The following is a 288,358-nucleotide window of genomic DNA, read 5'->3' as shown; positions in this document are numbered from 1 at the left end:
CCATGCATAGCACTCTGTGTCGTCACTGAAATCATGGTAGGTAGGGACCCAAGGAAAATCCTAACCATCCCACTGCTCGCCTTTAGTCAGGCCCAAAGTAAACGTTTCAGCCTGTGACAACCATGTTATGGGATATCATTGTATAATAATCTATCCGGTCTTTGTCCTGGACTCCTGGGATGCTGTTTCTAAACTCTTGGCACTTCCTGACTGTTAGGAGTATCTTTGTTATTTGCAGGGGGCACTGGGGCCACACCTGAGTTCATGCTGATGAGGTGACTTCTGATTGGCCCTAGAGAGCTTCAGGCTGGCCAAGAGCTTCAGCTTCTGGCCAAGCCAGAAAGACCAACTGTGTGATTACAGAGCTGGGGCTTGAGTCAGGTGATATTGGTTCAGAGGGGTCGGGGGGCTGAAGATTGAGTTCAATTATGTGGCTTGTGATTCCATTAATCAAGCCTGTGTAATGAAACCCCAAGAAAAACTCAGGACACTGAGGCTCGAGTGAAGTCCTGGCTAGTGAACACATACATGTGCTGGGTGGGCGATGTACTCTGGAAAGGAAACAGGAGCTCCGAGTGTGGGACCCTCCTAGACTTTTCCCTATGTGCCTCTTCAGTTGGCTGGTCCTGATTTTTGTGTGTGTGAATGCTAAGTCACTTCAGTCCTGTCTAACTCTTTGCAACCCCATGGACTGTAGCCGGTCAGGCTCCTCTGTCCATGGGATTCTCCAGGCAAGAATACTGGAGTGGGTTGCCATGCCCTTCTCCAAGGAATATTCCAAACCCAGGAATTGAACCTGCATCTCTTATGTCTCTTACATTGGCAGACAGGTTCTTTACCACTAATGCCGCCTGATTTGTATCCTTTATAATAAAATTGAAATCGTTAAGTCTAGTACTTGCCTGAGTTCTGAGTCACTCTAGTGAATTATCAACCTGAGGGGGGTAATGGGATCCCCCAAATACCTAGCTGGTTATTCAGAAATCTGGGTGGCTTGAGGACCGCCCCCACCCCCACCCCCAATGCAAATCTGTGGCTTGCTTGTGGTACAAAGGCAGTCTCATCAGAGACTGTGCCCCTAGCCTGCAGAGTCTGAGCTAACCCAGATCCCATATTCTGGGATGGGAGTTACATTGCAGGAATGCAGATGTGAAAAGCAAAGAGGAAGCCACACTCCCCTGAGGCTGCCATGGTAGCAAGCGCTGGAGATGAGGAAATCTCCAAGGGCAAAATGCACCTTTACAGACCTCACCTGATCTTGCAAGCAGGGCATGTTCCTCTACTGCCAACGTGAGAGGAGCTGGGCTTCAGCTCAAATTCGCATAATGAAGTATGCAAATTTCCTCAGGCCTTGTAGGTACAAATGAGGTCACATTCATGACCTTGTTTCTCAAGTTCTTGCCAGCATCCTCCCCTGCAAAGTGCCTGTGCCCCATGAGAATTTCTGGGAGCGCCTGGGGGGTGTGCTCATGAACACACAAAGGTCTACTGGACGCTGTGCTTCTACCGGACCACATTGTGGTAGGTGTCTTCCACTTGCCCCTCCAGACAACCTCCCCACCCTCCAGCCATGCCCAGTGTCCTGCAATGCTGACCTTTGTGAATGGGCTCATCCAAGGCTACTTTGCCCTGGCTTCTGGTCAGGTTCAGCCAACAGAAGGCACTGGGGGCAGGAAGTTATTGCTTACTCGAACTTGCAGCGAGTTGTCTATTTCTCCTAACAAAGGCTGCAGCTCTGACCAGGTGGCTGTATTCTAACCACTTCAGCACTTGTGCCTTCAGGTCTAGGAGAGATGAAGCCTGCTTTTCCTGGGATTCCTCACCCCTTGGAAGTTTCCCTTCATACTGCCCATGCGCACTTAGTCGTGTCTGACTTTTTTGCGACCCCCATGGACTGTGGCCTCCCAGACTCCTCCGTCCAGGGAATTTCCCAGGCAAGAATACTGAAGTGGATTGCCATTTCCTCCTCCAGGGGATCTTCCTGACCCAGGGATCAAACCCATGTCTCCTGCATTGGCAAGCAGATTCTTTTACCACTGTGCCACTTGGGAAACCCCTCACACTGCCCACATCTTTGTATGTGGTCCTTCTTCAAACTCTCCTCAGTTTGAGATGCCGTTTGCTTCCTGTTAGAACCCTGACCACTGCTGTTTCCACTGGATGTACATCCTCAGAACCACCCCACCTCCCTATGGGCATCACCAACAATTCTACCCAGTCCTGCCCAGTCTAGTGCCTATCGCAGTGTGGGAGAGAGGCTGTGCCCCACTCTGTCCCTCTGTTAGAGTGGGTCTGAGCAATGTACCGCTTGCACTCCAATGTCTTCTAGAATTTTAAGTTGAAATAGCTCTTTTTTGACCTGCATGAGGCTGGAGGAGGAGTCCTGAGAGGTCTGGGTCTGGGAGCTGGCTCTGCTACTAAATGGCTCTGTGTCCTTACGAATGTCACTCTCATATTTAGGTCTCAGGTTCCTCATCTGTAATACAAGAGTTGGACTTAGTGTTCTTTTTTTTTTTTCTTTTTTTTTTGCATTGCTCATTTTCTCTCTTTTTAAAAAATTTTATTTATTAATTTTAAAATTTATTTTTGGCTGTGTTGGGTCTTTGTTGCTGTGTAGAGGCTTTCTCTAGTTGCAGAGCGTCTGTGCAGAGCCCATGTGCAGAGCACAAAGGCTTCAGTAGTTGCAGGACACAGGCTCTGTAGTTGTGGCACATGGTCTCAGTTGCTTTGAGGCATGTGGGATCTTAATTTGATCTCACATGATCTTGAGCAGGGATCAAACCTGTGCCCCTTGCATTGGTAGGCAGATTCTTAACTACAGGACCACCAGGGAAGCCCCTGGTCATGGTCATTTTCATTTATTGTTTTTTTGGTTTTTAATTGAAATTAAGCTGTGTTCGTTTCTGATGTATGGCAAAGTAATTCATATATGAATATGGACATACATATTTTTTCATTATAGGTTATTATAAGATATTGAATATAGTTCCCTGTGCTATACAGTAGGAACTTGTTGCTTATCTGTTTTATATATATAATAGTTTATATCTGATGAAATTAAAAGATGCTTGCTCCTTGGAAAAAAAGCTATGACCAACCTAGACAATGTATTAAAAAGCAGAAACATTACTTTGCCAACAAAGGTCCATCTAGTCAAAGCTCTGGTTTTTCCAGTAGCCATGTATGGATGTGAGAGTTGGACCATGAAGAAAGCTGAGCTCTGAAGAATTGATGCTTTTGAACTGTGGTGTTGGAGAAGACTCTTGAGAGTCCCTTGGATTGCAAGGAGATCAAACCAGTCAATCCTAATGGAAATCAATCCTGAATGTTCATTGGAAGGACTGATGCTGAAGCTGAAGCTCCAATACTTTGGCCACCTGATGGGAAGAACTGACTCATTGGAAAGAGTCTGGAAAGATCATGGAAAGAACTGACTCTTTCCCTGATGCTGGGAAAGATTGAAGGCAGGAGGAAAGGGGATGACAAAGGATGAGACAGTTGGATGGCATCACCGACTCAACAGAAATGAGTTTGAGTAGGTTCCAGGAGTTGGTGATGGACAGGGAAGCCTGGTGTGCTGCAGTCCATGGGGTCGCAAAGAGTTGGACATGACTGAGCAACTGAATTGACTGATATCTGATGATCCCAAACTGTTGATTTATTCCCTACCCTAACTGTTTTCCTCTTTGGTAATCACATATTTGTTTTCTGTGTCTGTGTGGACTCAGTGATTCTTTAGCTGCCCTGGGCCTTCAATATCACTTTAGCCAGAGTGTTTCCTGTTTGATCTATTTTTAGAATTTGGGCTTTCGTGAAGATTTCCTTTAAAGCAGGGGTCCCCAACCTCCAGGCCTCAGACTGCTACCTCCAGTCAGATCAGCGGCAGCTTTAGATTAGAAATAAAGTACACAATAAATGTAACATGGTTGAATCATCCTCAAACCATCCCCCCACCCAGCCCTGGTCCATGGAAAAATTGTCTTTCACGAAATCTGTCCCTGGTGCCAAAAAGGCTGGGGACCACCATTTTAAAGTGTGAATTCCAAGGCTTAAAAAATGCTTGACAAAAAAAGTGGGCTAGATAACTCTAAGGTTCCTTTCAGTCCCAACATTTTTCTTTTTCAGTCATGTCATGCAGCTTGTGGGATCTTAGTTTTCCAACCAGGGATTGAACCCTTCCCTCAGTAGTGAAAGCACAGAGTTCTAACCACTGGACTGCTAGGGAATTCCCAGTCCCAACATTTTTGAGCATAAAAATCAACCTTTCCTTCCTCACCACTGTGCCACAGAGGGTCTGGTTCCAAGAATTAATGGAAAACTGATGGTTAAAGGCCCATCTCCTGCCAGGCTGTGTCATGGCAAATCGACCATGACCCTGTAAATGGTTTGCTCCCATCCCATCCATCTTTGGCATCTTCTCACTTACTTCTTGTTTACTTCTGCCAATATTCCTAGGCAAAGGGGGAAAAAACTGATTTAAAACCAATTGCATAAAATGCAAACCAGCCCAGCAAACACAAATGTGGGAAAGATGGCAGCTTTAAATGAACTGGCTGCCGAGGTTTGCAAAGGCATGGTCCACAGCAGTGGAAGCTGGCACTCCCTCGGTGGTTTGTCCCAGACATGTGGTGCTGGAGAGGATTATAGTGCGGTGATTAATAGTTTGTGTAGCATCTGAGCCTGCTTCCTGATTGTGGGGAATCTGCCCTTGTGTGAGGGTCTGGCTCTGGAGCCCAAAGGGGTGAAAAAGCTCCCCTTGAACTCTGGTAGGGGGAGCAAAGACACATGAACTAAGTACAACCCATCAGAACCTCACTTGATATTTTCAATCCAGGCTGAACGATGTAATGGAAATTCCTTCTGATGGGACTGATGGCTAAGGCATTCAGTGTCTGGTGGCATTGGTAGTACCCGGGCTAGCAGTGGGCACAGTGCAAGCAGAGGGTCTAGCATCCAGTTACCTACAACCCGTTTTGAAAGAGGCCAGATGTTACAGATGATGTGAAGGGATGTTAGTTTTTCCAGAGTTTCTGCATCTTGCCAGCCTGTGCCTTTTCCAAAATTCCCCTTCTTTCTGTGGTTTCTGAGTTTCCTTGACATTCAATCTCCTTCAAACTCTCCCAAGGGATTCCCCTCTCGGGCTCTTCTCTCCATCTTCTCAGCAGATGTTTAGGCAGCTCTTGTTGCCTCTCAGAAGAGCAAGCAACACCTCTTGTGCCCTTCTCCCCACCTGCATCTTTCTACTGCCCATTTTATGCCCCTAACTGTGCCCATACAGGGCAGTGGGTACTCTTCTCTTGCAAATGAATCTCCCAGAGTGAGCCTTCTTGTCACACATGTGTGTGCTGGTGGTGAAGACTGATTCATCTTACATGAAGAAAAAAGGCGTGGGACTTCCCTGGTGGTCCAGTGGTTAAAAATCTGCCTGGCAATGTAGGGGACATGGGTTCGATCCCTGGTCCGGGAAGATTCACATGCTGCTGGACAACAAAGCCCTTGTGCCACAACTACTGAGCCTGTGCTCTAGAGCCCATGAGCCTCAACTACTGAAGCTTGCACACTTTTGAGCCCATGCTCCACAACAAGAGAAGCCACTGCGATGAGAAGCCCGAGTTCTACAACTGGATAATAGCCCCCGTTCACCACAACTAGAGAAAACCCTGATGCAGCTATGAAGAGCCCTGTGTGCCACAACGAAGACTCAGCACAACCAAAAGTAAATTAAATAAATAAATGATAGAGTGGAAAAAAATTTTTAAAGAAAAAAAGACCTTTGAGTAACCTGGCAAAGATAAGCTTTCATTCATTTCCTTTTCACCCCCTTTCTGAACATCACTGCTCCAGGTCTGTGGTAGACCCCATGGGGATACTGAGAAATAAATGGGTGTGCAAAATAAGGAAAAGGATGTGGGACTTTGAATTGGGAGACCTGGGCTGGGACCCTGGTCCCAGGGTCACTCACACTCTATAAGAATTGGGTAGGTTCCCTAACCTCACTGAGCTTCAGTTTCCTTATCTATAAAATGGGCTCATCAATGCACATATACTATGGATTGTGGGGAAATTTGTTAGATACATCTAAGCATTCATCAAATTTACCAGTTTGTAGGAAAACACCCATAAATGTGTGTCGCTGCCAACTGAAAACCCCGCAGATGATGGAGGGGCTTTCCACCTCTAATCACCCTTAGTGGTGGGGGAGGCACACTTGGGAGTTGGCTACCTGGCAACATGGGGAAAACCATTTGCAATTATGTCATATGTTAATTTATATCCATCAAATATCTTCTTATATTTCTTGACAAGAATGCTTGTAAAATAGAGTGGGCAGGGATGCTGAACAACTAGGACAGTTGACAGAAGAGAGGGTGGCCAGAGGGAAGAGAGTGCCAGAGGAGAAAGGATATGGTCTTATTCCTCAGGATCCAAAATATCAGCTGGAGCTCCAGCCATTATATCCTGTTCCAGAGAGCAGGATGCAGAAAGGGATAAACACTGCATGTCACTGGCCTTCAAAGAAAAGTCTCAGAAGCTACCACACAACACTTCTACTAACATCTCATTGACCATAACTCAATTATATGATCATATATAGTTGCAAGGAAGGCTGGGGTATTTAGCTTTATTCCAAAGAGCCAGTGAAAACTTTGTGACCCCACAGATTGTAGCCTGTCAGGCTCCTCTGTCCATGGGATTCCCCAGACAAGAATACTGGAGTGGATAGCCATTTCCTTCTCTTGGCAATCTTCCCAACTCAGGGATCAAACCTAGGTCTCCTGCATCACGGGCATTTTCTTTACAGTCAGAGCCATCAGGGAAGCCCAAATGAAAACTGGGATTTGCCTTACTGTGAAAGAAGAAGAGAGCAATATTAGTGTTATGTATCAGTCGGCAAATGCTATAATAATTCTGCATAACAAATCGCACAAAACTCAATGGCATACAACAACAAACATTGATTTTTTTTCTCTCAGATCTGTAGTTTGGCTGGGAAAGCTCTGCTTGAAGCCACAAACCTCCCTGGCGCGGATTAAGGCTTCAAATTGGCTTACATCCACCTTCCTCTTTATTTTCCTTGGACTAGCCCTGCCAGGGCACGTTCCTTTCATGGCAAGTGGCAGGAGCCCAGGAAGTTGAGCAGAGACCCTTGATGCCTCCTGAGGCCTCGTGAGTACCTCTTGCCCACACTTCATTGATTAAAACTGATCACGTGGCTATGCCAACATCAAAGGCAGAAGTATATTTCTTTCATGCTAATGTGTACCACTGCAGAGTCACAAGTTAGGATGCAAGTATAAAACTCTAATATGTGAAGGGTCTGAAAAACAGTAAACAATGATTCATCCCATAACAGAGAACAACTAACATTGCCAGGAAAGGCAGTATCCGTGGTTTTGGTCCCCTGAGGCCTCCCAGGAGCCTACTAATGCTGCTGTTTCTCTAACTGTGGTTTCATGCTCTACTTTCCTACTTCTGACAGCCCCGCTTTGCAGGTGGGAGAACAAGGCCAGCCTCTTGTATAAGCTTTCTTGGCCACACTTCCTGGCTCCCCACCTCACCAGCTACCCTGTAGTTGTTTGCTTGGAGGTCTTGCAAGAGAAGCAGGGTCTCCACGGGGTTCAGGACTCCCCTGTGTGGGACGCCATCATTTTCCCTTATTCCAGTTCCCAAGGGGCCAGCCGACTTCAGATCCATTTCTCCTGTTTAGTCCCCCAAATGCAAAAGCTTCGTAGAGCTGCTGTCTCATAGAATAAGGGTTGACAGTACATCTGGCAGACAGTGAAGGCCCAGTTATCCAAACCCTCAAATCACAGAAAAGCTTGTTTATCTTTCCTGGGGTAAGACGGAGTCTACAGAAGTGAAAATTTAGAACTCAGATGAGCTTTTCAAAGTGTGACCTTTCCAGAGTTTACATTCTCAATAAATCAACCTGCTAAATTGTAATTGGTTGGGCTTAAGGCAAAATTCCAAAAGGTTTGGTCAACATTTTGGCACAAATAACCTTCTGTGTATCTCAGTATTGCCACTCTACTTAGTCCATTTCCATTAGTAATGTGAACAGCATTTTCTTGAGTACAGCCCAAAGTTAGCGCATATTCGAGAGTTGGTTAAAACAGCCATTTTCCATAAAGGCTGTGACCTCTCTCTTACCACCTTCTCCCTGTAGAGACTTTTTTGATGTGGTTTTTGCAAGCTGATTTCTAAACGTCCTTTCACAAAAGTTATCTAAAAAACAAGCCATACTTTTCTTGTAAAGTTAAATATCCACCTGCTTTATGGCCCAGTAGTTCTACTCCTAGATACTTTTACCTTAGATAAACAAAACTTATATCCAGCCCACACAAAGAAATCTGTGTAAATGTTTATAGCAACTTTATTCTTGGTAGCCAAATACTGGAAAAACCCAATAGTTCATCAATGGATGAATGGATAAACAAATTGTAGATTATACATACAATGGGAAACTCTTCTGCAATAAAAAGAAAAGGATTACCAATATATTAAACAACATAGATGAATCTCATAGACATTATGCTGAGTAAAGAAAACAAGACACAGAAGATTAGGTACTGTTTGATTTCACTTATATGACAATCTTGGTTCATCTGGGCTGCTATAACAGAATACCACAGACTGGGTGACTTAAAAACAGCAGAACTTTATCTCTTATAGTTTGGAGGCTGGGAAGTCCAAGGTCAAAACACCAGCAGTTTTGGTGTCTGGTGAGGGCTTTCTTCCTGGTTCATAGAGTTCCCATGCTCTCACTGTGTCTTACATAGTGGAATGGGTGAGGGAATCTCTCCAGGATCCCTTCTATACGGGCACTGCCATTCATGAGGGCTCTACCCTCATGACCTGATCATTTCCCAAAGACCTCATCTCCTAATACCATCAACATGTGAATTTTGGAGGGACATAAACATTCAGTCTGTAATAGACACTAGAAAAAAGAAAAAACAGTTTATGGTGATAGAAGTTAGAAGAATTGGATTGACTGGAAAAGAACAAGCAGGAACTTTCCAGGAAATAGAAATGTTTTATGTCTTCATTGGTGTAATGGTTCCACTCTGTAAATATATGTCAAAACTCATCAAACTCTATAGGTTAGATCTGAGCATTTCACTGTGTGTAAATTATATCTTGATAAAAAAGATTTTTTAAAAAAATCAGGCTATTTCTCATATGGTCTAAGAGTGAACTTGGGAGAACTGTGTCCTGAACATTTATGGAGACATCAAAGACCTTTGAGCTGGAGAGATGGTTGAGAACGTGGTCGGCACCAGCTGGAAACATTTTCATTTTGTATCATTAGTTAATCATTTAGGAAAGGGTTTTCCAAAAATGGAGAATGAGGCCCATTCAATTAGTTTCTTAAAATAATTCTACAAGTGAAAGTGTTAGTTACTCAGTTGTGTCCAGCTCTTTGAGACCCCATGGACTGCAGCCTGCCAGCCTCCTCTGTCCATGGAATTCTCCAGGCAAGAATAATGGAGTGGGTAGCCATTCCCTTCTCCATGGGGTCTTCCCAACCCAGGGATTGCACCCAGGTTTCTTGAATTGTGGGCAGATCCTTTACCGTCTGAGCCACCAGGGAAGCCCCTAATTTTACAAGTGGACCTCAGTAAGCTCAAATGTCATTACTGGTGACTTTTATGTCAAGGCCCCATGGTGCTCCCTTGCTGAGGACCAAGACAGTCCAAGCCCTCACACCTGGGGCTTGGAGAGACCATGACAATTGGGTCACAGCCCCACATGATCCATGAGATTCTAAAGGTGCCAGAGAATTAGAGGATCCTGTTAGCTGGGGGTCAGGCAGCCTGGAGTGAGACTCTGCTCTTCCAACAATCTACCTTGGATTCTCCCGGCGAGAATACTGGAGTAGGTTGTCATTTCTTCCTCTATGGGATCTTCCCCACCCTGGGATCTAACTGGTGTCTCTTATATCTCCTGATTTCGCAGGCAGGTTCTTTACCACTAGGGCTACCTGGGAAGCCCCCAATCATCTACGCTGACCAGTAACTCCACCCCAGCCCTGCCAACACTCAATCAGAGAGAAGCTGTGCAGTGACCTTGGACAAGGCATTTGTTGCCTCTCCTCGGATCTATCCGAGTCCTCAGGCTCCTAGAACAGGTTGTTCATTATGATACTCCCATGACCAAAATCCTTTTAATCCCTGTGCTACTGTCACTGCTGGGAAAGGAGAAAATCTCCTCTGGGCTGAAGGCTTTGCTTTGTCTGATGTGGTCTGAGACTGACTTAGGCCTTAAGTTTTCCTCACAAGCTCTCTAGGGCAAGTTCTTTTGGCAAAAAGCTATACTGGAAAAACAAACAAACAAACAAACAGCATACTAACAAGAAACAGTAGAGAAGCTACAAAGGAAACTGGGATGTCCTTTCTCTCCTTTTTTGTCAAAATGTTCTTTCAGAGGTAGGGAGCCCACCCGAGCAGGCGGACCATCACTGAGCGCTGTCAGTTGCTAGGTGGTCCCAGCCAGTCTCCTGTTCAATCGGCCTACCGGGATGATGGTGTACAACTCACTCTAAGGACTTGGCTAAGAGATGGCTCCCTCCATTCTTTTCTTCCCCCAGACTCCATCTTCGCAGTCCCATCCAGAACGCAGGGCCATGTACACACAATCACACCTTCACACCACAACCATGGCAGTTTAGAAACTTTTATATTACTCCCCACATCACACACACAGAGACTACACATCACACACATACAAACACACACACTCTAGACATGTATCTAGACACATATCTCTAGACACATATCTAGACAAACACACACACTCAGCTCTTGTCAACTCTTGTTCTGGGCAGGAGCTGAGTCGGTACTAGCTTTTGTATTCCCACAGTGTGTTTCTCAATCCCCAAATCACAGGGAAACATCACCAGAGTGGATTGTTCATTTCCCCATCTGAACCACGAATAATTTGCTGAGGCACACGGATGATGCTATTTTAGGCAATAGTAGACAAGCTGTCCTTTCAATCATTCAACCCAATCGCTCCAGTTCTGTATCATCCTGCTGATGACCACGGTCACTGATAGAAGAAACATATATTCAGCTAGAACACACCAAGGTGCTATTATGGGTTGTTATGGTATTGAAATTATTCTATACTGGTTGCCATACACCTGTTGTCCTGTTCCACCTGAAGACCACACTCACTCAGCTCTGGCCCCTCTCCTGGGCTCCCCACATTCAGCAACTAAAGGGTTATAGCTTTGCCTAACAAGACAGCCCCAAACTCTGGTCCTGGGTTGTGTTCAGCTGGGAGTCCGTGATGTATCTGTTATTTGTTATTTCCGTTATTCGTCATTCCCGTTCTCAAGGAATTGGTGAAGAGTAGCTTTGCGCTCTTTTCGGTCTCTTGTGATTGTCAAACATAGATTGTTTATGTATGGATTAAGCCCATCTCTGTGAATAGCGCCATAGGTGGATACTTAGTCGGATACCGCCCACAGTCCCAGGAGGGACTTATACCTGCCAGACCTACTCTCCAGGTCGGACAGACGCGGGGCACAGAAAGCGCATCCAGTCCAGCAGACAAACGATGGGTCTGGGGGCGGGGGTGGCTGGACAGCAGCAGGCAGGCTCTGGGTCATCAGTCAGCACCAAACAACAGTGGGCCCCATTGCCATGTTGAGCAATGAACATGGCTCATCGCGCGGGAACCCAGAGAGCCTGCAGGTGGTCGAAGGTGGAGAGAGGGCGGGGACTGACAGTGAGGGAGGCGGGGCCAAGCCGTCATCGGTTATTTCCTTCTCCAGCAAGTACCTATGGGACGCCTATGTGCCAGGCACTGTACTAACCACTCAGTATACTTAGGGAGCAAGACTAACCCCTGGGGGAAATGTAGGCAGCACTCATGCTAACTGCAGGGTAGACAGAAATGTAACAAGGCAATTCCAGGGACTTCCCTGGCTGTCCAGTGGTTAACATTCCATGCTTCCAATGCAGGGGGCCTGGTTCCACCCCCTGGCTGGTGAACTAAGATGCCTCATGCTGCCTGGTATGGCCTAAGGGGAAAAAAAGGCAATTCCAATCTAAAGCGATGAGCCCCACAATAGGGGAAGTGCTGCAGAGCCCAGAGTAGGTACACTAAGTCAGACCCAGAGTGTTCAAGAAGTGCTTCTCCAGAGGGCATATGGTCTAAGCTGAGACCCTGACAATTGGGAAAGTTGTTCAAACAAATTCTTTTCTTACATATAACTTTATTTATTTATGGCTGTGCTGAGTCTGTTGCTATGAGAGCTCTTCCCTAGTTTCAGAGAGCGGGGACTACTCTCTGTTTGCTGTGCACGGGCTTCTCATTGTGGTGGCTTCTCACTGCAGAGCACAGGCTCTAGAGCACGCTGGCTTCAGTAATTGTAGCTCCCAGGCTCGAGCACAGGCTCGATAGTTGTGGCCCACATGTGGGCTCAGCTGCTCCATGGTATGTGAGATCCTCCCGATCAGTGATCAAACCTGTGTCTCCTGCAGTGGCAGGCAGATTTTTTTACCACTGAGCCACCAGGGAATCCCCTCAAGTAAACTCTTAATGAAGAGGAAGGAACAGTATGTGCAAAGACCTGGAGGCAAGAGACAAATGGGTTTATTCAGAGAGTGGAAAGGAATTTCTCAAATCTGAATGCTTGGAGCACATGACAGCCAGGGTAGCCCACGACGCTGGCGTCGATCAGGAGGGAAGCACGAGGGCAGGCAGGTTTCCAAGGGCAACAGAGTGAGAGAGTCAAGTGCAAGGGCTGAGGGATAAGCCTCCTAGCTGTGTGATGTTTGGAGGGTCATTTGACCTCCTCTACCTCAGTAGAATGGGTGTAATGCTGACTTCTGCAGGATGGACACAGATAATGCATGTAACACATCTAGAACTTCATGGCATGTGATGTGTTCATTCATATCAGCCATTACCAGGTCCCTAAATCCCAGGTCAGGAGTGGTTCCAGAAAGGGGAAACAGGCTGGGCCTGCAGGCCTGGACTTGCAGCTAGTCAACAGGCTGCTACCTTCAAAGAAGCACTCAGTGTCAAATAAAAAATACTGGCAGTCCAGTGGTTAGGATTTCTGGGGGCCTGGGTTTGATCCCTGGCTCAGGAATTAAGATCCCACAAGCTGTGCAGCCAGTCCAAACATAAATAAATTAAGACTACATTCAACACAATCACCAGGATAGGTACAATGCTCTTTCAAGTAGCATTTTGAGAGCGGCAATGTAATTTCCACAGTTCGGCTTGCCAAAGTCTTAAAACTTTTCCTGTGAAGGAAGCACAATGTCCTCCTTTTTAGAGAAAAAAGACTTTTCACCTGGAGAGTCCATGGCCCGGAGTGGGTCAGCTTTTCTGTTTCCTCCATTCTACCTGGGCCCATAAGCTCAATGCCCCTGTCACTGTGCCCAGCCAAGTACGAGAATAATAACTCCTCCCTTTCAAAGGACAGTTTTTTGAGCAACCTGACTGTAGGCACACCTACTGGCCCTTAGGGCTGCTCCCCAGAGGGCTCATCAACCTCCTGGGAGGTCCCCAAGTCACCAGGACACGGCTGGGTGTTGGGTGGATGCACGAAGGATGGTCTCTCCAGCTACAACCTGATGCCTCTTTGTTAGGGCTGCCCTGACCCAACAGCTTCCCCACGTGCCTTCCAGCTGGGGCTGGCACATGTCAATCTGATCTCAGCAGTCCTTTCAAGGAAGAGCATTCTTGGCCCAGCCCTTATGAGAGATTGAGGTATAATTCTTTCATATATTAGTTTTCTCTCGCACTGTATCTCCCTGGAGTGAGGAACTATGTCCCCTACTTTTCTGCTGTGTACCTGATCCCCAGCATAGTGCTAGACACTTGAAGTTACTCAGTAACCCCTTGGTAATCATACACCTATGATGAGCAAACATACCTAGGTGGGTGTGTATTCCTATGTCGTGATGTCAAGGGCAGTTCTCAGAAGGTTGTTTGAGTACTGTGAAAAATGAGCAAAAAGAGCTGGACTTGGGCAATTGTTTCATAGTCTTGGTCAGGATGGGTCCATACAAAGAGGATTTATTGTAAGGCTTCCTTGGTGGCTCAGTGGTAAAGAATTTGCCTTCATTGTAGGGGACCTGGGTTCAATCCCTGGATTGGGAAGATCCCGTGGAGAAGGGAATAGCCACCCACTCTTGGCTGGAGAATCCCATGGACAGAGGAGCCTGGTGAGCTACAGTCCATGGGGTTACAGAGAGTCTATAGGGCTGACTAACACTTTCACTTTCACAGTAACCTCAGAGAGCACATCTGCTGGAGCCAAAATTCGAATCTGGTGACTATTTCCTCTACCCACCCCCACCCCTCCACAACCCATCTCTCCCTGAGTTCTTTCATCTCTGCTTCAAAGTTAAGAATTTTTTCTGAAGGCTTTGGATATATCCTGCTTTGTAATAACTCATTGTTTTGGGGGTTACCATGCTACCCCGAACAGCTTCAACCCTGCATGATCTTACAACTCCTGTGGCCCACAATATAACACAATAGATTGGTTTCTGTGTCTCTCACTGTGAATGCCTGAGAATCTAATTGGCTCAGCTTGGATCAGCTCTTCTTTGTGGTCTTATTGGCTATGGCCAAAGGTGGGTCTCCCAGGAAAACATGGTCACTCAGGCTGTCCCCACCTTTCTGGAAGGGTGCAGAGTACCTCCCAATTAAAAGGTCTTTGGGGGTTACACATCCCAAATCTGCTGAACACACCCAATTCCCAATCGTGCGAGAGCCAACAGTAAACTCTTCCTTCACGTGTACATTGGCCCAAGGTTGTTCATTTTAAGAAGGATTTGGGGGGCTGCCCACATAGAGCTTCCCTGATAGCTCAATTGGTAAAGAATCTGCCTGCAATTCAGAAGACCCTGGTTCAGTTCCTGGATCAGGAAGATCCGCTGGAGAAGGGAAAGGCTACCCACTCCAGTATTCTTGGGCTTCCCTTGTGGCTCAGCTGGCATGAAATCCACCTGCAATGCGGGAGACCTGGGTTTGATCCCTGGATTGGGAAACTCCCCTGGAGAAGGAAATGGGCTACCCACTCCAGTATTCTGGCCTGGAGAATTCCACAGACTGTATAGTCCATGGGGTCGCCAAGAGTCGGACATGACTGAACGACTCTCACTTTCACTTTCCTCTTCCCTCCACAGAATATTTAAGGCCCTGGAAGAAGAGAGGAAATTTTGAAGTAGAAGAGTCCTGATCTCTGAGATCTGTTTCTAATGATAGAGACTCAATCAGTCAATCACACAGTGATTGAGTCAAATGTTTACCTTTGACTAAGTAAAAGTTAGACTATGGAGTAATTTTAGGGGCAGGACCGTGGGAACACAAGCTTGGAGAGTGAGCCAACAAGACTGGATCAAAATCAGCAGCTATCTTCAACCATCAAATTGACAAATATTAAGAAGAGTGACAACACCCAAGTTTGGCAGGTTGTGAGTGAACAAGCACAGTCATCTACTGCTGATGGGAATAAAAATCAAATGGAGTGATACTGCTGTAGGATATCTGGCAGTCTCTACCAAGAGCATAAATATGAATCCCACCAATTCTAGGTCCAGGAAAGATGAAAGCCACAAAGTGTTATAAGACAATGAGGACGTGTGGATGACTTTGATGACATGAGCCAACACTCAGCAGCATTTATACCCTTTCTACTGTGTAATGACTCCTCTCCTAACCCCGTATCAATAGCATAACGGAGACCATCAATAACTTTTCCTGATTAATTGTGCCTTTCTCATATGAAAGCAGGACATGAGAGCAGACAAAGCAAATAAGACATAAACCAACTATCCTGAGTTAATAACTGTACTCTTTCCCATTGGATTTGGACACTACCTCAGAATCATTCACAGTATAACCTACATACTCCTTCCTAATCAAGATACAACTTTTATTCCATTTTTTATTCACACCTGCTTGCTCCATCCCTGTCCCCTGCCCTGCTCTCTGGACAACCCTATGGGATTCCTCAAGTCAAATGGCACTCTATTTGTGAGGATATTTATTCTCTTTTTTCTTTCTTTTTTAAAAAAAATTATTTATTTTTGGCTACACTGGGTCTTCTTTGCTGTTTGCGCTGGGTTTTCTCTAGTTGTGGCGAACAGGGGCTGCTTTCTAATTGTAGTGTTCAGGCTTCTCGTTGTGGTGGCTTCTTTTGTTGTAGAGCACAGGCTTCAGTAGTTACGGCTTCAGTAGTTAGGGCTCTTGGGCTCCAGAGCGTGGGCTCAGTAGTCACAGCACATGGTCTTAGTTGCCGCTGGACATGTGGGATCTTTCTGGACCAGGAATCAAACCCATGTCCCTGCATTGGCAGGCTGATTCTTTACCACTGAGCCACCAGGGAAGCCCTCTCTTATTTTCTTTCTAACCAGTCAAGTGGGCTTAATGCTGCCGATCAGATTTTCAAGTCATTATTCAATTTTCACTTCCCTGGAAGGGAGACCCTGCAAGGACGACCTTACAGGCTGACACAGGTAGAGTCTAAGATGGAGGCCAGGGAGTGATCCTAGGAGCGTTTCTTACCCGCAGCCTGACCCACAGTGCTGCAAAGTCAGGCTTGTGTTTACATCTCTAGCTTTTCCGAAAGTCAGAAGAAAGTTATTTGGTTACATTGATCACACTCTGATACGTTGACCTTGTAAAGTTAAACTTTAAAATGCCACAAGTAGGATTTCTCTGGTGATCAATCCAGTGGTTAAGAATCCACCTGCCACTGCAGAGGACACGGGTTTGATCCCTGGTTCGGGAAGATTCCACGTGCCAAGGGGCAACTAAGCCCGTGTGCCACAACTACTGAAGCCTGAGCACCCTAGAGCCTGTGCCTGGGGACAAGAGAAGCCACTGCAATGAGAAGCCTGAGTACCACAACGAAGAATAGCCCCCATTCATCACAACTAGAGAAAGTCCACAAGCAGCAGTGAAGACCCAGCACAGCCAAAAATAAATAAAAATTTTAAAAAAGAAATGCCACATGTTTTCATACCTAGAAATTTAACTAAAGTTGTTTCTGCTTTGAGTTGCATAATTTACTTGAAAATTGCAGTCTACTTTTGGTTTTATCTGAAAGTTTTATGTCAACTTTTGACCCAGAATACTGGAGAAAATGAAGAAATGAATGGAACTATCTTCATTTAACACATTTAACACCATGCCTGAAGCAGAAAAGATGGTCTGTCAATGGTAGCAATGTTCATTTTCCTTCATCCTTTTTTGACAAATAAACATTTTCAAAGTTTATATCTAAGTCAGAGGAGTTAGAAGAAATAGCAGTCATATCCTGTACTTGAGATAGGAAGATTTTTAAGAGACATTATAGTTATTTTCCAAAATTTCTTTTGACATTTGGGGCCAGATCATCTTTGTTGCCTAGGAGCTGTGTATCATAGGTTGTTTAGCAACAACCTTGGCCTTTACCCACTGGATGCCAACAGCACCCCCTTCTCAACTGTGACAACCAAAAATGTCTTCAGACGCTGCCAAATGTCTCCTGTAGAGAAAGAAGGTACAAAATTTCCCCCCTCTGAGAGCAACTCATCATTGTCAAATCATTTGTATGAACTGTAACAGCAGGGAAAAAAATTCTATGATCAACCACAACTGCCTTATAAAGAAGAAAATCTGTTATGCAATAGGCCTTTTGGTTCAGCTCTGATCACCTGATAGATTTGGACATGCTCAGGTCAACTTGGAGCTGGATTTGTCATCAGGCAGCCATCCAAAAGTGATCATTCCCAGCAGAAGTGCTAGAGAAATCCTGACAATTAGACCACCCAGAAATGCTGGATACAACATTTTCACAAACATCTTTTAAAATATAGAGTTAAAGTAGAGGGAAAGTAAGAAAAAACTACAGAGGTTCAAGATAAGAAAACCAAAATACAGGGCTAAGCAAATGCTAAAGTTAGAACTCATCCAGAAGACACCTGCCAATCTTTGAGGGCCTAGAGCTGTGTACTGTCCTAGGTCTTGTGTTCTGGCAGTAGGAGCAAGTTCTGGAATCTGTGTGGTCTGGACAGTAGGATTAGAGACTCTTTCATCAAACCAGTACCTCTGAAAGGTAAAACTCTTGGTGGGCGAACTAGAAAAACACACAGGTTTGATTCCTGGTTGGGAAACTAAGAAGCTGTGAGGCCATTTAAAAAAAAAAATTATCAAATCACAAATAAAGAAAGCAAAAGAAGAAGAAAAGAACAAAAAATGAATTATGAAAACACCACCAAAGCAATTAGCAAAATGGCACTATGTAAATAGCTATCAATAATTGCTTTAAATGTAAATTTCAATAATTGCTTAAATGTAAATGTTCTAATCACATAGAGAGGCTGGATGGATACAAAAACAAGACCCACATATGTGCTGTCTACAAGAGACTCACTTCAGATCTAAAGATACATAGAGAATCAAAGTTAGGATTTGGAAAAGGGTATTTCATGTAAACAGAAATGAAAAGAAACCGGGGAGGGAGTTCCCTGATGATAGTAGTTAGGATTCTGGGCTTTCACTGTCATGGCCCAGGTTCAATCTCTGGTCAGGGAACTAAGATCCTGCAAGCTGCATGGCAAAAAAAAAAAAAGAAAAAGAAAACTGAAGGAACAATACTTACATCAGAAAAGAATAGAATTTAAAACAAGAGACAAAGAAAAACATTATATAATGATAAATGGATTAATACAAAAAGAAGATAGCACTGGAAAATATATATGCACCCTAAATAGGAACACTTAAATACATAAAGCAAATGTAACAATACAAAAAGAGAAGTTGAAAACCACTAAAGAAAATCAAAGAGAACATTTTAAAAATACACAGAGACAAATGAAAATGAAAACAGAACAATACAAAATCTATGGGGTGCAGCAAAATCATTTCTACCAGAGAATTTTATAATCATACAGCCCTACCTCAAGAAACAAGAAAAACCTCAATTAAATCATCTACTCTTACAGCTTGAAGAATTAGAAAAAGAAAAACAAACAACACCCAAAATGAATAGAAGAAAATAGATAATAATAAATATCAGAGCATAAATATTGATAAATGAAATAGAGACTGAAAAACAATAGAAAACATCAATGCAACTAAGAGCTGCTTCTTTGAAAAAAATGCAAAACCTTTAGCCAGACTCATCAAGAATAAAACAAAAAAGTGTAAGTCACTCAGTCATGTCTGACTCTTTGTAATCCTATGGACTATCTATAACCCACCAGGCTCCCCTGTCCATGGGATTCTCCAAGGAAGAATACCGGAGTGGGTTGTCATTCCCTTCTCCAGGTTATCTTCCCAACCCAGGGATCAAATCCCAATCTCCCACATACAGTCAGATTCTTTACCACCTGAGCCACCAACGGTAGCTATCAAGGGAAAAAAAAGAAAAGGTAGCTATCAAGAAAAAAGAGAGGGCCCAAATAAATAAAATCTGGAATGAGAACAAAGACTGCTACCTCTGTCTGTTGCACACGTTAGGGTGTCACTGCAGGGCCTTGGGTCAGATGTGTAAGTTCCCCCATCCATTAACCCATTTATGTCTCTGGAGAATAAAAATAAAGAAGCAAAAGAGGAGAAGTTAAAACTGACAGTATAGAAATACAAAATATAGTGAGATGACTATAAACAATTATATGCCAATAAAATGAACAAACTATAAGAAATGGATAAATTCTTAGAAATATGCAGTCTCCCAAGACTGAGTCTGGAAGAAATAGAAAATATAAACAGACAGGTTCAGTTCAGTTCAGTTCAGTTCAGTTGCTCAGTCGTGTCTGACTCTTTGTGACCCCATGAATTGCAGCACACCAGGCCTCCCTGTCCATCACCAGCTCCTGGAGTTTACTCAGACTCACGTCCATCGAGTTGGTGATGCCATCCAGCCATCTCATCCTCTGTCGTCCCCTTCTCCGCCTGCCCCCAATCCCTCCCAGCATCAGGGTCTTTTCCAATGAGTCAACTCTTCGCATGAGGTGGCCAAAGTACTGGAGTTTCAGCTTTAGTATCAGTCCTTCCACCAGTAATTAAATTGAGTCAGCAATTTAAAAATCTCTAAGCAAACAAAAGTCCAAGACCAGATGACCTCACAGGTGAATTATACAAAACATTGTGATTCTTCTTAAAGAAGAATTAACCACTATCCTTCTACAACTATTTCAGAAAATTGTAGAGGAAGGAATTCGTCCAAACTCATTCCATGAGGACCGCATCACCCTGATACCAAAACCAGAAAAGAAACACAAAAGGAAAATTACTAGCCAATATACTGGTGAATATAGATGCAAAAATCCTCAGTAAAATAATAGACAACTGAATTCAACAAAACATTAAAGGTTTCGTACGCTGTGATCACCCTGGAGGAGGGAATGGCAACCCACTCCAGTATTCTAGCCTGGAGAATCCCATGGACAGAGGAGCCTGGCTGGCTACAGTCCACAGGTCATGAACAGTCAGACATGACTAAAGCAACTTAGTATGGCACAGCACACCATGATCAAGTGGAATTTATCCCAGGGATGCAAGGATGCTTTCAACTTTTCATTATTAACATTATGTTGGCTGTGGATTTGTTAAATATGGCCTTTATGTGTAGGTAGGTTCCCTCTATACCCACTTTGTTGAAAGTTTTTTTTATCATAAATGAATGTTGAATTCTGTCAAAAGCCACAGAGCATGGCCACAAAAATAGAATAAAATAAAATCAGACTGTCACACAGCAATAGATAACTGAAACAATACCCAACACAAACATGTACATAAATTCATTAAAAGATAAATATGAGAATAGAAACACTGTTTGTACTAGCTCCAAGCTGGTGACCCTCAAAATGCCCATCAACAGTGGAATACATAATTTGCAGTATATTCACACAGTGGAATGCTATACGACAATAAGAATAAACAAATCATGGCCACACACAACAACATACATGATATCCACAAACATTTAGGGCTTTGAACAACAGAACCCAGACACAAAAAGAATGTACATGGATTATTCTATTTATACATAATCTTATATAATTTTAAAATAGGCAAAACAAACAAATCTATGATGTTAGAAGTCAGCATAGTGGTTGCCCTTGAGGGGTGTACTGACTGGAAGATTTACATTACGGATAATGTTCTGTTTCTTGAGTTGAGTATCAGTCACACAGGTGTGATCAGTTTGTGAAAATTTGTCAAAATGTTTACTCTAACTTGTATGCTTTTATATACATATGTTACCTTTCAGTGAAAAGTTCAAGAAAGTTGTTCCTGGGAGGCAATGAAATGGAGTATTTCAAGGGGAGAAATATGGAGAGAACAGAGACAGTAACTGAAAGATGATGGTCTTGAGGTTTAAAAGAAACAATCTTGGTTCCTAGAGAAAGCTAAAAAAGCCTGGAAGCCTACTAATTTTTCAAGGAAACTTTATTGCAAAAAAAAAAAAAAAAAACCCAAGACAGGCCTGGTACAACCTCTGAGAGTTAATCCACTCCCTCCAAAGTACACTCTAAACCCCAAGTCTGTACCAGCAGAAGCAGACCGTGAAGGCAATGAAGCTCCAAGAAGCAGACCTTCCAGTGCCCACCCAGATGTGGCCATGGAGGGTGAGAGACAGGGAAGAAGCTGAGAAGGCAGAGCTGTAAACACAAAGGATCTTTATGTGATATAGAGTCTCTCCGTCCCTTACACCATCCAACTGACTGGAATAGAGGTGTGAGGGCTGGAGCTCCAGAAGCCAACTTGGACCTTGAGTAAGGGAACCATGGGTTATAAAGCAGTGGAGTGATGAGATAAAAGGAGGGTTTTCAGGACAGTGAAACAATCCTGTATGAGACTCTAATGGTGGATACATACCATACATTAGTCCAAACTCATAGAATATACGACACCAAGCTGCACTAATGTAAACTATGGACTTTGCATGATGATGCATCAATGTAAATTTATCAGTTGTAACAAATATACCACCCTGGTGGGATATATTGATGGTGGGGAGACTGTGCATGTGTGCAGACAGTGGCTATATGGGAAATCTCTATGCCTTCTGCTCAATTTAGCTGTGAACTTAAAACTGCTCTTAAAAAGTAGTTGTTTTTAAAAAATGGAAAGCAAGGGACTTCCTGGATGAGCCAGGTGACTAAAACTTTGTGCTATCAATGCGGAGAGTGCAAGTTCAATCCATGGTTGGAGAACTAAGATCCCACATGCCTTGAGGAGTGGCCAAAAAAAAAAAAAAAAAGGTTAAAAAATGAAAAGCAAAAATTAGAATAATAAGAAGAAATTGACTTATCTGTCATCATAACAGGAGATTTTAATACATTTCTCTGTAATTTACAGGCCAAGTAGATAAAAATTAAAAATCAGTAGGACTGTTGATGATTTGCACAATGCAAAAATGCTTGAGTTGCATAGTATTCCGCACTAACTGATATAGTGTTCACTCCATTAGGTGAAAAGAAGGGAAAACCATGCAGAGCAGCTCCTAGAATGCTCCATGCTCTAAAGGGCAGAAGCAGGGACAGCCCAAACAAAGCAGTCAGCATCTAGGCCAGCCAACCCAACTGCCCCCCTTCCTACTAACTGCAAGGACACCCCTTGTCTAGGGATTTTTCCAAGGCCACTGCTGAGTACAGTGTAGGGGAGGACTCCCCATCAGAGGCTGCTTTAGTGGCCCCTTCTTCTCAGCGTCCTTGCAGGGCTTGGACTGCCCTGGGGTTTGAGCAATCACAGATCACTGTTCGACAAACTTGGGGATTTTCTGGAAATACATCCCTGCAGTCCTAGTGGGCATGTATTCTATTTGAGTTCACAAACTCTGTTAACTAATAACTAACTCCAGAGGTCTATCCAGATCATAGATCTGGAACTGGACTTGCCCTTATGGTTTCTGACTCAGAGATAAGCATTGCCCCTTTTGGTCTCATGCTCTAACTGAGGGCTGTCTCAGGAACTTGAAAGAAGAAACAGAGCTACTCTGATCTTTACCTTCAGTCTGTATCCCAGTGCATGTTGGGGAAAGAGACAATTTATTAACTCCAATTACAGGTAGATTCAGGGATAGACCTGGCTGTGTATCAGTGTGTGCTAAGTTGTTTGAAACCCTATGGACTGTAGACAGCCAGGCTCCTCTGTCCATGGGATTCTCTAGGCAAGAATACTGGAGTGTGTTTCCATGCACTCCTCCAAGGGATATTTCCAACCAGGGATCAAACCCATGTCTCTTATTCCTCCTGCATTGGCAGGGGGGGTTCTTTGCCACTAGCACCACCTGGGAAGCCCCAGACCTGATTATAAGCCGAGCTAGATCCTGAAGCTCAAATGATGTCCAGACTCTTATCTTCCATCTCTCAGTTCTGCTTGCTTCTTCTTGGCCTCATGCTAAATCAGTCTGTGTCCAGATGGTGGGAAAAATAGTTCCTGGAAGCCTGAGATTCCTACCCTTTCAAATTAGCCAATAGCTAAGAGAACATCTGTCTCCCTATATCCATTTCAGGTAATTCTCTGATTGGTTTATCTTGAGTCACATGACCATCCTAGTGACCATATGACTGGGGCACTTGGGTCAGCATGTAATGAGGGTAGGGGAGGGGCCCTGAAACTATGATTGACAGCTCTGTAGGGACTATATGAAGGTGAGTAAAGTGCTTTCAAGGAAGGGGTGCTGAATAGACAAAGACAAAAAAAGTTCACAATAGAGGGGCAAGAGAAAACCAAGGCCAAAGGGTAGGATGAGGCTTGGGGAGTAATTCCGCATGAGTTCCTGAACATTTCTTATAAGGGACCTCCAATACGACTCTGAGTTTCCTGACAATGAAAACCAAGAAGGAAAGATGATCAGTGATACAAACAGATACTAGTCCAGGTCTCCAAGCCCTAGGAAGTCCACAGCGTGTCCCAGGTTTCCTTCTGTTTCCCTGGAGCCTCCTTTCTCATGGCTCTTGATCCCACAAGCTCTACCTCCCCTCCACATGGCCCCAGACACAAGGCTCACCTTTTATTTGACTTCTACAAAAGATTCCACTCACATAAAGTAGCTAGTGAAGATTTTCACAGGAAGACAAGGTTGGGAGGATGCAGGGTGGTGTTCAAAATCCTTTGGCTCTGATTATGGATTGAACTTTGCTAAACCCCCCTGCCCAAATTCATATGTTGACGTCCTAAGCCCAGTGCCTCAGAATGTGACTCTGTTTAGAGATAGTGTCTTTAAAGATGAAGTAAAGGGTGGTGGTGGTGGGATGAATTGGGAGATTGGGATGGACATCTATACACTATTGATGGATGGTGGTTTAGGTTTAGTCACTAAGTTATGTCCAACTCTTGAGACCCCATGGATTGTAGCCTCCCAGGCTCCTCTGTCCATGGAATTATCCAGGCAAGAATATTGGAGTGGGTTGCCATTTCCTTCTCCAGGGGATCTTCCCAACCCAGGGATAGAGCCCTGGTCTCCTGTATTGCAGGTGGATTCTCATTCTAACCAACTAAGCTACCAGGGATGCCCTATACACTATTGACATCAAGCTTCCCTGGTGGCTCAGGGAGTAAAGAATCTGCTTGCAATGCAGGAGACCCCGGGTTTATCCCTAGGTTGGCCCTGGAGAAGGAAATGGCAGCCCACTCGAGTATTCTTGCCTGGGAAATCCCATGGATAGAGGAGCCTGGTGGGCTACAGTCCATGGGGTGGCAAAGAGTGGACTAAACAACTAACATTTTCACTTTCATACATTATTGATACTATGTATAAAATAGATAACTAATGAGAACCTACCGTATAACTTTGGGAACTCTACTCAGTGCTCTGTGGTGACCTGAGTGAAAAGGAAATCCAATGAAGGGGGGATATGGGTGTATATATATAGCTGATTCACTTTGCTGTATAGCAGAACTGAATACAATATTGCAAAGCAACTATACTCTAATAAAAATTAATTTTAAATAAAATAATTTTTATAAACAAAAAAAAATAAATACACAATGATGAAGTTTAAAATGAGGTCACTAAAAGGGGCCCTGCTCCAGGATGACTGGTGTCCTTACGAGGAGATTAGGACACAGGCATGTACCGAGGGAAGATCACGTGAGGGCACAGGGAGAGGGCAGCCACCTGCAAGCCAAGGAAAGAGGACCTAGAAGAAATCGACCCTGTGGCCACCTTGATCTCAGACTGTCAGTCTCCAGAACTGTGAGAAAATTAAATTTATTTTAAGCCACCCAGCCCACAGTACTTTGTTGTGACAGCCCTAGCAAATTAATATAGGCCCCCAGCCATTGGCCTTCACCTCACCCACCACCTTACAGACATCCCTCCCCATACCTCCTCTGGCTTTGCTGAATTTCCTCTTCTCTTTCTCAGAGGTCAAAGTCCCCTCTTTATCTCAGGCAAAACAGCCTGTGCCATATCTTAAGTTACTTGGCCATATATTTGGTAACTCACAGATCTTGAACTCCTACCCCATGTCTCACAGTTTATCAAAATATTTTCCCAAACAAGGACTATTTTCAGCCTAAGCAATACCAGCAACTGAAGCTCAAAACAGTTCCCCTCCTTTTAGCATTGTGCCTTTGATGAAGACAACACTTGTGTTAGAGAAGCGTCCCTGTGACCCTCACATAAAGGACACTGAGTCATGTTCAGGGCGTCCACCACCAATGCCCACAAGAAAGCCAATCATCTCAGGTACACAGTGTGGACCCTGAAGGGCAATGGTCGTGGAAGCAGGTGGGAGACTTGTAAGGAAAGTCAGTATCCAAGAAAAGGAGTTCAAGTGCATAGACTTGAACTAAAGTGCACAGTCTGGCTCCATCAAATCTGAAGGATACATACCTTGAGTGTTCTCAAGAAAATTCTCTGTGAGGGTTGAGATTAGAGCTGGCAGCCGTAGTTCAAATCTAAAAGCCTCACAAGGCCACCACACTCTGGCATTGCAGCTGTAGAATAGAGCAGATTTGCAGTTTCAAAATCACCCTGGTGGCTCAAACAGTAAAGAATCTGCCTGCAAAGCAGGACACCCAGTTCTATCCCTGGGCTGGGAAGATCTCCTGGAGAAGGGAATGGCTACCTTGCCAATGGTATTCTGCCCGAAAGAGTCCATGGACAGAGGAGCCTGGCAGACTATAGTCCATGGGGTCATGAAGAGTCAGACACAACTGAGCAACTAAAACTTTAAAACTTTTTTTAAAAATTGAATAAAATACTATTACTGTGCTCATTTTTAAAAGATTTTTTAAAACTCTTTATTTTATTTTATTGGCTGTGCTGGGTTTTCTTTGGTGCTTGAGGGCTATTCTTAGTTGTGGTGGGAGGGGCTGTTCATTGTGGTGGCTTCTCTTGTGCAGCACGGGCTCTAGGCATGTGGGCTTCATGCCTAGAATTGTGTTGCATGGGCTTAGTTCCTTCAAGGCAAGTGGGATCTTTCCAGACCAGAGATTGAACCTGTGTGCCCTGCGTTGGCAGACAGATTCTTAACCACTGGAACACCGGGGAAGTCCCTAAAGATTTTTTAAAATATTTATTTATCTAATCTACGTATTTATTGGCTGTGCCAGGTCTTAGTGGTGGCATGCACAATCTTTAGTTGTAGCATATGGGATCTAGTTCCCTGACCAGGGATTGAACCCGGGCCCCCTTCATTGGAAGCTTGCAGTCTAAGCCACTGGACCACCAGAGAAATCCCTGTGCTCCTTTTACATTTGAGGAAATTGAGGCTTAGTCTGGTTGAGTAAGGTCAAGATCAGAACCAAAATTTTTACTCTCGTCCATTTACTGCTGAGGGCTCTAAACTTCTAAAATCGAGTTCTTGACCATTCTTAGTGTGAAAAGCCTTACATGCTAGTGGTTAAGAGTGGAAACTGTGGGTTCAAATCCTGGCTTTATTATTTAGCTGCGAGATTTAGTGTGTTACGTACCCAGTCCTTGCTTCTTTAACTGTAAAGTAAGGAGTGGAATGGTACTTGTTTCATGGGGTTGTTCTGAGCATTAACTGAGCACAGAATAATGCCTGGCATATAGTAGGTACTTACTGCACTTTAAAAAACATCTTTATTTATTCATTTATTTTTTGTTGTGCTGGGTCTTCACTGCTATGTGTGGGCTTTCCCTAGTTGTGACAAGCTGGGGCTACTCTTCCTTGCAGGGCACAGGCTTCTCATTGTGGTGGCTTCTCTTGTTGCAAGCGCAGGCTCTAGGGCGTGAGGCCTTTTGTAGCTTCCAGGCTCTAGAACACAGGCTCTGTAGTTGTGGTGCACCGAGGCCTGTGGACTCTTTCCAGACCAGAGATTGAGCCCATAAGCCCTGCACTGGCAGGCGTATTCTTATCCAGTGCACCACCAGGGAAGTCCCCAATTTTTTGCACTGGGTCTTCGTTGTGGTGCAAGGACTTTCTCTAGTTGTGGCATTTGGGCTTCTCTTGTTTTGGAGTATGGGCTCTAGAGCATGTGGGCTCAGTAATTGTTAGCGAGTGGACCTAGTTGCCCCTCGGCATGTGGGATCTTAGTTCCTTCACCAGGGACTGAACCCATATCTCCTGCATTGGAAGGCAGATTCTTAACCACTGGACCACCAGGGAAGATCTCTTAATGCACTGTTATCTTCTTCTCTAAACAGAGCTTCTTAGTATCTGTCTTACAAAAAAGATCTTAATGACCCAGATAGCCATGATGGTGTGATCACTCACCTACAGCCAGATGTGTTGGAGTTCCAAGTCAAGTGGTACTTAGGAAATATCACTATGAACAAAGCTAGTGGAGCTGATGGAACTCTAGCTGAGCTATTTCAAATCCTAAAAGATGATGCTGTGAAAGTGCTGCACTCAATATGCCAGCAAATTTGGAACTCTCAACAGTGGTCACAGGACTGGAAAAGTCCGTTTTCATTCCAATCCCAAAGAAAGGCAATGCCAAAGAATGCTCAAACTACTGCACAATTGCACTCATCTTACACATTTGCAAAGTAATGCTCAAAATTCCCCAAGCTAGGCTTCAACAGTACGTGAACCAAAAACACGGAGATATTCAAGGCATATTTAGAAAAGGCAGAGAAACCACAGCTCAAACTGCCAACATTCGCTAGATCATAGAAAAAGCAAGAGAATTCCAGAAAAACATCTACTTCTGCTTCATTGAGTACGCTGAAGCCTTTGACTGTATGGATCACAACAAACTGAAAAATTCTGAAAAAGATGGGAATACCAGACCACCTCACCTGCCTCCTGAGAAACCTGTATGCAGGTCAGGAAGCAACATTAGAACTGGACATGGAACAATGGACTGGTTCCAAATTGGGAAAAGAGTACGTCAAGGCTGCATATTGTCACCCTGCTTATTTAACTTATATGCAGAGTACATCATGCAAAATGCTGGGCTGGATGAAGCACAAGCTGGAATCAAGATTTCCAGGATAAAAAGCAATAACCTCAGATATGCAGATGACACCACCCTTATGGCAGAAAGCAAAGAGAAACTAAAGAGCCTCTTGATGAAGAGAAGAGTGGAAAAGCTGGCTTAAAACTCAACATTCAAAAAACAAAAATTAAGGCATCCCATCCCATCACTTCATGGCAAATAGATGGGGAAACAATGGAAACAGTGAGAGACTTTATTTTCTTGGGCTCCAAAATCACTGCAAATGGTGACTGTGGCCTTGAAATTAAAAGACACTTGCTCCTTGAAAGAAAAGCTATGACCAACCTAGAGAGCATATTAAAAAGCAGAGACATTACTTTACTGACAAAGGTCTGTATTATCAAAACTATGATTTTTCAGTAGTCATGTATGGATGTGAGAGTTGGACCATAAAGAAGGCTGAGAGCCAAAGAATTGATACTTTCAACCTGTAATGTTGAATAAGACTCTTTAGAGTCCCTTTGGATAGCAAGGAGGTCAAACTAGTCCATCCTAAAGGAAATCAGTCCTGAATATTCATTGGAAGGATTGCTGCTGAAATTGAAGCTCCAATACTTTGGCCCCTGATGGGAAGAAATGACTCATTGAAAATGAGAAAGATTGAAGGCAGGAGGAAAAGGGAATGACAGAAGATGAGAAGGTTGGATATCATCACCGGCTTGAAGGACATGAGTTTGAGTAAGCTCCAGGAGTTGGTGATGGACAGGGAAGCCTGGTGTGCTGTAGTCCATGGGGTCGCAAAGAGTTGGACATGATTGAGCAACTGAACTGAACTCAACTAAGCCTTGTCTTATCTGTAGTAATAGGTAAGTAACAAGCACCTACAAGGTGCTAAGCTCAGCCCCTGCCTTCAGGCTGCCCTGGAAGAGGGCATGGGGGACAGACACTATAGAGCCGAGGCACTGAGGCCCCATGTGGAAGTCACAGCAAGCTTCTGAGAACAGAGTGGCAAGCATGCTCATGGAAAGAGAAGGTGCAACCACTTCTGCTTCAGATCTAGGAGGATAGGGACCAATTTTCCAGGAGAGGCATGGTTTGTGCACACAGGGTGTCATTAGGAACCAGTGCTGGGTGCAGTGCGTGCTGGCAGGAGGGAAGGTAGAGTCATTCTGAGCAGTTTGTTGGGGCAGAATAAAGGGCAATTGAGATGCAGATATAACAGTGAAGATCAGATATGCTTATCGACTGGACAAATGGCTCAGAGGGGCATTTTAAGTAGTTTTGGCCAGCCTGGGGGTGGTCGAGTATGTAAGGGAGGCTGATAATGTGTCTGTGGTCTAGAAAGATTCCATTCAGGTCTCGACACACCAGGGCATGAGTTCCACAGGAACTATATGGGCTGAGTGTGCCCAGCCATGGTGAGAAGGCTGGTTCCACTCCAAGCAGCTAAGCTTCAGGAAAATATCAGCCTGTGAGAATGTGATGACCCAAGGAAGAGCCTAGAGGCAAACAGTTCTGATGCCTGTATACGTGAGGGCTGAATCAATCCACGTGGTCCAGAGTGTCACAGAGACACTCCAGGGAGTTGGATAAAGTTTGTGACCTTCCAAGGAGACGATCCACCTAAGAGATGGCTGCATGCTACTGATGAGACCTGGGGTTTCCTGTGGCAGGACGTGTCCTCCCAAAGTCTCCCCCAACCCTGGGGTAGGAGTCAACTGACACAAGATCAACAGAAGCCTGAGAGGCACAGCTCCTCTTTCACCTCAGAAGAAATGATTTTGAACAACCAAGGAGTATTGAAGAACTGGAACCATTGGGGTGGCTTTGTTTGTTTGGGAAATAACCAAGTCAAAAGCTGCTAGACTGGGTCTAGCGGCTAAGACTGCACTCCCAATGCAGGGACCCAGGTTCAATCCCTGGTAGGGGAACTAGATCCTATGTGCCACAACTAAGATCCAGGGCAGCCAAATAAATATAAATAAATATTAATTTAAAAATAACTTAAAAAAAAAAAGCTGCTAAATCAAAGGAAAGAAAGAAAAAGGGGAAGAGGAAGCATGAAGGGAGGGAAGGAAGAGGGTTTGATCGTCAGGAGCCAGAAGCGAGCAGGGGCCCTGCCCCTTGTCAACTGCCTGCCCCTCGTACCTCTGATGGAGCCTTTGTCACCCTTCGGTGGCCCAGGCTTCCTTCTGCTGGATCTGCCCTGTCCTGATCTGGTGCTTTCTCTCAAGCTAACTAATCTGTCTCAACCTCCAGAGGACCTCTTCCATGTTGGCTGGAGGCTCAGGCCATCCCTCTGGTCACAACACCAGCGATGGGCCTGGAGGTGAGCGTGCACGTGTGTGCATGCCAAGTTGCTTCAGTTGTGTCTGACTCTTTGCAATCCATGGACTGTAGCCCATAAGACTCCTCTGTCCACGGGATTCTCCAGGCAGAATACTGCAGTGGTTTGCCCCGCCCTCCTTCAGGGGATCTTCCCAATGCAGGGATCGAACCCATGTCCCTTATGTCTCCTGTATTGGCAGATAGGTTCTTAACCACTAGCACCACCTGGGAAGCCTGATGGTGAGCCTAATGGCACCTATGTTACTTGGTGACTTAGACGTAGGGAAGCCCCTCTCCAGGGTTGCCCGTGCAAAAACAGCTGTTTGTTGTGAGCAGCCTGTGGCCACAGGTCCTTTCTCTTGTGTCTGTGGTTTCACAAAGCAGCAAGTACTGGGCAGGTACATAGAATTACATCCTATGTGCGGCTTGGAATGCATTGTTAGACGATGGGGCCCTACCATCTTTTGATGGAGCCCCTGCCTCAGCTCTAGGGAGAGCCCACAGCTAGATAGTAGGTGGGACCATTTGGTTCAGCTGGGGCTCTGATGCAGGGTTGGTTGTGCCTTGGACGTGTGATGAGGAGCCAAGGAAGGGAAAGAAAGTTCTCTTCAGCTTCCTTCCTTGTTTCCTGTTCTGTTCCCTGCTACTCTCCTTGGGCACTCGCTTCTGAGTTGCTTCCATCCTGTTCCCCAGCCAGCTCTGAGAATTCCTGGCCGCCACTTCAGTTTTCCCTCTGGACGCAGGCAAGGGACTTCTGGTGTCCATGGCAACAACACTGCTTTGGATCCCAGACAGAAAGCCAAGCCGGGCTCTCAGAAATGACTGCTGATTACCAGGCTTCATGCCTGGTAATCTGGCCCAGATGGACCACCTGCTTCTCATCCTGGGACACAGACGGCAGCTCCGACACCCTGGAAACCCCGTGGGCCGAGGCAGGGTGGTAATAGCAGGCACCTGCTCGAGACCCCGCTGTTTATGAGGTTCTGTCATCACAGGGTTTCTCCCATTCTCCACGGCTGCCCCCTGAGAAAGCATGGCCACCACGTTCAGAGTGAAGAAGGGGGCTGGGGCTTGTCCTGTATCACACTGGTTCAAGGCTCTCTGTACACAGACTGGACCACGTGGGGGGTCAGAAGCGATGGGAGCATCTGTCCCTTTCCTCTCCTTCCCAGGGAAGTCCCCTCTCCTTCACTTCTGGACAGAGCAACACACGATGGCCACCCTGGTGGCATGTGACTCACTGGTTTTGAGCTTGAGATGAAGGAAATTCAGGGCAGTCCCTGTAAGAGTGGTCCATCCTCTATCCTGAGAAAAGACATTCAAGGTGGAAGCAGAGCCCACGGTGCTCTGAGCACAGGGCAGAGTGGAGCAACAGGGTGGTGGGGTGTGGGTTCCCTATCCTTACCTCCTGGAGTTTAAGTAGCTCCTGTCCTGAAGTGTTTAATCAGCCAGCCAAAGTGTGCATGAAAAATAAAAATGTAAAAGTGAACAGTTGTTCCATTTGTACACAGTTAAGAGCTTGCAGAAGGGCAATTTCTGGTTTTTCTACATAGTTTCAGGTCACAAGTAGACTTGTAACCCTTATTACTGAGCCCAAGTTAAATTCCAGGTTCCCTTTGCCCTTGAACAAAGCCCTGCCTTTCAGACTTCCTGGGGCCACCATAATTAATGTCTTCCAAACTGTTTTTCCTTTTGTTTAAATTTGAGGGCTCCTTCTGGTCTGCCCTTCTCCTTAGATTCAAGCCACATTGTGTTAGGTGTTTCCGCTTGTACAGTCTCATGAAGTTCTCCCAGGCAGCCCATGTGATTGGTTACTTCTCTCAGTTTTCAAGTTAAGAAACAGTTTTTGAGTGATTGAATCATTGAATCATCTGTTTGAGGTGACCAGGCACTGCTGGCCAATGTCACACTGGCATGTGTGGTCATAACACGAGCCCATCCAAACCTTTCCTAATCCCACTCATAGCATTCTCAATTGTCCTGATGGTGCTTTTCTTAAAACTGCCCCCTCCCCTGACCTCAACCACATCTTTCAAGTTATTCAGTTAGTCATGTGTCTGGATTTATCAATCCAGCTTCTTCATAAGGCTTGACCTTCCCCAATACCCCTTCTCAGCCTCTCAGGACAAGGAGCTTCATCACAGACTCTAGAGACTCTCTGAGGATCTGTTAAGAATAGTATAGGGACTTCCCTGGTAGGCCAATGGCCAAGACTCCATGCTCCCAATGCAGAGGGCCTGGGTTCCATCCCTGGTCAGGGAGCTAGATCCCAAATGCCACAACTAAGAGTTAGATCCCACATGCCACAGTAGAGATCAAATATCCTGCATGCCACAACTAAGACCTAGTGCAACCAAATAAATAAAAATAAATTAAAAAAAAACACGGTATTCTCTCTACATGAAACATCTCTCTCTCTGCCCCAGTTACTCCTGCTATAGTGGTTGGAAGTACCTATAAATTTTATTTATTCAGTAATTTTTCTCATCCTCGAATTCTTGTAATAGTACTGTTCCTTTTTTTTTTTTTTTTCCTTTGGGGGAACTTCCCCTCTCCTAGTCCTAATCCTGTCCATCATGGTTCTCCTCCATCCCCTGGCAACAAAGGAGAGATGCATGACTGAGGTTCAGCCAGTCAAAGGACCTGATCCCTCTGGTTGTCATAAGGGCACATGACCCAATCCAGTGCTTACAACTTCCCCCTCTTTGAGTAATGATACAATGAATATACTAAACTGGCAGAGACATCTTTTTTCATTTGTCCAATCATTCCCATAGGCCTGGTTTGGAATTGTTGAGTCATGTGTATGTGCATTTTCAACACAGGCACATTGCATGAAGTTGCCCTGTGGAAAGACTGGCCCAAATTTACACCAACCCAGCAATATGTGAGTGTTGGCTCTGCACACCCCATCAACACCTGGTGTTGTCAGTCTTTAGATGTCTGCCAGCCTGAAAAGCGAAGACAGCTGGTGAAATCTGTTCCATTCTGGGCCTCTTTCTGGGTCATGCTCGTGCATGCCTGCCCCTAAAGTTACCTACCCCCAACGTTGCTTCTAAATTGCTTGTCTGGTCCTTTGTCCAACTTTATCAGTCTCTTCTGTTCTGGTCTCACTCTACTAGATTGGAACTTGAGTCTTTCTCTCTCTTTTCTCTTTAAGGTCCTTGCCAATGCTAAGAACTGAACTATCTAACGTGCCTGCATGCATGCATGCATGCATGCTAAGTTGCTTCAGTCGTGTCTGACTCTTTGCGACCTTATGGACTGTAGCCCACCAGAATCCTCTGTCCATGGGATTTTCCAGACAAGAATACTGGAGTGGGTTGCCATTTCCTTCTCCAAGGGATCTTCCCAATCCAAGGATCAAACCTGTACCTCTTAGGTCTCCTGCATTGGCAAGCAGGTTCTTTACCACTAGCACCACCTGGAAGCCCTAGGAACAGTTTAGAACCTAACAATTATTTGTTCAATGAATGAATGAACACACTTCTATCATCCACCCTTTCTCTGTTCAATTTTGAGTGGTACTATGTGTTTGAGTCCGGAGAAGGCAATGGCACCCCACTCCAGTACTCTTGCCCAGAAAATCCCATGGACGGAGGAGCCTGGTAGGCTGCAGTCCATGGGGTCACGAAGAGTCGGACACGACTGAGCAACTTCACTTTCACTTTTCACTTTCATGCATTGGAGGAGGAAATGGCAACCCACTCCAGTGTTCTTGCCTGGAGAATCCCAGGGACAGGGGAGCCTGGTGGGCTGCCGTCTATGGGGTTGCACAGAGTCAGACACGACTGAAGCGACTTAGCAGCAGCAGCAGCAGATGTGCCAGGTACTATGCTATATATTTTTCATTTATGTTCTCAAATACATCCAACAAACCTGAAATTCCCATCTAATAGCTAAAGAACTTGGAGAAGGAAATGGCAACCCACTGCAGTGTTCTTGCCTGGAGAATCCAGGGGATGGAGGAGCCTGGTGGGCTGCCGTCTATAGGGTCGCACAGAGTCGGACACGACTGAAGCGACTAGCAGCAGCAGCAGCATCAGGAACCCTGTAATATTTTTAGATACCAAAAGAAATTAGACAAACAAATCCCTGGTGGCGCAGACAGTAAAGAATCTTCCAGCAAAGCAGGAGACCTGGGTTGGGAAGACCTCTCAGAGAAGGTAATGGCTACCCACTCTAGTATTCTGGCCTGGGAAATCCCATGGACAGAGAAGCCTAGTGGGCTACAGTCCATGGAGTAGCAAAGGGTTGGACTCAACTGAGTGACTAACAACCCAGGTTAGCACTGACTCAAATACATGCTGCTGCTGCTAAGTTGCTTCAGTCGTGTCCGACTCTGTGTGACCTCATAGACAGCAACCCACCAGGCTCCCCCGTCCCTGGGGTTCTCCAGGCAAGAACACTGGAATGGGTTGCCATTTCCTTCTCTAATGTGCGAAAGTGAAGTCACTCAGTCGTGTCTGACTCTTAGCGATCTGATGGACTGTAGCCCACCAGGCTCCTCCATCCATGGGATTTTCCAGGCAAGAGTACTGGAGTGAGGGTGCCATTGCCTTCTCCGACAGGGTTCCTAGGTGGTGCCAATGGTAAAGAATCCACCTGCCAATGCAGGAGATGCAGGTTCAATTCCTGTATCAAGAAGATAGACCCCCTGGAGTAGGAAATGGTAACCCACTCCAGTATTCTAGTCTAGAAAATTCCATGGACAGAGGAGCCCGGCAGTCTACAGTCCATGGGGTTGCAAAGAGTCAGACACGACTGAGCACGCACACACATTCAAAAACCTGGGTTGATAAATGCCCAAGAACATCACATTTCAAAGATCCTGATATCTTAACCATTATATTGGGTGTTTAGAATCAGAGCACAACTATCCCATTTCAGGAATGACACTCTCCATGGGATGTCCTTGACTAACACATTTTTACTGAAATCTTCATATCTTTAGTGTGGAATCAAAAGACACAGTCCCTGATCTGCAGTAACTTAATCTCTGTGAGAAGGAAAACTAACCAGAAAAGGATTTGAAGTGGGAGCTCTGTCCTGTGACATTTAGGAAAAGCAATCCCTTGGGGAAAGGGGAGCCTAATTTGAGCTGGAAACATCTGAGAATATTTTATCAAAGAGGCGGCTGTTAAAGGGACATTCATGGGGATTAGAGAGCTGCCGTAGGCACCCCACTTACTTCTGGGGGGACCTGAAGTCACAGCTCTTCTAATATGAGGCACTAAAAAGTCTCTAGCATTTTTTTCTATGTTTCTTAAGCTGAGTTATTCATCTTCTTGGTTCTTGGATTTGGCTACTTGATGGTCAAGAATTCAGTGTTTTGGTAGGAATGTCACAAATTGTCAAAAGCTCACCAGGAGAGGAAGCAAACATTTCTAAGTTAGGAGTAAGTGCTGGAGTAGCCAGGGCTTCCCAGGTGGCTCTAGTGGTAAAGAACCTGCCTGCCAATGCAGGACAGAGAAGAGACGTGGGTTCAGTCCCTGGGTCAGAGAGGTACCCTGGAGGAGGGCATGGCAGCCCACTCCAGTGTTCTTGCCTGGAGAATCCCATAGACAGAGGAGTCTGGCAGGCTGCAGTCCATAGGGTCACAAAGAGTCAGACATGGTTGAAGTGACTTAGCATAACACACATGCTGGAGTGGCTGGGATTGCTCACAGGTTTCCCAGGTAATAAAAATTCTCAAGCTGAGACTTCTCTAGTGGTCCAGTGGTTAAGACTCTGAGCTTCCAATCCAGGGGTTGTGGGTTCCATCCCTGGTCAGGGAACTAAGATCCCACAAGCAGCATGGGGTGGCCAAAAAAAAAAAAAAAAAGTACAAAACAAAACAAAAAGTCCCAAACTACTTCAAAGGAATCTGGATTTTTTCTTCTCTTTACAGTACCAGGACCCAAAGGGCTATAGCTGCTAGAATAGGGGACTCTAGCACTCTTAACAGGGAACTGGGGACTTCCCTGATCATCCAGTGGCTAAAACTCCATGCTCCCAAAGGAGGGGGCCAAGGTTCAATCCCTGGTCAGGGAACTAGATCCCGCATGCTGAAATGAAGATCCCTTGCAGCCAAATAAATAAATGAATAATAAGTATACATACTGCCTACCATCAAACCAGTCAATCCTAAAGGAAATCAACCCTGAACATTCATTGGAAGGACTAATGCTGATGCCTTACAAATAGCTTAGGAAAGAAGAGAAATGAAAGGCAAAGGAGAAAAGGAAAAATATACCCATCGGAATGCAGAGTTCTAAAGAATAGTAAGGAGAGATAAGAAAGCCTTCCTAAGTGATCAATGCAAAGAAATAAAGGAAAACAATAGAATAGGAAAGACTAGAGATCTCTTCAAGAAAATTAGAGATACCAAGGGAACATCTCATGCAAGATGGGCACAATAAAGAACAGAAACGGTATGGACCTAACAGAAGCAGAAGATATTAAGAAGAGGTGGCAAGAATACACAAAAGAACTGTACAAAAAAGATCTTCATGACCCAGACAATTATAATGGTGTGACCACTCACCTAGAGCCAGACATCCTGGAGTTTGAAGTCAAGTGGGCCTTAGGAAGCATCACTATGAAAAAAGCTAGAGGAGGTGATGGAATTTCAGCTGAGCTATTTCAAATCCTAAGAGATAATGCTGTGAAAGTGCTACACACAATATGCCAGCAAATTTGGAAAACTCAGCAGTGGCCACAGGACTGGAAAAGGTCAGTTTTCATTCCAATCCCAAAGAAAGGTAGTGCCAAAGAATGTTCAAACTACCACACAATTGCACTCATTTCACATGCTAGCAAAGTAATGCTCAAAATTCCCCAAGCCAGGCTTCAATAGTACATGAACTGAGAACTTCCCGATGTTCAAGCTGGATTTAGAAAAGGCAGAGGAACCAGAGATAAAATTGCCAACATCTGCTGGATCATAGAAAAAGCAAGAGAATTCCAGAAAATATCTATTTCTGCTTCATTGACTACGCTAAAGCCTTTGACTGTGTGCATCAAAACAAACTATGGAAAATTCTGAAAGAGATGGGAATACTAGACCATCTTACCTGCCTCCTGAGAAACCTGTATGCAGGTCAAGAAGCAACAGTTAGAAGTGAACATGGAACAATGGACTGGTTCCAAATTGGGAAAGGAGTACGTCAAGGCTACATATTGTCATCCTGCTTATTTACTTACATGCAGAGTACATCATGTGAAATGCCAGGTTGGATGAAGCACAAACTGGGATCAAGATTGCTGGGAGAAATACCAGTAATGTCAGATATACAGATGACACAGCCCTTATGTCGGAAAGCAAAGAGGAACTAAAGAGCCTCTTGATGAAAGTGAAAGAGGAGAGTGAAAAATCTGGCTTGAAACTCAACTTTCAAAAAACAAAGATCATGCCATAGATGGCAGCCCACCAGGCTCCCCGTCCCTGGGATTCTCCAGGCAAGAACATTGGAGTGGGTTGCCATTTCCTTCTCCAATGCATGAAAGTGAAAAGTGAAAGTGAAGTCACTCAGTCGTGTCCGACTCTTAGCGACCCCATGGACTGCAACCTACCAGTCGTCTCCATCCATGGGATTTTCCGGGCAAGAGTACTGGAGTGGGTTGCCATTGCCTTCTCCGAACTAGACAGCATATTAAAAAGCAGAGACATTACTTTGCTGACAAAGGTTGTTCTAGTCGAATCTATCGTTTTTCCAATAGTCATGCATGGATGTGAGAGTTGGACCAAAAGGAAAGCTGAGCGCTGAAGAATTGATGCTTTTGAACTGTGGTGTTGGAAAAGACTCTTGAGAATCCCATGGACTGCAAGGAGATCCAACCAGTCCATCCTAAAGGAAATCAGTCCTGAATATTCACTAGAATATTCATTAGTATATGCTGAAGCATATACTTTGGCCACCTGATGCAAAGAAATGACTCTTTGGAAAAGACCCAATGAGTCTGGGAAAAGACCCAATGCTGGGAAAGGCTGAAGGCAGGAAGAGAAGGGGAAGACAGAGGATAAGATAGTTGGATGGCATCACTGACTTGATGGACATGAATTTGAGCAAGCTCTGGGAGTCAGTGATGGACTGGGAAGCCTGGCATGCTGCAGTCCATGGGATCCCAAAGAGTTGAACAAAACTGAGCTACCGAACTGATGCTGATGCTGAGGCTCCAGTACTTTGGCCACCTGATGCAAAGAGCCAGCTCATTGGAAAAGGCCCTAATGCTGAGAAAAATTGAAGGCAAAAAGAGAAAGGGGCAGCAGAGGATGATATAGTTATATAGCATCATCAACTTAATGGACATGAATGTGAGTAAACTCCAGGAGACAGTGGAGGACAGAGGAGCCTGGCATGCTGCAGTCTATGGGGTCGCAAAGAGTCAGACATGACTTAGCAACTGAACAATGTAATAACATACTACCTAACTCCATAAAACAAACAAAAAAAGCAGGGAATTAGACCCAACCTCTGAATGGGGGATAGAAATTAGATAAAGGCTGGGGATGAGGGGACAGTGAATTCCAGGTAGATGAATGAAGAGCATGTCCAGGGGATTTTGATGTTTATAAGCGACCTTAGCCAACAGCCTTCTGTATAACCCTGAAGTGGTTGTTATTATCATTATTATCATCACTGTTCTAGGCTAAAGAAAACCTGAAATTCAGAAAGGTTAAAAATCTTCTTCAAGGTGTCTCAGTTACAATACAAGCATAGCCTCAAATTTACATTCTCTGCCTGGACTTGGCATCCAAAATAATTAACAGTGAAAGTGGTGCAACTTAACCCATTTCCTCTTCTTCTTGGATCGGCACCTAGACTAGATTTCCCAGCCTCCTTGTAAATTAGAGTGATGTGTGCCATTTCCCAGCCAACCCCCAAATCTTTCACACAAAGTCCCTTTGTGGTCTTTCTCCCTCTTCCAACTTGGAACAGTGACTCTGGAAGACATGCATTCAGAGGGCAAAGTGTAGAAGGAGGAGACTGGGCTCCAGATGCCCGCTTAGAGGAGACCCAATCACAAATCAGGAATAGCCACTTAGTTGTCTTCTTCTTTTTTTTTTTTTTTTTTCGGTCAAGCCTGTGGCATGTGGGACCATAATTCCTAGTGAAAATATTAGTTGCTCAGACATGTCCTACTCTTTGCAACCTCATGGACTGTAGCCCACCAGGCTCCTTTGTCCATGGAATTCTCCAGGCAAGAATATTGGAGTAAGTAGCCATTTCCTTCTCCAGGGGATCTTCCCGACCCAGGGATTGAACCCGGGTCTCACACACTGCAGGCAGATTCTTTACCATCTGATCCACCAGGGAAGGCCCAGATCAGGAATCAAACCCACATCTCTCGCATTGGAAATGTGGAGTCTTAACCACTGGACCACCAGGGAAGTCCCAGGGATACCCACTTTGGACATTATCTGAAAAATAAGTTGTGTTCATCCTTGAGTCACTCTACATTTTTTGTTACAGCATCTTGAAAAAGTGGAAGTGTTCGTCGTTCAGTCACTTCTGACTCTGCAACCGCATGGACTGCAGCCCACCAGGCTCCTTGGTCGATGGGATTCTCCGGGCAAGAATACTGGAGTGGGTTGTCATTTCCCTCTCCAGGGGATCTTCCTGACCCAGGTATCAAATCCAGATCACCTGCCTTACAGGCAGATTCTTTACAGTCTGAGCCACCAGTACTTTATCCTAATTAATTCAGACCCCAACCTACTGAACAGAGGTCAGCTGCAGCACTCTGTTAATTGTTAGGGGAAAGTAAATTCCCAGGCACGTTCAGCTCTCCGTAGCCTCAGGATGGCCATCTGAGAATGAACTGCAGGTGCTGGATGTTGGGGGTGCGGTGGGGGAAGGAGAGCAAAGTGATTTTAAAAAAAGTCAAGCTAAGCACTGGCATTGTCCAGTGGGGCCAGATTACAGCTAGAGAGGAATTTGAGCTTAATGCTCCATGCAGAGGGGACTAGAGTAGGTCACTGATTTGGGGTCTTTGGGATGGACTTAGGGGTGCTCCATGGTCTCATGATCTGCTCTCCCCACCCACACACACACTGAGTGAGTCTTGTTTCTAAACTATAATGGCTCATTTTCTTATGAGCTCTCACCTCCAATCTCTTCCTATCTCTTACCAGGGAAGCCCAAGAATACTGGAGTGGGTAGCCTATCCCTTCTCCAGCGGATCCTCCCAACCCAGAAATCAAACCAGGGTCTCCTGCCTTGCAGGCGAATTCTTTACCAGCTGAGCTACCAGAGAAGCCCTACCTCCAGTTAGCTCCCCTCATCTCAGTGGCATATTTAGTTCAGAGAAATGTCACACTCCTTCCTGAGCATTTCTGTCAGTCCAGCCAATCCACTAACACCATTGGATCAAATTCAACTTTTGATTTCTGTGACCCTGAGTTCTAGCCATGCATGGAATCTGGAAAAAATAATCAACGTCTGTTAAATGCTATTTCCCAGACTTTGTGCCAGGTGTTTAAAGTAGTTCATTAGCCACATGCTTCACGGTCCTGTGAGGTCCAGAGGCACTTCTAAAAAGAATTCCCCTCATAGCCATTCCTGAATGGGGGGGAGGGGCACACAGGGAAAATGCTCTACACCTCAGTTTGTTTCCAGCAGTAAAAATTGTATTGTTTTTATTTATTTTTAAAAGTTGCTTTGTTATATTTTCATTTATTTATTTGACTGTGCCAGGTCTTAGTTGAGTCATGCAAGATCTAGCTCCCTGACCAGGGATTGAACCCAGACCTCCTGCACTGGGAGTCCAGAGTCTTAGCCACTAGACCACAAGGGAAGACCCATATTGATTTTAAATTTAAGTCTTCCACATTTCTTATTGGGTCTATTCTTAGTTTTGTGTGTAGTAAATAGGATTCTTTTTTTGTGTTGCTTTGAAATGGGCTGTGGTGTGGAGTGTTCAGTCATGTCCAACTCTGCAGCCCCTTGAACTGTAGCCCATCATTCTCCTCTGTCCATGGGATTTCCCAAGCAAGAGTACTGGAGTGGGTTGCCATGTCCTTCTCCAGGGGCTCTTTCTGACCCAGGGATCCAACCTGTGTCTCCTGTGTCTCCTGCATTGCAGAACGATTCTTCACCTGTTGAGCCATTGAAATTGGCTACTAGTTTTCAGGTTTATTCTCTTTGGTTTTCTAAGTAGAGAAGTATCTTCTAAGCAGTAAAATCTTGTTGTAGAGAAGATATTGATTTTTAACAGCTTTGGGGGATATAATTCACATACCACACAATTTGCCTATTTAAGGGGTATAATTGAATGTTTCTTTAGTATATTCACAGAGTTGGGCAACCATCACCACACTCAACTTCAGAACAATGAGTGGCAATTTAAATGAAAAATTTTCCCTTATTGAATTGGGTAGTGCCACCAGTAGGCTGTTAAATAGTGATGATGATCAGGTCAACTTTGTCTCCTTCCTGATTTTTCTGGAATGTCTGATTTTTCATCATCAAATAGGGTAATTACAAACAGTTTGTGGTAATTAGGCTTTATCAAGGTAAGAAAAGTTCCTTCTACCTCAGCTTCCCAAGAACTTTATGTTCTTACTTACGAATAGGCATCTATGTTATCTAATTCATTTATCAAAACATTTATTGTAACGGGAATACATTTGCTCCCTTTTAATCTACTCCTATAGCAAATTAATTGTTGTCTGCTTAAAACCATCTTTGGATTATTTACGTATAATCCTTTTAAAATACCATTGGATTTCCTTGGCTAATGGTCTGTTGAGAATTTTTGCCTCTATGTGTCTAGTATGATTAGTTTTCTTCTCACCTCCCTTGCTTCTATCCTCCCTTCCACCCTTTGTTCTTTCCTTCTATCTTTCCTTAATGGGATATGGTGAACCAACGTCACGCTTTTCTCAGGGTGCTTCCAGGTAATGACTAAGCAAGACTAAAAAAGGTAAAGGTGCCTGGCCATTTCTGTAGGATCCTCTAAGGCAGCAGTCCCCAACATTTTTGGCACCAGGGACTGATTTTGTGGAAGACAATCTTACCACGGACTGGGATGTGGGGGTGGGGTGGGTTGGCGGGATAGTTTGGGGATGATTCAAGGGTATTACATTTATTATGCACTTTATTTCTATTATCATTATATCAGCTCCACCTCAGACCACCAGGCATTAGATCCTAGAGGCTGGGGACCCCTGCTCTAATGCAGTCTTTGCTCTGGAGCTTCTTGTTAGGCTAGCAAAGACTTGGTCAGATCTACCTCTTGGTCTGACAGCTTTCCCTGCCCAGTCTGGATTCAGCCCTTTCCCTTTCACAGCTGTTACTTGCCCTAAAACTGCACACCCAATGCCAGTCAGCATCTGCTTCCCAGAGCCCCAGCTGACACACACACCCTACTTTTCCAGGTTGGTGTTAAGTCTTGTTCATTTCTAGACTCTGGAAAAAGTTATGCATTGTAGAAATGATCAGATCCTTGACAATTAGATGTAATTCACCAATAAAACCATCTTAGCCTGTTGAGGTTTTCTTTTTTTTTAAGGGAAAGAACTTTGACAACAGTTCTAATTTCCTCTGTGTTTTTTGGTCTATTCAAGTTTTCTATGTCCCCCTGTATAGATTTTGGTAATTTGTGTTTTCTTAGAAAATTTTGTATTTAAATCTAGATTTTTAAATTTTTCATTAATGCAGAGGCCCCTTCTCTGCTAGCTGGAGGAGAATTACATATATCTAAGTAGTCTTCTAAGACCTGGTTTATTGCTGGAACCCTGGAGGTTCCAGGGCAATGTGAGAAAGCTCTGGAACCCAACTTGATTCCTAAGCCCTAAGGAAAAATTAGTAGAGTGCAGACATGTTAGCACCAAAGGGGCCTTAGACGCCAGTGTACCAGTAAGGGAACAGGTCCAGACAAGGGAAATGGCTGGTCCATGCCCTCACAACTCTGTGAGAGCAAAGGCAGTGTGTGTGTGTGTGTGTGTGTGTGTGCGCGCGCGCGCGCGTGTGTGCTAAGTTGCTTCATATTCAACTCTTTGCAACCCCATGGACTGTAGCCCACCAGTCTCCTCTGTCCATGGGATTCTCCAGGCAAGAATACTGGAGTGAGTTGCCAAACCCTCTTCCAGGGGACCTTCCCAACCCAGGGATCAAACCCACATCTCCTATGTCTCCTGCATTGCAGGCGGATTCTTTACCGCTGAGCCACCTGGAAAGCCCAGCAAACTCAGTACTGCATCCCAAGTCTCCCCACTGCCAGCCCTATTTGGGGCTGCAGACAGTCTGACAGTTTACTAAGAGACACTGATGGCACCCCAGAGGTACCATAAGAATAGTAGTATCTTCCTCCTTGGGGTATTGTGAGATTTAAATGGAACACTGTCTATGGAACAGTTAGCACAATGCCTGGACCCCATAGGCGTTCACTCCATAGTAAATGGACAGCAAACTAATCTGTCTTTAGTGGCACTAACTGCAAAGGGAAAGGCATATTTCTGCTTTGAGGGGTGGTGAGCACACAGGCAGGATTTACAGCCTCCTTAGGACCTGAGACACCACGTGGGAAGAAGTGAATCCCAGGAATTCTGGATCTTGATTCAGAAAATGTCAGGATCCTGTATTTTTGACTTGAACTTGACTTTGATGTTTAGCTTCTATTTTCTGCCACTGATAGAATTCATGAGGTGGTAACAACCTTATCGTGGGCGGGACCCCTGGCTCTGAGACCACAGGCAAGTTATTTCATCTTGCAGCTTGGGCTTCCGCAAAGGTGCTAGAAGACTAATATCTTCCTCCCTGGGGTAATGTGAGGTTTAAATGGAACACTGTCTGTGGAGCAGTTAGCACAGTGCCTGGACTCATCCATGGGAACCACTGATACCGTTGTTACTAATACATGCGCTGTTCTGAGATTCTGAGAAGCCAGATTTGGGCTCTGGTGCTTCACTTAGTATTTGTGACTTTAGTCCTAACAGTTAGGTAGTAGAATTTTTTGTATTTTACTAATAAGGAAACTAATATGCATGTCCAACCTCAAGTCTTAAGATCTGGGTCACACACAGCTACTGTTTTCTAACAAACCTTTTTAGGTATGGTCTCAGGAAAATGATTGTTCAGCAAGTTTGAAGAAAAGAAAGGTGAAAGCAGTCTGATATTCCTGGGTGAGAGTAACACCCTAAGGAACCACATTTACCAGGAGCCCTCAAGACAATCTAGAAAATTATTCATTCTCCCAGCACTGGCAGACAAATCCAGTCAGGACGCAAGAGGGTCCACTTACAATTGACCTAAGGCCGGGCCACTCAGTAAACTTGCTGACTAAGAGCTAATAGACAGGGAGGCCTGGCGTGCTGTGATTCATGGGGTCGCAAAGAGTCGGACACGACTGAGCGACTGAACTGAACTGAACTAAAGAGCCAATGTGTGGGTGAGGAGAAAGTTTTCCTCAACCCTCTTAGTGTCCACCCTGACTGGATCTGGAAATTAAATGGACAAAGACAGATTTATAGGAGATTAAATTCATACAAAATTTATTGAACTTTTACATGCACATGGAGCCTTCACAAGAGAATGAAAACACAAAGAAGTGACCAGAGCAAGAACTTCTATGTCCTTAGACAAAGAAACAATTTGTGAAAACTTGACAAAAGAAAGAGGCTGGGGCTAGGGGCAGTAAGTGGTGAAGAATTGGCTAGGAAGATAAGGGTTGGTTTAATAGTGATTTCTTGGCCCTGGTTCCCTGTCTCTGGTGATGAGAATATACTCCTTCTTCCTGGGGACCTTTTACATAGGAGTTTCATGAATTGTTTCAGGCACGAAGTGGGCAGTGATCAGAATGAACTGCCTGTTTCTGCCATTTTCTCAGACTCAGTTTAAGATATTAAACATGTCAAAGTACCATATTTTGGGCTAGTATGTCCTGAACCCAGGTAGCTCAGTGGTAAAGAGTCCACTTGCAAAGCAGGAGATTTGGGTTCGATCCCTGGATTGGGAAGATCCCCTGGGAAAGGAAATGGCAACCCACTCCAGTATTCTTGCCTGGGAAATCCCATGAATGGAGGAGTCTGGAAGGCTACAGTCAATTTGGTGGCAAAGAGTTGGACATGACTTAGCGAATGAACATGTACACATATCCTGAACCCCAATATATACATCTGGGAGCTTGTCAGAGATGATGATTCTAGGGATTCCTTGGTAATCCAGTGGTTAGGACTCAGCTTCCACTGCAAGGAGCACGGGTTCTATCACTGGTCACGGAACTAAGATTCCTCATGCCTCACAGTGCAGCCAAAAAAAAAAAGAAATGATGATTCTTCCCCACCCAATCCAGACCCATTGAAACTTCAGTTTGGAGGTGGGGGGCCAGCAGTGTGTTTTAGCAGCTCTGCAGGTGCCTCATTGGCACAACAAGGTTTGAGAAGTGAACAAATGAGAGCACATATGTCTGGACAGCGTCTGTAATCTTGCCTTTCCCAAGGCGGGACCACTGATCTGCGCTCAGGGTCTTTGCCAAGGAGGAAATAGGATGAAAAGAAGAAATTGCATCAAGAATGTGGTGTTTTTTTTTTTTTTTTTTTTGGTTATTCTCCCAGCTTTCATCCAACATGTTGTGTTTTTTTTCTTTTTTTGGCCTTCAACAAAATGCCAAAGTGAACATAATGGGTGTGGTGTGTTTGGCAGCATGGAACAAATCTGAGAGGGGTGTGAAATGGATTCACACTCCACACGTGCAAGCCAGGCAGGAAAGCAGCTGGACTGGAGGACTTGGCGGGTGTGACAGGGTCTCAGAGGTGGGCCTCGGTTTGTGAAAGAAAGAAGGAAGGAAGGAAGAGAAGAAGGAAAGAAGGGAGGCAGGAAGGGAAGGAAAAAATAAAGAAGGCTTCATCTGTGATACACACATCAGCCTGAATTCAGCCGCTGCCCTGTCATGTCACTTGCCAGGGAAACTTAGCCGGGGGATGTGGCTTCTCTCAGCTGGGGGAACAATGTGTGTAAGAGTGCCTGGCATCCAGCAGGCAGTCAACAAGGTCAGAGTAACCCCAACTCGGGCTCTTGCTGTGAAGGGAGTGGTGGCCCAGGGCACAAACCAAACCATCTTTCCACCTGGCCTCCATCATGCCACGGGCTCCCAGGATCCTTGGCTTCAGGTGTCTCCCAGAGAAGCCACAGAGTATCAGGGTTTGCTGTGACCCCTCCATCCCACTCAATGTGTCCCTATGGAAAATGTCCCAGCATGGAAAACTCAGAGCACTTGATGTGGCCACAAGCATACCTTCTCATTCCTTTGGAGTCCCTACTTCTTACTCTCCCTACACCTCCAGCCCCTGGGTCCTTTTTATGTGCTTCCCACTGTGCCTGGCCTCCAGTATGGATGGCAGGTCCTTCCCAGCCATGTTTGGTTCCATGGCTGGTTAATGGGCAAGGAGAGGTAAGAGGTGGGATGGTGGGTTTGACTAGGTCTTGTAAGGATCAGCTTTGTGGTGGTACATCTATAGCATTAGATGTTCAATCTATTATACAAAGAGTAAACCTCCTGCCAGCATTTCTTCTCTACTTTTTTATGCTAAAATTGTATTTGTCTCTGCTCAGTGGTAAGGAATCTGCCTGCCAAGCAGGACACTTGGGTTTGATCCCTGGGTTGGGAAGATTCCCCTGGAGAAGGAAATGGCAACCCTCTTCAGTATTCTTGCCTGGGAAATCCCATGGACAGAGGAGCCTGGCAGGCTACAGTCCAAAGGGCCACGAAGTGCTGGACACAACTGAGTGACTAACACTTTTTTTCACTTTCAGCCTTGAGTGCATTGTGGAGGTCTCAGGAATTCCCAGACTCCAATAAAACAGGTGTAGAGATGGGAAGAATACTTGCCTCTCCAACCCTATTATTATTGATTTTTCATTTTTATTATTTTTTAAGTTTTTGGCTACGCTGGATTTTCATTGCAACATGAGTGCTTTTTGTTGCAGCACGTGGGCTTCTCCTGTTACTCCGAGGCATGTGGGATCTTGGTTCTCTGACCAGGGATTCAAACCATGTCCCCTGCATTGGAAGGCAGATTCTTAACCACTGGACCACCAGGAAAGTCCCTTCGCATCATTATTATTGATTGATGTTTCATAGGGCATCCTCAAAAATGCTTGTAGAGCCTCACTCTGAAAGTTTCTTCTCTTCATCTTGCTGGAGAACATAAGCACTTTGGTCATCAAATGAGGATTGTATCATACACTCAAGAGCCAAAGGGATGGCTTGTGAGGACTCTTCCCCAAGCCGTAGTCCTGTGCACTCATGGTTGAAACAGTGCTTCATGGAACCAAACAAAGCTACTCAACCCCACAGGAGGCTCCAAAATGAGCCATATATTTCCTTGATGACAACCACCTCAATATGATTTGGGGCATCCCTGGTGGCTCAGGTGGTAAAGAATCTGCCTGTGTGACGTGGGAGACCTGGATTCAATCCTTGGGTTGGGAAGATCCCCCTGGAGAAGAGAATGGCAACCACTCCAGTATTCTTGCCTGGAGAATTCCATGGACAGAGGAGCCCGACGGGCTACAGTCCATGAGGTCACAGAGAGTTGAGCAAAACTGAGCGACTGACATTTTCACTTTCACTGTTCAGAAACTCATTATGTATTATCAGAATGTGCAATCTCAGAACTCTCAAAGCCAACTCTACTGCAGACAATTGCTTGCTGAAATAAAATTTATATTTTTAAGGTAGGACAATAAAAAAATTAAATATCAAATTTTCTGTGTGTTTGGGCCCCCTCTCCCCATAATCTGCAGTGTGTATCTGCATTACCCATTAACCAGAACTCCTCAAAGATGGGGGGCCTGATCCAACATACAAGATCCATTTTTTTTTCTTCCTTCTGATGTTAGCCATATAAATTCTTTTTTTGTTATATTTATTATTTGTATACTTTATTTATTTTTAATTGAAAGATAGTTACACTATTGTGTTGGTTTCTGCCATACATCAACATGCATCACCCATAGGTATGCATATGTCTCCCCTTCCTCTTGAGCCTCCCTCCCACCTCCAACCCCATCCCACTCCTCTAGGTCATCACAACACTGGTTTACTTCTTAAAGAGGGTTCGTTCCCAGCTCTGTAGCAGGTCATGAGCAGCAAGGTGACTTGCTGCTTGCTTTGTACCTACCTACTTGGACTATGTATCCTTAATGAACTTTATGTAAAATAGCAATATGTCATTTTAATGTGTGATGCTTTGACTCAAAGATGTATATGATTGTGCCTTTGACTTCTAACAAGTGGAACAGTTCTCAGAGCTTTCTGAGAATTTGCTTCCTATGTTATAATCCTGAGTTTGGCTCAACTAAAATTCTCTTTTTTTTTTTTTGCCCCCTATATTTTGGTAACACTGCGTGTAGCACGTGGGATCTTAGTTTCCCCACCAGGGGTCGAACCTACTCCCCCTGCAATGAAAGCACAGAGTCTTAACCACTGGACTGTTGGGAAGTCTTTTCCTTTTTTCCTTCTTAACTTGATAGTTCATTGAATTTTCACTGACAGGCTTCCTGGAGAGGGAGAGGGTGTTAGGGGCATAGAAGGTTGGAGAGGCTTTTAGCAACACAGTTTATTTTCTCCTCCTCCTGTCCAGACCCAGTTTCTCTGACTGCCCTCAGTTATGTTTTATTGATGTCTTTCTTTTAAAAAAAAATCATTTATTTATAGCTGGGTCTCTGTTGCTTTTCTCTAGTTGCAGCAAGCAGAGGCTACTCTCTAGTTGCAGCGCACAGGCTTCTCATTGTGTTGGCTTCTCTTGTTGTGAAGCATGGGCTATATGGGGTGTGGGCTCAGTAGCTGTGGCACATGGGCTTAGCTGCTCTGCCACATGTGGGATCTTCCCAGATCAGGGTTTGAACCTGTGTCTCCTGCATTGCCAGGTGGATTCTTTACCATTGATCCACCAGAAGCCCTATTTACATCTTTCTATTATAGCTCCTGCCTCATCAAATCCCTTCCAGTTGAGATGGCCTCTAAACTCCATCACCAGCTTCCTCAATGCAGATGGAAAACATTCTGGAGTTTTTGCATCCGGCAGTGAAAATCTCACCTTTTAACCATACTTCATCACTGACGGGGAGAACTTTCTTCCAAACCTGGCCCTCTGCCCAACGGGGTCCAGAGCCAGTGTGTGACTGGCACAAGATGGAGTTCTGTAATGGATTAACAGGAGAGTTGCATTTAATAAAAGCCAAAGAACTTCTGAACACACATGATGGAGGAGAAAAGAAGCAAGTTAGAGCTCAGCAACTGATAGACATAGCGCATGGGGTGGGCATTGGGGAGAAGATGGTTCTCTCAGGACCATAGGCACAAGGTCCTAAGGGCCAAGAAGGAATCCTTGCTAGGAGGTAATATTATTGTGCCGTGTGTTCAGTTATGTCCAACTCTTGGTGACTCCATGGACTGTAGCCCACCAGGCTCCTCTGTCCGTGAAATTTTCCAGGCTAGAATACTGGAGTGGATTGCCATTTCCTTACTTCAGGGGATCTTCCTGACCCAGGGATCAAATGTGTCTCTTGCATCTCCTGCTGTGGCAGGTAGATTCTTTACCACTGCACCAATAGTAATAATTCATTCTTCAAATAGGCACTGTTCTAGACACTGAGCTGATAAAAATGAGCACCAAAGATGGATGAATATAAGGCAAGGATGTTTTTTTCTGAAAATGATTTCCCAGAAAAGACTAACTCCAAGGAGTCTTACTTTGGAGTCCTTGCTTGTATGCTGCCTGCCTTCCTTCCTACCCCTTCCTTCATTCCCTCTTCCCTCCCTCTTTTTTTTTCTCCCTCCCTCCCTCCTTTCTTTCTTCTTTCCTCTGTTTAAGTGATGACAACTGTCTGGAGAGACTGCTTTAGCCTGAAATGACCTCACGCAGTGTTAGTGTCTGTTTAGAAAGGTATTCTGATGACACTGGTAAAAAATAAAATAGGCAAAAAAACTTTAAACACAAATAGAGTGAGTCTCCCTGGGGATAAGACCTCACCACAAAAAGAGTGGTGTATTTTCCTAAACAAGGTTTTTAAAGGTCATTTAAAAATACGAGCTCTGAAGATGACAGCTATATATATACCTACTGGGTAAATGCAGGAGAAAAACCATCCTAATGTTATGTGGAGGGGTAATTGTTGTTTGGGGTGAGATTTCCAATGTCAGCATCACATGTGTGTTCACAAAGTACCACCTCCCAAGCAATTTAGATGATGTGAAAACGAGGTATAGAAAACTGAGTCCGAGGCTCAGAAAATGCTCCTTGAGAGGCTGTTAGTTTCCCGCAGCCAGTCAAGTTCTGTTCACTTTCCAGCTCTCAGACCTCAGGTCTCAGGGGAGGGAAGGTCGATGTCATCTTAGCTCCTCAATGCTGCTTCCAAACCATTCTCCCTCCTTCCTTCCTAAAAAACTACCCAGTTAAATCTCCCTTTGAGCCTCATCAAACTTCACTACTGACCCCTTTGCTTGCTGCCAGCACGTGCTGACCCCAAGCTCCATGAGGGCTTTGAGTTCACACTCACTCTCTTCAGCACTACTTTTCTTTACTTTCTTTTTTGTTTTTGGCTGTGCCAGGTCTAAGTTGCAGCACGCAGGGTCTTTAGATGTAGCATGTAGGATCTAGTTCCCTGACCAGGGATTGAACCCCAGCTGCCTGCTTTGGGAATTTTAATCACTGGCCTGCCTGCTAAGTCGCTTCAATCATGTCCAGCTGTTTATGATCCTATGGATTGTAACCCACCAGGCTCCTCTGTCCGTGGGATTCTCCAGGCAAGAATACTGGAGTGTGTTGCCATGACCTCCCTCCCAGGGATGTTCCTGACTCAGGGATCGTACCTGTGTCTTGTAAGTCTCCTGCATTGGCAGGTGGGTTCTTTACCATGAGTGCCACCTGGAAAGCCCCTTAACCACTGGAGTGCCAAGGAAGTTCCGTCTCCAGCATTACTTTTATTTATCTCATGATGATTTCAACACCCATGTAGAAGATTCTCTCCACGTCCCAGTGACTTCGTCTGTCTGGGTTGATGTAACAGGACCACAGACTGAGTGGCTTATAAACAACAGAAATTTATTTCTCACATTTCCAGACACTGGAAAGTCAAACCGTCCAGCCACACACAGATGATAACCCACTTCCTGGTTCCTAGAACCAGGCCATCTTTCTGTTGTGTCCTCATCTCGTGGAAGGTGCAAGGGAATGCTCTGGGCCTTCTTTACGAGGACACTAAACCCATGCATGATGGCTCCACTCTCACGACCTAATCACCTCCCCAAAGCTCACCTCCTAACCCCATCACCTTGGGGACTAGGTTTCTACGTAAGGATTTAAGGGAGAGCTTCCCTGGTGGTCCAGTGGTAAAGAATCCACCTTCCAGTGTTAGGGGACTACATAGAGCTCAATACCTGGTCCTGGAAGATTCCACATGCCTCGGGGCAACTAAACCCATGTGCCACTACTACTGAAGCCCAAGTGCCTAGAGCTCGCGCTCCACAAGAGAAGCCATCCCAACAAGAAGCCCAAGCCCCACAGCTAGAGAGGAACCCCCACTGGCTGCAACTGCAGAAGGCCCATGCGCAGCACCAAAGACCCAGTGAAGTAGTAAATAAATAAAATAAAAGTAAATAAATCTTGAAAAGAATTGAGGGGGCACAAGCATGCAGTGTCTTTCAGGTCATGACCTACTCTCCACTCCTGACCTTGACACCTCCAGCCCTAGCACTCCCTCCCACCTTCATACCCTGGAACCTGTCACCACCACTGACTACAGCTCTTCCTTATCTTCATTGCTGGCGGCCCGCTCTCCAGCCACAACACCCTGTCTTTCCAGCTCACTCCTTCTCAGATTGCAATAACTCTTCTTCCAGCTGAGACCTACAATCTCTGACTCAACCGTGTTTTCACTGATAACTAGCCCCTTCCTTGCCTCTTTCCCCTTCTGACCCAACCTAGAATTCACAGCTCATCATTACAGAATTTCCTGCCCACACCCACATCCTCTGTTGTGTGTGCCTGGCAGAATCTGAGCACAGCTGGCCTATTCAGTAACAATATAGAGAAACAAAACAACACAGAGGTCTCTCCCTTTCTCTCTTATCCCACTTGCCACTGTTTCCTTTCTCTGCTCCCCCCAAGACAATTATCCATTTACTATCGCCAATTCCTCCTCTCCCCTCCTGCTGGAACTCTAACCTTACCGGCTTTGCTACCTCACTCCCCTGAGTAGCTTGTGTCAAGACCTCTGAGGCCCTTCTGTTGCCAAATCTAATGGGTGATTCTCTGACCTCATCTAGTTTGACCTTTTGATGGAGCAGCTCACCCAACCCTTCTGACACACTCCGGGTGTGGACGTGCACCCTCCCCCGCCAGATTTTCTTCAACCTCATTGGCCAATTCTTCACATCTCTCTGACCCTAAACACTGGGACGCACCAGGATTCAGGCCTTGGCCCTTGCCTCTACCACTCCTTACTGCCTCATCCAGTTCTCAGGGACTGAATGACTCCCAGAGTTAGATCTCCAGCCCAAACCTCTCCCTCAAATTCCAAACTTCTATCTCCAACTTACAACGTGACCTCTCTACTTGGATGTCGAATGGACATTCCAGACTTACCATCTCCTATCCCTCCAAAGTGTTCCTCCTCACTTTCTTCATCCTTGAAAAGGACAATCCCAGGGGAATCAATGCTCAGGCGAAACAACGCTTGAAAGTTATCCTTGATTCCTCACTTCCTCTCATGTCCTACATACAATAATTACTAAATCATTTTGGCTTACCTTCAAAATACATCAGAACCCAGTGCTTCTTTCCACTGCTTCTAACATGGTCCAAGCCATGACCATCTCTCACCCGATTTATCGCTGTAGCCTCCTACCTGGTCTCCCTGTCCCTGCCCTCATCTTTACTGCTACTGCTAAGTCACTTCAGTCGTGTCCGACTCTGTGTGACCCCATAGATGGCAGCCCACCAGGCTCCCCCGTCCCTGGGATTCTCCAGGCAAGAACACTGGAGTGGCTTGCCATTTCTTTCTCCCACGCATGGAAGTGAAAAGTGAAAGTGAAGTCGCTCAGTCGTGTCCGACTCTTCGCGACCCCACGGACTTCAGCCTACCAGGCTCCTCCGTCCATGGGATTTTCCAGGCAAGAGTACTGGAGTGGGGTACCATCGCCTTCTCCAGCCCTCATCTTTACCATCCACTCAAATAGCTAGAGAAAACCTTTTAAAGCTCAAGTCAGATCAAATTACTCCTTTGCTCAAAACCCTCCTGTGGCTTCTTATCTTGTATGAAACAAAAGCCCAAGTTCTGGGACTTCCCTGGTGGTCCAGAGGTTAAAACTCCTCAGCCCCAATGGAGGGGGTGTGGGTTCAATTCCTGGTTGGGAAACTAAGGTCCCACATGCCACTAAGCATCACCCCCGAAAAAAGCCCAAGTCCTTACAATGGCCCACAGGCCTTATATTATCTGGTCTCCACCAACCCACTGACCTCATCTCTTCCTTCCTCCCTGCATCACCCTGCTTCAGCTTCACCGGCCCCTGTTGGATGCACTGAGCATATTCTTGTCTTAGAGTTTTTTTCATTTTCCTGCTCCTTCTTCCTAGGACAATTTCTCCCAGATCGTCACATGTTCCTTTACTTTTGATGTCACCTTATCGAAGAGGACTTCTCTGCTCTTTATCAAGAAGTGTCAAGCCTACCCCTGCCCCTGTCTCCCTGTCCCCTTCAAGTCCTGCTTTACTCTTTCTTCTCAGGGTGGCAGCTCCCAGACACTAGACAGAGACAGAACAGGGAAGGGCAGGGTCCTTGATGTTCCATCAGCAATGCTGGAACAAAAGCCAAACCCTGGCGCTTCTCCAGCCTCACCTCATGTATTATGTTTCAAGCCGCCCAGCTTCCCTGCACATCTCCAGATGACTTTCTGCTCAGGTATCCTCATCACTCTCTTCCCAAACACTTGGAGCATGGGGAAGGTCAAAAGGAGAGAAGACACCAGCCCATATGTCCTACCAGCCTCCCAGAATCCTTCTCAGTGAAATCTATCTTGGCTGAGCCATGCGTTCACCACAAGGAAGGACCCTGAGTCAGAATGATTGGCCAGAGACAACCCAGAAACGAACCCCATTACTATAAAACTGAGACTGCGAGCCACATGGCAGAGTAGTCTTTCTGGGTTCCTTTACCATGCTGTTCTCAGTCTGGGTGCTTCTTCCTGATAAAGTCTCTGCTTTGTCAGCACACATGTCTCCTCAAACAATTCATTTCTGAGTGTTAGACAAGCGCCTGCTCTTGGGCCCTGGGAGAGGGTCACGCCATCCTGCAATACCACCCTATGTTTCGCTCACCTTCTCCTAGCATTTGTTGATGGTGAGGACCTGTCTGTCTTTCTCCTCTGGTCTGTCTGCCAGCTCCTTAAAGACGCCATGGTGTCTCATCTCTCACCTGCATCTCTGATCCCCAGTCCTTCACACTAGGTTGGTCCTCAGTGTCCATTAGTTTTCCTATGAATGGTTGACTCACAAATCTCACCGTTCACATCATTCTGGGGTTAGGTGGGACAAGAGAGGCTTCTTGAGCAATTGTCAGCAATGGGGAACTAATTGCCACCACTTACTGGGCGGGACTTTCTACATGGAATATTTTACTTGCATTTCACAAGAATCCCTTGTAAGGGAATTCCCTAGCAGTCCAGTGGTTAAGGTTTGGTCTTTCAATGAAAAGTGTACAGGTTCAATCCCTGGCCAGAGAGCTAAGATCCTACATGCCTCATGGCCAAAAAACATAGAGCATAAACAGAAGAAGTACTATAATAAATTCAATAAAGATTTTGAAAAAAAAAAAAAAAAGAATCCCTTGTGAGTGAAATGTAACCATTGCCATTTACAGATATGGACAGAGGTGGTGAACACATGTCACCAGCCTCGCCTTCTGTGGTAGCCCACTCCTCTGGGGGTAGGCCTTCCTGTGAGAGCTCTCCCAGGATCTCTCATTTAATTTAACCCTACATTTACTCTAGGAGGAAGAGGCTGGTGTTCTCACTTTATAGAAGAAGTAAAACCAAGACTTTCCTACAGGCAAATGTGTGAGCATGCTTAGTCATTCATGTCCGACTCTTTGCAACCCCATGGACTGTAACCCTCCAGGCTCTTCTGTCCGTGGAATTCTCCAGGCAAGAATACTGGAGTGGGTAGTCGTGCCCTTCTCCAGGGGATCTTCCCAACCTAGGGATCAGATCGGGTCTCCCGCATTGCAGGCAGATTGTTTTCTGTCTGAGCCACAAGGGAAGCCACCAACTTTGGAGTCATTTGTTGTGCAGCCAGAGCTGGGACTAGGGTAAAGCAGGTGAGGACCCCAACCCTGAAAATGAATGCCTCCTTAACTCTGTGTCCTGGCTTCCTCATTTGCCTCACCTTAGTCCCAATTCTGTGTCTGTATTTAGTTGCTATGTCATGCCTGACTCTTTGCAACCCCATGGACTGAAGCCATCCAGGCTCCTCTGTCCATGAGATTTTTGAGGCAAGAATACTGGAGTGGGTTGCCATTTCCTACTCCAGGTGATCTTCCCAATTCAGGGATAAAACTTGCATCTCTTGCATCTCCTGCTTGTCAGGCAGGTTTCTTACCACTGTGTCACCTTAAGGCAAATCCAGGATTTTAAACACCATCATCTCGGACTAGGATTCAGATGGAAGGACCGAATGAGAGGAAAGCAAAGCCTACAGTCATGGGGGGAACACTACCTAGAGGAACTGCCACAGCTCAGACAAGAAGGAAGTTGATATTCCTGGAGTCTAGGATCTTCCTGTCCCTCAGTCCTCAGGGACACCCAGCTTGAGCCTTCTGTCACCCTTCCAAAAGGTGTTACATATGTATCTTAAATGCGGGGCATGCTGGGAAAGATGTCTTGGGCTTAAAAAGTCAACAGTTGGGTCTACAGAGAGCTGGCTTTTTGGGACGGGTCAACCAAGGAGCAGGAGGGGACACTGAACGAAAGCTTCTGGGGTAAATTTCTGGCTTCTGGTGAGTGCCAGCGGCTCTTCCCAGAAGCCTCAGCTCCCCAGGTGTGCATCCCAAACACGGGAGGCTATAGCAGAAACCGGGTTTCTTACAATCTGTGCTGAATGCAAATAAATTTCAATTGTGTGGAAATGCAGCAGCTTGACTCCTTAGTTTAAGAAATATTTTTAAAAAGAAAAACAAAATTGTAGCACTTCCCAGAAATGTTCAAGATGCAAAAAGAAAGCATGCAAATGTGCTGGTTATACTAGAAAGGAAGTATCACTCTGCCCCCAGGGCCTAGATAGTTCCATCTTCCAAAGAAGGAGGCCCAACTCAAAGATGTAACAGAGGCCAGTGGCTCAGAAATGCCAGCAACAGTGACTGACACCCCTTAACTTAACACTGCTTTTCTACGGCACCCCAGTCCCTCTGGAGGTCTGGCCCAGACACAACAATGATCAGGGTCTCCATATTAAAAAAACAAAATCATTACATGTAGTAGGACAAATGATTTCAGATTTGTGATTAAATGTACAGAGGTATTGTTGGGCTTCCCTGGTGGCTCAGTAGTAAAGAATCCTCCAGGAGAGAGTGGGGACCACACTTCAGACTTGGTCACCCGAGAGGAGAGGGATGGGGAAGATGTCCTCCCATACCCCTTGACTTCTGGTGAACCCCAGGACAAAGCCCTGGAATGGGGGTGGCTGCCTGCATGTGGATGTTCCTGGCAAGTGTGGGCAGGGTCCCAGTAGGGCCTCCTCCACTGGCCTTCCTCATCCAGACAACCAGCCCTAGGCAACAGAGCAAAACCCCAACAACTTGCTCCTCCAGAAACTTAGACCTGAGCCAAAGTTGACCAGGGGAGGTGGTGCAGCCCGGTGGGGCAGACATGGGCTCTGGAGTCAGCCAAACCTGGGGACGGCTCCTGCCCGAGTTGTATGACTCCTGGCGAGTTACTGAAGTCCCCAGCATCCCCCTAGTAACCTAATGGCCACAGTTTCTGCCCACAGGGTGCTAGGGGGAATCCCCTGAGGCTTTCTCACCCAGGAATTTCTCTAACACTCAACTAAATCAGCATCTTTTGCCCCCATATCCAACTCTTCCATGCAGCTCTGCACACAACTCACTTCCCACACATGTAAAACACAAACTGCCTAGAAGCCCAGCCCCCTTCTACTTGAGAAGATCTGGGAGGACAGTCCTGAGCTGCCATGGGGAACATAGAGAGAGACAAGAAGTGTCTAGGTATAATATCAGGCTCCCAGGCTCCAACAGAGACAAGATAGCAGCCCACTCCGGGCTGAAAGAGGACTTTAGAACTTCTTTTTATCCTCATTTGTTGTTGGTTAGCTGCTCCGTCGTGTCCAACTCTTTCACGACCCCATGGACTATACAGTCCACCAGGCTCCTCTGTGCATGGAATGCTCCAGACAAGAATTCTCCAGACAAGAATTCTCCAGACTGGAGTAGCTTGCTATTTCCTTCTCCAGGGGATCTTCCTGACCCAGGGATCAAACCCACATCTCCTGCATTGGCAGGCGGGTTTTTTACCACTGAGCCACCAGGGAAGCCCATTCTCATTGTCAGTTATCCTTTTATTTTTAAATTTCTGGCTGCTTCACACAGCTTTTGGGATCTTAGTTCCCCAGCCAGGAATCAAACCCAGGCCCCCAGCAGTGAAAGACCAGAATCCTAACCACTAAACCGCCAGGGAATTTCCCAGTTATCCTTTTAAAAGTTGGTTTTGCTTTTGTTTCATAACAACGATAATAGAATTGTGCAAGTGCATAATTTATGCAAAAATAAGATACAGATCTTAGGGTGTGTGCTCAAAAATATCTTATTAGCGTGTGATCCAATAAGTTTGGAGACACTTGGAATAGATCTTTCTTTCTTGGCCTGGATAACATACATCTGGCGTCTTTCCTCTCTGGACTCTCGAAACACCCCACCCTGCCTTTAGTCTCATTCTCTCTTCATAGAGTTACCTCTTGCTGCAATTCAGTTCTTAACCTCTCAGGGTTTATAAAGAAAAATGTAACTTGTGGGGACTTTCCTGGTGGTCCAGTGACTGAGACTCCACACTCTCCATGCAGGTGGCCTGGGTGTGATCCCTGGTCAGGGAACTAGATCCCACCATATGCCTCACACCACAACTAAGACCTGTTAAGAAAGAAAGAAATAGACACACATTTTTTTTAAGTGTGAGACTTCCCTGGTGGTCCAGTGGTTGAGATTTGCCTGCCAGTACAGGGGATGGGGGTTCGATCCCTGATCCTGGAGGATCCCACATGCCTCAGGGCAACCAAGCCTGAGAAGTGCAGCTGCTGAGCCCGCATGCCCTACAGCCCATGCTCGGCAACAAGAGAAACCACCACAATGAGAAGCCTGCCCACCGCAACTAGAGAGTAGCCCCCACTCGCCACAGCTAGTGAAAGCCCACTTGCAGCAACAAAGACTCAGCGTAGCCAGAAATTAAAAATAAATTTTTTTAATTGGAAAAAAAAGTATAACTTGTTACTTGTATGATCAACACAGGAGGCCCGATCTCGCCCCTTCCCAGCCTTGGATCTCCTTTTCTAGGCCTTTTGCCAACTCCACCATCACATTTCACATCTGTTATCTCCCTCATTAGAAACTATCTGGGTCTTCCTGTCCGTGACCACAGACCAAGCCCAGTTTCCGGGATTAGTTTCCAGGAGCCCACCCACTTCCTGAGTCATGTCCCATGGTTCCTGTTCCCTGGCTAGTGCTCCAGCCAGACCCTGCCTTTGCAGTCCCTGGAGCAGACCCAGAGTTTCCACCTCTGCTCCTTTTCTTGATGTTGCCTCGTCCCAGCCTTGTAGGTCTAAAATCCCATCTGACTCCGAATCCCAAAGCAGTGGCTCTGTCTACCTTGATGCTTCCCTGGAGCCTCCAGCCTCCAGCAAACATCCTCCAGTGCCCCCCCACCCCCCCCACCCCCCCCCCACCCCCGCTCCAGAAACTACCTGCATGGCCCCAGCAAGACGTCCCAGGCACTGCTTTGGGTCAGGACTGGCTGCATGTTTTGTGGGCTCAGTGTGTGTGTGTGTGTGCATGCGCGCAAGTACTCAGTTGTGTCCGACTCTTTGTGACACTGTACTATAGCCCACCAGGCTCCTCTGTCCATGGGATTTCCCAGGCAACAATACTGGATTGAGTTGCTATTTCCTCCTCCAGGGGATTTTCCCAGCCCAGGAATTGAACCAGCATGTTTTGTGTTTCCTGCATTGGCAGGCAGATTCTTTACCACTGTGCCACGTGGGAAGCCCTGTGAGCTCAGTATAAAAGGAAAGCATAGCAGCCCCTGTTCAAAAAAAAAAGAAAAAGTATCATTAAAGGTACTAAAATATAAAGTTTTTCTTTTCTGCTGAAAGCTCTTTCTTGACCTGTCATGGTGTTTATTTTTTTCTTTTAAAAATTGAAGTGTAATTGCTTTACAATATAGTGTTAGTTTCTGCTATGCAGTAAAGTGAATCAGCTGTATGTTAACATATATCCCCTCTTTTTTGAATTTCCTTCACAATCTGGTCATCACAAATGCATTAAGTAGAGTTCTCTGTGCTATACAGTAGGTTCTCATTAGTTATCTATTTTATACATAGTATCAGTAGCATTAGAGGATGAGATGGCTGGATGGCATCACCAATGCAATGGGCTTGATGAACTTGGGCAAACTTTGGAAGATGGCGAGGGACAGGAAGGCCTGGTGTGCTGCAGTCCATGGGGTCACAAAGGGTCAGACACGATTGAGCAACTGAACAACAATATCGATAGTATACATATGTTGGGCTTCCCTGGTGGCTCAGTGGTAAAGAATCTACCTGACAACGCAGGAGACGAGGGTTTGATCCCTGATCCAGGAAGATCTCACATGTGTTGGAGCAACTAAGCCAGTGTGCCACAGCTACTGAGCCTGTGCCCTAGGGCCTGGGAACCACAACTACTAAAGCCCATGCCTAGAGCCCATGCTCTGCAACAAGAGAAGCCACCACAGTGAGAAGCCTGTGCACCACAACCAGAGTGTAGCCCTTGCTGTAACTAGAGAAAGTCTGGCAGCAACAAAGACCCAGTGCAGCAATAAATAAATAAATAATTTTTAAAAATCGTGTATATATGTCAATCCCAATTCATCCCATCCCTGCCTTCCCCCCCTTGATATCCATACATTTGTTTTCTACGTCTGTGTCTCTATTTCTGCTTTGCAAAAAAGATCATCTATATGCCATTATGCTTTTGTTTTCTGTTTAGTGTTATTGGTCCCTCAGGCTTGGGGATATTGATGGCAGATGCTCACAGGCATCCAGGCAACCTGCTCTCCTTAACTGGGTGCTCACACATCACTGGTTGTCTGATTCCCCTCCCACCATAGCTGCTGGATCAGCATGGAGAGCCATGTGTCTCCCTTCCTGTGGGCCTGTGCTCCGACCCCTGGCAGACAGGTGACCCTAAGGCGGATGTGCTAAGTACATGGATCAGGGGAGAGCAAGAGCCCTGCCCGAGCTGAGTGGCCCATGATACCAGCCCAGGGGAGAGATGGCTGCCCCCATCCCCTATCCCGAGACACAGCAGGGCCTAGGTGCCCAGAACCCTCAAACCAGGGCTGAAAGGGGCAGTGGTTTCTGGGCAGAGGTAAGAAAGGGAGTTGGGAAAGCTTAGGACACAGGTAGTCAGAGGAGTGGGCAGCCAGAACCACATCTTAGGGAGGTGGCAGAAGACAGTGTGGTGTGTGAGACAAGGCTCCAAGCTGTTGGGACATGCTTCATTGTCTCATTGGACTTCACTTACAAAATAGAAACTCAAAGGGACTTCTCTGGTGGTCCAGTGGTTAAGACTGCCCACCACCGCAGGGGATGAGGGTTCGATCCCTGGTCCGGGAACAATGCCACAGGGCAACTAAGCCTGCATGCCATAATTAGAGAGAACCCCATGGGCCACAACTAAGACACTATGCAGCCAAAAACAAATTTTAAAAAATTTTAAAAAGCAGGGGGGTCAGGCCCAATCCCTGGTCAGAGAACCAAGATCCCACACACCATGGGGCATGGCCAAAAAATTTTAAAAAATTAAAAAAAGAACTCAAAGATAAAATTATTTAAAACTTCATGCAGCCTCATGTTCATTACAGTATTATTCACAATAGCCAAGATGTGAAAACAACCTAAGTGTCCATCAACAGGTGAGTAAAGAAAATGTGGTCTCTATCTATCTATCCCTATCGATCTATATAGATAGATACACAGCAGAATATTACTCGGCCATAAAAAGAATGAAATTGTGCCACTTTCAACAGCATGGATGAACCTTGAGGGCATTACGCCAAGAAAAATGAGTTAGGGAAAGGCAAATACTGTATGATCTCACTAACACCTGGATTCCAAAGCAAAAACAAAAAACCCACAAAACTGAGCTCACACATACAGAGAACAGACTGGCCAGAGGTGGGACCAGTAAGGATGGGAGTGGGAATGTGGGTGGGAGGAATGAGTAAAGTTAAAGCCAAAAGTTAAACTTTCAGCTATAAAATAAATAAGTCATGGGAATGTATAGCATAGTCACTGTAGTTAATAATACTGTATTGCATATTTGAAAGTTGATAAAGGTCTTAAGATTCTCATCTCAAGAAAAAAAATTAATAACAAAGAACAGTGACTGATGTTAACTAGACTGCATGGTGGACATTCTACAATATATACAAATATAGAATCATTATGAAACTAACATGCATCACCTGAAACTACCATAATGTTATATGTCAATTATATCGCAACTTAAAAAGAAATTTAAAACTTCAAGATAATGCGCAGCAGAGCACTAAACCCCCAATACAGGACCCTTCTGACCATGGGGCCCATAACTGCCCTGGTCTCACACCCATGAGCTGGGCCCTGTTTTAGGATATGATTATTAATACATATTGTGTGTATCAAATTTCCTCTACAAAGTCAGTGTTTCCTCAAGTGCTGTTCACACCGTGGCTGACACATAAGATACCTTAAGGTGATATGTGAGCAGGTATTTAGAATATTTTAGGGACTTCCCTGGCTGTTCAATGGTTAAGGGGGTGCAGGTTCCATCCCAGGTTGGGGAACAAGATTCTGCATGCTGTATGGCCACTTTCTATAGTTGTCATTTATTGTAATGTATATTAGAAAAATTATGACTACCACATTCAGTCTATAATTTCACAGCGATACTGCCTTGGTTCAGGCTGCTATAGGAAAAAACCCCACCATAAACAGAGTGGCTTACCAAGAACAGAAATTTATTTAAAATATTTGTTTTTACTATTTCTTTGTTTGGCTGTTCCAGGTCTTGGTTGCAGGATCTTTGATCCTAGCTGTGGCATGTGGGATCTCATTCCCTGACCAAGGATTGAATCTCTGCCCCTGGCATTAGGAGGCCAGAGTCTTAGCCACTGGGCCACCAGGGAAATCCTTAGATTGTGAATTCCTTGGAGTCATACATGGCTTGTCTACACATATCCTCTACTTGCTCCATCAGCCTCCCCCAGCCCTTCCTTTAGGGGCAGCCAATGCTAAATAAATGTATAAGCCAATCAATCAGGGGAAAGTTGGACACCCAGAGGTGAAGCCTCTCCTTTGAAATTTTCATTTGCAGAACTTCCTCTGATTAATCAACTTACATAGTATTCATCTACACATTTTAGAAAAAAATTGCCAAAGAAATTAATTCTTTTAAAACATACAGAGCTTGTTTTGGGGTAACCTGCCTGCCTCCCTTTTTTGAGTCCTCTCTATGACCACCAAATTCAAAAACTTGCCTGGTGACAATCATAGCATAATGCAAAGTGCCATGGGCTCCCAGTTAGCCTGGAGGCTGTGTCCTGTGGTGTTTGGAGATGACGCTTTGTGATGTGCATTTCCCCAGGGGGGTGGGTTAGCTTGTACAGCTCTCAGGACTAGAAATTGTTAGTTGATATCCTTGGGAGAGGGCTTCCCAAGTGGCTCAGAGGGTAAAGAATCTGCCTGCAGTGAAGAAGACAGGTTCGATCCCTAGGTTGGGAAGATCCCCTGGAGGAGGGCACGGCAACCCACCCCAGTATCCTTGCCTGGAGAATCCCATGGACAGAGGAGCCTGGCGGGCTATCGTACATAGGGTTGCAAAGAGTCAGACACAATTGAAGCAACTAGCCATGCATGTACTCTTGGGAGGTCCTCAGTGAACAAATGGACAAAGCTTTATCACCAAAATGGAGAAAAATGAGAAACACATTCTTACTGGTTACAGATCAAAGCCACGACCTACAGCTTCACTGTTTTTGCCAGGTGGCCTTTTTTTGAATTATTATTAATATATGTTTATATGGGTAATTTTCTGTTGATTTTTAATCAATGATAGAAAGGACATTCCTGGCATGCTGTTTTCAATCTCCTGGAACATATCACTAGTATTCTCTTCATTTTTTTAGGAAAAACTTTATTTTGAAGTTTCAAGGTAAGCGTCTTGAGTGAACTGGCACATTTCAGAGCTTACTCATCACATAAAAGCAAGAGATGGATTAACAGGACTTCCCTGGTGGTCCAATGGCTAAGACTCCATGCCCCCAATGCAGGGGGCCTGGGTTTGATCCCTGGTCAGGGAACTAGATTCAACGTGCAGCAACTAAAGATCCAGCATGTCTCAACTAAAAGGAACCCACATGCTGCAACTAAGACCTGGCACAGCTAGAGAAAGAAATACTTTTAAAAAGAGAGAGAGATGGATTTACACGCTCATTGTGAAAATCCAAACATTACAGATATGGGTGACTCAGAAAATGAAAGTGACCCCATAATTATGCTTTCTAGATATAATCAGTGTTTCTAGTCGTTGGTACATTGTTCCAGATTTGTCTGTGCTTGTGTATACAGATCTACCATGTGAGAGGACTTTTCGAAATGATTCCCTCGTAGTCCAGTGGTTGGGACTCCGAGCTTCCACAGCAGGGGCATGGGTTCAATCCTGGTTAGGGAACTATTAATAGAATCCCTCATGCTGTGAGCCATGGGCAAATAAATAAATAATTAAATAAAATGATTCATCAGATTCGTATTTTTGTCAGACTCAGAAGAATGCTGTAATTCTGAAAGTGTGCTAAATCTGACATTTTCCTCATCACCACAGGACAGAAAAGTTGATTTTCACCAACCCCTAGGAAATGGCCATCTCTTTTCTGAGACCATCCCATGCTCACTGTCCACAACCCACAGCCTGTCTGCCTACCCCAGCTGTGGGCTCTGCTGTTGATCCCACGGGCCTGACCGGGCCCACCCACCTGGCCTAAAAGGTGAGCCCCAGCATGCATGCTAAGTTGCTTCAGTCTTGTCCGACTCTTTGTGACCCTATGGACCATAGCCCACCAGGCTCTATCCATGGGATTCTCCAGGCAAGAATACTGGAGTGGGTTGCATGCCCTCCACCAGGGGATCTTCCTGACCCAGGAATCAAACCTGCGTCTCTTATGTCTCCTGCACTGGCAGGTGGGCTCTTTACTACTAGCACCACATGGGAAGCCCCTTTAAGGTGAACCCAGGCAGATCCAGTTTATCCACTGACCACTATCCTCACAGGAAAATTTTGCATTCTAGGGAAAAAAATTAATTTGCTCCAAAGTATAAAAAAATAAATAAATAAAATCCTGTATAATCAAAATGAATACAAGTTTAATTAAATGCCTACAAAGTGAACCATTATGTCAGCTACATTAATTGGTAAATTTAGTATTTATAATAATTTCATTACATTTGGAAAATGAAAGTAACATTTTCTCCTCTGCAAGAGTGTGTGGAGATCACCAAGAAATAACATGTGCTGTTCATATCCTATTATTTTAAAAAGCAAAATTATTAAAGCCAGTTAAAAATACTTTGCAATAAAAAATATATACAACATATATGTGAGTATATTATATGTATATATATATGCATACATCTATCGTAGTCACTGTGGGTTGTATTTAACATGTTTGATACATTATTTTTCAAATTTATTTTTTTTTGGCTGTGCTGGATCTTTTTTGGTGTGAGGAGCTTTTCTCTAGTTGCGGTGCACAGGCTTCTCATTGCAGAGCATGGGTTCTAGGGCACTCTGGCTTCAGTAGTTTTTGCACAGGGGCTCAGTAGTTGTGGCTCCTAGGCTCTAGAGCACAGACTCAATAGTTGTGACACACAGGCTTGGTTGCTCTGCAGCATGTGGGATCCTCCTGGATCAGGGATGCAACACACGTCTCCTTCATTGGCAGACGGATTCTTTACCACTGAGCCACCAGGGCAGCCCTTGATATGTTATTGAACAGAGTCTTTAAACGTAAGCACAGGGCCCAGGGACCTCCCAGGTCTTCATGAGGCGCAGACCACCCGCAAGGAGCCTTGTGCTCAGTCAGCATCCCTTTCTGCAGGCGAGAGATAGGAGGAGTCCAGAGGAAGTTCTTCTTGAATCATCTCTAAAAATAGTCCCTATCCTGTGGGGCAGGATATTAATGGTCTGGGAATCAGGAAATCCAGAGGCAGAGTTTAGAAAACTGGTAAAAATGGAATCCCACAGCCTAGAAGGGGTCCTCAAATCTCTGTTGGCCTTCTTGACAAATGTCAAGTTCTTTCATTAGAGCCAGTGCCTTTATTAGCCTAGTCCCCACTGAACTTCAGTGAAAATTCAGAAGAAAATTGCTCTTTTATTGTCTTTTTTTAAAATTCTAACACAACATGTGTAATCAAGAGCGTATATATATTTTATTTTTGGCCGAACTAGGTCTTGGTTGTGGCACATGGAGTCTTTGTTGATGCATGCAGGATCTTTAGTTGAGGCATGTGGACTCTAGTTCCCCGACCAGGGATCAAACCCTGGGCCCCCAGCATTGGGAGCATGGAGGCTTAGCCACTGAACCACCAGGGAAGTGCTAAAAGCACGCATCAAGAGTATGGCCGAATGACTTATTACCTAGATGGTGGATAGACAGATTAGACAGATAGATAGACAGACGATAGATAGATCCTGCTCCCCAGATTAGCACCATCCAGATCACCACCGACTATTTCTATCACTTCAGAAGTCTCCCTCTGCTTCCTCCCAGGTCAATCCTTCTATCCGAGGTAACCTCCATTCAGATTTCCATCACAGATTGGTTTTGCGGGTTCCTGAATTTCATATAAATGGAATCCTGCAGGATGTACACTTTGGGGATGTCTAGCTCAACATGACATCTGTGAGATTTGTCTCTCTGCCTGAGACTGAGTAGAGGCCTTTCGGGTGTTCAGAGTCATGTAGCCCCACACACCTATTACTGCCTGTCCCACAGTATCTTCCGAGACCATGCAAAAATCTCTCACCTTCCTCCTCCCTGTATAAATGGACAAACAAAAGTCCGTTTTTTACAAGCTAAATGTAATCTTTTTCCTAAGTACAAAAATTACACATGCTCATTTTAAAAAGAAAGAAATTCTAGCCTTGAGAATCTTGCATGGCTTACCCAAACACAGCCAATAGATCGGCTGGTCAGTGGCCTTTGACCTGTGTAGCCTGGCTCTGAAAAAACAACTGGGTCAGTCACATTCTGCATCTCAGGAATGTGACCTCTCGAACTCAGAGAGAAGTTGCATTTGCCAGTGATGCTGGTCCCACCTGGACTGTGTGTGGTACCACTGGGACCCTCCTCCAGGACCGAGGGGCCTATTTCTCCAGGTGCCATGCTTCTTGGTCCCAACTCAGGACAGCTCTCAGAGGCCAGCCCAGGAGAATAAATCTGTCACTGCTTCCACTTTTCCCCCTTCTATTTGCCATGAAGTGATGAGACTTGAGGCCATGATCTTAGTTTTTTGAATATTGAGTTTCAAGACAGCTTTTTCACTCTCCTTTTTCACCTTCATCAAGAGGCCCCATGCCCCGAGATTCTCTAAACATTCCCACCTCTTCACCTTTGCTTCTACCCACTCTACCTGCTGAGGTCCAACTCTTTTACCAGCTCTTCTCCAAACCCTCCGAGGATCCCCAGGCCACTGTCACAGTATTTTCTTTGTATAATGATGATAGCATTTGCCATTAGCTGCCTTGTGCTAAGGCTTAACTAGGTGAACTAGCTACAAAAATGCCTCTTTGGTTTTTAAAAAAAAGTGAGTGGCACGTCCTCAAGGCTTGGCAACTTGTAAAATGCCTCTCATTCCTCCAACTTGGAGAAACTTATCATTCCTATAGATGAGTCAGTAGAGGGGAGAGTTAATTGATTGGCTTAGATTTGGGGAAAATCCAGAGAAGTGATTTGTGTCACCTGGCTGTCCCTCTCCTGGGATGAGCAAGCCTAAATGGAGACCCCACACAGTGCCGTCCCAGGAAAGCCCTTCAACATCCCCCCACTTTCCCAAGGTGGAGGAGGGGATAGGGGAGACAGTCCCTCTGCGCAGCGCTAGGGGCCATTCACAGGGCGATTTCCCCTCCCCCACCTCCACCCCCCGGAGAGAGGCGGGAGACAAGGACTCCCACACAATGTCCCCATTGACACTTGTGGCCAAGTCGGGGCTGGGTGCCATGGAAACCTCTTGGGAGCAGAGAGGGAAAGCAATAACCCAGGCCTCCCACACTGAGCCCATTGTCCCCTGAGCCGACCTCCCTCAGTGGGCCCTTATCACTGCTCCCCCCGGCCAGGCCTCGGCTCCAGGCTCCGCACCCAACTAGAGGCACCCACTTTCCCCCTGCTGGCCCCCCAGGGGAGCCACCACCCATCCTGCTCTCCCTACACACACCCCGTGAAACCCAAGGCAGCCCAGGAGTGAGGCCAGGGAGCTCATTTCCCAGCCACCCTGAGCCCTGAGAGTGGAGAAGACGCCAGGCAGGGAGGCCCGGGAGGCAGGTAGGTCACGGCACTACAGGCTCTGTCCTCTGGTTGGGGCAGTTTTATGCCCAGAATGTGCCAACTGCTGTGTTCTGTTGGCCTAGAGGAGGAAGACCAGACTCCGGAACTGGCCTTGGGGCACTAGAATAAACCCATCTGGGCCACCCAGGCCTGGGCTCAGCTGAGGCCCAGCCCACAATCTTCTCCTCACCTGAGTTTTGGAAACTGCTCCCTGGTTGTTGCTCCTCCCATCACCTCCCTCCCAGGGCTCCTGGAGCCTAGGCCTAGCTGCATGAATCTAAAAAGAGGCCTGAGGGGTTCCCCTGGTGGCTCAGTGGTAAAGAATCCACCTGCCAATCCACAAGTGTCAATGGGGACATTGTGTGGGAGTCCTTGTCTCCCGCCTCTCTCCGTGGGTTCTATCCCTGATCCTAGAAGATCCCACATGTGGCGGAGTGGCGCCCCTTAGCCTGAGTGCCACCACTATTGAGCCTGCGGTCTAGAGCCAGGGAGCTGCAACTACTGAGCCCATGGGCCACGACTACTGAAGCCTTAGAGCCTGTGCTCCACAGCAAGAGGAGACATTGCAATGAGAAGCCCGGGTACTGCAACTAGAGAGTAGACCATGCTCACCACAACTAAAAGTTTAAAAATAAAATAAAATTAAAAAAAAAAAAAAGAAATTTAGAAGGTTTGGGAGTTAAAAAAATAAATAAAGAAAGAAAGAAAGAAAGAAAAAAGAAAAATCCATGCAGCGATCAAAAAATAAATTTTTAAAAAATAAGTATTAAAAAAAAAAAAGAGGCCTGAGAAGGGCTTCCCTGGTGTCTCAGTGATAAAGAATTCTCCTGCGATGCAGGAGCCGCAGGAGATGTAGGTTCAATCCCTAGGTCAGAAAGATCCCCTGGAGGAGGGCGTGGCAACCCACTCTGGTATTCTTGCCTGCAGAATCCCAGGGACAGAGAAGCCTGGCGGGCTACAGTCCATGGGGTCACAAGAGTTGGACATGACTTAGTGATTAAACCATGAACAACCAGATGACAGAACTTGGTGACTGCAGCACCCCTTCTCACCAGCTGTCACTTGAGTGACATAATGATGTAACCAACAAGGGCACCGCCTTCAGGCAAAACCCTTGAAGCCCTCAGGCAGGGGGTGGGGTGAGGTGTCCAGATGGGCAACAGAGGAGCCTGGGCTTCAGGTGGGTGCGGGGGCGTGGGAGAGCTTCAGTCCCAGCTGGATGACCTGGGAGAAGTTAGGTAACCTCTGTGAGCCTCAGCTTTACCATCTGTAAAAAAGAGCAGTAAAAACTTTTGACAAAGGACTTCCCTGGTGGTCCAGTGGCTAAGACTCCGAGCTCCCAAAGCAGGGGGCCTGGGTTCCATCCCTGGTCAGGAAACGAGATCACGCATGCCGCAACTAAGACCGGACGCAGCCTAATGAACAAATAAACGTTAACAAAACGAAAACCAAAACTTGCAGCACGCCTTACTAGGACGTGGAAAGGACTTGAGCTGGTAAAGAGTGCATGCTAAGTCGCCTCAGTCACATCTGTCTCTTTGCAACCCAATAGACTATAGCCTGCCAGGCTTCTCTGTCCCTGGGATTCTCCAGGCGAAGATACTGGAGTGGGTCGCCATGCCCTCCTCCAGGGGATATTCCCAACCCAGGGATTGAACCTGCATCTCTTGTGTCTCCGCCTTGGCAGTGGGGTTCTTTACCACTAGTGCCACCTGGGGAGCCCAGCAGGGCACAGAGAGCACACTGGAGGAATGGACCAGATGCTACTATTATCCATTTGACAACTTTTAACCCCCACAACTCTGGGCACTGCGTCAGGTGCTTGGGGCTAAAAGAGCCACAGGGAGCAAGGGACAGCCATCAAGTGACCCCCCAGAGAGGCCCAACCCCTCTGAGGGAGGAGTCCCTGAGGGAGAACGAGGCAGCAAATGATGGGGTGGCAGGGAGCATGTGGTCCCCCGCAAGAGATCCGTCCTAACATTCCCATTGGGGTTTTACATGGGGTGGCTGGTTAGTTCCTGGAATGTCTAAGAAAAACAAACTGGTTATTCTGAGTGAAATTGCAGCCTGGCTAAGGCGGGTGGGTCTGCTTTAAATTAAACATAGCGTTGCTGAGATTCTTTTCATTTCGTGGCCACTGCTGATCAGCAGAGACGTTACCTCACCTCACCTTCCTGCTCTGAGATGGGGAGGCTGACAGGGAGTGGTTCTGGGGCTGGGACAAGTTGGAGGAGGCTGAGAGGCCCTTCCCCTCCAGGTTCCTGGGAGCCAGAGGGGGGAAGCCCACCCTCCTCCAAAAACTCAGTCTACCTCTAGGGCTGGGGGTTCTAAAATGTGGGAGCACAGAGATGATCTTAAGTGCATTCAACTTCGTCCTTGGTATTTAGCTGAGGAATTACAGCATTTGCAAATATACTGCTTTCCCAGGAGTACTTGAAAAAAAACTTGGCGGCAGTTTTACAAGTCCAAGGTTGGTCCCTTTCAAACATTTAGGCACTGGGTGGCCGGGCCTCCTGGCTCCTCCCAGGACTCCAGCTGCTTTAGCTGGCAAGCTGATGGAGAGGCCAGCGTCCCCATGGGGTGCCTTGGTCAAGGGTGGAGTTACCTTCTGGTTTTGGAAAGTGCTTTTGACCAGCCTTGCCAGCTCGTGGAGTCCTAGAAAATTCCAGAGTGTTGGAGTCAGGCAGACCTGAGTGTGTGAGTACCAGACCCCGAGATAAAGATTGCCTAATGTTAGACCTAGAATGTGTGCATGCTCAGTCACTTAGTCTTTGCAACCCTATGGACTGTAGCCCACCAGGCTCCTCTGTCAATGGGATTTCCCAGGAAAGAATACTGGAGTGGGTTGCCATTTCCTTCTCCAGGGGATCTTCCTGACCCGAGAGTTGAACCGGAGTCTTCTTCGTCTCCTGCACTGGCAGGTGGATTCTTTATCACTGCACCACTGAGAAACCCTAAACCTTGAATAGACTCATCTTTAAAATGGCGATAAGAGCAGAATTCCCTGGGGGTCCAGTGGTTAGGACTCCATGTTTTTCAGTGCCAAGGGCCCCAGTTCAGTACCTGATTGGGGAAAAAATAAAAATAATACAATAAAATGGGGGGACTTCCCTGGTGGCCCAGTGGTTAAGACTGTGCTGCCAATGCAGGGGGCCCGGGTTCAATCTCTGGTCAGGGAACTAGATTCTACATGAGAAACTAAGAGTTCACAAGCCGCAACCAAAAGATCCTGCGTCTCACAACCAAGACCTGGCACAGCCAAATAAATAATAAATAAAAATGAAAAAGTAATAAAATAATATGGGAACAAGGGAACCTACTTCTCAGGGTTGTTACATGCATTAAATGAAAGTGTGTGCTTAATGTTCTTTTGTTTCAAATTAAATGTATCCCTAGTTTTTTGGTTGTAAGAAATAGAAACTTCCTCAAGCTGCTGTATGTAAAAGGGAAACTTTTTCTACGGAATTCAGAGACTTCCATGAAAACAGGCCTCCAGTCCCTCTCAGAGAGCTGAAACTAGGACCTGAAAATGGATTTGCTTTGTTCCTTATCCTGCTTTGTCTCCACATGTGCTTGGGTGGCCGCTTCTTGCGGTCTCAGAGCATCTCCTTTCCCTGCAGACCACCTTTCAAAGAGAAACACCTGTTTACTCACCAGCCTTGGCTTGACATCATTTCCTCATGCTAGGTCCATAGTCAGTGCTCAGTAAAGAATAGCCAGTTTCTACTGTGTTTCTTTGGAGAAGGCAGTGGCACCCCACTCCACTACTCTTGCCTGGAAAATCCCACGGATGGAGGAGCCGGTGGGCTGCAGTCCATGGGATCTCTAAGAGTCAGACATGATTGAGCAACTTCACTTTCACTTTTCACTTTCATGCATTGGAGAAGGAAATGGCAGCCCACTCCAGTGTTCTTGCCTGGAGAATCCCAGGGATGGGGAAGCCTGGTGGGCTTCTGTCTATGGGGTCCCACAGAGTCGGACACAACTGAAGCGACTTAGCAGCAGCAGCAGCAGCAGCAGTAATGCACCATGCTATGGGGTAGCTAAGCCCCTGGGCCATAGCTACTGAGCCAACACTGTAGAGCTTTCGAGCCATGACCACTGGCCCTGTGTGCCTAGAGCCTGTGCTCCCGGGGAAGAGAAACCACTGCAATAAGAAGCCTGTGCAGAGCAACAAAGAGTAGCCCCCACTCGCTGCAACTAGAGAAAGTCCACGCACAGCAACGAAGACCCAACACAGCCAAAAATTAAAATAAATAAATACAAAATTTTAAAAACAAAACAAAGTAACACAAATACTAATATGCTGAATATTCCCTTCAACTCTCCAAATCCATTCTCTCTTCTCCACTGTGCTCTGTCCTCAGGAGCTGACCTGCATCAGTTGTCACTGACTCTCCCTCCCCTTCTGGGCTCTGGCTGACTTCAGCCCACAGCAGACACCAGCAGGAAACGGAGGGGAGTTGGAAAGCACCAGCAGAGTGTTTACTATTCTAACGCCCTTGCCAGTGGAGGATGGCTTGGCAGCTGTACACCTGGTTCCTACACGGAAGGCCCCAGCCGCTTTCCAGCAACCCCATCCTTCAGCTACAGGCCTCTCAGGGTTCTTTTAACCACTTCCTCTCCCGGTCCCTTCAAGCTGACAGTGCTGATGGTGCTCCACATTTCTATCCTGGAGATGCTGCATCATCCTTTTTGTTTTCCTTTCATCTCCTCCATGTGTCTAAAATTCTTCTGTTTATTATGTTCTCTCCAATAACACAGCTGTAAATTTGTTGCCATCTCTCTCTTGCTGGGACTCAGATGACACCATGAGTCAAGAAGGGGAGTTGTCTCCCTGCTCCACCTCCCACTCTGGCTCTGGCAGGAAGTGGATAAAGAACTAGAAGGTCTTTGAGATAAACATTATACACAAGGTATCCAAAATAAAGATCACCAGGATTCTTTTGGCAGGGAAAAATAATACATGTGCTGGGATGGGGTGTTTCTTCTTTTGGAAGTACCTCTCCATTTTCCTGGGAGAATGTGACCCACATAGTTCAGTTCACTTCAGTTGCTCGGTTGTGTCCAACTCTTTGTGATCCCATGGACTACAGCATGCCAGCTTCCCTGTCCATCACCAACTTCCGGAATTTACTCAAATGCATGTCCATTGAGTCAGTGATGCCATCCAATCATCTCATCCTCTGTTGTCCCCTTCTCTTCTTGCCTTCAATCTTTCCCAGCATCAGGGTCTTTTCAAATGAGTCAGTTCTTCCCATCAGGTGGCCAAAGCATTGGAGTTTCAGCTTCAGCATCAGTCCTTCCAATGAATATTCAGGACTGATTTCTTTTAGGATTGACAGGTTGGATCTCCTTGCAGTCCAAGGGACTCTCAAGAGACTTCTCCAACACCACACTTCAAAAGCATCAATTCTTCTGCACTCAGCTTTCTTTATAAGCCAACTCTCACATCCATACATGACTACTGGAAAAACCAGAGCTTTGACTAGACGGACCTTTGTTGGCAAAGTAATGTCTCTGCTTTTTAATATGCTATTTACTTTGGTCATAACTTTTCTTCCAAAGAGTAAGCATCTTTTAATATCATGGCTGTAGTCACCATCTGCTGTGATTTTGGAGCTCAAGAAAATAAAGTCTGTCACTGTTTCAACTGTTTCCCCATCTATTTGCCATGAAGTGATGGGACCAGATGCCACAATCTTAGTTTTCTGAATGCTGAGTTTTAAGCCAACTTTTTAATTCTCCTCTTTCACTTTCATTAAGACACTCTTTAGTTCTTCTTCACTTTCTGCCATAAGGGTGGTGTCATCTGCATATCTGAGGTTATTGATATTTTTCCTGGCAATCTTGATTCCAGCTTGTGCTTCATCCAGCCCAGTGTTTCTCATAATGTACTCTGTATATAAGTTAAATAAGCAGGGTGACAATATACAGCCTTGACGTACTCCTTTTCCTATTTGGAACCAGTCTGTTGTTCCATGTCCAGTTCTAACAGTTGCTTCCTGACCTGCATACAGATTTCTCAAGAGGTAGGTCAGGTGGTCTGGTATTCCCATCTCTTTAAGAACTTTCCACAGTTTACTATGATCCACATAGTCAAAGACTTCAGCGTACTCAGTGAAGCAGGAGTAGATGTTTTTCTGGAATTCTCTTGTTTTTTCCATGATCTAATTTGATCTCTGGTTCCTCTGCCTTTTCTAAATCCAGCTTGAACATCTGCAAGTTCATGGTTCACACACTGTTGAAGCCTGGCTTGGAGAATTTTGAGCATCACTTTGCTAGTGTGTGAGATGAGTGCAATTGTGCGGTAGTTTGAGCATTCTTTGGCATTGCCTTTCTTTGGGACTGGAATGGAAACTGACCTTTTCCAGTCCTGTGGCCACTGCTGAGTTTTCCAAATTTGCTGGCATATTGAGTGCAGCACTTTCACGGCATCATCTTTTAGGATTTGAAATAGCTCAACTGATTCCATCACCTCCACTAGCTTTCTTCATAGTGATGCTTTCTAAGGCCCACTTGACTTCACATTCCAGGATGTCTGGCTCTTGGTGAGTGATCATACCATCATGATTATCTGGGTTTGAAAATCTTTTTTGTATAGTTCTTCTGTATATTCTTGCCACCTCTTCTTAATATCTTCTGTTTTCTGTTAGGTCCATACCACTTCTGTCCTTTATTGTGCCCACCTTTGCATGAAACATTCCCTCGGTATCTCTAATTTTCTTGAAGAGATCGCTAGTCTTTCCCATTCTAAAGAGTTAGAAATATACATATGCTACCAATTCAGTTAGGGCCCTCTTTCTAGAACAGAGCTACCTAAAAGCAAGCAGTCATATAGGTTGTGAACAGAGGGTTTGTTTTTTTTAAGGTGTATTTATTTCGTTTTGGCTGTGTTGGATCTCCCTTCATGCAGCTGGGCTTTCTTTAGCTGCGGTGAGTGGAGGCTACTCTTAGTTGTGATGCATGGGCTTCTCATTGCAGTGGCTTCCCTTGTTGCGGAGCACGGGCTGTGGGGCACACAGGCTTCAGTCGTGTGGCATGTGGGCTCAGTGTTTCAGTTCCTGTTCTAGAGCACTGGCTCAGTAACTGTGCCTCATAGGCCTAGTTGCTCTGAGGCCTGTGGGATCTTCCTGGAGCAGGGATCAAACCCCTGTCTCTGTCTTTCCCTTTCCTTTTCCAGTTTGGCCCACGCACATCTCACTTTGGGCTTTGACCATGACCATAGCCTAGGATAGACCTCCCTGTCTTCAGTCTCTCTTGTCCAGTCTGTCCCACAGCTCACTGTCAGATTAGTCTTGGCTTCACTCAGGCTTATAGATGTCAAGTCCCACATCAGAAGCATTCCATGGCTTCCTGGTGAAGCATCTGGAAGCTTCAGCTGACCTTCAAGGCCTCTGCAGTTCGTCCCCAACTCAACTTTCTGGCCAAGCCCCCACCACCACCACTTCCAGGAACTTCCTGCTCCTGACCAATCAGATTCTATGCTGACCTGCCAATCCTCAGTCTTCACCTCCTCCATCTTTTCGTCAATATGTAGTCTAAATCCCACCTCTCAGGACTTTCCTCCTGGTGCAGTGGATTAGCATCCTCCTGCCAATGCAAGGGACATGGATTTGATCATGGGTCTGGGAAGATCCCACATGCCACAGAGCAACTAAGCCCTTGTGCCACAACTACTGAGTCTGCGCTCTAAGGCCTGTGTTTTGCAGCAAGAGATGCTCTCGCAATGACAGGCTTACGTTCTGAAAGGAGGAGTGGTCCCCACTTGCTGCAACTAGAGAAAGCCCTCACACAGCAAGAAGACCCAGCGCAACCACATAAAAAAAAGAAAACACCAGAGATTAAAAAACAAAAACCAGGAGGAGGAGCCAAGATGGCGGAGGAGTAGGACGGGGAGAACACTTTCTCCCCCACAAATTCATCAAAAGAGCATTTAAACGTCGAGTAAATTCCACAAAACAACTTCTGAATGCTGGCAGAGGACATCAGGCACCCAGAAATGCAACCCAACTCTTCGAAAGGAGGTAGGAAAAAATATAAAAGACAAAAAAAGAGACGAAAGAGGGAGGGGCAGAGTTCTGTCCTGGGAAGGGAGTCTTAAAAAGAGAGAAGTTTCCAAACACCAGGAAACCTTCTCACTGCCGAATCTGTGCCGAGCTTTGGAAGCACAGAGGGCAACATAACAGGGAGAAAAAATAAATAAACAATTAAAACCCGCAGATTGCGAGTCCTACGGTAACTCCCCCAGCGGAGAAGCAGCGCAGACGCCTGCACACGCCATTAGCAAGCGGGGGCTGGGCAGGGAGGCGCGGCGCGGGCTGCATCGCTTAGAGTAAGAATCTGGCCTGATTACCCTGAGCGCTATCTAAGCGAAATAATTTGGGCTAGCAAACCAGACTGTGGGATAACTACCACGCAAAAAGCCAGCCCTAACCTAAGACACCGCCAGGCCCGCGGACGGAACAAAGGACTGAACAGAGATAGCCGGCTGCAGACCTTCCCTCTCCGGTGACAGGCAGCCAGAGCCGGAAGGGGGCAATCGCAGCCCCAAAGAGACATTATCTATAAAACTGTAAGCAGGCTTCTTTGCTAACTAAAACTTCTTGGGAGTCTGGACGGTCAACATCTGCCTGAGAAGGTGCACCAGTTTTACACCCAGATAACTAAGTGGCGGGGAGGCGATAAGTCGGAGCATTGGCGCTCGCCAAACACCTCATCACCTGAGCTGCTTGGACCTGGGAAGAGCACAAAACGTAGGCCCAACCGAGTCCGCGCCTCTGAGGACTACCCGAGTGCCTGAACCTGAGCAGCTTGGACCTGGGAGGTGCCAGCCTCGGATTGTTCCCGGCAGAACAACCTAGAGCCCGAGCAGTGTGGGCAGGGAGGCTACACGCGCCTTGAGCCGGGGCAGACCCAGTGTGGTTGAGGCACTGCGAGCGCATGCCAGTGTTATTTGTTTGCAGCATCCCTCCCTCCCTCCCTCCCCACAGCGTGACTGAACAAGTGAGCCTAAAAAAAAAAAAAAAGTGTCCTCCATCATCCCCTTTGTGTCAGGGCGGAAACCAGACACTGAAGAGACCAGCAAACAGAAGAAGTTATAACAGAGGGAAACGCCTTGGAAGCTACAGGCAATAGATTAAAACCCTGTGGTTACTACGGACTACATAGGAAGGGGCCTATAGATCTTGAGAAATATAAGTCGGACCAGGAAACTAGCCAAAAATGAACTGAACCCACAATACTCACAACAAAACCAGAGAAAGTCCTAGATATATTTTTACTATTTTTACGATCATTCTTTCTTTCTTTCTTTCTTTTTTTATTTTTTTTTTAGATTTTAAGTCCTCTATTGTTCCTTTAATTTTCACTTTTATAACCTATTACTTTGTAAAAAAAAAAAAGACCCTATTTTTTTCTCTTCAGCAAACTTCATATATATATATTTTATAATTTTTTGATCTTGATTTTTTTTCCTTCTTTTCTTTAACATTGTATTTATGAAATTCCAAACTCTACTCTAGATTTTTAATTTTAGCTTTTTGGTATATGTTATCAATTTTGTACCTATAGTTTTTTTTTTAATTTCTGTGACTTTTTTTTTTCTCTGTTTCTTTCTCTTCTTCTTTTATATAACATTGTATATCTGAAATTCCAAACTCTACTCTAGATTTTTACTTTATGCTTTTTGGTATTTGATATCAATTTTGTACCTGTATTTTCTTTATAATTTGTGCGACATTGTTTTTGTTTGTTTGTTTGTTTTCTCTCTTTATTTTTCTTCTTCTTTTTTTTTAACATTGTATTTTTGAAATTCCAAACTCTACTCTAGATTTTTAATTTTTGCTTTTTGGTATTAGTTATCAATTTTGTACCTGTATTTTCTTTATAATTTTCGTGACCTTGTTTGTTTTTCTTTGCTTGTTTTTTCTCTCTTTCTTTTCCTTCTTCTTTTCTTTAACATCGTATTTTTGAAATTCCAAACTCTACTCTAGATATTTAATTTTTGCTTTTTGGTATTAGTTATCAATTTTGTACCTGTATTTTCTTTATAATTTTCGTGACCTTGTTTGTTTTTCTTTGTTCGTTTTTTCTCTCTTTCTTTTCCTTCTTCTTTTCTTTAACATCGTATTTTTGAAATTCCAAACTCTACTCTAGATTTTTAATTTTTGCTTCTATGTATTTGTTACCAATTTTGTACCTTTAAGAACCCAATCTTCAGGACCCATTTTTCACTAGGGAGCGAGATTACTGGCTTGACTGCTCTCTCTCCCTTTGGACTCTCCTTTTTCTCCACCAGGTTGCCTGTGTCTCCTCCCTAACCCCTCTCTACTCTACCCAACTCTGTGAATTTCTGTGTGTTCCAGACGGTGGAGAACACTTAGGGAACTGATTACTGGCTGGATCTGTCTCCCTCCTTTTCATTCCCCCCTTTTATCCTTCTGGCCACCTCTGTCTCCTTCCTCCTTCTTCTCTTCTCTGTATAACTCCGTGAACATCTGTGAGCGGTCCAGTTGTGGAGTGCACATAAGGAAGTGACTACTGGCTAGCCCACTTTCTCCACTATTGATTCCACCTCATCTCATTTGGGTCACCTCTAACTCCCTCCTCCCTCTTCTCTTCTCCATGTAACACTGTAAACCTCTCTGAGTGATCCTCACAATAGAGAAACTTTTCATCTTTAATGTAGATGTTTTATCAATGGTGCTGTATAGAAGGAGAAGTTTTGAAACTACTGTAAAAATAAGACCAATAACTGGAAGCAGGAGGCTTAAGTCCAAACCCTGACTCCAGGGAACTCCTGACTCCAAGGAACATTAATTGACAGGAGCTCATCAAACGCCTCCACACCGACACTGAAACCAAGCACCACACAAGGGCCAACAAGTTCCAGGGCAAGACATACCAAGCAAATTCTCCAGCAACAAAGGAACACAGCCCTGGGCTTCAAGATACAGTCTGCCCAAAGTCACCCCAAAACCATAGACATCTCATAACTCATTACTGGACATTTCGTTGCACTCCAGAGAGAAGAAATACAGCTCCACCCACCAGAACACCGACACAAGCTTCCCTAACCAGGAAACCTTGACAAGCCACCTGTACAAACCCACACACAGCAAGAAAATGCCACAATAAAGAGAACTCCACAAACTGCCAGAATACAGAAAGGACACCCCAAACTCAGCAATTTAAACAAGATGAAGAGACAGAGGAATACCCAGCAGATAAAGGAACGGATAAATGCCCACAAAACCAAACAAAAGAGGAAGAGATAGGGAATCTACCTGATAAAGAATTCCAAATAATGATACTGAAATTGATCCAAAATCTTGAAATTAAAATGGAATCACAGATAAATAGCCTGGAGACAAGGATTGAGAAGATGCAAGAAAGGTTTAACAAGGACCTAGAAGAAATAAAAGGGAGTCAATATATAATGAATAATGCAATAAGTGAAATTAAAAACACTCTGGAGGCAACAAATAGTAGAATAACAGAGGCAGAAGATAGGATTAGTGAATTAGAAGATAGAATGGTAGAAATAAATGAATCAGAGAGGATAAAAGAAAAACGAATTAAAAGAAATGAGGACAATCTCAGAGACCTCCAGGACAATATTAAACGCTACAACATTCGAATCATAGGGGTCCCAGAAGAAGAAGACAAAAAGAAAGACCATGAGAAAATACTTGAGGAGATAATAGTTGAAAACTTCCCTAAAATGGGGAAGGAAATAATCACCCAAGTCCAAGAAACCCAGAGAGTCCCAAACAGGATGAACCCAAGGCGAAACACCCCAAGACACATATTAATCAAATTAACAAAGATCAAACACAAAGAACAAATATTAAAAGCAGCAAGGGAAAAACAACAAATAACACACAAGGGAATTCCCATAAGGATAACAGCTGATCTTTCAATAGAAACTCTTCAAGCCAGGAAGGAATGGCAAGACATACTTAAAATGATGAAAGAAAATAACCTACAGCCCAGATTATTGTACCCAGCAAGGATCTCATTCAAGTATGAAGGAGAAATCAAAAGCTTTTCAGACAAGCAAAAGCTGAGAGAATTCTGCACCACCAAACCAGCTCTCCAACAAATACTTAAGGATACTCTCTAGACAGGAAACACAAAAACGGTGTATAAATTCGAACCCAAAACAATAAAGTAAATGGCAACAGGATCATACTTATCAGTAATTACCTTAAACGTAAATGGGTTGAATGCCCCAACCAAAAGACAAAGACTGGATGAATGGATACAAAAACAAGACCCCTACATATGTTGTCTACAAGAGACCCACCTCAAAACAGGGGACACATACAGACTGAAAGTGAAGGGCTGGAAAAAGATTTTCCATGCAAATAGGGACCAAAAGAAAGCAGGAGTAGCAATACTCATATCAGATAAAATAGACTTTAAAACAAAGGCTGTGAAAAGAGACAAAGAAGGTCACTACATAATGATCAAAGGATCAATCCAAGAAGAAGATAAAACAATTATAAATATATATGCACCCAACACGGGAGCACCACAGTATGTAAGACAAATGCTAACAAGTATGAAAGAAGAAATTAACAATAACACAATAATAGTGGGAGACTTTAATACCCCACTCACATCTATGGATAGATCAACTAAACAGAAAATTAACAAGGAAACACAAACTTTAAATGATACAATAGACCAGTTAGACCTAATTGATATCTATAGGACATTTCATCCCAAAACAATGAATTTCACCTTCTTCTCAAGCGCACATGGAACCTTCTCCAGGATAGATCACATCCTGGGCCATAAAGCTAGCCTTGGTAAATTCAAAAAAATAGAAATCATTCCAAGCATCTTTTCTGACCACAATGCAGTAAGATTAGATCTCAATTACAGGAGAAAAACTATTAAAAATTCCAACATATGGAGGCTGAACAACACGCTGCTGAATAACCAACAAATCACAGAAGAAATCAAAATTTGCATAGAAACTAATGAAAATGAAAACACAACAACCCAAAACCTGTGGGACACGGTAAAAGCAGTCCTAAGGGAAAGTTCATAGCAATACGGGCATACCTCAAGAAACAAGAAAAAAGTCAAATAAATAACCTAACTCTACACCTAAAGCAACTAGAAAAGGAAGAAATGAAGAACCCCAGGGTTAGTAGAAGGAAAGAAATCTTAAAAATTAGAGCAGAAATAAATGCAAAAGAAACAAAAGAGACCATAGCAAAAATCAACAAAACCAAAAGCTGGTTCTTTGAAAGGATAAATAAAATTGACAAACCATTAGCCAGACTCATCAAGAAACAAAGGGAGAAAAATCAAATCAATAAAATTAGAAATGAAAATGGAGAGATCACAACAGACAACACAGAAATACAAAGGATCATAAGAGACTACTATCAACAATTATATGCCAATAAAATGGACAACGTGGAAGAAATGGACAAATTCTTAGAAAAGTACAACTTTCCAAAACTCGACCAGGAAGAAATAGAAAATCTTAACAGACCCATCACAAGCACGGAAATTGAAACTGTAATCAAAAATCTTCCAGCAAACAAAAGCCCAGGTCCAGACGGTTTCACAGCTGAATTCTACCAAAAATTTAGAGAAGAGCTAACACCTATCCTGCTCAAACTCTTCCAGAAAATTGCAGAGGAAGGTAAACTTCCAAACTCATTCTATGAGGCCACCATCACCCTAATACCAAAACCTGACAAAGATGCCACAAAAAAAGAAAACTACAGGCCAATATCACTGATGAACATAGATGCAAAAATCCTTAACAAAATTCTAGCAATCAGAATCCAACAACACATTAAAAAGATCATACACCATGACCAAGTGGGCTTTATCCCAGGGATGCAAGGATTCTTCAATATCCACAAATCAATCAATGTAATACACCACATTAACAAATTGAAAAATAAAAACCATATGATTATCTCAATAGATGCAGAGAAAGCCTTTGACAAAATTCAACATCCATTTATGATAAAAACTCTCCAGAAAGCAGGAATAGAAGGAACATACCTCAACATAATAAAAGCTATTATATGACAAACCCACAGCAAACATTATCCTCAATGGTGAAAAATTGAAAGCATTTCCTCTAAAGTCAGGAACAAGACAAGGGTGCCCACTTTCACCATTACTATTCAACATAGTTTTGGAAGTTTTGGCCACAGCAATCAGAGCAGAAAAAGAAATAAAAGGAATCCAAATTGGAAAAGAAGAAGTAAAACTCTCACTATTTGCAGATGACATGATCCTCTACATAGAAAACGCTAAAGACTCCACCAGAAAATTACTAGAACTAATCAATGACTATAGTAAAGTTGCAGGATATAAAATCAACACACAGAGATCCCTTGCATTCCTATACACTAATAATGAGAAAACAGAAAGAGAAATTAAGAAAACAATTCCATTCACCATTGCAACGAAAAGAATAAAATACTTAGGAATATATCTACCTAAAGAATCTAAAGACCTATACATAGAAAACTATAAAACACTGGTGAAAGAAATCAAAGAGGACACTAACAGATGGAGAAATATACCATGTTCATGGATTGGAAGAATCAATATAGTGAAAATGAGTATACTACCCAAAGTAATTTATAGATTCAATGCAATCCCTATCAAGCTACCAACAGTACTCTTCACAGAGCTAGAGCAAATAATTTCACAATTTGTATGGAAATACAAAAAACCTCGAATAGCCAAAGCGATCTTGAGAAAGAAGAATGGAACTGGAGGAATCAACCTACCTGACTTCAGGCTCTACTACAAAGCTACAGTTATCAAGACAGTATGGTACTGGCACAAAGACAGAAATATAGATCAATGGAACAAAATAGAAAGCCCAGAGATAAATCCACACACATATGGACACCTTATCTTTGACAAAGGAGGCAAGAATATGCAATGGATTAAAGACAATCTCTTTAACAAGTGGTGCTGGGAAATCTGGTCATCCACTTGTAAAAGAATGAAACTAGAACACTTTCTAACACCATACACAAAAATAAACTCAAAATGGATTACAGATCTAAACGTAAGACCAGAAACTATAAAACTCCTAGAGGAGAACATAGGCAAAACACTCTCTGACATACATCACAGCAGGATCTTCTATGACCCACCTCCCAGAATATTGGAAATAAAAGCAAAAATAAACAAATAGGACCTAATTAACCTTAAAAGCTTCTGCACATCAAAGGAAACTATTAGCAAAGTGAAAAGACAGCCTTCAGAATGGGAGAAAATAATAGCAAATGAAGCAACTGACAAACAACTAATCTCAAAAATATACAAGCAACTCCTACAGCTCAACTCCAGAAAAATAAATGACCCAATCAAAAAATGGGCCAAAGAACTAAATAGACATTTCTCCAAAGAAGACATACAGATGGCTAACAAACACATGAAAAGATGCTCAACATCACTCATTATCAGAGAAATGCAAATCAAAACCACTATGAGGTACCATTTCACACCAGTCAGAATGGCTGCGATCCAAAAGTCTACAAGTAATAAATGCTGGAGAGGGTGTGGAGAAAAGGGAACCCTCTTACACTGTTGGTGGGAATGCAAACTAGTACAGCCACTATGGAGACCAGTGTGGAGATTCCTTAAAAAACTGGAAAGAGAACTGCCTTATGATCCAGCAATCCCACTGCTGGGCATACACACTGAGGAAACCAGAAGGGAAAGAGACACGTGTACCCCAATGTTCATCACAGCACTGTTTATAATAGCCAGGACATGGAAGCAACCTAGATGTCCATCAGCAGATGAATGGATAAGAAAGCTGTGGTACATATACACAATGGAGTATTACTCAGCCATTAAAAAGAATACATTTGAATCAGTTCTAATGAGGTGGATGAAACTGGAGCCTATTATACAGAGTGAAGTAAGCCAGAAAGAAAAACACCAATACAGTATACTAACGCATATATATGGAATTTAGAAAGATGGTAACAATAACCCTGTGTACGAGATAGCAAAAGAGACACTGATGTATAGAACAGTCTTATGGACTCTGTGGGAGAGGGAGAGGGTGGGAAGATTTGGGAGAATGGCATTGAAACATGTAAAATATCATGTATGAAACGAGTTGCCAGTCCAGGTTTGATGCATGATACTGGATGCTTGGGGCTGGTGCACTGGGACGACTCAGAGGGATGGTATGGGGAGGGAGGAGGGAGGAGGGTGCAGGATGGGGAACACATGTATACCTGTGGCAGATTCATTTTGATATTTGGCAAAACTAATACAATTATGTAAAGTTTAAAAAATAAAATAAAATAAAAGTAAAAAACAAAACAAAAACAAAAACCAAACAAACAAATCCCACCCCCAGGTAAGCGTCCCTGCCCCCTCAGCCAGAGGTGATGCCTCTCAGTGAACTCCTACGATCCGGAAAGGACTGTGCAAAGTCCAGGCAGGAGAGATGAGGGAAGGATAACTGAGTCCCATCAATGAAAGAGCCTGTGCTTGCCCACTTGGATAGCTCTCGTGGTCACTTAGGGGAACTTGGGTGTGCCTCCCTGTGCAGAAGTTCAGCAAACTCCATCCCAGAGAAGCCAAGGGGTTGACCCTTGGTGTCGTCTCCTCTTCACTCCATTCTCTGGTTTCACTCTGTTTCCATCACGTGATGATGCCAGTGGCCTCCCTCCCGCTGGCTCTCCCATCTGAGTCAAAGGTTAAGTCAGCATCTCGAAGATTCCTGGAGACTGGGCTGATCTCCATTCACTGGAAATCTTAAGCAAGTACCAGGAAGTGCTTCCTTTAAGAGGTGCACTCACGGCATGATCTGCTTATCTTTAGATGGGGAGTCCCAACCTGGCCCATGGAAGTCAGGACACCTCCTGCCTTCTTCCACCCATATAGAAAGTCCAAGTCTTCTCCTACCCTTGAAGTTAAGCCTCAGTTGGCTTCAACCATCTTTGGTTACACACACACACAGAGCCTTGAGTATTCATAACACTTTTGATCATCCATCCCAGACTTTGTAATTGCCTTGACTATAAACAAATGCCTTTACAACACTGTTACAATGAATATCTTGCAATTACTTTTTTGGCAATGGATTATGCATGTGTTAAGAAACCATAGATTCATAAGTTTCTTTTTATCCCTGAGAGAATGCCAAAACAATTAGCTACACATTAGACGGTCATCACTTACAATACAAATTGGAAACAAAAGAAACTTGAATATTGCCACTACTCATCTATTAGAATGGCCAATACACTAAACAAAACGAGACTAAATGCTGACGAAGATGTGGGGTAGCCGAAGCTCTCACTCGTTGCTGGGGGAATGCAGAATGCACCATACTTTAGAAGACGATTTGAAAGTTTCTGGATCTCTGTTACAGGGAGTTGCTCCATGTGGTGCTGTACTTTCGTGGGTCCATGAGAGGAGGGAAATTCAGGAGCCTCCTAGGTCCCCAGCCTGGTGACGTTGTGCATCACCTTTTTGTAAGAGCGTTATGCTCATTCATTAGTGGTCTTGTGTCATCACCAGGCATTAGCAATCCTAGATCTATGATATTCAAAATAACAGATTTAGGATAAAGATAGAAAATTAAACAGGATTCAATAATTTATGTCAAAAAAAAAGGAAATGAAATTAGAATATTTTTAAGGTTTGAAAAAAAAAAAAAAAGAGGGCTTCCCTAGAGGCTCAGTGGTAAAGAATTCACTTGCCAATGCAGGAGACATGGGTTCAATCCCTGATCCAGGAAGATCCCACATGCCATGGAACAACTAAGCCGGTGCACCACAACTACTGAGCCTGTGCTCTAGAGCCTGGGAGCCACAATTACCGAAGCCTGTGTGCCCTAGAGCCCGTGCTCTGCAACAAGAGAATCGTGTGCACCGCAACTAGAAGTAGCCCCTGCTCTGCACAATTAGAGAAAAGTCGGTGTGGCAACAAAGATCTAGCACAGACAAAAATAGAAAGAAAGAAATAAAACTATTTTTTTTTAAAATAGAGAATATACCAGTCATTAGAGCCAGTGTTTTTCTGTTGTTGTTATTTTGTTTTGGAGTTTTTTTGGCTGCGCTGGGTCTTAGTTATGACATGCAGGGCTCTCCAGTTGCAGAACACAGGATCAGTAACTGCCAACCTCAGGTTTCTCTAGTTGTGGTTCTCAGGCTTAGTTGCCCTGTAGCATGTGGAATCTTAGTTCCCCGACCAGGGATTGACCTGTGTCCCCTGCGTTAGAAGGCAGATTCTTGACAACTGCACCAACAGGAGGTCTCAGAGCCAGTGTTAAATTTATTAAGTCATGCCAAACTAGTTTCATTTTCTTTCTTTATAGAGTCACCAGGCGGATAGACAGACAGTCCAAGAGCATTAGGTAAAGTGTATTGGTTTCCAGTGGCAGATCATAACGTCCCTCATAGTAGCTGGGATAGGCATTAGCACTGTGCACAAAGATGCCATCTCTCCTCCTCTCACTCATGTAGTGAAGCTGAATCTGGCCTCTGAACCCCAGCACTGAACTAAATCTCAGAGGCAGAGTTTTGGGTGAAGTAGAAAAGAATAGCATTATTGCTTTGCCAGGCAAACAGGGCCACTGCGGGCTAATGCTCTTAAAACTGTGTGATCCAACTTGGAGGAGCTAGTGAGAAGTAACGGTTCAGAGAGGGCATGATCAGCTTGTGGACATTCTTCTGATTGGTTGGTGTGAGATAAGTGGGCATCAGCATCCTCCACCTTCTGCTTCCAACCCTTCTGGTGTCTCTGTGCTTGTGGGCAGTCTACTGTCATTAACCTTTAACTTCTCCCACCTGGTGGGGTATTTGCAAAACAGTTCAAAGATATTGTGTGCATCCCCTGATGGGAAACCAGAACCTTGTCCCAGGCCAGCGCTATTGTTTCTTTTGGCTGTTACTTCCCTGTCTCTGTCTCTGGAATCTGCCTGCAATGCAGGAGACCCAGGTTCGATCCCTGGGTTGGGAAGAGCCCCTGGAGAAGAAAATGGCAAACAACTCCAATATTCTTGCCAGGAGAATCTGCATAGGCAGAAGAGAACCTGGTGGGCTACAGTCCATGAGGTCCCAAAGAGTCAGACACAACTGAGCAACTAACACTTTCACTTTCAATCCTGTCTCTGCAACCCCGTCCTTCCCTAATTAGCAGCTATTTGAACCTGCTGTGGGAACTCAGGGAAGGTCATGGAGACGGAAGGAAGTCTATTTCCTGTAATCAAAGAAATGGAGAACAGGGACTTTCCTTTGGAACAGGGACTTTCCAATGACTAAGACTCCATGCGCCCAATGCAGGAGGCCAGGGTTTGATCCCTACTCAGGGAACTAGATCCCACATGGCACAACTAAGAGTTTGCTTGCCTCAACTTAAGAGCCTGCATGCCGTAACAAAGATCAAAAATCCCAGGTGATGCAGCTAAGACCTGGCACAGCCAAATAAATTAATAAATATTAAAAAACAAATGCCAGGCTGGATGAAGCACGAACCAGAATCAAGATTGCTGGGAGAAATATCAATAACCTCAGATATGCAGATGACACCATCCTTATTGCAGAAAGCAAAGAGGAACTAAAGAGCTTCTTGATGAAAGTGAAATAGGAGAGTGAAAAATCTGGCTTAAAACTCAACATTCAAAAAACTAAGATCATGGCATCCAATCCCATCACTTCATGGCAAATAGATGGGGAAACAATAGAAATAGTGAGAAACTTAATTTTGGGGGGCTCCAAAATCACTGCAGATGATGACTGCAGCCATGAAACTAAAAGAGGCTTGCTCCTTGGAAGAAAAGTTATGACCAAGTTAGACAGCACATTAAAAAGCAGAGACATTACTTTGCTGACTCTGATTACTGGTTTTTCCAGTAATCATGTATGGATGTGAGAGTTGGACCATAAAGAAAGCTGAGCGCTGAAGAATTGATGCTTTTGAACGGTGGTGTTGGAGAAGACTCTTGAGAGTCCCTTGGACTGCAAGGAGATCCAACCAGTCCATCCTAAAGGAAATCAGTCCTGAATATTCATTGGAAAGACTGATGCTGAAGCTGAAACTCCAGTACTTTGGCCACCTGAGCAAAGAACTGACTCATTTGAAAAGACCCTGATGCTGGGAAAGATTGAAGGCAGGAAGCGAAGGGGATGCTGGAGAATGAGAAGGTTAGATGGCATCACCAACTCGATGAACATGAGTTTGAGCAAGCTCCAGGAGTTGGTGATGGACATGGAAGCCTGACATGCTACAGTCCACAGAATCACAAAGAGTCAGACACAACTGAGAGACTGAACTGAAAAAAACAAACTTTCAAACTGTGGTGCTGGTGAAGACTCTTGAGAGTCCCTTGGACAGCAAGGAGATGAAACCAGTCAATCCTAAAGGAAATCAACCTGGATGCTGAAGCTGAAGCTCCAATCCTTTGGCCACGTGATGTGAAGAGCTGACTCATTAGAAAAGACCCTGATGCTGGGAAAGATTGATGGCAGGAGAAGAAGGGGAAGACAGAGGATGAGATGGTTTGATGGTTTGATGACACCATTGACACAATGGACCTGAATTTGAGCAAACTCCAGGAGATGGTGAAGGACAGGAAATCCTGATGTGCTGCAGTCTGTGGGGTCACAAAGAGTTGGACAGGACTGAAGGACTGAACAACAACAACAACAACAAAATAATAAATGGGGGACACAGAAAAGGCCTTTGTGCCCAGGAACCCCACAGGGTCCTGCTTGATATCAATAGCAGGGTTGCATTTTCTTGCCTTCTTTGAAGTTAGGTGTTATCATGTAAATAGCTTTGGCCAATGAAATGTGAGTGGGAAGACACTCCATGATGCCTCCTTGGATGAGCACTCACAGACAGTGGACACCTTGACTGCAGCCTTGTGGGACCTTGAGCAACAGCCCAATTCAGTCAAGCCCAGATTCAAGAAAACTGTATTATACTTGGGTGTTCTTTTAAATAAAGTTTGTGGTTATTTGTTAGGCAACCAATACAAAGTTAATATACCCTATTGTGGATCTAAGATCTCCTGTGTCCAAGGAGAAGTTATGGGCTTCTTTAAGGATGAGCGTGTCAGGATCAGATCTATCTATACATACATATATATATATATTTTTTTTTTAAGTTCACTCTGCTTTAAAGACGGAGAAGGCAATAGCACCCCATTCCAGTACTCTTGCCTAGAAAATCCCATGGATGGAGGAGCCTGGTGGGCTGCAGTCCATGGGGTCGCGAAGAGTCGGACACAACTGAGTGACTTCATTTTCACTTTTCACTTTCATGCATTGGGGAAGGAAATGGCAACCCACTCCAGTGTTCTTGCCTGGAGAATCCCAGGGATGGGGGAGCGTGGCGGGCTGCCATCTATGGGGTCCCACAGAGTCAGACACGACTGAAGCGACTTAGCAGCAGCAGCAGCTGCTTTAAAGAAGGTGAGTATGGGAGCAGGGGAACCATTTGGGAGGCTACTGAGATGACAGAGCAGAGGCAAGAGATGACACATGCGCTGCGACTCCACTAGTGGGGAAGAACAGAAAACGATGGACTAGTTCAAAACATACTTGGGAGGTAGGTGACAGGTTGGGAGGCTTGGGGCCCATGAAGAAAGAGTCGACAGTGTCTTCCTGCTTTGGGTGTGAGTAGCTGTGATAAGGAATCCTAGAAGGGAAATACCTCCTTGGAATCCTTCCTGAAAATTCTCTGCTATTCAGGAATGCAATGGCTGCTAGTGACAGAAAACCCAATGACTGGGGTTTAATGATAAGGGTGGTTAATTACATTGCCTAACAAAGGCCTACAAAACAGGAGTACCAAGTTGGTTCAGCAATTTGTGGAAAGAGGACACTATATGAGCCACATATTCTTCAATTCAGCCCTGGCTAGACAAGTTTAATCCAAGTTCAATGCTGCAAGCCTGAGGTTAATGAAGAACTTTGACAGAATGGGAGTCAATGACACAGATGATTAAGGAAAACAGGCCCTGAGCCAGCCATTATATCTTGTGAGATAAAGAAAAAGCAAATAAAGCAAATATTTACATGCCTATGGAGCCTGGTACTTTGGCCACCTCATGCGAAGAGTTGACTCATTGGAAAAGACTCTGATGCTGGGAGGGATTGGGGGCAGGAGGAGAAGGGAACGACAGAGGATGAGATGGCTGGATGACATCACCGACTCGCTGGACGTGAGTCTGAGTGAACTCCGGGAGTTGGTGATGGACAGGGAGGCCTGGCATGCTGCAATTCATGGGGTCGCAAAGAGTTGGACACGACTGAGCGACTGATCTGATCCGATCTGATCTGATGGAGCCTGGTAGGCTGCAGTCCATGGGGTCACTAGGAGTTGGACACGACTGAGTGACTTCACTTTCACTTTTCACTTTCATGCATTGGAGAAGAAATGGCAACCCACTCCAGTGTTCTTGCCTGGAGAATCCCAGGGACGGGGGAGCCTGGTGGGCTGCTGTCTATGGGGTTGCACAGAGTCGGACACGACTTGAAGTGACTTAGCAGCAGCAGCAGTACTATACAATAGAAGTTAAAACTATACTTTTGGGGGTATAATTTCATTATAAAATTCAGTTTCTGCTGGTTCACTTCTTAATGGAGAGGGACAAGATCTCTCCCGAAATAGGGAAAGTTTGTAATCATAGGTTTAAGAATCCTACAAAACCTTGAAATGTTGACTTACAAAACCTTGAAACCAGAATATGTTTATTCCAGCAATCTTTACCAGGACACTTGTTGTAGAAAATGGAATTTTTTCACATGCATGCTAAGTCATTTCAGTCATGTTTGGCTCTTTGGGACCCTATGGACTGTAAGACTGTCAGGCTCCACTGTCTATGGGATTCTCATTTGTTCACATAAATTTTCAAATTCCATTTGAATAGCTGCTGCTGCTAAGTCACTTCAGTCGTGTCCGACTCTGTGCGACCCCATAGACAGCAGCCCACCAGGCTCCCCTGTCCCTGGGATTCTCCAGGCAAGAACACTGGAGTGGGTTGCCATTTTCTTCTCCAATGCATGAAAGTGAAAAGTGAAAGTGAAGTCGCTCAGTCATGTCTGACTCTTCGAGACCCCATGGACTATAGCCTACCAGGCTCCTCCATCCATGGGATTTCCCAGGCAAGAGTACTGGAGTGGGGTGCCATTGCCTTCTCTTATCCATTGGTCCAGGTGGTAGTGAACTTCCCTTGACCTCACTGATCCATTCTCATTTCCTCAACTTACATACAAGAACTGTATGTAAGATACATATTGTACATACATACAAAATTTTAAGAAGATTTTTTTAAAATTAGGAAATTAGTGAAAGGCATGGTTCTTTTTGTAAAATGTAAGAGTGATGACAACAGATGAACTTTAAAATACTATGCAGAGGACTTCCCTGTTGGTTCAGTCACTGAGAGTCTGCCTGCCAATGTGGAGGTCACAGGTTCGATCCCCGGTCTGGGAAGATTCCACATGCCACAGGGCAGCCCAGCCCGTGTACCACAACTACTGAAGCTCCATAACAAGAGAAGTCACTGCAATGGGAAGCCTATACATTGCAACTAGAGACTAACCCCTGCTCACTGCAAGTAGAGAAAGCCTGTACACAGCAACAAAGACCCAGCACAGACAAAAATACATTAAATAAATGCAAAGCAGAATTGAAATTGGTCACAATGTTACTGAACCAAACTTGGGTCTGCTTACCCACATGGGGTAAAGCCAATCTACTGATACCAGCCTGGAGCAAAGTGCAATGTTTCTTGTAAGGTGCCAAGCAATGAGACCACATGGCTCACGCTCAAAGTCCCTAAACTCCCTAAAGGATTTCAGCAAAGCATTTTAAAGGACAGGCGAGGGAGGGCGTCCCAGGGTATGTGATCAGCTCGTCACAGTTCTCTGGCTGATGGTGAGGGAACACGGTGGTGTCACAGGGGTTAACTTCATTCATCCTTAGGCACCAGTAGGTCTGGGGGCTATATGCTTTTAGTCATCCAGTAGTTAATTTCTTCCATTTGATTGGGGTCTTAGCATGTGTAAAACAACTCTGCAAGTGTGCGTCAGATACTATTATCTAGGAACTACAGAGAGGAGCTAAAGTAGAGGATATAGGGAGAGGTCTGTCCCAGAAAGCCCCCACAGGGTCCTGCTCAGTGATAACAACAGTCTCCATCATGTCAACCGGAAGTGGCCCTCTGTGGTGATGTGGTCTTCCAGGCAGGATGTTTGCCTCAGCTCTATACCCTTGCAGGACCACACACAGCTGGAAAGGAATGATAAGAATGGCCCTTTCCCTATATAAGTGAAAAATGTATTTTCCCGGAAGTTACTTACCTGTCATCAACCAGGGTCAAGAGCAAAGGGACTGTAATTACTCTTGGCTTAGACCAAGCAGAGTATATTGCAGCCTGGTTGAAAGTGGGGCTCTGTTAGTAAGGGATGCAGGGGGCCCAGGGTTGCTGATAGGGGCTGTACAGCCCTGGCCCCATTCTGGGAGCCCACAGTAGAAGACACATGATGGGCAGAAAATGGCTGTGAAAAGAGTCCATTTACTTTTTACTTATTTATTTTTTGGCCAAGCCATGTGGCTTGTGGGATCTTAGTTCCCTGACCATGTATTGAACACTCACCCTGCTTCAGTAGAAGCACCTTGTCCTAACCACTGGACCACCAGTAAATTCCCCAATTCCATTCTTACAAAGCAATAAACACAAAACAACTTTCCTGGGAAGTCAGGAGCCTCATAAAGAGTGAGTCACCCTGGGTTCTTGTCACAGGACTCAGGTTTGTCCACAAGCAGGCTTTGAACAGAGTCCTGACCATTTCTCAACACACCACTGGAGGGGTCGGGTACTCAGTGGCAAGGCTGTTCCCCCAGAGCATGGGCGCCTCAGCTTCTCTCTGTGACTCTACCCCAGGGGCTCCACTGCCTTCTTGGCTGGACTAGTGGGACCTGGAGGAAGATGCTGAGGAAGTGGAAAGGCCAGCGCCCTCCTTGTGGATCTCCTGAGACGACCTGGGAAGGGCTTGGGAGATGATCACCGGCTTTATCTAGCCTTGGAAAACTCGCTGGATGCCAGACCCTGGTTGAGAGCTGGGCTCTGGACCCCCACCTTAGCACGTAGCAGAACTGGGCTCAGCTTCCTTCTCTTCCAGTAGTAACTTCATGAGACCATGCCCATGGTAAGGAGAGAGAACCCTGAGTGAATGGGGTGCAAGAAATCCTGCTTTGTTCTTGAGGTCGCGAGACCCAGAGAGCAGGCGCCTGCTCTTTGCTGCCTGGGGCTTCCCCGGTGGCTCAGACAATAAAGAATCTGAGGAGACCGGGATTCAATCCCTGGGTCAGGAAGATCCACTGAAGGAGGGCATGGCAACCCACTCCAGAATTCTTGCCTGGAGAATCCCATGGACAGAGGAGCCTGGCGGGCTATAGTAAGTACACAGGGTCACAAAGATTCGGACACAACTGAAGTGACTTAGCACATTCGCACGTGGCGCCAATAACCAACCCCCAAATCTGGTCTCCCCTTCCCAGCCCCGTGCTCCCACCATGATTGCAGGCAAACAGCAGGGTTCACTGGCCTGAAACACACCCACACACCACTGTGCCTGCTTACCTGTCCTTGCCACCCAACCAGATGGGGGCATGGTCTCTGGCCTTCCCAACACACGGCCCAGGGTGGTCCAGCTGCTGACGCTGGCCACGAGCTCCTCATGGGCAGGAGCACATGTCACAGGGCTAAGCATGGCGCTGCCTGAGAACTAGTGCCATGTGGGGAGAAGTCTTAGCAGGCAGACCAGGAGTGAGGCCAGGTCAGGGTGTCTATCCACAGCCCTGAAGGGGCTCAGGCACATGGCACACAGCCAGGCTGGCAGAGGCAGCATGGCTGAGCATGGGCACAGGGGTGACAGGCGGGGGAGAGGCAGCCCCATAACACACACACACTCAGACACACGCTCACAATTACATGAGCTGCATTGCTAACAGGTATACTGGAGACTTCAGTGCATGCTTAGTTGCTCAATCATGTTCAACTCTGTGACCCCATGGACTGAAGCCCACCAGGCTTCTCTGTCCATGGGATTTTCCAGGCAAGAATACTGGAGTGGGTTTCCATGTCCTCCTCCAGGGGATCTTCCTGACCTAGGGATTGAACCCGCATCTCCTGCATTGGCAGGTGGATTCTTTACCACTGAGTCACCTGGAAAGCCTGTGGTATACTGAAGACTTGAGTACATTTTCCCTTTAAATGTGACACCCTCCCCCCATCACATACACCCTCACCTGCTCTCAATTTCCTGTATTACAGCAATGGTTAGCATGTGCCCCCAACTTCCATCAGAAGGTTAGTCAATCCCCACCCCCTTGTTCTACCAGACTTAGAGGCCACAGCATGTGTTTGACTCATTTGAAGTGATTGGTAGCCAGAGGATGGGGTTGGCGGCTCTAGGATGAGTGGGGATGCAGGAGTGTCGGGGGACAGCAGGAAGGGCGAAGGCCTCAGCTGCTCTAGGAGACAGTGGCAGCAAGAGCCACCTGTGATCCGGACAGACTCTGGTCCAGGCATCCATGCAGCCTCTAGGTCAAATGCAGCAAGTCCAGCATGGAGTGAGAGACAGAGAGAGGGGTGAACACTTTCAAGGAGATTTCTAAGGATCTTTAATTGTTTGGACTGACCTCGAATTCTGCTGTGAAGCTTAAGTGACATCATGGATGAGAAATGTGCTTTGAGACAACTACTCACTTGATTCATTCATCAAAAAATGTATTGAGAGCCTAGAATGTGTCAGGCATTGTGCTTGGGGCAGAAGAGAGAGTGGAAAAGATAAACACATAAAACAGACAAGAAAAATACACAGTACACGAGCCGCCACAGTCCCTCCTTTCTAAGCCCCAGATGAAAGTGAAAGTATTAGTCACTCAGTCATGTTCGACTCTTTGTGACCCCATGAACTGTAGCCCACAAGGCTTCTCTGTCCATGGGGATTCTCCAGACAAGAACACTGGAATGGGTTGTCATGCCCTCCTCCAGGGGAATCTTCCTGAACCAGGGATCAAAGATGGGTCTCCTGTATTACAGGCAGATTCTTTACCATCTGAGCCACCAGGGAAGCCCCAGGTAGACATGAATAATCAACCATAGGTAGACGTGACTAATCAACCATAGCTCTTTTTACCACAGAACCTGGGAAGGACCTCAGAATTCTTTTTGACACAGTTCTCTAGGCAGCCACTCCTAATTTCTCTCTCTCTCTCTCTTTTGCCTTGCCACAAAGCTTGTGGGATCTTAATTCCCCAACCAGGATTGAACTTGTGCCCTTGGTAATGAAAGCATGAAATCCTAAGCACTGGACAACCAGAGAATTCCCCATCACTACTAAGTGAATGTATGTTATGGATTGAATGTCTGTTTCCCTCCCAAATTCATACATTGAAGCCCTAACCTCCAGGGTGGCTGTAATTAGAGATGGGGCCCCTCCGGAAGTAACTATGGTTAAATGAAGTCATGAGGGTGGAGTCCTGATCTTATAGAATTAGTGTCCTTAAAAGAAGAGATGCCAGAGAACTCACTGCCTCTCTCCCCATGCTCACATATCATGTGAGCACATAGCCAGATGGCAACCACCTACAAGCCAAGACAAGAAGCATCAGAATGAAACCTACCAAGATGCTTTAAGAGCAGAAGAAGGTGCAGAGGAGTAAGATGGGGAGATCGCCTGCCTCCTCTACCAGTATATCAAAAACTCATCAAAATATGGAACAACTCCTACAGAGCAACTTCTAAACAAGAGCAGAAGACCCCAGGCCTCCAAATAGGCAAGCTAATCTCCTTGGAACAAGGTAGAACAAAAGATAAAGATGTTAAAAAAAAAAACAAACAAAAACAGAGAATGAAAACTAACTTGATCTTGAACTTCCAGCCTCCAAGATCATGAAAGTAAATTTCTGTTGTTTAAACCACCCAGTCTGTAGTATTCCATTAGAGCAGCCTGAACAGACCATGGTACTGAGTCAACATGAAGGATGACATTTGTCGTTGCTGAAGCAAAGACATGGAGCTATCAATAGGCAAAGCTGGTGTGAGAAACAGGGAGCAGCATGGCATGTCCCGTCCATGGTATTTAGAGAAGGGAATGGACAGAGAGCGGGCTGGAGAGCGAGGCAGTAGCTGTGTCACATATAGATGTGTAGGTCATGCTGCGGCCCTGGGACTTACTCTAAAGCATTGGGGAATGATCTTCAGATCTGTATTTAGAAAGATCAATCTTCTGTTTGTTTTTTTTTTTTTTTTTTTTGGTGGCAATTCATGGCTTTCAGGATCTTAGTTCCTTGACCAGGGATTGCCCCTGGGTCCCTGGCAATGAAAGTGTAGAGTCCTAACCACTGGGCCATCAGGGAATTCCCTAGAAGGATCACTATAACATCCATCTACATGTAGGCTTGATGCGGGGTGGGGAGACCAGGCAGGGAGGAAGACAGGAGGTCAGTAGATGGATGCCCCATGGATCAAGTCTGGGATGGACTTGGGCCATGGGTGGGGACAGTCCTGGTGGCCAATTAGTTGCAGATGAAAAGGAGGTGAGGTGACTCCCAGGTTCCAGATCTGGATGATGGATTGGATGGCTGTCCCTCCCTTTGACAGGAATGTGATCTCCTGTTGAAAGATCTCTTGTAGGCAAGCCCAGGTTGAGAGCAGAAGTCCCTGAACCTCACTGCAACCACATTCTACTGGTCAGAGTTAGGCTCAGGCCAGCCCAGATCCAATGTGGGTGGGGGCTGCCTGAGGGTGTGAACACAGGAATGTATGAGTCCTGGGAGCCAATGGGTAACAATCTGCCACCGCATCGAAGTAAAAGACAGGAAGGAAGGGGAAGGACAAGGCCCAAAGCCAGAGAAACCTGCCACCCGGGCCTGTGGCCTTTGATAAGAATTCTCTGAAGCCCTACTCTGAATTCCTCTGGATCAGAAATGAACCAGATCACGTGACTAGGACCAGGTCACATGACTACCCTTATCTGCAAGGGAGTCTGGGAAACTGAGTGTTTTCACCTGAGCATATTGCCAGTCCTTCAGTGCTAGAGAACTCTTGAGAATTCCTTGGACAGCAAGATCAAACCAGTCAATCCTAAAGGAAATCAATCTTGAATATACATTGGACAGACTGACACTGAAGCTGAAGCTCCAATATTTTGGCGACCTAATGCAAAGAGCTGCACTGAAAAAGACCTGATGCTGGGAAAGACTGGGGGCAGGAGAAGGGGGTGACAGAGGATGAGATGGTTGGATGGCATCAATGACTCAATGGACATGAGTTTGAACAAGCTCCAGCAGATGGTGAAGGACAGAAAAGCCTGGTGTGTTGCAGTCCATGGGTTCGCAGAGTCGGACAAGACTTAGCAACTGAACAACAACAGAAACCTGAGTTCTCAGTAGGGAGAAAGGGAAAGCAACTCTTAAGTAGGCTATTAGCAGAGTCTTCTGTAGAAACCTCAGAGGACTGGGGAGGAAATAACAGCCACTGAGCACCTTTCTGGGAGAGAAGCCATGCTTAGCACTTTATGCAGAATCTGTTTCAGTAGGTCAAGGGTGGGGCCTGATTATTTGCATCTCTAACCAGCCCCCAGGGGATGCCAATGCTGCAAAAGCAAAACCACACTTGGAGTAGCCCTGAGCTGGGTTACACCGAGGAAACAAGCAATCTCCAAATCTCAGAGGCTTCAATGACAAAGGCTTGTTTCTTACTCATTCAATATGTCCACTGTCAGTTGCTAGGGCTTTGCTCCCAGAAGGCAAGTGACCAGAGTGAAAGGAGAGACATCTTGGCAAATCACCATCTGGGGTGATCCAGTGGCTAAGAATCCATGCTCTCAGTGCAAGGGGCTTGGGTTGGATCCCTGGTCAAGGAACTAAGATCCCACATGCCGCAACTAAGAGTTCTCATGCCACAACTAAAAATTCCACATACAGTCCATGGAGTCGAAAAGAGTCGGACACGACTGAGCAACTAACACACACACACACTGCAACAAAGATCGAGGATCCTGTGTGCCACAACTAAGGCCCAAGGCAGCCAAATAAATAAATATTTAAGGTTTGGTGAGCGATCCTGCAGGCTACCGCAGGCTTCACAGAAAAGGTGGGATTTGAGCTGGCTGGGCTTTGAAGAATAATACAGGAACTTGCCCTGCTGCAGGATGAGGAAACGCCATACATAACTACTGTTGACTGACACTGGTTATGTGCTGAAAGCTTTCAGATCACCTCCTTTCTGGCCCTCACCAGAACCCTGAGATAGTATCCATTCATTTCATAAAAGTAGAGACTGCAAGTTTGAAATCAGGTCACAGCGTCAGAGTATGGGAGCCCAGGAAGTTGAACCCAATGTCCAGAACTTTCTCTCCCTTGTCACAGTGGAGTCATGTGGCCGTGTAGGGTATTTGCCAAATGATCTATATGCTTTGTTTCCCCGAAATTGATTCCAATTCCCAGGGGATTTGGGGGTGGGGGCAGTGGGACTCATTAATGGATAGCAATTTTTATTGTGGTGAAATAGATATGACATGAAATTGACCATTTTAACCATCTTTAAGTGTACAGTTTCAGGGGCATAAAGTACATTCACATTGTTGGACAATCATCAGTAACATCCACCTCGGACTTGCAAAACTGAAATTCATCTTGCAAAACTGAAACTCCGTACCCATTAAATACTAACTCCCCATTACTCCTCCCACCAGGCCCTGGCCATCACCCTTCTTCCTTTTGTCTCTATGAAGTTCACTACCTTATTCTGTAGAAAAGGAATCATTTAGTATTTGTCCTTGAATGTGTCTGGCTTTTTTCACTTGGCATAATATCTTTCCAGTTGTACCATGTTTTTGAAAAAGAGAAAGTGGTAGTCATTCAGTCACGCCTGACTCTCTGTGATCCCATGGACTGTAACCCCCCAGGCTCCACTGTCCATGGGATTCTCCAGACAAGAATGCTAGAGTGGATTACCATTCCCTTCTCCAGGGGATCTTCCCATCCCAGAGATTGAACTCTGGTCTCCTGTACTGCAGACAGATCCTTTACTGTCTGAGCCACCAGGGAAGCCCCAAGCATGTTTTGGGCAGTAGGTGACGGGGGAAGCTTTAGTTTTTTGGCTACACTGTGCAGCATGCAGGACCTTAGTTCCCTAGACCAGGGATCAAACCCTCACTCCCTGCAGTAGAAGCATGGAGTCTTAACCACTGGACTGCCAGGGAATTCCTTGAACCATGTATTTGGAAAGAAAGTGAAAGTCGCTTGGATGTGTCCGACTCTTTTCAACTCCGTGGACTATACCATGGAATTCTCCAGGCCAGGATACTGGAGTGGGTAGCCTTTCCCTTCTCCAGGAGATCTTCCCAACCCAGTGATTAGATTCAGGTCACTATGTATTTTAATGGCTCAATAATATCCCATTGCATGTATATACCCCATTTTGTACCATATTCATCCATTGATAGATATCTGGGTTATTTCCACCTTTTGGCTCTTGTGACTAATGCTGCTATGAGCATGGGTGTGCAAATACCTTTCCAAGCCCCTGATTTCAATTTTTTGTGTATATACCCAGAAGTGGAACTGCTTTGTCTGGAGGAATTTTTAACATAGAGGACTTTACATGGGTAAGAGGTACTGTTGGGCTTTGTTGGGGTCCAGAGGAAAATTCTGCCCACCAGCACTGTAGGAGGAGGCCCAAGTCCTCCCTGTTCCTCACTGCTCCCCTTCCCCAGGATGTCCTAGTTAGGCACCCCTCACCTACTGAGGGGCTTCGCCGGTGGCTCAGCAGTAAAGAATCTGCTTTCAAAGCAGGAGATCCAGTAGACTCAGGTTCGATCCCTGGATCTGGAAGATCCCCTGGAGAAGGGAATGGCAACCCACTCCAGTATTCTTGCCAAAATAATCCTATGGACAGAGGAGCCTGGCAGGTGACAATCCGTAAGGTCACAAAGAGTTGGACACAACTGAAGTGACTTAGCACGCAGGCACGCACCTACTGAGGGGAGAGGTGGGGCTGTAGGAGGTCAGACCCACCACTCAAGTGCAGGAAGTCTCTCCATCTGGTTATTTAAACTGCTTGTCAGGCATAGATCTTGCCCCTCAAGGAGTTGGGAACCCCTCTGAGCCTCTTTTTCTGTCTATTAAACTGAGGTGCTGTATTTGCCCTCACAGATTGTCAGTTCAGTTCAGTCACTCAGTTGGGTCCGACTCTTAGCAACCTTATGGACTGCAGCATGCCAGGCCTCCCTGTCCATCACCAACTCCCGGAGTTTATTCAAACTCATGTCCATTGAGTCAGTGATATCATCCAACCACCTCATCCTCTGTCATCCCCTTCTCCTCCCACCTTCAATCTTTCCCAGCATCAGGGTCTTTTCAAACGAGTCAGTTCTTCTCATCAGGTGGCCAAAGTATCGGAGTTTCAGCCTCAACATCATCAGTCCTTCCAATGAATATTCAGGACTGATGTCCTTTAGAATGGACTGGTTGGATCTCCTTGCAGTCTAAGGGACTCTCAAGAGTCTTCTCCAACACCACAGTTCAAAAGTATCAATTCTTCAGCGCTCAGCTTTCTTTATAGTCCAACTTTCACATCCATACATGACTACTGGAAAAATCATAGCCTTGACAAGACGGACCTTTGTTGGCGAAGTAATGTCTCTGCTTTTAATACGCTGTCTAGGTTGGTCCTAACTTTCCTTACAAGGAGTAAGTGTCTTTTAATTTGTCAGGTGGCTCAAATGAATTAATGGATGTGAGGGACACAGAGGTGCTGAAGCCTGTTGGAGACCCACCGCCCAGCAAAGGCTGCTCTCCAAGCGCTGCCCTGCCCCATGGGTCAAACAGGGGCAGTGCGGGGGCAACTGTCTGAGAAGGCTGAAACTATTTCCTGAAGGCCAGAAGAGCCCTAGGGCTGAACTAGCTTTTGAAAAAAGGACAGTGCCGTAAAAACACTTCCTCCTGACATTTCTGGGGCAGTGATTTGCAAACAAGAGCCTGACCAAGAATCCCCCAGAGGGCTGTAAAAACAGAGCAGGGGCCCCACCTCAGAGTCTATGACTCGGGAAGGTTATGATCTGGTCCAAGGATTCATGTTTCTAGAAATGCTTGGGTGACCCTTAGGGTGCTGACCCAGGGACCGTACTTTGAGAACCACGGCTCTGCAAAATGGAGGAGAAAATGTGCTTATTTTGAAGACATGACACATGAACTCCCTGCATAGCCCTTTTCCTCTCCCCTCCCTTTCTTGTTTCTTTCCTTCCTCCTTCGTCGGATATGTATTATTAGAGCACAGAGTCTGGGCTGGACTGACCAGATAGTCCTTGGCTGCCCAGGGCCTGAGCTGTGACCGGATGTGGAGGAGTCCAAGTGAGTCAAGCTGCTGGGGGAGGGAAAATACCCCTGATCTAGGAGAGCCCAGGGCATTGTGTAAAGCTGGGGCAGCCTTTACCTGGGGTCAGCTGGTCCCCTGGCAGCAGACTGCTGGGTGAGGAACTGGTCTTGGGAGAGGCACCTAACACAGAACCATGCAGGGTGCAGCAGCCAGGCCCCAGGGTGCTTGCCAGCCCAGGCCTTCTGAGGCAAGACTGGAAAGCAGGTTGGTAGGCTCAGAGAGTAGGGGCAGAGGTCCGTGGGCACTGGGAATGGCCAGCCCTTGGCCTTTGATGCCCAGCCAGGTTGTGATATTTTTCTTTGAAGGCTTCATCACCCTTGTTCCGCCTGTGACCCACAGTGAACCCTGCTGTCCAGCTTCCCGAAGACTCATCCATCAGACTTCTCTGGACCTTTCCCCCTGACCCCAGCTCCCAACCCGGTCCCTAACAGACCTGGGTCTCATTTCCCAGGGCTCCCTTTTCTATTTGCAAAGGAGATCCAAAACCCATCTGTTCAATAGAACCTAAGACTCATCCTCAGTTAGTGAGTTCAGTCACTCAGTCATGTCCAACTCCTTGAAACCCCATGGACTGCAGCACACCAGGATTCCCTGTCCATCACCAACTCCTGGAGCTTGCTCAAACTCATGTCCATCAAGTTGGTAATGCCATCCAACCATCTCATCCTCTGTCATCCCCTTCTCCTCCTGCCTTCAATCTTTCCTAGCATCAGGATCTTTTCAAGTGAGTCAGTTCTTCCCATCAGGTGGCCAAAGCATTGGAATTTCAGCTTCAGCATCAGTCCTTCCAATGAATATTCAGGTTTATTTCCTTTAGGATGGACTGGTTGGATCTCCTTGCAGTCCAAGGGACTCTCAAGAGTTTTCTCCAACACTACAGTTCAAAAACATCAATTCTTTGGTGCTCAGCTTTCTTTATAGTCCAACTCTCACATTCATACATGACTACTGGAAAACCATGTCATTGACTAGATGGACCCTTGTTGGCAGAGTGATGTCTCTGCTTTTTAATATGCTTTCTAGGTTGGTCAGAGCTTTTCTTCCAAGGAGTAAATGTCTTTTAATTTCATGGCTGCACTCACCATCTGCAGTGATTTTGGAGCCCCCCAAAATAAAATCTCTCACTGTTTCCATTGTTTCCCATCTATTTGCCATGAAGTGATGCACTGGATGCCATGATCTTAGTTTTCTGAATGTTGAGTTTTAAGCCTACATTTTCACTCTCAATAGTCTTCTCTAGCACCACAGTTCAAAAGCATCAATTCTTTGGTACTCAGCCTTCTTTATGGTCCAACTGCCAGGAGATGCATGTGCAAAGGCTCAGCTCCAAGAGGGATGCCAGACCTGGGCATCTTCCCTGAAATTTGCGCTGAACCCAGAGCACTGCTCTCACTTTCTCTAGATCTATTTCTTCAACCATGAAATGGGGTGGATAGGATGAGTGCCACTGGACTGAGGGGATCACACCAGATAATATCACAGGAATCCTTGCTACCTGGTACTGCTCTCCTCTGCAGCCAAGGGCTCGCGCCCAGGTTTTGAGATTCTTTTCAGTAACACCCATGATATATTTCTCCAACTCTTCAAAATTTACCTCCAAGGACTTCCCTGGTGGTCCAGTGTCTAAGACTCTGAGTTCCCAATACAGGGACCTGTGTTTGATCCCTAGTCAGGGAACTAGATCCCATATGCCACAACTAAAGATCCTGCATGGTGCAACTGGATGCTTTTGAACTTTGGTGCTGGAAAAGACTCTTAAGAGTCACTTGGACTGCATGGAGATCAAACCAGTCAATGCTAAAGGAAATCAGTCCTGAATATTCATTGGAAGGACTGATGCTGAAGCTGAAGCTCCAATACTTTGGCTACCTGATGTGACAAGCTGATTCACTGGAAAAAACCCTGATGCTGGGAAAGATTGAAGGCAGGAGGAGAAGAGGAAGACAGGAGATGAAATGGTTGGATGGCATCACTAACTCAATGGACATGAGTTTGAGCAAACTCTGGGAGATGGTGAAGGACAGGGAAGGCTAGCATGCTTCAGTTCATGGGGTCACAGAGTCGGACACAACTTAGCGACTGAGCAACAAAGATGGAAGATCCTACATGCTGCAACTAAGGCCCAGCACAGACAAATAAATAAATAAAATAAATACTAAAAAAATTTACCTCCGCTTTGATTTGGGCCATAGATTGGGGTTCTTAGTTCCTTAAGGTGGCTGCTGGCCATTTATTCATTCCAGTTTCATCTTGTGAGCTGCCAGTTCCCCAGTCAGGCAAAGCACAGGAACCCCTCTCCAGACCTGGCTGTCCCGTCTACATGCCCAGGAGGCATACTCAGGAGGGGTGCTCCTTGGCCTGGGGAGGCATGTGGTATCCTCACATTTACCAGCTCCTCCAATGTGAGACCCTTTCCCCAGTGCCTCAGCGGAGGGGGCGGGCACAGTGTGGAGCCCGGGAGCCCGGACTCTTGAGCCGGCAGCCTGGCTCGCATCCTCGAGCTTCTGTGTGTTGACTGTGCAGCGCTGCCATGAAAGGAGCAGCATAGCCGCATCCCCCGCTGCCCTGGGTGAGATGCAGGGGAGAGTGGTGTCTGCACCTGGAACCCAGCTAAGAGCAGCCACTCACGAGTGCAGGGCTCTCCACGCTCTGCTCCTGACCTCAGAAACTTTCTGCGGTTACCATGGTTTCTCCAGCACCATGGAAATGTTATCACATGTGGAGATTTCCTGTTAGTCCCTCACAAGGGAGAATTTACTTTGTCAATCTCTGTACCTCAGAAGACGACCAGCTGTCCTAACTAGAGTCAAGAAGTGAGCACAGCTCTGTGCAGCCAGCAGTGAACCTCCTTAACCACATGGTGGTCAGTTCTTGGTCTGTATAATTTCATTTGGGCTTCCCTGGTGGCTCAGATGGTAAACAATCTGCCTGCAGTATATGAGACCCAATTCTTGGGTTGGGAAGATATGCTGGAGAAGAGAATGGCTACCCACTCCAGTATTCTTGCCTGGAAAATTCCATGGACAGAAGAGGAGCCTGGCGGGCTACAGTCCACTGGGTTGCAAAGAGTCTACCAACACTTTCACTTTTCTTTATCTCCTTCATTTAATTTGGGGTGGAGGGGAAGTAATGCAGCTGAAAAAAGGTTATCTATTAATATAGCTGTAAGAAATCAGAGTCCTTTAAAATTGACAGTAAAGGTCAATGGAAACCAACCAATAGGAAATGGGCAAACGATACAAATAGTCTCACAATGCAAATCAGACTAGCCAACACACCTGTGAAAAAATGCTCAGAAATTATGGCAAGGGAATTGCAAACTAAAGTAACAATGAGATGCTGTTGTTTGGCTCTCAGAGTGGCTAAAATTTAAATGATTCCATTTTGTAAAAGAAACAATGTTACCCCCTGACACCCCCACCCCCTTACATGTGTAGGAGGCAGGGTTTCTCAGCTTTTCAGTAGTTGCAGCACACCGGCTCTAGTTCCGGCACAGGCTTAGTTGCCCGGCAGCACGTGGAATCTTCCTGGACCAGAGACCAAACCCATGTCTCCTCCATTGGCAGGTGGGTATTTAACCACTGGACCACCCCGGAAGTGCAGTTTTTCTTTTTATGAATCAAGCAGTTTATTAACCCAGTATCATTTGTTGCAATGCTTCTTTTTAAGCTTTTTTTTTTTTTTAATGTGGACTATTATTATTTTCTTGAATTTGTTACAATATTGCTTTGGTTTTGTTTTGGTTTTTTGGCCTGGAGGCTCCCTAACCAGGGATCCAACCTGCACTGCCTGCATTGGAAAGCGAAATCTGGAGAAGGCAATGGCACCCCACTCCAGTACTCTTGCCTGGAAAATCCCATGGACGGAGGAGCCTGGTGGGCTGCAGTCCATGGGGTCGCTAAGAGTTGGACACGACTGCGCGACTTCACTTTCACCTTTCACTTTCATGGATTGGAGAAGGAAATGGCAACCCACTCCAGTGTTCTTGCCTGGAGAATGCCAGGGATGGGGGAGCCTGGTGGGCTGCTGTCTATGGGGTCGCACTGAGTCGGACACGACTGAAGCGGCTTAGCAGCAGCAGCAGCAGCAGCAACCACTGAGCAGCCAGGGAAGTCCCTATTGTAATGCTTCTTGTTTGCAGCTGCCACCTGTCTTCCCAGGTGGTGCTAGTGGTAAAGAACCCGCCTGCCAAAGCAGGAGACCCTAGGTCAGGAAGATTCCCTGGAGGAGGGCACGGCAACCCACTCCAGTATTCTTGTCTGGCAAATTCCATGGACAGAGAGGAACCTGGTGGGCTACACAGTTCATAGGGTCACAAAGACTCAGACACAACTGAAGCCACTCTGCACTCACGCAAGCCACCTGTCTGGCAATTCTGTTCAGATCTCTCTGTCCCTGGACGTGTCCATTTGCAGCTCCCGTCTTGGTCCTTTCCCACCATCTTCAGGCCCTCCAGGGCTAGGACCTGGTGAGACCTGCTCTTGGGGTTGAAGTGGTCAGGCAGCATTTCTCTAACACTCTGTAGAAATGTTGGTCATGGAACGACCTCAGCACCACCTGGGAAGTACAGATGCTGTGCTGTGGAAGCAGCTCGTGTGTAGAACCACAGGGAGTGAGCTCTTTATGCTTGGCCAGCCTGACAGTATCCACCTTTCAGCTTCCTGGACTTTGTGAGGAAGGCTGCCAGGGCTCTGATGAACTCTGGCTGGTTCACATCTTTTACGGTAACTCCAGGCATGTCCGTGCCTCTGCATGGCCACCCAGGGGAGTGTGCTCATGGGCTCAGTAGTGACCCCATGGACCTTTGCGACCTCTTTGACTTTTGGGATCCCATGGCCTGTAGCCCGCCAGGCTCCTCTGTCCATGGGATTCTCCTGGCAAGAATACTGGAGTGAGTTGCCATTTCCTCCTCCAGAGGATCTTCCCCACCCAGGGATTGAACCTGAGTCTCCTGCATTGGCAGGGGGGGTTCTTCACTGAGTCACCAGGAAAGCCCGCCAGCAAGCAGAATGTGGAGGGGTAATTCTTTACTGTCCTTGGATTGTAGACGGTGTAGCAGCATCTCAGGCCCCAGCCCACTAGGTAACAGTAGCACCCCCTGCTCTCCAGCTGTGATGACCAAAGATGACATGGCCGAATGTCCAGGGGGCACAACTGTCCCTCACTCCCACTTAAAAAACCACTTGCTATATAGGTAAACATTTATAGCCGCATGTGCTTTTATAAACAGATTTAATTTTAATCACTGTTTTACAGATAAGGAAACTGAAGCACAAAGAGGCCAGCTTAGGTCCCAAGATTCCAGGAGGAGTCCAATTTCACAGCTCAGTTTCTTGCCTGAAATGCAGCCATGCTGCTCAGCTCCATTCTTGAGGTTTGACTGGTTCAATATACCAGTACTTCAAGTTCATGTTTCCAGGCAAGAACCATGGATCAGAGAAGACCCGAGGCCTGTGGTTTCTGGCTGGCTTGGCTCCCTGAGATAATAGTGCTGGGCAGCCAGTGTGGAAAGCAGTGGTCAGTGGATGCCTGACCTCTGAACAGGGTTGACTTACCACTTGCAAAGAAAGGCCTGGGGGGCTGCACCATCGAGGGAGAAGGTGGGGGAGCTGGGCTGGGAGTGAGTGCATGAGGAGGGTAGTGATGACTGGACTGCTGATTCTCATTCCCCTCCCTTCTGGCTTCTGGGCACCCGAGTGCCTCCTCACTTCTCCTTCCCACTCTGGCTTCTCCCCAAAGCCAGCTGCGTGGGTGAGGGCCTCACCCCAAGTGGCAGGGGGAGGCAGGGTGCATGTTCATGCAATGCCTCGTGACTTCCTCAGCCTCTGGCTGGGTCACACAGGCTGAATTTCACATGTGCTTGTCAGTTTGGGGCCCTAGACCCTGAGCTCAGTGAAAGCAGGGCCTGTGTACTTCCCATATCTTTGGGAGCCTGGTGCAGTGGGCATCAAGATTGCATGTATGCAGAAATTCCCTGGCAGTCCAGTGGTTAGGACACTGAGCTTTCACTGCAAGGGGCATGGGTTTGATCCCTGAATAGGGAGCTAAGATCCTGCATGCCGGCATGGAGTCAGAAAAATAAACAACTTGTGCTCAGCTGCTTTGGTTGTGTCCGACTCTTTGTAACCCTATGGACTGTAGCCTGCCAGGCTCCTCTGTCCTTGGAATTCTCCAGGCAGGAATACTGGAGTGGGTTGCCATTTCCTCCTCCAGGGGATCTTCCTGACTCAGGGATTGAACCTAAGTCTCCTGCATCAGTAGGCAGATTCTTTACTGCTGAGTCACTGGGGAAGCTTGCCACCTCTTTCTTTAAAAAAAAAAAAAGATACCCATGGAAAGATGGTACATCAAAAAAAAAAAAAAAAAAAGATTGGGTGAGTGCAGGATGAGGGGAGGGGGAAAGAGGGGCAACTGCTTAAGTGCTGAGCAGCTCCAGGGACAACCAAGCCCAGCCCAGGTGAGCTGAGGTGTTCAGCCCTATTCCTGGGTACCAGGTTCTGGCCTCTCCCTGGGGCTGCAAACAAACCAGAGCTGTATGAATTCAACAGAGCTCTTGATTACCTCTCCAGGGAGGAGCGAGGAGCTGCTTAAAGAACTCAAGGCACGATTCTTTCAGTAATTCAAGCTTAGCTTTTTAAATAGGAACTTCTCAGAGCTGCTTCTAGAAACATTTCCTGGTCATGTCCCCTCCTCTTGCCCCTGCAGGAGCCCTGCTGCTAGGAACTTGTAAGTTGAGCGAGCAGGTGACCTGATGTGCTGGGCTGGGAGGCAGCTACAAACCTCTTGCTTTCTGGCCAGAAGCGTCACCACCTCTTTGCTGAGGCTCCAGGTAGAGCCTATCAAGGTGTCCTTTGAACCACACTGTGTTCTTGGCACCATGAAAGCTTCATCTCATACACACACACACATACCCACCTGCTTCCTGAGGGCAGGTATGCAGACCTTAAGATCTTTGTGGGGAAATCAGGTGTCTGACTCACGTGGAGAAGTCAACTCACCAATTAGAGGGGATGCTGGCTGTGACCTGGCACAACCCAGGGCTTATTCTAATAAGTTGGCGATTCTCAACCCTGTTCATATTAGACTAATGCTTGTTGCTCAGTAGTAAAGAATCTGCCTGCCAAAGCAAGAGACTCGGGTTCGATCCCTGAATCAGGAAGCTCCCCTGGAGAAGGAAATGGCAACCCACTCCAGTATTCTTGCCTGGGAAATCCCATGGACAGAGGAACTTGGTGGGCTACAGTCCACAGGGTCGCAAAGAGTCAGACACGACCGAGCACACACACATGTGGGGTATGCAGGATCTTAGTTCCCCAGCCAGGGAATGAACCCATGGCCCCTGCAGTGGAAGCGTATCATCCTGACCACGGTATCGTCAGGGAAATCCCAGGTGAGTCCTGTTTCTGCCAGCTTTCCCCTGGTGCCAGTGCAGGACACACAGGCTGAGTCTGGTCATCATGTGTCTGGAGGGAGTAGCGTGGTCACTTTTCTCAGACAAGGCCTCCCCTCCCAGCCCAGCCATTGCTCCTTCCCACTGGCTTCTGCTCCCCTGGCCTCAGGGATAGAAACTGGTTGTGGACGGGGGACACTGCAGGGACTGGCTGGGGTCAGAGGGGGAGGCTGCCAAGGCTGAGCTCTCCTTCCACACCCTCTGCCAAAAAAACAGGAAGAGGAACCTAAGCTGTGACTGTGCTGAGTAGTTCCAGTTGTGGGCTCTCAAATCACAACACAGAAACCATAAACCAAAGAGCCAAGAACAAAACCAAAAGCCTGAAGTCTTTTCTATGTTTCTCCTCCCGATGGCTGGTTCCAGCGATGTTTATTACTCAGCCTGAGTTGGAATAACATTAGACAAAAATAGAAACAGCCTCTGGTTCTACAAAGCCTGGGTCCAAGTCCTCTGACTTTTCTGTCCATGCCAGGGCCCCATGCTGCTGGTACCAGAGGTCAAGGGAGCCCCGGATGGGGCAGAGCCTATAGAGAGACACAGGCCTCAGTGCTGGATTGAGAACAGAGCTAGGGAAAGACAGCCAGGCAACTCACTCCAACAGTGCAGCCCGGCTGGGGATTCAGGGTTTCAGGTGGGGGTGAGCTGCTGGGGCCCTGGCGAGGCCTGCCCCAAGCGCAGGGCTGATCTGGGGTGCGAAGCCACATGCCCCAGGCATAGAAAGTGGGTAGTGAGAGGTCTCTACCATCCTGTGCTTGGTCCAGAGAGAGCACCTCAGGAGTGACTCTTACGGAACTCTGTCCCCAGCGGCTGGTGCAGCCAGCAGAAGCAGGCCAAGGGGCAGCAGTGTTCTGCCCGTTTTGAGCCCCCAGGAAGCCTGCCTGCAGTCACTGGCTGCTCACAGCACTGAGACCTCACCTCCCTACCCTGGGGGTGTCTGGGGGTTCCACCTCCGAGGCATCCTGCAGCACAGGGGGAGGTCCGGCCACTTTGAGCCGGGGTTAGGGGGTCTGGGGGGTATCTGGTAAGGACTTCATTCACATCCTGAGATGGGAAGGGGTGAGGATGAGCAACTCATCCATTTCCCAGGTGATCTCAGTCCAGCTCAAAGGCCAGCTGCTCTTTGGACCCCCAAAGTCACTGCCAGGCCCTGCGCCATCACTGTGAACTGCCCAGGACTCTGGGCTCCCGGTTCTCTCCTGTGACGGGCGGGCTGGTGCGCAGGGGGCACTATCTTAGTGGCTGCTTGAGCTCGAAGAGGCCGGTCCCACCCTTGACGACCTTCCCGACCACGAGGCAGGCTGATGGGGACCTCAGTTCGTCATGGGATCCTGGGAGACACAAGAGCACTTGTAAGGTATAGCTGGGGGTGATGGGAGGGGAAGAGACAGGTGTGGGGGGCACTCAGCAAGAGGCTTGGCGGTTAGGGCACCTCCAGAGCCATGAGGGTGGTCCTGAAGCTTGGGGCCTGGTGGGAACGAGGCCGCATTGCTTCTGAATTTTGAAGAGAGGAAGACCCTCCCCTCTCCTCCAAAAGGCAGAGGTGGCCTTCCAGTCTGGTGCCCACCCACCAGCGTCCTGTACTGACAGCCCAGGCTCTCCCCAACGTGCGAGGCTGTGGAAGGGTGCCGGAACAGATTCAGGCAGGGGTGGGGAAGGCCAAGGACGTGCCCACGACTGACCCATGAGGGTGGCCTGCTTCAGAAACTGGAAGCTGGTCTCAAACGTCATCTGCTGCAGCGGCGAGGAGTTTGACCGGATCCCAAAGCGGTTCAGTGGCTTGTAAACACCCTCGAAGCACATGTAGTCAGCCACCAGCGAGAGGTGGCGGGGGTCAACGGCGATGCCTGTCACAGGGGTGGCAAGAGCAGGATGGGGGTTCAGCAGTGAAGAGGGGGGAGCAGCGTCACCTAACCCCAGGGCTCCCCCCGACCCGGCTCCATTACCTACTCACTCAGCTCTCTGACCCGACCTCGGTGGGCAGCCCTGTGTCCCTGGGCATCACAACTGCCTCTAGCAGCGTGGGGAGCAGCCCTGCAGGACATGAGCCGCTACAGCACTGCGTGCCTTTGGGAACTGAAATCTTGAAGGCGAGGCGAGGAAGAGACTCTCCCTCTTCCCTCTGAGGCCAAGATCAGAAACATGTGGGGGGTGGGGAGGCCCTGGGGACGGGACTGACAGGACTGACACACAGGGGACCCTTCTTTACGGGGCCTGAGGGTCCCGTGGGCTCCACCCTCACTGCACCCATATTTCAGCTCCTTGACGATCTAGACCGGCACCCGGGGCCTCCTGCCTGCCACCCGCATCCCCTCTCACCATATACAGCAAACACGTCCTTGATCTCCTTTTCAATCACGCGCAGTGCGGCCTCGATGCCGTACGTGCTGGCCATGGCATGGATGTCGTTGGAATAGAGACGGCGCAGATCTAGGATCTGGGGGAGGCGGGAGAGGATGTTGTGGAGGGCCTTGCCTTCTGCTCCCTCCGGCGGACATGTCCCACCCCGGGGCCTCGCTGCCGCCTTGGCTGCAGCTGATGACAAAGTGGGCGTGAGGTGGCCTAGGACTAGCCTAAGGAACGGTGTGGGCGGAGTGGCCGACAGCATGCTGGCTGGGCCCAGGGTCTCTCTCACCATCAGCCAGGGCTGGGAGATGATTCGCTATCTACTTTCAGAGTCAGGAACAAAGGTGTTTGTTTATGTAACAGAGAGACCTGGCTCTGCTGGTAGGTGAGGCAAGTTCCCTGGCAGAGATTCAATTTCCTTCGCCGGGTACAGGGGTCTGCCAGGCCTCTCCAGGGACCTGAAGCTCCAATTCAGCCATCCCGGGGCGGGGCTCACAGTGGCTGTGTGCTAGGGCATGTCACCCCCACAGGAGACAGCAGAGACCCCGGAGGGTCACCTGGCCTTGTTAAGACAAATCCCACGGGCATGACTCGAGTGCACCCTGTCAGTGGCTGACGCTGGGGAGGCCTGAGCCCTTCCAGCTCTGTCCTCTGGGGAAGCAGCTGGTGAAAGGCTCTGGGCAGAGGTGGGACGTGTGCAGGGCAGTGCTGTGGGAGGATGTGTGTGAGGCTGGAGGACCCTGCCAGCTTAGTGCAGACGAGGGAAGAGTAGGCTGATATCAGCAACTCGGAATGCAGTGGGGAAAACTTGTGCCTGGGGATTGAAAGCATCTCAGAAGGTTCTGGGAGATGAAGTGAACTGGGGGGCAGCAACAGAGAGCTCAGAGGAAAGGATGGGTGTGCTTGGGAAGCAGGGGGAACAAGATACATAGGACTTTGCTGGGTGGGGGGGCCCAGGGCCCCCTTCACCAGATAAACCAAGCAGCTCCCCAGCCAGCACTCAGTATAACTATTTCTTACAAGTCTATGTTCGGAGGTTTCGATTTCCAAGAAAAGAAACTGCATGCAAATTAATTTGTGAAACTCTGGGTTCAGTAAAGTTAAGCAGGTTTCGTTCTGCAAATCTTAACCAGGCTCATGTGCACTGGAGATCCCCAAGAAGTGGCCTGGGCTGCAGACTTGGTTTGGGAAGCGTGGGTTAGACGCGTGAATAGCCCAGGAAGGGCCAGGACAGAGTGGCTGGAGCCTGAGCTGGCGTGAGGACCCATCCGCAGGACAGCATGTGACCCTGAGCAGACACGCACCTCGGCGTACTTGAACAGCTCCGGGAGGTTGATGCCTTCTGTGTTTAAGACAAGCTCCTTCTCGTTCTTACTGTTGGTGGTCTCATTCAGGAGGCACCTTGTGATACCCTTGGTTGCGTAGATGACGGCTCCTTGGGCCAAGGATGCTACCAGGGAGCTCATGTCAAAGTTGACTTTCATGAGAGGGAGCTTCAGCGTCACCTGCAAGAGGAAGGGGAGCTGAGCTAGAAGACAGGGCTGCCCCAGCCCCACACCACTCAGGGTCCCTGAGAGACCCCTCCAAGCCCCACTGGGGCAAGCCGGGCAGTGGACTTGGCACGTGAACATGGGCTGACTTAATGACCACATGGCAGCCATGTCCGGTCCCACAGACTGAGGTGAAAACAGCAGAGCACCATCCATTTTCACAGATGTCATTGGTGAAACTCACCTCCACTCAACATGAGCTCCACTCAACATCACCCTTGATATCCTTTCAATGACCACAAAGTGTAACACACATCCCTCTGTACGTGTACTCCTGGTCAATGACTCATATCTGTGCTACCATTTACGAATCACTGAACTGGATCAAAGGAAAGGACTAAAGCCAGTGTATGTGTAGACGTCTAGGCATCCAGACCAGTGAGCCTTCCAGGGACACTGCAATCCTGGAAGTGATACCAGGCAGAAAGGTGGTGTGAGGAACGCAGTGTCTGCCGGCCTCTGTGATGTGCATCAACACATGGGTTGTACTGAGGCCTGAAGTTCCCACATGAAAGTACCTTCAGGGCCTGATGCCTCAAACCCCCACAGGCTGTTACTGGAAAGTCAGAGTGAGCGGGCCCAAGAGGGGGCTGTGATCTGGGGCTGGTGAACCTCACGGGCACTGACCTGGCACCACAGGCCGCCCTGTGTGTCATACTGGTAGTCCTCTATGAACGGGTGGCACTCGCGCACTGCCTGTGCCCGGCGCTCCACCGCCTCGGCCCCCTGGGGCTCCCGGCTTCGGGCGCGCTTCTGTGGCTGCGTCAGGGGGGCGCCGGGGAGCGAGCTCTCCTCGGGGGCCCAGCTGCCTTCCTCCTGCTCCTGCTGAACGCCTTCTTTGAGGCTGGTCCCTTCCTCCTGAATGTCCTCGTCCTCCTTCTCCTCTTCCTCCTTCTCCTCCTCCTCCTCCTCCTCGCTGTCATAGTCGACCTGGCAGGGATGGAATGCAGGCCACGTCACTTGGGCCCGACCAGCAACCTGAACTTGACCTTGCAGAACAAGTGCGACCCTCCCCCCACCCCCAGAAGAGCTCTCATCTGCTGGCTGACCCCAGCCCCACCGGCTCTATCGGCCTGGCCTCTGCCCTCTGTTTGCCCCCCTGGGGACACCAGCCCCTCAGTCCCAGGGCCCCCTCCTCGGAGCTGTGTGCCCCACCTCTAGCTCTCTCACCTGGGAGCCCCACTGGCCCCTCCACACCAGCAGCAATCGTGGTGGTAAAGGACTGAAAGGGGGAAGGGGAAGGACTCATTTTCTGTAAAGACAGAAGGTGGCCTGACTTTCCCTCCCGAAGGCCTCGGGGTCCCCCAATTTAATTCAGGTACAGGGACAGCCAGTCCTTAAGGGCAGCCCTGGGCCAGCTCCTGTCTACTCGCCACCCCATGAACACCACCTTCTCCATCGAATGGCTGTGTTTGGCAGACTGGTTTTGCTTCAAGGTTCCCCATGGTTCCAGCATGATGCACAGGCATGTCCTTACACAACCGGGGAGGGGAGCCCTCAGGTGTGACAGAGGTGTCACCTCGGCCAAAGGCCCCTCACCTCCTCCTCTTGTTTTTCCTTGCGTTTGGCATCCGAGGCATCAGCATCTCCCTCCTCAGCTTCAGCGTCCACAATGTGCCCCTCCTCTTCCTCGTCGCCCTCCTGCTCTCCCTGGGGTTCCAGGAAAAGAAAGAGAAAGATGAGCTCCAATACCACATGCCTGGTGAAGCCATCTATCCATGCACCATACTGGTCACCCATCCACCCGCCTGTCTCCTTACTCAGCCACCCAGCCACCCTACCTGCCTCTCACCCACCCATTCATCACACAGTACCTACCACCTTCCCAATTCCATCTACATCCCTTCCACCCACCTACCCACCCCTGGATTCCATACTTCCTTCTCTTCAGCCTAAATCTTTACACATACCACTCATAAAACCTTGTATTAAGAAGAAAAAAAAGTGCCAAGGCTTTCCAAGTCATTAAAAGAAGATGGTGCTAATATTGTTCCAAGTATTTATGCTTTGGGTGGAGATGAAAAGAAAGAATTACCTTGGCATTTTAGAAACTAAATATTTATTCCTTTCTCCTGACCCTGGCACCTAGTTCTTTATGATCTCCTCCTGGGTGAATTAAGAATTAAGACTGGGCAGCCTTCCAAAGACATTCCAATTGGTAGACTCCAGGGCAGGAGACCTGGAATTCTGTCTAGGCCAGATCCTCATTTTAGGGATAAGGAGACAAGCCCAGAGAGATGAGGTGTCATAGCTGAAATCACGGAGCTGGAAAAGGATGGGACCAGTCTTCATTGCACCCCCGTCCAAGCAGAGAACAGCCAACTGTTGGCCCAGACAAGACCCAGGGAGCTGGCCCCACACTGCCTCTGCATCTCTGGGCAGATGTATATATGTATGTCTTAGTCGTTCACTTGTGTCCGACTCTTTGCAACCCCACGGACTGTAGCCTGCCAGACTCCTCTGTCCATGGAATTTTACAGGCAAGAATACTGGAGTGGGTTGCCATTCCCTTCTCCAAGGGATCTTAAGGTATCATCATTTCTGGATTATTTTGCCTCCAATGGCTTCCCTCTGGCTCCTTCCTTTTCCATCACTGAAGCCCAACTTCCCTGCTTCAGAAGGCCTCTCTGGTCCCTGCCCAGTACTCTGTGAGTCTCAGTTTATCTGGCCTAGGTAAGCCAAAGCCAGAGCCAGTGAAAACAGATAAAAAAACTTCCAAAAGTCTAGTAGGTATCATTACTTTGAGTCTATCCTCAGGATAAAAAAAAATTACCTACAGAGGAGAGGGGGCCCTGAGAGCAGACAGACGGATGAGCTGGGGCCCGCACCCAGGGCGAGGCAGGCCGCTCTGGGTGGCTGCCAGTGGCAGCTCCCCGCCGTGGCCCTCCACACCCAAGAAGGAAACACTGCTTCTCGGCTCTCAGAGCAGCAGATAAATCCTCAGGTAAGGGACTGCCCTGGTGGTCTAGTGGTTAAGACTGACTCCATGCTTTCCCAACGCAGGGTGCACAGGTTCAATCCCTGGTCAGGGAACTAAGACCCCACGTGCTATGTGGCCACACACACACACACACACACACACACACACACAAGCCAAGGTAAGCAGAGAGAGGGGCCAACCCTAGGAAGGAGCACAAGGAGCACTGAAAACAGTCACGGAGCCATCCCAGGAGAGCAGACTCAGTGAGTCACCACCCTGAGGGGGTCCCAGCCTCGGACCTCCCTGCAATGGTCCCCAAGGGGCCCCCAGGGGACTTGCTCACCCGATTCCTCTCTGACTCGCCAGCATTGTCTAGATCCCGCTGGGTGGCTCTCCGCATGTTCACATTTCTGAAAGCTGATGCTTTGCTGTTCTTCTTCCTGATGGCTTCCATCAGAATTTTAAAGAATCTAAAATTAGAAGAAAGCCCCACAGCCCCGTTCAGTACCAACATCTCCACTCTTCCTTCACTGCGGGGATAAGATGCTCTAAGGACTTCACCCACTTGAGGTGATGCTGGGGACTGATTCAGGAGACAGAGACCTTGCCTCTCCAGTCAGCTCATTTTTTCCCCCTTTTGCTATTTCTGGGCTGGGGCGGGGGTGGGGGGGGTGGGGGGGGGGAGAGGCACATACGGTGCATCAGAAAGGCAGGGCTGAAAGTGTGCTCCACCATTCGCAGGGGGCACGGCCTGGATCACCGCCAATGGTCTCCTGGGCCATTCCCAGGGGGCGTGGCCTCAATCACCACCGATGATCTCCTGAACTTTACTTCTCTTGTCTGGAAAGTGTGGGTGTCATGCAATCTTGCTTTAGAGATTAGAAACACCCCCACGTCCACCAAAACCTGTCATGGGGCCTGGCAGGCTGGCTGCTCAATAAGTGACAGTTGTTGGTGCCGTGTGGGGCCAGCTAACCAGTACAGCGGGGCCTTCAGTAGGAGGGGCACCCAGGCTGGGGCCAGGGCTGCCCCCAGCCCACCTACCGCATCTCCAGGAAGTGCTTGGGGCTGACAACTTCTGTCTCCTTGGTGTGGGAGCCCTGACGATTTGATGAGACAGCTAAGATGTGGAAGAGCTTATCAGAATCTCCAAGGCAGTGATAACGTACTTTGTGGTAGTAAATCACATCGACAGACTGTGGTGGTGGTTGTTTAGTTGCTCAGTCCTGCCCAACTCGTTTGAGACCCCATGGACTGTAGCGCGCCAGGCTCCTCTGTCCATAGCCAGGCAAGAATACTGGAGTGGGTTGCCATTTTCTTCACCAGGGGATCTTCCTGACCCATGGGTTCGATTGGCAGCTAAAGTCTTTACCATTGAGCCAGCAGGGAAGCCCATCGACAGGTTAGAACCAAGGGAAGTTAAAAGGACTAACGCGAGGCAGAAAGAGCCCAGCAGGCCTTCCCCAGCCCTTCCTCCTGGGTTATCTATTCGTCGCCTGCCTTGTCTCCTGTCCCCTGCTCCTGTCCTCATATATCTATCCTCTTGCCGGTCTTCTGAGTCAGGCTATAACAGCACACCAAATGGTCTGCTTTTAATTATACAAACTATCAGTTCCTCATCTGCCCAGCCAGCCAGCCTGTGTTCTCTGAGCATCTGTGATGTGCCTGCCACGTGCCAGCCCAGGGGGCAAAGCCAGGATGAAAAGACAGGCACTCAGCACCTTAACTGGAGGACTGAGCCGGTCACGTGTTTACTATTTTATTCAGTAAAAGCAACAGACTGCTACTCTCCCTCCCAATTTCCACCCCCCACTCCCAAGTTTTTAAAGCTGTACATGGTTTTGGCTGAGGTTTCTGCCTTTGGAAGGCTCCTTACCCACTGATCCAGGAAAAATCCTGGTCACCAGGCAGGAGGAACAGGAACAAGACGGCCAGATAGGGAGATGTCCAGCTTGACTTTAGAAAGATATATAATCAACTGGGAAGAGAGGGAGGAAGAGATGCTTCTGAAAGGACAGGTTCAGGTCTCCGCTCTGCCAGAGTCTAGAGAGAGACAGACGAGGGCCTTGACCTCATCTGCAACTGTGGGGACCACTCCCGCCACACGCCCAGAGTCAGGGCACAGTCAGTCACCACAGGCCCACAATGATCACTCTGTGAAGGTCGTGCCATCTGTCAGAATGTGACAACTGAGGTGGAGCCGGATGGGGGCAGCAGCGGAGAAATCTCCCTCCCACATGAATTAATTACCAAAGGGAACATGACTCTCGGCTGTTTCCGAAAGCGCCCACCAACAGCTCCACCACCTGCCGTGTGCAGGGTCAGCCTCACCAAAGCCAACCTGGTGTGTGACACAGCTGGGGACCGGAGGTCGGAGCTCACCTCCTGCCTCTGAGCTCAGTATTCTTCCCACCTCACAGCCCCAGCCTGCCTTCTGAATCATTTATACACACACCCAAAGGGATGGGTGCCAGGAGGAATATTTAGGGGAGCTTCATGGCTTATTTGTCTCCATTAGGGAAGCACCTCATGTGTTTCTATCTTTTTTCTCTCCCATTTATGGAAAAAGAGTCTCATGAGGGACTTCCCCGGCAGTCCAGCAGTTGAGACTCCACGCTTCCCCTGCAGGGGCTGCAGGTTCGATCCCCGCAGTTGGGGAACTAAGATCCTATAAGCTATGCAATGCAGTCAAGAAAGTAAAGTCCCGTGATTCAAAAGAAGGGAAGAAAGAGAGGGGAAAAGGGAAGAGAGACAGAAAAGAGGTGGAGAGAGATGAGAAAGGGGAGAAGGAGAAAGAAAAAAGAAAAAGCTTCTGGGGGTGTGTGGGGGAGTGGTCACCCTTCTGAAGGCACATTCCCATCCCCACGTGGTCTGCATGGGGCCTGCACAGCGCAGGCCTGGCAAAGGCAGCCCAACCACTCACCCCCCGATGCTGCTCTCTCGCTTGAACCCTGCCTGCCCAAGCCACAGAGTAGCTTCACCAAGGGCGAGGGCCCATAGCTTTGTTTATCACAGCTCTTCAAGTACTCTAGCCAAATGCCAAGTAGGAGCCGACTAAGTATTTCACCACTGAAAAGAGAAGTCAGGGTTCTCCCTAACAAGAAGAAATTTTTAAACAGTGATGGATTTTCAATCCCCCAAGTGAATATAAAGAGAAAGAACTCTGGGCACAGCATGGTGCACACCTCATGCGACTTTCCTGCCTACACCTGAGATGCATGGAAATAGGGCCGATCGGCCCGCTCTCGGTAATTCTCAAGAGGCCACATGATCCTAATTCCTGTTTCTCAGACAAGGGCTGCCTGGACAGGACAAACACGTGGCACACTGGGAGAGATGTTCCTCCCAGTTAATTAATGAGCTGGCGTCCGGTCTCCTGCGACATGACCCAGCACCCCGAGAGCACTCCTGACAGAATGAGCCTCCTCCACCCTGGCGAGGGGTGACGCACATGCTCCCCAGGGCCCGGCCGGCTCCCCCATCCAAAGGGCTGAGCTCACATCCAAGGTCATCTAAACAACCCTGCCGTCCTACACGCCACCTGCTTAGTGGGGCCAGGCTGCAGCCAGCCCCAGTCTTCAGGTGAGAGGGAAGAAGAGGGCCTGGGCAAGACAGTTGCTCCCTCCTGGCCACGCTACCCCAGGACTGCCCTGTGAGTGGGCGGCACTCAGCAAATATTTGTGGAATCACTGTGTGGATGGATATCCTGCCTTCACTCTGCCCCTGGTTCTTTGATTCTGAGTAGCATTGGAAGACCTGAGGGCTGTTCCAGACTGAAGACAGGGGCCAGGGCTCCGTGGCCAAATCCTGTTAACATATCTAGTTGAGCCTCAACGGGCTTTTACAAAGATATGAATTAACTGCAAATGCTTACAAATTAGAGACTAATTTATAAAAGTAAAAGCAAGCAAGGGCTTCCCAGGTGGTACTAGTGGTAAAGAATCCACCTGCAATGCAGAAGACATAATGAGTCGTGAGTTCGATCCCTGGGTTGGGAAGATCCCCTGGAGGAGGGCATGGCAACCCACTTCAGTATTCTTGCCTGGAGAATCCCCGGGGACAGAGGATCCTGGTGTGCTACAGTCCATGGGGTCGCCAAGAGTCAGACATGACTGAAACGACCGAGCAAGCACACACGCAAAAAAAAAAAAAAAAAAAAAAAAAACCAAAGACAGGAAAAAAAAGAGAGGTAGTTTTCTTATTACTTTTTTTGAATCAGAAGGTCTGGCCACCCTGGCCCACATTCCTGCCCTCTCGAGGCAGATGACATGATCTCCAGTTGGCCAGGGGCTCCCAAATGCCTCACCGGCCTTCTTACCTGCCGACCCCGCAGCCATTTGAGTCTGCGCTCTACCATCCAGGGTCGGTTGGCAAGTCAGCAGTGCTTTATTGGCTCTTGTTGGCTTGCACCAGCCCTGATATGAAACCCCTTCCAAATCCTGGGCACTCAGCACTGTGGCCCATGCTGTCCAGTGTCTAACAGTGACTTGAGCTTGAGAGAAAAATGGATGCTCAATCTCCCTACCAGAAAGGAACCAGATCTTCTCCATAAAAAGGTGGAGGTAGACCCTCCCTGGTAGGTCAGTGGTAAAGAATCTGCCTGCCAAGGCAGGAGACGTGGGTTTGATCCCTGATCCAGGAAGATACCATATGTTTCGGAGCAACTAAACCCATGTGCCACAACTACTGAGAGCCTGTGCTCTAGAGTCCAGGAGCCACAACAACTGAGCCCACGCACTGCAGCTACTGAAGCCCGAGTGCCCTAGAGCCTGTGCTCCAAAACAAGAGAAGCCACCGCAATAAGAAGCCTCTGCACTACATCTAGAGAGTAACCCCCATTTGCCGCAACTAGACAAAAGGCTGCGCCATGACAAGACCCAGCACAGCCAAAATAAATAAATAAAATTCTTTTAAAAAGCTGGAGGTTAATCCCAATTATAGAACTATGTTTAAGAGCAGCATGTTGTTAGCACAGGACTCCTTCCTGACAGAATATAAATGTATTAAGAACCACGTCATGTCAGAAATGAACACCACATGCTGGTCTGACATCACAGCACTATCACTCTGATAAAGTTCTGTTCTCTTTATGGTCCATGTACTCCTACACCTTAAATCCTCCAAATATGAGTAGATGAAACTCATGGGCCAGACAGTAGGAGGCAGGCAGGGCAATGGAGTCACACCCACAAGCCAGATGAGGCTGCAGGACCTCCTGTTTTCCTAAATACTTCCCTTGAGCGAATCATCTGGGAAAGAGCCCTCAGGCCCTGGGAGTTCTGTGGCCAGGAGCCCTCGAGGTTGATGACAAAGTCATACAATAAGAATGTGCCAAAGTCAAATGGCCTGAGCCCTGACCTGGTTTCCATGAAGTGTAAGATGTCCTCGGGCCTCGTGCACTTCTCCTGCTGGTAGTACGCATGCGGCAGGAACTGAAACCGCAGCTGGTATACCCGGAACTTGTTCTGTTTCTCCCCCATATAGAAGGACTCCTGGACATCAATTTTCTCCAACACCTAGAACCAGACAGACAGGACCCAGTGTGCCCCATACCTGGGACTGAGCATTATAAGTGGGAACACTGAGTTTGCAGGCACAGGGGCTGGGACCACGAGACAAAGTTTAAAATGAGTGCTACTGATGTAGGTCCCTCTCAGGGTAGGGAGAGGGACCCCCACCCTGTAGGTCACACCTCCTGAGAAGGGCCTGAGGCTGCAGGGGGAGGGCTCCAGTGGGGCTGGTAAGTTAATCAAGAAAGTATCTTTATTTGTAAGGCACATAAGAATGCTGCAGAACCAGTGGTTACTTTTAAAGCTTCCTGACCCACCCCTGCTCAGCACCTGGCAGAGGAAGCCTGCCTCTCTCACTGGTGAAGTCTGAGCCCAGAGTCAGAAGAGCTGACAAAGGCCCTTCTTCCTGGATGGGAGGATGGATGGAGGGGACACAGGAAAACGCCCGCAGCCGGGTCTGAGGGAGATCATTACCTCCCCGAGACACACTCTGGTGAGTTGCTTCTTCAGGCTTTTCACTTTCTTCAGTGCTTTCTTGGTATTGAACACAGGTACACTCATCATCGGTGTCTTGATGTTGGCACTGGCCACCATGAGGATCTCCCGCAACCTGTCATGGAACAAGGGCACATCTGAGCCAAAGCAGCACCCGGAGTCTCTATTTTGCAAAGTCTTTCTCATCAACATGCTGGAGTTCTTTCAGGATCTGCAAGAGACCTTAGGATCTTGAGGAGGAAATAAGCTGATCAGGGTGTCCCTGCTCTGGCCCTGTGTGTGACAGCAAGGGACTCTGCAGTCAGCTTCCTCCACTGAAGCATGGGCTCCTCAAGGACAGAGCTGTGTCTTCTTGCTCCCTATCACCTATGCCTCACTTACAGTGCTTACTAAGGGCTTACCAAACAAACGAGAGACGAAAGGAAGGGAACCAGTGTCTGCAGCGCTCCCACTAGGCACAAGGACCACGGCCAGGCCTCAGCCACGGCTCAGTGAGCCAGCCTGGCCAGACTGCACTGCGGCCCCTGCCCTCCTCCTCCCCACAAACCCCAAGGCTGAGAAAGCTGAGGAGCCTGAGTCACTCAGCTAGAAGGCGGCCGGGCCGGGCAGGTGAGCGTGATCTCTGTTCTCTCCTCTCGCCCAGCAGCTATCATCCTGCAGGGTGCACACTTTGACCTGAAGAGCCAGGGTCCCTCTGGATTCTGTTCTAGGTGAGTGGTACCCCCAGAGCCAGGCAACCAGATGGCCTGACCCCGGGAGCCTGCAGTTTCACAAGCATTCCAGGAAACTGGGATCCAGGAGTTGGTGGAGAGCTAAATGGAGATGCTGAGAAGCCTGGGCATGGATCCAAGTGCAGAAACCAGTTGGGCTCCGGAAATTCCAACCCTGACCCCCGCTTTGATGACCCTGTCTCTTTTACAAACACATACTCTCAAAACTTCATACACACACACACACCCACACTCTCATATTCATACTCACACACACCCTCACCCACACACTCATACATTCATACATACATTCACTCTCACATTCATACACACTCACACACACGTTCATACACACACACTCTCACTCATACACACACACACACACACTTTCACACTCTAATGGAATCCCCTCCTTCCCAGGAGCAGGCTTGGACAGACCCTGCCCGTGTATCCTTGAAGCCCACCTCGGAATGCCCAGGGTGACGTTCATCTCGCCTCTGCCGGCAAAGTGGAAGGTGTTGAGCGTCATCTGTGTGGAGGGCTCCCCGATGCTCTGGGCGGCCAGCAGGCCCACGGCCTCACCCGGGTCGCATAGAGAGCGCTGCCACTTGAGCTGCAGCAGAGTCCTCAAACTGGAAACAGGGTGGGAGGACATCAGGGGTCAGAGACACAGACACCACCTGCCTGTCACGAGCTGACAACAGACCCTGTAAGCAGGGTGCGTGCACCTGATGCCTTGTCCTCCTTCTGGGCTTGTTTTACCAGGCAAATGGTCCTTCTAAGCCTTCAGTTCCTGCCAATGACCCTGAAATGTCCTAAATGACGCAGCACAAAGCCCAGCTTGGTGGCTGAAGCGCTGGGGGTCCACATTCAGACTGCTCACGTCTACCCAGAGAATGTCATGGAACCTGCGAACTCACTGTTCACATATCCCTTGGCTAATTCTTTATTCCCCATTGGCTATGACAGCTTGGAGAGGGCTGAAACCTCCCTCTGTAGAAACTAGGGAGAGGTTCACGGAACAAGCAAGGGGATCTGGTGGGGGAGACGGGAATAGGGCACTTATCTTCTTAATTAGTGCAAGTGGCTATGGGCCACTTTGGAAGTATGCGTGCTATATGATTTTGTAACCTTTGTAACTTACTAATAACCCTTTTTCCTGTTTTTAGAACAGCCACAGAAACACTGTGTGACCCCAGCACACAGGACAAGGAATTGACTCAGTAAATCAAGATTAAATGGACCTTATGTGTGAGTACAGAGGAAAGTAATAAAACTACATTTCTACGCAAGTTCTTTTTATTAATAAAAATCAGACTTTTCACTAACCTGATGTGTATTCTCTCGCAACTACTTCAAACCAGTGAGGTTTGAGTGCATATCAGTATTCCTGACAGAAGAAACCTTCGAATACGTTGGGGTTGCCCCCAGAGCTTGGGGCTTGCTAACAGAGCCTCTGTGAGAGTCACGGAAGCACACTTGCCTCCCCATCTTGGCCCGCCGAGCCCAAGTGATGCTCCCGGGGGCTAAGCCTGCACCACTCCTGATGCAGCACAGTTGGAGGGAGGACCCACGTGGTCCTTCTGAAAGTAAATGGCAGCATCCTGAGCGGCAGGGAGGAAGGTGAAAGGGAATCAGGGCCTTGCTCTTTCGGGGAAAACCCAGCTGGCAGCTAAACCACAACCTGCTGTGATGTAGTACTCCATCTTCATACCTCTGAGGCCTGGCTGGAGCAATCAGTTTAAGGCGTAAAAAGTGACAGCTGTCCCTCCACTCCAGGTCCTCCACCCAAGAATCTGTCTTTGCTCCTCCCCCTGTCGCAGTCCCACTCCCTGGACCCTCAGACTCCCTGTGTATCTGGCAGGGTTTCATCAGGTGCAGGACATGCAGCCAAGCTAGAGCAGATGATCTCAGGCCTCCAGCTCTGCAGGCCAGGCTAAGAGAATTGAGAGGGAAGGACCCCCTGATGACTGCTCTGAGACCAGTGCCCCAGCAGACATTCCTTGGGGGTACATATCACCTTTCAATTCACTCTGCCTCAGTGCTGGTCCATGCCCGGCTTCCCACTTGTCTTGATAAGTCACTAGTCACTAAGTCGTATCTGACTCTTTGCAACCCCATGGACTGTAGCCTCCCAGGCTCTGCTGTTCAAGGAATTTTCCAGGCAAGAATACTGGAGTGGGCTGCCATTTCCTTCTCCAGGGGATCTTCCTGATCCAGGGGTCGAATCTGTGTCTAATGCATTTTGGAAGGCAGGTTCTTTACCACTGCATCACCTGGGACTGGGAAGCCCAAACTCTACTTCAAATGCTGTCAAAGACAGCAATGATCAAGGAACTGTTCATCAATTCCTTAACATTCTACTTTTAATCATGATAGTTATTTATATTAGCTTTGAGCAACAATATCACATTACGCCATATTAAATTTACAGCTGACAAAACTTTTATTTTTCATATTAATTAATTTCTTTTCCCTGTTTTATTTTTCTGTGAACAAGTCCAAGCTGGGGACTCCAAGTGGTCCTTCCTCCTCGAAGCTTTGAAACTCGAAGCTCAAAGGGTCACTGGAATCATCAGACCCAGCTCCTTACAAAAGGCTAAGATGTGGTGTCAAAGGGCAAAGGATGACCTGTGCCAGGTCCCAGGGTTGGCAGCTGCTGACCAGACTCCCTGCCTCTCACTGAGCCATGCCTACCATCCCACACTCAAGAGAACGGTCACTATGTAAGTCTCCTTCCCCGCAGAGCAGTCTCCTCCATCTTGGCTCAGGTTGGGGACACACTCCTGCCTAAGCTCTCATCTGTCCCACAGCCCTCAGGGCTTGCAAGGTGCCCTCTGTTTCACTTCCCTCCCTCCTACTGGAGTCTCAGACCCAGGAGGCTGCCAGAGTGGGCAGGGAAGGGCCTGAGAGAAGCAGAGTCTCCCTCTGCAGGTGCAAAAGGTCAATGTTATTACCTGTCGAGAGAAAGCCCCGATTTCTCGTAACTCCGCTCTGCCTGAGCTGCCCACTCGCAGCTGTAGTCGTCCATCTTCTTTTCAAATGTTTCTGACACGGATGCGAAGTAGATGTCTGGGCGCCAGACAGACAGACTGGGGTCGGGACAAGGAGCCGCCTTCTTCTGGTACTTCCTCCGGCTTTGTTCGTCTAACTCAGCCCACAACCTCAGCATCTGGAAGGAAGGACAGGACTCAGCTATGTGGGACAACACCAGGAACGGGCTTCTCTTCCTGGGGTGTCCAGTAGGATGAGGAGGATCAAAGGCCCTTGCTTCAAATGACAGCATGGGAAAGAGACAGAAATCTGACAGCACAGGAAAGCCATCTTGACATTGGAAGGACAGAGAACCAAATCCATTCCAGGGTGTACTGCTTGACCACGACTCTAGGAGCCATTCGTTGTGGCCCCTCAAGCACAAGCAGGGCGACCATGTGAGCTACTCTCCAAACTGCAATTCTTGTAGAATAAAATGCAACATTATTAATAATCATCCTGGGATGAGAGGCAAACCAGGGCTGTCTCAGGCCCATGAGGACACGGTCACCATGAGCCAGGTGACCGTGCTGATCCCCGTCTGTCCCCTGTCCAGGCTTTCACATGCCCGATGCCCCGAAGCTGTCCCATAGCACCCGCTTCAAAGTGCTCCCCTGCCTCCTGGCTCAGCTATGCTTAGAAGGTGGGAGATCGCAGAAAAAGAGGGGAAAGAGGGAGGACAGGAAGGCTGGATATCCAGTCCCCACCCTAAGGGGTCTCTGAACCCCAATCTCTCAACTGAGGGCTCCTGTCACGTGGTCTCTGCCCACGGCCACCTTCTCCACTCCTGATGACTGTTCACGTCCTCGGGGAGGCTGGGGAACCCAACTTACCAGCCCTAGTTAGCTGCCTGGAACCCTGCCCACACTTTAGTAAAGATGCATGCATGCGTGCTCAGCTGCTTCAGTCATGTCTGACTCTTTGTGACCCTATGGGGTATAGCCTTCCAGGCTCCTCTGTCCATTGGGATTCTCCAGGCAAGAATACTGGAGTGGGTTGCCATGCCTTCCTCCAGGGGATATTCCTGACCCAGGGATTGAACCCGAGTCTCCTGCACTACAGGTGGATACTTTACCTCTAAGCCACTGGGGAGGCCTCTTTGTACAGATTTCCCCTCCTTAAATTGATATTTGAGCACCATTTTTCCTGGCCAACAGTGAATGAAGCTAGATTTCATGGCTGGACCTTCCACCAGGAAAACAACCCCTCATCCCCTCAATCCCACTGATCCCCCACCTCCTCCAGCATCACCTGGTAAGTCTCGGGGCTGCGGCCGTTCTGGTTTGTGCCCTCAAGGTTCAAGGCTTTCACAGCCGCCTGAATTTTCTGGGAGTAATTCAAGAAGGCGCCTTTCCTCAGGAGGGTGTTGGAATGCTTGCTGTGCCATTTTTTGATGGCTCTGAAATGACGGAGAGCTTTCTGGGGATCCGCTCTGGATAAAACTTCATGGAGATGCTTCGATTTCATTATTACCTAGACAGACAGACCACACAAGCAAGAAAGAAGAGGTGAGGGTGTAACACAAAGGCCATGGGACACAACTCACACAACCTCATAGGAGGTGGCCCGTGTGGGGCCCTCACGATGCCCCTTGAGGGGCTGAGCACCCACTGCTAACTAGGGTCTCACTCGGTGCCAACCAGAGTCGGGAGCTGGCAGTCTCAGGAGCTGAGGTCATGGGGCAGAAACCCTGACACTCAGAGTCCTTCCAGAACATGGGTATTTCTGGGAAGAAAGGAGGAGGGGACAGGCACCAGGGTGGAAAGGAGCTGGCCCTTAACTTTCAATCTGACCACCTGCCATGACCTTGAACAGGCCATGTCAGTTTCAGTTTCCCAATCTGCAAAACGTGGGGGACTGCTCAGCCAATGCTGATGATCCCTCTTGGGCCAGTAAGGCATGGAATGAAAACCATGGGCTTGTGAATCAGAGGGCCTGGGTGCAGACATGAGCCCTGCTCCTCACCAGCTCGTCACTTAAACTCTGATACTCAGCTGTCTTGGCTGTAAAATGGGCAGAAGGGTCCCTGTGTGCCCAAGCAGCAGTGAGGAAGCAGGCAGACAGCACCCACAGTGCACTTGAGTTTAGGACCGTAAATGCCCCCAACAGTGCAGTTGTTCGAAGCATCTGCCATGTCAGGTGTTCCAGGGCATTGCTTGGTGCTTTTAAATTCTCCCTACTCTAGTTTTCAGCAGTCACTCTGATTGGGTGGCAAAGCTCAGGGTGGGAGGTCCACCACACAGGCCCTACCCCGCCACCCCCAGGCTCCAGAAGGCGGCACACTACCTCATAGTTGCTGGTGAGGAACGGGAACTGCTTAGGCTGCAGGAACTGTGTCTTGGGGATGTCCAGGCCGTCCTCCCCGTACAGGAACTGCACCACGCTGCCGTCACTGTCGCGGACTGTCAGGTCGTATTGGACAACCAGTCCCTCCAGGTGTTTGATGATGCACCTGTACAGAGACCCTCAGCTCAGTGCCTCCTGGAGCAGCATTTGACAGGGCAGGTGGAAGGCAGAGGCAGAAAGGTGGACTGCTGTTCTATAGCCAAGCAAGCCCCGGGACAGGCTGGATCCCGTGCCCCTGTGCGACCCTCGCTCCCATCTCCAGCCGTGGCTGCCTGCCCTGCCCAGGGAAAGGGCACAGCTGCTGACACCTGGGCCCTTCCTGTAAACCTCTGAGTTCACGCTAGACCAATCCTCTAGCTGGCTATTTTCTGTCTCAGAACACCCATGGATTACTTTTCAGAAGTTCCCCCCCCCCCCCCAAAGGGATCTTAAGCGAATTGGCAATGAAAATGTGAAAAAGAGACAGAGCTTGAATGGACCCGGGACGCTGAGCCACCTGAAGCTGGCAGGGCAGGTGCTTTTTACCTCTGGAGGTATCCGGAACGGCTGGTCTTCACAGCAGTGTCCACCAGACCCTCTCGCCCGGCCATGCAGTGGAAGAAAAACTCCTGTGGGAGAAGCAGGAAGGTCCAGGGGTGGCACAGTGAGGAGAGCCTGCTTCCTGGAGGGCGGCTCAGGCCAATGTCCCCAGCAGCTCTGATGATGCCAGAGACATCTGCCCTCCCCTGGGGTGACCTCTGTCTTATCCTGCCGGAGAGCAGAGAGACAAGTGGAGGAGCAGGGCCAGTTCTCATTCTCAGGAGTCCATCCTCAGCGCCACACTCCATGTTTCAAACAGAAATGGCACTTTTGCCTCATCACGTAGTGTTTTCCAAACTTCCACAATGAGACATGTGTTTGTAACAATGATCGGCAAACATGTACATACATCCACTCACGTGTGTGGATAAAGATACATGATTCAAGCTAAAACTATGGAACTTTATGAAACGACCCCAGCCCTCACTCGGATGCCTTCTTTATCACCCTACTCTATTCCATCACATAAAGCCGGTTGCTATCTTTTACCATGGTTTCATGATTCACTTAGGGGTCGCAACCAGCGTTCAGAACTCTCTGGTCTATATCAGCTCTCCACCACCCTTTGCCAGAGGCCATGGACAACCACTGGAGAATCTGTGTGAGACCAAGAGAGAAGCCCTGGGCGTAGCCGATGGCCTTGACACAAAAGGTCAGTTCTCTTCACAACCTAGACTTGTTGTCTGACCACAAGAGGCGTCTTTGCAGAGATGCACTGGACTAAGCAACAGAAAGCACTAATCAAAAAACCATTTCTCAAAGTGTGAGGAGAAAACCTTTCTCTTAGGGGAGAGTTCTATCGCTGATGGAGGAAAAACTAGGCATTTGCTACAACTGGTCAGTTTCCCCAGGGTCAAGGAAGAGCCATGAGGCTCTCTTAGGAGAGCTTTGTAAACTAAATCTCTGTGATGCTCCTTTTGGCAATGGAGAGCACTCTGGGGAGGGCTTCCCCTTCCCCAGCTGCCCTCAGAGGCAGGGAAGAATTGGCTGAGAGAAGACACGAGGCAGGAAGAGGTCGAGCTGGGATGGATCTTATTCATCTTCCCACTCATCAGCAATCCTGCCCGAGCACCCACGATGTGCCAGGCACCGCGCTGGGCTCTGGCATTCCGAAGGTGAACATGATGTGGCTCTTAGGGTTCTCAGGGGCCCTTGCCATCTAGAGGGTAAGCAAGGATGTGGTGGCATTTATTTCTTGACTATCTTTGCTTAAAGCTGTTGGTGAAGTTCATAGGCTTCCTACTCCTGAGTGTAGAAATGAGGAGGAAAGCCAAAAGGATAAACCAAAAAATACATACCGGAGGCTTGATGCCAGTGAGGAATCTGCCAGTGACGAAGCCACCAGCCCTGGGGGTGAATTCATAAGGCTCGAAGCAGGGCAACGATTTGCCAGATGCCATGAGCGGGGGTCTCCGACCTTCCAATTCGATCTGGCCCAGCAGGCACGAAATCTGGGAGAAAGGAAACCCAGATGGGACTGAAGACCTACACACGCCTTAAGCGATGCTCTGTCCCAGCAGGGGATGGAGCACCTGCTCTTCAAGAAAAACTGCATGGAAATGGAGTTCCTGAAGGTCAACCTACATTTCTTAATAAACCAGGAAAGCTGATGTTTCAGGAAAATACCTGTATCTTCCTTTCACTGACTGATTAGAATTTTCACATTTGGGGTCAGTTGAAATAGACAGTGCTTTGCAAAAGCAGCCATGTTTCAGAACAATCTCGTGTTATACCTGAAAGGGACCTCCCTAACAGGGAAACTGAGACGAGCAGAAAATATAGTTTATTGTGATCCTGAACATTCTCAGGTGTTGCTCTTGGGGATGCTCTTGGGGACAGTGTGTCTGGATTCTACTTAGTCAAAAGGGCTTCCTGGTGGCCTTGAGCCTTGGAAGCCCATTCCTACTGTTCTGTACTCACCAATCAATGAGATGGTCCTTAAGACTCTCTCAAGGTCATCAAAGTTAAAAAAAAGTTGCTAAGATTTGTGAAATCATTGTGATAGCACTGCAACATGAAAATATATAACCATACAGTATCTAAATTTATAATAGGTATCTATACGAAACACTATGGAGAAGGAAATGGCAACCCACTCCGATATTCTTGCCTGGTGAATCCCATGGACAGAGAAGCCTTGTGGGTTACAGTCCATGGGGTCGTGAAGAGTCAGACACGACTGAAGAGACTTAACATGTACACACACGATACACTATCTGGATATTTACCTCCATGTGTCTACAACACTGGCGTGTTAACAGTGGTTAGCTCCTGTACTGATTTCTACATATACTTCTGTATTGTGCAGTACTTGCCATGCTTTACGAGGATCATGGATTCTTTCAAAAACAGAAACAAATCTGAAAAGTGCCTCCTACAACCACCCCAGCCTTCTGCCAAGCAGCCAGCCCGCCTTTGCTCACACCTGCATGGTGTTCACTGTCGAACCTTTGGCTCCAGACTGCACCATCATCTGCAGATTGTTCTCTGGGAACTGTCTGTGCAGGCCGAAGGGCATGCATGCCTGCAGATGGAACACATACATCGGTCAGTGACTCCTCCTTGGGAATCTTAAGTCCAGAAGGTAAATGCGGGAGCCCACTTAGACTATGAATCTGGAGAGCAGTGCCAGATCCCATTTGAGGTTAAGGAGAAGTCTTGTCGGCATTAAGCCTTTGGCTGGAAGCCCTGGAAAGAGGTCTAAAGAATGGCCCTGGCTGCCACGCTCTTGACACCTCTGCCGGGAAGCCGGAAGGCAGATGCAGAGGGGCCAGCATTTTTAGTTCGTGATGCTGAAATGCAGCTGATTAAAAATAAAACCTAAGGTGGTGCTCTTGGGAACTTACCCATCAGAGCATGCCCTGGCCCCGGACAAGCAGCCATGATGACCAGTGCCCGTGTCATACTCATATCTGCCAACATGCTGCCCAAGTGAAAAGCAGGCGCTCCGCCTCAGCTCCCGGGGCAAAAGAGTAGTCAAAGCCCCCAGGTGGATTGGGGAGATGCTGTGGAGAGGTGGGGGGTAGCTCTGAGTTTATCTAAGCCTTTGCCTAGGGATGCAGACACCCACCCTCACACAGGAGAGACAAGGTGGATGTGAAGAGACAGAGGAAAAGAAATAAGGTAATCCTGAGACGCTTGACATGACACCCCACCCACAGCATCCCCAGTGAGCCCTGGAAGCTGAGCCTCCCCGTTCTCGAGCAGTGCTGGAAGGCTGGAAGGAACCTCGCCTTGCAAGGAGAGAACTGTACCAACAAGGTCTGCTGACAACCAGTCAGAACTGAGTTAGCAAACACTGACTTTGGCTAGGCTTGGTCCTCCCTCCCTTTCTCCTCCTCAGGTGGGGTGTCAAGGCCCAGGAGGCCGGGGTGAGGGCCAGTGGGCTCTTTCAAGCTGCAGGACTGGGAGCCCCAGCTCTGGGACAAGAATGGGGCCCCCCCTCCTTTCTCAGCTGCGGGGCTTTGGGGGACTGGCAGGGCGGTCAGACCTCACCCAGGACACTGTGCAGATGAGTTCCTGAATCCTGCCAGCAAATCCGTGAGGCAGGTCTCTTCCCATCCCTGCCCCAGGGGAGGACACCTCGCTCAGACCGCTCACATCACACAAGGCCGGAGATCTCAGAGCAAGCCCGTGGAAGAGCCAGGATTCAAACATGGGCCTTCACCCCAGCTGTCCTACACACGCAGCACTGGAGGTGCTGGGCCTTTACTGTGCCCCTCCACCCTGCAGAGGCCCCTGGAAAAGACTTTCTTCAGTCCCTTTTAAGGCCGTTACCCTAAAATATAAACATTTAAAATGACAACTAGTACAGAATTCCCTGGCGGTCCGGTGCTTAGGACTAGACGCTTTCATTGCCGAGGACCTGGGTTCAATCCCTGGTTGGGGAGCTAAGATCCTGCAAGCCAGGTAGTGTGGGAAAAAATAAATAAATAAATGAAAGAAAGAATAATGCAATGCCTTCATGCTCAGCATTAATCAAAGGAAGACCTCTCCCGACCCTAACTGAGGGTACAAATCCCTTGGCTCTTCAAAGTGATCAATTCTACTCGCCCCATCTGGAGTCTCACCTAGTCAGCTGTTCAACAGTCAAATTGCTCCAAGAGGCCCAGAGTGAGACTCAAAATGTAATTTAAAAAAAGAAAAAAAAACAGCATTCAAATGGTGGTGGTAAGAGCACATGCCGCTGGACTAACCTTGTTAATTTCATTGCTGTAATGGTTCACTTCCTCCTTGAACTTCAAGTCAATCATGTTAAAATCCCTCTGATCTTTATTCAGATGGGCATCCTGCCACTTCCCTTGGACTTCATCACATGACACTGCCTCTGGCAGGTTTAACGCAGCCCTGACGGCCTAGGATTAAAAGAGGAAACACTGGAGGCTGCAGGCAAGGGAGGAAGGTGTGGGCCCCATCTTGCTGGAGCCCAACCAACTCTGCTGTAGGCGGTAGCCCCCAGGCCCTCCTCACCCGGGGCCCACAGTGGGTGGAGTCTTCAATGATCCCATGTCTCCTGACATCCGCCTTCGGCTTGACCAAAATGTCTTCTACTCCTGTGAAGTGAAACAGACCAGTTTGGATGCAACCAGGCCTGACTTCTCACCAGGTTGTGAACTTGGTGAGGTCAGGGCATGGGGCATGGTGACAGGCACCAAGGAAGCACCTGAATAACGATGGTGACATTTCCATCACCTCAAAAAGACTGCTACCATCTCTTAAGTGCTTACCATCTTATAAATGACAAAGCTAAGGCTCAAACTTGAGCCCACAGGTACAGAGGTAGAAAGCCAACCCAGGCCCAAGTCCCAAACTTGGTCACAAGCTACAGGCCCTCCATTCAATAAAAACATGTTGGATGAATGGGACAGAGGGGAAGATGACATTCTGGGTGAAAAACTGGGGTTGAGGAAAACAGAAGAGGGGGGGGACAGACATCCCGGTTTTGACTTCCAGAAATCACGTCAGCAGGGACCACACTGTATAGCTGTGAGAATCCGTGGGCAAGCACAGACAGACACATCCAAGCCTGGCTGACAGGGACAACCATTGCAGGGTCCTCTCTGTTGCTATGGAAGGAAGAGTCCCTGGGCCACTTCAATGAAGCCTGTCCCTCTGGCTTCACATGGCTAAGGAATTCCCCATCCTAGGCAGGGAGTCTTCCCACTTCATTTTTCAATGAACTATTTTCTGTCTACATTTGAGAGCTACTGACCTCAACAGTCCCTCAGCTAAGGTCTCAGGAGGAAGGGAATTCAAGGCTGCAGTGTTGCAAAGCTGGGCTAAGATGTCTGGGACTCCCACATGCAATGTCCTGGAAGCCTGAGTGCCTCTAAAGAACTTGAGGAGGAGAAAGAATCTGTCTCTCGGTGAGCAAGCCCCACCATGACAATGGGCCCTTCCATAGGGTCGGCTCCAGGCCATCTTGCTGTCCCTTCAGTGACCTCTGGCTGCGAGGGCTGAAGGCACTTCCTCTAGCCTGGACTTCCCTCCAAGCTTGACACCCAGCTTGGCCCTGCTCCCTCTCAGTCTCGGCACCAGACAGTCTTTGCACTTTGGCTAGTTTCTCCTCGGATCATGTGCTGAGCAGAGCTGCTTGTTAGATTCGGTCCTCATCACGGTCTGGGTGTGGATTCTTCCTCTACTTTTTTTTTTTTTACTTTTGGCTGCGCTGGGTCTTTATTGCTTTGCTCGGGCTTCTCTAGTTGTGGCGAGTGGGGGTTACTCGTTGTTGCCGTACATGGACTTCTCATTGTGATGGTTTCTCTTGTTGTGCAGCACAGGCTTTAGGCATGCAGCCTTCAGTAGTTGTGGCACATAGGCTTACTTGCTCTGCAGCCTGTGGGATCTTCCTGGACCAGGGAGCGAACCCATGTCTCCTGCAATGGTAGATGGATTCTTATCCACTGTGCCACCAAGGAAGTCCATTTATTTTCCATTTTTAAAGACATTTGTTCAAGGAAGCTCATCCGAGAAATACTGTGAGAACCAGGAACCTGTCTAATAACAGGAACTGGTAAAATTAACCATGGTACATCTACAAAAGCAGAATAGTTTATAGCCACAGACCTGAGGAAGTCAGTTTATATTTGCTTACAGAAGGACATTTATAAAACATTATCTGTAAATGGTGGAGGGGAGCAGATTACAAAACACTAGGTATTACTGTAGGAACCCCTTTTTTCCAGAAAGTGTTTATACTTGGAAAGTCTAGAAAAACACATATCAAGTCAATATTGGTGTTATCTCTGGCAGTTGAATGCTGGGTGATTTTTAATTATTTTCATGTCTGTGATTATTTTGACTTTTCCACAATATAAATTTTATAATTATGATGGCCTTCTTGCAGGCCAATGAGCAAACTCCAGCAGACCCACTGGCTCCCTGTCTGCACGTTGAGCCAGTCCATGAACTCAGTCTCATCAGCGGGATGATTCCCACGCTTGCTGGGGGTCCTGCTTAGTGCAAGGCCTGACACCCATTCCTCATGCATGGGAAACTGCAGAAGGGCTTGGACTCCACTGTGAATACCGAGAGACACACTGCTCTGAATGAGCTCATAGCACGGAAAATATCAGCCCCTTTGTTTTCTTTATCAGAGGCAACTTCCTAAAACAGTGGGCTGTCACTCCCAGGGAGAGAGCTCCTCTGTCTGTCTTACGATCACTTGACAGGTCAGCCCCAACGTGGTGTTTCCAACAGAACCCGCTGTGTCGGGTGGCGTGGGCTGTTCTGACAACAGGGAAGACTCCAGGTGGAGCACAGAGTGCCAGAAAGATTCTGGAAGGGCACTTGCAGGAGAGAATGGAGGTATGAGTGTGAAGAAAAATCAGTCTAGGAGACTGGAGACCATAAAGAAAGGCGTTGATAAAGGCACAGAATGGAAATGAAGATGGGGGGAAGGGCGTCACTCTGTGCTGTATGAAGAGATGAAGAGACTAGGGTGGTATGGGTGTGTGTCGAGGGGTGCGGAAGCACAGAGAAGCAAGGCTGTGCAATGTCACTGGAGGCCCCGTGAAGATGCCCTCGTGAAGGGAGCCCAGCTGCTCCCCTGGAACCGGGAGATACCCTGGCAGGTGGGCTGGCTGCAGAAGCGGACTGAGCAGGGTGGGGCCCCAGAGCCACCTGCTTCACTCACCCAAGGTGAAGCCTCTGTAGAGCTGCAGGTAGGCGGTAAAGAGGCGGGCCAGGCAGGTAAGAACCCTGCCGCTGGTCTCCCCACCGTAGATCTCGTAGCAGCAGTGGACCAGGCCGTAGGCGGAGCTCCCATAGTGCGCCTTGTCCAGCACCCCGCACAGCAGCTCCCCTGCTCTGATGATCACCTGCGGATGGATGGCCACTGGCACTGGGTGGGGGTTGCCCCGCCCCTCCCTTACTCCATGTCTTACTAACCTTATAACCCTCACCTGCCTCAAATTCTTGATGCAAAGAAGGGGATAAAGCAGGTGAGCACACAGAGAACAACATTCAGGGCTTCCCAGGTAGCTCAGTGGTAAAGAACTCATCCGCCAATGCAGGAGACATGGGTTCAATCCCTGATCTGGGAATATCACACATGCCTTGGAACAACTAAGTCTGTGAGCCACAAGTACTGAGCCTGTACTCTAAGCCCAGGAGCCACAACTGCCGAGGCCTGCGCTGCCCAGCAAAGGAGCCACTGCAGGGAGAAGCCTGTGCACCACCGCTGGAGCGCAGCCTCCAGGCTCTCCGCAGCTAGAGAAAAAAGCCCACCCAGCACAGCCAAAAATCAAGTAAATAGAATAAAAAAAAGAACATTAAACAAAATTCTTTTTCGGGGACTACACCCCCCCAACTATAGACAGTTCAGTGTGTTCCTACGTGCCCCACTCCCATCACCCAACCATTCTGACTTGGGGTCATGTATCCTTGATAAAAACTTTGTGACTGGAAAGGGGTGCATTTTGAATCTAAATTTCATAACTGTGACCTTGGCCTAGGTACTTCCTCCCTGGAACTTTGGGAGTAAGAAACACAGAACCTTTCTAATATGCTTTAAGCCCTGAATTTGTACTTTCTTAAAGCTTGTTTCAAGCATTAGAAGCTAATTTAAAGAAGGATTTCTAGTTTGAATTTAAATTTAAAACTAAATTTAAATTTCTCGTTTAAAGGATTTCTGATTTAAAGAAAAGTGCTGCACACATTAAGCGTATGATCTATGAAGGGAAAGAAAAGGGGCAGCTTGGGTTCTATTATGAATGGCATGTGTGTTAGACCCTGCGACAAAGCCCTTGTGAGCAGGGGCCCTGGGGATACTTCCCCAGCAAGAGCACATGAGGCCCTGGAAATCTTCAATGTGGGGTCACAGTCTCACTCTCCTGCAACAGCGCTGTGTCCCCAGGGTTTGGTTGTCCTGGAGCTGCTGCTGAGGCCTGGTTCCTAGGCACGGAGCTGGGAGGTGTGAAACCTCAGCACAGGGTGATGATAGCCAGCTACTCACAGGTCTCAGGGTCTGCATTTCTAAGCTTTGCAGAGTCAAGTTTGAGGCCTTCTGCTGGAAGAACCTTCCCAAGCTGGTTATGGGCTTTACATAAGAGTCAAGTGCTAATGGTCAGGGATTTCCCTGGTGGTCTGGTGGCTAAGAGTCTGAGCTCCCAATGCAGGGATCTCAGATTCAATCCCTAGGTCAAGGAACTAGATCCCGGATGCCGCAACTATGAGTTCACATGCTGCAACTAAAGATCCCACTTGCCACAACTAAGACCTAGTACAGCCTACAGCCAAATAAATAAAAATAAAAAATATAAATTTGAAAAGGAATGCTAATGGTTGACTCTACATAGCTCGGTACAACTCTTTCCTTCAAGGCACGACTCCTCTTTCTATACATGTGCCTCCACTTCTCTGTCTTGGTTTTAAATCAAGCCGCCTAAACCTGGGACTGGAAGTCTCCAATGCACACAGCTGGGCAGCCATACCTGGGACTCGCACATGGAGTCAGGGTTAAAGCCGGGAACGAGCCGAGGAGACTCCTTCACCCAGGCCTTTCCACCAATCTTCGCCTTTCCTGACAAGTTCAGGGGGATATGGTCCTCTGGGATTATGTTGACGAGCAATGTGGACACAACCTGGAAAGAAAAAGAAGACAAAGCTGATGGAAGGAAGAAAAGCTTAGATGTTTCCTTTTAGGTCCACTTGTCTTTCTTAATCCTGAAAGGCAGACAACTCCATTCTGATGAGCTGTAGGTAAAGCAGAAAAAAAAAAAAAAAAACTATCACCACCAACAAAGGGACAGTTTCTTGTCTGTGGGACAACCTGATCTCAGATTTTACTATGTGATTTATGTATAATGTACAGCATGTGAGAGACCATAAAGAAGGCTGAGCACTGAAGAACTGAAGCTTTCAAACTGTGGTGCTGGAGAAGACTCTTGAGAGTCCCTTGGATAGCAAGGGGATCAAACCAGTCAGTCCTAAAGGAAATCAACCCTGAATTCATTGGAAGGACTGATGCTGAAGCTCCAAAACTTTGGCCACCTGATATGAAGACCCAACTCATTGGAAACGACCCTGATGCATGGAAAGATTGAGGGCAGGAAAAGAGGGTGACAGAGGATGAGATGGTTGGATAGCATCACTGACTCAATGGACATGAGTTTGAGCAAATTCTGGGAGATAGTGAAGGACAGGGAAGCCTGGTGTGCTGCAGTCCAGGGGTCACAAAGAGTCCGACATGACTGAGCAAGTGAACAACAACAGGATTAGAAACAAACACACACCACTAAGAACCTCACTTCTTAGAGTGCATAACCCCCTGACCTGAAAATTAAGTTCCTGAATAGACCAAGGGAAGAAAAGGAAAATAAATTGCTGTGGGCTCACAGCAGAGAAAGATTTAAATTTGTATGTGGTTTAAAAAAAAAAAAGAAAGAAAGAAGGACAGCAGAATTGAGGGAGGCAAAGGCAGCCCTGACATGTCAGCCCCAGGACAGGGGCAAAGGTCCAGGAACGCTCATCGGAAGCATCCGTCTCCCATTTTCAGACCACATCAAAGCACATGACAACTGTCTCATACAATCAGTAACATCCTCCTGCAGAATAGCGTTGACATTCTGGCGCCAAGGAGGAAAGGATGTGAAGACTAAGAACTCAGAGCTTTCCCTCGAAAGAGCTTCACAGAGGAGGCCCAAGTATCTGACCGAGAAGTGAGCTGCAGTGAAGCTTTGAGACTCTGGGGGTGTCCCAGTGTCCATTCCACCATACTGGTCACCAGTTGCGGGGCAAATGGTTATGCTCTCTTAGCCTTAGCATTGTGCATGTGTAGAATACAGTTACGATCTGTTCATTCATTCAGCAATTCTATGTCGAGTGCTTACTATGAACCAGGCGCTGGGGGGAGTGGTGAATAAAACAGTCGCCACCCTCAACGGAGGCTCCAGTCCCAAGCGGATCCACATTTTGGAAGAAAATAAAGCAGGGAAGGAACAGCTAGGGTAGAGCAGGGGGAGAAAGAATACCTGGGATTTTGAATAAGACAGGCAGGGCCTTACCACCAGGGAGCTCAGAGCTCAGAGGAGGTCAGATTATTCATTTCGGGCAGGAGGCTTTTCATTCGAGTGTGAAGGAAAGGTATTTGGAAGGTTTTGATCACAGGAGTGACATGCTCAGATTCCACTTTTAGCAGGATCCCCTGTTCCACATACTGACCTGGCCAAAAAGTTCCTTCGGGTTTTCCCCTAGCCTGTTACAGAGAAACCCGAACAAACTTTTTGGTCAACCCAACACATTCCTGGCCTGGACTTCGAGGCTAAATCAATGATGCAGAAAATAAGCCTCCCAAGTGACAGTGACAAGAAGACTTGGCATTTTAGAAGCAGTCATTAAGGCAACGTGAGTGGGGAGCACGCAGGACGGAGTCTCTGTGTGAGGCCCACCACAGGGCACGCTGGTGAGATGACAGCTCGGCCACCCGATGGGCTTCCACACGATTCACTGTAACAGAGCTGATCCCCGAAATCGATTTGACTGGAATTAATTATGGCTACTTGAAAGAGTCTTTCTCCTGCTTAAATTAGTATGGCCATCCATTCAATCTGTTGTTCTGAGTTGTTGCTGAGTCGTGTACAACTCTTTTACAACAACCCCATGGACTGTAGCCTGCCAGTCTCCTCTGTCCATGGAATTTCCTAGCCAAGAATACTGGAGTGGGTTGTTCTTTCTTTCTCCAAGGGATCTTCCTGACCTAGGGATCTAACCCGCTTCTCCTGTGTCTCCTGCACTGGCAGGCGGATTTTTTACCACTGAGCCACCTGGGAAGCTCTCATTCACTCTAAGTGTGTTCATGCTCAAAAAGTCGTGTTCGACTCTTTGCAACCCCATGTACTATAGCCTGCCAGGCTCCTCTGTCTATGGAAAATTTCCAGGCAAGAATACTGGAGCAGGTTGCCCTTTCCTCCTCCAGGGAATCTTCCCAACCCAGGGATCAAACCCGTATCTCTTGGGTCTCCTGCATGGGCAGGCAGATTCTTTACCACTGCACCACCTATGCAGCTACTAACAGGAGGTCAAGGGAGGCAACCTCACAGGCAGCCCACATGGGAGCAGCTGTACCTGGGATGACCATGGGTCAGTTCTGGAGAGGCCAAGAGCATACATTCCCAAGGAAGCAATAGGCTTGAGGCAGGCAGACCGGTTGGAGAGGTACTGGGGTGGTGAGGGGGTGGGTAGGCGGGGCAGGGTTGGAGGGCATTGGGAGCCATCCGCTGGCATCAACAGCTCTTTGTATGCCTGTACCAGGCCCATAAAGAAGGATCTGTATGTACAAATGGGGTCAGGGCGGTTATGAGAGCAGCTGTCTTTTCATGCATGTGCACCAGGAGCTGGGGAACAGCTGGCAACAACACTGTTACAGAAAGCAGACAATACTCCTTGTTATCTCCGAGGAAAATGACCAGGAAGGTCTTGGCCCTCAGTCTTCACAAGGCTGGCACTGCTAGGACAGAGGGTAAGGAGAAAGGTAGGAGGGTGACTTTCCTGGGATGCTGACTACGAGCTGCACTTAAACCACAGTGCCACACAGCTGGGCACAGTCAGGATGGAAAGTCTGGGAGAAGGGTAACACATGCAGCCATATACATGTAAGGAAGGGAGATGGACCTGCTACTTCATCTGCAAAATCAAGGGAGCAGGAAAAGCATCTGACAATCTCAATACCTTTTCATGATACAAATGGTCAACAGATTCGGAATAGGCAGCAACATCATCCACCTGATAAAGGGGAGGCACTGATGTAAAAACTACCACTGCCATTTTCAGCAAGCAAAGATGATGCTTTCTAAGATCAGGAACAAGGAAAGAACGCATGCTTTTGCCACTCTACTCAATAATGTTCTAGAGGTTTAAGTCAGGGCAATCAGGCATGGAAAGAAGAAAAGACTTTCGGATTGGAGAGTAAGAAAGAAAACAACCTCTGAATGCAGATGACATAATCTTATACAGAGAAAACCTGAAAGAATTCAAAAGAACTTGTTAGCACTAGTAAATGACTTGAGCAAAACCGAAAGATACAAGATCAATATTCAAAAATCAATCATATTTCTATACATTAACAATGAACAATCTGAAAATGAAATTAGAAAAACAACTCCATGTACAATAGAATCACAAAGAATAAAATACTCAGGAATTAATTCAACCAAAGAAGTCTAAGACTTTTAAGTGGAAAACAATAACATACTATTGAAAGAAGTTAAAGAAGATCTAAGTAAATGAAAAGACATCATGGATTGGACGACTTAATATTGTTAAGATGGCAACACTTTCTTTCCAAATTGATCTACATATTTAATGCAATCCCTATTAAAATTCCAACTTGCATAACTGACAAGCTGACCCTAAAATTCAAATGGGAATGCAAGGGACCACAAATGGTCAAAACAATCTTGAGAAAGTAGACAAAGCTGAAGGACTCATATTTCCAGATTTAAAATTTATTACAAAGCTACAGTAATCAAGACATGGGTTCCCAGGTGGCATGAGTGGTAAAGAACCCACCTGCCAATGCAGGAGACATAAGACATGGGCTCGATCTCCGGGTTGGGAAGATGCCCTGGAGGAGGGCATGGCAAATAGTATTCTTGCCTGGAGAATCCCAAGGACAGAGGAGCCTGGTGGGCTACAGTCCATGGGGCCACAAAGAGTCGGACACAACTGAAGCAACAGCACACAGCACTCATTGGCGTAAAGACAGACACACTGACCAATGGAACAGAAATAAGAGTCTAAAAGTAAACCCATACCTCAGTGGCTAATTGATTTTTAACAAGAGTGCTAAGAACATTCAATGGGGAAAGAATAGTTTTATTAACAAATGATGCTGAGACAACTGCATATCTACCAACAAAAGAATAAAGGTGGACCCCTATCTCATAATACACAGAAAAATTAACTGAAAATGTATCAAAGACATAAATGTCAGGGAGAAAACCATAAAACTCTTAGTTGGAAACACAGCTGTAAAGCTGTGTGATCTTGGAATTGGCAAAAGTTTCTAAGATATAATACCAAAAGTACAAGGAACAAAAAAAAAGTTGATAAATAGGATTTCATAAAAATTTTTTAAAATTATGTGTCAAAGGACACTGTCAAGAAAGAAAAAAAGAACCCATACAATGGGAGAAAATACCTGTGTTATCATATATGTCAGACAGATCTGGTAGCCAGAATATATAAAGAAATGTTAGAATTTAACAATAAAAAGACATACAACCCAATTAATAAGTGGGCAAAGGGCATAAATAGACATATCTCCAAAGAAGATATTACAAATGGCCAGTAAGCACATGAAAAGCTGCTCAATATTATTAATCATTCAGTTCAGTTCAGTTCAGTTCAATCACTCAGTCATGTCTGACTCTTTGCGACCCCATGAGTCACAGCACGCCAGGCCTCCCTGTCCATCACCAACTCCTAGAGTTTACTCAGACTCACGTCCATCGAGTCGGTGATGCCATCCAGCCATCTCATCCTCTGTCATCCCCTTTTCCTCCCGCCCCCCAATCCCTCCCAGCATCAGGATCTTTTCCAATGAGTCAACTCTTCACATGAGGTGGCCAAAGTATTGGAGTTTCAGCTTCAGCATCAGTCCTTCCAATGAACACCCAGGACTGAACTCCTTTAGGATGGACTGGCTGGATCTCCTTGCGGTCCAAGGGACTCTCAAGAGTCTTCTCCAACACCACACTTCAAAAGCATCAATTCTTCAGCGCTCAGCCTTCTTCACAGTCCAACTCTCACATCCATACATGACCACTGGAAAAACCATAGCCTTGACTAGACGGACCTTTGTTGGCAAAGTCATGTCTCTGCTTTTTAATATGATGTCTAGGTTGGTTATAACTTTCCTTCCAAGGAGTAAGCGTCTTTTAATTTCATGGCTGCAATCACCATCTGCAGTGATTTTGGAGCCCCAAAAAATAAAGTCTGACACTGTTTCCCCATCTATTTTCCATGAAGTGAGGGGACCAGATGCCATGATCTTAGTTTTCTGAATGTTGAGCTTTAAGCCAACTTTTTCACTCCCCACTTTCACTTTCATCAAGAGGCTTTTTAGTTCCTCTTCACTTTCTGGCATAAGGGTGATCAAATTGCCAACATCCACTGGATCATCAAAAAAGCAAGAGAGTTCCAGAAAAACATCTATTTCTGCTTTATTGACTATGCCAAAGCCTTTGACTGTGTGGGTCACAATAAACTGTGGAAAATTCTGAAAGAGATGGGAATACCAGACCACCTGACCTGCCTCTTGAGAAACCTGTATGCAGGTCAGGAAGCAACAGTTAGAACTGGACATGGAACAACAGACTGGTTGCAAATAGGAAAAGGAGTACGTCAAGGCTGTATATTGTCACCTGCTTATTTAACTTATACTAATCATTAGGGAAAGGCAAATGAAAACCATAATGAAAGACTACTTCACAAGATGGTTATTTTATTTTATTATTATTATTATTTGGCTGTGCCACTCGCTTATAAGATCTTAGATCCCTATTCAGGGTTCAAACTCAAGCCCTGGCAGTGAAAGTGCCAAGTCCTAACCATTGCACTGCCAAAGAACTCCCCTAAGATGGTTATTTTAAAAACAAAAGAAAAATAAATGTTGGTGAATATGGAGAAATTGGAACCCTCATGTACTGTTGGTGGGGATGTAAAATTGTAAGCTGCCTTGGAAAACAGTTTGGTAGTTCCTCAAAAAAGTTAAACACAGAATTCCCATATGACTCAGTGACTTCTCTCTATATATTCAAGAGAATTGAAAGTACATGTTCATATAAATGAGTGCATCAGTTTCATGCACCAGTTATGCATGAATACTCATTACAGCCTTATTTGTAACAGCCAAAAAGTGGAAACAAGCCAAATTATCCATTTATCAACTGACAAGTGAATAACATGTGGAATATCCATACAATGGAATATTATTCAGCCATGAAAAGAAATGAGGTACTGTTTGTGCTACAACATGGATGAATCTTGAAACCATTATGTTAACTAAAAGAGACAAGCCATAAAAGGGTACCTATTGTATGATACCATTTTTATGAAATGTCTCAAACAGGCAAATCAATAGGGAGAGAAAGTGATTGCTAGGGGATGGGGGAGGGAGGAATTAGGGCTGAATGCTAATAGGAACAGAGTTTCTTTTGGGGATTATGGAAATGTTCTGGAATTAGACAGTAGAAATGGTTGCACCACAGAGAATATACTAAAAATAAGCACTGAGTTACACACTTACTAAAGACGGTAAAGTTTATGGTATGAATTATATTTCAATTAAAAAAAAAAACAAGGGTGGCAGACAAGATTCTGGGTCTCTTCCTGCACTAATATTACAGAAGTGTATAATTTACTTTCTGGTCATAAACTATGCTAGGAATACAAGACCATCCACAATATTCTCAGGGAACTAAGATCCCACAAGTTGCATGGCGTGGCCAAACAGGAAAATAACTGGACACTCATTAAATATTTGTCATTAGAGGGACAGTTAAATCAACTATAGAATATCCATATTACTGGGAACAACACAGAATGGGTTAAGAAGAATGAAGTCAATCCACATGTACAGAGAACGAACCCCACAGTAGACTATTATCATAACATGCCTACTCAGTCGTGTCTGACTCTGCGACCCCAAGGACTGTAGCTTGCCAGGCTCCTCTGTCCATGGAATTTTCCAGGCAAGAATACTAGAGTGGGTTGCCATTTCTTACTCCAGGGGATCTTCCTGATCCAGGGATGGAACCCACGTCTCCTGCATTGACAGGCAGATTCTTTGATCACTGTGACATCTGAGAAGCCCACAGATCATTAAGTGAATTAAGTATGTCACAAAACAATTACAAGAAACATTCTATCACCCCAGCACATGAAAAGAGTTAAATAAACTTCTTGCTATATCTGAAGTATGTTAGGGTGGTTCAAATTGCCTGCAATAATGGGATTTCTTAAAATAATGGAAATAATGGCATTCCCTTTGGAGGATCTGACAGCTCATTTAAAGTAAGCCATCTTACAGATCAGTTAAAACTGAGGTCCACATACCTACGGATAAGGAAAATGCATGTCTCAGGCAACAGAATAACATGGATAAAGAAGCAGTCTTAAATACAAACTCAAAATTGACTGTCAAATTTAATCATGGTTCATAATTCCCTTGAGTAGGTACATGATTTCATTTTTATTTCTTCTCTGTGAGAGTATGCACAGAGAAGATGAACAATGGGATTGGAGAGAGAAGAAATTTTTCCTTTTTCCTTTGATATTACTATCTCTTTAAATAAAAACTCACATTACACTTCTATAGTTAATATAATAAATGAAATCAGCAAGGTTGTGGAATACAAGGACAATATACAAAATTAGTTGTATTTTTATATACTAACCATAAACAAATAGGAAATTCAATAAATAAAATCATCTATAATAGCAATATCTATGAATGAATCTAACAAAAGATGAACAAGACTTCTATGTCACTGAAAGAATGGAATATTCAGTACTGGAAATATGTCCATTCTCCCTAAAGTGATCTGTAGCTGCCATGTAATTCCAACAAAACTCGCTGTAGCTATTTTTTGGCAGAAATGTACAAGATGGCTTTGAAATTTATATGGAAATTCATGGGGCCAAGAATATTCAAGACAGTCTTGAAAAACAATGCTGGAGACTATACTATCAAAAATCAAAACTTATAAAGCCACAATAATTAAGAGTGTAGTATTGGTGCAATGGAATCAAACAACCAAAGGAACTGAAATGAATCCAGTAGACCTACATGTATGCAATTAGTTGATTTAGGACACAAGACATACTAAAGAGCAGAGGAAAAGCAAACATCTCATCAATTACGTCACATCAACGGGATAGTCCTACAGGAAAAAAATGAATCCTGACCCCTACCTCACAGCAACACACCCACAAAAACCAACTCTGGGCAGAAGTAGACCTAAGCATGAATGGCAAAACAACAAAACTGCTAAACAGTGATACAGGGAAATATCTTAATGATCTTGGAGCAGGCAAATAATTTTTATACAGGACTAGCCATAAAAGGCAAAGCCTGGTGAATTATATTACATAAAATAAAGAACTTCTGATCATTAGAAAACAGCATTAAGTGAAAGGGCAAAAAGCCTAGCCATCAAGTAGAAGGTATGCGTAATACCTATAATCTGGTAATGGACCCACACAAGGATAGACTTCTAAAACTCCTATCTATTAATAGGAGAATGGCATAGGATTGAAAAAAGGCAAAAGACTTGAACAGGAACTTCACAAAAGGTGAGATCCCATGGCCATAAGGATATAAAGAGGTGCTCAAACTCATTTGTTACTGTGCGTGCTAAGTCGCTTCAGTTGGGTCTGACTCTGTGCAACCCTATGGACTGTAGCCCACCAGGCTCCTCTGTCCATGGGATTCTCCAGGCAAGAACACTAGAGTAGGTTGCCATGTCCTCCTCCAGGGGATCTTCCCAACACAAGGATTGAACCCACGTCTCTTACTTCTCTTGCATTGGCAGGCAAGTACTGCTGAGAATAAGGAGCAACCATAACTCTCCTGCCCTGCTGATAGAGGTGTAAACTGCTACAACCACTTTGGAAAACTGTTCACTAAACTATCTATTACAGTTGAAGGTAGATCTTATGACTCAGCAATTTGATTCCCTGGTATTTAGCCATGAAAATGCATACATATGTTCAATAAGAGACATATACAAAAATGTTCATAGCAGCTCTATTTGTAACAGCCAAATGAAGATGACTGAAGACAACCCAAACATCCATTAATGGTAAAGTGAACAAGTAATAATGGTTTAGTCACATAATATAAGAAAACCTCTCAAGAGGCTGTATGAAATGCCCTGGAAAAACAATCTAAGACTTAACTTTTTAAGGCAGTACAAATAAATTTCCCAAGCTAAGTTCCTTATCTCCTGATTCAAAACATGGCTTTCCTCTGTAGAATTAGACTGGGTCACTAACAAATTGTTATGCAGTGCAGTAACTGTTCCCTTCTTTCACCTACTTGTACAAAAATAACAGCCTGTACCAAGCTTTCAAGAAACCCGGAAAAATCTCAACTGTGACATAAATAAAATCTGGGCCTATTTTCTAATTTTACTTGGTTATACAGTAAGCAGAGCCCAGGAATGTTAAATTATTCCTAACACAAACCAAATTATTCTATCATTTTGATCTTTTTTGTATCAAATTTTTGCTCATATACATTTTTAACATGCTTCTGTTATTATGCATAGAACTGTGTAGTCTACTTCTTCTTTCAACATTACGTTGAAAATTTTCCAGACTGTCACACAATGCTTTAAAGCCACTATTTTAAACTATACAAAGCTTCCCTGGTGGCTCAGACGGTAAAGAATCCGCCTGCATGTGGGAAACCTGTGTTCGATCCCTGCATTTGGAAGATCCCCTGGAAGAGGGCATGGCAACCCACACCTGTATTCTTGCCTGAAGAATCCCCATGGACAGAGGAACCTGGCGAGCTACAGTCCATGGGGTTGCAAAGAGTCGGACATGACTGAGTGACTAAGCACAGCACAGAGCAATATCTTAATAAATGTCCCACAATTTACACAGCCCCAGTGCTGAGTATCTAGGTTTTTCTAATATTCCACCACTATAAACCATGATGTCATGGACTGCTTTCTTCAAGTAGTTTTTATCAATACTACATTTCAGATGATTTCCTTTGGCTGGATTCTCAGACTGAGGTGGATGAACGTATCTGTAGCTCTAGTTATGTAGTCTTTGTCCACTATTTGGTTCTATTTTGAACACACTGCTTACGTTTAAACAAAATTATAATAAATTCTGGATGGTTCAGTTCAGTTCAGTCACTCAATCATGTCCGACTCTTTGCGACCCCATGAACGCCAGGCCTCCCTGTCCATCACCAACTCCCGGAGTTCACCCAAACCCATGTCCATTGAGTCGGTGATGCCATCCAACAATCTCATCCTCTGTCGTCCCCTTCTCCTCCCATCCTCAATCTTGCCCAGCATTAGGGTCTTTTCAAATGAGTCAGCTCTTCACATCAGGTGGCCAAAGTATTGCAGTTTCAGCTTCAACATCAGTTCTACCAATGAACACCCAGGACTGATCTCCTCTAGGATGGACTGGCTGGTTGGATCTCCTTGCAGTCCAAGGGACTCTCAAGAGTCTTCTCCAACACCACAGTTCAAAAGCATCAATTCTTTGGCACTCAGCTTTCTTTATAGTCCAACTCTCATATCCATACATGACCACTGGAAAAACCACAGCCTTGACTAGACGGATCTTTGTTGGCAAAGTAATGTCTCTGCTCTTCAATATGCTGTCTAGGTTGGTCATAGCTCTCCTTCCAAGGAATAGGCATCTTTTAATTTCATGGCTGCAATCACCATCTGCAGTGATTTTACAGCCCAGAAAAATAAAGTCAGCCACTGTTTCCACTGTTTGCCCATCTATTTGCCATGAAGTGATGGGACCGGATGCCATGATCTTAGTTTACTTAACACTTAAAATCCCTTTATTTCTAAGATAAGTTGAGATGGCTTACAAAATAAACATACATAAAAAAGAAAAAATAAAAAATTATAAACAGGAATAATAAGTGGACAAATAAATGTTGTTGATGTTTAGTCACTAAGTTTAGTTACTAAGCTGTGTACAACTTTTTCATGACCCCATGGACTGTAGCCGGCCAGGCTCCTCTGTCCATGGGATTCTCCAGGCAAGAATTCTGGAGTGGGTTGCCATGCCCTCCTCCAGGGGATCTTCCTAACCCAGGGGTCAAACCCACATCTCCTGCATTGGCGGGCGGAATTGTTTACCACTGAGCCACCAGGGAAGCCTGGACAAACACATATATCCAACTAAATTAGGGGCTAGCAAACTACAGCCTATAGACCAAACGTGGCCCACCATCTGTTTTTGTAAAAAAGAAGTTGAAATGAATCACAGTCAGGCTCATTCCAAAGCCCTGTCTATGTCTGCTTTCACATTATCATGGCAGAGCTGAGTAGCTGTAATTTACAGATCGTATGGCCAACAAAGCCTAAAATATTTTCTATCTGGCTTTTATAACAAAAGCTTACCAATTCCAGAACTAGACTATCCATAATTACAGATTTTAATCTTAAACTGCAAAATTCCCCTACTATTTTGTTAAATCAACTTCTATTTCTGGTCAGGATGGAGCCATGGTGACCTGATTTCACATCCACCAGAAATAACAATAACAAAAGCAGACATGAATATGAAACAGTGGTTTCAATACAATGGACATTAGGAAATGAAGGACAGAGAACAGCAAGGATATAGTAGACTTGAACCTTGTTTTGCTGTTGTTCAGTCACTCAGTCTTGTCCAACTCTCTGACCCCATGGACTGCAGCATGTCAGACTTCCCTGTCCATCATTGACTCTGGGAGCTTGCTCAAATTCAGGTCCATTGAGTCAGTAATGGACTATCTTTATCCTCTGTTGTCCCCTTCTCCTGCCTTCAGTCTTTCCCAGCATCAGGGTCCTTTCCAATGAGTCAGGTCTTCACATCAGGTGGCCAAAACATTGAAGCTTCAGCTTCAGCATCGGTCCTTCTAATTAATATTCAGGGTTGATTTCCTTTAGGATTGACTGGTTTGATCTCCTTGCAGTCCAAAGGACTCTCAAGAGTTCTCCAATACCACAGTTCAAAAGCATCAATTCTTTGGCTCTCAGATTTCTTTATCGTCCAACTCTCACATCCATACGTGACTACTGGAAAAACCGTGGCTTTGACTAGACGGACCTTTGTTGGCAAAGTAATGTCTCTGCTTTTTAATATGCCGTCTAGGGTGGTCATAGCTTTTCTTCCAAACAGCAACCATCTTTTAATTTTATGGCTGCAGTCACAACCTGCAGTGATTTTGAGCCCAAGAAAATAAAGTCTCTCACTGTTTCCAATGTTTCCTCATTAGTTGCCATGAAGTGATGGGACCAGATGCCATGATCTTCATTTTTTGAATGTTGAGTTTTAAGCCAGCTTTTTCACTCTCCTCTTTCACCTTCATCAAGAGGCTCTTTCGTTCCTCTTCACTTTCTGAAATAAGGGTGGTGTCATCTGCATATCTGAGGTTATTGATATTTCTCCCAGCAATCTTGATTCCATCTTGTGCTTCATCCAGCCTGGAATTTTGTATGATGTACTCTGCATGTAAGTTAAGTAAGCAGGGTGACTACATACAGCTTTGACATCTCCTTTCCCGGTTTGGAACCAGTCCATTGTTCCATGTCCAGTTCTAACTGTTGCTTATTGACCTTCATACAGGTTCTCATGAGGCAGGTAAGGTGGTCTGGTATTCTCATCTCTTTTAAGAATTTTCAGTTTTTTTGTGATTCACACAAAGGCTTTGGATAGTGAGTAAAGCAGAAGTAGATGTTTTTCTGGAACTCCCTTGTTTTTTCTATGATTCAATGGATGTTGGCAATTTGATCTCTGGATCCTCTGCCTTTTCTAAATCCAGCTTGAACATCTGGAAGTTCACGGTTCACATACTATTGAAGCCAGGCTTTGGGAATTTTGAGCATTACTTTGCTAGCATGTGAAATAAGTGCAATTGTGCAGTAGTTTGAACATTTTTTGGCATTTCCCTTCTTTGGGATTAGAATGAAAACTGATCTTTCCAGTCTTGTGGCCACTGCTGAGTTTTCTGTATTTTCTGGCATATTGAGTGTGGCACTTTCCCAGTGTCATCTTTTAGGATCTGAAATAGCTCAGCTGGAATTCCATCACCTCCACTACCTTTGTTCGTAGTGATGCATCCTAAGGTTCACTTGACTTCACACTCCAGTATGTCTGGGTCTAGGTGAGTGATTACACCATCACGGTTGTCTGGATCAATAAGATCTTTTTTGTAGTTCTGTGTATTCTTGCCACCTCTTCTTAATATCTTCTGCTTTTGTTAGGTCCATACCATTTCTGTCCTTAATTGTGCCCATCTTTGCAGGAAATGTTCCCTTGGTATCTCTAATTTTCTTGAAGAGATCTCTAGTTTCTCCCATTCTACTGTTTTCCTCTATTTCTTTTATTGTTCACTTAAGAAGGCTTTCTTATCTCTCCTTGCTATTCTTTGGAACTCTGCATTCAGATGGGTGTATCTTTCCTTTTCTCCTTTACCTTTTGCTTCTCTTCTTTTCTCGGCCATTAGTAAGGCATCCTCAGACAGGCATTTTGCCTTTTTGCATTTCTTTTTCTTGGGGATGGTTTTGATCACCACCTCCTGTACAATGTCATGAACTTCCATCCACTGTTCTTCAGACTTGAACCTAATTGACATTTATAGAGCACTTCATCCAACACAGCAGAATACTTGTGATTTTTAAGGACACACAGATCATTTCCCAATACAGACTATCTTTGAAGCCACAAAACAAATCTCAGTAATTTGAAAAGGATTCAAGTTATTCAGGGTATGTTTTCTGGCCACTGTGGAATTAAAATTGCAATCAATAGTATACAAATCTGGAAAATTCTTAAATATTTGGAAACTAAATCAAAGACTTCTATATATCTCAGGGGTTAAAAACAGAAATAAAAAAGGCATTGAGCAAGTCTTTTGAAGTGAATGAAAATGAAAATACAATATATTCAGTGGAAATTTTATATATAAAATGCCAGTATTAAAACAGGAAAAAAGTCTCAAATTACTGACTTCAGTTCCAACCTTAAGTAACTAGAAAAAGAAGGGCAAATGAAACCCAAAGTAAGCAGAAGAAAGGAAATAAAAAAGATGAAAGTGAAATAAATGGAAAGGAAACAGAAAAATAGAGAAAGTCAATAAAAGCTGGTTCTTTGAGAATAAAACTCAGAAAAACTGATCAGGAAAAAGAGAAAGGACATAAATTATCACTATCAGGAATGAGAGAGGGGACCACTTTCAGGTTCCACAGACAGTAAAGGAACATAAAAGAGTGTGATGAATAATTTCATGCCTATAAATCCAACAATTTAGATGAAAAGGACAAATTCCTAGAAAAAAACAAAGCAGTAAAGCTCATCCAAGAAGAAAGAGATGAACTAAACAGCCCTACATGTAATTAGAAAAACAGAAATTTTAGTTAAAAATAGCCTTCCTAAAGAGAAAACATCATGAGAAACGCTGGGCTGGAGGAAGCACAAGCTGGGATCAAGATGCCAGGAGAAATATCAATAACCTCAGATATGCAGATAACACCACCCTTATGGCAGAAAGTGAAGAAGAACTAAAGAGCCTCTTGATGAAAGTGAAAGAGGAGAGTGAAAAAGTTGGCTTAAAGCTCAACATTCAGAAAACTAAGATCATGGCATCTGGTCCCATCACTTCATGGCTAATAGATGGAGAAACAGAGGAAACAGTGGCTGACTATTTTTCTGGGCTCCAAAATCACTGCAGATGGTGACTGCAGCCATGAAATTAAAAGACACTTACTCCTTGGAAGGAAAGTTATGACCAACCTAGACAGCATATTAAAAAGCGGAGACATGACTTTGCCAACAAAGGTCCGTCTAGTCAAGGCTATGGTTTTTCCAGTGGTTGGACTGTGAAGAAGGCTGAGCATTGAAGAATTGATGCTTTTGAACTGTGGTGTTGGAGAAGACTCTTCAGAGTCCCTTGGACTGCGAGGAGAACCAGTCCATCCTAAAGGAGATCAGTCCTGGGTGTTCATTGGAAGGACTAATGTTGAAGCTAAAACTGCCATATTTTGGCCACCTGATACAAAGAGCTGACTCATTGGAAAAGACCCTGATGCTGGGCAAAATTGAGGATGGGAGGAGAAGAGGACGACAGAGGATGAGATGGTTGGATGGCATCACCGACTCAATGGACATGGGTTTGGGTAGACTCCAGGAGTTAGTGATTGACAGGGAGACCTGGTATGCTGTGGTTCATGGGGTCGCAAAAAGTCGGACATGACTGAGCAACTGAACTGAACTGAAAAGAGAAAATTCTAGGTCCAGATGACTACACTGGTGAATTCTACCAAACACTTAAGGAAAAAATAATATCCATATTGTACAAACTCTTACAGAAAACTGAAGAAGAGTAAATACTTCCTAACTCTTTCTATGAAGCCAATGTTAACCCCAATAGCAAAACCAGGTAAACGCATGACAAGAAAAGAAAACCACACATCAAAATTCCTCATGTACACTGATGCAAAAACTTCTGAACAAAAATTTAGCAAATACTATCTCATAACCAAGTAAGGTTTATCCCAGAAATACAAGTTGGCTTAATAAGAAAACCAGTCAAGTACCAGGTCCATGGATTTAAAGAACTGCAGAGGGGGGTGAGACCTTAGAGCTCATCAACCTGAACACTTTTGCTTTGTAAATAATGAACTGAGGCCCACTGAACCAAGATCACATAATTGATTAAATATAATATGATGCTCTGAGTGTCAGAAAGTCCTGAGTTTGAATCTCAACTCTACCTCCTATGGACTTGGAGAAGTAACAACTTCTCCAAACCTCGTTATCCTCATCTGGTGATAATGGTGATAAATGGTGATAGTGACAGTGTCTGCATCACAGGGTGGTTGTGAGGGTTAAGTAATCTAACATATTTGAAGCACTCCCAACAAACATAACTACTGCTACCATCAGCACCGCTGCCTATTACCACCATATCTAGACGATGAGGCCAGTGTTAAGTTAGAAGTTTCAGTTAGAAGCAAAGGACAGAAAATATGCAGTTGTAGACACTCCTTTGAAACCATCCACACCCGAAAGTCTTATCAAAGAGATATTTTTTGATTTGTCATTTCTGTTTCTGGCCTGGACTCTCCTGGGAACAAAACCTTTTTACTGAGTGGCCAGTTTCCTTTTTTTTTTTTTTTTAATAAATATCCACCATTTGTTTCCCCCTAATTACCTGCTTTCCTGTCCACAGAGGAAAGGGCTTTAGGATGGCAGGAGGAAAGAGCTTCACACGCCCCACTTTGTCTGTGAGTCCTCGGTACACCAGCTCCATATACTGCTCCCGGTTGAAAAAGCAGCCTCGAATGGTCATGTTTGCTCCTGAAACCATGTGATCTTGGATCAGCCCCGCCAATGGCTGGCCATCCTACAAATCAAAACAGGTAAGAGAAGGACAAATTTAAAAAAAAAAAAAACAGAAGGCACATTCTAATTCTTAATCCTGTGCTTGGGAGCCACCCACTAGCAACAGCCCTCCTTACATCCCCATGTTGTCCAGTTACGGCCACACCTAGCCAGTGCTTGGGCCTCCCATCTTGAGAGCAAACTGCTTCCCAGAGCACACGACCAGGGCTTCCTGACCGGCTCCCACCTTTGCTTTTTGCCCACTGTTCTATATCAAAAGTGCTTCAAACTCCTGCAGGCCCCCTGGCCTTCTCTCCCTAATCCCATCTGCTTCTCGTTAACTTCGGCATATTTCTGGCATTTACGCATAAATTCGGTCTGGCTGCTGTTGGCTGTGTTCTTGTTTTTATATTTTGGTTTTATGCTTTGGTGTTTTTCACACATTTCTGGCCTGGTTCTCCTCTAAATCAGTCACCCATTCAACAAATATTTATGGAGAGCCTACTGTATGCCGAGGCACTGGGTGAGACCAACCTTCAGTCTGTTTTAGTGGCTGAAACACACAGATCCCTCACAATGAGGAAGAGCTAGACGGTGAACAAATGACTGGAGAGATACATTATTACAAAGAATTTTAAATGCCTGTGGAGGAAAAGAATGGGATGGGTCATTACATAGATTTGGGATAGGAGGCAATAGTCAGGAATGGTCTCTCTGGGGGCATGGGCAGTACTTCAGTTTGGCCTGCGGAGTGACCTGGACTCAGCCAACGCAGAGAGGTGGGGGTTTGGGGAGAGGTTCCTTGAGAGAGTCATGGGTGGAGGTGGGGCTTTGACGTACGTGACTGCAGAAGGAAAGAATGCTTGATGTCAGTGTGTCTTCATGATCTTGCATGTATTCATGGTAGGCTGTTATCCACCAGATGCCAAAACATGGGCTTTTAGAGAGTTCCCTGGTGGTCCAGTGGCTAGGACTCGGCCCTTCCATTGCCATGGTCCCAAGTTCAGTCCCTTGTCAGGGAACTAAGACCCCACAAGAACTGCAATAGGGCCAAAAAAACCCAAAGCCAAGGGCTTTTATAACAGCCCCAGTTTGGATGGATACATTCATCTTCTCTGATCCCCAGTCTCCTGAACCCTATCTGCCAGGTCTGCAGTCATGGCAACATAACGCACACTAAGGTAAAAATAGACTTGCCCACTGACATTTATTAAGAAGGCATTTTTACTAACTTTTCCCTGTTTATAGGAACTAGAGAAAAATCTTGGATCTAAAGATTGTTATCATTTGCTTATTTGTTAAATACTGTCCAATATTATGGCTGTATTACATAACTAAGGAACTCTAAAGTGCAGCCATGGAGAAGTGCCAGGAATTTAGCCACACGCACTAATTTAAAGGCTAAAAAGGATGCTTGTCAAACAGTCTAAATACCGTGGCAATGGGCTTTATGTAAACTCAGAGATAATTATTACCGAGGAGCCAGATAGGTGTTGCAGACAGAAGGCGAGATCATATGGGGCACACAGCCCTTCTTATGAAGGCCTTGAGTTATGAACACAGACAAAAAATTATACTCTGCAACTTGTTCCAAAGGCAAGGTCTCATTTTGCTTAGGGGAAAAACTGAAAACAGTATTAAGCATTTGACTCATCCCACAGCTCTTTGGGGGCTTCCCTGGTGACTCAGTGGTTAAAGAATCTGCCTGCAATGCAGGAGACATGCATTGATCCCTGGGTCGGAAGGATCCTTAGGCAAGGAGATTGCAAGCACTCCAGTATTCTTGCCTGGAAAATCCCATGGACAGAGGGGCCTAGCAGGCTACAGCCCATGAGGTCCCAAAGAGTCAGAAATGACTGAGCTACTAAACAATAACAGTCTTTGGGGGCAGATATAGATTTTGCCTTTTTTTTTCCCTTTAAAGAACATAATTACAAGTTACAGGATCTAGTCAGTGCCTTCTCTTTCCGTCTAGAGTTTTCCATGACTAGAAAATTACCTTAATGGCTAAACTGCTTTCAATGCAATAAGCATGAATTCTAGGGAGGAGTGCTGATTAAAGCAATTTACTAAGGGTCTACTTATAATGCTGAATTTTCTAAATCTGCTTAGGATCAGAAAGACTATCTCTTGATCAAAAACCCACATAATTGTCAGCTATCCTATTCCACTTAACATCACAGCAAAACAATATTACAATAGATGTCTTTGGTTAGGATTCTTAGAGAATTAGGGTATTCTGTGACTTGAATTTTCTAGCTGAGTAAGTCAAAGTCAGGAAAGTACATCTCAAGCCTTGTTAAAAAAACTTTCCATGAAGCAGTGGCCCTTAATAGATAAAACAAACAGAAGGGAAAAAAGGAAGAATCCACAAAGAAACATATAAATGAAAAAGTGTAACTGTTTTCTTGGCAAGGAAACAGCTCAAGTTCCCTTCATCTATTTTAAGAAGACAACAAGCAACTCTATTAAATACATAAAACTAACAATAAAATGTACTTAAATTGGGTACTATGGTTAGTCAAGGAAAAGAAACCTAAAAAATAGAGAAGAATGGGACAATGAACAAAGAGAAAAGAAAACAATAGGGAAATATAGATACATCAAGAAAAATTAACAAAAAATGGCTTTCCTGGATTAAGAAAACTGACTCTTGCCATCTCAGGACTTTGCCATCAAAGTACACATTTCATTTTTATGCATGTATGTGTGTGTGTGTTAAGTCACTTCAGTCGTGTCCAACTCTTTGTGGTCCTAGGGACTGTAGCCCACTAGGCTTCTCTGTCCTTGGGATTTCCCAGGCAAGAATACTGGAGTGAGTTGCCATGCCCTCCTTGAGGGGATCTTCCCTACACAGGGATCAATCGCACATCTTTTACGTCTCCTGCATTGGCAGGCGTGTTCTTTACCACTAGCGCCACCTGGAAAGCCCTTCATTTTTATAACTATCACCAAAAATAGGATTTCTCCTCTTGGCACTTACACTAAGGGCTTACACAAAATTTATCAAGAATCAAAAGCTCTTTACCACTGACAAAAGAAGGTGTCTGAAAGTAAAGTGAATTCTCAGGTCATCTCCTAGAATTGTCTTGTTTTTGTTTCTTACCTTTTTTTTTCCTGATTTTTCTTTTCTTTTTTTTTTTAACTGCACAGGTGGCATGTGGGATCTTAGTTCCCAGACCAGGGATAAAACCCTTGCCCCCTGCAGGGGAAGTTCAGAGTCTTAATCACCGGAACACCAGAGAAGTCCCATTTTTTACTTCTTAAGAAATTAATTTATTGGTGAGACTTTATTTTTGTTCTATCTCTGACCCTATACTCACAGGCAGGTGAGCATGTGATGAGGCACATCTGAAATTAAACAGGCCGGCCCTTTGCAGGACACGGTGTACGCAATGAGCAATGAAGTCCCCTATTCCATCTTATTCAATGAAAATCAAGTCTACATTGGTCTAGTGAATACTCAAGTTCACTGGCCTAAGCACTTCAGAGCACCCCAACTCTTCATGAGGCTAATGTCCAGAGGTCACTCTGCCAGCAAAAAAAAAAAATGAACCATCTGCTGTTTACTGGTAGTGTCCACCGTGATAAAATGTGACATTCTCTCTAGCAGGCTAGACAACTGGCACAGTCCTGTTAGTCACTTCTTTCCACAGACCCTCACCCAAGCCCAGCCTCGCCTGTCAAGGGGGACTAAGAACACAGGAGGCTGAGCACACAAGCTTGGCGGGGTCAAAGGTGCTGGGTTCGAGTCCCAGCTTCTTCACTGGCTGACAAGTCACTCACCTGTGTTTCCTCACCTGAAAACCGCACCTGCCGCCTAAGGCTGTGGTGAGGACTAAGCCAGAATGTTGCAGACTGCTCAGAGTGGTGCCCGAGGCACACGGAGTGCTCAGGACAAAGTCGCTTTATTGCCACCACCACCACAGCTATAACTGACGTAATTTACATGAAAACATAAAAGGCCAATTTTCAAATTAGTCAATTTCCTTATAATTATTTCTTCTAAACTATTCATGTAAAAAAATTTTGTTTAATGTTTTTCTTTTTGGCTGCACCACAAGGCATACAGGATCTTAGTTCCCCAGAGATCTAACCCATACCTCCTGCAGTAGAAGCTCGGAGTCTTAACCACTGGACCATCAGGGAACCCCCTGTTAGTAAAAATCAATCAAACTATTTCTTCTAATTTCTTGGGGACCTGAGTGGGCGGGCCCTTAACCCCTCCTGCTTATGGTCAGCCCCTTCATTAATCAATAGCCAGCCAAGGTGGGCAGAAAACGGAAAGAAAGTTATATTCAACTAACTGGATCTACAGGAAGCCACACTGGTGTGTCTGGTAGGAAAAGAGGCTGGAATGCTGGGATACTGGTCACCTGCCTGGTTCTCCAGGTGGGATAGGGGAAGAGAAATTCCCAGGAGGAGAGGTCACTAACTGATGGGGGACAATCTCTAAGCAGCCACTATGCTTCCTGGGTGCAGATGTCTCTGTCTCTTCTGTGGAAGGGTGGCAGGGCCCACACCAAGGAAAGGAAGAAAAGCCACAAAGATCTGGGAGCTCCTGGACCCTCCTCCCCACCCGCTTCCATTCCAGCTCTGTGTCCTTGGACATGTTACACCATTTCTTCACATGTGATTGCTGCTGTTAATAGCACCTAGTCCAAGGACTGTGGGGAGGAGAAAAGGAGAGGCCTCCAAGGTGCTACGTATGGTGTCTGGCCTTGAAAAAGTGCTTGGTAAATGGGAGCCATGGTTCTTTATTGTTTTATTACTACCCCCACATTACAACCCAAATGAATGGTGTGTAATTTGTGAATCGCTGAGACACAAACGGTTTATAAAAGAAGGGATTCACAGTAGAGGTTCCTCATGGGCTGCAAGGAATTTCATCTGGACCCTCAGGATTTAGTCACTCAGTTGTGTCTGACTCTTTGTGACCCCATGGACTAGAGCCCGCTAGGATCCTCTGTTCATGGACTTTTCCAGACAAGAATACTGGACTGAGTTGCCATTTCCTTCTCCAGAGGATCTTCCTGACCCAGGGATCAAACCCTGGGGGTTAAGTTGTCTCTTAAAACCCTCCTTAACTTAAAGGATCAAAGTCATCTGTGGACGATGGGGATCCTCATAGGTGGCTTGCCAGAGGCTGATATATTGTAGAATCCAAACAGGCTGGAAGACAGACCTAAGATACAGGTACTGAACTCGGCTTCCTGGGATGACTGTTACAACTTCTCTCCTGACATCTTAAGAGGCAACAAGAGAGAAACCTCCTATCTCTAAGCAACTAGGGGGCTGAAGACCCCACCCGGAAGAATCCAAGACCCTCTGGCTCCATATGCTCCTGCTTAACAGATCATGCTGACTCCAGGAGCTGCCTGGGGCCCTGACCTGAACTGCCAAGTTGGAAGCCAGTGATGATCATGGAACAGCCTCAAGGTCAGACCTACCTTGGGAACAAGGTACTGCTGATCGGTGCAGGCCAGGACGTAGGCCTCGGCCCGGCCCAGTTCACTCTGGGGGAAGTGGGCGTTCATCTCATCTCCATCGAAGTCGGCGTTGTAGGCCTTGCAGTTGGCGTAGTGGAGTCTCAGGACTTTCTCCTCGGGGAGGACACGGGCGCGATGCGCCTGGATGGAGGGCCTGTGCAGGGTGGGCTGCCGGTTCAGGAGTAGAATGTCCCCGTTCTTCACATGCCGGCACACCTGCGGGCAAAGCAGAGGACGGGCTGAGCAGTGGCCACTCTGGCATCACTGCCATAATGCCAAGGGCTCACCTCGCCCTGGGCTTCTGTCTCTCTCATGTTTTACTCAATAAAAGGGGAACTTTCAGTCCAGAGTGAAACCCTACAAATCTATGAGAAATAACTACTAAGCCCCTCTGGGTCTCAGAGTGTGTGTGCGTGCTCAGTTACTATGTCGTGTCCGACCCTTTTGTGACCCCATAGACTGCAGCCCTACAGACTCCTCTGTCCATTGGATTTTCTAGGCAAGGATACTGGAGTGGGTTGCATTTCCTTCTCCAGGGGATCTTCCCAGGGACCAAACCCAGGCCTCTTGGCAATGGCCGGTGGATTCTTTACTACTGAGCTGTCCGGGAATCCCAAAATGTCACTTGGCAGAGGAAACAGGCCCCTACTACCGAATCCAAATTCAAGAACCAGGCATGGTAGAGTTCGAACTGGCATGGTTAGGGTTCTTTGGTTTACGAGACAGACGCCTTAAGGTTTTCTGAGAAATAGCTGCCAACCTAGCAGAGTCCTGTCCTAGCTCTGGGCTCAGACTATTGCTGTTGTTTAGTTGCTAAGCCATGTCCAACTCTTCACGACCCCATGGACTATAGCCCGCCTGTCTCCTCTGTCCACGGAATTCTCTAGGCAAGAATATTGGAGTGGGTTGCCATTTCCTCCTCCAGGGGAGGGATAAGTCAATGATGCTACAGGCCCCTGTCCAGTAATGTCTGTCTTCTTCAGACATGCACAACCTTTCTGGAGTTTGAATTCCCCAGAGAATTAACCTGAAAAAAGAAATGGACACATCTTAAGACAGCAGGTCTACACATAACCATAAAACTCCTGGGCTTGAAAGGATTTGGCAGACTTCTGAGTACGTACTCAGCCACATCTGAGTACGTTAGTCCAAATGTGAATTCCACATTTCAGAAATACTTGCCCAACCTCATCCTTCCGAGCCAGGACTGAAACTCAGGGTTCTTGATTCCCAGTTCAATGCTCCTGGAAAATATTTTATGGCACTTAAAAATTAATAACAAGTTTAAATTGCCATGGTCTTTCGGGAAAGCAATTTCACAGCACATTCTAGAACATTAAAAACTCATTTCCTTTGGGCTTTCAGAATGAAAAAGGTGCAAATGCAAGGTTCTATGAATGATGTTGATGCACCCATGTTAATGGTGGCAAAAACAGGGAAAAACCTGGCTGCCTCAAAGAAGGGGCATCGGTAGATAAATCATAGTATGTACTATGGAATATTATGTAATGATGAAAAAGGATTTGGTGAGGGGGCGCTCAGGCCATGGAGCATGCAGGATCTTAATTCCCCAATCAGGGATTGAACCCAGGTCCCCAGAAGTGGAAGCTGAGTCAACAGGGACTGCCAGGGATCCTTTAAAAAAGGATGATTTAAATGTATACCAGTCTTGAAAAAATGACAATAATGTATTTCAGTAAAAGAAAAACCATCCAGGTGCCATCTAAGGTGATGTATTAGTGTCAGTCGCTCAGTCATGTCTGACTCTTTGTGACCCATGGACAGTAGCACACAGGCTTCTCTGTTCATGGAATTCTCCAGGCAAGAAGACCGGAGTGGGCAGCCATTCCCTTCTCCAGGATCTTCCTAGCCTAGGATCAAACCCAGGTATCCTGCATTGCAGGCAGACTTTTTTATCATCTGAGCCACCAGAGAGGGCCATCTAAGGTGACAGGATGAGGCGATTTTAAACCCAATCCAACTCTATGTGTTTATACACACGAGGACAAAGGTATTTAGATTCTTACTGAGCTGCTCTGTGGGATCCTTGGGGCAGGGGGACATGGAAGAAGAGAAAGATCACCACCTGGACCTTTACATGTCTTACTGCTATTCATGTTACAACAAGCGTGTGCCACTTTTATAAAAATTTTTTTAAAGATCTTCAACTATTTCTAAAGAAAGCACGAAAAACTGCACAAGTGATATGCTTACTGTGGGGGGGAATATAGAAAATATAGAAGAGAATGAAAACCACAAGTAATTTTACTCTTCAAAGATAACCACTGTGCACACTTTCTTGCTCTTTACCAATATCAATATGCCAGTGGTCATGTCCTCCTGACAGGACACCTCCTCCCACAAAGCTGATTTTAGTATAAGGCCTTTCATCTTTGTTATTGTTCAGTCGCTAAGTTGTGTGCAACCCTTTTGAGACCCCATGGACCGCAGCATGCCAGCCTTCCCTGCCCTTCACCACCTCCCAGAGTTTGCTCAAACTCATGTCCATTGAGTTGGTAATGCCATCCAATCATCTCATCCTCTGTCGTCCCCTTCTCCTGCCCTCAATCTTTCCCAGCATCAGGGTCTTTTCCATTGAGTTGGCTCTTCGTATCAGGTGGCCAAAGTATTGGAGCTTCAGCTTAATTAATTCCTGGGCTTCCTAAATGATGCACAGAGATGCTATTTCAAAAAACAAATACACGGGAATTCCCTGGGGTCCAGTGGTTAAAAATCTGTGCTCTTACTGCCAAGAGCCTGTGTTCAATCCCTGATTGGGGAACTAAGATCCCACAAACCACTCAGTGTGGCCAAAAATATAAAACAAACAAAAAACCAACAAATGCATGAGGCAACTGCTATCCCAATCATTCCACATGCTGCCCTCAACAGCCCAGAGGAATTATGGAGACTCAGTGAGCGCTCCTCCCACCCCAAGTCTTCCCTAAATTACTCAGCAGGTAATAGGTTGCAGGAAACACATTATGAAGCTGGATCAGAGAGCTGGTTACAGAGAGAGGCTAAAGGTTAACAAGAGATGCACCCACCGGCCTCTCCTCATTCCTACTCAGCTGGGCTGGAAGTTTCCTCCAACTCAAGGAAGCAGGGAGCAAACCCCTCAAATTCTAAAAGGCAGTCCTAAAAGCAGTGAGCAGGAACTTGGTCTTTCTGCTCCCCGAGGAATCCAAACCCATCCTTCTCCTGCCCCCACATCCATGTTTCCAAGGAGACCTGGATTCTGAGGATTCCCATGAGTGTCTGCCCAGGGCACGTCATGGAGCCTGAGCTGACTTTGAAGGTCTATTTCTTTAGCTTCTCAAGGGAGGAACTGCCCAGACCTGTGGCTCAGGCCCCAAAGCCCAGGCCGGGCCTTGGATTGGAGTCTCACAAATTCGAGACATCCTCCGGCATAAGCAAACCCCACAGCTGGGAAGGCTCGCAGGCCCATCTGGCAGGCTCCGGCCAATCCAAACAGAAGCCCTGGAGGACAGGGTGCTCCCCTTGCCAACCCAAACCAGAGGCCCTTCCTTTCTCTTGTCTCTAAACAAATACCACAGTGAAAATTAGCATGCTCCAGTGCCCGGGTCAGAGTTCTCAGAAGCAGACCCAGAGCCAAAGAGCTGCTCTCGGGGCTGATTGCTGGGCCGGGAAATGAGGCTTGGCCAACCCGGCCACTTCCTCCTCCATTTATGAGGGCCAGGGGAAGGGGCAGAGACTTCACTCCTCCCCCTTCTCATCGAACCTGCAGTCTGTCCTGACCTGGGTCTCTCCCTCCCAGTCACGTAACCCAGCCCTTTGGCCTAGTTCTCATCTATATGTAAGGTGTTCAGCAAGAAAACTACTTTACAAATTACAAGTAGGCTGTGAATGCACACATACTTGACTATGTGTATAAACATGACATATAACATCACTGAGGTTTTGGAAACTAAAAAAAATCATTCTTAGTCCCCAAGTCCTGATATGTGCATGCACACTCAGTCACTACTGTCCTGTCTGACTCTTTGTGACCCCATGGACTGTAGCCCACCAGGCTCCTCTGTTCATGGGATTCTCAAGACAAGAATACTAGAGTGGGTTGCCATGCCCTCCCGCCAGGGATCTTTCTGATCCAGGAATCGAACCCGCATCTCTTACATTTCCTGCATTGGCAGGTGGGCTCTTTACCACTAGAGCCACCTGGGAAGCCCAAGATCCTAATACAAGGAACACTTCAGTTTCAAAAGGTCCCTTCCTATCTTTGCCCTGGGGGAGCCACATCCTCAGCTCGGTCCATGGAGCCTCCCGCACCTCAACGTGGACCCGTCCAGTCCACAGGGTGCTGGGGAGAGTGGAGGGTCTAATACCCCACCCTTGTCCTTAGGGGTTTAGGACTTGAAGTGGAATAGGTGGGGGCCCATGGAGTGACCCCACAAGGCAACGAGGGTGGGAGGTGAGGTGGGACACACAGGGAGGGGATCCCATGCAAGTGTGAAAGTGGCAAACTGCTCACCACCTGTTTTTATAACTAGAGTTTTTTGGGAACACGGCCCAATCCAATGGCTTTGTACTGCCCTGGTGGCTTCCACAGTTCATGCTACAGAAGTGGGGCTGAGCTGCTGCAACACAGACCATGTGGCTGACAAAGCCTAAGATGTTTACTCTCAGGTTCCCAGGTGGCTCAGTGGTCAAGAATCCACCTGCCAATGCAGGAGATGCGGGTTCAATCCTTGGATTGGGAAGATCCCCTGGAGGAGGGCATGGCAACCCACTCCAGTATTCTTGCCTACAAAATTTCATGAACAGAGAGAGGAGCCTGGCAGCTGCAGTCCAGGGGGTCGCAAAGAGTCAAGACACAAATGGGCGACTGAGCACACACACGCACGTTGGCTGAAAACATGTGCAGGCTCCTCCCCTGAGGAATGAGGGCCTTGCTGAGGTACAAAGCGGCGATGGCTGGGGAGTCTGGGGAGGACAAAGTGTTCCCAGCACACACGGCAAGTTCAAGGACTGAAGGGGAAGTCTGGACGGGATGCTGGGGCTAGGGGAGAAACCAGAGACAGTATGCCGACGTGAACTTCAGCCGGGAGACAGATAAGGCCAACCTCCCTTATTTCCCTGCAGCTCAGAACTCATCTCCATCCCCTCTCGTAAGCTGCCCAGCGAGTGCAGTGAAGCCAACCTGCCCTCTCTGAAGCCAACTTCCAACCCCACAGATGTAGAGCGGCCACGTGAAGGAAGTGTCCCTGTCTCATCATCACATCCCAGCAACGTCAGGAGCCCCACCAGCCTTCTACTTTTGCTCTAGTTGGAGATGACAAAGGTTCTGGGGCCCAACTCCTCCTGCTTTGTTCAAACGGCTCTCCTGGGTCACAGGTGGTCTCTGTCTGGGCAAATCTGATGCATTTTCCTTTCTCCCTCTCCTTAAACTTCATATTTAATTCCACAAACACCTCCTATGTGCCTTGGGAAGATGCAAAGGTACTCTGGGGCTGGTCTTGACTAGAGGTGGGGGACGGATGCTGGCATTGAGAGCAAGCCCGGCTGCCCACCCTCCCTCAGCATCCTGCCCACCTGCCTCATGCTCCCACGGGTCCCCCTACTTTCTGTCTGTCCTACTTTGTGCTCAAAGACCTTAACTTTCTGACAATTTCTTCTTTTTTTTGGCTACACCATGCGACTTGTCAGATCTTAAGTTTCCCAACCAGGGATCAAACCTGTGCCCTCTACAGTGGAAGCATGGAGTCTTAACCCCTGGACCAGGGAAGTCCTGATAATTTCATTTCTTAACCCTAAATGAGGTCCCACACTTCTACCTTTTACGTGAGATAGGCCCTTAGGTTCTCCACCATCACCTCAGTTCAGAGGGGCCCAGACACACCTCCTTCCAGAGCATTCCATCTCCTGCACTGGAAACCACATTCCTTCTCATTTTCTCTCTTCTACAGCCCTGACACCCAGCCTGCCCCCAACCCCATCCTCTCCCTGGAAATGTACCCTCCTTTCACCCTGGGGTCCCCTGCAGCCCCCAGGCTGGTCCTCAATCATCTTCTGGCAACTCCAAACTCGCCCTGCATGCCCACCCGACCTCCTTTCTTCTCCAGCATCATGTGGGCTCCGTCACCACCCTGCGTCGCTGTCCCTTTATGTCTGCCACACCACTCAGCAGTAGTGACACACTTATGGACTCACTCCCACCAGGCTGCCCACCCCAGGGCAACAAGAGCTTGTCCGTGGTGCCTGGCAAAGTGCAACACAGAGCTTGCAGTGGGCCCTGCCACCACCTGACCCCACCCTGCTCTCCTCTCTCAATTTTCCTCTCAAAGTGTCCTACTGTCTCACATGCTTGACTTAATAGCATGAAAGTTATCTTGTGGTTGTCTTGTTTCACCTTAAGTTAAGAAAAATATACCTTTATTTCTCTTGCATCTTTCACATAGCTCCAAGCAAAACACGGGGCTCTTAAGAATGGCAGAATAGGGGCTTCCCTGGTGGCTCAGTGGTAAAGAATCCACCTGCCAAGCAGGAGATGAGGGTTCATTCCCTGTCCAGAAGATTCCACATGCCACAGAGCAACTAAGTCTAAAGGTCACAACTATTGAGCCTGTGCTCTAGAGCCGGTGCTCTGCAACAAGAGAAGCTACCGCAATAAGAAGCTGTGTACCACAACTGGAGAGCAGCCCACACTTGCCGCAACTAGAGAAAAGCCCATGTAGCAACAGAGACCAACACACGCAAAACCAAATAAAATTATTTAAAAAAAAAAAAAAAAAAATGACAGGATAAGTTTGCGAACCTGAACACAAACGTCACTTAACGCATAAGAAAAGAACAAACAGGTGGCTGGACCTGTCTGCCCCTGGCTGCCAAAGCAGAAGACGCAAGGCCTGTTAACCGCTGGACCTTGGGATGGGGAGAAAGCAAGAGGACAGGCCTCAGTGAAGAGCAGTGGGGACCAGTGCTCATCAAGACAAGGCTTCCTCTCCCTCTCTGTCCTCCAACCAAAGCTCCTTCAAGCTTCAATAGTCCTCTGTAGAGCTCGAACCCACCAAAAAGAAAACCTGGTGGGTCTAGGCATGTCAGAGGGCAAGGGAAACCCAACAAACAAGTAGATGGGTGAGGACGATGCACTCCATCACTCCCTGACTCGGGCAGTCACCATATATTAATCCCAAATCCGTTTCACTCCAACAATTTCTGCCACTCTTGCCTGGTTGAGGGTTGTTTGCTATACCCCTCCCAGCTGGAATGGTTGTTACCTGACACAGACAGAAGGGATATCACCCACCCATCTTATGCCCTCAGCAGACATTGCTAATTGATCTTGTACTCTTTCCGTGGGAGCCCAGAGAAAGGCTGGAGATCCCTTAACATAGTGCTACAGGTAAGAACTAGTAATCTCCAGAAAGTGAAGCATCAGCTGACATCAGTCAATTTTCACAGACACAGAACGTTTCCTTCCTAGGGCATGCTCTCAGCATGCAGAGGAACCCTCCATAGACCTTGTTAACACACAGATTCCTGGGTTCCATTTCCAGACAGTCTAATTCGGGGCAGTGAATGGGGGAAAAGGGAGACAAACATGCATTTCCCGCATTTGGGAAATGGCTCCAGGAATGCTGCTGCTGAGGACCACCTTTGAGCAGCCCTGTTTAAGGGCAGCAGATCATAGTGGAGTTATAATGAAAGGGCATTTCTCCGTCCCTAGTATGTAACCGGAATTGTGCTGCCTGCATGGGATGATCAAATGAAGTTTTATTCATGGTGCTGAGGCCCTAGGGAACACCCACAGGTGGGGTCAGCCCCCTGTGGGGTGCAGGGGGTAGGGGTGGGGTGGGGGGAGCAGGAACAGTTCTCACAGCCCTCCTGCACTGGCACCACAGCTGAAGTCACGGGGGAGCCCAAAAGGAGCAGCTTAAGCCCCTGACCAAATATGCCCGTTACTCACAATTTTTGTCCCCTGGGGCTTCGGGGCCCCCGTAGCTGGTGTCAGGAGCTGTTTGGCCACGGCCTCCCGCTGCGTGAGGTCCGAGGCGCTCAGGGCTGTGCGACTGCCATCCTCGTTGATGACCATAGAGGCTCCAGGGTGCACGTTGGGGCCGTTGATGACCGCCTGCCTCAGTTCCTGAACGTTCCAGGGGGTGACTGGTTGAGGGTAGGTCAGCTTTGTGGCAAACACCTGGAAACAAGGAGGGGATATGAAAATTCAGGGTAGGCAGAGAAAGGTCAGAAGGATCCCCAGTGTGACTCAACATGCTCACACCCCCAGTGTGACTCAACGCATTTCCCCTAAAATGCGGACGTGCTCCCTGAGCCAAGAAAGTCCTTCAGCCAAAAAAGCAACATCTCCCTGTCTTTTTCACAATCATTTTTCCAGACTTGCTTCCTCCAAGGAAGAGAGCAGGTCTCCTTTTCTACCAGAGTAATCTGCCCCAAAAAGTTATCTGAGACTAGTAATTTATGCAGAATTTTTTTAACCTATTTTAAAATTTCATCGTTTACTAGTTTGCCAATAAATTCAAGGTCCCAAATGATGTAATATAGCCTGGAACATGAGCTTTAGACAATTGGCGAATACCTGCTCTCAAGTATCACCCTCCTCCACCAATAATTCCCCTCCCCTCACCCCCCAGCAGTCATCACTAATTGATGGTGGCCTGAGCCCAGACATGGCATCTTAATCTCTTTATTTGGCCTGAGATAAACCTGATTTGGTCCCCTGATACATGAGAAAATGGCAGTGATCCATTTGACACACCAGGCCTGCACCACATTCCAAGAAAAATGAGTGCCCTGGTTAGGCGAGTTCTGAGCTACTGAATATTAAAACCCTCTGGTGCTTCAAAAGGAAAATAACTACGTTAGAGACTCTTGAGAAGTCCCATGGAAAGGAACTCGCTGAACACTGGCCAGCTTGCTGTGTGAATGGCACCCCCACCCCAACCCCCGCCACCCTGACCTCTGGCCCTCTCCACCTCTGCCGACGAACTGACCACTACTGACAGAGTATTTATGTACAGACTGTGCCCAACTTAGGATTTTTTCGGACTTTGTAACAGTGTGAAAGTAACATGTACTTGGTAGAAATCATACTCCCCATTTTGAATTCTGGTCTTTTTCTGGGTTTGTGAAACATGGTGTGATATGCTTGTGAAGGTGGGCAGGGGCAGTGAGCCTCAGCTGCTGGCTGTCAGCCCTGGGATCATAAATATCCCATACACTTAGAGCCATCCTGTTGCTCATTTTCAGGATAGTGTTCAGTAACTTCCATGAGACATTCAACACTATTACAAAATAAGCTTTGCACTGTATGATTTTGCCCAATGGTAGGCTAACATAAGTGTTCTGAGCAGGTTTAAGGTGGGTTAGACTAAGCTATGCTGTTCAGTAGGTTAGGTCCATTAAATGCACTTTTGACATATGGCGTTTTCAACTTACCACCACACCATAAGTCGAGGGGTATCTTTATTTGTGTTATCTGTTTATGTGTCTCCACCACTGGAATATAAGCTTCACAGGGACACACTAGTCTTGTCTGGTTCATGACTGGGTCTCTAGCTTATCCCCCAACCTTAACCTCCTCTGCTTCTGTAACAAACAACCTGTCCACAGTGCTCAATGGGAAGGGTGTGCACAAGAGATCAAGAGGCAGTTTCACACGCTCTGCTCCTGAAAACCATCCTGTGAGCAACAGGCCACTGTGGCCCTAGGCTTGGGGCAGGCCTGGAGGTGGGCAGAGGGGGAACTTCAGAGTCCCTCCAGTACCAAATGAACCCATATCCAAGAAAGAGAAGACCGCTGAAGGTGGAAAGAGGAGCAACACTAAAGGTCTCTCCCGAAGCTGGGGACCCTGAAGGCACCATGAGGCTAAAGCCAACAGAGCTCCCTGTCCTCCTCTGTCCAAAGAAAGCAATGAACAGGTCACGGGCCTCTCCTCCCAGGGCCTCGGACTCAGGAATGTCACCACTGGGCTTCCCAGTGCTTTTCCCTGCCACCTGACCCAGCTCCCGGATGCAGAGACCCCCGGTGCCCAGGAATGGGTGTTCTCTGACTCTTGTCCCCTCACACAAGAGCCCTTGCCTAGGAAGCCCACGTGTGCCTGGGGGACACGGAGGGAGCACGCAGGAGGCCATCAGAACACTTGAGTTGTGCTCTCTGCTCCCTGCCAGTCCTCCCCTGAGAGTGGCAGCAGGGCCGTGTGCGAGGAAATGAGCCTCTCCACAGGGCGAATTAAACCATCTTCTATTACTGACCTCAAGGCCCATTAAGGAGGAAGACGATGAAGGGGCTGTTGCTAATGAGTACCGCAGCCTCAAGTGGTGGGGAAGTGAGAAAAGAAAACTGGCTCCCTAAGGAAACACTAATGGGTGGACGGGGCAAACCGCCTACCCCTGAGGATCTGGGAGTGACGCCTGCTCCCTGGGGCTCTCTCCCTTCCTCCGCGGCCCTGACTCCTGATGCCAGGCAAGTACACGGGACAGAAAGCCCCGCTCCCTCATCTCTGTCATGTATTCCATCTGACTAGGAAGGTTTAATGACTAGACCAAGAGGGGCAGGAGGAGGAGAGGCAGGAGCTGCACCCTGGTAGCCCAGGAGCAGGGGTCTTCCTTGTGGGTGGAGGGTGTCTGGAGACCTGGCAGGGAGTGAGAGCAACGCCACGCCATGGCCTCAGGATCCCCTTCTAAGGACTCAATACGGGGAGAGGCAGATGCTGTCTTCACCCAAGCCACCGTGATCCCATGCCTTCTCCCCACCCTCCTCGCCACTCCCATCTGCCACCTAACAGCACACACCATGGGAATTCCGATTTCGTTGGTGTTGATGTACATGTCTGGGCAGATGACCGAGCGGGCTGCGTAGTCTACACGCTTCCCCATCATGTGCTTTCGGAACAAACCATCCTTCTTCTCCAGGATCTTTATGGGGGAAAAGTCCACAGAAATCATTAAAAAAATTTAGAAATCAAGACTTAAAAATATTAAGTTGTTAGAAAATATATGTTGCTATTTTTTAGTTGCTAAGTCATGTCCAACTCTTGTGACCTAAAGGACTGTAGCCCACCAGCCTCCTCTGTCCATGGGATTCTCCAGCCAAGAATTCTGGAGTGGGTTGCCATTTTCTCCTCCAGGAGATCTTTCCAACCCAAGGGTTGAACCCTCATCTCCTGCATTAGCATGTGGGTTCTTTACCATTGAGCCACCAGGGAAGCTCTACAACATATATATGCCATATTTAATTGTGGGCACAACTTAGCGACTGAGCACGAGCATGAAAGATGACACTTCTATTATTCACAAGCCTGTATAATGGTAACGGGTTGGCGAAAAAGGATGGATAAACCCAAACTTTTTGGCCAACCCAATACTATGCACATCTTTATTATGTTTGGGTTTTTTGGTCTGCAATTTTAGTTTCATTCATTCTTCAGTTAGGACCATCTTTTATTAATATCTTCTTTTACTCCTCTTTCAATTATTTTATACAGTTGAAATAAATCTTTCATATTTTCACTAAAAAATAACAAAATAAAAAGTAAACCAAAACTACGGTAGTGCCAATTGGTTAAAATAAAACAGTCACTGTCAAGGGAAAAAAACAAGTATGGTTACTGTTTTCTTCCTTAAGACAAACACGTTTATTATTTAACCCCTTCGGCTAGCAATGGGGATCCAACTGCTCACCTGTCTAATGCCGGGGTACTTTTCCATCATTAATTTGTCCATCTCGCTATCAAACACAATATTAACGTGGCTCTGAAGGCGAATCCAAATGTTGTAAAGTTTGTCTGTGAGGGACTGGCCTGGAAGCTGACTCAAAAAGGATCGGTCCATAGCCATCCAAGAGTCTTTTTCCTGCCAAGACACAACCAAGAAAAACGGGCGTGATGAAAAGCCCTCAAGGTCAGGCCTGGTTCCACTTTTCTTTTTCACTTGAGCTCTGACAAATGATGAACTCTGAAGTTGGCCTTTATGTCTTTTGAACTTGACAGATTTGTGGCCCAAGTGCTCATAAATTGATCTTGTCCGTGTGCATCGACAACGTATGAGGCGGTAAGCTGCCCTAGAGCACCACCTATTGACCGACTGTCTGGCCACCTGGACTGGCCCTCTTGGGCTGGGTAGGTATGACACAGGAGAGAGACAAATGGTCCCTCGACCCAGTGGGTCAGAAGAGAGAAGAAACCCGTCAGCGCTGATGGAAGGGGGATCCAGTAAGTGAGAATGTCATGGAAACCACTGGTGATAAAGTGGGCCTGTCCTCAATCCTGAGGAACAGAAGACTTCTCAGTTATAGGGAAGACAGGTGTGGTTTCTATTCTGGCTGAAGGAGCCTCCCAGGGTCCCCTGTATGATGACAGCACCCCTGTCAGACTAACTCACTTCTGAAGGCATCAGCTGACAAGTAGGGCCACGCGCCTACTTGTGAAATGGGTGAGACCAGTCTCACTGGCGCATCCTCAGTGCCTGGAATGGCGCATGCCTATTCACACCCAGGCATTCATGATTCATGAGAGGGCCGCCGTGGAGCAAGTATGGGAAGAAAGAACTCTTGCTATTGATCAGATGGAAAAGAGGGCACTTTGACTTCAGGCAGTAGTGACCTCAAGAATCTGAGAGGATGCTGCTCATTTCTGCTGAGATTTAGCTTTTTTCTTGGACAAAGGCTACCCTACTTTCAAGAGACATCAACATGAAATCTTTAGCTCTGGTCACTGGACGTGGCAATCCTATGGCCATCTCTTTGAAAGTAGACCAGGACCTGCAGATGGCAGATATCTCTAATATTGAGCATTTTTTTTTTAAAGCACATTTACACAGGCAGATCAGAAAACTCAAGCAAAACCAAAGAAACCCAAGCAAAAAGGCTGAGTAACCCAAGCATGGGTGTCCCCGACAGACTGTGGCGCCACCTGGTGACGGGCCGGTCCCACCCAGGGAAGAGAGCCTGGGAGCCTCTCTGGTCTACTCAAGGCTGAGACAGTCCTTCCTATTTGCATTTAGAAAGAATCTTAAAGCTGAGAAGGATGTCACCAATCTCAACAAACTTCCTGAGTGCCTGACTCATCTTTATACCCACTGTAGACCTAGCACACTAAAAGGGATTCAGGAAACGTTTGCTGAAACAGGAAAATGGAATTCAGCTCCAACATTTATTGGGGAGAAAATTAAGCCCCAAATCTGACACCAAATCTGACACTCCTATTGCGGGAAACTCTTCCAAATGCCAACACTGCCTTCCTGACCCTGATGCTAGAGATCTTCAAGAGCCAAAATCAGAGCTAGGTGGCATGGGTCTCTGGTACCAGAGCCCAGTAGGGACAGGTTTAGAGCCTGAGGACCACAGACTGTTCTTTCTAGAACTGCCAGTGACAACAGGTAGCCCAGACCACAACCACGGATAAAACCTCCCCACAGATCACTCATTTTATTGTGGAGATAAGAACAAGAAACCAAAACAACTCAATCAAGGTCACTGGGCATGGTCACTGCGGTCATGCTCAGACCCACACTTTCCCCCAGACATTGCCCAGTCCTCCCAAACCCATGGCTCACACACAACCATGCAGGATTGCCAACCGGTATCTCCCAGGACCCATAGCATTCCCATAGCATTCTGCACCCACAGCGTAGGAAGCTAGAACTAAGGCATCAGCTCCTGACCTCTTCTGTGGTGGGTGCTGCCACCTCACTTGGCAGCTCCTGTTCTTGGGCCATCAGTGCCAGAAGCTTTCGGATCAGAACCACGTCCTTCATGACAGCCTGCAAGTTCACCGTCTGCCCGTTGGTGAACATCTGGTCCCCAAGGCGGTTGACAGGGCGATACCTGCAGGAGGACATGTGGAATCAGTGCACACTTCCCTCAGCCGCTTACCCATCCCTATTCACACGCCCCAATCTCCAAAAGAAACCCACATTCCTCCTGCACTCAGGAAAAATGAAGAGGAAAATAGTCCCACCACCTGCCACCTGGGAGTGGAACTGCTGCTCTATTTTTCAGCACCTTTGACCCTTCCTTTCTCTCCCAGAGGTCATTATTCAATTATTCCATAAACCTTTTTCAGGTGAAATAAAGCCAGTGAAAGGGTATTACCTTGAGGGTGGTACCACCAAGAAATCCAGAAAGAACATACTGGGGTTGAACCTGGACTCCATGCCAACATCTTCCAGTCCCAAAAAAAGGTAATTCAGAAAGAACCCTGTGTTTGAAATAAATCAAAAGATCATTTAAACCTATACATTAAGAGCATGGAAGGGTGACCACAAAAATTTTTACAAAAAACCCAGAATATAGGACAATAGGGAGAGTAAGATCACATGTGTCTTCATAAAAACTAATGAAGGAATTGCCTGGCGGTCCAGTGGTTAAGACTCTGCACTTCCACTGCAAGGGGTGCAGGTTCCATCCCTGGTCAGGGAACCAAAATCCCACATGCCGCATGGTGCAGTGAAAAAAATAGACAAATAAAAATGCAATATTAAAAAACAATAATGAAAATAAATAAGCAAATAAAATACATTAAAAAAATAAGGTGAGTTACACTGCGCCTTCAAGACACATGTCAAACTGTACTAAGCAATGCCCACCCACAGCTATCATTTAATGATAAGGCTCAGTTATAGTAATCATCAAGTTCATGGTTCAAGGAATAAAGACATTTCCCACACTATAAATATCAATGACAAGGTACCCTGAAGCCTGCCCCAAATCTATGGTTCCGTTTCAGGAGAGAGCTACAAGAATCACAATTTTGAAACCATAAAAAAGCAGGGTAAAGGAGTCCAGGGAGTCAATGGGCTGTTTCTTCAGCCTGGCACAGCACCTTCATTTTTCCAAAGAGCTATGAGATGTTCTTGAGCACTGGAGGGTGTCAGGTATCCTCGTTTTCCCAACTGAGCTTCCTCAATTCCTGGAGTGGAAGAGGGTAAGCGAGCACAGTAAGTCAATTAGAGACACTCTTTCCGTAATGGGATTTAGCAATTCCTTTCCCCACTCCTCCAAGCCTGCAATCTGACCAAAAAATCAATCTCTACAGACTTCCCTAGTGGTCCAGTGGCTAAGGCCCCACACTCCCAATACAGAGGGCCTGGGTTTGATCCTGGGTTGGAGAACAAGATCCCACATGCTTCAACTAAGATCTGAGGCAGCCAAAGAAACAAATTAAAATAAATACTTTTTTTTTTTTTAAGTCAATCTCTAGGACAACCTACTCTCTGCTGTGGATTCCCCCCCCTCCCCTTAATCTAATTTCTAAAGTAATGAAAACCAAACAACTATTGTATGAAACCTAAAAGGTAGAGCCAAAGGGGAAAAAAAAAATCACCCACAATTATATCATGTTATCACCATGACCACTTACATATTCTTTTCTGGTCCTTTGGTTTATAAAGTGTTAGGTGCAGATTTACTCTGTACCACTTTGCTCATTTAGTGTCATCTTATGAGCATTTCTGCATGTTGCCCTATAGCTTGTATCTCACCATCATTTTTATTTTATTTATCTATCCGGCTGTATCGGGTCACTCAGTGGCGGCACACAGGATCCTCCGTTGCAGTGCGCAGGCTTACTTGCTTTATGGCACATGGGATCTTAGTGCCCCCAGCAGGGATTGAACCCACATCCCCTGCACTGCGAGGCAGACTCTTAACCACTGGACCACCATGGAAGTCCCTCGCCATCATTTTTAATTGCAGCATGATATTCCTGAGAGGACGTTTTATAAGTGACTTAACCACGTTCTAATAGTTGGACATCTGAGCTGACCTCAATTTATTTTTATTTTAAGTCACACTGTGATAAATAGCTTTATGCACATGGCTTTTACCAGAAAGGTTCACAGCAGGAGAATTATGGATAAATGAAGATGAACATTTTTATGGGTGAATGTATATTCAGTTTCTTCTTACAACTATCATGCTGGTGATAAGTAGATGGATCTTGATTTCTCAGATTAACCAAGATCACTCTGGGATACTCTTTAATCAGCCACTCCCAGAGTAAGTCACATTCAGTAGGTGTGGCCCCAAGCATTTAGATGATTAAGAAAGTGAGTAATGTGACCTCTAGGTTCAAAACTATCAACTTCAGCCTTTGTATAGTGGTGAGTATCCCCTCCCGTCAAAACTATCAACCTCTTTTGGAACACATTCATCAAAATTATACACTGCTTGGGAATTTCCTGCCAGTCTAGTGATTAGGACTCAGTGCTCTCACTGCCGAGTGCCTGGCTTTGACTCCTGGGTCAGGGAACTAAGATCCCACAAGCCTTGTGGCTCTCAGCACCCCACCTCTCCCCACAAAATCACTCAATATTTTTTTAATGCACTTATCAGGGTAGAAACTGTGTCTTGTCTGTGTTCCTAACAATTAACAGCATCTAAGGGGTCACTAAGAGTTGGACAGGACTGAGCGACTTCACTTTCACTTTTCACTTTCACGCTTTGGAGAAGGAAATAGCAACCCACTCCAGTGTTCTTGCCTGGAGAATCCCAGGGACGGGGGAGCCTGGCGGGCTGCCGTCTCTGGGGTCGCACAGAGTTGGATACGACTAAAGTGACTTAGCAGCAGCAGCAAGACCCAGCAGATACTAAGTTTTCACTGGCTTAGATACACATGTTCAAAATACTATAAGATAATTTATATTAAAAAAAAAAAACCCCACTCTTCTGCTTTTTTCTATATTTGTAAAACCCAGCTTCATTCACCTCTAATTCTCTACTTGGTTTCTTTACCAACTGTAGAAGATACATCATGGAAAGTTTTTAGAGAAATTTGTAACTTAGAAAACAATTAATAAGATGTACCATAATTTATTTAATTAGTCTCTACTAACAGGCATTTAAGATATTTCCAATTCAAAACTACTTAATACTGTGGGCATGCATAATTCTTAGGATAAGATTATAAAAGCGGAATAGTTAGGTCAAGAGTGAACACATTTAAAATTTTGATTCCTATAAAAGCAAAACATTTCAACCAGTTAATGCAGTTGAAGGAAGTGAGGGGAATGCAATGGAGAAAGGCTCTGACCTTTGGGGATAAGCCAGATATAGAAAGTTATGGGTGTTCAGTGGGGAGAAAAGACCTCATTAACCTAAAGGACAATTTTGTGGGCATTTCTGGAAACTTCTTTCTCACTAATCTGCCTTGATGAACTGAGGAAGATGAGCGGCATCTGGTAGCTCTCTTCAGCTCCTGACTCAGAGTCGCTAGTGCAGGAAGTGGCCCCAGCCCAGTTTAACCCCTATTAAGGCAGATGGAGGTCATTCACTCACTGGGTTTGAGTCAGAAGAGACTTGCAGAATGCCACCTCCTCACATGGACTGCACCCTTCCTAACCAGGCCCTTTTTGAGCCTGCAAAAATGCTATTTGCCTCAGGGACTTCCCTGGTGGTCCAGTGGCTAAGACTCTGTGCTCCCAATGCAGGGTGCCCGGGTTCCATCCCTAGTCAGGGAACTAGATCCCACATGCCACAGCCAAGAGTTTGCACGCCACAACTAAGACCTGGCACAGCCAAATAAATGAATAAAAATGAATATTGAGACAAAAATACCATCCAGTGACCTTGTTTAAAAAAAAAAAATGAAATCTGCTTCAATAGGATTTCAGAACAGCTGCAACATGTATTTAGTTTAGCTCCAAGAGCTCCTGTATGAAAGAAAAAAAAAGTTGGGAAGTCAAACAATGGGGAAGATTGGCTCATGGTGGGCGAAGCACCTCGGCTGTAAGAGGTCTCACTTGAAAATGCTAGCAGGCATAATGGGGCTTGAATAGCACACTGGTCATGTGTGAATTTCACAAGCTAACAGCACTCCTCGTGAGATCAGGAGTATGTGGGGACCACTGAGCCACAGGCCCAACTGCATGGCCCATTAGATACCAGGGACGTGGCCAGATCGTTTGTCCAAATGCTCACCTGCCTCTGCATCACCTCTCCCTGGAGTAATTGAGCTGCCTCACCCGCAGCCTTCCCTGAGAATGGAGGCCACAAGGTCAGGTCCCCAGCTTGGCACTGGGCTCAGCCACAGGATGTTCCTGGGCATAAGGCTGAGCGCCCAACAAGTAAACGCCTGCTAAATACGACCAATCCAATCCGAAAACCATCCAAGACCACTGCTGACTTGTTTCTGATGCACAGGATTTTGGTTGGCACCATCATATTCTCATAGTTGCAGTGACAATTACTCCAAAGAATTGGTCTGGCAAAGGCACTTAAAGGCTGCCTGTTAGATATTTGCCCCAAATAGTCATCCTCTAGAATCCTGACCACCTTTCTTCTCAATCTATGAATATTCCCTAAAGTGCCCTGAAGTCTAGAGTAGCAGTTTCCAACCTTAAAAATTGTTTTCAGGGCTATGTATAGTTACTATACATAACAGTTACTATATGTATATGTATAGTTACTATACATACTATACATAACTATACATAACAGATGATGCTTTTTCTGCCCTGGCACACTGACTGCATTATAATAAAAAATGAATGGCCAATATCCACAAAGCATATTCAACACAGCAGGCACTGGGCTCAATATTTCAAATGGAAAATCTTATTTAATATAAGTATAGTGCAGGAAAACCCATCCTTGTGCCTGTTAATGGTTAAGCATTAAACAGACTTTCTAAATGCAGTGTAGTATCCTGGACTGGATCCTGGAACAACATAAGGAGGACATTACTGGATAAACTGGGCTTCCCAATGGCTCAGAAGGTAAAGAATCCACCTGCCAATGCAGGTTACAGTCCATGGGGTCACAAAGAGTCAGACATGACTTAGTAACCAAGCACACACTGGATAAACTGGTGACATTCAAATAAAGTTTGCATGTCAGTTAACAGTAGTATACCAATGTTAATTTCTTAGTTTTGATAAACACGCCATGGTGATCTAAGATGTTTCATCAGGGCAAACTGAGTAAAAAGTACATACGAATTTCTGCAGCATGTCTGCAATTCTTCTACACATCTAAAAATTAGTCTAAAATAGAAGATTTATTTTAAAGTAATAAACAAGTTTGCTATACTATGGTCTAAATGTTTATATGTTCTCAAGATTCATGTGTTGAAAGGGCTTCCCTGGTGGATCAGTGGTAAAGAATACACCTGCCAATGCAGGAGATCCAATAGACTTGGGTTCGATCCCTGGGTCAGTAAGATTCCCTGGGAAAGGGCATGGCAACCCACTCCAGTATTCTTGCCTGGAGAATCCCATGGACAGAGGAGCCTGAGCCTGGTAAGCTACAGTCCATGGGGTCGAAAAGAGTCGGGCACAGCTGAGGCGACTTGGCATGCACGCAGGCACAAGTTGTCCAAAACAGATGATGCTTTTTCTGCCCTGGCACACTGACTGCATTATAATAAAAAATGAATGGCCAATATCCACAAAGCATATTCAACATAGCAGGCACTGGGCTCAACATTTCAAATGGAAAATCTTATTTAATCTTCACTACTTCAGAAGAAAAACCAGAAAGCATTGTTCAGTTCAGTTCAGTCGCTCAGTCGTCTCCGACTCTTTGCAACCCCATGAACTGCGCTATGCCAGGCCTCCCTGTCCATCACCAACTCCCTGAGTTTCCTCAAACTCATGTACATCGAGTTGGTGATGCCATCCAGCCATCTCATCCTCTGTCGTCCCCTTCCACTGTTTCCCCATCTATTTCCCATGAAGTGATGGGACCAGATGCCATGATCTTAGTTTTCTGAATGTTGAGCTTTAAGCCAAGTTTTTCACTCTCCTCTTTCACTTTCATCAAGAGGCTCTTTAGTTCCTCTTCACTTTCTGCCAAAAGGGTGGTGTCATCTGCATATCTGAGGTTATTGATATTTCTCCCGGCAATCTTGATTCCAGCTTGTGCTTCTTCCAGCCCCACGTTTCTCATGATGTACTCCGCATATAAGTTAAATAAGCAGGGTGACAATATACAGCCTTGACGTACTCCTTTTCCTATTTGGAACCAGTCTGTTGTTCCATGTCGTTATAACTGTTGCTTTCTGACCTGTATATAGGTTTCTCAAGAGGCAGGTCAGGTGGTCTGGTATTCCCATCTCTTTCAGAATTTTCCACAGTTTATTGTGATCTACACAGTCAAAGGCTTTGAAGGCAGAGGAACCCGAGATCAAACTGCCAACATCCACTGGATCATCGAAAAAGCAAGAGTTCCAGAAAAACATCTATTTCTACTTTATTGACTATGCCAAAGCCTTTGACTGTATGGATCACAATAAACTGTGGAAAGCATTGTTCAACAAACTTAAAACTACAAAAATGAAAAAGCAGGAGTACTAAGTCTCTCAAATTTCTTCCCAGGTACCCCTAAGAGCAGGGCAGAGCCGAGTGGGAGACACTCTATTCCAGGGATCTGAGAGGACAGCTAGAGCAGCCTGCAGGAGGCGCTAATGTTCTTTAGATGCTCACAGTTTTTCTTTAAAATTCACCTACATTTTTTATTTTTAAATATATATATTTTTTGTTTCGGCTGTGCTAGGTCTTTGTTGTGGTGCACGGGCTTTATAGTTGTGGCCTGTGGGCTGAGCTGTCCCAAGGCATGCGGGATCTTATCTCCTGGACCCGGAATGGAACCAGCGTCCTCCGCATTGGAAGGTAGATTCTTAACCACTGGACCACCGAGGAAAATGTCCCTCACCTACATTTTAGTCCAAAATATATCCACACTTGTTTGACAACAAAATGGTTTGAACTATTTATCAAGTAATAACTTCTTCCTCAGAAATCTTTCAGAATACTGACCACCTGTGGCAAGAGGTGCCTCGTTCAGGCGGTGGGGCACTGCCTCGCACGTGCACCAGTGGCAAGGACTGAGCACGCACCAGGATGCCCGCCGGTCTAAGACCCCAGACACCCACCATCTGCTGGCCCACCACAGACACGCAGCCAAGAAGCATGTGGTACAGAGGACCAGGGATCCCCAAGTCGTGGCGCGCGTCTGATGGTCACACGTGAAAAGCACACGGAGGGCCTCCCAGGACCTGCTTACCCTGGGCTTCAGTGCCCTTCTGGTCAGCTCCCCTGTGCACCATGGCCGGATACGTGATGGTCAGTTTGCTATTGTGCTCCTTCCGGACCACTGATCGCCCAGTTCTAGACATGAGGACAGTTGTGAGGAGAGAGAGGAAAAAACCCAACAATGTAAAATCTAAGATACGGTACAAATGAACATATCTAGGAAACAAAAACAAACTCACAGATTTAGAGAAGAGACCTGTGGTTGCCAAGGGAGAGGGCAGGTAGGTGAGGGAAGAACTGGGAATTTGGGATTAGCAGATGCAAACTATTATGTATAGGATGGATAAACAACACAGAGAATGATATTCAATATCCTACAGTAAACCATAATGAAAAAATATGAAAAAGAATACATATAGATATATATAGCCAATAACTTTGCTATATAGCAGAAATTAACATGATAGAGTAAATCAACTATACACCCATAAAATAAAATAAAAAAAAATTAGAGGGAAGTGCCTAGGACTCACTTGCAGTGGGGACATCTCTTAGCAGTCATATGTACCTTCCAGAAGACAGAGATGAGTTTGCTCCTGCTCTCACAGACATTTTTCACCTGTTAAAATAAGTCAAAAAACCTGAGTGCCATCCTGAAGAGATCTAGTAGGTATACATTTTGTAGTTTTCACTTATTATTGAAAAATCAGAGGAAGCCACCCCATTTCTTAAAATTCTCCACAAAACCCTAACATAACCAAACACTGCCAATCACTAAGTGACTTCTTTAAGTTTCTTCATTCATAATAGGGGAAACTTACCAAGCTGTTACTAAGATGAAGAGATCATGAGGGCACTGGTAAGCTTGGAAGATAGCAAGGATGAATAAATTTAAATAATTTAATAAAATAAATAATTAAATTATTTAATTAAATTAAATAATTTAATTTTAAGTTAAACCTGAGACAGCAGTTGCTATCTGCCCTGGATGAACCTCAGGGCTCTGAGGCAAGGCACATCCACAGTTAAGCAAAACTAGTGGTTTGGAGCTAGTTCTGCAAATGAGACCTAGCTTGGGGGCTTTTGTACCCCACCGTGGGGCCCCAACCCAGACCACTTAAGTCATAATCTTTGGTGTGAAACCTGGGCATTAGGTGAAGCAGATCTCAAGATTAGCCCTGCAGGTTGATTACCTACACCATTCACTGGCTGAACAAATTAACACTTACACAGATGCTATGGGGGAATGGGGAGGCAGTGGTCACTTAGCACTGGAGAGAGAAACAAGAACAGGACATGGGCCTCATTCTCCAAGTGAGACGTAAGCCAGAACCTCACTGACACTGTACCCAAAGCACCTAATTTCTTCTAAACTTCTCCTCAGTTCTATAGGCAGGCATCAAAGATGAGGAAAGAGTGGCTTGGGGACAGTTATATGACCTTCACAAGAGGCAGAGCTGGGATTCAAAACTGACCCAGGTCTGCTTTGGGAAGCCAAAAAAAAGTGTTTTTGACTCTTTGCAACCCTATGGACTATAGCCTGCCAGGCTTCTCTGTCCATGGGATTCTCCTGGCAAGAATACTGGAGTGGGTTGCCATTTCCTGCTCCAGGGGATCTTTCTGACCCAAGGATCAAACCTGGGTCTCCTGCATGGCAGGGGGATTCTTTATCATCTGAGCCAAGGGATAAGTCAAAGACAGTACAGAGGGAACTGTGATAATTATGCTAAAAACCAAGTGTTCAGGGAACAGAAAGATGGGATAACTCACTTGTGCACCCTGGGATCCCGGGAGGTTGTTCTGCAGGATTTTGACTGTATATTGTTCTAGCTCTTCCTGAATTTCACAGGCAGTAGGATCAGCATTTTCTTCCAGAAACTGAAAAACAAGAGAAAAACCATGTGATCAAAATAAAGCATGTGCATGACAAGCAGTACCAGGGGCAGCCCCTCCAAGGGAGGGGAAAGCTTTATCTGAGGGGAGAGAAAGGAGAAACCTTAGGGCTGCTGTGGTGCCTTTTCAAAACAGTTTGGCCACGTTGCTGGTTTAAAAAAAAATCAAAACTGAGAATGTCCTGGGACTTCCCTGGTGGTCCTGTGGCTAAGACTCCAAGTTCCCAATGCAGGGGGCCCAGGTTAGATCCCTGGTCAGGGAACTAGATCCCACATACCACAACCAAGAGTCCACATGTCACAATGAAGACTGAAGCTCCCACCTGCCACACCAAAGACCCAGCATGACCAAATGAATAAACAAATATATATAAATGAGACTATTCAGCTTCCAATGGTAGCTGGGCTAGATTATTAAGGCTATTCCAATCTAGTGGGCTAGATTATTAAGGCTTCCCTGGTGGCTCAGAGAGTAAAGAATCTGCCTGCAATGCTGGAGACCTGGGTGCAATCCCTAGGTTGGGAAGATCCCCTGGAGGAGGGCATTGCAACCCACTCCAGTATTCTTGCCTGGAGAATCCCGATGGACAGAGCAGTCTGGCAGGCTATAGTCCATGGGGTCACAAAGAGTCAGACATGACTGAGTGACTAAGCACAGCACAGCACACAGATTATTAAGACCAAATGAAAAAGTAAAAAAAAAAACAAAAAAACAGGATAAAATATTTTTTAAAAAGTAAAGTTCCGAAGAGTTGTCAGAACTGTGAGGGATAATCAGGCCATAATGAAGGGAAAATGGGGATCCAGGTCAAAGAGCCCAGGGGCCAAGGCTGCTCTGAGCAGGGCTGCCACATCGCCCAGCACTGGGGCAGCCTTCAGCGTAGCCATGTCCCTCCAGGGAAGATGCTGACAGAGTTGGGATGCTCCCTGGAGCTGTACAACATGCCAGCATGGCCTCGGAAACATTTTACAATCCAGTAATTTTGAACTTTTCATTCTGAGGGTCTTAAATGATGAATGGGGACAGAAATCAAAGCCTAGAGTTAGTGAAAGGACAGGAATCAAACAAGGTATCTTCCTGCCACATCCCACAAACAGAAATCTGGGAACCTGAAGGACTGTGTCCTTGGGAACTAGATGAGCCCTGGAACAGAACACCTGGATTCCCACGGCCTGCAGTCCAGGGAGCCTTCAGCCTTGACTATGGACTCTGATGGTCCCAGGTCACCAAGCACAGGGCAGAAGCAGTAAGAAGTCTCTCTGGGGAAAGGGGGCAGCATCCTAGACCTCAAATTATTCCTGCAAAGAATTTGCTAAGTACAGTGTTGTTGCCTAGTTGCTAAATTGTGTGAGACTCTATGTGACCCCGAAGACTGTAGCCCACCAGACTCCTCTGTCCATGGGATTTCCCAGGCAAGAATGCTGGAGTGGGTTGCCATTTCCTTCTCCAAGAGATCTTCCTGATCCAGGGATTGAAACCACATCTCCTATATTGGCAGGCAGATTCTTTACCACTGAGCCACCAGGGAAGCAAGTACAATGACAAACTGTCAAAAATAAGCACACCAGGAGGAGAAAGAAAAGAAGTTTCTGGAAATACGGACTGTAGTTTGATGTTGAAGGCACTCATACCAGTGATGGTTACTTTATAACTCTTTGTTAGACTGTGGGTATAATTAATGAATTTCTGTGGGTATACTTCACCCCAAAATATTTTAAAGTAGTGGGCATCCCAAATAATTTTATAACAACAGATCTGACACTTTAAACAAAATGGACAAATTCCTGCACGATAAGTCGTTTCAGTCGTGTCCGACTCTGTGTGATCCTATGGACCACAGTCTGCCAGGCTCCTCTGTCCATGGGATTTCCCAGGCAAGAATACTGGAGTGGGTTGCCATTTCCTTCTCGAGGGATCGTCCCGACCCAGGATGGAACCCGTATCTCATGCTTCCTGCACTGGCAGGTGTGGTTTTTTACCACTAGTGGCACCTGGGATTCCAAAAAAGTAAAATTTACTCTGAGTAAAAGGTTTAAGAAAACCCTACTCTCTCTCACACACAAGCTCTCTCTTGGACAAATGTGACCTGAGATTAGTTTTTTAGCCACGTGCACACACAGATAAGGTCTTGTTTTGGATGCTTTTCTCACCTCATTTGGGCCCTGACAACCCACACCAGGTCGCATCTCTGTGTGGAAGCCTATCTGCTCTGCCCACCTAATGTCATTAAGCCTGAATTATTCAGGAAAGGGAAGGGGAAGAGGAAAGGTGAACGGTTTCCCTTTGTAACAAGAAGCAAGACAAGGATGCATGCTGCCCTTTGAACAAAGTCATGTAGATCCTAGGCACCTAATAAAGTCTGGACAAGAAATGAAACATATAAAGGCTGAAATAAATAAACTTACTATTATTCACAGGTAATATGAGTGTGTCGAAAATCTGAAAAAATCTACAAATAAAGTATTAGAATTGATGAGATCCTTGTCTCATTGAATTGTCATACCCTGATGAATAACCAGGTTATTTCATACAAAAGTGAGTAATATTTTGATCTACCAACCAGAAATTAATTTTAAATAAGATATTTATAATAACACCAGGTCATCCCTGGTCGCTTAGACTGTAAAGAATCAGCCTCCAACGCAGGAGACTTGGGTTCAATCCTGGGTTGGGAAGATACTCTAGAGAAGGAAATGGCAACTCACTCCAGTATTCTTGCCTGGAGAATCCATGGACAGAGGAGCCTGGTGGGCTACAGTCCATGGGGCTGCAATGAGTCAGACACGACTGAGAGACTGACACTTTCACTTTTTACCAGGTTATTAATTATTAATCATGAATAATATATTTATAATAGTACCAGGTTATTATTAATCACGAACAGAATGTCTCTTTACAAGAGAGATCTGGTGGTCACCATCCATTCCAAATCACCAAACCCAGCATTACCAGTAGCAGAACAACTGGACAACAGGTGCCTCCTAAAATAATGCAATACAAAGGATTCTACATCAGGTAGGTATAATCTTACTGAAATGTGAATCTCATGAAGAAATAATCAGATAAATCCAGAATGTGAGAAGTCCACAAGATAACTAGCCTTATGTCTTCAAAAAAGTCAGTGTCAAGGAAAGAAATTCCCTATATTAAAATATCTTACATTAAAGCAGACCAAAGAGATATAACCATTCAAAACGATGCATGAACTCTGGTTGGATCCTGGGTTTGGGGGCAGGGAAAGCTCACTGATGGATAAAATTGTATTTGTATGTTGTTTTCACAAACATTTCTTTAATTATTCTTATAGCTTCATGTTTTCAAGCCTAGTTATTTGTACTCAGTCACAAGACTTAAATCTCCAGCATTCTGGTGACCTTTCTTTTTGGCTGCACGGCGTGTTAGCTGCTGTGCATCTAAGCAAGTGGGGGCTACTTTCTAGTTGCAGCGCTCGGGGCTTCTCACTGCAGTGGCTTCTCCTGTTGCAGAGCTCAGGTTCTAGAGTGTGGGTTCAGTAGTTGTGGCGCACAGGCTTAGTTGTTTCACGGCATGTGGAATCTTCCCAGACCAGGGATTGAACCCTGCATTACCCCTGGACCACCAGGGAAGTCCCTGGTAACTATTCTTAGGGGACTATTCATACACAAACAGCTCTTATGCCTGCTGCTTTAGCTTGTCTGATTACCAGGATAGTCACGTTACCTACCCTGTAGAGAATTCTCTCCAGCTCATACACTGCTTGCAGGGCCCCAACTTCCAGGACTCTCAGCTGGCACAGTAAGAGGTGAACCACAGCCCGGGGGCAGGTCAGCATGTGACAGTTTAAACAGGAGCCCCGGAGCAACAGGTAGAGTTTCTGAAAAGAGGGAATAAAAAGAGACAGGATATTAGAAAGTGACATAGCAGTCAAAGTGATTTTCAACATACACACTTATGGTTTTTGTTTCTATGCCAGCAGTTTACCCTTTTAAGAATTCCACTTTGACCTGCTGCCTTTGAGCCCCCACCTTGCCTGGCCATGGCAGGCTACAGCGCCAGAGCACGTGTGCCCAGGCATAACTGGGGTCGTCAGCCCCCTCAGAGGCGGCCCTTGTTTAACCTTGAGCGACAGGGAAGCCCTGGGTTGCTGGGACTGGAGTATGGGGGGTGGAGAAATAAAGAATTCCATCTCACCCTATGTACCTGGAAAGTCCTTCTTCGCCTTAAGAACTTGACAGATATTCTTCTGTATTTTTCACTTATGGTTTTATTTTAATCCATTAACATTAGAAATTTACTTTGGATCTGAGATAGGGAACTACCTTTATTTAAATACTAAATTTAATACTTATTTAAATATTGAAAATTATTTAAATATTTAATATATAAAACATTTCGTATTTAACAAGACATTCCTCTTCCCCTAATACGATTAAGACAAAAATCATGTCCCTGTACACTAATCTGAGTAGCTTAAAGTGAATCCCGGAGGCTGAGTTAACTGATTTAAGAAGCTGGAAGTGTCTAAGTAGGACTGGACAGTCATCATTCTCAGCTCAGCGCTGGGCCTTCTGGCGCTCTGTTCCTCCTGCCACTAAGCAAGCGCCTACAAATCCGCCTGAAGGCCTCAGAGAGGCCCAGAGAATTCCAAAGTCGTCTATGGCAGTGGTCCCCAACCTTTTTGGCACCAGGGAGTGGTTTCATGGAAGACAATTCTTCCACAGATGATGGGGTGGGAGGTGATGGTTTCTGGATTACATTCATTGTGCAGCTAATTTCTATTGTTATCACATCAGCTCCACTTCAGGTCATCAGGTATTAGATCTAGGGGGTTAGGGACTCTTGCTCTATTGCCAGGGAAGCCCCACCCACATTTCTGAAAGGCATAAAGCCTCTGAAACAAAAGGGATTGGATCTGAACACTGCTCCCCTCGCCCCTCTTCCTCCGTTTCCTCCCCCTAGCTTTGCATAAAGATAACCCAGCTTTGTCGATCTTCAACAAGAATCAGACTGAAGTTCGTCTAGGCAGGGCTAGAGGCTAAGTCGAATATACTGGCTTTGGCTCCTCCAGGTTTTAAATCTCAAAGTAAAGAGCACTTTCACTCAGAGTGTCTGGAGCTAACCTCCTCCTGAGACACCTGCCCCGGGGGGAGGGCCAGCACTCACAAATCCCACCCGCAGCCCCGAGACCCACGTGGCCCAGGTGGCCAGGTCAGGACTTACATCGAAGAGGAGAGGGTTGTACACAGTGAGCGGGAGGTCGATGTGGCCCAAGTGCCCAGAGCAGTTGGTGAAGTCCTGCACGCAGGTGGAGCACACCTCTTTGGAGTCAGCGGGGCCCAGAGCTAAATCATACAGGCCATTTACCGAGGGGTTCCCCAGGCTGTCCAGGTACCGAGGGTTCGTAATGGACTTCACGCTTAATTTCCTAAGGAGATAAAAACCACCAGGGAAGACTAAGGTTACCCAACTTCTCTGATGTTTCCTCTTCGGCACTTACAAATTCATGCTTTAACATCCAGATCCTTAGCTGCGCTGACAGATCCAGAGGGCAAACTTGGTGTCTGCCTTGCTCCTCACTGCAGCTCAGCACTTAGCACACGACAGAGGCTGAATGAAGAAGAGTGAGTGGTAACGTCTCTGAAAGCCAGATTTAGTACAAATCTTGCACTAACTGAGCACACTGGAAGGCTTCATGCTGCTGCTGCTGCTGCTAAGTCGCTTCAGTCGTGTCCGACTCTGTGTGACCCCATAGAAGGCAGCCCACCAGGCTCCCCCGTCTCTGGGATTCTCCAGGCAAGAACACTGGAGTGGGTTGCCATTTCCTTCTCCAATGCATGAAAGTGAAGTCGCTCAGTCGTGTCCAACTCTTAGCGACCTCATGGACTGCAGCCTACCAGGCTCCTCCGTCCATGGGATTTTTCAGGCAAGAGTACTGGAGTGGGGTGCCATTGCACGAAGGAGTTAAGTACTCACTACATGACAAATGCTCTATAAGCAGCAAGCTACCCAGTATTTTCCAGTATTCTTGCCTGGAAAATTCCATGGACAGAGGAGACATGGAGGGCTATAGTCCATGGGGTCACAAAAGAGTCTGACATGACCGAGCATGCACACATGTGTGTGACTTTAACCCTCCGAGACAGGCATTATAATGTGCGTTATTCAGAGGAACAAGCAGGCTTAGAGCGGTCAGGTGATTTAATCCAGGTGACAAAGCCCAGAAAGGCGGAGGTGGTGTTGAAGGTAGGAGAGAGATATGGACCAGACTTAAAGCCAAAGCCCACGCAGTTCAAAAAAGAGGAAGTGTTAGCACTCAGTCGTGTCCGACTCTTTGCAATCCTATGGACTATAGCCTGCCCGGCTCCCCTGTCCATGGGATTTCCCAGGCAAGAATACTGGAGTGGATAGTCATTTCATACTCTAAAAGAAATGCTATACACATTAGCAGTCACTCTCCATCCATCTCTACCTCCCTCCACCAGTCCTAGGCAGTGACTTACTTACTTTTTATCTCCAGAGAATTGCCCATCTAGACATTTCACATACATGAAATCATGTGATACATGGTTTCTTATAGCTGGCTTATTATACTTTGCATGCATTTTTAAAAATATTTACTTTTATTTATATCTATTTTGGCTGTGCCTCTCTTAGTTGTACCACACAGGATCTAACTCCCTGACTGAACCCAGGCCCCCTGCACTGGTAGCACAAAGTCTTGGTCAATGGACCACCAGGGAAGTCCCTGCATATTTTTAAGGCTCATCCACATCATAGCCTGTATCTATACTTTTTTTTTTGTTTGTTTTAAATAGCCAAATAATATTTCATTTTGGGCTTCCCAGGTGGCGTTCGTGGTAAAGAATTTGCCTGCCAATGCAGGTGATATAAGATGTTAGGGTTCGATTCCTGGATCAGGAAGGTTTCCTGGAGTAGGAAATGGCAACCCATTCCAGTATTCTTGCCTAGAGAACCCATGGGCAGAGGAGCCTGGTGGGCTACAGTCCATGTGGCCGCAAGGAGCTGGACACAACTGAGAGATTGAGCACATACACACAATATTCCATCGTATGGCTAAACCAGTTTTATTGGCTTACTTTTACACTTTAGCTATTATAAATAATGTTGACAGAAACTTCTATATACAAGTTGCTGTGTGAATATATTTTGTCTATTTCTCATGGATATATACCAAGGATTGGAATTGCTGAGTTACATGGTAACTCTATGTTTAACTTTTTTGAGACCCTGCCAGACTGTTTTCCAAAGTGGCTGCACCATTTTACATTCCCAGCAGCAATACACCAAGGCTCTGGTGTGTATGTGTGTATGTTAGTTGATTAGTCACGTCCGACTCTTTGCAACCCTGAAGACTGCAGCCCACCAGGCCCCTCCGTCCATGGGATTCTCCAGGCAAGAACACTGGAGTGGGTTGCCATTTCCTTCTCCAAAAGGAACTATAGAAAGAAAGAAAGTGAAGTCACTCAGTCGTGTCCAACTCTTTGTGACCCCATGTACTGTAGCCTACCAGGCTCCTCCATCCATGGAATTTTCCAGGCAAGAGTACTGGAGTGGGTTGCCATTTCCTTCTCCATACCAAGGCTCTAATTTCTCCAAATTCATGCCAGCATATTTTGTGATCTTTCTGTTTCCAGTCATCTTAGCAGGTATGAGGTAGCATCTCACTGTGGTTTTGATGACTAATGATGGTGAACATCTCTTCATGTACCTATTAGCCACTGGTATATCCTCTTTGGAGAAATGTTTATTCAAATCCTTTACCTATTTTTTAACTGGGTTATTTGCTTTTTTATTACTGAGTTGCAAGACTGCTTTATATATTCTGAACACATGTGTTCTATTAGACATATGATTTGCACATACTTTGAGTCCTGTCTTTTCACTTTCTTGATGATATTGTTTCCATAGTTTAAAATTTTTTAATGATTTAAGCTCACTACTATTACTACTTTCTCCCACTACCTTTAGGCTAAATCATTCTTCACTGGACTTGGAGAAATATTCATCTACATTTCTGTCTCTCATTTCACCTGGAGCTCTAAAACTTAACTGGAATTATAAATAGGAAAAACATTTACTGTGTCAGGCAAACACAATTAGAATAAGCCAAATACTAATTAGGTCTGGGTGCAAAGCCTTTACCACTAGATCCTCTTTCTATCATGTTTCATAAGTTGGTACTTCACTTCCCTTGCCTGGAGCCTATAATGATGGAAAAAGAGTAGGCAGGTGGGTCCAGCACAGACCTGTGCCAATTGGCAGAAGAACTGTGTCCTGTGCTTTTAAAGACTATACAAAGACCTCACATTCCAAAACTGAATGTATGTTTTTGTCTTCATCCTCAGTCTTCCTACGGTAAGGAACAAAGCGCCTCTATCTACCCGGGGGAAAAGGAGAAAATCACTCTAATTATTGCAGGAATGGGATATAGAGCAAGGGCAACCAGTAAGAATTTCACCAGAGAGAACAGAGTTTAAGACTAACAAACGTGGGTTTCAGGATGACCTTTGCTGCCTCCTAGAGTCAGGAATTTCCTCGCCTATAACGAGCGGCCCCCTCACAAATGGTTGTAGTAAAAATGGAGAGGACCAAGAGCTGAACAGATAGCTCCTCCGCCCACCCATGCATGCACTTAACAAATAATGTGGCAGACACACTTTTAGATGCTGGGAAAACAGACAAGAGTCCCTGCGCTCATGGGCTTTACATTCTATTGAAAGCAGGCAGACAAAAACAAAAATTAGTAAGCACATAGTTTATTAGATGGAAGAATATGCTATGAAGAAAAGTAAGCAGAAAAGGGGAAGGATGATAGAGTGGGCCAATGGTTGGGGGGAATCCGTACTGAGAAGCTTATACTTGAACAAAGGCCTGAAGATGAAGGAGCCGGCCATCACAGGAGGAAGAAGCAGGGAGTGCAAAGGTCCTGAGACAGATGTGTGCCTATGGCACTCTGGGAACAGCTAGGAGGCCAGGGTGAGTACAGAGGTAAGTTCAGAGAAATAACCAGGGGGCCAGAATGACCTTTCCGGGCCATTTTAAGGACTTGGCTTTTACTCCAAGTGAGCTAGGAAGCTACTAGAAACTAGCACAACAAAATGTAGCATAATTACTGAAATTTCTCAACCCTAGACTCAAATAGATCAAATGTTAGTAATGGGTATAAATTTACTCAAGCAGTTCTCTGAAAACTCCACAACTCACTTGTAAAAAAATCAATTCTATTGCTTTTGAATGAAATAGTATCAATTTATGGCTAGTGATGATACAATTGAGTTTCAGAAGCAGCATACTGTTGTAGCCCAGGAGTTTATTCATCCAGTCAGTCAATAAGAGTTGAGGATAAAAGAAAGGCCAGTGGAGAGACTAAAATACAAACAAGCACAAAAAGTAACCAAGGAACCATGACACAACTGTACTAGGTGTGGAATGATTTCAGAAATGAGGGAGATTGAGCTGCGCCTTCAGTGTAAGAGACGCTCTCCAGGTGCCTCCAGGGAGGGGCAGTGGGGTGAGAGCAGGGAAGTAGACCCCTCTGGCAGAGGGGATAATGCATGTGGAGGAAACAGCTTGAAGAAAGGCGCAGATGATGAAACCTGATGGCAGTTTATGGAACGTGCAAGTGGTTTACTAGGGCGAAAGAAGGGATGATGTTATACCTAAAATCATCACTGGACTGATCATCGGTAAACCTGTAGGCTAAGCTAAAAAAGTATCATTCACCTGAGGGAAATGGAAAGCCTTTGCAGGATTTTAAGGGGAATAGGAGCATCATCGCATTTGCACTTCAGAAGAATAATTTTAACAGCAAGGTAGAGGATGGACTGGAGTGGTGTAAAGGCAGGGAGATGGAAGAAAAAGACAATTCAAACAAGAGACACGGTGTGATGAAAAGGAGGGTAGAGAACAAAGAAATACATAGATGACACACAGTAAGAACCCAATAAGCAAATGAGATGTCAGGAGAAATGGGTCTAGAATTACAGCCCTGTCACAAAATAGTGAACATTTTGCACTAGATTAAGGTATACCATTTTGGAGGGTCAAGTTCTCCCTTCCTGTAGGGATAGGAAGAGTTTTTGGTATATGAGTTTAAGATCTCGGTGTAAAATTCAAATAAGATGTCCAACTGCAGCTGAAAAAACCAAGTCTGAAAAATCAGGGAAAGAAATTTGGGTTGGAGATTTAAATTTGAGAGTACAGATCATGAAAGTGGTGAAATTGTCTAGGGAGGACATTTTGGAAAAGAAAAGCTATTTGACTAGAATAGAATCTGAAGGAACAACAAGATTTAAGGAAAAGAGGAATCAGCTAAAGAGCCTGAGATGAATTCGAGTATAAGCCACTGAATGCAAGGACCTCGTTCACCAATGTGTCAGGAATGCGGCTCAGACGGTAAAGAATCTACCTGCAATGTAAGAGACCTGGGTTTGATCCCTGGGTCAGGAAGATCCTCAGAAGAGAATGGCAACCCACTCCAGTATTCTTGCCTGGACAATCCCATGGACAGAAGAGCCTGGTGGGCTACAGTTCACATGGTCGCAATAAGTTGAACAGGACTGAGAGACTAACATTTCACTTTTCATGAACACCTAGCTTAGTGCCTGGCAAAAACAGGATGATCAATAAATGTTAGTGGGTTGATAAACTGAGTCAGGAAGGAAACAATACATGTCACAGAAATAGAAGAACCTGAAAATAATAAAGTTCTGTCAAATGCTACGGCGATGAAAAGAAAGACTTAAGAGGGTCTTTTTGATTTAGTATTAATAACTAGGCAGAGAATATAGACGGTCCAACCAAGAAGTTGTCCCATGAATTGAGTCTTGAAGAATAATCATCTTACAGACAAGAGGAGACTCATCATGCGCTTAATAAACTACGTCAGAAACATTACAGTAACTCCACAAACCAGGCTGATTTAACGAGGAGACTGGCGGACGATAACGCTTCCATCTGGGAACCCCTACCTACCCAAGTGCAAACCAGCCACACCGGGCTCTAGGCAGTCAGTGCTCACTAGCCCAAGACGTTCCCAGAACTATAGGTCCCAGCAGGCCATGCGCTACACAGCAACGGACTCTGAGGAGAAACTGGGCGCAAGACCTGCTGGGAACAGTAGTTTACGGCCCCGAGCCTAAGAGGCTCTTGCATGCTTCCCACCATCTCCTTACTTGAGTTCTTCGGCCGAATACATCCCGAAGGAAATGCCCTGCAGCCGCCGCCAGGGCATGTTCTTTGAGCCCAACATCCTCCAGGTCAGTTCCGAGCTCCTACACCCAGAGAGACGGCCCACAACAGTGATTGCAGTTTTCACACCACCTCCGGTCCGCCACCATGTGATTTTAAACTGCGCTTGCGCGCGAGAAAGGCTCGCCTGAAGATTTACAGGGACAATATCATTTCAGCTCGAGGTGGGGGGAGGGAGAAAATAATTTCACGACTCTCGCGCGCCCCTTTATTTTGAAAATAATCGAACATATATAAGAAATTAAAAAAATCTTTTAGGAAAGATCTTCTAGGGAAATGAGGCCTACTGAGCCTTTAACTTCTGAAGCAAAGTCTTTCAAACCATGAGCTTGTAACCTATTTTATGATTGATTTCTTCTTGTTCCGTCTCAGCCAATAGCCGAGCCATTCCCCGCCCACCTCTCCCGCCTTAAGGTGGAGGGCGTGCTTTCCCAGCATACTATGCGAAGACGCCAAATATGGCGTCCGTGGCGTCCGCAAGGTGGCTGAGGGTCAGCTGTGGGCTTTGCGTACAGCTGACGGCTCGGCGGGCAGGTCCCTGTGGACGGACCCCTAGTAGCAGGTGAGAGAAGTTTGGATAACCCATGAGAAAGAACCGGGATCACCTTGGCTCTTTGTATCCCCTTTCCCCCTTATTGCTGGGGAACTAGATGCGGTGAAGTGGAATGAGCGCGCTCGTGGCCGGGCGACCCGGCAAGCCAGCACGCGGTGCGGCACGTTTTTGAGCAAGGGCTCCAAACGCGCTTTTTTGGGGTGGAGATTTCTTATTTGGCTGGTTTACGCCGGGGTTAGAACTCACAGGAAGATTAGGATTCTTCTGTTGGGGAATCCTGCATCCTAATAAGTGTGGCTATTAATCACTCCATTCCACGTGTTTTTTTAAAAAAGGAAAACTATCCGCCCCTACGCGTTTTCTCCCACCTGGGAGGAACGGGGGGAAATCAGGTTTTCCCAGATTAAAGGCCGTTTACGAGTTCCACTGGATGTTGTAGGGATGGTTGACGGAAGAAATTTTCCAAGTGTTCATAAAAACAGGAAAGCCCAAAAGATGTGAACACAATCTGAATGAAATCGCTGTGATTGTTAAAACTTGGCACGTGGATCATTTATGTAGTTATTTTTCAATACAAAGCGTTGTGGAAGTATGAAAGCCAGCAATTGCTTGTGAAAGTTGGAAATAACCTAATTTTAGATTGGATGTTTGCATTTCCTTTGCGAGGTGATAGTAGACAAATTCCCTTATGTGTAGACTGGAGCTAGTAGCAGCCATGGAAAAACAGTGAGGAATAAATGAGTTGTGTAGTTTACAGTATACATTTTATATTAAGGCCTTCTTCCCTAAACTCGGCTCACAAGACAGGAAACGGCTTCACCAGGTAGTGCAGAGGGGTTGGTTTAAGAGGACACTGGAGACCAAAACCAGTAAAGGAAGTAATTTTCTATCTTAATCACATCTTGACAATTTTCTGAAGGGTATCAGTGTAGGAAAATACCTACAAGATAGTGTATGTGATCTGTGTGATATGTTGACTTTATTTTTTTTAACGTGATAACATTTTAAAACTCATTCAGGGGTCAGTGGTTCTATATTTTGGGTTAAAAAATAATAACAGTTCCAAGTTTATATTAGGACAAAGGCATTTGGTACATTCCTGAGTGTTGAAGCAAGTGGAATGAAAAACCATGGTGATCTTAGTTTCATAATTTGCTTTAAATGGCTTTGTCTTTTATTATCATTTGATCATTAGATAATCATCCATGTATAATCAGGAGCCCATTAAATCATTTCTTTTAGCCCCAGAGTTTTAGGTCTTCAGAGTTCAGGTCAGCTGTTAAAATGTTCAAGTACTACTAAATTTTTCCTTTTTTTTCCTATGATTTGATTTAATGAGACTGCCTGATTTTGAAAATTGTTGGCCATATTATGTCTGTACCTTGTACTTATTTTGTAATGGTTTTGAACTTGTCATTGAGGCCATGTCTTCTCAGCATACCTTGACATGAATTATCCAATCAGTTTGATCCATGATGATTGGAAAATTTTGGCTCAGTTGCACATAGTTGGGGGTGAGCTGGAAAGTTCATTAGTGAGTGTTAGCTTTAGAGCTTTTATTTATTTATTTTGCAGATTTTATTCTGGAAGTGCAGCTGTCCCAAAGGATGAAGGAGCTGATATAGCAGGTATATAAAAATGTATTGAAATAATTCCGTTTTTATGTTAATGCATTATACTTCTTTATAGTAGTAGTATTGGAAACTGATTTGCTTTTGTTTTATTTTCACATTAAGGGACTGAAGAAGTAGTCATTCCAAAAAAGAAAACTTGGTGAGTATTCAGCATTCATTCAAAAAGTGGTTAAGTGCTTATGAGAAACATTGTTAGGTAAGAAGCCAGTGACAGGAATGGCAATTGGAGGTAGAGAGTAGTGAGTGAATGGGGAGTGAGATTTACTTAAAAGACCTATCTGAACTAAGTTTGGGTTAATATTTACGTAGTGATGGTCAGTCATGAGAATCATTATTAGAATAATTTCTGTTTTTCTTTCTTAAGGAGGTTTTACATTGTTAGGAGACCCCAAAAAAGAATTATCTTTATGGTCTTTAGTAGGTAAATGGTGCAGACTGCAAAATTTAGCTTTTTTAACCCACTGGATAGATCCTTGAACAAATTGCCTTATACATATTCAACATTTGTTGAATACATAAGAATTAAAACTTACAAAAATTCATTTAGTAATGATATTACTGAATGCATTGAAAGATCTTTCAAAAAACTAGGTCTTTTTTGAATGTGACTTGAAGATTCAGACTCATTAAAAAAAAACTCTCTTAAATTAATGACCATTGCCTAAAGGGGATTGGGATAAATTGAACATGCAAAAAGGAAATAAAATTACCACCAATCACTGTATTCAAAGACAAGTTACTTGTAGGTAATATACCACCTGCCTCAGAGGATTACATGAGCATTTCAACAGTTACTACCACATAATCAGATCTCAGTAGATGGCAGCTATTATTTTAAAGTTTTGCAGTATAACCTTTTATATATAAGTTGTATGTGGACATTTAGCTTAGTGGTGATTTGTTAGACCTACTATTCTGTACTCTAATTTTGAGTGATTACATAGTATTTTATTGTATGGATATATTCAGATTCATTTTTACCTTCCCTAGTGGCTCAGTGATAAAGAATCTGCTGCCAATGCAGGAGGTGTGGGTTCGATCCCTAGGTCGGGAAGATCCCCTCGAGAAGGAAATGGCAACCCACTCCAGTATTCTTGCCTGGGAAATCCCATAGACAGAGAAGCCTGGTAGGCTACAGTCCATGGGGTAGCAAAGAGTCAGATACGACCCAGTGACTAAAACGTGGGCCTGAGAATCAGAACCAAGATCAGAATAGGAATATACATAAGCATGAACAAGGCATTTCTCGAATGGCATTCATGTCCAGTGCGCTTTACCAACTCATTTTGCCTCTTTCCCTTCTGACAACGGTCCCACGGGGAATACAAGAGAGGAAGTGTATTGAGGGTGTGTTCAGATGGCCTACAGTCTAGTTAGAATGCATATTTTATACTTTATTGCTTCCCTGGTGGCTCAACTGGTAAAAAATCTACCTACAGTGCAGGAGACCTGGGTTCAAGCTCTGGATTGAGAAGATCCCCTGGAGATGGGAAAGGCTACCCACTCCAGTATTCTGGCCTGGAGAATTCCAGGGATTATATATAGTCCATGGGGTCTTAAAGAGTGGGACACAACTGAGTGACTTTGACTTTTCTTTATTGAAAACACAGTTTAACTGTACCTTAAAATGGGTCACATGATTTTATTGGCATCAGAATCACCTGGGGATTTTGTTTCAAATGCATGTTCCTGCAGGTAATTCTTCTGTATAAGCCCCACAAATCTGGAAAACAGTAAGGCAGGGTGGGGTGTGATCATGACCTAACTGTGGTGGTGGGAGACCATGCAGGCCAGCCTCTAAAAAATGCTTTTAGAATAGGAGAAATAGGGTAGTTGATAGAGCCTTGGTTAACAGATTGAGGCCTATTTATTTATAGCCCATTAAGTAAAGGTTTAAAAGAAGACTTATTTCATAACAAATTTTGGTGTCAATTAATTTTTTTTTTCTTTTTTAGAACACAGCCTCAGTCACTTAATAACTTACTATCTATGGCTACTTTTATGCTCCAAAGGCAGAGCTGAGTAGTTGTAACAGAATCCTTATGGCCCATAAAGCCTAAAATATTTACTCTCTGTCCCCTTAGAGACAAAGTGATTGATCAGATCAAATCAGTCGCTCAGTCGTCTCCGACTCTTTGCGACCCCATGAATCACAGCATGCCAGGCCTCCCTGTCAATCACCAACTCCCGGAGTTCACTCACACTCACGTCCATCGAGTCAGTGATGCCATCCAGCCATCTCATCCTCTGTCGTCCCCTTCTCCTCCTGCCCCCAATCCCTCCCAGCATCAGAGTCTTTTCCAATGAGTCAACTCTTCACATGAGGTGGCCAAAGTACTGGAGTTTCTGCTTTAGCATCATTCCTTCCAAAGAAATCCCAGGGCTGATCTCCTTCAGAATGGACTGGTTGGATCTCCTTGCAGTCCAAGGGACTCTCAAGAGTCTTCTGCAACACCACAGTTCAAAAGCATCAATTCTTCAGTGCTCAGCCTTCTTCACAGTCCAACTCTCACATCCATACATGACCACAGGAAAAACCATAGCCTTGACTAGACGAGCCTTTGTTGGCAAAGTAATGTCTCTGCTTTTGAATATGCTATCTAGGTTGGTCATAACTTTCCTTCCAAGGAGTAAGCGTCTTTTAATTTCATGGCTGCAGTCACCATCTGTAGTGATTTTGGAGCCCAGAAAAATAAAGTCTGACACTGTTTCCCCATCTATTTCCCATGAAGTGATGGGACGGGATGCCATGATCTTAGTTTTCTGAATGTTGAGCTTTAAGCCAACTTTTTCACTCTCCACTTCCACTTTCATCAAGAGGCTTTTTGAGTTCCTCTTCACTTTCTGCCATAAGGGTGGTGTCATCTGCATATCTGAGGTTATTGATATTTCTCCCAGCAATCTTGATTCCAGCTTGTGTTTTTTCCGGTCCAGTGTTTCTCATGATGTACTCTGCATAGAAGTTAAATAAACAGGGTGACAATATACAGCCTTGATGTACTCCTTTTCCTGTTTGGAATCAGTCTGTTGTTCCATGGCCAGTTCCAACTGTTGCTTCCTGACCTGCATACAAATTTCTCAAGAGGCAAATCAGGTGGTCTGGTATTCCCATCTCTTCCAGAATTTTCCACAGTTTATTGTGATCCACACAGTCAAAAGCTTTGTCATAGTCAATAAAGCAGAAATAGATGTTTTTCTGGAATTCTCTTGCTTTTTCCATGATCCAGTGGATGTTGGCAATTTGATCTCTGGTTCCTCTGCCTTTTCTAAAACCAGCTTGAACATCAGGAAGTCACGGTTCACATATTGCTGAAGCCTGGCTTAGAGAATTTTGAGCATGACTTTACTAGCATGTGAGATGAGTGCAATTGTGCAGTAGTTTGAGCATTCTTTGGCATTGCCTTTCTTTGGGATTGGAATGAAAACTGACCTTTTCCAGTCCTGTGGCCACTGCTGAGTTTTCCAAATTTCCTGCATATTGAGTGTAGCATTTTCACAGCATCATCTTTCAGAATTTGGAATAACTCAACTGGAATTCCATCACCTCCACTAGCTTTGTTCGTAGTGATGCTTTCTAAGGCCCACTTGACTTCACATTCCAGGATGTCTGGCTCTAGGTCAGTGATCACACCATTGTGATTATCTGTGTCATGAAGATGTTTTTTGTACAGTTCTTCTGTGTATTCTTGCCATCTCTTCTTAATATCTTCTGCTTCTGTTAGGTCCATACCATTTCTGTCCTTTCTAATAGAGAGCCTCTGCTTTCCAGGCTCAGGAATTTGTGCTTTTAGATTGAAAAGAAACTGTAAAGACTATAAGTTCCTCTTGCCTTATTTGAAACATGAAGCATCTTTTAAGGCTATGATTTCCCAGATCACAAGTGCTGTAGAAGACTTTAACACATTGTAGAGGGTTATTCTGAGTTTTCATATACAGCTGTGAGAGGATAGAGTATTCTGAGCACGTCTGTCTGTATTGTATAGTTACTTCAGGGAGGGCATGGAGCCCAATTATGATCAGTGCATAGGTGACTGGACTCATTAAAGAAATGGATGTTAAAATTTACCACAACGGCAAGAAGATGTGGAAAATGGATACTCAAAATACATTTGTTGATAGGGCAGTCAACTGGAACAACACACTGGAGAGAAATTTGGCAGAACCACAATTTTAAAACGTGCAGTACCAATTGGTTAGCCATTGTAGAGGAACACTTGCAAATACACCCAAAGAGACATGGATGAGAGTGCTGTTTACAACTTGGGAATAATTAAGTGAAATGGCCCCAATGCCCATAGTAAGGAGATGATTAAAAAATGGTTATCATACAATATAACATTTAAAGAAATTAATTAGATTTGCACATAGTAACAGGGATAATGCAAACTTATGGAACACATACCCGGAATGATGACATGTGTTTTTGTTTTGTTTTTTATGGTGGTGTGTGTGTAAAAGTACCCTTTAAAGTTCTGGAAATATAAACACTAAACCTACAGTAGAGGTTTAGTGGGGGCAGGGGGGTCACAAAATAACATCAGATAGAATAGTCTAGTTTTGTTTTTTGTTTTTTTAATTTATTTTTTAATTGAAGGATAATTGCCTTACAGAATTTTGTTGTTTTCTGCCAGATTTTTTTTTTCAGTATAGAGTATTCGTTGAGATAATTTTAAAATAACCTTTAAGAAACTGGTGACTGATTTGAATGTTCTTTGTGTTTTCACTTGTATTTGTTGAGTATACTCACTTGATAAGATTTAAATATGCTAATGAAAGATTTAGTTAGGGAATACTGAGAAAAGTGTCTTTCTCTTGCTAAGATTACATTAACTGCTATTTTAGAAAATCCAGTAGATATTCTATACATCAGGGAATTAGTTTTGACATGTAAAGTTTTGTAGATGTTTTCTTTTTTTCATATGTCTATTCCCATATATAGCTGAATTGGGAGTCAACAATTTAGATAATAAAGGCAGGAATATTACAGAAAGCTGCAGTAAGAATGCAGAGGAAAATGGATAGGATGTGAGATTCAGGGTTAAGAAAGTTTTATGAGGATGAGGATGGAAATTGCTAGCCTGGGGTGATGGTTATAGAGACCAGACCAGGGAGGGTAGCAAAGTATAGTAGGAACATGTACTAACCACCTTTGGTCAAAAGAATTGAACAGTTTTCTCATTTTCTAACTTACTATTCTAGTGATATTATTCTAGAGATCAGAACTGGCTTTACTTGAGACGTGATCTTTGTTAATGGCCAGTCCATTCTGAGAGTAGAGTCACTTGTTCATGTTGTGAGTGTGAGAAGCCCTGATGAGGGTTAACTTGTGATTCTCGTTCTTAGGGATAAAGTTGCTGTTCTTCAAGCACTTGCATCCACGGTGCACAGGGTAAGTAGGAATTTCAGGTTTTTGTATCTAATTCAGCTAATAATAAACTTAATGTTCACACCTCTTCTTTATTCACAGTTTAACTGTTGTGGATCTAGAGAGTTTCATAGCACTATCTAGTCCAGACTCTTCATGTGACAAATGAGAAATCTAAAGCTTTTAAAGTGATTAGCTCAGGGCTGCTTAGGATATTAAAACCTTGACTTGGTGCCATGGTTTTTTTCCTCCAGATTCAGTGTTTTTATACTATGCCAGTGATTTTTAACCTCCTGAAGAGCTTGTTGAAATACATGTTCCTAGGGAATGGTTGGGTGTGATACTCTAATGCAAGTGACCTGTAGAACCACTTTGACAACAGTGTACCCACCATACTGAAAGAAATTCAGTGATTAAGAATCTGGGTCTTAGGGCCAAATGTTCTGTTTCATCTTTATCAAAAGGTACTTTTTCTCTTGATACATCAGGGAATTAGTTTTGACATGTAAAATTTCCTACATGTTTTCTTTTTTTATAATGGCTTATATTAATGACTATTACATCAAACTTTAGAAAATACATCTGGTTTATAATCTGTTTCCTTATTTGTAAAATGGGTGTTTACTTACAGCACCAAACACTGAGGTTTTGGGTAAGGAATAAGTTATTACACGTGAAAGGGCTTAGGACATCACCTGCACGAAGCACATGCTCAGTAAATGCTGGCTATTTTATTATTGCTCCAGCTATCTGATTAATTTGTGAATAAATTTCTCCCTTCACAATTCAAGAATAGGGTATGTAGTTTTCATAGATAAACTGAAACCATAGTAAATGCCTCAGAAATAGAACTTTCAAGTTCTCTTTTTTTTTTTAACCACAATATCTGTGTGCATTCTCACCCTCCTTGAGGCGGTTGTCACAGATTTCCAGAACTGTTCTTCGATTATAGGTGAAAACTTATGGGCCAAACACATCCTGGAAGTTTCTGAGGTTGGTTTTAAAATACTGCATCTCCATACTAGCAAGATACTTAGATTTTCAGCTCACATATCCATAAATAGGCACTTGAAATGTAAACTCGGGAAATAGACCTCAGAGATTGTTGTCAGTTTTTCAGTGAGATTGACCCAAGGTGCATTTAAGTCAAAGAAGTTGTAGAATTATGTGCACACTGTCTGGTTTGGGCTTGGGCTCTTAAAATCCAGGGGACAATTATTCATTCATTCAGGAACCACACATTCTACCTTTAATGGTGCTTACCAGGTCATCCAAGCCACCATCCTCTCTTACTATGTTGGATTAATTACAGCAGTCTGTTCTCTTGACTTCCTCAACCCATTAAGCAGCCATAGCAACCCTGCTAAAAGGTTGACTCACATCACTGATCTACTCAGAACTCAAATGGCTTCTGATTTGTTACAAATGAAACAAAAACTGAGGTCCCTCCAAGGGTGCCTGAGGCCCCACATGATCACCCCCATCCTCACCCCAGCTCTGACCACATTGCCTGCCATCTTTCTTGTACCCTGCTCTAACCAGGCAGCCTCCTAGCGAATTCTCAGTTTCTTCTCAGGCACAGGTCTGCCTCGAGGCTTTAATGCTTCCTATTTGTTCTGCCTAGTTTATTTTTCCCTGAGATATCCACGTAATTTCTGCCTTTATCTCTTTAAGTCTTTTCCTTGAGGTCTTCCCGGACCACACCATATAAAATTGTATGTTTATTTTCTCTGACAGCTTGTCTTCCCTCCCTTCCTTTTCCATAGCAGTTATTACCTTTAAATTTACTATCTGTTTTATTTGCTTTGTTTTCTGGAGATTTTATTCCTCACTCGATTGTGAGTTCTGTGGAGGATAGGATTTTGTTGTCTCCCTGGCACATATGAGGTGTTCAGTAAATATTGAATGAGTGAATAAGGCAGGCAATGAACTAAGGCAGTGGTGGCTGGGAAAAGGGACCGTGGAGTAGGTAGAGGATTTAAGGAACTGGAGTCAGCCACAACTGATGACGCTTAGTTGAATGGAAGTAACGGAAGAGGATCTTTGATTTGGATTGCAGAGTGCTTGGTACCCTTAACTGAAATGGAGACGATAAGAGGGGAGGTAGCTCTGTCAGAGAAGTACAGTTGGGGGTAGATTTGGTGCGGCATCTGAGCTACAGGGCCAGAGTCAAGGAGGAGTTTCTCAAACCATTAAGGGCTTGGAAATCACTGAGGGAGGAAAATGTGGGAAACAAATAAGAATAAAGTCTAGTGAGAGAGGTCCAGCGTGTGACCCCAAACTAGAGGCCCAAACAGGTATTTGATAAAGATGGTGGACAGGACAGAGCCAGGCAGCGGTTGGCCATCATGGAGTAATGGTCCAAGGAAGCCATCCTAGAACTGCTTCTTCTGAGTTGTCCTTCATACCCGTCATGTCTTGGTAGAGAGTAGATGTATGCGTGCTAAGTGGTTTCAGTTGTGTCCAACTCTGATCCTATGGACTGTAGCTCGCCAGACTCCTCTGTCCATAGAATTTCCCAGGCAAGAATACTGCCATACCCTCCTCCAGGGGATCTTCTCAACCCAAGGATCAAACCCGTGTCTCTTACTTCTTCTGCATTGGCAGGCAGGTTCTTTACCACTTTCGCCACCTGTTAAACCCAGAGATCACCTGTGAACCAGATGAAGTGAGCCACAGAGGAGTGTAAAGGGAATACAGGATTTGAAAGTGGTATCAGGAAGTGAGAGCCCTAAAAAGTACTGCTTCCAGGCCCTAGGTCAGAGCATCCTTCTATTAAGAACCACAGGGAAGTTCTCCCCCAGAGAGTCCAGGTGAATACTTAAGGGTGGCAAGGGGACTGTCAGAAGAGATTAGAGATGTAGGTTGAGTTTTTTCTGTGAAACAAAGTTGCCGGAGGTGCAGAGAAGGGGTCTGTGAAGGAGAGGGGAGGAATAGAGGAAGTAATTCGGGGGCCATTCTAAGAGACACTACTGGTGCCAAAGAGTTAATCTTGTTCGGAGTTCTACCTGAAACAACTTAAGGACGTTTGGAACCTTGGGAAACAGCACACTGGAGATGCTGCTGCTGTTCCCACTTCCTGAGAGGGCCCCGTAAATACTGTCCTCCATTTGAAGGAGCCTCTTGGGTAGTTAGTGCCATGCATTGAAGGGACACCCTAGTTCAGGAAACTGGTGCCCAGGCTGGTTAATTCAGAGGCTCTTGACTTTGCATTTAAAACAGTGATATCCCTGCTGATAGCAGCCCCTAGTTAAAACCAGTCATGGGGATTTGAGCCATTGTTTGCTTTAAATTGTGCATAACTATAACCAAGTCTCACAGAGCCTAGGGTACAGCGTAGGTGTTAGTGTCTACCAACATACATATTTCTGCTTCTGTGATACATGCAGTTAAAACTTCCACTGCTGCTGCTAAGTCGCTTCAGTCGTGTCCGACTCTGTGTGGCCCAATAGACGGCAGCCCACCAGGCTCCCCGTCCCTGGGACTCTCCAGGCAAGAACACTGGAGTGGGTTGCCATTTCCTTCTCCGGTGCATGAAAGTGAAAAGTGAAAGTGAAGTTGCTCAGTCGTGTCTGACTCTTAGCGACCCCATGGACTGTAGCCCACCAGGCTCCTCCATCCATGGGATTTTCCAGGCAAGAGTACTGGAGTGGGGTGCCATTGCCTTCTCCGAAAAACTTCCACAAGGTCCTCTTAATAAAAGCCTGTCTAAAGAGACTTGTGTGTCTTCTCCACAGGATACCACAGCTGCACCTTATGCATTTCAGGATGATCCTTACCTCATACCAACATCCTCTGCGGAATCTGTGAGTATTTTTAGGTAACTTGGCTAGTATTATGTTTTACCTTGTTGGTTTGGGTAACAGGACGACACATAGGACTTATTTTACTTGTAGACACCTTTGAAAAATTCATAGAGGCTAATAGATAAACTGGTAGATTTTCTGATTCTTTTACTACTTTTATCAAAAAGTTTTAGAGATTGGCTATGGAGAAGGAATTTGGTTTGGATTTTTAGTACTTAGAGATCATTCCCACTATAGAGCAATTCACTCAGTTTAAATGTATTGTTTTTGCACACCTCAAGCCGTATGTAGGATCCAACCTGAAATTATGTTACATTCAGCAGAGGTGGATAAATAATAATTAGGTAGTTTAACTTGGAATTCTGTGTATTACAGTGTTCTTTGGGTGAGGCGGGGGAGGGCAGATTAATTCTTGCTGAGGGTGTAACGTTGATCTTAATTATATGTAGTATCAATTTATGCCTAACTCTTTTTCTTTATATAGCATTCATTTTTGTTGGCAAAGAAGTCCGGAGAGAATGCAGCAAAATTTATTGTTAATTCATATCCCAAATATTTTCAGAAAGACATAGCTGAGCCTCATATACCGGTAAGGAGAGGTAATTGCAATTTTCAGATAATACTGTGTAAATAAACTAAGCTGTCACAACTAATGTTTAAGTAGCCATTTGAATGCCTACAGTATTTGGGTCTTTTAATATTTATGGTTATCATTGCTCACAGTACTAACCTTTATTATCATTTTTAAAACTACATGTATTTGCTCTTCATTTTGTTTTCTTTATTTGGCTTCTGCAACACCGGGCTCTCAGATCTTCACTTCTGCCTTCCCTTTCTGGTCCCCTTCGTTGGTTTTCCATCCACTCCTCAAACCTTGGTTCTTTTTCTCAGGATTCCGTACTTGGTCACTCTCTTGTTTTCCTGAGTATAATCTTCCTGCTTCAATAACCCTTATACTCCATTTGGCATTCTTGTATGTTGGCCTCAATGTCTCTACTTTGGACTCCAGACGCTCTTTTTCCAGCCCCCTCTGGTCTGTGGTCGCAAGGGGTGAGTGTGGAGGGCCTGCTGGGTATTAGGCATTACACTTAGTGGGTCCCACAGTGGTCAGCTGAACATGGGCTCTGCCTCTGAGCTAAGTAGTGGAAGTAGTAACTCAGACTCAATGTGTCTAGAACTGCTTCCTCTCACATCTCCCTACTTTCTAAGTGCACACACCCAGCCACCCCTGTGCTTCTCAAGCAGCAGATCCTGCGGACAAATTAGGACGTCAGTGTGATTGTGTCCATAAAGATTGAAATCCTGAACTAAGACGGCGACAGCAGTGGAATGATCATTTGTTGGGCCTGCGCTCTCCCCTCTGTGTTTCTGACTTATAGTTACTCTTCTGTGTTTAGCTCACTTCTGCTTGAAGCCTTCCCTGGGTCCCTAAGTATTTGAGTAATTTGGTGAGTGAGGTAAAATCAACATACCTTGGTAATACTGAATGTTTACAGTAAAAGAAGTTATCAGGGGTGGAAGGTTTCCGTCTTTACAAACTAGGTGTACTGTGGAACCTTCAACCAAGATTGAGAGGAAAGTAGGAAGGATGGTTTTAGCAAGGGAAGAATAGTAAGTTCAGCTTGAAATTAGGGAATTTAGTTCACTGGTAACTAAATTCACTGGGAAAAGTGAAGACTTTTAATCCAATAGGCTTTAGTTCTTCGATATAGGATTCTTCAAATCCAGACTAAATATTTATAATTAGGAGCTTTTAAATTCTTTGCCCCAGCTTAGGAGATCTCTAAGTAATCTTGTTTTGGTGACTGGAGAGGTAAAGTTAGATTCCTTAAAGAGACATTCGTATTAAAATGATAGGTAGTATCTGATGCATGAAGCATGAATATTATGGTGTGTTAATCAAATACTATGGTGTGTTGTCTTACCCTGTTGTGGTTTCCCATTGACCTGTTTGCACTGACTTTAACCATCTTATTTTCTAGTGTTTAATGCCTGAGTACTTTGAACCTCAGATTGAAGAAATAAGTGAGGCTGCTCTGCAGGAACGAATCAAGCTCAAAAAAGTCAAAGCTTCTGTGGACATATTTGATCAGCTTTTGCAAGCAGGTGACTAAGTTCATTTGAAGCCCCCACGTTCATGTGAAGCTCCCCGGGAATGTGGGCGTGGAAGTAGGCCGCAGTTGTGCACGTGATCTAGATAGTTGTGAGTACGAGTTACAAGTGCTGTGCTACTTTCTCTGCTTGGTAGCTGTTTTTATATTTTTTATTGTGTAAGAAGTCATATTTCAAGTTCTGCTTTAGTGTCATTTTGAAATTGTGGGTAGGATAGCGTTGTCCTTGCTGGTATGTTGTCCTCTTGTGCAGGTAGAGAAATCTTGCAGCCATTCTTCCTTAGCTTCTGTTTTTAACATCAGGTTTGTTCATACTGTATTCACATTTCTTAAATTCTTTAAGTAAGTTTGAGAGGCATAAAACAGACTAGAAAGAAATACTTAAAAAGGAAAGAGCACTAAGCTGCAGGATCAGAAGCTTGGGTAGGTTCTGGCACTGATTAGCACTGTAGCCTTGAAAAACTCAATTCCTCTAATCCTTCTGTCTCTCAAATCCTGTGGCTATCTGAATTTGATGTGGATGAACCTCTAGGGGTTTAGGTGACAGGGCTTGTAAGCTATCATGAGATGAGAATATACCTACAGTGGCATGGAAGGAGCAGCATTGCTTAAGTTTCAGAATCTGGTGTGCTGGTCAGTGGTTTAGGATAAAAATCAGCCAAACATACAAGAGATAAAAACTGGACTCAATCACTCAATATAGTCTTGAATATGGCAAGAAATATTTTCAGGAAACTAAGAATTTTGGTGTGTAGCCTGCTAAAGCATCATGTGTACAAATGAATTGCTGATGCAGATTGTCATTTAGGGAGGCTTTTCCCTCTGCATGTTGAATATGATAAACATCATTATATTAAGACTTGTCTGCCTCTGTTTTACATACTGTGTGGTGTAGGTGCAAGCAGCTGTTCAGTGAACCTTACTAAAGACAGGGTCAGAGCCATGACACTCAGCTCATTCAGAGTAACGGAATGAGTCGACATCCTAGGAGAGGAAGTATAGAAAATTTTAATATCAAGGCCTAATAAGTGCCAAGCACTTTGTAGGCATTTAATTCTATAACACCTTATGAGTTGGTGTGCTTGTCGTCATTTATAAAGGAAACTGACTGACTGCAAGTAATCTTCAGGGTCATACAGCTTGGAGATGCTGTGAGGCAGTCAGGTTACACTCCATTGCCTGTTTCCCATCCACTCTGCCGTTTTGTCTTTTCTAAAGGCTTTTAAGTTTCCTGATGGGCATTTGTATTATCAGTATATTTTCTTAAAAAAAAATGCAGCTACTTTTCTTTTTAAAGCACTAAATTATATTTCATACTTCTTCCTGTTTCCTTTTCTCCCTCTTGATGAGTGTCAAGATGGGAACATAATGTTTGGAACAGTAATTTTTTAAAGGCTACTATCTCCAGGCATGTATTTCAGCGAGGGCCTGGATCCAGGCAAAACAGTTTTGATTGCGTTTGTGAAGATGAAACTGGGCCCTGGGGGACTACATGGCAATCACTTCCAGAGCATTCATTTCAGAGATGATAGGTAGAACTATGAGAGTTTCTCTGGGGATATGAGTACATAGAATAAATGAGCCCAGGGTCAAACTTGACTCTGGTATGTTATCTCTTCTGTCAGACAGCTCTGTTAGGGATTGTGTGCTGTCTGCATCACTCCAGATGTTTAAGCTGATGTGGGATGCAACTCGCCCTTGGAGAATGGAATCCAATAGGCTTTAGTTCTTTGATGTTTCAAAGTTTCTCCCCCCAACCCTTTTTTTCCCCCACCCACAGGAACCACTGTATCTCTGGAAACAACTAACAGTCTCTTGGATTTGTTGTGTTACTATGGAAACCAAGAACCCTCCACTAATTATAATTTCCAACAACATGAACAATCAGAAGAGTTGGTAATGATTTTTTAAAGTTTCTTTTGGTAGTAATTCTTTCTCATTTTAAGGTGAGTTCTTGTGCCTTATGTTAGGGTAGAGATTTGTGCTGAGGTGTGATGTAGCACAGTATGTAGCCTGGACAAAAGGTGATGTGGAGGAAGAGATGGATTTTAACAATTGTTTTACCCTGGTTCCCTCCTTAAAAGTATTTTGACCTTGCCTGCCACATGCAGAAACCAGTGACCAGAAATGTTTGGATGGGCCCCTTTGTTGTTGTTCCTCAAAGTGACAATATGTTGTGTATGGGACAGAGGGGAAAACCCCTGGCCCCAGCCCTCTTGAAAATTCATGCATACGTAGGCAGAGAGGAATGAGCATACTCTCGAAATTAATATTTCTTAATAAACACTGGGTCTCCTTTTTACCTTCTACTGAATCTTTATTTGCTTTGCTTTTCTGAAACTTCCTCTGCCTTACTGGTTCTGAGTAGTATAACTTGGAGAATGCTTTCCGTTGTTGTATTCTGTTTTATGTCTGTTGGTGATGGCTCATTTCAGGAAGAGGCTGAAGAGGGAGAGAACATGAAGTCTAAGAAGAAGGCTGGTCCTCAGCTTGGAGTTACTTGGAGGTATGTTACAGGATAATTAGAACTTTTATGGATCCGCACAGTTGTGGAATGTTCCTCGTCACCCCCTGAAGGAGCTACAACCCTGTAGTATTCTGAGATGCACTTGGTTCTCTGTGTGCACTGTAAATGTCACAGTTGGTTTTCATATGTGTTTGGACCGTTTTTTATTAAATCTTTACCTCCAACCAGGTAGAGGTTACAGGACTGGTGTTGATTTCTTTTTTTTCCCCTGCCTAACTCCATGTAACCATCCTGGTATGGTTCTTCTGGTAGTTTCGTTAGTAGTCCTATCTTGCACTATATACCTCTAATTCTAAAAAGGTTCAGAATTTTTAAAATTATGTTAGAATACACATATGCCAGAGCGTAGTTCTAAATTAAGACTGCTGGCTAACAGAGGTATTCACTACCGAACAAAAGATAAATATCATTTATGTAATGATTCAGAATTCAAATTAACTGAGTAAAACTAAAAGAAAGGTATTTCGTAAGGCTGTCTGGAAAAGGAAAGCTACTGTTAATATCAAAGTGAACGGAATGAAAAATTAAACTTCTTCAGTAGATACTAATAATTTCTTATAGTGATTAAGAGCAGAGACTTGAGAGTACCATCTGGGCCCAAATCCAGGCTCTATTTTCCAAGATGTGTTGGTAACAGAGAAAATGAAGGTGCAGCATGATTTGTATAACGTAGCACATTGACTGACTGACTGAAAGAGCCAGATGACATAAGCTCGACTAGGACAGTGGGTTGCAGGGCACCACATGTCTGTGGTTGCCTCTGGTGAATCATCTCCAGTTGAAAGCGAGTGGGGGAACTTGACCGTGTACCCTGCTGTGCAGTTTGCTGTTTGTTTACAATGCTGAGTACATATTACACCTTTCAAGTCCTGGTTCTGCGACTTATCCAGTAAATTTTTGGGCAACTTAAGGTCTTTGAGCCTCAGTTTTTCCCATTTTTAAAATGATGGTAACCAGATCTCCTTCTCTGGGTGGGAAGAATTACTTGAAATTATATGCAGAAAATGCTTGGAACGTTGCAAATACTCCACGTGGTAGCTGTTACTGGTTTTATCTGTTTCTGCTGGTTCACGTTTACTCTTGTATCTAGAGCCAGAAACCACGCTGAGAGAATCTTTGCTCTGATGCCTGAGAAAAATGCACATTCTTACTGCACAATGATTCGAGGAATGGTGAAGGTAACATTTGTTCTGGGTAGTTTTATGTTTGGGTCTTTAATTTCTACTGAGTCAGGGTTTCTCAGCCTCAGAACCCTCCACAGCTGGGCCACATAGTTTGTTGTCGTTGGGGGTTTCCAGAGCCTTGAAGGATGTTTGGGAACTGCCTCTACCCGCTTCATGCCAGTGATTCATCCTCCCATCCCCCAGTTGTGACAATGTAATTCTCATAGTTGTTTTTTCATTCAAATAAGATACAGTTATTGAAAAAAATTATTAGGAAAGTTTTCAAAAATTGAAATCACTGGGTTGAAGTAACAGGAATAGAAACTGTATTATACCACACTGCTCATGTAAAAAGGAAAAACACTATCCATTCTGGTCTATCCTTTTACTTCTGAGAACAGTAGATATGCAAATATTTATAAAAGACAACTTTTATGGTGTTTAATTTTCATCCTTTCCCTCTTCCAGCACCGAGCTCATACACAGGCATTAAGCATGTACACTGAACTATTAAACAACAGACTCCATGGTGAGTTGTGTTTGGAGAATTCACCTCTGTCCTTCCTTTCCTTCTCTTGTCTGGGCGTGTGTGCGTGCTCAGTCATGTCCCAGCTCTGCCGTGGACGTAGCTTGCCAAGCTCCTCTGTCCATGGGATTTCCCAGGCAAGAATACTGAAATTGGTTGCCATTTCCATCTCCAGGGGATCTTCCCAACCCAGGGATTGAACCTGCATCTCCTGCATTGGCTGGTGGATTCTTTGCCTCTGCATCATCTCTGCATTCTTACCTATGCATCATTATATCAGGAGTCTATAAAATCGCAGGATTTTACTTAATGATTCGCTCATTCTTAATCTTTTCCTGTGATGTTGGTGATTGAAGCGAGAGTCCAGAGCCAGAGAAAAGAGTGGTTTCCTGGTTGCCCCAAATTTTGTTAAAGTAGTTTTCTTCTTTTATAGCTGATGTGCACACCTTCAATTCATTGATTGAAGCAACAGCATTGGTGGTGAATGCGAAATTTGAAGAAAAGTGGAGTAATATATTGGTAAGGCGGAACCCTCACTTTGGCTACTAATAAGCCAGAATATCCTTTGCTGGGAGTCCTGAAATGCAGGAGACACGAGTTCAATCCCTGGGTTGGAAGATCTCCTGGAGAAGGAAATGGCAACCCACTCTAGTATTCTTGCCTGGGAAATGCTATGAACAGGGGAGTCTGGTGTGCTACAGTGCGTGGGGTTGCAAGAGTTGTGCATGACTCACCTACTACACCACCACCAACCACCATCCTTTGCTCGGAGTGCATGGGGTGGAGAGAGCATTCACTGAGCATGTTTGTGGTGGTCACCGCACTGGGCTCTCCACTTGCAGTGGTCTGTTCACACCCTTCTAGCAACCCTTAGTATAAGTAGCTGTATCTGACATGTGACCCAAGCATATAGCTAGAATCCAGGAAGACCAGTTTGCTTTATTATATTCATTTATTTCCTTATAATCGTGTGTGGGTTTTTTTTTTTTTTTTTCATTAAAACATTTATTGAAAAAATTACTAGGAAAGTTATTAAAAATTGAAATCACAGAAACGAAGTAACAGGAATAGAAACCACACTATACCATTCATTGTTGTCCAGTCACTCAGTTGTGTCCAACTTGTTGCAGCCTCATGTACTGTGGCCCGCCATGTTCCTCTGCCCATGGGATTCTCCAGGGCAGAATACTAGAGTGGGTTGCTGTTTCCTTCTCCAGGGGATCTTCCCGACCCAGGGGTCAAACCCACGTGTCCTTCATTGGCAGCTGGGTTCCTTACCACTGAGCCACCAGGGAAGTGCATACCATACCATGCTGCTCATGTAGAAAGGAAAAAACCAATCTGTTCTAGTCTCTTCTTTTGCTTCAGTCTTAGACCCATTAGGCCGCTAAAGACAGTTGGACACGGACATCATATGGGCGTTAGAGTGACTATTGAAAGGGCCTTCTCTCAGGGGCACTAGAATTCTTAAATGGGGGGCTTATTTATTAATCTGCTTTAAACATAGGCAGACAGCCCAATTCTTTTAGTGTGTTCTGTTTATTGGACAAATTAACCACCAGGCATTAAAAAAAATAATACTGCTTTTGATTCAACTAGGACCTGCTGAAACAAATGGTTGCACAGAACGTGAAGCCCAATCTACAGACTTTTAACACTATTCTCAAATGTCTCCGAAGATTTTATGCATTTGGAAAATTGCCAGCCTTACAGACCTTCCGGGAAATGAAAGCCATCGGGATAGGTGAGGGGTGTCCTCATGTCCCCCACTAAAGGCAGTGCTGACCTGAGCCTTCAGGTCCAGGTGATCCAAAAAGAGACTAAACTTTTCTGTGCTGTTTACATAATATGGTAGGAATTTCCTTTCCACCATTAAGCACACTTTTTAATTATGTATATTTAGTATAATGGGAGCTCTTCTTTATCATCTTTTTGCTGTTTATAGCAAATTACACTCTTAGGATTTTAGATACTTTTTAATGGGATTTTTTGATTCTAGAGAGAATTGTTCACTTACGGTTGGCTGGTTTTAAAATCTCGTGACATTTTCTGGCATAATTAAGTATTTGAACCCAATTGTGTGCTAGTATGTTGTATATTTTTCAGTATTTATGTTATTGAATCAGTTCACTTCAGTATCCTTTAGTGTTCTTAAATGAAACTCACAAGAGTATTGACTGTAATGTTTTAGTGATAGGTATCTGGAGGATACCTATCTAGATTTCTAAGAGGAATTTGATCTCTATGACACCTTTCCACCTTTACATTAATTATATCAGCTGGGAAATGTCTTTGTTCAGAGGAACGGAATGCATCTTCTATTTATGTAACACCACTAATGTTTTTATTCACTATACCTCAGTAAGCTATATTTCGTATAGCTGTGTTTGACATTTTTTTTTTCTTTTTTCTATGTACCTGGTAACATAAGAACCCTCACTTGCAACATATCATCATATTATTCAGCTGTTTTATCAACATGGTATGTATGTCATTATGTTATTTATGTAGAGATTAGGCTAACTTCACTGCTAATGAATTAAGATCGGATAGTTCACAGAATAGCATTGTCTACAGCCCGAGCAAAAAGTTACTCTTGAGGATAGTGTTATCTTTTTGTCATGTAAAACTTAAGTTGGAGTGGAGGAAGGTCATTAAATGTACTAACGGGCAGTGTATGGTTTTGGCCAGAAGGTACTTGAGTTTGGAATTCCTTTTGCCCTCCAGAACTGTGCTGTCCAATACAGTAGCTACTTAGCCACACAAGGCTATTTAATTAAATTCCTTCATAGCATTAGTGCTCAGTAGCCACTCGTGACTGCTGACTGCATCGTCAGTGATGCAATTATAGAACATTTCCATCTTTGCAGGAAGCTGTTGGATAGTCCTGCTCCACAGTAAACCTTGACATTATTTTGAAGCCTCATGGGAGAACTTCAAGGCTCCATTTGTTACCTAATTTTAGGTCAGCTGTGCTCTATTGAATGGATTTTGGAGCAAGGCACACCTGAGTTGAAATTTCATCTCTACCATTTACCAGATGTGTGGGAAGGGACTGGATATCTTACCTCTGAGTTGATGCCATCATGATGTAATGATGAAATGAATTATGTGTAGTGTCCTGTTCATGCTTGGGAGGCATGTAGTAAGCACTGTAGGTTCTTAGCCATTTGCCCCAACCTGAGAAACAACCCTAGGTTTAGAAATTTGACAGTTCCAGTCTTTCTCTCCTGTAATGGGCTTTTTGTGTGAAAACAACAGAAAATCTTTATTTTGGAAGGGTAGTTTTACAAAATTCACATTCTCACACATAGGGAAGTAAGAGCAGTTAAATGACTTTATCTTGAAAACAGGTGAACCGTTTCCACAGTAATTTTGTCATTTAAAATTTTACTAAACTTTGGTGGTATTGTACTGCTACTGCTAAGTCACTTCAGTCATGTCCGACTCTGTGCAACCCCATAGACGGCAGCCCACCAGGCTCCCCCATCCCTGGGATTCTCCAGGCAAGAACACTGGAGTGGGTTGCCATTGCCTTCTCCAATGCATGAAAGTGAAAGTGAAGTCACTCAGTCGTGTCCGACTCTTAGTGACCCCATGGACTGTAGCCCTCCGCCCATGGGATTTTCCAGGCAAGAGTAGGTATTGTACTAAAACTAAGTAATTCCCACCCTAAAGCCTATTCCACTATAACATCACACATCACCTTGACTGACTAAAGTCACTGGTGCTTATGCTTCCTAAGTAACACCCAGGGTCATAGGGGCAGGAGTGTCAGTGTGTCTTAGGGATATAAATTGATTGTAATAATAATTGCTAGGAATTTACCCAAAGGAAAAAGCCTAAAATAATGAAGAGATGATACATATAAAATAGTTTATTAGGACAGTAGAATAATTAGAACTGTAACAAATGCAAACATCCTTGAGGAACTTCAAAAGTACATCTGTGCTGTCATTGAAACTATATTATCACTTGCAGGTGGATAGGTGGGGAAGGGAATATAGATAAATAATGTGAAATGTTTAACTGGAAATGTCATAGATGCATTTTGATTCTCCAGTTTTCTGTTTCTTGGCTCTCATCCTGGTTATATTTAAAAGGAGCACAGATGTTTATTAGCAAAAAACATGTTTGTTTTCTAAGTAGGCAGGCTTGGCGAGGGTGTCCATCTGTCTCCCATTTCAGTGCATGTCCGCCTGGTGAGGAGACTAGGAAGGAGGGGCTGAGTCTGTTGGGAGCGCTGTAGCTGACCCAGGCCTTGAGGAGAGCGGCACTCAGCAGAGGGTGCGCTCACTCCTCTCGAAGGGATATGCCTGGCCAGCTCCACGGCTTGGGTGGACGAATGAGAAAGGCGGCCCTAGGACTAGTTCTGCCTACCCCATGGTTGTGCAGGAAGTGGGCTCCTGAGAAAACCCAGTTACCTTCTTTTTCTGCAGAAAGCCCTTCAAAAGCATCGTCCCTCGTCATCTATGATATCATGGATGAAATAACGGGAAAGACGTTTTCTCCAAAGGACCCCGATGACGGTACGTGCAGAAATTGCTGCCGTAAGACAGACAGCCTCTTTTCCTGACTGCCAGGTTCTCGAGCCTTATGAGGAGGATGGGGTTTGATTTAGTTGGGGCATCTTTGGGTGATTATTCTGAGAAAGCAGAATATCAGTGGCTTGTGCTGTGTGTTGCTTCTCCTGTGTTTTCATTCATTTAGGTTTGTCCTACAGCTTACCAGTTTTGTTGGCAGGATTTTTAATTAATGTTACTGACCTGAAAACATACTTTATGCATAGTAACCAAGGCTCTTCTGAACTTTGATTTTTCAGATATGTTTTTTCAGTCAGCCATGAGGGTTGTAAGTACCATTTCTTGCTTAAAACTTTTTTTTTTCTTTTATCCATTTCCTAAATTCATCATTGGTGGTTGGGAGGACTCTCCCTGATTCTTTCACTTCCTAACTCTTAACTTGTTTTCATGTCATTAGTCCTAATTTTTTATTCCTCTAAAATCTCTACAAAATCACAGCATTCCCATCCTGTGCTGATTGTGTTTGTTGTCTTTTTTCATACCTTTGTTCAGATAAGCTTTCAGAGTATTTCGTATTTGCCTGTTGGTAACTTATTAGATTGATGGTTATGTCTAATATTGTTTTTTCAGCTTATCATGCTAATCATAGGGAAAATGTTCAAGCAGTTTCAGAATGAATTTAGCAGTCTTATTCCCTGAGGATAATTGCTTTACAACTTAGTGTGTGTCTTTCCAGCTTCTTTCCTCTGGGTATTCAGACACGCATGTCCACACTCACTTCCATGGTATCTTGTTTGTTGTTGGCAGTATAGTATTTCATAGACAGGAATGACTTCTTGTTGGGTGGGTTTGGAGTTATTTCATGGGGATTTTTGCCAGTATAGTGACGCTAGAGATAGCACTCCATCTGTCTTATGCATGGCATCCGAGTGTTTTTGTCTAATACTAAATACAGGTGAATACTAATTACTAGATGAACATTATTTTGTTTTAAATTTCATTGAACTTGGTGATTTGAACCCACCCCCAATTTCTTATAATTCATTTGCTGTCAGTCAGTAAAACGTTAAATCAGTATACGTGTTTCCCCAGGTATCTACTTTCTTGCTTCATATAGTGAGCCACCTTTGGCTGATAAGGATCACTGAGTGATGGTTATTTACTACTTCTACATTTTCAGTGCTCTTCTCTCAGAGATCTAGAACTTGCTTACCAGGTCCATGGCCTTTTAAACACTGGAGACAACCGGAAATTCATTGGCCCCGATCCTCGGCGTAATTTTTATTAGTAAGTGTATTGGAAATGTATCCTTTGCATTAACGGAACACCTGTATGCAACCAATAGTCAGTTCTGCAGGTAGGAGACTTGGCACTCTTATTTTAGGTCGCATGATCCTGACTTTAACAATACAAGTTATTTGAACACTTGTGAGATTCAGTGGTCAAACTAATTTGTCAATACTCAGTAGATTCAAACAGTGGTAAAACTGATTTGTCAGACTGAGGTGTCCACTCTGTATCTTTTAAGCTATTTGTATTTGTAACTTTAAATCCATGTATCTTTTCCTTCTGCTGTTCTGTGCTTATTCTCTCAGTCCTGTCAGACTTTTTGCGACCCCACGGACTGTGGCCCCCAGGGCTCCTCTGTCCATGAGGATTCTCCAGGCCAAATACTGGAATGGGTTGCCATGCCCTCTTCCAGGGTATCTGTGCAACCCAGGGATTGAACCCAGGTCTCCTGCATTGCAGGCGGATTCTTTACCCTCTGAGCCACCAGGGAATCCTAAGAATACTAGAGTAGGTAGCCTAACCCTTCTCAAGGGGATCTTCCCAATCCAGGAGTCGAAATGTAGGCGGATTCTTTACCAGCTGAGCTTCCCAGGAAGCCACACCTTCCTATTTTATATTTCTGAATTCATAGCAGGGTGAATCCCTAAAGATTTCATCTTAGCCTGTTTTGTGTGTAATATGTCATTATATGACTGTGCTGTAATGTAATCATTCCCCTACTAGGTAGGGATTTTAGACTAAACATGTTTTCTTTCTCCATCACAGTTCTAAGTTCTTTAGTTTGCTTTGTCTAATGGAACAAATTGATGTCACCTTGAAGTGGTATAAGGACCTGATACCTTCGGTAAGTGATTCATGACTTAACATTTATCATTGTAGATGTTTGTGGTGTCTTTGCTGAGTAATACTTAAAAATGTATTTGTATTTTTCTTAACCAGGTCTTCTTTCCCCATTCCCAAACATTAATAGATCTTCTCCAAGCATTAGACGTAGCCAATCGACTAGAAATGATTCCTCAGATCTGGAAAGGTCAGTTTCAGTTTGTGTGTCCCGACCCATCTTACTCTTGTCTTATATTTTGATTCACAAGCGTGTTAATGTGGTTAGGGAAGAAAGCTTCCATTTTTTCACTAAATTAAACTCTGTGGTTGAGGTCTCCTTCAGGGTGACCTGCTCGTGTTTCATGTTGGATTGCATGAGTAACAGTGAGGTGGAAAGGACCTCAGTTGGTTCCTTTGTGACCAAAAAGGCTGGGTTTTGTGCACTTGTGTTAGTTACATGGGTCACCCGAAATCTCAACCTGCAAAGCCTGTGCCATTCATTCACTGGACTGTGATGCATCTCTGTGCTTCAGTAGCTAACAGTGATATTGGTGATAGCATGGTTTCTAAGGAACAGCCATGACTGTGTGTGTGTGTTATGCGTGTAAACTGACTGCAGAAGATGCTGTAGCTCACCCACTAGGTGACTGTGATTGTAAAATCCGTTCCTGTTTGCCTCAAGTTGACATGAGACACTGAGACCATAGCCCTGCCGTCCTGCCTTACGAGACTGCTCTGGTGATAATGTACAAGGACCATTGACGATTCCCATGTGCTATAAGACCATGGGGAGCGGGAGTCTGCTTGAGTGTGGCCCACATGCTGTTAGCAGTTGCCCGGGAGCCAGTTACTGGCGCTGGCTTTCACTACTCTCTTGTCCTTTTCCTACGGTGAATCATGCTAGTTTCTAGAATCCTGGAATACATGTCGGCAATGAATTTTCTTATTTTCTTCTCCCTTCCCGCACCCCCCACCCCCTGCCCCAATATGGATGACTGCTGACAGTGGACAAAGGTCAGAGAATGTTGGTTTTTACATGGTGGTCATCATGTCTCACTCTGCTCCTTTTTGTTTTAAGATAGTAAAGAATATGGTCATACTTTTCGCAATGACCTAAAAGAAGAGATTCTGATGCTCATGGCCAGGGATCAGCACCCACCAGAGGTAGGCTTGTTTTGCTTTCATTGTTAGATATACACTAGCCAGCGTATGCTCTAATACTGAGCACCTGGGGAGGGTGATTTCCATGGTTTCATCTACTGTGCAGAATTCTGCCACCTAAACCCAGATTTAAATCTACACATCTGACTTCCCTGGCAATCAGTGGTTAAGACTCTGCACTTCCATAACGGGGGGCCCCAAGTTAAGATATTGGATGTGTGCGGTGTGGCTGAAAAGATAAAAAAGACACATCTCAACATACCCAACCAATTAGAATACCCTTCCTTCCTTTTTCTTTCCTTTTTATCTCTAAAGAGAAAACCCATGGTTGGATTTGAAATACATGGCTAACCAAATTATCACATCAATGTCGGGTGCTTTGCCTTTTTTTGTCATTGTTAATATGTATTACTATGTGCTGTACATGCGATGTGTTCAAATAGTAAGATGCAATGCTCAAAAATTTTAATGGTCCTGTGGAGTCTCCTGTTCTTAAATTGTCATAAAACTAGCGAGGCAGTTCTGCTGACTCTCGGGGCCTCTCAGCTGCAGGCGGCATTTGCTGACTGTGCTGCAGACATCAAATCGACTTACGAAAGCCAAGATGCTAGACAGACTGCTTCAGAGTGGCCAGCCAGTTCTCTAAACTACATAGCCATCCTCTTCTTAAGGGCTGGGAGAACCCAGGAAGCCTGGTGAGTACACGAACCACCACACGTGTAACTGGAAGCATCTCTAATATGGCTGTGTGATGTGTGGTTTCTCAGGAGACAAATGAGTTTCTGCACAATGAGGTGTGTTTTGGTTTTTTGTTTTTGTTTTTGTTTTTAATTTTGGTTATGCTGGGTCTTCCTTGCTGCACCCACTTTTCTCTAGTTGCAGAAAGTGGGGCTCCTCTCTAGTTGTGGTGCACAGGCTTCTCATTGTGGTGGCTTCTTGTTGCGAAGTGTGGGCTCTAGGGCTTCAGTAGTTGTGGCTTCTGGGCTCGCGCACACGAGTTCAGTAGTTGTGATGCACGGACTTAGTTGTTCCACGGCATGTGGAACCTTCCCACAGCAGGGATCGAACCCATGTCTCCTGCATTGGCAGGCACATTCTTTACCACTGAGCCACCAGGGAAGCCCTGTAATGAGTTTTCTATGGGAACGTCCAAATACTAACTAAAAAGCAAACTTGGGGAAGAATCAATGTACGTGTGTAAGAAAGGATGTGGTTCAGTGGGCTCAGTTTCTTTTCATTTTCTGTATCTCCAGTCACCTACATAGAACACAATGACCAGAGAATCTTAATTTTGAAAGTGTTTTGGGCATTGATACCTCATTTATGGATGGTTTCCCCACACCCACAGCCCCGGCTTAAAATGTGGGCTGTATACTGGAACGTGAGGAAAGTGGCATTTACCAGTATCGACTAAACGTAGCCTTGACTAGAACCCATCATTGGTTTGTGCCACTGTATTCTATTTCTGTGTGTTCCTGTTGGCAGTTCATTCTCATACTCATTTCTAGTGTTTAATTGTGAATGAAACCCTTATGCATCTTCATTTTTCCAAAAGCAGAGAAGTCAACAAAGGAGCACTTGGTTGGGGTGGTCATGGTTGCGTGGTTCCACTGTATGTTATTTTGGATGTAAATGTTAGTTCTTAGGGCCAGTGAGGGGGTAGTTGTGTATGGTTGTTCCCAAGAGAGGACCTTATGTTGAACATATGACTGTCAGTCCAGGGTGTGGGTGTTCGCTCTCTCTAGGAAAAGCTGGTGGAGGCTTTGCTACCTCAACTGGTCTTGACTGGTGGTGAATCACACAACCTGCTGCACAGCTGCTGACCCGTGATGCTGGGAGTCGTAGACTCAGGCAGGTCGACACATGTTGTGAATCAGGCTGTGATGATTGGCGCAGGGGTACGGACCTCAGCTGATGATGGGAGCTGAGTGTATGTGCTTCTCCTTCATCCTGCATGTGGCAGGATGCTGGTGAGCACTTACATGAGACTCGTGCCTTAATCTGAGCCTGCTCTTCATAACGTCAGCTTAAGACACACTGGACTCACATACAGGATCACAAAAGAGAAAAGCGATTGTACGGTATTTGCCTCCCTCCCTTCCCTCTGCCCACGTGATACATTCCCTCCCTGGGGGGACTGAAGTGATCCTCTAGAGGAGGGTGAACCCCAGCAATTCTCAATGCTCGTAACAAAACACATTTGCCTCTGCAGTGTGTAATGTTCACACATGAAGTTGGAGAAGAGGGTTGAGGCACCTGGAGTGATTCTTAAGTAGAGACGAGGCTGGGAGCTGGTAGAGCTTCCGCTGTAGGTAGGAGGAGGACACTTAGTGTCTGCATCTGGGAGAATAGCTCTGGTCACTCAATTGCCATCTGTTCTGTTACTGTTCCTAATCTCTTTCCTATCTCATCTCGAACAGGAAAATGCTGGGGCTTTTCAGGAAACATAATAAGATCCCCAGGTAAGTTCAAGTTAACAGGCCTTCCTGCATACATCCTAGATTAGTCATGTGGGTTTCACTCTTACGGGGTGGGGGGCGGTGTGGAATTTCTCTCAATCGTGGCAATTGGGCACTTTTCTGTTAGGCAAGCAAATGGACAGTCACTCCCACCATCTAAGGCATTCTGCGGCAAGTGCAGTTTTCTTCCTCTGTGCTCAGTGATCACAACATGTTGTTAATACACTGTGGATAGGTCCACATGAAGGCATGCTGAATCATGTTGAAGATGGTGAAGATGTTGAGGATGAAGGCATGTTGAATTAACAGTATTCATTATCTCATTAGCCCTTTAAACTTCATGTAACTGTCTCCAAAGCTGCTGATCTTTGTAAGATACTAGATTCTGTATGTAAATCTGTGAGGGGTGTAGTTGGCAGATGTTGACATTTTGCCTTTTACAGGAATGAGTTGCTGAATGAGTTTATGGATAGTGCCAAAGCATCCAGCAGCCCTGCCCAGGCCGTTGAGGTCGTTAAGCTGGCAAATTCCTTCAGCTTGCCTATTTGTGAGGGCCTCACCCAGAGGTTAACTGCTGACTTCACCCTCAGCCAAGAACAGAAGTAAGTGGGCTCTTGGGCTCTGTGTCATTACCATGAAGAAAAGTTAAGAGATGGAGCAGCCCATCTATCTGCCCATTCACATGTCTGTAGCTTTCTACCCCTGAGTTCCCTTTCTTTACAGAAAGTCAGGATGTGTTGATTTAATGATATTTTGAGTCAGGGAGGCCTATCCGTTGACTTACTGGATCTTGTCCTCTGTTGCTGTAGTGCAGCTGTAGAGACCCCCAGCCAAGCCTGAGTTTCAGTGTGACCCTCCTATTTATTTTTCTTACAGGGAAGCCCTGGGAGACCTAACCGCACTGACCAGCGACAGCGATAGTGACAGTGGTAGCGATATCAGCGAAGACAAATAAAATAAAAAGGGGGGGAATCAGGAGCAGCTGGGACCAAGCATAGCTGTGCTGACACTGGATACCTGAGATGTTAATATCTGTACTGTGAAGAAAACAGGGTACAGATTTGGCGAACCTTGAAATACAGTTGATACACACTGGCTTATTTAAGGTAACGTCCTAGGCTGAGCCACCTGTGTGAGGGTTACCCTGTGAACAGACGCAGCGCCACTGTTCTCACCTCTGTGCACGCTGAGGTGTGCGGCTCGTGTGAGCACACCTGCAGCAGGCGTCTTGTCAGCTGACGTCGGCGCCATTTGCCCTCCCCTGCTGTGGACTCTACCCTTTGTTGGCTGATGCTGTGACCGTGGCACTCCCTCCAATTCAGAGTCTAAAGGAAGATTTTGTGCAGTTTCATCACATTGATACTGGGTCAGTAGTATCCCAAGTTCAGGGATGTTTGTACGTGGAACATGGTGCATCTGAGAACTGAACAATCACAGGGCTTTAGGCTGCACAGCTGGGAAGATGAAAGCTGTAAATAAATATTGTAATTAAGGTATGTGTGCGTTTGCCTTCTTTCTGCACACCCCCGTCTCCCAGTAGGCTTGGGGCTTACACAAGTGTGTCCTCTTTCTCTGAGCGTGCTGGCACCTTCTTCAGGTGTGCTGTGCTTCCAGTGATCTGAGTGAAGGCTTGTGAAAAGGACTGAAGTGTTGCCTTGACGTGATTGCCTGTTGATGGTAATCAAGTCATCATGTAAGTGTACCTGGTCATGATGCAAAGCTGTTCTACTGCTGGTAACAGGATCTGCTATGAGACAGCAGTCATTAGTGTGGACGGGTGAGGCGAGGTTTATGGAGTCATTTCGATCTTAGTGGTGGAGTGGCAGTATACCAGAGAAATGGGCTTATTTCTTTGAGATAAGGCAGTGTGCTAGGGCATGCGATGCTGAAATGAAAGGTACGAAAAGGAGGGTGGGAGGTGCTGAAGGAGTCTCCAGCCTGGCTCGGGAAGGAGACTTACCTGTAAAAGAGTGCTGTCTAGCTGACCTGCACACCATGGGCTTTACAAAAGATTTTAGAAAGGTCAAACCCAAGAACAAACCCACTTGATCGAGCTCAGAGACTTGAGGGACTTCCCTGGTGGTAGAGTGATTAAGAATCCACCTGCCAATTCAGAGGACATGGGTTTGATCCCTGGGCCAGAAGATTCCACATGCAGCTGAGCCACTAAGCCTGTGCACCACATACTGAGCCTGGGAGCTGGAGCTAGAGAGTAGCTGCTGCTATCCACAACTACAGAAAACCCTCCAGCAGCAACGAAGAACTAGCACGCCCAAAATTAACCCCAACCCAGGCCAAAACAAGTCTACTGGATTCCCAAATCAAAGGACATTAGATGCCATGTAGACTTGAATGTAACAATCATTAGCTGGTTATCAGTTCAGTTGCTCATTCGTGTTCAACTCTGCAGCATGCCATAGACTGCAGCACACCAGGTTTCCCTGTCCATCACCAACTCCTGGAGTTTACCCAAATTGGTGTCCACTGAGTCGGTGATGCCATCCAACCATCTCATCCTCTGTACCCTTCTCCCATCTTCAGTCTTTCCCAGCATCGGAGTCTTTTTAGACGAGTCAGCTCTTTGCATCAGGTGGCCAAAGTACTGGAGTTTCAGCTTCAACATCAGTCCTTCCAAATGAACACCCAGGACTGAGCTCCTTTAGGATGGACTGGTTGGGTCTCCTTGCAGTCCAAGGGACTGTCAAGAGTCTTCTCCCAGCACAACAGTTCAAAAGCATAAATTCTTTGGTGCTCAGCCTTCTTTATAGTCCAACTCTCACATCCATACATGACCACTGGAAAAACCATAGCCTTGACTAGACGGACCTTTGTTGGCAAAGTAATGTCTCTGCTTTTTAATATGCTGTCTAGGTTGGTCATAACTTTCCTGCCAAGGAGTAAGCATCTTTTAATTTCACGGCTGCAGTCACCATTTGCAGTGATTTTGGAGCCCAAAACAATAAAGTCTGCCACTGTTTCTCCATCTATTTGCCACGAAGTGATGGGGCCAGACGCCATGATCTTAGCTTTCTGAATGTTGAGCTTTAAGCCAACTTTTTCACTCTCCTCTTTCATAAGGCTCTTTAGTTCTTCACTTTCTGCCATAAGGGTGGTGTCATCTGCATATCTGAGGTTATTGATATTTCTCCCAGCAATCTTGATCCCAGCTTGTGCTTCATCCAGCCCAGCGTTTCTCATGATGTACTCTGCATGTAAGTTAAATAAATGAAGCAAAAGTAGATGTTGTTCTGAAACTCTTGCTTTTTCGATGATCCAGCTGATGTTGGCAATTTGATATCTGATTCCTCTGCCTTTTCTAAATCCAGCTTGAAAATCTGGAACTTCACAGTTCACATACTGTTGAAGCCTGGCCTGGGGAATTTTGAGCATTACTTCGCTAGTGTGTGAGATGAGTGCAACTGTGCAGTAAATTGAGCATTCTTTGGGATTGGAATGAAAACTGACTTCTTCCAGTCCTGTGGCCACTGCTGAGTTTTCCAGATTGCTGGCATATTGAGTGTAGCACTTGAAATTAGCATCATCTTTTACGATTTGAAACAGCTCAACTGGAATTCCATCACCTCCACTAGCTTTTTTCATAGTGATGCTTCCTAAGGCCCACTTGACTTCACATTCCAGGATGTCTGGCTCTATGTGAGTGATTACACCATCGTGGTTATCTGGGTCCTTAAGATCTTTTTTGTATAGTTCTTCTCTGTATTCCTGCCACCTCTTCTTAATATCTTCTGCTTCTGTTAGGTCCATACCATTTCTGTCCTTAATTTTGCCCATCTTTGCACGAAACGTTCCCTTGGTATCTCTAATTTTCTTGAAGAGATCTCTAGTCTTTCCCATTCTATTGTTTTCCTGTTTCTTTGCACTGATCACTGAGGAAGGCTTTCTTATTTCTCCTCACTATTCTTTGGAACTCTGCATTCACATGCTTGTATCTTTCCTTTTCTCCTTTGCCTTTTGCTTCTCAGCTATTTGTAAGGCCTCATCAGACCACCATTTTGCCTTTTTGCATTTCTTTTTCTTGGGGATGGTCTTGATCACTGCATCCTGTACAATGTCACAAACCTCTGTCCATAGTTCTTCACACACTCTATCAGATCTAATCCCTTGAATCTATTTTGTCACTTCCACTGTATAATCATATGGGATTTGATTTAGGCCAAACCTGAATGGTCTCATGGTTTTCCCTACTTTCTTCAATTTAAGTCTGAATTTGGCAATAAGGAAGAGTTCATCATCTGAGCCACAGTCAGTTCCTGGTCTTTTTTTTTTTTTTTTTTTTTTTTTTTGCTGACTATATAAAGCTGCTCCATCTCCGGCTGCAAAGAATATAATCAATCTGATTTCGGTATTGACCATCTGGTTACGTCCATGTGTAGTCTTCTCTTGTGTTGTTGGAAGAGGGTGTTTGCTATGACCAGTGCATTCTCTTGGCAAAACTCTTAGCCTTTGACCTGCTTCATTTTGTACCCAAGGCCAAATTTGCGTTACTCCAGGTATTTCTTGACTTCCTACTTTTGCATTCCAGTCCCCTATAATGAAGAGGACATCTTTTTTGGGTGTTAGTTCTAGAAGGTCTTGTAGGTCTTCATAAAACTGTTCGACTTCAACTTCTTCAGCATTACTGGCTGGGGCACAGACTTGGATTACTGTGATATTGAATGGTTTTCCTTGGAAACGAACAGAGAACATTCTGTCGTTTTTGAGATTGCATCCAAGTACTGAATTTTGGACTCTCTTGTTGACTATGAGGGCTACTCCATTTCTTCCTGCCCACAATAGTAGATATAATGGTCATCTGAGTTAAATTCACCCATTCCAGTCCATTTTAGTTTACTGATTCCTAAAATGTCAATGTTCACTCTTGCCATCTCGTTTGACCACTTCCAATTTGCCTTGATTCATGGACTTAACGCTCCAGGTTCCTATGCAATATTGCTCTTTACAGCATCGGACTTTACTTCCATCACCTGTCACATCCACAACTGGGTGTTGTTTTTGCTTTGGCTCCCTTTTCATTCTTTCTGGAGTTATTTCTCCATTCTTCTCCAGTGGCATATTGAGCCCCTACCAATCTGGGGAGTTCATCTTTCAGTGTCATACCTTTTTGCCTTTTCATACTGTTCATTTAACAATCATCAGCTGGTATACTCCTGCAGAAATATATAATTAATTCTCATTTTTTCATGATTTCCAGGTATGTTGCTTAGATTAAAATGCCTCTTCAATAATCTGTTTATGAACAGACACCTCCACAAAATTATGATTTTGGAAAAAAATGTTGACAATAATTTCATGAAATGAAAAATAAAAGATAAAACATTTGTTAATGCTTACCCACTAGGAAATTGTTCTAGTCTTCAGAGAAGCAAGGTAAGCAAGTTCTCTGGGTTTTACAGCAATCCAGTTTAAATCCCTTTAAGATTCCAGGCTTACCACCCCACTTCATTTGGAGAGATTCACAGTCCACACACCAAATAGGAGCAAGGGCAGCTATTAGGGTGTCAGAACTCAGAGCCAGGAACGCTTCTGAGGGCTGTGGCATTAATTTGTGGGTAGAGAGGAGACCAACATTTCTCTAATGCCACAGACCAGAACAGAGTGCATCACAAGTAGAAAAGAGGGACTTCCCTGGTAGTCCAGTAACTAAGATGCCACGTTCCCAATGCACAGAGCCCAGATTCGATCCTGGGTCAGGAAATAAGATCCCATGTGCCCCAACTAAGAGTTTGCATGACACAATTAAAGATCCCACATGTCACAACCAAGACCTGGTGCAGCCAAATAAACGATGCTAACAATAAAAAAGGAGTGGTTCCAGAAACTTTCAGGTACACATGCACGTAAGGGTGTGTGTGAATGTGCGCCCCGGTGTGAAACAGTTTTTCCCCATGGTAGCAATCAAAATTTGGGTTATACACTATTTCTAGTGCCTTCGAATCACTGGAATGATATATTTCCAATTACAAATATAGTGCCATTTTGGCTTATCTATATAACCCAACTCACAGCCTAGAAACAGCACCCAGGAGTTCCTACTTCTGCTGTTGCTGCTTCTTAAGGAAATTTTCTATATACACAACAAACCAGAAATGGTACTTTTTGAAACTGGATAAGCTACTCAGTTTTCATCTTTTTATTTTATTCAGTTTGCTCCAAGGGCAAAATCAATAGTAATAGTGATCACAAACATTATTTTGACTGGCTCACCAGCCTGATCAGTAAAACCTGAAAAACAGAAAATGTTACACAAGTTGCAAATAAAATACTCCTGGAGTTGACTGACATGATAGCAAGTGGAAATAATATAAATGCAACAGGTGTTAACATTTGGAACAGTACTTGTAACTTTCTCACTTCTAGACAATTCTAAGACCCTGTTGCAAACCCTTCAGGTATTACTGCCGATTTCCTCTGATATAGAACATGACTTTACGGGACTCTTCCTAGGCCTTCCTGCTGTTGCACTTGAGTGGTCCCTATCCCCACAGCACTGGCATATGCTGTCAGGATCTCCACTATCTGCCTGGTTTCCAGGGTCAGGCGGGCTTCCTTCAGCCAGCCCTGGGCTGCTCGTCTGGACTCCCCCTTCAGCTGATTGACGAACTTTGCTGCCAGCTCCAGGTCGCCGTGCTCAAGGCAATAGGAGGCGTATGACAGGAGCGTAAACGTATCTGCATCCTCGGGGCAGAGCTCTGCTGGCGGCTTCAGCTGCTGAGGGGGGAACAGGAGCAGGGACTGTAAGTAGGAGAGGAAGTACTGGTATAAGCTATTTCTGGTCTCATCGATCATGGCTACCCTGCGGGCCAGTTTCTGGACGGCATAGAAACGGACTCTAAGGGTCTCTTCACTGTACACCCCACGGGTCAGGGACTCTGGAGGGAGGGCCGCGGTTAGCGCCTGGGCAAATTCACTATCGGAGCAGCTGGCTCGGATGGCCTCAACCGCACTGCCCAGGGGAACCGTGGGCAGGTCTGCAGACGCCGTCTTCATGCGGTACCTCAGGGCCTCCACTGAGAGCCAGAGCTGGTGCACTTTTCGGGCCTCCTCCTCAGCAACTGCATGACCTACAGAAAAAGACAGAGACTGTTTTCCCCACTTGACTACAAGTCCTTCTCATACATGCAGAGAACTGATGCACCTTCAATAAGCTGAGTCCACAAAAGGGGAAGACAGGGCTGGACAGAGCCTCTGCCTCGCCCATCCCACCACTTGCTTCTGGCGCAGTCTTTCCTAGCCGGCCTCTTCACATGAGGCCACCAGGCACGACATACTTGGCTGAGGACTTGGTGGTGGGGGTGGTTTTTTGTACACAAATTTTCATCACAACTTTATTTGTAATCACTGGAAACAACCCAATGTCCATCAGTGGTTGAGGACTCGTTTTGACTACAACCCTGGAGGGAGTGGGGCAGAAGGATGTACACAGGTGAGCCTCCCTTCCCTCTCCCTGTGACATCTGGGACAATGGATGGTATCTAATTCAGATATGTTTATCTCCAGAAATGTTTTGAGAAAGAGACATACCTCTTAATCTAGGCTAAGACTTCTACTAAGGCCATCAGAAACTTCCTGCAAAGGAATGGAAGGCAACTGGATCCTGAAATTTTATGAGTACTCAGTTTGTTCTACTAATCTGACAAAAAAAAGGTTCCATCACACCCCAAAGAAGCCCCTTTCATTAATAACACCTTCACTGTCAGGACATTTCCCTCTCAGTGCGGCCCGTGGAGGCCTCAGTATAACTACTGTCCATCTGGTGCGTGGAACAGCAAATCACCCCCAGCTAACCCTGTGACAGCAGGGCTGGGCGTGGGGCAGCAGAGCCTTGAGGGTGAGCATGCCACAACACTGACCTCTTCTCCACTTGGTGTGTGGGACACAACCAAAGTGTGTAGGGTAAACTGCCATGTAAATGGTGACCTCATGCTGGTCACATAATGAGTATAACTGCAAGGTATTTTAGGTTTAAGTTTTAGATTCCTTAAGTTTTAGGCTTCCCTGGTGGCTCAGATGGTAAAGAATTTGCCTGCAATGCGGGAATCCTGAGTTCAATCCCTGGGTCAGGAAGATCCCCTGGAGGAGGCCATGGCAACCCACTCTAGTATTCTTGCCTGAGAGTCCATGAACAGATGAGTCTGGTAGGCTACAGGCCATGGGGTCACAAAGAACTGGACACAACTCAGTGACCAACACTTTAACTTTTAGATTCCTTTAAGTTCCCTCTCACAGCACTGTAATCCAAACTTAACCAAATCTGACGCTAATTTTCTAAGAAATGAATACAACTTATTAGAGTGATTTTGGCATCTTCATTCCCTAGTGTCAATGCAGGTACACCATTATCCTCGTAACGAGAATTTACTCTAAGAAGTAGGGCTGAATGAAGTCAGCTGTAAGAGGTTCCACGTGCTTACTCTGAACAGCCTGCTCGATTCCTCTCAGTCTGGCATAGGCAGTGTTTATATCCAGAGTAAAGTTGTCAACCTGCTCCTGGCTGAGCCGACGAAACTGTAATTCTTGTTCAGCAAGTTTCTCAGACAGGTCCTGAAAGTATAAATAGTTGACCAAAAAAAGTGATGTTACCTCCATGTATGTCACTTATTGGGTCACTAAGTCTTCCAACAACTGCTATGTTCAAAAGCAAAGACGGCCTTTATCTCAAAACAGGTGTCATGAAACTCCTACATTGTGTGTCAAGTTTCAAAAATTTCTTAAAATTTATATCTGATGTTTAATTTTAATCTTCTACAAATTTACTGGTGGAACCTAATATTAAGAGGAGGAAGACCAGAAGGAAGAAGTCTATTAAAATGAGAAAATGACAACTTTAGAAAATAAGGTAACTATATAGCCACCCATATTTACATTCAGTTCAGTATCTTCTTCTTTGAGTTCATTTTTTTCTCAGAAAAATACATAACAAATAGAATTTAAAGTAATACACCTTTTCCTATCGGCATAAATTTCAATTTTCCAGAAGCTTTCCTTACTTAGAAAACCTCATTCCCTTCTTGTGAGACAAGATAATAAGTTAATGTATTATAAATGGCCTGAGTAGAAACTAATTATGAAAGGTATCCTCATGATTTGCTGTATTTCCAAACTTCACCTCTCTCAGATGTTTCCTCAGATATAAAAATCTGAGAACTACTACGTAATCCACAGAGTTTGTGGAGATAAAGCAGGAAATACATGTCTCAAGTATCATTACCTGCATACCTGAAATCCCTGTACCAACACTCCTTAAAGCTCTGAAGTCTCCAAATGATTAGGACATAGATATAAAACACATATCTGATCAGTAACACACCGGTACACCTTAATGTAAAAAGGAGCAGATTTGCAAATATACAAAAGCCCACCACTTCACCTACCCACCCCCCAACCAGGACTTCCCTGGTGGTCCAGTGGTTAAGAATCTGCCTTGCAATGCTGGGCACTAGGGTTTGATCCCTGGTCAGGGAACTAAGATCCCACATGCTGAGGAGCAACTAAATCTGCTTGCCGTAACTACTGATCCTGCACACCACAACTAGAGTCTGCGAGCCTCACAAAGATCCCACATGCTGCAACTAAGACCCAACGCAGCGAAATCAATGAATATTTACATGACAAAAAAGCTCCGCCTTCCCCTGCACTCCATGATGGGTACCATTAGAAACTTTGCTCCATGCTTCCACACCTCATATGAAAGGACGTGGAAATGTTAGATGAAAGCAGAGACTGTTTATAACATAAATGGGAAAAGAAGGTTGAAGAGGAGACAATGCTTTACAACAGGTCCTCACCTGCTCAAACTCATACTTCAGTTCCTGCTCTTGGACCCTAAGGACGTCTCGTAAGTGATCAGTGTGGGCAGCAGCCTGCCGGCGAAGCTGGGTTCTCATTTCATTCTCCATGGCGTCTCTGACTTCCTCTACCTGTGAAGCCAAGCACAGTAATGAGGAGTTCTCAAATCTGCACAAATGCTTAAGCAAACGAGAAAGACCAGTAACCACGATGATGGCAACTTCTTGGTCTGGAACCCCTATGATTGGCCGTGAATGTGAACACACTCTATACTTCGAATGCTAATATGAATCAGACAGCTAAGTGTGGAAAAGCGACTCATATAAGGTCACACAGCTATGTCATATGGCTATAGCAAAATCAGATTCAAATAGGGGCTTCTTTGACCCCTCCCTCAAACTTGTGTTTCTTCCATATCACCAGGCTGTCTCCAAAACACTGTCATTTCCTGAATCACAAACTCCCCTGGGAATTAAGAAATCCAAGCTCATAGAAAAAACAACTATAAAGATTTGAGATCAAACACAGCTTCACTGCAACTATCTGTGTGCCCTCAGGGAAATTATTCATCTTCTGTCTCCATTTTCTCCTCTGTGAATAATAATGCCTACCACGCAGAAGTGTTAAGAAAATTAACAAATATCTGGCAGTTATTGAACACAATCTCTCTCAACAAAGAAAGCTGCTCTGAAACTGCTGATTTTCATATGAATTTAGATTCACACAGGCCAAATCAAGGCAAAACTGAAAAGTCTATCAAGTCTGGCTTAATAATTAGACATGGATCATGCTACAAATTACTTAACACTAATTACCTGGAATTCATAACTTTTCTCAGAAACAATACAGTTAATGAATGAATCCATTAAGTCAATGGATAAATATTTATGAAGTACCAGTCCTGTGCCAGGTACTGCCCACTATAAGCGTGAATGAAATGGTGCTCAAGGTAGACAAACTTCTTGCACTATTGCCAAGGTATATATTTCAAGAGGAATGAATGACATCTCAGACTGTGATCCTTGTTTTTAAGAAAATAAATAGGGCAACAGACAAAAAAGTAATACAGAGGCTCTACTTTAGAGGGAAGGGAATAGGAATGGGCTGTTGTTGGTCAGTCACTCAGTCGTGTCCAACTCTTTGCAACCCCATGGACTGCAGCACACCAGGCCTCCCTGTCCATTACCAACTCCCGGAGTTTGCTCAAACTCATGTCCATTGAGTTGGTGATGCCATCCAACCATCTCATCCTCTACTACCCTCTTCTCCTTCTGCCTTCAAAAAGATGTCGTCAAGGCACCAAAACAATATCAATAAAAAAACTCAGGGAACCTGTGAAATAAAACAAGTAAGGGAAGCCTGGCTCACAGCAAACAGGAATGAGATCAAGGGCTTTCCAGGTATAAGTTATGAATTTGGATTTTATATTAAATGCAGTGGGCAGTCAGTGGAGAATTTGCAGCAGCACAGTGTCTGATGAGAATATATTTTATAAATAAAGACCATCTGCCTGTATAAACAAAGAAAGATGGGTATGCAAACAGGGAACCACCTGTCAAGAAGACAATGTGGACTAAGGTGGTGGTAACTGAGAGAGAAACTAGTGGAGAGTTTGGGGATTTACTCTTGATGCAGAGCTTGGTAGACTCTCAATGGCCTGAATGCGAAAGTTGATGGAGGAACAACTAACTGAGCACGATTTCTAGCTTGATTAACTGAGTGCATGGAGATTTATTTAGAGAAAAACAAGCTGAGGGGCTGGAAAACAGGTTGCACAGAATCAAGAAATTTGTTTTGAACATGAAATGACTACTGAAAATCCAGCTGGGAGTCATCAAGTCAGCCCAAGAAACCACAGCAGAGGTCAGAGCCTGCAAAATAAATGTCAGTGACATTGGCCACAGGACTAGCTAAGAGCACCTGGAGGCAGCAAAATGGATAAAAGGTTTCAGGACAATGTAAATGCACGCTGATATTTGAAAGGCTGAGCAACAGAGGCCAAAGAGTGTCAGCAAGGTGGGGGAAGGGCCGGCAGAGTGTGGTATCTGGCAGTCTGAGGAAGAAAGCAGTTTTAGAAGTAAGTGGTCAGAGAATACCCGAAGGTAGAATGAGTAGCAAGGTTCCTAATCAGTCAGTAGACACCTCTTTAATACACAATGTGCACAGGCAGAAGACCACAGCTATTTCATCCATGCTTAACTACCAACCACTCAGAAACACTCAGAGAAAAATATTCTCAGAATCCAACAGGGACTTCTGGGCTTCCCAGGTAGCTCAGTGGTAAAGAACCTGCCTGCCAATGCACGAGACATGGGTTCGATCTCTGGATTGGGGAGATCCCCTGGAGAAGGAAAAGGCAACCCACTCCAGTATTCTTGCCTGGGAAAGTCCATGGACAGAGGAGCCTGGCGGGCTACAGTTCCTGGGGTTGCAAGAGCCGGACACAACTGAGTGACTAAACAACAGACTCTTTCAACACTGCTTAAGGGGCTGAAAGGCTCCACTGGGAAAAGACAAGCTAGATAATCCTAGATGCTAGCAGCTCATTACTTTCTGGCACTTCTGCATCTGCTCAACATAAAGGCTCGCTGTTAGACTCGTCCTTTCCTAGAAGTTCTGACAAGAACAAGGGCAGAAGCTCCATTCAAAGGTGGGCTGGCCTAATTGACAGCTAGTATTCTGAAGTCAGTGACTGCTGCTATTATTTTCGAGAGGTAGATAATCAAGCTAGATTCACATAAATATTGGTTAACTTTACTCATTTCTTTACCTTTCTGTCCTGTTCAGCCTGTATCTCACTTCTGTGATGCTCTAATGCTTTTGCTACTGCAGAGTCGAACGCCCGCTTTTCCTCCAGCTTCTGTTTCTCCAAGGCTAAGGCAATGTGCTGCTTCTCTGTGGCTTTCTGTTCGGCCAGTGCTCTGTTCAGCTGGTCAATGCGGCGATGAGCATGAGCAATCAGGGCATTCAGGTCATCGGCAGACAGCTTGTCAGCTAAACCAAACCACATGAAAATGTCAATGATGCCACCCAAATCATACATCCAAGTAACTTGCCTCAACTAACTGCAATTTAATTTTCACAGCTAGAAAGAAAAGACATAAGGAGCTGACATTTCACAAGAGATACAGAGGCTGCAGTGTAATCAGAAATGCACAGCTCATGTCCAACTGGATATTTCCAATTCCAAGCAAAACTGTTCAGGGAGGCCTTCAAGTATAGAATCACTTTTTTTTTTCCAGTAACCCAAATCAGTAGTACTTCCAATCTAAACTAATTATAAACTGGCTTTATAATTCAATGTAATTTTGCCTCTCAGGACAAGCTTACATACACAATCATTTTCTTTCAAGCATAACAGGAATCCAAATAAAGATTCTTTTCTGCTAAAACTTGACTCAAATTCAAATTCTCTCACTTTTCCCTAATCAGAACTTTGTACTTTTTCTTACACAGGTAATATAATCCACGACAGAAATCTGCAGCCAGAGCTGTCCATCAGAACCATTTTTAGAGCTTTTCAAAATAATATTCAAAGATTTTGACTCTCTTTTTTTTTTTTCTTTCCCTATCTCACACTCCACAAGTGTTCTGAGATATTATCACAGGTTAACAATTACCGCTGTAACAGCAAAATAAAGAATATGGGAAATACTATATGACAAATGACGCAATTCCACAATTAAGTAAATCAAGAAGCAAAAAAAGAATAAGAGATTTATAGACCAAATTCAATATGTGTAGCTCCTTTAGATATTGATTTGATCAAAAAGAACTAAAAAGAACTCATTCTAGAAAGTGGGCTATTTGAACTCTGAAGCAACTTTGATAACACAAAGAATTATTGTTGAATGTGACAATGATTTGGTGATAACAGTAAAAAATACAGAAAGTTTTTACAAGTGAAAGAATATGATATTTGGGATTTGCTTCAACATAAGCTGGGGGAATAAATGAGACAAAACCAGCCAGGTGTTGGTAATTGCCAAAGTTGGGAGATGGATCCACAGGAGTTCATTACAATTTTCTTCTTCCTTTTTAATGTTTGAAATTTTATAAAATAAAAACTTAAAATATATATCTTCACATATATCACATCTACAGGTTTCTGATCACATGGTAAAAACATTTTTGTTCCTGAGAACATATGGATGACAAAAATATCCAAATTAGATTTATGGCATGCAACATATTTCTACTTTATATTAATTTTGATAGTTTAGTATGAGAATCACAGGCAAAATAAAGACTTGAGCCTTTTTAAGACTTAAAACACAAGTCTTTAAACATAAAATGCATGTAACTACTCACCTAGGTCAGAAATACCTACAAAGGAAAAGAACAACGGTTTGAGAAAAAGAAAGTACATGTATCAGTTATTAATCATTGTACAGAAATATCCAAAAGACAACAAGAAGGAACCAGAAGCCCGTAGTAGAAAAAGCACATTTTAGTACTGAAAAGCAAAATGATGAGTGTATTTCCTAAAAAAGTTTTAAAGGATCATAAAACAGTATAAATCAAGGTAAATTCTAACATTTCAGAAAATCAGAGAGTGAATGACACTGAAAGTAGTTTTGGTTTCTGGGGACTCATCTCTTTTCATGAAGCAATCAACTAAATTTTTACACAGGAACTACAATTCTCGTTTATTCCCCCACTTCACATTAGCCTGCAGGTTATTTCAGGAAGTCACAGTCCATTAAGTCAACCACTTAATCTGGTTCTCAATCAAAGAAACGGGGAGCTGACCCAGTGCTGCAGGAAGAACAGGCAAAGATGGACAAGGTAGTTTTGTCTCAACCTATTACCAGACTGAACTCTGTATATTTCTCCACTTAATCCTTTCATACAAATCCTGATTTTATTTTCTGCTTTGACGAGAAACTGCTATCTCCCTCCCTCTTAGGTGAGTCAACCACATGAAAAAAAAAAACTAACTTCATATCTGTTATTTTTTGACAGCCTTGATTCTACTTCTTGCCATTAAATCGTTCTGGTTGGCCTTGATGCCGTTAAAATCCCTGCACTGGCATTATTACCTGAGCTACTCAGACCAGCCCTGGTTCTGTGATGCAACTTCAACACCTTCACCCCAGAGAGACCTGTATCACTAGTTCTTCAAATGCTACCTGACGTTCAGTTTCTAAAAGACTCTGGCATTTAGAAAGTACTGTTTTGATCTTGTTGAGACTCCAGATCTCTGTGATTTTAGTCACACAGCGCTTCATGCAGATGTGACTACTCCCTGAAGTTACAATGTGTAATTGTTTAGCCACCCAATTCCCTGCAATCTAAGCAATTTGCAAGCTGAAGGCCAACAGCCTGAACTTCCCTTTTCACCTAACGTCCCAGGTGAGTTCTCAGTCAAGGCTGTCCCAGAGCAGTCACAAGGTATGCCTTAAGTAATTCATTATGAATATTTTTAAAGTGCCAAAGGTTTTCAATAATTTTATACAGAATAGGCAAATAGAGTCAAGGTTAAAATGTCACTTCACTCACTGAGATTCCAAATTACACTGGCTGGAATTTGTGTTCACCATTGCTAAACCCAGTGTGTCACCTGTCACAGGTATGACTGAAATAAAATGCTGAAAACACTATACTGCACATGAGATGAAATATGCATGCCAGAGGGGTTTAGACTAGAGAATGGAGCCAATAAGTTTAGATCTGATGATCAGCTGTTTTTAAAAAAAAAAAAAAACTGATAAAGTAAAATACCAACACTTCAGTTGCACTTACTCATCCCCTTCCACCCCGGCAAGACTTCTGGAGTAATACTGTCCAGCTCTCGTTTAAAGTCTTCCCGGGCTTGGACCACGAGCTCATGATACTGAGAAACGACCTTAGCCTCAGATTGAGCTGCCTGAACCTGAACAAATACAAGGGGTATGTGGTTAAAGTGAACAAAAAATACCATAAACACTCCAAAAAATATAAGTCATATTCATGTATTTATTTACATTTGGTTGTGAATATATAAGTAATACATAGAAAGAAATCTAAAGGTCAGAGAAAGGAATGTAAGTGTTGTCTTTGTTTCCATCTAATTCTGTTCAAATGCCAGGGATACGCCCTTTCCCATCTCCTTATGCCATTGTTCCTCTTTCTCTGGGTCATGGAAAAACTAACCACACAGATCAGAAGTGTAGACAAAAGAGATGCTACAAAATGGAAATCCATAAGCGGTAATGACCATGAGCAAACACTTACCTATTATAAAATGTATCAACAATACTGAACAACCCACTTCATGTCCAAAGCAAGTTTCTAAAATTAGTAACAACTAATATTCTTTTCCAGGGGAAGGGAGAAAGATGACAGGAATCTTAATATTTTCCTGAGTTCTTAAAAACCCCTTGACAAAAGAACTACATTAAAAAATAAAAAATACTTATAAAAGACCTGGAAAACACACCTTTTGGACCACATTATCCAGATCAATGATCATGTTGTGAAGCTTCCCCTCTGCAGCGGTTATATGAGATTTGGCCCCAGCAACCTCTTCTTTCTTTGCATTTTCAATTACACTTTTCATCTTCTCTAACTCTTCTCTAGAAACCAATAAAACAAAGGTTTAGTATTAATCCTTGCCAACTTTATTAAAAAAATTGAAATCAATATGAGTTACAATTAAGTCTATGAAACATTTAATTTGAAACAACTACTCAATGCTTTTTCATACTCAATAGGCAGAGAAGTTTTCCTCACCAACAACTGAAAACACCTCGGTTTTTTAGCACCTCAAGTTAGATTTAAAGAGTGGACCAGATGAGTAGCATGGTGTACAGGAAAAGACATAGGCTTCAGAACCCGGCAGACCTGGATTTAGCTCCCAGACCAGCCTCTCCTTTGTTGCTCACTCTGTCATAGGGATTAGAAGTAATTCATGAGCAGTGTACTGCACAGTACCTGCTACTGTGCTATCGAGAGCACTCAATAAATGGTAGCTTTTACAAGGATTAGGTTGATTCCCTTGCCAATGAGAGCTTGAGGAAGACAAAGGCAAGGGAGCAAATTGAAGAGCTCACTGAGCATAGAGTTGGGTCTTCGGGAGCCCTCTCGATTCAGGCTGGATGGACTATAATCTACAAACCACAAACACAGAACTCAGAGCCCTGACTCATGGTCTACTGATGTGATGAACATTATGCAGTCAATCTCCTAAAAGACATGCTGGCTTTATCAGAAAGCTTCCTTTTCTCTACCAATTATAAATATTATGTTGAGACAACAAAATTCTGAATGACAAATAACAGTTCCATAATGTTGATGAGAATCCATTTTCAAATATTAGGTTCCTGTTGACAGAGATTGAACTTATATTTGGATTGCTTGCTTGATTCTAGTTTTAGCCTACTTTCAGGAATCAAGGTCAAGGTAACATAAAACTAGACCTATTATATGCTAACTACTTTGGTAGTTAAGGCAAAGAGAGTGTGACACACTCCTTAAATTCTGATAAAACTGCTCAAGCCATCCCAGAAAAACCTTGAAATAATGGCAGAATCTCTGTAAACTATAGACATATCACCTAAGTAATATGCAAAGAAAATACAAAATTGTTTATGTAAGTTTCTGTCAAATTTATTTTGGCCAGATTATATATTTTATTCTCTCTCATCCTTTTAAATTTTCATGTTCCTAATACCAAAATACAGTACAGGTGGAGAAGGGAAGGGTTTCTCTGCCTCCTCTTTCTATGTAGACAGTACAAAGAAAACAGAGCCAAAAGAAAGCCACCAGGAGGCCCTAATTACTTGTCAAAGTCCATGAGTAATTACTTGGCTTTGAGAAGGGCATCAGCAGCCTCATCTACTGCCTTTCTGCGTTCCTTCAACGCGCCCTCCACTGTGCGCCACTGAGCTGACTTCTTGTCACCTGCAATCTAAACAAAAAGCTTTAGTTACGAACACATGAATAACTACTAGTACTGTCATAATAACATGACTAAATACAGAAAGTCAAAGGTTAAAAAAGTATACATAACATTTCTCCCTAAAAGGAACTCTTAATCTAATGTTCATGAAAGGTTCAAAGAAGTCCATGAATCAGCTCCCATCAACCAACCCACCAAAACTGTAAGCGTGTGTGCCAGTGCACAAGTACGCTCTAAGGAGAGAGAAGATTTTTGCTAGATTCTCAAAAGGAGATATGAAGCAGAAAAGATGATTAAGAACAACAACTTGTCATGAACTGTCTGTGGATTAAGTCTTTCTTCAACGAAGCACCAGTACTTAAAATTTTCTTACTTGGAGGTCTACTGAAATATTAGTAAGTATAATACAAAGTTTACACACTTGTGGGGTCTCTACTTCCCCAAAACATTACCCCCAAGAACGACTCTCCATAATCTTTAAGGAGAAAATCAAGTCTTGTCAAGAACCCCACTCCACCCTGAGCTGGTTTTACACCATGTGGACTTTATATAAATGTCTCCCTTGGAAATTCCTTAGGCAGGTTCAACATTTTTTGCTTCAGCATTGGAACTGACTGTCACCTTCTTCAGCTGAGCAGAGCTGGCTCATATTTACGGCTTATTATCATACCAAAAATAAAAACCACCTCTAGCAGAATAATCACACTCTGTGTAGGAAGATGCTCACACAAGAGTGTGTGAGAACCCTTGCAACTGAAGGCGTGGCACAGATGAGTCCAGCTTCCATCCTCCCCGTCACTCTGCATCATATAAACAATGAGCAGGATGCTATTTGCAACTGTTTCAACTCTTTAAAACTACTTTTAAAATTAGTTATAAACTATTTTAAATGACCTTCTTTCTCCCTTTCCTTTGCCAAGTAGATATAGGTTAAAGTAGTATATTATGTTTAGATTTGACAAAACCACCTTAGGGCTTATCTTCAAAGTACAGCTGACCCTTTAACAACACAGGTCTAAATTGCATGGGACCACTTATATGAAGATCTTTTTTCAGCAGAGCACTACACAATCCACAGCTGGCTCAATCCTCAGATGCAGAAGGGCCAATTATGAGACAAGCATCCCTGAATTGTGGTATCCCTGGCTGATACTGGACCCAACCCCCTGTACATACTGACGGGTGACTATACACTATACCAGGACCTTTGTGAAAAACAGGAACATATTAAATTACCAGAAAATAAAATATTTATTGTCAAGGAAAAAAATGACTAAAGTAGTTCAATAATTATAGTTGACAAGTCACTAAAGAGAGTCACCACAAGGGCTGCTACACACCCAAAACATGAGTGCTCTCTGAGTTAGGTGTCCTGGGCCTTGGATGACCATCCTGTATCTTCCCCTGTCAGAAACACAAGTGGCTTTGCCTCTGCAGCCCTAGGCCTGCTACTTGAAGGGGAAGAGGACTCAGTAATGCCTCTGCTTTGGATCATTCACAAGCAATTCTCAACCTTATGTTCCCCTTGACATCAAGTGTGATCTTGATTTTAAAGGTACTTTCATTATCAACAGAAAGTTTAAACAACCAAGTTCCTTAAGGCAGGATTAACCTGGCCACTGGACCACTGTGGCAGTCTGAGGAAGCCTCTCTGAATAACATTTGTAAATGCTTAATATGAAACTACGAGATTACAAAGGAGCCCAATTACACTGAAATTTGATCAAAAAAATATGTATTTTTTAATTCTGTGACACACAAACCAAGATTTAGTGGCAGGACTAATAAATACCCTAATCTAGAAGTAGTGATGAGCATAAATGATATTTCAACAGTCTGTAAGTACCCATAATGTGATAGGAAAATACTTGTGCTCTCTCTTGGTAATAAAGTTATGAATATTACTAACACTACTGCTTTTGTTGTCAATATTCATAAATGAAGGAAAAGCTTTTGAGGCTAGTGAAAATAAAGATATTTTCCATCCAAGTTTAATGAGCCCCTGAATTCTATCCACAGATTTGACCCTAGGTTAAGAATTGCTTTTAGAAGAAATACTTGGTACTTTCTTTTTTACCTTTGTATTTCACTTTTGAACTTTTTATGTTTTATATAGATTGTTGTAAAGTAACAAAACAAAGTCATTTCATGGTGCAAATAATCAAGTTGAGGTTTAGGTAAACTACCACTCTACCCATCTTGCAAAATAAAATATACCAAGAAAGCATGCTGGGGTTTCCCTGGTGGTACAGCAGTTAAGAATCCACCTGCCAATTCAGGGACACAGGTTCGATCCCCAGCCTGGGAAGATCATGCCTCAGAAAAACTAAGCCCATGGGCCACAACTACTGACCCTGTGCTCCAGACCCCAGGAGCTACCAACTACTGAGCCCCTGTGCTGTAACTACTGAAGCCTGCAGCCCTAGAGCCTAGGCTCCACAACAAGAGAAGCCACTGCAAACAGAAGCCCACATACCACAACTAGAGTGCAGTCCCTGCTTGCCACAACTAGAGAAAAGCCCGCACAGCAATGAAGACCTAGCACAGCCAAAAATAAATAAATTTTTTCAATTACTAAAAAAAAAAAGAAAGGATGCTGGTTTGGGCCATGTCAGTATCTTTTCATGTGCAAAAAATTTTACAAGACTTTACTGTATGCTGTTATAAGACCTTGATATTATACTAGGATAACTCTTCATAACTATCCCAAATAGACTCATGAATCATGTAAGTGACAATGACATATCTGGGGGCCAAAATGTTTCTCCCTCTACTAGTAGAGATCCAAAGATAAGCTGTCCTATAAAACAGACACCAGATTCCCCTACGATCCTCTGGTCCAACAGTTTACAGGCACTGCCTTTTAGAAAGTAACTCAGTATATATTATAGAGTGAGCCTACATGTACCTACAGCTTTTTACTAGAAGAAACAGAGCTGGGATCAATTTTTAACATTCCAAAACTTGTACTCATACATTTTTCTGGATTATTTTGTTAACACCAGCTAACTATACCTAATCTGGTTAACTTCTACTATAAGGTATCCTTTAGTTGTAAAATCTTAATTATAATAGATTTTGTACTGTTCAAGCCACATGCACCACATGTTATATGTTCAGTGGGGAGAGGAAATACCCTCTTATGTATAGCCTTCCACCAAAGTAGTACCATGGACATTTTAAAGTTTCTAATCACTGTCCTTCTGAAAGAACTCACTTGGGTTCAAACTCAATTTCCTGATATCATGCAACTTTGAGCTTTCTCACATGTGTATAATCAGTATATTAAATATTCTCTGTGTGGTTTCTTAGAATGAACTTTAAGATTTAAGCTTTCTTCTTGGACTTTAAATAAACAGAATCTTCTTTTAATTTTTCCAAGGTTGTAGTTTCTTGGCTGTTTGCATCAAAAGTATAATTTAACTGCTTTGTGATGTATGTGCATATGCCTAAAGCAATGTAAAGTATATTTAACTTTTTAAAAAACCTCAGTCATTATGGCAAAATAACTTTAATGATGATGCAGAATCCTGATCCCTGAGATTTATTAGGTTCTCTACTTTATTTTATTCTTTAAATGACTTGATGTCAAGATGCATTTTTATACATTGAATAACTGAATGTAAAGGAAATTTACTAAGTCTCAGTATTACATTTTAACTAGTGTAATTACTTTATTCTTTGAAGTGTATAATGTAAATAATCAGCATAAGCATTTAAAGTAGCTAGTGTTTTGGGAACCCTGGGATCTCTGTATTATTTTTTACAACTGTGTATCCATCTCAAAGTATTTCACAAAAAAGTATATTTTAAAAAATGGTTGGCAATTTTAAAGCAAAAAAAAAAAAAAAAAAACCAAACAACAAATACATTCAAGCAGTATTAAAACATGAGAGCAAATCTGAACTAATCTTAATACCACATCATGGTTGTAAGATAAAGCACTATATATAATTCATTAAAAAGAAAATTTCAAGTTTTCTTTTTTTTTTCATTTTGCTTTGTTTTTCTAAAAAATCAATCATTCTAGTTTGCTTTCACTTAGTGAGAGAGAGCCCAACTTAGGAGGAAGAAATCACATGTAACATTCTTTGGGCCCACCTCAGAATCATCCATGGCTGCTTTCAGTATGTTCGCGTGGGCAGTGACAGCCTGCACCGCAGCATTCTGAGCCACAATAGCCTGCTGCGTGACGTAGGCAGTCTGGCTCAGGGCATCTTCTAAGCTCTTAGCTAATGCTGAAGTTAAAAAAAAAAAAGTTAAAAAGCAGATCCTTCCCCAGCGATTACTTTAACCTTTCCCTCTTTACCTGTTGAGTCTTGTGTCACATTTCCCCCCAAAATGAACAAACAAAATACAGTTTTAGAGAATCAAAGTTACACTTAAAAGTATGATAAAATTATTGAATCCAGGGACTTCCCTGGTAGTCCAATGGAGGGGGCACAGGTTCGATCCCTGGTCAGGGAACTAGATCCCACATGCTGCAACTAGGACCCGGTGTAGCCAAATAAATAAATTTTTTAAAAAAATTTATTGAATCCAGATGATCGATCTATGGGGTTATTATACTATTTTTACCTTTATGTATATCTGAATTTTTCGCAAATAAAACCTGTCCGGGATTTTCTATACACAAGGGAAAATCACAACAGGAAAGACAAATGTATGAAAGGATTGACGGTCACTTAAATAAGTTAGTACATAGTTTAGGAAATAGTCCAGAAAATTCTGTGAAAGCAATTATAACTACAAGGAAGAGCAAAAGGATAAACATGAAGATATAAAACAGGATGTCAAAATGAGTAAATGTGGGGGAGGGGAGTAAGAAAACAGATCTTTTAGAATGTGTTTGAGCTTTTATCACTATCAGCCTAACACAAGTACATATAGTAATGGGCTAACATACTGGAAAACCTGGGTAACCAAAAATAAAAAAACACGCCACAGATTCACAAACACCAAAAAGAAAGGAATTCATGCATAATACAAATGAAAACCATCAAATCACAAAAGTGAACACAGGAAGAAAGAAATAGGACATTAACTGGAAAATAAGGTTTAAAATGGAGATAAATACATATACATCAGTAATTATCTTAACGGTCAACAGACTGACTAGTCCTAACAAAAACAGAGTGCCAGTACAATGAGAAGTCTGCTCACCACAACTAGAGAACAGCCCACATGCAGCAGCAAAGGCCCAGCACCTAGAGGGGTGGGATGAGGAGGGCAGTAGGAGGGATGTTCAAGTGGGAGGGGACATGGGCAAACCTATGGCTGATTCATATTGATGTGTGGTAGAAACCAATGCATTATTTTAAAGTAATTATCCTTCAATTAAAATTAAAAAAAAAAAAAAAGACCCAGAATAGCCCAAAAAAAAAAAAAAAAAAAAAAAAAAAAAGAGAGAGTTACAGCTTGGATAATAAAACAAGAATCTACAATATGCTGCCTATAAAAGACCCACTTCAGGGTGAAAGATACACACAGATCGAAAGTGAAGGGATGGGGATGGAAAAAGATATTTTCATTTCATGTGAATGGAAACAAGAAAGCAACAGTAGCAATATTCATATCAGATGAAACAAACTTTAAAACAAAGGCCATAAAGGACAAAGATGAACACTATCTAATGATAAAAGGATCAATAGATGGAGAAAGAAATGGCAACCCACTCCAGTATTCTTGCCTAGAGAACCCCATGGACAAAAAAACCTGGGGGCCTATGATCCATGAGTTCACAACTTAGCGACTAGACCACAACAACCATAACAACAAACACACAATCAGGCAGATTATGATTCAGGGAAATACCTTTCCATGAAAATGTGGCATAAAATGGAGAATGAGGAGACCTAGCAACGTGGAATGTAGAGTTTTGTAAGAAATTAAAATGTGTGTATAGAATAATAGTTGTTAATATTCAAGCAATAAAGTCCATGGCTACAGGAAAAAAAAAAAAAAAATTAAAAAAAAAAAAAAAAAAAAAAAAGGATCAATAGAAAAAGAGGATATTATACTCATTAAAATTACACAATAAAACACACTTAATTGATATCTGTAGGACATTACATCCAAAAAATCAGAATACACATTATTCTCAAGCATGCATGGAACATTCTCTAGGATAGACTACATAATTGGACATAAAACAAGCCCAGCCAAATGTGCTTATACTGGCCCATCTACTCTTTACACAATTCTAACAAACTTGCTTCCTAGGAATAAGACAGAACCAGCAAATTGAAGGAAACCCAGAACCATTAAAGGCAGAAAAAGACAAACAGAAATAAATGGAGAGAAGACAAAAAGACAAAAAAACCACCTACAAACAGCTGTCATAAGAGTTTAAAACTAACAACTCTCAGTCCGGCAAAACACTACATGCACACTACCTCCAGAGACGTCAGTATACTGCAGCATTATACAATAAATTTTGTTCCATGTGCCTTAAGGCAGGAAAATACATTTTTAGATAACTAGTATCTTTTTTCTTTAAACCATCAAAAAACCTAATATAAAACTGAAACCTAAAAAAGGAATAAGCCTCAGTTGGGTGGAAACCAGCAATGTGTGGAACATTCCATCCCTCAACAATGTCATATAAGAGGATGATGAGACTTGAGTCCAGAGGCCAGGTAACAAACTAGAGAAGGAGCCATTTCCAACCTGCACAAATAAATGCATAAGTGTAACAATTAGAAGACTCTTAGGCAAGGTGCCAAAACATAAATTGTTCCTGTTCTGCTAAGTATATAGAGTCTTCAGCACTAACCATACTAAAAACAAATGAAGAAAGTACATGCATCACTTGGAAGTTACAACAATTTTACACTAAGAATAACCCCTTGTCACCTGGGTAAAAGTTTAGATGGAAAGAACACAAATGATGAAATAAAGCTGGTGAATAAGAGCAATGCCACTAAAGAAACCACTAACAGCTGACAGATGAGAAACTTGTTCAAAGGTTGAAGAAGAAAGCAACTGAGAGACACGACCCAAGTACTTAGAAAGCACTGGTTACATACACTCAATCTTAACTTGCTCTTGCTTCTCTTGTTGGGCAAGTCGTGCTGCAACTTCTTCAGGTGGCCGCTCCCTTACAGAAGTTGAGGATGCTTCCTCTTGCAGCAAAAGTAAATAAGAGGAAATCAAATTTCAGCACAGAATTTCAACAGCTAATGGGGACATAAAAACACCATCATTTGTATTTGCCAGCTATATCAACTTGTGGGCATTTTTGTGATAAAGATTATAAAACCACATCATGACTGAATGATTCCAACATGAAGAAATAAAGGGTCAGCTCTAAAGCTCCTTGTTTTCAAAGACTTATTCTCTAAAATATCAAAAATTAGCTAAGCAAGGCTGCAGACCTAAAGCCAGTATAAATGTGCACTTAAGAGTATCTAGCAATTGCCTAGACAGTACATAGTTCTGATGAACACATAATTTATAAAACCACATACACAGATAATTGAACTACCTGAAGTTGCAGGCTTGGGTTTTCCTTCACCAGTTTCAGGGTGACCGGTTTTCATAAGTTCCTCATGCTGAACCACGGGGGCTGGGACCGACAGTGTGTCACCTGCCGCAGAGATAATTTGAGCTGCCTCTGTGGGTGCTACACATGGTATATAGTTTCCTGGGTTAGCAGAGAACACACAGGAATCTACTACTACTGCTGCCACTTCACATCTGACTCCTTAAAGACACAAATGCATGTGATGCCACTACTCAAACACACAAATTAGTCGGGGGCTCTGTCCACTGCATAAATCCATAAGCAATGAACAATGGTTGGGAAAGCACAACAGAAAGGAGTCTGGTCAGCATCCATATGTATTCTAACCATTATTCTCAGGCAAGGCTTCTACTAATAGTACTAAATGGTACTAATACTTAACATGAGAAGGGGACATAAGATTTACATAACATGTGAAAATAATAACAAAGGGGGGAAAAGGAGCCTGTAATAAAGAAAGTAAGCAAAAAAAAGGCAACCAAAAACCGTTTTTTAATTGCTTTGAAAAATGGTAGAGATGAATGAAGAGGTGTAAACGAAAACAAGATGGCAATTTTAAACACAGAGAAAAAAGTTCACAGTTTAGATGGTGAGTTAGAGAACTCAGTCAAAAAACTTATGTCATAGACATATTTTTAAAGAAAGGAAGGTTTAAAAGTCAAGAGCCTATAAATTATAAATAAAAGTGTTGATGGAAAAGATAGATGCAGGGGACAAAAAAATGGAGAAAAAAATTTCTTAAATAAACTGAAGGTCCTATTTAAGAGTTATAGTTGGATTATCACAAAGCCCACTAAACTGGTCTTCTTGCTCTGTCCTTGTTTCCTTTATCTATCCTCCACAATAGCCAGCCTGCATATGTGCTTAGTTGCTTGGTCATGCCCGACTCTTTGTGACCCTATGAACTATAGCCTGCCAAGTTCCTCTGTCCATGGGATTTTCCAGGCAAGAATATTGCAGTGGGTAGCCATTCCCTCCTCCAAGGTATCTTCCTGACCCCAAGATCAAACCCAGGTCTCCTGCATTGCAGGTGGATTCTTTACCATCTGAGCCACCAGGGAAGCCTACAATAGCCAGTGCCAGTAATCTTATTAAAATAAAAGATATCAATCACCTGACCTATAACCCTCCCAACAGCTTCCCATCTTACTCAGACTAAAAAGCAAAACTCTTACGATGGTCACCAAGAACTGACATGCTGGTTTTCTGCTTCCTTTCTGACCTCATTTGCTGTTCTTCACTTACTTCAGCCCAGTTTCATTTACTCCTTGCTTGAACATGCCAAGTCTTTGCACTAGCTAACCCTTCTACCTGGATGCTCTTCTCCACCAGTCTTTTACATGACGGACTTCCTCACCTCTTTCTGGTCTTTGCTCAAAAGACACCTTCCAGAGGAAACTTTTCCTGCCCACTCCATTTAAAACTGCAATATTCCCTCCCACATTTACCATTTTATGCCATCCTATACATAAATTTGGAGAAGGCAATGGCACCCCACTCCAGTACTCTTGCCTGGAAAATCCCATGGATGGAGGAGCTTGGTGGGCTGCAGTCCATGGAGTCGCTAAGACTCGGACACGACTGAGCAACTTCACTTTCACTTTTCACTTGCATGCATTGGAGAAGGCAACAGCAACCCACTCCAGTGTTCTTGCCTGAAGAATCCCAGGGACGGGGGAGCCTGGTGGGCTGCCGTTTATGGGGTCGCGCAGTGTCAGACACGACTGAAGCGACTTAGCAGCATACATAAATTTGGAGAAGGAAATGACAACCCACTCCAGTATTTTTGCCTGGAGAATCCTATGGATAGAGGAGCTTGGTGGGCTATAGTTCACGGGTCGCAAAAAGTCGGACACGACTGAGCGACTTCACTTTCACTTATACATAAATTACTTGTGCATCTGTATACAATTTCCCTCCCCTCATCCCACCAAGAAATATGCACAGCATTTGTATGCTTGTTTTTACTATTTTGTTCATGGTTATAACCTCAGTGCCTAGAAGACACCCACCACTTGGCACACAATAGATACTCAGTATTTACTGAATGGAAGGTGATTTCATCAAGGCAGAAGTGAGTACAGAGAAACAATAAATTCAAATGTATGCTGAACAGGTGAGGATGAGCTAAATGCTGTAAATTGGTGTGGGATTACTTACAAATCATGAAGACAAAAAATACCTGCATATCAAAACCTAGATTAAGATACTTAGATCACTAAGACAGAAGAGAGGAGAACGAATTGATGAACAAGTAGAAAAAAGTGGGGAAAGAGAGCAAATCTTAAAATCTAAAGAGAGGGAAAACTAGGAGTCAGAGGAAAGGAAAAAAAGTAACTGTGTTTCAGGCAAGACCGATTCTTGTTCTTACTAGTACTCAGTAGCTGTTCAAAAACAAAAGCCCCATTCCATATCCCACTCAACACCTAAAACGAGGGCCAAGAAGACACGAGAGAATATTCCTTTCCCAGGGTGAGGAAAGACTCCTTCATGGGGACAGACCCCCTCACCTTTGACCATGGGTACAAATACATTAAACAATTCATTTACCCACAATTTTAAAAGAAGAATTCTAAATATAGGTACCTGTTGTTGAAGCTGAAGTATCTCCCTTTTGTTTTTGAGGTTGTGAGGCAGGCTGTTTTGATTCTTTCATTACCTCTGATACACTAGAGATTTTCAGTGGACCAGACTGAATCTTGGAAATGAAAAACATTTAACGTTTCAGACATAAATAGTGTTTTTTAAAAAGGCAGCATACAGTAACTTGTATTATTTAAAAAGTAGTTTTTCAAGCTTGGGAGTTATCAATAATTCACAACAATGTATTTTATTAACCACAGTAAGAGAACCCATCATACTAGGAAAATGCAGTCCAAAAGTAGTCCATATTTTAATAGTAACAAAAACTTCTCCTAGGGTAACTAATGTACTTGATATATGACCTTCCTTTTAAATACCATTACTTTTATGTGTACAACACTGAGAAGGCTATTTCCATTCACTTTCTAAATCCAATTATGGTGTCTTCTAAATACATTCAGTTAGAAACAAACATTTTTTAAAAAGCTCTAAGTAAAAATAAAAATTTGTTTTTCCTTTCTTTAATCTCCAAGATTCACGCACCTGCACTTCCAAGATATATGATGCAATTGTAATGCCTGCTTTCCTCTTTCTTAGTAACCAAATGCTTTAAGTTTAAGGCACCATTCATGAACAGGACTGTCAAATGATATGCCAGAGAAAACTACTGAGTAACAGAAATATTTTCATTTACCATCTATGTGGTTTCCCTTTTTGCAAGAACTTGGCATTGGGACTCGGATATCCTAAGATGACTACTTAACCATAATAGAAATGGTTCTGAATTTTGTCACTACCAGAAATCAGAAATATACCCACTTTCTTTTTATTAAAATTTTATTACTTTTATCTCATGAAATGCATGCTCATTATAACAAGCAAAACAGTATCAAGATAAAGCATTGTTTTATTTAGCCTCTTCATTGCTCCTTCCAGGCTTCTCAGGGAGCCACTGCTAATGCCCTGAAATCTATCCTTCCACCCAGGAGCTCAGGTATAGACAAATATGCAGTTTTTCATTTCTTTAAACAATCTAAAATAGGTAATTCTATATTATACAAATTATCATATAACTTGCTTTTTTCATTTAACAACACATTAATATATTTTTTTCATTTAACAACAACTCATTTGCTTCCAGGTTAAGAAATTCTTTTTAGTTGAATAATATCCCAATTTAATTGTATATCCTAATGGAATTTCAAATTCCATAATCTGGGTCTATTATTCCACTATTTATGGACATTTAAACTGTTTCCTGTTCTTTGTTAAGCATTCTTGTCCACAGACAACTGAAAAGCACTAGAGTATGATGTCTGCAGGACGGTTTGCCACAAGAAACACTGGGTCAGAGGACTTGTATATTTTTAAGATAGTATCACTTTCACATAAGGTTCTAGCAACTCACATTCTCACAATGACCATGTATGAGCTTGTGTACAAATATGATCTATTTGTAGACTCAGTTGTTCTATTTCTCTAATTTCTATTCCTATGTCAAAATCTTTTTGTTTATAACAGTAGAATTATAACAAAGTCAGTATCTGGAAAGGCAAGTGTCATCTGACTCCCTAACCCAACACTTTCAAAATGTCCTTGACCAGTCTTGTACATTCCTTATTCTTCCATGTGAACTTTAAATCTTATCTAATTCTTCACCCTCTGGAAAAATCAATAAGAAATTTTATTAGATCTGTGTGTGTATTTATGTATACACACATACATATCATAAAAATAAAATATTACTTCTCTCAAATACATACATATTTAAGAGATTTGAGAGAAACACATATATTTAAGAAAAATGACATTTTTATAGTACTACATTCTATCCAGGTACATAACATTTGTCACCATTTAGGGAAGTTATCGTCTATGCTCATCAAAAAGATTTTAGCAGGGGAAGGAGGGGATGGAATAAATTGAGAGAGCAACATTAAAACATATACATTACCATATGTAAAACACAGAGCTAGTGGGAAGCTGTATATAACACAGGGAGCTCAACCTAGAGCTCTGTGAAGACCTAGAGGTGTGGGATGGGGGTGGAGGGGTGGGAGGGAGGTTCAAGAGGGAGGGAATATTGTATACTTAAGGCTGATTCACGTTATTATACAGCAGAAACCAACACAACATGGTAAAGCAATTATTCTCTAATTAAAAGAAAAAAGAAAAAAAATAATTCAGATACAGCATTTGTATCTACAATGAGACAATAAACTGACCATGTGAAAAAACACTTTAGGATCATCTTCTCTCAGTATTTACTGTCTATGCATAAATAACCATGTTGACCCTAAAAGGGTTACCATCAAATGAAGTGCATAGTTTCTAAAATCGACACGTTTGTAACAATGCACAACAACTGAGAGTACTGAATAAATGCGACAAAATAAAAATAAAAACACTAACTGCTACTGGAATTCAGAGGTCAGAGAAAACTGACTTTGATCTGTGTAGTGAAGAATGCCAGTCTTGAAGAAAACAATAGAAGACAAAAGAAAGGAAGTCATTCTGGGTAGAAGACAACCATGGGAAGAGGTATACAAATAGAAAGGATCTCTGTTTAGTCTTCTGCTTTACCAAGGACCTTGGAACAACGCCTGGTACATAATAATCACTTGACTGACATTTGAGTAAATAAATGAATGAAAAGTACAGGCATAGCCACACGGTAAACAAGTACGAGAGCAAGGATTTATGTGCAGGACCATACAGAGCTAAAGGCAGAGTGTAGTAAGAGCCACACTGCCAAGGGTACCGAATGTCAACCGAAGAACCAGCAAAAACCATAAACCACAGAAATAAAGGAACCAACAGCCAGCTCCTAAGCTAACATTTAACCACTCTTGGCTTCACTTTTCTTATTCATACCATGAGATACCATGAGACAATCTCAAAGCCTTACTTGTTTTTATATTCTGTCTTTAAAACAATAGGAATCAAAGTCCCTGATTAAGTGATACAATGAAAATATCATGAAAATAGAAGATTCTCTAAAACTAATAAAAGGATGGCCTAGATGATGTTAAGAGTGACTGGTGGGGCGGAGCCTGGAGGTGGGAAAGAAACGCTGTGTGTAGGGAGGGACAGCACTGCTGACCTGCTGGGCACTTCCACTTGTCAGCTCTGCATGTCTGCATTACACAACCTCAAAATTTGCAGTCTTTTTAAAAATTCTTATTTTTAAATAACTTTATTTATTTTTAGTTGTACTGGGTATTCATCGCTGCACGGGCTTTTCTCTAGCTGCGGTGAGCAGGGGCTACTCTTCGTTGCAGTGTGCGGGCTTCTCATTGTGGCAGTTTCTCTTATTGAGGCACGTGGGCCCAACAGTTGTGGCTCCTGGGCTCTAGAGCACAGGCTCAACAGTCGTGGCACATGGGCTGAGTAGCTCCACAGCATGTGAGATCTTTCCAGATCAGGGATCGAACCTCTGTCTCCTGCATTGGCAGGCGGATTCTTTACCACTGAGCCATCAGAGAAGCCCTTGCACTCTTCTTAATTTGCTTTTTTTAATATTAATGATTGTACCATGCTATCAGGTAGCGAGGTTAGAATTCTTGGATTCACCTTCACAGTTGCCCATATTTTGCTTGCTATCCTCTCTTGTTTAAACTCTAATTACTTTACAATATTGTATTGGTTTTGCCATACATCAACATGAATCCGCCATGAGTGTACACGTGTTCCCCATCCTGAACCCCCCTCCCTAAACTCTAATATTTATTCTTTGTCTTGCCACTATTCTTACCCTATTTCTGACCTTTAACAGCAGGGCAGCAAACGTGGAGCAAGAAGAGGTCAAGGCTATTGAGAATGACACCTGGAAGTCATGTCCAGGGAGAAAAGAACACAACTCTGAACTGTGTAGCCTGACTCTATGCTCCTGGATGCTTCCAGCTATTTCTCCCAGGTCACATAGCTCAAAACAGACCCAGGACTTTAGCCATAGGATTCTGCTTCTACTGAAGCTGCAACTCTATCTTCCTGAGCCAGCATAAACACTTTAAAGTTCACATGGATGAATAAACCATGTAGAACATTTTGTATCATTTGGGGAAGGGGCAGGAAAAGTCAAAGGACACCTGCTTTTCCATATTGTAACTCTGTCACAGGTCTGGTCTCAAGACGTTGCTACATACTGGAGAAAAGACCTCTAATCAGTTTCTAACAAAGAACTGGTCAGCCACGTTCAACCTCATAGACTACAGAAATACCCAATACCAAATCAGCAAAATTCATGTTCTCTTTCATCAATCTTTTTTTCAAGCATCTGTTTGAAAGAAGGAATATGTACGATGCTTAAAAAAAAATTGTAAGCCTCATGGAGAAAAGAAAGATGAAACTGAAGAAAATGCACAAAGTTCCAGGAATACTGGACGAGATTCCCATCACTGAATCAGTATAGCTGAAAATTCTGTGACTGCTTTGTGATCTAAAAGGAGCCATGACTAACTATAACATGGGGATCCTGGTGTCATGGCCATTCTTCGTTTATGCTTTTAGCATTCTAAGTCAGAGTCTGAGAGCTGCAGTGCTGGAGGCTGACACAGAACCCCTGGGGTCTGCAGGGCAGCCAGGGTTACTTCTGCCCAAGCTGCCCTTCCATTTAACCTGTGGGCCACGTAATTATTTTCTATGTGATGTGGACTAAATGAGAGCATTTATGGGACTCCGAAGGGATAAAAATCCTTTAGGAAACATTAGTTCAAGTTAAAGAAAAATGACAAACAATGCTGGCAAAATATTTTCAAGATGAAAACAACCTGCTTTTCAGAGTATTCCACAGGATAAACTGAAACAGTTTAAAACTCTTACCGGTTTCTTTGGCAATGGAACAGTGTAAGGTGGGGAACCAAGGACCATCTCAAAGAGTTTATCTGAGTAAGGTATGGTTTTCTCTACATTCTTCCGGAAATGGGAATCCCATTTGGCATACAGGATGGTGCCACCAATACCGCCACCAACAAATAAAATGCCAGCTCCAGCAATTTTGCTAGCAGACAACCTACGTGAAAGAAATAGGAAACATAGGTTTATTTTGTTTTTTTTTTAACTCCCCTAAACCTTAAGTCTCAAACACCTTTAAGCTCCACTTCTCTACCACTGACTCAGATCACAGCAGCCCAGTTTATCTCCACATGCTGCACATCACCTTTCCCTGGTTTGTTTTTTAACATGTCCAAAATAAAAATAACATTTCTTTATGGATAATTTTTCCTTAATACATTAATATCTAGGATAGGAAGAATGAAGCAATCGGCCCTTTCATACTTAAACTTAGCATGTTCACACTCACGAGGCTTCCTTTGAACCCCAAAAACAAGTATCACTAATTTTCAAAGCTCCTCTCCCTTAATTAAGCATTTCTGTAAATACAATAAAATAAATATTAAGAAGAACAAATACTTTTTAAGTTCCAATGTGCTGAGTTCTAGATATAAATCTATTTGCCATGTAATGGAAGCCAGCACAGGGGGCAGAGGATGTCTACCTTGGATGACATCCAAGCACCAAAGAGCCAAAACGAGCACCATAACAAATTTTCACCTACAGATACATATGCTCCAAAGGTATTATGAGAAAACTCCAGTGTTTCTACCCTTTAAAAAACAAGATTTTAAGTAGATATTCCCATATTCAAGGAATGAATACACACACACACACTTCAGCACACAGTTAAAAGTCTGTTTACAGGGAGATATGCTACATACCGAGAACTTCCTGAAGTGGAGTATCTGTGGCATGGTCGCAATGGACGGAGGACAAACTTCCCACAAAGACAGTTCTAGGAGGGAAGAAAACATTACAACCAATAGTTACAGGAACCTAGTTCTTGCCTAGAGAATCCCAGGGACGGGGTAGCCTGGTGGGCTGCTGTCTATGGGGTTGCACAGAGTCAGACACGACTGAAGCGACTTAGCAGAAGGCTTTTAGGGTGGGGAAGTAAATCCTTTTACTACAAATACAAATGTCTTTCTTAAAATTTTATTTTACTTTCATAAACCAACTTACCATGAAACATATTTATAGATCCTTAAAAAGTGACACATCCTGCACCCCAAGACTCATATAAAATTACTTTTAAGATTTTAAAAAAAAGGGACTATGAAACCACTCCCCGCTCCTCCCCCACTGCCTGCACCATGCAGCTTGTGAGATCTTAGTTTCCTGACCAAGGGCTGAATCTGGGCTCCTGGCAGTAGAAGCATGGAGTCCTAACCTCTGGACCACCAGGGAATTCTCCAGACCACTTTTTTTTTTTTTAACTGAAATATAGTTGATGTGGGCTTCCCTGGTGGTTCAGTGGTAAAGAATCCGTCAATCAATACAGGAGACATAGGTTCAGTTCCTGGGAGAAGGAAACGGCAACCTACTCCAGTATTCTTGCCTGGGAAATCCCATGGATAGAGGAGACTGATGGGCTACAGTCCATGGGGTAGCAAAAGAATCAGACACAGCTTAGTGACTAAATAACAACAACATAGTTGATGTACAATATTATGTTTCTGGTTTACAAAACAGTGTTCACAAATTTTAAAGGTTATTTCATTCATAGTTATTGTAAAATATTGGCTATATTCCCCGTGTTGTACAATATACCCTTGTAGCTTATTATTTTACACACAGAAGTTTATACCTCTTAGTCCCCTACCCTTATCTTACCTCTCCTGGTTCTCCTCTCCACTGGTAACCCACTAGTTTGCTCTCTTTATCTGTGAGTCTGCTTCTTTTTATTGTAAGCAAGTAAGTGTTAGTCACTCAGTCGAGCCTGACTCTTTGTGACCTCCCGGACTGCAGCCCACCAGGCTCCTCTGTCCATGAGATTTTCCAGGCAAGGATACTGGAGTGGGTTGCCATTTCCTTCTCCAGGGATTCTTCCCAATCCAGGGATCGAACCTGGGCCTCCTGCACTGCAGGCAGATTCTTTACCAACTGAGCTACAAGGGAAGCTGTAGCTTTTTTCTGGAGAGAAAAGGAGGATGCAATTGAGAAGGTTCACACAGGGCTTCTAAGAGTAATGCTGCAATTTTTAAAAACCTGTACACAAGTGTCCTGCTGTTCATGTAAGTGATATCATATAGCACTTGTCTCTGATGTATTTCACTTAGCACACTCTGATTATAAAATAATCCTTGCATGATTTTACTCCGATGGTTTCATTTTTTTTACGTTTAAATCTTTGAATCCAGTGTAAAGTATATGGTATGGATTAACTATTTTTTCCTAAATGTCTATTCAGTTGTCCCTAAATCACAAAATAATCCATTTCTTTCAACAATTTGAAATGCCACCTTAAAATATACTCAATTTCTTGGTGCATTTAGATTTCCTAATTTGTTCCACTGTTCCACCCTATTCACACACTTCTATTCATAGACAAATACAACAGTGTTTTAAAGACTGCATCTTACAATTAGGTTTTAACCTGGTAGAGCAAGTCCTCTCTTCTAGTGCTTTTTTTTTTTTTCCTCAGAATTTTTCTGGATGTTCTTGCCTTTGTTGTTTTGATAGCTTAGCTTTCAATTAAACAACTATAACAACTGTATGCACCCTGATTTAAGAAGAGATTAAACGTGAAAAAAAAATCACCTTTTATGACCAAAAAATAGTAGCAATATGTTTCATACCTCTATACCAAAAAAAAAAAAAAAAAAACTGACTGTATCCTGACTCAAATTAATAGGTTTTTTAAATCTGAAATAGTGGCTCCTGATTTTAAAAATTGGCTACCTGCATAGTCTATAATAAATTTTATATTCCAAATAAAGCTTTAAAAGTCAGGAAATTGAAGTTTTTTACAGTTTTATCATACACGTATGAATCCCTAGATACAGTTTAATCTTGCCTAGTAAATATATATATATATATATACACACACCTACCTATATCTTCTAAGTCTCTTAATCCTCAAGTCTTTTACTCCATAGATGTTTCCTCCAGTAATTATTGGAAGAATCTGCTTGTTTGGTCTGCAGAATTTTTCACAGACCGGATTCTGTTCAGTTCGAGGTGCAACTTAAAATATGCCAGTCCTCTGTATTTCCTGCAACCTGGAGCGGAAACCAGACACTTGACCAGACTCAGGTATACTCTCTTTGGCAAGACTTTACATGGTGGTATTTTCTTCCACTATGGAGGCACACAACGCCTGCCTGTCTCTCTTTTTTAATGTTATCAACTGTGCTGATTTACAATGTCTAGATCCATTAATTTATTGGAAGTTGCCAAAAGTGGACTCTGATTCTATTTTTCATTTATAATTTGACATATTTAATAAAGACATGCTTACCCTCATCTATAATTTAGTTACTCAGCAGTACAGTTTATGGAGGAAAGGAAGGATAAATGGTTGATTCTTTTTATCCTTTTATCCAGTTATCCTCTGATGAGGAACAATTGCAGAGTTTTTTGGTTTCCATTTATTGTGACAGATTGTATTTTCCAAAACTTGCCACGTTTCACATGCTTTTCTAGAACTTTGCCACCTCCCCAGAACCCTGTAAGCTTATACAATCCCAAGAACCTCCTAATGTAACCTCCTTAGAAATGAAAGATAAATATTTACTTATATATTATTTCCTTATATGTATATATGCATGCGTGTGTGCTAAGTCATTTCAGTCATGTCTGACTCTTTGTGACTCCATGGACTATAGCTCACCAGCCTCCTCTGTTCATGGGATTTTCTAGGCAAGAATACTGGAGTGGGTTGCCATGCCCTGCTCCAGGGAATCTTCCCAACCCAGGGATCGAACCCACATCTCTTAGGATCTCCTGCACTGGCAGATGGCCTCTACCACTAGCACCACCTGGAACCACATGCATATATAATACAATGTAATCTTTATCTGTATAATAATATAACTTACTGTAAAAGAACAAATAATGTTATGGTTAATTAATACCAGTAGGTTTGGGGTGAACTGTTAAACAGCTATAACTAACCATATGCTTGCACCTGGAAATGGGGTGCTACTACAAAACATAAAACATGTGGTAATGACTTTGGGATGGAACTGGGGGGTGGAACTGAAAGTTGGAAGGGCCTTGAGGAGACTGTTAGCAGAAGCCTAATGATCTTCACGGAAGCTGTTTTGATGAGGGCTTAAGAAAAGCATGAAAAATATTTTGGGAACCTGGATGAAAAAGGAATCTTTTTATGTAGTGGTAGAAGTTTATCAAAACTCTCACAATGGTAAGATGTGGAAAACAGAAAATTAGGCTTTGCTGTACATAATGAAGGGACTTCCCAAGTGGTGCTAGTGGTAAAGAATCCGCCTGCCAATGCAAGAGGTGCTGGAGACACGAGTTTGATCCCTGGGCTGGGAAAATTCCCTGGAGGAGGGCATGGCAACCCACTCCAGTATTCTTGCCTAGAGATTCCCATGGACAGACAAGCCTGGCAGGCTACAGTTCATGGAGTTGCAAAGAGTCTGGAGAGACTTAGTACACACTATCTAATGAATTGATGGATTTAGCTAGACAGAGTCAGATCACATCAGTCGCTCAGTCGTGTCCGACTCTTTGCGACCCCATGAATCGCAGCACGCCAGGCCTCCCTGTCCATCACCAACTCCCGGAGTTCACCGAGACTCATGTCCATCAAGTCAGTGATGCCATCCAGCCATCTCATCCTCTGTCGTCCCCTTCTCCTCTTGCCCCCAATCCCTCCCAGCATCAGAGTCTTTTCCAATGAGTCAACTCTTCACATGAGGTGGCCAAAGTACTGGAGTTTCAGCTTTAGCATCATTCCTTCCAAAGAAATCCCAGGGCTGATCTCCTTCAGAATGGACTGGTTGGATCTCCTTGCAGTCCAAGGGACTCTCAAGAGTCTTCTCCAACACCACACTTCAAAAGCATCAATTCTTCGGCGCTCAGCCTTCTTCACAGTCCAACTCTCACATCCATACATGACCACAGGAAAAACCATAGCCTTGACTAGACGAGCCTTTGTTGGCAAAGTAATGTCTCTGCTTTTGAATATGCTATCTAGGTTGGTTATAACTTTCCTTCCAAGGAGTAAGCGTCTTTTAATTTCATGGCTGCAGTCACCATCTGCAGTGATTTTGGAGCCCAGAAAAATAAAGTGTGACACTGTTTCCACTGTTTCCCCATCTATTTCTCATGAAGTGATGGGACCAGATGCCATGATCTTAGTTTTCTGAATGCTGAGCTTTAAGACAACTTTTTCACTCTCCACTCTCACCTTCATCAAGAGGCTTTTTAGTTCCTCTTCACTTTCTGCCATAAGGGTGGTGTCATCTGCATATCTGAGGTGATTGATATTTCTCCCGGCAATCTTGATTCCAGCTTGTGTTTCTTCCAGTCCAGCGTTTCTCATGATGTACTCTGCATAGAAGTTAAATAAACAGGGTGACAATATACAGCCTTGACGAACTCCTTTTCCTATTTGGAACCAGTCTGTTGTTCCATGTCCAGTTCTAACTGTTGCTTCCTGACCTGCATACAAATTTCTCAAGAGGCAGATCAGGTGGTCTGGGATTCCCATCTCTTGAAGAATTTTCCACAGTTTATTGTGATCCACACAGTCAAAGGCTTTGGCATAGTCAATAAAGCAGAAATAGATGCTTTTCTGGAACTCTCTTGCTTTTTCCATGATCCAGCGGATGTTGGCAATTTGATCTCTGGTTCCTCTGCCTTTTCTAAAACCAGCTTGAACATCAGGAAGTTCACGGTTCACATATTGCTGAAGCCTGGCTTGGAGAATTTTGAGCATTACTTTACTAGCGTGTGAGATGAGTGCAACTGTGTGGTAGTTTGAGCATTCTTTGGCATTGCCTTTCTTTGGGATTGGAATGAAAACTGACCTTTTCCAGTCCTGTGGCCACTGCTGAGTTTTCCAAATTTGCTGGCATATTGAGTGCAGCACTTTCACAGCATCATCTTCCAGGATTTGGAATAGCTCAACTGGAATTCCATCACCTCCACTAGCTTTGTTCATAGTGATGCTTTCTAAGGCCCACTTGACTTCACATTCCAGGATGTCTGGCTCTAGGTCAGTGATCACACCATCATGATTATCTGGGTCGTGAAGATCTTTTTTGTACAGTTCTTCTGTGTATTCTTGCCGTCTCTTCTTAATATCTTCTGCCTCTGTTAGGTCCATACCATTTCTGTCCTTTATCGAGCCCATCTTTGCATGAAATGTTCCTTTGGTATCTCTGATTTTCTTGAAGAGATCCCTAGTCTTTCCCATTCTGTTGTTTTCCTCTATTTCTTTGATCGCTGAAGAAGGCTTTCTTATCTCTTCTTGCTATTCTCTAGAACTCTGCATTCAGATGTTTATATCTTTCCTTTTCTCCTTTGCTTTTCACTTCTCTTCTTTTCACAGCTATTTGTAAGGCCTCCCCAGACAGCCATTTTGCTTTTTTGCATTTCTTTTCCATGGGGATGGTCTTGATCCCTGTCTCCTGTACAATGTCACGAACCCCTTTCCATAGTTCATCAGGCACTCTATCTATCAGATCTAGACCCTTAAATCTATTTCTCACTTCCACTGTATAATCATAAGGGATTTGATTTAGGTCATACCTGAATGGTCTAGTGGTTTTCCCTACTTTCTTCAATTTCAGTCTGAATTTGGCACTAAGGAGTTCATGGTCTGAGCCACAGTCAGCTCCTGGTCTTGTTTTTGCTGACTGTATAGAGCTTCTCCATCTTCGATTTCGGTGTTGACCATCTGGTGATGTCCATGTAGAGTTTCCTCTTGTGTTGTTGGAAAAGGGTGTTTGTTATGACCAGTGCATTTTCTTGGCAAAACTCTATTAGTCTTTGCCCTGCTTCATTCCATATTCCAAGGCCAAATTTGCCTGTTACTCCAGATGTTTCTTGACTTCCTACTTTTGCATTCCAGTCCCCTATAATAAAAAGGACATCTTTTTTGGGTGTTAGCTACACAGAGTATCAAGCAGAATGTTCTCAAGTGCCAACTGGTTCCTTTCAGCAGAGTATAATAAGGATAGAGTCAAGCTTCTAAAACATAAACCAAAAAAACTGTTGAGCTTGCAAGCAAAATTTGAAGAAAATATAAAGGACCTAGTACTTGGTGGGTTAAAAAATGATACTGTTTCTCATTCTCAGCCTCTCCAGTTAGCAAAGATCCTTTAAGACCTCAGAAAGATCTCAGGAGGTGCTCCTCATAGAACTTTTTACACTGAGAAAAGGCTCGCTAAGGACAGCCTTAAGAGTATGCAACCCATATTCCTTTCATTAAACAACAGGACTGCTGAGAATCTTAAGGGGTTTCAGACCACAGCAGCCTCACAGGGAGCCTAAAATGGAGAACAGCTTATCCTAGTCAGATTTATGGGTGTGGCTTTTGTCTAATGGAGAAAACCCCAGAAAGACCCAAAAGAAACCCACAAAGTCATTAAGATGAAAAACAGGCCAGCCTGGACTAAAGCGGAAAGAGTACAAAATGAATTGAAGTTTTTGGACTCCAGAACGTCTACAAACAGACATAAGTCTGAGAAAACAATTCGGCTGCCAACAGGCTACGTTTCTAGAATAAGAAGGATAATGTAAGGAGTGAAACCTGAAGCCCAGAGGGTTAAGGAGTTAAGGATCCCAAGAGTTAAGGAGAAACATTCCCAAGCAGAAGGACTAGGTCCTAATTAAGCAAGCAGCAACTCATGCCAGATAGATCTGACATTTGTTACGAACAGTGATGCTGTGTCTCTTTTTTTTCTGCCTTTTGGGATGGGAGTGTCACATTATATTGTGCATAGGACACATGGGGAACAGATAACTTGTCTCTTTAGTTCACAGGTCTTTAGACCGAAAGGAAAAGCACTTAAGGAACTGCACCCAGGGGATCACACCCAAGATGTTTTGTGTGCCAAGGGAATTGATTTGATGACAAGATCCTGGTCTGTTAGTCTAAGTCTGATGCTGTGATGGGATGAGGTTCTGGAGGGTTCTAAGGAAGGTTGTGAACACATCTGCATGTGGGAGGGATGCGAGTTGCTGTGGCTACAGGGCAGACCATATTATCCAAAACTGACTACAGTAATACTTCCTGTAATATTAGTTCTTCCAGCAACTCGCTGCTGCTGCTGTTGCTGCTAAGTCGCTTCAGTCGTGTCCGACTGTGTGTGACCCCATAGACGGCAGCCTACCAGCCTCCTCCGTCCATGGGGTTTTCCAGGCAAGAGTACTGGAGTGGGGGTGCCATCACCTTCTCCACCAGCAACTCGCTATCCTCCATCAAACTGACATCTATGCACCATTCCCTGGAACCAGGACAGGCCTAAGTTATCAATTTACTAATAAGGGCAGTGAAAGTGATCCTCTGTGACATCTGAAACCAGGAGGACATAAAGGGAACACAGCTTCTACCTGGCTCTGCCTCTCATCACACTTGCTCTGGGAACCCAGCCACCAAACAGTGAGGAAGCCCAGACATGTAAAACCCCACATGTAGGTGTTCCAGCCAACAGCACCAGCTGAGGTCTCAGTTGCAGCCAGTATCAACTGTCAGACATGGGAGTGAGGAAGCCTCTGAGATGACTCTAGCCCTAGCCACTGCCTGACTACAGCCTCACAAGGGATGCTGACCAAACTGGCCACCTGAGGCCAGGAAACCTCCAGAACTGAGTGAGGCAATAAATTTTTACCCCAAGCTCAAGGTGCCTTATGTAGTTACCACAAACCAAAACAGGATCTTTACCAACTCATAGATTTAAATACTTTTGATGGATTTAAACCAGCTGCAATTATTATCTGTTTGAAAACTCAAATTGTCCCAATTTTGGCCAATGGATACGACTTCAAGTTTATTCTGTTATATTACTTTAATATTACACACACACAAATCTATTTATCTATCTTTAGATATCTACCTGGAGGGCTTCCCAGGTGGCATTAGTAATAAAGAACCTGCCTACCAATGCAGGAGGGCTTCCCTCGTAGCTCAGTTGGTAAAGAATGTGCCTGCAACACAGGAGACCCAGGTTCAGTCCCTGGCTCAGGAAGATCCCCTGTAGAAGGAAATGGAAATCCACTCCAGTATTCTTGCCTGGAGGATCCCATGGACAGAGAAGCCTGGCAAGCTACAGTCCATGGGGTCGCAAGAGTCGGACATGACTTAGTGACTAAACCACCACCAATGCAGGAGATGTAAGGGACGCAGGTTGGATCCCTGGGTCAGAAAGATCCCCTGGAGGAGGGCACAACAACCCACTCCAGTATTCTTGCCTGGAGAATCTCATAGACAGAGTAGCCTGGTAGGCTACAGTCCATAAGGTGGCAAAGAGTTGGACATGATTGAGCACGCATGCACACATTTCATATATCAGGTCATTTCCAACTACCTGGTGCTTTTTCTCTGCACGGTAAGATTCATTTATAAAAGTCACCATTTAAAGTGCACGTCAGTGCCATTTAGTACATCCACAATGCTATACAACCATCACCACTATTTAGTTCCAGAACAGTTTCATCACTCCCAAAATAAATTCCTGTACCATCAGGTCTCCCCACATTCCCTTCTCCCTAGCTCCTGGCAGCAATTATCTACCTTCTGGCTCTACAGAGCCTGTTCTGGACTTTTTGTACAAATGGAATAATGTAATATGTTGCCTCCTGTGGCTTGTTTTTAAGGTTCACCTATGTTGTCACATGTATCATGTATGTAACTCATACTTCTTTTTGTGAAATTAGTTTGAAACTAGTTCAAACTGAATGAACTAGTTTGTTGTATGGATATACCATACTTGGTTTATCTAGACATCAGCTGAACATCTGAACTGTCTCTATCTTTTGCTATCAACATTCACCTACAAGTTTTTGTTTGAATACCTGTTTTCAGTTCTTTGGGGTGGAACTGCAGGGTCATATGGTAATTCTATGTTTAACTCTGGACCATTTTACACTCCCACAGTGAAGTATGAGGGTTCCAATTTCTCCACATCCTCACTTGTTATTTTCTGTTTTTATCAGAACCATCCTGTTGGCTACAAAGTGGCTATTTCACTGTGGTTTTGATTTACATTTCCTTAATGTCAAGGATTTTGAGCTCTTTTCTAGTGCTTGTTGGCTATTTATACACCTTCCCAGGATAAATGTCTAGTTAAGTCCTTAGCCCATTTTTTATTTGGGTTGTCTTCTTGTTCCTAAGTTGTAGGAGATCTTTACATATTATGGATACTAGATCTTCATCAGTTATATGATTTGAAAATATTCCCTCCTATTCTTTTCATTCTTGTGTCATTTGATGCAAAAATTTTTTTAATTTTGTGAAATCAAATTTATCTTGTGTCTTCTGGTGTCCTGTGTTAAGAAACCACTGCCAAATCCAAGGTCTACCTCCAAAACTTTCTTAAGCACCAGACTAAACTCTCTTTATTCATACAAACTAAATATCCTAACTTTAACACAAAAGATACTGGACACCTCTTAATTCTGGAATATCTTTTATTAATAATAAGCAACAATATAGAAAAGACATTGCTGTTTCAAAACAATTTGCCTTGACATATAACTTTGTAATAAATGTTGTAAGGTTAGCGCTGCTACTTCCAACCTATAAAAATATGATTTTAGCAAACAAAACAAACAAACAAAAGGAGAGATAAAACACACAATTTTCATGTTATGTTTTGGTACAGACCACTAGCCCTACCAAACTAAAGTGAACATAGAAAGGAAACCACAATCCTGGAAACAGAGACTGTAATACAAGGCCCCTCATATAAACCCTTTCTGGAGGTTGCAGGTTTCCTTTTTAGACTAGAGGGTAGCTGTAACTGATATTTTTGAAATCTGTCATAAGAATTCTTCCCACACAAACAAAAGACATCCAGACATTAATGGCCACTTCTACATTTGAAATACAGATTAATATGCAACAACTTTTTCTATAGTTAACTAAAAATATTATATAGGAATCATGCATTAAGGTTAAAAATATATCACACACAAAAATACAGTAAATTTGACATGAAAGTAGTATTATTTCTCAGTAAATTCATATTCTAGATCTAGGAGAAAAAGGGCTCTTCAGTTATGATAAAGAAATGGCAGATATTCATCAGTATAGCAGAAGCAGGAAGGTGACATTTCCCTAGTTTTCTCTGCATCTATGTGTGGATATACATTACCTAAATATTCTCAATCATGTACTCTGCGTCACAATGTAAAATGTATTTCAAAATGGTTTGAAAGCAACTGATCTAGAGAAATAAAAATGAAGAATAAAAAAAGATTCTAATATCCATAGAAGTAAACAGGCTGCATCATATATTAAACTCCTTTCTACCACGTACACCTCGCTACCTACATCTATTACTGAGCAACAATGTTTTATTATCCTAGTGAAAAGAAAGAATTCTAAAAGATGATAGCTAAAAATATCCACACACAAGTTCAGTCTTAAACTAGCCCTGCCATCAAACTTGGTCTTAGTTAAATAAATTAGCTTAGTCAATCCTCAAGAATAATAATGTCTCCTTCTCTTTTAAGATCAATGCATATGCAGTGACCACTCCCAAATTTATAGTCTGGGAGAGGGTCAGGCTAGACTGAAAGTCCGGGTCCTCCAAACCCTGTGTCTACCTCAAAAAAGGTTGGACCTAGCCATGCAGTCCTGGGACTGAGACAAGATGGATGGTGTCAGGTCTGGCAAGTGAGGAAAAATCAGAGCTCTGAAGCTCATTCTGGGAAAGAAAGAGCAATTCATTCCTGCTGAATACCCACATGGATGACTAATTTCAGACACTAAGAATCAGTTAGAGTCAGCTGAGGTGGTTAATTTTATATGTCAAAATAGGTGTTTTGGGACGAGATCAACATTCAAATCAGTGAACTACAAATAAAGTGGGTTGCCTTCCACAATGTGGGTGGGCCTCATCCAACCAACTGAAGGCCTGAATAAAACAAAAAGTCCAGCCTGCCCAAGCAAGAGGCAATTCTCTAGCAGATTGCCTTCAACCAAAACTGCACCATCAGCTTTCCTGGGTCTCTGGCTTGCCAGCCTTCAGACTGAAAATGGACCATCTCTTCTGGGTATGTGCATATCAAGCCTGCCAGCCTCCATTACAGATGTTGGACTTGACAGCCTCCACAACTGCATGGGTCAAATCTTTATAATAAGTCTATCTATATACACATCCTATCGGTTCTGTTTCTCTTTTTGTGTTAGTCACTCAGCTGTGTCTGACTCTCTGTGACCCCATGGACTGTAGCCCACCATCTCTTCTGTCCATGGAATTTTCCAGGCAAGAATACTGGAGTGGGTTGCCATTCCCTTCTCCAGTGGATCTTCCCAACCCAACTACTGGACCCAGGTCTGCAGCACAGCAGGCAGATTCTTTACCATCTGAGCCAAGTTTCTCTAGACAAGTTCTAAAACCTATGGGGGTTAAAGGGAGGTCACATCAACACAGTTGCTGACTTTATTTTTCTGGGCTCCAAAATCACTGCAGTTGGTGACTGCAGCCATGAAATTAAAAGATGCTTACTCCTTGGAAGGAAAGTTATGACCAACCTAGACAGCATATTAAATAGCAGAGACATTACTTTGTCAACAAAGGTCCATCTAGTCAAGGCTATGGTTTTTCCAATGGTCATGTATGGATGTGAGAGTTGGACTATAAAGAAAGCTGAGAGCCGAAGAACTGATGCTTTTGAACTGTGGTGTTGGAGAAGACTCTTGAGAGTCCCTTGGACTGCAAGGAGATCCAACCAGTCCATCGTAAAGATCAATCCTGGGTGTTCTGATGTTGAAGGACTGATGTTGAAGCTGAAACTGCAATACTTTGGCCACCTGATGCAAAGAGCTGACTCACTGGAAAAGACCCTGATGCTGCGAAAGATTGAGGGCAGGAGGAGAAGGGGACGACAGAGGATGAAATGGTTGGATGGCATCACCCACTCAACAGACATGTGTTTGGGTGGACTCCGGGAGCTGGTGACGGACAGGGAGGCCTGGCATGCTGCGGTGGTTCATGGGGTCGCAAAGAGTTGGACACGACTGAGCGACTGAACTGAACTGAACATCCTCTTATGGAAATTAAGAAAAAGTCACAGAACACATTAATCTTTCATTCAAACATGTCACACTTGTGACATGTTTATTTACTGAGCATCTATTAGGAGCTAGGGACTATTATGAGTACTGATGTACAGTCCCTTTGAGGAGCTTCCATTTTAATGCGGAAAACACATAATAAATACACAGTACGTCAGGAAGTATAAGAGCTACAAAGTAAAACCAAGTAGGCTAAGGGTAGGTTCCAGAGTGATGCAAAGAAGGAGAAAGTGATCAGAGGTGTCTTAGATAGGGAAGGCCTCTCTGAAAGAAAAGTGATATCTAAGAAAATATCTGAATGGAGTGAGCTAAGCAAAGATGTGTGGGAGGACTTCAGGGCAAACAGCAAATGAAAAGGCAATCAGAAGAACAGAATGAGGCAGAGTAAAAAAATAAGATATGCAAAGAGCCAGATCATGAAGAGCCCTGTGGATAGGTAGAGAGTTTAGATTTTATTGTGATATGATGGGATGTCACTGGAGGGCATGGCATGGTCCAGTCCATGTGCTTTTTTAAAGGCCTTTGTTAACAACAAGGTAAAGAACTGACCCTAGGGTAGATTGAGGAGATAGATCAGTGACAACCATGCTGTAACCTTTGGGCAAAATAAGGAAGAGTGGGCCTGAAAGGAGGACCCCAAAGATACACCTCTACAGTTTTGCCCTGAAAGTTTGCTCTGCTTCCTGCATACTCCCAGGCCCACTTGGGCATTTTGGTAGCCCAGATTTTAAGATGGTTCCTGCGATCTCTGTCCCCAGTGGTTAAGCCCATGATTAGAGTTGTACAGGCAAAAGGGATTTTACAGATGTAATGAGGTTTCTAATCAGTTGACCTGATTTATCAAAAGGGATTTATCCAGGTGGGTTTGCCCTAATCACATAAGCCTTTTAAACCTAGGTCTGGAAATCAGAAACAGGAAAGAGATATTAAAGTCTGAGAGACAAGCTCATGGTAGCCTGCAAGAAAGTAAATATCTATGTTATAATCTGCTTCTGAGAATCTTGTGGCAAAGAACTTCAGGCCGCCCCCAGGTAGGTGAGATGAGAGCTAGCAAGAAAACAGGGACTTCAGCCCTACAGCTGCAAGGGACTGAATTCTGCTAACAAACTGAAGGAGCTTAGAATAGGACCCTGAGCTCCAAATGAAAGGGACACATCTGGACCCCTTTATGACAGCAAGCAGATAACCCTAACCATTCACCTTTAGAAACAGTAAGGTAATAAATGGGTGCTGTTTTAGGCTGCTCCATCTGTGCTACCTGCTATGTACACACAGCAGTAGAAAACTAATATACACTCCACTTTCCTACGGAAGAGCCTGTTTGTCTTACCCTGGAAACGAAAGGGGAAATGGAAGAGAAGCAAACTTGGGGGGGGGGGGGGGGCCGAATTGCCTTTTCTAACCCACTGAGTCCAGGGACCTTGCTCAATTGCTCAAGTCACAGAACCTGTTTTGTAAATTCCACATTTTGCCAAAATACCAATTCTCTTTCCATTGTGAGCAATGGAAGTAGGTTTACTATTTTAAATTTCAGTAAATTACTTTGATGTGTGTGCTTAGTCGCTTAGTCCTGTTCGACTTTATGCGACCCCATGGACTGTAGCCTGCCAGGCTACTCTGTCCATGAGAATCTTGCAGGCAAGAATACTGGGGTGGATTGCCATTTCCTTCTCCAAAATTACTGTGATAATTATGCAGAAATAAAGGTAACTCCTTGGACGTCTGCCAAAGTTGTCCTAGCACCTACAGACAGAAATCCTCAGGCTAATCTCAGAAACGAGCACAAGGTCAGGCGCTTAACCTTCCTCGAGTTCTAGAAGCTCTAACTCTTACTCTGTTTTTGTTCAGAGTAAGAATAGCTCAAGAGGCGTTCTCAGCTACGAAAAGAAAGGCAGTCCTTCCTGAATAATTACAACCTTGACCCCTAAAACGCGGTCTCTAGCAGTCCAGGCACCTCCTTAAGGTGCAACAAGCCAAGAATATGCGTGTCCTGCTGGGAAATGTAGTTTTCCCCCCGTCGACCTTCAACAACTGGATCCGCGAAACCTCTTACGCGCCCAACCGGCGACCCGGGCGCCAGCAGCCTCGATTGGTCCTAGACTGAGGCAGCGAGGGGCTGATTGGATGACATGTCCCCAAAGCCGTGCCTCCCGTCCTACACCCGCCTCCCCGCCACCTTCTCTTCTCCACGCCCCATCCCGCTTCAGCAATTATCCTCCAGTCATTCCCGTTCACCGAACTCCCGACTTAACTGCCTCACGGGCCCACCCAGGACTCTCGCGATAAGGGCGGCCCGGAGACACGCCTCTGTTCTGGGGCCTAGGCAAAGCCAAAGCCTCCCTTATTTTCCGCTGGTTGGCGAGAGTCAGTTCACCATGCGCTGTCTCCCGGCACCCCCGTCCTCACCTGGGCGGTGGAGGTCACGCCGGATAACTGACAGGCTCGCAGCATCTTTACTGGGCTGACGCCGCTGCGGGTGTAACTGGGAGCTAGGGCGGCGGCGCGTGTAGGGTACACGGTACGTCCGTGCGTGCCTGCGTCCGTGCCGCCTCTCCGCGCCGGGCGTACCGGAAGGGCAGCCAACGACTGCGCACGCGCAGCCCCGGTCCCGGCCATTCCAAGAGGGTGGGCCCTTTCCAGGCGGAAAGGGCGATTTCTCCTTCCGGGTCGCGCTGAGAAGTCGGCTCTATTACCCGAAGTGTAGATTGCTAGGTAAACGGGAGTGCTGGCGGTGGATCGGAAACTCCGGCTTTGGTCCGCCCTGGAACCGGGCAGGTGTGACTCGTCGAGAATTCAAGCAAGAAACTATCTCAGCCATTTCTGTCAGCTGGATATGTCGTAGAAAGAAATGGATTTGCCGAAAGTTACGTAAACAATGGCGTGGTCTCTGCGCGTTCCTTTCGTTTCGCAGCCCTTCAGGGAGTCATCGTGCTTAAGGAAGATTCAGTTCAGTTCAGCTCAGTCTCTCACTCGTGTCCAGCTCTTTGCAACCCCATGGACTGCAACACGCCAGGCTTCCATGTCCTTCACCAACTCCGGGAGCTTGCTCAAACTCATGTCCATTGAGTCGGTGATGTCACCAAACCACCTCATCCTCTGTCGTCCACTTCTCCTACCCTCAATCTTTCCCAGCATCAAGGTCTTTTCAAATGAGTCAGCTCTTTGCATCAGGTGGCCAAAGTATTGCAGTTTCAGCTTCAGCGTCAGTCTTTCCAATGAACACCCAGGACTGATCTCCCTTAGGATGGACTGGTTGGATCTCCTTGCAGTCCAAGGGACTCTCAAGAGTCTTCTCCAATACCACAGTTCAAAAGCATCAGTTCTTCGGCTCTCAGCTTTCTTCACAGTCCAACTCTCACATCCATACATGACCACTGGAAAAACCATAGCCTTGACTAGACAGACCTTTGTTAACAAAGTAATGTCTCTGCTTTTGAATATGCTGTCTAGGTTGATCATAACTTTCCTTCCAAGGAGTAAGCGTCTTTTAATTTCATGGCTGCAGTCACCAACTGCAGTGATTTGGGAGCCCCCAAAAATAAAGTCTGACACAGTTTCCCCATCTATTTGCCATGAAGTGATGGGACCGGATGCCATGATCTTAGTATTCTGACTGTTGGACTTTAAGCCAACTTTTTCGCTCTCCTCTTTCACTTTCATCAAGAGGCTCTTTAATTCTTCGCTTTCTGCCATAAGGGTGGTGTCATCTGCATATCTGAGGTTATTGATATTTCTCCCAGCAATCTTGATTCCAGCTTGTGCTTCTTCCAGCCCAGCGTTTCTCATGATGTACTCTGCATATAAGTTAAATAAGCAGGGTGACAATATACATCCTTGACATACTCTTTTTCCTATTTGGAACCAGTCTGTTGTTCCATGTCCAGTTCTAACTCTTGCTTCCTGTCCTGCATACAGGTTTCTCAAGAGTCAGGTCAGGTGGTCTGGTATTCCCATCTCTTTCAGAATTTTCCACAGTTTATTGTGATCCACACAGTCAAAGGCTTTGGTATAGTCAATAAAGCAGAAATAGACTTTTTTTCTGGAACTCTCTTGCTTTTTCGATGATCCAGAGGATGTTGGCAATTTGATCTCTGGTTCCTCTGCCTTTTCTAAATCCAGCTTGAACATCTGGAAGTTCATGGTTCACATATTGCTGAAGCCTGGCTTGGAGAATTTTGAGCATTACTTTACTAGCGTGTGTGATGAGTGCAATTGTGCAGTAGTTTGAGCATTCTTTGGTATTGCCTTTCTTTGGGATTGGAATGAAAACTGACCCTTTCCAGTCCTGTGGCCACTGCTGGGTTTTCCAAATTTGCTGACATATTTCAGCACTTTCACAGCATCATCTTTTAGGATTTGAAATAGCTCAGGAATTCCATCACCTCCACTAGCTTTGTTCATAGTGATGCTTCCTAAGGCCCACTTGACTTCACATTCCAGGATGTCTGGTTCTAGGTGAGTGATCACACCATTGTGATTATCTGGGTCGTGAAGATCTTTTCTCTATAATTCTTCTGAGTATTCTTGCCACCTTTTCTTAATATCTTCTGCTTCTGTTAGGTCCATACCATTTCTGTCCTTAATTGTGCCCATCTTTGCATGAAATGTTCCCTTGGTATCTCTAATTTTCTTGAAGAGATCTTTATCTTTCCCATTCTATTGTTTTCCTCTAATGTATTTCTTTGCATTGATCACTGAGGAAGGCTTTCTTATCTCTCCTTGCTATTCTTTGGAACTCTGCATTCAAGTGGGTATATCTTTCCTTTTTTCCTTTGCTTTTCGCTTCTCTTCTTTTCTTAGCTATTTGTAAGGCCTCCTCAGACAGCCATTTTGCCTTTTTGCATTTCTTTTTCTTAGGGATCGTCTTGATCTCTGCCTCCTGTACAATGTCACGAACCTATGTCCATAGTTCTTCAGGCACTGTATCAGATCTAATCCCTTGAATCTATTTCTCACTTCCACTGTATAATCGTAAGGGATCTAATTTATGTCATATCTGAATGGTCTAGTGGTTTTCCCTACTTTATTCAGTTTAAGTCTGAATTTGGCAATAACGTGTTCATGATCTGAGCCACTGTCAGTTCCCGGTCTTGTTTTTGCTGACTATGTAGAGCTTCTCCATCTTTGGCTGCAAAGAATGTAATCAATCTGATTTTGGTATGGACCATCTGGTGATGTCCATGCATAGAGTCTTCTCTTGTGTTGTTGGAAGAGGGTGTTCGCTATGACCAGTGTGTTCTCTTGGCAAAACTCTATTAGACTTTGCCCTGCTTCATTCCATACTTGAAGGCCAAATTTGCCTGTTACTCTAGGTATTTCTTGACTTCCTACTTTTGCATTCCAGAAAACTAACCAATCTGATCACATGAACCACAGCCTTGTCTAACTCAATGAAACTATGAGCCATGACGTGTAGGGCTACCCAAGCAGATGGGTCATGGTGGAGAGTTCTGACAAAACATGGTCCACTGGAGAAGGGAATGCAAACCACTTCAGTATTCTTGCCTTGAGAACCCCATGAAAGTGAAAGTGAATTTGCTTAGTCGTGTCTGACTCTGAGACACATGGACTGTAACCTATCACGCTCCTCTGACCATAGGATTTTCCAAGCAAGAGTACTGGAGTGGGTTGCCATTTCCTTCTCCAGGGAATCTTCCCCACCCAAGGATCAAACCCCAGTCTCCTGCATTGCAGGCAGATGCTTTACCATCTGAGCCACTTGATCTTAGCCAAGAACCCCATGAACAGTATGAAAATCAAGGTAACGTGTTCAATATTAAACAACATATTCAATACTATTAGTAGTAATAATGATCTTACCATCACAGTATAGTGGAAACTAAACTTGTGTATCTGTTGCATTTGCAAAGTATTTTCAAGTCTTAATGCTACCAAATCCCATTTATAAAGTAGATAAATAGATTTGAAAATTATCTAAAACCAGGTAATTACTTATTTTTGTATAGGTTCATTGCTTTTCAGAGTACTTTTGTAATTATATTACACCATTTCATACTGCTATCACTTAACAGCTTCCGGAGCAGCTCCCATTTTTTTTTTTAATTTTATGCTTGAACTGCCACCACAACCTCTCCACCCCATCCCTGCCCACTACTGGCAATTTCTATAGTTTCCTAACCTCTAGTTTAACCAAGTCCTTAATCCTCATCTTCCACATGCAATGTAAAATTTTTTATTTTTGCTTTAAAATGGTCTCTCCTAAAGTAACTTAGAAATTTAATTCATTCCCTCGTTCAAAACTTTAGGCAACTCCCACTGGCAATTCAAAGATCCTTAAGAAATGTCTCAGAGTACTTCTCCAGCCAGTATTCATGTTTTATGGCTCAAAGTGGCCACTGTAGGTAGATCAAGATAGCAACAATAGCAGTTCAAGCTCATCAGCCTCTTGTCTACCCAAAATCCCAAAGAAACTGAAATATAACCAACTCAGAGGTTCTCAAAGTGTAGGCCAGGACTCCTGGTGAACCTGAAACCCATAAAGAGGGTCCATAAAATCAAAACAACCTTCATAATTCTAGATATTTGCTGTTTTTTACTCATTATTCATAATTGTAGAGTTTTCCCAGACACTAGGTGACAGGTGATACCACAACAAATTGAATGCATAAGCAAATTTCAAAATCCAGCTTTCTATTAAACCAGACCTTGCAGAGACTTGAAAAAAGGTTAAACAATGCCACTCTTCTCATTAATTTTTTTTTTTAATTTACTTACTTGTTTGTGTCCGGTCTTAGTTGTGGCAACCAGGATTTTTTAGTTGTGGCGTATGGGATCCAGTTCCCTAACCAGGGATCAAACCTGGGCCCCTGCCTTGGGAACACAGAGTCTTAGCCACTGGATCACCAGGGAAGTCTTCATTAATTTTGAAATAATTTTTCCTAAGATATTTGTTAATATGTAACAGATTTATAATTTTTTTTCTGCACCACATCAGCATGCGGAATATCAGTTTCCCTACCAGAGATCTGGTATGCAGGTCAAGAAGCAACAGTTAGAACTGGACATGGAACAACTGACTGGTTCCAAATCGGGAAAGGAGTATGTCAAAGCTATATATTGTCACCCTGCTTATTTAACTTATATGCAGAATACATCGTGAGAAACGCCAAACTGGATGAAGCACAAGCTGGAATCAAGATTGTTGGGAGAAATATCAATAAACCTCAGATGTGCAGATGCTGCTGCTGTTGCTGCTAAATCACTTCAGTCATGTCCAACTCTGTGCAGCCCCATAGATGGCAGCCCACCAGGCTCCTCTGTCCACAGGATTCTTCAGGCAAGAATACTGGAGTGAGTTGCCATTTTCTTCTGCAATATGCAGATGACACCACCCTTATGGCAGAAAGTGAAGAACTAAAGAGCCTCTTGATGAAAGTGAAAGAAGAAAGTGAAAAAGTTGGCTTAAAACTCAACATTCAGAAAACAAAGATCATGGCATTTGGCCCCATCACTTCATGGCAAATAGATGGGGAAATCATGATAGACTTCATTTTGGGGGGCTCCCAAATTACTGCAGATGGTGACTGCAGCCATGAAATTAAAAGACACTTGCTCCTTGGAAGAAAAGTTATGACCAACCTAGACAGCATATTAAAAAGCAGACATTACTTTGCCAGCAAAGGTCCATCTAGTTAAAGCTGTGGTTTTTCCAGTAGTCATGTATGGATATGAGAGTTGGACTATAAAGAAAGCTGAGCGCCAAAGAATTTATGCTTTCAAACTGGTGTTGGAGAAGACTCTAGAGAGTCCCTTGGACAGCAAGGAGATCCAACCAGACCATCCTAAAGGAAATCAGTCCTGAATATACAGTGGAAGGACTGATACTGAAGCTGAAACTCCAATACTTTGGCCACCTAATGCAAAGACCTGACTCATTTGAAAAGACTCTGATGCTGGTAAAGAATGAAGGCAGGAGGAAAGGGGACAACAGAGGATGAGATGGTTGGATGGCATCACAATGGACATGAGTTTAAGTAAGCTCCAGTAGTTGGTGATGTACAGGGAAGCCTGGCATGCTGCAGTGCATGGGGTCGCAGAGTCATCCATGACTGAGCAACTGAACTGAACTGAACTGAACCAGGGTTCTAACCTGTTCTCTGCAGTGGAAACAGATTCTTAACCACTGGACTGATGGGAAAATCCCTATAATTGTTTTGTAATAAAGTAGTAAGACCAACAGGCAGAATACTTATCTCCACATTGTCCTAATCCCTGCTGCTGCTGCTGCTGCTACTAAGTCGCTTCAGTCGTGTCCGACTCTGTGCGACCCCATAGACGGCAGCCCACCAGGCTCCCCCGTCCCCGGGATTCTCCAGGCAAGAACACTGGAGTGGGTTGCCATTTCCTTCTCCAGTGCATGAAAGTGAAAAGGGAAAGGGAAGTCGCTCAGTCATGTCCGACTCTTAGTGACCCCCATGGACTGCAGCCTACCAGGCTCCTCCGTCCATGGGATTTTCCAGGCAAGAGTACTGGAGTGGGGTGCCATTGCCTTCTCCTCCTAATCCCTAGAGCCTGTGAATATGTTACCTTACATGGTGAAAAAAGAATTTTGCAGGTGTGATTAAGTTGAGAATCTTCAGATGGGGATTGAGATAATTCTGAAATGTTTGTATGGACCAAATGTCCACACAGGGGTCCTTAGGAATGAAAAGAGGAAAGCGGGAGGGTGAGGCTGAAAAGGAAGTATGACAATGAAAGCAGAAGTCAGAGTGATGTCGCTTTAAGATGGAAGGAGGCAGTAAGCCTCTAAAACCTGGAAAAGGCAATGGAACAAATTTCTCTAGAACCTCTAGAAGAAACATAGCCCTGGATACCTTGATTTTAGCATTGTGAAGCCCATGTTGGACTTCTGACCTACAGAACTGTAAGATAATAAACTTGTGTTGCCTTAAGCCATCAAATTTGAGTTAACTTGTTATAAAAGCATTAAGAAACTAGCAAAATAAATAGTTTCTATTTTACTTTCCAATGTAATACATATTAATAGATATAATCCATATAATTATAAGCTCTTTGGGGTCCTCAATTTTTAAGCATGTAAAAAGGTTCTAAGACCAAAAAGTTTGAAAGCCACTGCTCTAAATAAATCCTGTGTGTCTCTGTCTTGGCTCCCTCTCTTTTCACCTTAGCTCTTGGTGTTCTTACCACCAACAGTGACCTTGCTCTTGTTAAAATCCTCCCCATTCTTTAAGATCCATATTATATTCCATCTCCTTGTCCCTGATCACCTCAACCAAAAGCCTTCTTTCCTTAACTGAATGCACTGTGGGTCAGTTATCTGCCATGTATTTTTGGTCTGTTCTTTAGTAAGTCATGTTTGACTTTTGCGACACCATGGACTGTAGCCTGCCAGGCTCCTCTGTCCATAGGCTTTCCCAAGCAAGAATACTGGAGTGGGGATCTTTCCCACCCAGGATTGAACCCGTGTCTGCTGCATTGTAGGTGGATTCTTTACCACTGAGCCCCTGGGGGAAGCCTGTAAATAGTGCCATATATTGTATATGACTCAAGTATCTTAGACAACAAGGATGGGAGAGAGTTGTTTATTTTCTGTTTGAATGAAACTTTTTTTTTTAATGTGTGATCAGTAATTCTCAGGAATAAGATAAGGAATGTAAATTGTTCAGAAAGAGTTGAGATGCTGTTCTATAAAATGACAGTGCTATTGATTAGAGGAAAAAAAGGGTGTGTGTATGTGTGTATGATGTCCTCAGGATATTTACATTGATTTTATTAGAGCTGGAATTCAATTTTTAAAAATTTGTAATAGTGTCCTTATTTCCTATCCATTTAGCCTAACATATACCAGCTTTGGGAGAAGGCAATGGCACCCCACTCCAGTACTCTTGCCTGGAAAATCCCATAGACGGAGGAGCCTAGTAGGCTGCAATCCATGGGGTCTCTAAGACTCGGACACGACTGAGCGCCTTCACTTTCACTTTTCACTTTCATGCATTGGAGGAGGAAATGGCAACCCACTCCAGTATTCTTGCCTGGAGAATCCTGGGGACGGCGGGGCCTGGTGGGCTGCCGTCTATGGGGTCGCACAGAGTCGGACACGACTGAAGTGACTTAGCAGCAGCAGCAGCATACCAGCTTTGGGAGGATACACTGTATCCTCAAATAAATTGAATGAAATGAGCAAAAAGAAAATGTTTCAAATGTGATGGTACTTAAATACATCAATTAAATGCTCAGTAAGAATTTATTGAGAGCCTACTATATGCCAAGCACTATACTATAGGCACTTGTTTTACAGCGCTGGAGGACAGCCTGGCATATAGAAGACATTCAATAAAGGTAGATCTGACCGTCCCTTTATTCATTTTTTCTAACTCCCTTTCTTGACTCCGCCCAGGCTAGTTTTCCTGAAGTCCCTCTTGTGTGAGGTTTTAGACCCAATGCGGCTGCCGTACGGCAGCGTTGCAAGATGGCGGCCTCCATGTTCGCCGGTGCGGTGAGAGCAGCCTCCGGTCAGTGAGAAGCGACGCGCTCGGTTTATGCTTTCATAGAAGCGGGGACTGGCGCGGGAGGGAGTGGACGTTTAACGTGGGTGGAGGTTAACAGGAAAGGAGAGGTGATCGTTATTGAGGACAGAAGCTTGTTGCGAATTTTCTCCGGAGTGGCCTGTATTCGATTTCAGCTCCAGAGAGCGCCGAAATTCTTGGACCCTTGCGGACCTGGGGTTTCCCCCGGTTTCCTCTTCCGTACCGGCTGGCAGCCATTCCTCTTTCCCTAGAAAACAATCCCGAAGGACGAGGGTGGGGGTAGGGGAGTTGCGACGAAGACAGGAAAGTTCCACCAAGGCCAGGATCCGTCATTCCCAACCTTTGACCTTGAGGTGTTATTTAATATCTTTGAACTTAAGAGACTACGGCTCTAAAATAGGGCTAACAGCATCCACGTAAATTTCCTTGTGTCCTGTCTGGGACGTGGTGTATGCATGAGATTCAGGGAGTGTGCAGGGGATGTGCCTGTTTGGTTCCCTCAGTGCCGGTACACGGGGTCTTAAGAGAGACAGGAGTGAAGGATTGCCTTCACTCCGAAGACTTCTGCAAAGGTTAGAGATCATTCAGATACGGTTTTAAAGAGTCCCATGGACAGAGGAACCTGGTGGGCTATGGTTCATCCAGTTGTTGAACATTTCCATCATTCTGTGGAGTTTTATCAATGTGCACACTATGATTATTATTATTTCTAATTTTTATTGGAATATAGTTGATTTACAATGTTGTGTTACTTTCTGCTGTATAGCAAAGTGGATCATACATACATATACATATATCTACTTTTTAGATTCTTTTCCTATGTAGGTCATTACAGAGTACTGAGTAGAGTTCCCTGTGCTATACAGTAGGTCCTTATTAGTTATCTGTTACATATATAGTAGTGTGTATGTATCATTCCTAATCTCCTAGTTTATCCTTCCCACCTGGTAACCATAAGATTGTTTTCTTCATCTGTGACTCTGTTTCTTTTAACGTGCACATTCTTGAGTCCCTCACTAGTCTCAGTCAGAATCTGCAAGTGGAGCCGGAACTCTGTGAGTGATTCTGCTTTGCAGCCATGGACTCTGAGTCTGGTGATTGTGTGAAAGATTGATAGAGAAGACACCTAGCCCCTCCATGATCTGCCTTCTGAGCTGCCACCACTCCTCCATGTTAGGTCCAGTCCCTGCTCCCAACAAGGATTTGTCTCAGCTTCCTCACCTTTGCATGTGCTATCCTACTTAGACACTGTGCCTCCCGCTCTTGTGGCCTGTTCATTTTCGAGAGGGAAACTCAAGTACCTCTTATGTTATCTTTATGAATCCTTTTTCTGCCGCTCTGCTGTCTCTCCAAGGAGCTGTGGAGCTTTCACATCTCTGCCATGCTGTTTCCTGTGTATGGGAGTTCTGTGTCATCCCAGTGTAAGCGCTGGTGGTGGGAATTAACTTTACATATGTTTTGTCCTCTACTGTTGACCACAAAACTAGGACATATCAGACTGGATTGTGGTGGTGGTAGCATCTCTCTCTAACTTAAAAAAGGATTGACTTATACACAGATGGGTAATGTTGTAGTGTATAAGCTATATCGCAATAAGAATAAAAAGCTCCATGTGTGAGTCTGATGCTCAGGACCCATTAATTAATTATAGCACTCAGTTGCTTTGATGTTACTTCGTTTTAAATATCTGGATGTGTATTTTTTTTGTTTGTTGGTTTTGGCTGTGCCCCTTGGCTTGTAGGATCTTAGTTTCCCAATCAGGGATCGAACTCAGGCCCCAGCAGTGAAAGCGCTAAGTCCTAAACACTGGACCGCCAGGGAATTCCCTGGATGCATATTTTGGAGTGTCATATTAAGTATACATGCTTTTCTCTCTCTGCAGGAATTTTACGGCCCCTGAACATTTTGGCATCTTCAGCCTATCGAAACTGCACCAAGAATGCCTGTCTTAATTCTGTACTGTCCTCCCGACATTTCAGTCATATTCAGACACCAGTTGTGTCCTCTGCTCCCAGACTGATCACATCTGTCAGAAACCTGACATGTGGGCAGACTGCCACAGTCCTCAATAGGTTGAGTATTATATTTTAGTAAACATGACTCTTGGACAAAAATTCTAAAATCTTCATGCCTACCACAATATCTTAGGAGTAGATGAGATTCTGTGCCTACCAACAGTTGATTATATAGACTTTGTTTGATAAGATTAGAGAATATGTATGTTAGTGGAGACGACCACTCAGGACCCACTTCTGATGCTCTAGATGTGGTTTTCTGGGTGGAAGCTGTCAGCCAAAATAGAAGCTGGATAAGATGCTCAACTTAACAAGGCTGGGCTGCACATGGTGCTCATTCCATCAGCCAAAGTTTAGTTTAAGTACTCCTGAGTGCCCAGCACCATACTCGGCAGAAACCGTACAAGGATAAAAAAGTTGAAGCCCTCAAGGAAGGTTTTTAAATTTTTATTTATTTGTATGACTGCATCAGGTCTTAGTTGTATCATGTGGGCTTCTCTGGTTGCAGGGTACAGGCTCTAGAGTAGGCTGGCTCAGGAGTTGCCCCATGGCATGTGGGATCTTAGTTCCCTCTCCAGGGATTGAATCCACGTCCCCTGTATTGGAAGGCAGATTCTTAACCACTGGATCACCAGAGAAGTCCCCCTCAAGGAGTTTATAATGTAGTGGGCAGGTAGGTGAGAGATCAGGTGATTAAGCTATACCAGCATAAATTCTCAGGGATTAAGGGAGTAGATTATGGAGGGCTTGCAAGTTGATGGCAGTTGCTATTCTTACGGGTGGCATCATGGATCATTTGAAGTAGTAGTGTATATTGAAAGTCATCTTTAGTGCATTGGAGCTGCTGCTTTCATTTCTACAAAGTGGATTTTATCCTTTAATGTCTTATTGCTGAGTTTAAATTTTTTAAATGTATTTTAGAATGGCCCTCTTGCTCCCAAATGTCCTGAAGCCACCAGTCAGAACTGTAACATACTACAGTTCGAGAAAAGGCAAGAGGAAGACTGTGAAAGCTGTCATCTATAGGTTTCTTCGACTTCATAGCGGTCTGTGGCTAAGGAGGAAGGTGAGTCTTCACACGGTGACTTGCTTAGAAGAGGAGTGTGAGGTTAGATGGGACTGAAGCAAAATTCAGTTAGCCTGTTCCTTGATACATCTTCCCCACATCTTAGCAGTAGCTTTTACAGCGCTGCACTTGAGTCCCAGCTTTGTGGGCATCTCTTCATATAAGCGAATCCATGTGAAGAAAACATGTTTTAGCATTCAGTATAACAAAATATTATTCACAATGGCAGAAGTTGGTACTGCAGAACAGGTTCATCTCAGGTCTCTTACATATCTGGCTTATCTAAAGATTACTAGAATCCCTTTGAGGCTCCTAATGTGTAGTATCTTGTAGGGAGGCTCTGTTTAAGCTCCAAGCATTGAAACAGTAGAGGGGACTTCAAGGACTTAGCTCCATGGTGAGGTTTGGGACTGAAGCACTTCCAGCTGACCCTGGATTAGGTTCTCAAGGTGACTTAATCTTTATGGCGGAATAGTAACCCTTCATAACCCCTGCCCCTTCTCTTTTTTAACTTGACAAGTTTTTGTCCTTCGGTGTGTATGATTGGCAACCGTATCAGACAGAACTCTTAGTACTTAATTCTGATCAGGGACCACGGCTTCTAGAGGGGGACTCTGACAGATTACAGATTATTCCTGTTCTGTCTTCTCCCACAGCAACAGGTGGTAAAAGTGAATGTGGGCTTTTTCATTCATATCCTGAATTATTCATGGAAGCAGAATGGGTAGTAATTAGAAAGCAGCTGAAGACCCGAGTTTTCTAGGACACTGTTGATAACTATTCAAATCCTAATTCCCTTTTACTATTTGGAAGTTAACAAACAATTCTTTAAAGGTCAAAATTTGTTTCCCTGTGAAAATAAAATAATTGGTAGGATGGTCTCACTATTTGAAGGGTTGGAAGGATTATCTTCTCTCTTATAAACTATCCTAAATTTGTAGACAAATAAGTTGACTGGCACTCTGAGCTCATTTCTCCACTAGAACAATCCTGTGGTAGTTAATTTCTTATATTAGTTAGTAGAAGCTCATGTAATCCATAAGTACCTGAACTGAGTAATTCAACAGATACTTGTGAATTTTGTGCCGTTGGAAACATTCCTTCCCCTTTGCTAGTAATTATTTCCAGGTCCACATGTGACCCAAGACAAAATGAAATGGCTGGTCTTCCTTGCCTTCCTTTCCACAATCCCTTTTATTGGGCTCTGAAACCCTCACAGTAGTATAAATGACCTGGTCAAGCTCCCCAATCATAATACCTAGTCCCTGCTCAAGACCCCCAAAGTATTCCGTATACAGAACAGCCTGCTTCATCAAAATCTGATTTTAAGAAGAAAACAAAAAAATCCAGATGGGTTAATTTACACTAATGTATAAAAACAGTATAAACATTTGTATAAATGTTTATATAATATAAATTATTTTAAATATATAAATATATATATTTATATATAATATAAATATAAAAATATTTGTATAAAAACAAATTATTTTCTGCAGCACAGTTTCATCCAAGTGTTCCTAATTTTTAGTCTTTATTCCCTCCTTCCATTTCTGACCCTAGAGACTGTTTAAGAAGTCTCAAGCACTTTCTCAGTGGCCACATTCCACAGAATAATCATTGAAGGAGATAATTCTGTTGGTGACAGGCAGGACAGTAAGCTAGCTAGCTAGCTATCAGATCCACAGGGACCCAGTTTGGCTTGCAAACTAGAAAACCTGTTAAACAGATACAGGGATTTTGCTTTGAACCTTTCAACTTAAAATTGTAAGTAATGAGAAGTAACCATCTAATCTCTGGCACTGTCAAGTCAGAACTCTGAAATAACCCTTCCTTCTTTCTAAGCATCACTGTACTCTAGAAGTTGCTAACCACCAATGACACTAAGGCATGTGAAGCTCATGGCACCTTCCCATCAAAGAGTTGTGGTTTTGTTCACTTAGCATGCTGCCCTAAAGGAGCCCTTGGCTCTTTCCAATGGCTCAGGTTCTAGTCTCACCTTCCCTGTAAATTACTGTATGGTTTTAACCAAGCATTAACCTGGATGACACCTAAGGTCTCTTCTACTTTAAATAGACTATGATTGGGACTTTCTTGGAGGTCCAGTGGTTAGGACTTCATGTTTTCACTGCCAGGAGCCCAGGTTCAATCCCTGGTCGGGGAATTCTATAAGCCACAAGGCCAAAAAAAAAAAGAAAGAAAAAAGAAAATAAATAAGCTATGATTATAGTTTTTATATTCAATCTCAGTATCTGTTTCTTCAGAAATTCTTCAAAATTAATAATGTATGGATGATATATAGGCAGTTCTGGATTAAACATACGGAGTAACTATTCCTTCAGCACTCTTCCTAATAGTTTTCCTGTAGTCATTGTTCCTCAAAAGAGTACTTATTACAGAAACTGCTCCCCAGGGTGTGAAAAGGATAAATGACGCACTATACTTGAGAACTCTGCTTCTCAGCCCTTGTAATACTTAGCTCCCATAAATGAACACAAGTGTCCAGTTAGCTAGTACGCCATTATCCTTGACATTTGGAAGAGAGTAGTGTAGCGGTTAAGAACTCTAAATAGTTCTGGGACTTCAGTCTGCTACTTCACTGCTCTAATTGTTTCTCTTTTATATGTAAAATCAGAATAATAGCACACTACTGTTGAAGAGATAGTAAGATAACGCATATAAAGTTAGCTATTAAAATTGTGTATCATTACCCTGTACTTCACAAGCCACAATTTATTTAGCTTTATTTTCTGTGACTTTAAATAATCTTTTTAAAACCGTTAAGTTATTAATACTTGTTTTTCAAACTATGCATGCTTTCTCTGCCTACCCCCATTGAGAATCATATTTTTCTGAAAAAACATACCAGCCCCTATGAAAGTTTAGTCTCTGTTCCCAGTGGGCCTATAAACCATAAGTAGTGAAGATAATCTGTTTTTTTCTATATAATATAATGTTGTAAATGTCTTTGTAATATTATCTAACAGGCTGGTTATAAGAAAAAATTATGGAAAAAGACGGTTGCAAGAAAAAGACGCCTGAGGGAATTTGTCTTCTGCAATAAGACCCAGAGTAAGCTCTTAGATAAAATGACAACATCTTTCTGGAAGAGGCGAAACTGGTATGCTGATGATCCTTATCAGATATATCACGATCGAACAAACTTGAAAGTATAGATCAGAAGATCCATGATTTCTCAGTTATTAACTGTATATCTGTGTATGTATGGTGTCTTTGCAAAGATGAAGTGGTATAAGACATGATGTAAATTGTACCAACTGATACTTGGAACATGGGGTACCAACATTAAACTTAACAATGTTTTAAAACTTAATGGATTAAACATTCCCAGATTTGTTTGGGGAAATATAAATTTTAAATTATTGATTAATTTTAACAAATGGCAGTGACTTAACTAGTTTTTCCAATTAGGCTTATTTAGTTGCAAGGCATCTCCAGTTGGGACAGATGTGAAAAGACTGTAAAGCTAACAAGTTAGTTCAAGCAGTGAGACTTTATTTTAAGGACATGTGCCAGAAATACAGGAATACCTCACACCACCCAGAACTAACCCCCAGGCCTCAGGGAGAGTAGAAATTATAGGGTGATCCTGGATCCAAGGCACCTCCAGGGACCTCAGCAGCAGAAACGGTGGCTCTTTAGGCTTGGGTGGTCTGCCATGCATGTGACTAAGTTCTTTTTACATCACTGGCTCCATTCTCTCTCCAACTCCTCTGATTCACAGCTGTTGTTTATTCTTAGTGTCTGCTGCCTCATAATAAAGCTAGCTTGCACCCTTTGAGGTTCTTTTCTACATCATGACCCTCAGCTCCAGTTTCCCATCTCTAATTACCAAGAGACTCTAATAGGACCATTTTGTCTTTTTATATCAGGTTTCATCATGGGTCACTGACCAGTCAATGTAAGGACTGACTTTTCTTAGGTCAGGAGCCCACCCTAACTCATTTGATTATGCTCGAGGTTCACGTAGAGCCAAAGATAGTTATGTGAGCAGTTTCCCTCAGGGGTGAGCCTGGGGTGATAACACACACCTAGTATACCAGGTAAACAGTTATCACTGAGTTTACTGGAGCAGGATTTTTTATTGAGAGAAGAGATGAACTAGCCTTTTAGTATGCCCATTCATGAAATAAAGAGGCTATATAAGTGGAGACAAAAACTTCTTAACCAAGAGTTAAAAGATACTATATTTCATAAAAGTTAATTTATCCCCTTGAGGTTTCACATTTTCAACTGTGAGGGTAAATGTTTTCCAGAATTTGCCACATTGTAGAATGTAAAGGGGAAAAAGTAATTTCAATCATTTTTAGAAACGATTCATGATGCATTGTTCCCTTGAAGAGGACCAGGTAAGCAGCACTGAGGAAAATTCTGTTTTTCGGGAATGGTTATAGTCTAGGGCAGTGGTTCTCAGCTCTCCCATCAGAATCATCTGGAAAGCACTTTGAAACAGCAGAGCATTTTGCCTGGGTGAAAATCATTATTAAATACAATTATGCTTCAGTTACTGCTTCAGATTCTTTAATAGTTGATGATGATAAGATGTAGTTCAAATAAATTAAAATATAACCAAACTGACATTCTGTGGCATATCAGACTAGGGTTATTAGAGGAATTCCTTGAAACTAGTGTGTTCATTAAAAGGAAAAAGGGCGACAACAGAGTGTTTTAAAACTGCAAGGCCAAATGTGTGTCAGGTTCCCCTGGTGGCTCAGCAGTGAAGAATCCACCTACAATGCAGGAGACCACCCTGTAATGCAAGGGACACGGGTTCAATCCCTGGGTCAGGAAGATCCTCTGGAGAAGGAAATGGCAACCCACTGCAGCATTCCTGCCTGGAGAATTCCATGGACAGAGCAGCCTGGTGGGCTACAGTCCTCGGGATCTCAAGAGTCGGTTACGACTTGGCGACTCAACCACCACCACCACCACCACCAAGTGTGTGTCTCTTTATGGGACCAATTGAAAAAAGAACAGACATTTGATTTGAGATGAGAATCTCAAGAGCCTGAAGCATGGGATGGCTTTCTGTTCTGATGAGTTTTCATTTCCTCCTGCTTCCCGTCCCTCACAAGGGCTCCCCATCATTTCTCATTGGCCTGGCTCCTTACCTCTTCTGCTCACCCCTGGAAGCAGGATACAGCTAGTGCCCTACAGAGCCTTTCACATGCCTTCGTGACTTCTTAGTGCAGTGTAGACAACCAGGTCTTGGGGACTCAGAGCACCTTGGTTCCCCTCTAGGCCAGTGACAGGAGAGGTAGAGATGAGGACGTGCCCCGCAGCCAGAGATGGACTGAAGTGGAAGGGCTAACCAGATTTAGAAAAAGGAATTTTCATATATATAATTTTTGTTTTGTGGGTAGCAGGGCTTATCAGACACTAATTTTGTAGTTTGACAACAAAATATCTTATGAAAGGTCTAAGTAACATTCAAGTATATGTAAAAGTGTAATTTATTAAGCACCTACTATGTCCCAACATGTAGCCACAAAACAGCTAACCCTCCTATCACCCTTCCAAGAAAGAGGGTGACACTATCCATCCCTAGTTTAGATGTGCAGAAACTGAAGTTCACAGAAGGGAAATACATTACCCAAAGTACTGCAAGTGAGTCCCAGAACCCAGGTTGTCTCCTTGGAACCTTGTGTATTTCCAAGTCTTCCAACAACATGAAAATCCACACTGAAATCCACAAGTGACTGAAATCTAGCACCATAAATACTAAACACTTCCTCATGACACTGAACCAAGTCAGCTTTTAAATTAGATAACTTTGCTTTTCTGTTATCTTAACCTGGTTAATCACATTTCCATTGACCATGGACTTGGCTCAGTAAATGAATGAATGAGTGGATTTTCAGCCTGCCTTTGATCTCTTCTGTCCATCTTGGAGTCATCTTCTTCACCTGCTGAGCCTATGCTTTACAGTCCTTGTGTCAAACGTTTAGGACTACAAAAGCAAAGAAAAAGCGTGTTTCATTGTGATGTTTCTGAGTTTCTAAGTCTTTGTGACCGCCCAGTGAAGCCTACATGTACCCGTTTCTGTCTTAAGGCGAGGGCTGTAGTGGCATTGAGGGCCCCACACCACCCGGTGCATCTCCGTGTGCAACGCCCTCTTCTGACCTGCACACGTTCTCCCACATTTGCAGGTAAGAAAGCAGGTTCCAAGAAGGAACGCAGCAGACCAAAGGTCTGTCTGCACAATTGAAACTGCCTTCCAGCCGAACTGCTCTGCTTTCACAGCTACCTAGTTTCCACTGGTGACCTTTAAAAATGTAAAACAAACATACTGCCAGATGAATGTTTGTGTGATCAACTGGTTTCAAAGCACTGATAGCATTTAGTATTTTCTCTCTGCAACAATTCTGTGTAGTAGGCACAGAGCCCAGACACCAGGCCCGTTAGTGACTGCACACTCAGCTTCTAATACTTGCTCATGAATACATTTTTTTTTTTTTTAAAGATATTTGTTTATTTGTTGGCTGTGGTGAGCCATCATGGCTGCACGCAGGCTTTCTCTGGTTGCGGCCAGCATTCTCTAGTTTCAGTACACAGACTGCTCAGTGCGGTGCTTTTTCTTGTTGGAGAGCACAGGCTCAGTAGTTGTGGTGCACAGGCTTGGCTGCTCCATGGCATGTGAGATCTTCCTGGACCAGGGATCAAACCAGTGTCCCTTGCGTTGCAAGGCAGACTCTTAACCACTGGATCACCAGGGAAGCCCAAATACATTTTTTTAAAAGGATTTTCTCTTTCTTCATAAGCCCAGCATTTACAAAGATGTCTTTTAAAAGAAACATGTTAAGACTTTATTCAAGATATAGATCAGGCATTATAACAAAACAGAACTTCAACCTTTGGAATACTGTAATTTTACATCCCTTTGATGCACAGTCCAGTATACTATTTGATACAGATCGTCCTATAGGATTACAGAGATAAACTAAGGGGGAGT

General features: G+C 44.6%; 4 protein-coding genes, 2 non-coding genes and 1 pseudogene across 19 annotated transcripts; 4 read left to right on the top strand and 3 right to left on the bottom strand.

The window, feature by feature from the left end:
• Window positions 1-106,026: 106,026 nt before the first annotated feature.
• Window positions 106,027-106,648, bottom strand: LOC129622445 (40S ribosomal protein S19-like; annotated as a pseudogene).
• Window positions 106,649-109,688: 3,040 nt separating this feature from the next.
• Window positions 109,689-194,063, bottom strand: POLR1A (RNA polymerase I subunit A). Its single transcript, XM_055540305.1, has 34 exons — window positions 193,929-194,063; window positions 187,954-188,158; window positions 186,458-186,607; window positions 182,632-182,739; window positions 181,395-181,480; window positions 180,893-180,996; window positions 174,714-174,800; window positions 173,984-174,089; window positions 173,554-173,716; window positions 171,574-171,744; window positions 170,686-170,808; window positions 167,841-168,071; window positions 159,875-160,129; window positions 154,255-154,446; window positions 137,780-137,929; window positions 135,982-136,165; window positions 133,317-133,399; window positions 133,043-133,201; window positions 131,272-131,370; window positions 130,145-130,297; window positions 128,793-128,875; window positions 128,208-128,373; window positions 127,173-127,394; window positions 125,846-126,060; window positions 123,353-123,520; window positions 122,158-122,293; window positions 121,532-121,689; window positions 116,517-116,643; window positions 114,793-114,903; window positions 113,881-114,183; window positions 113,008-113,208; window positions 111,677-111,794; window positions 111,040-111,204; window positions 109,689-110,688 (listed from the first exon to the last, which is right to left on the bottom strand). Exons 1-34 carry the CDS (start codon window positions 194,003-194,005, stop codon window positions 110,588-110,590), a joined length of 5,160 nt encoding a protein of 1,719 aa, XP_055396280.1. The 5' UTR covers window positions 194,006-194,063; the 3' UTR covers window positions 109,689-110,587.
• Window positions 186,738-186,864, top strand: LOC129623930 (small nucleolar RNA SNORA76). The gene has a single exon (XR_008700679.1). It is a non-coding gene; the product is annotated as a small nucleolar RNA SNORA76 (small nucleolar RNA).
• Window positions 194,064-194,348: 285 nt separating the features above from the next.
• On the top strand, window positions 194,349-223,440 carry PTCD3 (pentatricopeptide repeat domain 3). 3 transcript variants are annotated; one of them, XM_055540319.1, is made up of 24 exons: window positions 194,349-194,566; window positions 196,133-196,185; window positions 196,294-196,330; window positions 201,535-201,580; window positions 205,294-205,362; window positions 205,847-205,951; window positions 207,345-207,468; window positions 209,254-209,369; window positions 209,909-209,979; window positions 211,091-211,178; window positions 211,632-211,692; window positions 212,123-212,208; window positions 213,289-213,433; window positions 214,121-214,171; window positions 216,129-216,218; window positions 216,512-216,540; window positions 217,393-217,499; window positions 218,268-218,346; window positions 218,442-218,532; window positions 219,403-219,488; window positions 220,032-220,180; window positions 221,906-221,947; window positions 222,388-222,546; window positions 222,821-223,440. In XM_055540319.1, the coding sequence occupies exons 1-24, from the start codon at window positions 194,463-194,465 to the stop codon at window positions 222,897-222,899; spliced, it is 2,067 nt and encodes a 688-aa protein (XP_055396294.1). In that variant the 5' UTR covers window positions 194,349-194,462; the 3' UTR covers window positions 222,900-223,440. The 3 variants fall into 3 exon arrangements, with proteins under 3 accessions (XP_055396294.1, XP_055396296.1, XP_055396295.1); XM_055540320.1 differs by lacking the exon at window positions 194,349-194,566 and adding an exon at window positions 195,239-195,380; XM_055540321.1 differs by lacking the exons at window positions 221,906-221,947; window positions 222,388-222,546; window positions 222,821-223,440 and having other exon boundaries at window positions 219,998-220,175.
• Window positions 221,360-221,495, top strand: LOC129623931 (small nucleolar RNA SNORD94). The gene has a single exon (XR_008700680.1). It is a non-coding gene; the product is annotated as a small nucleolar RNA SNORD94 (small nucleolar RNA).
• A 4,615-nt stretch (window positions 223,441-228,055) lies between the features above and the next one.
• On the bottom strand, window positions 228,056-270,403 carry IMMT (inner membrane mitochondrial protein). Of its 12 annotated transcripts, XM_055540318.1 has the most exons (16): window positions 270,203-270,322; window positions 257,631-257,798; window positions 255,459-255,532; window positions 254,563-254,752; window positions 249,745-249,856; window positions 247,120-247,278; window positions 246,662-246,757; window positions 243,735-243,871; window positions 239,539-239,642; window positions 238,173-238,308; window positions 237,497-237,626; window positions 236,063-236,077; window positions 234,522-234,745; window positions 231,751-231,882; window positions 230,377-230,506; window positions 228,056-229,026 (listed from the first exon to the last, which is right to left on the bottom strand). In XM_055540318.1, exons 4-16 carry the CDS (start codon window positions 254,608-254,610, stop codon window positions 228,392-228,394), a joined length of 2,058 nt encoding a protein of 685 aa, XP_055396293.1. In that variant the 5' UTR covers window positions 254,611-254,752; window positions 255,459-255,532; window positions 257,631-257,798; window positions 270,203-270,322; the 3' UTR covers window positions 228,056-228,391. The 12 variants fall into 12 exon arrangements, with proteins under 12 accessions (XP_055396293.1, XP_055396281.1, XP_055396283.1 ...); XM_055540306.1 differs by lacking the exon at window positions 257,631-257,798 and having other exon boundaries at window positions 270,203-270,402; XM_055540308.1 differs by lacking the exon at window positions 257,631-257,798 and having other exon boundaries at window positions 247,120-247,257; window positions 270,203-270,402.
• A 7,771-nt stretch (window positions 270,404-278,174) lies between these two features.
• MRPL35 (mitochondrial ribosomal protein L35) lies at window positions 278,175-284,719 on the top strand. Its single transcript, XM_055540328.1, has 4 exons — window positions 278,175-278,289; window positions 280,187-280,376; window positions 281,241-281,385; window positions 284,373-284,719. The coding sequence occupies exons 1-4, from the start codon at window positions 278,247-278,249 to the stop codon at window positions 284,559-284,561; spliced, it is 567 nt and encodes a 188-aa protein (XP_055396303.1). The 5' UTR covers window positions 278,175-278,246; the 3' UTR covers window positions 284,562-284,719.
• The last annotated feature ends 3,639 nt before the right edge of the window (window positions 284,720-288,358 follow it).

The sequence above is a fragment of the Bubalus kerabau genome, chromosome 11, assembly GCF_029407905.1.
Source record: "Bubalus kerabau isolate K-KA32 ecotype Philippines breed swamp buffalo chromosome 11, PCC_UOA_SB_1v2, whole genome shotgun sequence".
Taxonomy (NCBI): Eukaryota; Metazoa; Chordata; class Mammalia; order Artiodactyla; family Bovidae; genus Bubalus; species Bubalus kerabau.
The sequence above is the reverse complement of the archived record's forward strand: the minus strand, read 5'-3'. Positions and strand labels throughout refer to the sequence as shown.

Bases quoted from the DNA above. Each gene is read 5' to 3' on its own strand.
- POLR1A (XM_055540305.1), bottom strand. From the start codon at position 194,005: ATGTTGGGCTCAAAGAACATGCCCTGGCGGCGGCTGCAGGGCATTTCC. The intron at 188,159-193,928 runs GTAAGGAGATGG...TTATCTCCTTAG, and splicing joins TATTCGGCCGAAGAACTCAA to GAAATTAAGCGTGAAGTCCA. The intron at 110,689-111,039 runs GTCAGTCGTGGG...TGTGTCTCCCAG, and splicing joins GAAGCAGGCCACCCTCATGG to GATCCCATGACGAACTGAGG.
- PTCD3 (XM_055540319.1), top strand. From the start codon at position 194,463: ATGGCGTCCGTGGCGTCCGCAAGGTGGCTGAGGGTCAGCTGTGGGCTT. The intron at 196,186-196,293 runs GTATATAAAAAT...TTTCACATTAAG, and splicing joins TGAAGGAGCTGATATAGCAG to GGACTGAAGAAGTAGTCATT. The intron at 222,547-222,820 runs GTAAGTGGGCTC...TTTTTCTTACAG, and splicing joins ACCCTCAGCCAAGAACAGAA to GGAAGCCCTGGGAGACCTAA.
- IMMT (XM_055540306.1), bottom strand. From the start codon at position 270,247: ATGCTGCGAGCCTGTCAGTTATCCGGCGTGACCTCCACCGCCCAG. The intron at 237,627-238,172 runs GTGTGTTTTCCA...GTATTTGTTCAG, and splicing joins TGGATAATGTGGTCCAAAAG to GTTCAGGCAGCTCAATCTGA. The intron at 229,027-230,376 runs GTAAGCACGTGG...CTTTTTCTGTAG, and splicing joins AATCGAGCAGGCTGTTCAGA to GTCATGCAGTTGCTGAGGAG.
- MRPL35 (XM_055540328.1), top strand. From the start codon at position 278,247: ATGGCGGCCTCCATGTTCGCCGGTGCGGTGAGAGCAGCCTCCG. The intron at 278,290-280,186 runs GTCAGTGAGAAG...CTCTCTCTGCAG, and splicing joins TGCGGTGAGAGCAGCCTCCG to GAATTTTACGGCCCCTGAAC. The intron at 281,386-284,372 runs GTGAGTCTTCAC...ATTATCTAACAG, and splicing joins GTCTGTGGCTAAGGAGGAAG to GCTGGTTATAAGAAAAAATT.